At 36.3% G+C, this 288,358-nt stretch overlaps 5 protein-coding genes and 4 long non-coding RNA genes across 23 annotated transcripts; 5 read left to right on the top strand and 4 right to left on the bottom strand.

Moving 5' to 3' along the window:
* Positions 1 to 10,058: 10,058 nt before the first annotated feature.
* On the bottom strand, positions 10,059 to 40,156 carry LOC18442147 (putative beta-1,3-galactosyltransferase 14). 4 transcript variants are annotated; one of them, XR_016055533.1, is made up of 8 exons: positions 39,433 to 40,156; positions 36,544 to 36,696; positions 36,365 to 36,447; positions 36,123 to 36,222; positions 35,829 to 35,942; positions 34,019 to 34,224; positions 24,440 to 24,582; positions 10,059 to 10,487 (listed from the first exon to the last, which is right to left on the bottom strand). XR_016055533.1 is itself a non-coding variant. In XM_011627961.3 (7 exons), the coding sequence occupies exons 1-7, from the start codon at positions 39,804 to 39,806 to the stop codon at positions 10,402 to 10,404; spliced, it is 1,053 nt and encodes a 350-aa protein (XP_011626263.1). In that variant the 5' UTR covers positions 39,807 to 40,156; the 3' UTR covers positions 10,059 to 10,401. The 4 variants fall into 4 exon arrangements, 2 of the variants coding, with proteins under 2 accessions (XP_011626263.1, XP_020527868.1); XR_016055532.1 differs by lacking the exon at positions 34,019 to 34,224 and having other exon boundaries at positions 24,440 to 24,829; XM_011627961.3 differs by lacking the exon at positions 34,019 to 34,224.
* Positions 40,157 to 56,635: 16,479 nt separating this feature from the next.
* Positions 56,636 to 89,777, top strand: LOC18442144 (1-acyl-sn-glycerol-3-phosphate acyltransferase PLS1). The gene is made up of 11 exons (XM_006852368.4): positions 56,636 to 56,824; positions 56,986 to 57,108; positions 74,905 to 74,944; positions 75,094 to 75,167; positions 75,332 to 75,391; positions 79,868 to 79,945; positions 80,042 to 80,200; positions 83,837 to 83,962; positions 86,702 to 86,794; positions 86,957 to 87,043; positions 89,331 to 89,777. Exons 1-11 carry the CDS (start codon positions 56,744 to 56,746, stop codon positions 89,571 to 89,573), a joined length of 1,164 nt encoding a protein of 387 aa, XP_006852430.2. The 5' UTR covers positions 56,636 to 56,743; the 3' UTR covers positions 89,574 to 89,777.
* A 160-nt stretch (positions 89,778 to 89,937) lies between these two features.
* LOC148783857 (uncharacterized) lies at positions 89,938 to 90,554 on the top strand. The gene is made up of 2 exons (XR_016055531.1): positions 89,938 to 90,066; positions 90,327 to 90,554. It is a non-coding gene; the product is annotated as an uncharacterized LOC148783857 (long non-coding RNA).
* Positions 90,555 to 93,000: 2,446 nt separating this feature from the next.
* On the top strand, positions 93,001 to 94,915 carry LOC148783856 (uncharacterized). Its single transcript, XR_016055527.1, has 2 exons — positions 93,001 to 93,115; positions 94,493 to 94,915. It is a non-coding gene; the product is annotated as an uncharacterized LOC148783856 (long non-coding RNA).
* Positions 94,916 to 114,771: 19,856 nt separating this feature from the next.
* On the top strand, positions 114,772 to 168,436 carry LOC18442143 (SCY1-like protein 2 A). Of its 4 annotated transcripts, none has more exons than XM_006852367.4 (14): positions 114,772 to 115,568; positions 125,913 to 126,017; positions 129,863 to 129,973; positions 144,365 to 144,547; positions 146,957 to 147,083; positions 147,342 to 147,403; positions 147,520 to 147,606; positions 150,250 to 150,336; positions 150,689 to 150,802; positions 159,888 to 160,016; positions 164,628 to 164,690; positions 165,679 to 165,840; positions 166,596 to 166,714; positions 167,172 to 168,436. In XM_006852367.4, exons 1-14 carry the CDS (start codon positions 115,077 to 115,079, stop codon positions 168,025 to 168,027), a joined length of 2,697 nt encoding a protein of 898 aa, XP_006852429.1. In that variant the 5' UTR covers positions 114,772 to 115,076; the 3' UTR covers positions 168,028 to 168,436. The 4 variants fall into 4 exon arrangements, with proteins under 4 accessions (XP_006852429.1, XP_088722735.1, XP_088722740.1 ...); XM_088866609.1 differs by having other exon boundaries at positions 114,854 to 115,568; positions 129,863 to 129,996; XM_088866614.1 differs by having other exon boundaries at positions 114,855 to 115,568; positions 129,927 to 129,996.
* On the top strand, positions 133,495 to 134,642 carry LOC148783855 (uncharacterized). Its single transcript, XR_016055521.1, has 2 exons — positions 133,495 to 133,762; positions 133,867 to 134,642. It is a non-coding gene; the product is annotated as an uncharacterized LOC148783855 (long non-coding RNA).
* A 20,728-nt stretch (positions 168,437 to 189,164) lies between the features above and the next one.
* LOC148783854 (uncharacterized) lies at positions 189,165 to 190,073 on the bottom strand. Its single transcript, XR_016044566.1, has 2 exons — positions 190,024 to 190,073; positions 189,165 to 189,892 (listed from the first exon to the last, which is right to left on the bottom strand). It is a non-coding gene; the product is annotated as an uncharacterized LOC148783854 (long non-coding RNA).
* A 13,457-nt stretch (positions 190,074 to 203,530) lies between these two features.
* Positions 203,531 to 208,839, bottom strand: LOC18442142 (TPR repeat-containing thioredoxin TTL1). 9 transcript variants are annotated; one of them, XR_016055480.1, is made up of 7 exons: positions 207,873 to 208,828; positions 206,290 to 206,485; positions 205,611 to 205,775; positions 205,167 to 205,500; positions 204,814 to 205,018; positions 204,429 to 204,535; positions 203,531 to 204,223 (listed from the first exon to the last, which is right to left on the bottom strand). XR_016055480.1 is itself a non-coding variant. In XM_020672316.2 (7 exons), the coding sequence occupies exons 1-7, from the start codon at positions 208,706 to 208,708 to the stop codon at positions 204,071 to 204,073; spliced, it is 2,034 nt and encodes a 677-aa protein (XP_020527975.2). In that variant the 5' UTR covers positions 208,709 to 208,839; the 3' UTR covers positions 203,531 to 204,070. The 9 variants fall into 9 exon arrangements, 7 of the variants coding, with proteins under 7 accessions (XP_020527975.2, XP_006852428.4, XP_088722715.1 ...); XR_016055499.1 differs by having other exon boundaries at positions 205,611 to 205,761; positions 207,873 to 208,814; XM_020672316.2 differs by having other exon boundaries at positions 204,429 to 204,553; positions 205,591 to 205,775; positions 207,873 to 208,839.
* A 43,693-nt stretch (positions 208,840 to 252,532) lies between these two features.
* On the bottom strand, positions 252,533 to 253,275 carry LOC18442141 (uncharacterized protein At5g01610). The gene has a single exon (XM_006852365.4). The coding sequence runs from the start codon at positions 253,214 to 253,216 to the stop codon at positions 252,806 to 252,808; it is 411 nt and encodes a 136-aa protein (XP_006852427.1). The 5' UTR covers positions 253,217 to 253,275; the 3' UTR covers positions 252,533 to 252,805.
* Between the last annotated feature and the right edge of the window lie 35,083 nt (positions 253,276 to 288,358).

Genomic DNA, 288,358 nt, shown 5'->3' with positions numbered 1-288,358 from the left:
TTGAGATAATTTTGATATTAATTGGTCCATTAAGGATTTGTTATTGTCTCCAATATGAAATTTGTTCTTATTTAATTCTGGAGGTGGTTTGAACAAAACTGATCTAGGTATAGTTGTAGCAGACGGTTGTTCTTTGGTGACAAGTCTTTCTATTCATTCTATTTGTCTTCCTAAAGATTGCATATAAAGATTGGTATAATTATTTTGTTCCACAATATGAGGAATCATTTCTTGTTTCTTACCAAGTTCTTTGGGTAAGATTTTATATGGAGTAGCAATTATATCATATACTGATGGGGATTTTGCAGGTTCATCTTTCATTGGGATAGCTGTCCTGAGTATTAAACTTTTTTCAGGAGGGTGAGTACTAGCAGTTGTAGTACCATCTGTACTAATATAAGTTTTTTCTTCTATTGTTTGAATTTCATCAAATGAAGGGATATGAAGTTTATGTTGATAATTACTTATCAACCATAGAAAATATCTTTCTGTTTCCTTTTCTTTTTAAGGAATTTATTATATTTAGCCTGTAATATTTCTCTTAATTGTAATGGTACTTTGGTAAGATACCATTGTCTAATATTTTTATTTTCTTCTGACATAAAATCTTGCTTGATATATATATATATATATATATATGTATAATTCTCCTTGTCTTTTGTTTAAATCCTTGTTTTCATCTATTGTTTTCTTTTTGTTAAAAGAAATAAGGTAATATAACAATAAATGAATATATATATATATAATTCTCCTTGTCTTTTGTTTAAATCCTTGTTTTCATCTATTGTTTTCTTTTTGTTAAAAGAAATAAGGTAATATAACAATAAGTATATATATATATATATATATATAAAATACACCTTGCACTTTTGTTGACAAATTATTTGGTCGTGTGTTGGGTATGGCACATGCTCATATTGAGTAAAAGGTCTTGGAATCAAATTCTCTACTCAACTAAACGTAAAAGGTCCTGGGATCAAATCATCTACTCAACTAAACATTGAAGAGAAGAAGATCATTCAGTAAAAATTCTTGGGATCAAATCCTAACATTAAAGAGAAGAAGAACTGGGATCAAATCTTCTACTCAACTAAACATTGAAGAGAAGAAGATCATTCAGTAAAAAGTTCTACTCAACTAAACATTGAAGAGAAAAAGATCATTCAGTAAAAAGTTCTACTCAACTAAACATTGAAGAGAAGAAGATCATTCAGTAGAAGAAGATCATTCAGTAAAAAGTCTTGGGATTAAATCCTACTCAACTAAACATTGATCAGTAAAACGTTCTACTCAACTGAACATTGAAGAGAATAAGATCATTTAGTAAAAGAAGATCATTCATTAGAAAGTCTTGGGATCAAATCCTACTCAACTAAACATAAAGTCTTGGGATCAAATCCTACTCAACTAAACATAAAGTCTTGGGATCAAATCCTACTCAACTAGACATTGATCAGTAAAGTTCTACTCAATTAAACATTGATCAGTAAACATTTCTACTCAACTAAACATTGAAGATGATCAGTAAACATTTCTACTCAACTAAACATTGAAGATGATCAGTAAAAAGTTCTACTCAACTAAACATTGAAGATAAAAAGATCATTCAGTAGAAGAATATCATTCAGTAAAAAGTCTTAGGATCAAATCCTACTCAACTAAACATTGATCAGTAAAAAGTTCTACTCAATTAAACATTGAAGAGAAGAAGATCATTCAGTAGAAGAAGATCATTCAGTAAAAGGTCTTGGGATCAAATCCTACTCAACTAAACATTGAAGAGAAGATCATTCAATAAAAAATATTGGGATCAAATTCTCTACTCAACTAAAAGTCTTGGGATCAAATCCTACTCAACTAAACATTGAAGAGAAGATCATTTAATAAAAAATATTGGGATCAAATCCTCTACTCAATTAAAAGTCTTGGGATCAAATCCTACTCAACTAAACATTGAAGAGAAGACGATCATTCAATAAAAAGTATTGGGATCAAATCCTCTACTCAACTAAAAGTCTTGGGATCAAAATCCTACTTAACTAAACATTGAAGAGAAGAAGATCATTCAATAAAAAGTATTGGGATCAAATCTTCTACTCAACTAAACATTGAAGAGAAGAAGAAATTCATTCAGTAAAAAGTTTTGATGAGAAGAAGATCATTCAATAAAAAGTATATTGGGATCAAATCCTCTATTCAACTAAATATTGAAGAGAAGAAGAAAATCATTCAGTAAAAAGTCTTGGGATCAAATCCTCTACTCAACTAAATATTGAAGAGAAGAAGAAGATCATTCAATAAAAAGTCTTGGGATCAAATCCTACTCAACTAAACATTGAAGAGAAGAAGATCTTGGATCAAATCCTCTACTCAACTAAACATTGAATAAAAAAAGATCATTCAGTAAAAAGTTCTACTCAACTAAACATTGAAGAGAAGAAGATCATTCAGTAAAAAGTACTAAACATTGAAGAGAAGAAGATCATTCAGTAAAAAGTACTAAACATTGAAGAGAAGAAGATCATTCAGTAAAAAGTCTTGGGATCAAATCCTACTCAACTAAACATTGAAGAGAAGAAGATCATTCAGTAAAAACTATTGGGATCAAATCCTCTTCTCAACTAAACATTAAAGAGAAGAAGATCATTCAGTAAACTGAAGAATATCATTCAGTAAAAAGTCTTCAGTAAAAAGTCGTGGAATCAAATCCTCTACTCAACTAAACGTTGAAGAGAAGAAGATCATTCAGTAAAAAGTCTTGAGATCAAATCATCTACTCAACTAAGAAGAAGATCATTCAGTAAAAAGTCTTGGGATCAAATCCTCTACTCATTCAGTAAAAAGTCAATTAAACATTGAAGAGAAGAAGAAGATCTTTCAATAAAAAGTCTTTGGGATCAAATCCTACTCAACTAAACATTGCAGAAAAGAATATCTGGGATCAAATCCTCTACTCAACTAAACATTGAAGAGAAGAAGATCATTCAGTAAAAAGTTCTGCTCAACTAAATATTGAATAGAAGAATATCATTCAGTAAAAAGTATTGAGATCATATCCAACTCAACTAAACATTGAAGAGAAGAAGATCATTCAGTAAAAAGTATTGGGATCAAATCCTCTACTCAACTAAACATTGAAGAGAATAAGATCATTCAGTAAAAAGTCTTCAGTAAAAAGTCTTGGGATCAAATCCTCTACTCAACTAAACATTGAAGAGAACAAGAACATTCAGTAAAAAAGTCTTGAGATCAAATCATCTACTCAATTAAGAATAAAGTCATACTCAACTAAGAAGAAGATTATTGAAGAATATCATTCAGTAAAAAGTCTTGGAGTTAAATCCTCTACTCATTCAGTAAAAAGTCTTGGGATCAAATCCTCTACTCAACTAAACATTAAGATCATACTCAACTAAGAAGAATATCATTGAATATCATTCAGTAAAAAGTTTTGGGATCAAATGCTCTACTCATTCAGTAAAAAGTCTTGGGATCAAATCCTCTACTCGACTAAACACTCAACTAAACATTGAAGAGAAGAATATCATTAAAGATCATTCAGTAAAAAATTTTGAAATTAAATCTTCTACTCAATTAAACATTGAAGAGAAAAAGATCATTTAGTAAAAAGTCTTGGGAACAAATCCTCTACTCAATTAAGAAGAAAATCATACTCAACTAAGAAGAAGATCATTCAGTAAAAAAGTTTTGGAATCAAATCCTCTACTCATTCAGTAAAAAGTCTTGGGATCAAATACTCTACTCAACTAAACATTAAGATCATACTCAACTAAGAAGAAGATCATTGAAGATTATTCAGTAAAAAGTTTTTGGATCAAATGCTCTACTCATTCAGTAAAAAGTCTTGGGATCAAATCATCTACTCAACTAAACACTCAACTAAACATTGAAGATAAGAAGATTATTTAATAAAAAGTTTTGGGATCCAATCATCTACTCAACTAAACACTAAAGAGAAGAAGATCATTCAGTAAAAAGTCTTTAGATCAAATCCTCTACTCATTCAGTAAAAAGTCTTGAGATCAAATCCTTTACTCAACCAAATATTGAAGTTCATTCAGTAAAAAGTTTTGAGATCAAATCATCTACTCAACTAAGAAGAAGATCATACTAAACTAAGAAGAAGATCATTCAATAAAAAGTTTTGGGATCAAATCCTCTACTCATTCAGTAAAAAGTCTTGGGATCAAATCATCTACTCAACTAAACATTGAATAGAAGAAGATCATTCAGTAAATAGTCTTGGGATCAAATCTTCTACTCAACTAAACGTTAAAGAGAAAAAGATCATTGAAGATTATTCAGTAAAAAGTTTTGGATCAAATCCTCTACTCATTCAGTAAAATGGGATCAAATCCTCTACTCGACTAAACATTGAAGAGAAGGGATCAAATCCTCTACTCAACTAAACATTGAAGAGAATAAGATAATTGAAGATCATTCAGTAAAAAGCCTTGGGATCAAATCCTCTACTCATTCAGTAAAAAGTCTTGGTATCAAATCCTCTACTCAAGTAAACTTTGAAAAGAATGAATCAAATCTTCTATTCAACTAAATATTGAAGAGAAGAAGATCAATGAAAATCATTCAATAAAAAGTCTTGGGATCAAATCCTCTTCTCAACTAAACAGATCAAATTCTCTACTCAACTAAACGTTGAAGAGAATGGATCAAATCATCTACTCAACTAAATATTGAAGAGAAGAAGATCATTGAAGATCATTTAGTTAAAGTCTTAGGATCAAATCCTCTACTCAACTAAACATTGAAGAGAAGAAGATCATTGAAGATTATTCAGTAAAAAGTCTTGGGATCAAATCCTCAACTCAACTAAACATTGAAGAGAAAAATAAAATTCAATAAAAAGTTTTGGGATCAAATCCTCTACTCAACTAAACATTGAAGAGAATGGATTAAATCCTCTACTCAACTAAACATTGAAGAGAATGGATCAAATCCTCTACTCAACTAAATATTGAAGAGAAGAAGATCATTGAAGATCATTCAGTAAAAAGTCTTGGGATCAAATCATCTGCTCAACTAAACAAATCAAATCCTCTACTCAACTAAACATTAAAGAGAAAGGATCAAATCCTCTACTCAACAACTAAACATTGAAGAGAAGAAGATCATTGAAGATCATTCAATAAAAAATCTTGGGATCAAATCTTCTACTCGTTCACTAAAAAGTCTTGGGATCAAATCCTTTACTCAACTAAACATTGAAGAGAAGAGATCAAATCATCTACTCAACTAAACATTGAAGAGAATAAGATCATTGAAGATCATTCAGTAAAAAGTCTTAGGATCAAATCCACTACTCAATTAAACAAATCAAATCCTTCACTCAACTAAACATTGAAGAGAAGAGATCAAATCCTCTACTCAACAACTAAACATTGAAGAGAATAAGATCATTGAAGATCATTCAGTAAAAAGTCTTTCGATCAAATCCTCTACTCAACTAAACATTGAAGAGAATGGATCAAATCCTCTACTCAACTAAACATTGAAAAGAAGGGATTAAATCTTCTACTCAACTAAACATTAACATTGAAGAGAAAAAGATCATTCAGTTAAAGTCTTAGGATGAAATTCTCTACTCTACTAAACAGATCAAATCCTCTACTCAACTAAACATTCTACTCAACTAAACATTGAAGAGAAGAAGATCATTGAAGATCATTCAGTAAAAGATTTTGGGATCAAATCCTCTACTCAACTAAACATTGAAGAGAAGAATATCATTCAGTAAAAAGTCTTGGGATCAAGTCCTCTACTCAACTAAACATTGAAGAGAATGATCAAATCCTCTACTCAACTAAACATTACAGAGAAGAAGATCATTGAAGATCATTCAGTAAAAAGTCTTGGGATCAAATCATCTATTCAACTAAACAGATCAAATCCTCTACTCAACTAAACATTGAAGAGAAGGGATCAAATCCTCTACTCAACTAAACATTGAAGAGAAGAAGATCATTCAGTAAAAAGTCTTGGGATCAAATCCTTTTCTAAACTAAACATTGAAGAGAGGTTGTTTTGCGCGTTTGCAGCAACCGAGAGTATCATAAGGATATTCAACAGCATTTTTGCCTTTTTTTTTTTTTTTTTTGAGAGTCGATGGGGGAGAAGGTCCATACTCTTGATAGGAATTGAACTTAGAATGTAATGTTGCAAAAATATTATTTTTGAAATATATTGATATGGTACTTGGAATTTATAAATTTGGTATTTAAATCATAATATCTTGACCTACTCTGCCGATTTGATTCGCTTAGCCGCGTTATCAACATATTGTTCACATTTCTGGATCCAGTTTTACAATAAGGAAAATTCAATGTAATATGAAACATGAGATGAGAAAAGTATCAAAAAAAAAAAAAAAAAGGTTCCCAATTCTTAGTCCAACAAAAGTGACAAAGTCATTTATCCTTCAAGTGTTAATTAAAACATGCAAGCACACCACTTTGGCCTTGGACCACCAAAAAAAGCAAAAAAGATAGTCAATGAGGTTCCTTTTTCTTAAGATTTTACTATTTCGATTTTACCCCATATTTTTTTTTTTTCAATTTTGTTATATTTTAGGGCTCCTAGAAGTTTAAGATACCGAACTGCCCAATTCTTAGGTTGGTCCGATGTTAGAAACATCGGACTGTGGTAAAATTAGATATTAAGGTCACATTGGTCTAATTTGATATCTCAAATATCAGACAGCTCCTCAGTACGAATTCGTTTTTGTAAGTTCTAAGTAGTCCAATATTTGTTATATCGTACTGCAATTAAGCACATTTTTTTCAATACACAATATTGCCGATATCGAACTTCTTCATATGACAAAAAACAGGTCTAACATTTGAAGGGTTATGTTAGGGTGCTCACACTATGGCGCAATTTATCATTGTATTCAACAAATTTTGGACACGTCTACCCTTTTTTGTACATGGAGTATTTTTTAATAAATATTTTTTATAATTAAGAGGGGTGTGACGTCCTCCACATGAGGTGTAACATCACCTTCATAAAGTACACTAATGACATTTAATGCTCTATGTGGATGATGGCACAATCTATATAGATGAAGTCACGCCCCTACTAATAATAAAAAATACCCCTACTAAAAAAAGCTCCATGTACAAAACAAAGATATATAAGTATCTAAATTTATTCAGCACAATGACAAATTATTTCATAGTGTGAGCATGCTAACATAACCCATATTTAAAACATCATATAAGTATTCTTTTCAAAAAGAGCAATATGATATGTCAATTATCGAAAGAAAACCATAAAATAATGCATGTCTGACGTTTCAAATATGGGTGCAGCTGGCATACGGATGCATCCGTAGTTGTAGAGGTAAGGTGCACCTTCAAATTTGATCATGGTATATAATTTTGATGTAAAATATTTTTAGGATTATCCCAAAATCTATTTTTATATCTAATTACAAAATTTTAAATTTCAAAAATGCTTAAAATAAACTAGATCTATAAACATATGAAAATCGTGAAAGTGGATGGTGTAGATAATATGTTGTAAAATGCACTATTTCTGAGACTTAAAATCTTTTTATTTTTCATGGTCATACACCTCGATGTCAAGATTATCAATCAAAAGGTTTTTCAACATTAAAACTATCTTTTACGATGGATTTTTGAGATGCATCTGTAGCTGTAGAGGTAAGATTGCAAACCTTATATAAACTTTTCCCTTCAATATTTAACCAACCCAATGTAAGATAACAATCCTCGATCAAGATGTATGATGTTCGGGAACTTTTGGATAGTCCCATCTTAGCTAGCCCCCACTTTTTCTTTTTCTTTTTCTTTTTCTTGTTCTTTTTCTTTTTTTGTTTTTTTAGTCCCTCCAACACCTCCATGTAAATTTAGTAAAAATATAGACCATGGTGCCAGAAATTTTTCTTGTCTATTCGTAAATTTCCATAACACCAGACGATCGTATTACAAGCGTAATGGGTCAGTAGGGTTAGAAGTGAAACAGAATGCGCAATAAATGTTAGTCCCAATAAAAATAATAATAAATAAATAAAATTGAAATCGAAAAACAACTTACTCGGTTCTGTCATTAAATCACATGAGGGACCTAAGGTTCCATACCAAATCCCATAGACCAAACCATCCGGTGACAGGCTACCTTGATAATCCTCTAGGTGAATCTCCTTCGCCTCTTTTCTATTCTTCTCTATCTCTATTAGAGGGGTTAACCTCTTTTTATAGAGAACCATATTTTGTAACTCTCGCATTCATGGTCTATAAGAGTTGAGATTCAAATATAACTCGTCTTAATTTCCTTAAGTACGGCCAATTAAAATTAATAAGTTGTCACCAAACTGTTAATCCTATGCAATGAGTTAAACCTGCCATTAGTGCACCAATGACTCTCATAATAAGATGTCATCCAAGCATTCCTACAACTTAATAAAAAATATTTAAAAATTAAATAAATTTGTACATCTATAATATAAAAATAATAATTCTTATAAAGAATCTAAACACATCACTGGGTTTTCCCTCTTATGACACTGGATTTTCCCTCTAGTACAACATCCTATAAAAGCTCCAAAATGGATCCTAATATATGACATTGCCTCATCTCAACCACATGGGATTTCACATATACTATACAATATGGCTTTTGTATCATTATTGAAAAATAAATTCTTGAGATAAAAGGGCCTAATAGGCCTTATTTTCAACATCTCCCACGTGGCCTGAAGGCCCTTTAATTTCTTGTACATGGCATTGTCTCATGCTTTCTACATGAAATTTCTATAGACCTTACCAACGTTGTCAAACACCACACTTGGATTTCTTGACCTCAATGATTTTGTATATAGCATTGCCTCATGCTACCTGCATGAAATTTCTCATATACCTTACTAATGTGGTCATACACCACACTTAAATTTCCTAGCCTCAATAACCTTGTATATGGCATTACCTCATGCTACTTGCATAGAATTTCACATATACCCTGTCAATGAGGTCAAACACTACACTTTGATTTTTTGGCCTCAATGGTTTTGTATATGGCATTACCTTATGCTGCCTGTATGGGATTTCTCATATACATTACCAATTATTCACCAACACGTTGAATTTTATTTACATCTATCTTTTAACCAAGAGAAAAAAGCCTATTGCTTTCGCTTGTTTCTTCAATATGTCATCCACGACTGATATTTAAGTCCAAAGCTTCTATTCAAATCATAGATCAAAATAATAAAAAAACAATAATAATTTCACAAAGTTGTTGGTATTATCATATACATAAAGAAATCTTTAAGTGGTCTCAAACTTAACAATAATAAAAGAAAGAAATATAATATCATTTCCTTTTGACATGTTCAATAGGTTTCAAATCGATGACGTTATCAAACTATTCAATAATGGCTCCTGCTATTCTCAATATGTGGTTGTCATAATAATAACAAAAATTAATCCAATATAGTCTAGCATGCTAGATCAGGCTCTCACTTTCTTAATGTGCATTGATAGTTATAGGGCTAAAAAATTCAATTCTAATTTGGTAAATGATGAGTTACTCCCACTATTTAATGAACAACTATCACCAATATGATAATTCCAATGCATCATTAAATATTTTAATGTCATTTGGACCTATACAAAACATAATGAAATGTCAATGATAATTACATCTAATTGAAAAATAATAGCTCAACATAACATCCTCATGGGTACAAATTTAGTTTTCTAAATAAACGAAAGAATACTAAGCAAAAAAAATACCGAAAAGTAAGTCATCACTAAGTTAAAAATAATAAACAACATTATCAATCTAAACAATAAAACGCTTGGAAGACCCCGCCAAAACCAGATTGAAATGAGCTAGTTGAAGCGGTTCAACTGGTGAACAGCCAGTTTCGATCGATTCTTTAAAATTTGCAGTTCGATGGCATTCAAGCCGTTGGATCGGCCAGTCCAGTCATGACATTGTTAACAAAACTTTGTTGGCCCAAGCCTCCAGATACATGTTTACTCACACACAACACAAAAGAGAAAGCATTATCAATTTCTGAAAGAACTCAGCAGTTCCTAACAGCTAAAAGTACAACCCTATTCTTGCAGGGTACCACCGTGTTTAGAATCAATGTGAATGTCTCAAATACATAATGCTTCTGCTGGAAATGCAAAAAAAATCAAGTAGAATGCTTCCACCCAAAATGCCCATCAATATTGCATCCACCAAAATCGTAACAGTGCTAAACAGATGTATCAATTTTTTTGTGAGGAAAATTCTACTTATATCTTCAGCTTTTCAGGAATTTCACATAATCCAGAACGCGTTCGTTGAGACAAACTGAGAATGAAAAATTTTGTGTGAATCAATTCTAATCTATTCTTCTGAGGCCAGAGTTGGAGTCTCAGTGCAGCTCTTCATGTTATGTAGAGTCAACATTTTCTCCTCCGGTCTGCAGAGTCCTGCAAACAGATAACAACTATCAGTTTAAGCAATCACCCAGAACATCCTGTCAATTAAGGAAAAAAATGTTGACCAAGTTTGATGTCATAAGCGAGGATCTTTTTTTGTAATCAAAGTAATAACCATGATTAAAACATATTGTATAACTTATTGATAAAAATAATGAGTGAGTACACCATATTTAACCAGTGACTATTAGATAGAACCAGACCGGCTGGTTCGAGCAGGAAACTAGTGAACCGCCAACTGGCGGTATGTCAAGTCGAGTCTACCATGATGGACTGGATGGTCAAATGCCAAACTGGCAGGACCTAAATGGCCTTGAAAAGAACCGAAAAATACCCATTTTTCAAATATAGGTTCTTTTAGTGATTTTTTTTTCTTTTTTTTTTAAGTTGTCTAGGGGCATTTTGATAATTTTCATTATAAAAGAATGCTTTGGATTCATTATGAAAGAATGCTTTGGAAAAATTAGAAACAAGATTTGGAATTTTAAAATTTATAAAAGAAATGATATTTTACTTTTTTCTTTCAAAACAAAGAAATAGATTGTTTCTATTATTTATGTTAGGGGTTGCTTTTCTTTTGTTGTTCTTTTCTTGAAAACAATTATCAATAAATACCCAACAAGTTATGGTAACTTTTGCTGATATAAGTTTAATCTATTGCTAATTTACATGGTAGCTTATTGCATTAAATGCTAGTCTTTGCTAATATGGTAAGCTTATTGTGTTCTTTGGTATATAAATGAAAACACAATGTTGTTTTCATTGTAGCTTTTGCTTATACGATCGAGTAAGTTAGATCCATTGCTTCAAAAAGTGCTAGGCCACACCCCAACACCTAGGCAGGCGCCCAGAACCAGAGCGGCCCAGTAGAAAGAAAAATGTAGTATAAGTATCTAAGTCTAACAGTATAACTATATAACACAATCTATAATCCATATTCCAATGAATGAGGAGAATTTAGATAGTCCATAATCCATATTTTCATACAATGCTAGAACCATACAAGCATACACAAAAGAGTTAGATAGTAGAAACATGAAACTGAAAATAAGAAAAAGAAAATATATATAAATTCAACAAATATATAATCTAAGACTCAATAGTCAACACCAACAGTCAAGCGTCCCCAACTCTTCATTCTTCAATCATTATCATCATCATCTGAAAGAGTAGGGTCTTACCTCATTATATGCATCAGATCAGATTTGAGGCCATCAGATTCATCTCCCTCTTCAACATAACATTTGTCCTCCTCTGTTTCTTCTGAATCTGCCTCTTCCTCATCTTCTTCTACCGGCCCTAGGAGTCTTGGCTGCTCTACTTGGTGTCTCTGGACCCTTTTCTTTGTTTTTGTACTTCCCTGAACTCAATATTGTATAATCTGCTCCCTGATAGCCTCAGGAATATTTTTACACAGAGCAACATCCCCTTTAATACCGGCAAGGTGTTTTTCTAACCTATAAATACCTCCATTAGTATTCTTTCAACAATAATTACACCTAATACGATTTTTGTTATTCGGATTCGGGTTATGACCATACTTCCAACGCAAATCACCACTTCTAGAAGAACCTGAAGAAGATATTTCCATAGAACAAAGCTCATTTTCATCCTTTTCTGACTCTACTAATTTCAAATATTGTCTAATATCATCCCGAATAGCTTCAAGAACCTTTTTACAAAAAGCAGCATTCCCTTTAATATCGGCAAGGTGTTTCTTGAATTGGTTAATACTCTCATTGGTATCTTTTTCACAAAAATTACACCTTATACAATTTTTATTATTTGGTTTCAGGTTATAACTATACTTCCAACTCGGATCACTTCTTCTCGCAAAACCAGAAAGAGATATATCCAAATGACAAGGATTTTGTTCCTGTTTGTGTTTTACTGAACTCATATATTAGTTAATCTCCTCTCTGATAGGTTCACGAACATTTTTACAAGGGGCAACATTCCCCTTAATACCGGCAAGATGTTTCTTAAACGGGTGTGCCCCATTTTGTATCCTTTTCACAATAATTGTATCTTGCGCAATTTTTGTCATTCGGATTCGGTTTATATCCATATTTTCATCCTAGATCACCACTTCGACTAGATCTTGAAGAAGACATCTCAAAATAATACAAGCAATCTAAAAGATACAGTTTTCCACTTACTTGGATTACTCAAACTCCAAACTTCCACCTCTGAGATGTTTTTTGGTGCTAAAATATTCAAAAACACCCTCTAATAGGCCTAAAAATATTTCAAAACTAAATCTAATCTTAATGGGTGATGTTTGGATCCATTTCCCATAACTTTGAGAAACACTTCGATCCAATGAAAATCACAAATTCTAGGTTTTCTTTTTCTTTTTCTTTTTTTTAAGGTTTCTCTCTCTCTAAAATGGGCTCTAGTGGGTTTAGATTTCAAATGAATCTAAAACCCATCTTTAAAAAAAAATTTCAAAAAAACAATCAACAAATGGTATTTCCACCCCCTGAGTGCTGGGTGTCGTACTGCCTAGGGACCACCCGTCTAGTTTGGCCAGCTAGGACTGAGCGCCCAAGCCTTCTAGACCACTTAGGCACTTGACAGTCCGTTTTTTAAATCACTGGTTAGATTAAGACTTATTTAATCTTACCTTGATCGTGTCGTTTTTTACCTAATCATTGAAACATATATGGAACAAAAAAGGGTTTCCATTTTAAGTTAAGAACATGAATAGGGTACATTGTTCCAAAAGGTGGACCGCCTAGCACCTAGGCAACTCCCTGGGCGAGACGCCCTGCCCCGGGGCAGAAATGCCCCTCATTGAAGGGTATTTTTGGATCTTTTAGAAAAATATGAGGGGAAAAGGTTTTAGGTTCATTTCAAACCTAAACCCCATTAGAGTCCATGTGATTTCCCTAGATTGTAGGGGCTCTTCCTACTCGGTCGAGGTTCTAGGAGCCCGCCTAGACGCTAGGCAGGCTGGAACCCCCGGCCGCCTAGGCACCACCCAGCGTTTTTTGGAACATTGATAGGGTACTTTGATTTTTTTTTTTTTTTTTTTTTTTTTTATGTGAAAAAATTCACATCATAGATACTAGGTATTTTCATGCTAATATTTTTCTTTTTTGTGAATGTCAGGTATTTTCATTCGTTATTAGTTTTTTCGAACAAACGAAAACATCCCTTATAAGGGGTAATTCTTAATTTGTAATGCAGGCCAACTTCACACAACAAATTTCATATCCAACATTCATGTCTTTAAAGGCATTTTTGGGCCCCAAATGCTCAAGAAAATCACAAAACGGATTTTCACCTCATGGGCATTGTGCCACTGTTTCTAAAATGGGATAATAATAGTGATTTAAACATTAGAATGAAAAGTTATGTGTATACAAAGTAGGGATATTGTTTCACAAATGTTTATGTAGGACGGTTTTGTCTTATTTTATTGTGCCAAGGTTAAAAATGTCTAATATGAATTCTATTTTTAATTAGCAGTTTTAATTATACTAGAACTAGGATTAGGGGTCCTATAAAGTGTATAACTTAGGGTTTTCATTTAGAGTTAATTATTTCCTTCAACAACATTGTTTCTTTGGATTCTATTCAATTTGGAGAGCCATTGAAGCTAGACTTGTTAGCTTCCAGTTCTTTTTTTTTTTGTTTTGGGAAGCAGTTAACTGTTAGCTTCCAGTTCTTGTCAATCAAATTATCAGAGTTTCTTTTCTATTCTTCTAAGTTTATTCAAACTTCCACCAATTGGTATCAGAGCAGCTCGTCTCCAAAAGCATCCTAAAATCTGCTGCAAATTTGAGCAATGGCTAGAGGAGCTTGGACCAACACAGGAAGAATTCCAAGATTTGATGAGGAGATTTGAAGATTTGGTGCTAGAAGTGTGCCACAACTACTGTGAATAACAATCTACCATTCATGACAATGAAGTGTCTGAAACTGAGGAGGAGAACCCATTCCACAACCAGGGGAGAAAAATCACGTTAGAAAATTGTGCAGTTTGTGCTCTTTAAGCATAACAAGGAATTCGGGTTGATATTCCTAAATTTTCAGGAAGATCACATTAGCAGACTTTACAGATTGGATTGCCAATGTAGAATATCTTCTTCGAGTGGAAATAATTAACAGAAGAAAAGAAGGTAAATTTTGTAGCTAACAGTTGAAGGGCCATGCCTTAATCTGCTGACAGCAGTTGCAGGCAAGTCAAGTTTGTAAAATCAAGTCTAAACTTGTGACTTGGAGGAAGATGAAATCATGAAAGGAGAAGTTTGTTCCCTCAAATAATGCAGAAGCCCTATATAAGAGACTTTATCATCTTCATCAAAAGTAGTTGATCATGCAAGAATACACACGAGTTCTAGCTATTGATGATCGAAAACGAGATAAATGATAATGATGCTCGGCTCGTTGCAAGGTATAAAACTGGACCAAAATTTCAAATTCAAGACGAGTTAATTTTGCATAGAACATTAGTCTTGAGAAGGATATAAGCAAAAAGTTGAAACAAAGTTGAGGAGGGGCTCTGTAAATCATTCTTTCGATTGGAGGAACATCTTTGGTTAAAAAGGGGCGTGTTGCAAATCAAAACCCAGAGAAGTTGTTGGCTCAAGTTCAAAAACAGGTGATGCATCTAAAGCAGCAATAGGCCCAGCTGCAATATAATCTGTGAACAATGGCCCAAGTATTTTAAATGCGGCAAGCCTGGGCATTGATCCTTTTAAATGCGCCAAAAAGCAGTACACAGTTACATGACGGGGATGAAGATTATAAAGAAGATATTGATGCGAGGTCTATTTATGACAAGGAGCTTGATGAAGAACCTGAAGGCAGTGATGATATGTATCTCGATGAAAGAAAATTTCTTGTCATCAGGCGGTTATTAACAGCCTTAAAGATGATTGAGGAGCCTTGACTTTACATCAATATCTGCACAAGGTGTACAGCCCAGGTCGCACCATCATTTTGATAGCAGGAGTTGCAGCAACATGGCATCACAGGAGATTATGGATGAGTTAAAAAGTATGAGAAGCATTCACAGCTATATAAAATTTTATGGTTGAAATGAGGTAATGAATCCATGTTAATTCTCATTGTTTGGATAATATTTCCATTGGGAAAACCTACGAGGAATCTTTATGTTGTGATGTGTTGCCGCTGGATGCGATCATATGTTATTGGGTCACCGATGGGAGTACGATTGTTTTGTTATACACCATAGGAAACACAATACATAATACATTCTGGACCAAAGTTCCAAAAAACACCAGGCGGCGCCTAGAGGGCTGAGGGGGTCCAGGCGGCCCAAGTGGAAGAATAGGGTGGGCGATGTCCAAAAATACATTTCTAGGTCCAAATTGTATGTAAAAAATGCAAATTGAGGCATTTTTAATACATTTTTTATGTTCAATCAATCCAAGCACCATCAACTGTTGGAAATAAAATGAATAACTTTATTCTATTTGATGGACATAATTGTCATTTATCTTTTGTTTAGTCCTTATTTATCCTATGTTTCTAACTAAAGGCAGTATTGCCCATAAATTGTTATTAGGGTTATTACTTAATGTTATAAGAGGGGTAGAGGTCACAAGTGACTTCTAAGCAACCAACTTTCCCTCTCTACATGCGATCTCTAAGCCAGTCACTTTCCCTCTTTCTCTCTCTACCTCTAACATCTCTCTCTCTCCCCCCCCCCCCCCAGTGTTTCCAAAAGTGTTAGGCGTCACCCAGTCGGCCACGGGGGTCCAGATCGCCCAATGTTTAAGCGGGCCCCCAGAGCCTAAGCGGCCCAATTTAAAAAAAAAAAAAAACTGATTACTGATAATGATTAATCCATAAGAATTTTGATAATCCATAAGACCATAATCTATATTTTCATAAAATGCTAAAACAGTAAAACCATACAAGCATACACTAATAGTCTGATACACTGTAGAATGTACACACAAAAGAACTAGAAATTAGAAACTAAAAATACGAAAAAGAAAATATACAGAAACTCAAAAAATATACAGTCTAGGACACAATAGTCAACACTCAACACAACAGTCAACACTCAACACCAAGAGTCTTCCGTCATCATCATCATCCTCGTCATCAGAAAGAATAGGGTAAGCTTTCAACATATGCATTAAATTCGAGGTCATCATCATCAGAATCATCTCCCTCTTCAATGTAACGCTCGTCCATTGGTATGTGTCTGCTTCTTATGAATCTGCCTCTTCCTCCACCTCTTCTTCTACCTCCCTCTTACTAGTATGTGCAGATGAGGCCTAGGAGTCTTGGATGCTCTACCCTTTTCTATCCTTTTGTGCTTCCCTGAACTCATATATTGTACAATTTCCTCCCTGGTAGCCTCAAGAACATTTTTACACGACAACATCCCCCTTAGTATTAGCAAGGTGTTTTTTAAACCGGTAAATGCCCCCATTAGTATCATTTCTACAATAATTATATTTAATACGATTTTTGTCATTCGGATTCGGGTTATAACCATACTTCCAACTTGGATCACCACTACTAGAAGAACCTGGAGAAGATATTTCCATAGAACAAGGCTCATTTTCATCATTTTCTGGTTCTTTTAAATTCAGAAATTGTCTAATATCATCTCGAATAGCTTCAAAAACCTTTTTACAAGAAGGAACATTCCCTTTAATACCAGCAAGGTGTTTATTGAATCAATTAATACCCCCATTGGTATCTTTTTCACAAAAATTACACCTTATACAATTTTTATCGTTTGGTTTTGTGTTATAACCATACTTTCAACCCGTATCACTTCTTCAAGAAGTAGCAGAAATAGATCTATTCAAATGACAAGGATTTTGTTCCTGTTTTCATTTTACAGAACTCATATATTGCTTAATCTCCTCTCTAATAGCTTCAGGAACATTTTTACAAGGGGCAACATCCCCCTTAATACCGGCAAAATGTTTCTTAAACCGGTTTATGCCCCCTTTGGTATCTTTTTCGAAAAAATTGTATCTTGTCATTTGAATTCGGGTTATATCCATATTTCCAACCCAGATCTCCACTTCGACTAGATCCTGTAGAAGACATCTCAAAATAAAACAAGCAATCTAAAAAATAAAGTTTGGCACTTACTTTAATTGCTCGAACTCCAAACTCCCACCTCTGAAATGTTTTCTGGTGGCTAAATAATAAAAAACACCCTCTAATAGGATTATAAAACTCCAAAACTAAATCAAATCTACCTGGGTGATGTTTGGATCCATTTCCGTAACTTTGATAAACATTTTGATCCAATGAAAGTTACAAAATTTAGTTTTCTTGAGGTTTCTTTCTCTAAAATGGGTTCTTGTGGGTTTAGGATTCAAATAACCTAAAAACCCATCCTTAAAACGCTTTATGTTTCAAAAAAAATCAATACAATGAAAAAAAATAAAAAATTCTGCCCCTAGGAGGGGCGCAAGCTGCAAGGCTGGGTAGTGGCGGTCCGCTTTTTCAAACAATGCTCCCTCCCTAGTTCTTCATCATCATATTATTTTCTTTCCTCTCTTTCTCGCTAGATCCTACCAAACTATTTTCTTCTCAACTTTAATTTCAACTCGGTATCATAGCCAAACGATCAATAAGGATGGTAGGGTCAATATTCAAAAAGGTGCATAGGAACTTTGTTTAGGGCTGCCATCACCCTTTGGGTTAGATGTCATCATCATGCCTTAAAACCCCAACATTTTTTTCCAACAATATCAGAGCCAAACGATCCTATTTTTTTTTTTCTAACAATATTTCCTCTCTATAAATATTCTCTATAGGGGGTGTGTTCTCTACACTTGGGGACAAAGTTGACCTCCCTCTCCCTCATAGGCAGGTACACCCAAGTCTCTCTCTCTATCTTATGTATTTTATGTTAAGGGTTTTGAATTGTATAGAGCCTAAAGAAGGGGTACACCCTAGCTTTGTGGTGGTACTTGTGCTTGTATTTGTGCGTTGTATTTTGCTTCCATCTCAAGTCATGCTCTCAAGAGGTTTTGCCTAGGCTTCTCGAATTAGGAGACGAGGTTAGGACCAAGATCCTATGTGTTATTGGTGAAGGCGACCCCGTGTGTGGTGTATGACGTCCTTGGGGATAACCAGAGGTAAGGTATTCGGTATTGTCGTCTTCCATGTTTTCTTGAGCTCATTGAATGTCCTTTGTAATTTTCAGTTTAATGTATTGAATGAAATTGTGTTTTTATGGCATGCAAGTGAGAATCCTTGGCATCTTTGTTATTCTCTTGATTTAAAAGTTGTATTTGAAGACATGTAAGTGATCCAGGCGGTAGAATAAAAGAAAAGAAAGAAAAATTTTAATAGGCACATACTAGCCCAGGTCACATAGTCGTACTTTCAACTCCTAGTATGGACTCTTACCAAGACACTTTTACACCTGCAGCCAAGTTGAACGTTGTGAGGAACATTCTTTCACTAGCTGCGAATAAATTGTGACTACTCCATCAGGTAGATGTTAAGAATGCATTCTTGAATTGAGACATCCAAGAAGAAATATTTATGGCCATGCCCTCTTGGTTTTCAGATTAAGGGGGAGACAGGAAAGTTTTGTAAGTTAAAGAAGCCAATATAAGGACATAAACAATCTCCTAGAACATGGCTTAAAAAAAAATTGAGGAAAACATGGTTTAAAAAATTCAGTGAGGCACTGATGAAATTTGGGTTCAAAAGGAGCCAAGTTTATCATAAACTCTCTATGAAGAAGGATATTGCTGGAATTACTTCCCTTGTTGTTCATGTTGATGATATTGTTGTGACAGGGGATAATGCGAAGGGTATTGAAGATCTTAAGTCTTATTTATGCTAGGTGTTTGATATCAAAGATTTAGGACCCCTTAAGTATTTTTTGGGAAATGAAGTGGCAAGATCAAAAAAAGGGATAGCCATATCCCAAAGAAAATATGGGTTCAACTTGTTACAACAAACAGGGATGTTAGGATCTAGACCTGCAGTTACTCTTCTAGAAGTCAATCATATAACCTTCATGAACAAAGGGGAGAGCTACTCAAAGATCCTAATCAGTGTCAACGAATAGGGGGCGAGCTTATATATCTCACAATAACTCAACTACACATTTCTGATGCAATTAGCGTGGTCAGCCAATTTATGCATGCACCACTAAGACCCACTTCAATGCTGTGTACAAAATATTAAGATATCTCATGCACCAGGGAAAGGAATATTTTTCTCAAATCAAGGACATCCCGCAGTTTACATAGATGCTGATTAAGTTGGTTGCCAAACCGATAGAAGATCCACAATGCATATTGTAGCTTTGTTTTGGGAAACCTGGTTACTTGGACAAGCAAGAAGTAAAATGTGGTGGCAAGATCCAGTGTTGAAGCAAAATACAGAGCAATGGCTCATATAACATGTTAAGTAATGTGGATCAAAAGTGCTCATTTTTATTTGGGTGTCAAACTTAAGCTTCCCATGACTCTATATTGTGACAATGAAGCTGTCATTCATATCGCAAAAAATCTTATTTTTCGTGAAAGGGCAAAACACATTGAAGTAGATTTGTCACTTTATCATAGAGAAGGTTGCTACCAAGATCATTCAGACTCTTTATGTGAAGTCTAAAGATCAACTTGCAAATCTTTACCAATGCCGTTGGACGGGACAGGACATATTACATCACATCAGAAGCAAGCTGGTCATTATTGATATTGATGCACCAGCTTGAGGCAAAGTGCTGGAAATAAAAGGAATAAGTTTTATGATATTTAATGGAAAGAACAGTCGTTTGTCTTTTTTTAGTCCTTACCTGTCATATGTCTCTAAATAAGGGCAATATTGTCCATAAATTGTAATTAGGGTTATTACTTAATGTTATAATAAGGGTAGATGTCACAAGTGACCTCTAAGCCACTCGCTTTCCCTCTCTATCTCTCACACGTCTCTCTCTCTCTCTCTCCCTCCATCATCATCTTTATTTTTTTGTCCTCTCTAGAACCTACCAAACCATTTTCTTCTCTACTTTAATTTCAACTAAGACAAACCAAAGTATTTGACATCTGGACGATTAGTTAATAACACATTAAGAAAAACAAGAAAATATAATCCAACATTCAAATTCAGCACTAGACATAACACATAGTCCGTAGTTCATAGTTCCGCCCATACACTCCATAATCCATACTAATGTTTAAAAAACGGATCGGCGACCCGAATTGTCCACCACGGAAACCATGTCGGATCGGTGGCTCGGTGTGTTGAATTGGATAATTGGCCGAATTGGCAAGTTACATCCCAAATTTTTTTCAAAAAATCACTATAAATCTCTAAAAATAGTGTTCTTTTAGTTTCTAAAAGAAATTACGAGTGGTGCATTATGTACTTTCATTATTTTGTAAAAATAGGTAAATACCGACATTTTCCTGTCAGAATGTCTGTATAATTATTAATAATAATATAATATTATAATATTGTATCAAAATAGTTTAAAAATAGGGAAAATATCTCCATACCCCCTATTTTTAGGTTTTATTTCACAATAAACCCAAGATTTTAAAATATATCTTGGGGCATAAAAATTGTAGATTTTATTTCTTCTAACCCCCTGAGCTAATTTAAACCTGTGTTTTTAGGCCAAACAAATCTAAAAAGACATGCCTTTTCTAAAAGCCATTCTCCCAAACTTCTAGAGAGAGAGAAGGGCTCATGGGGGTGAGATGTTACCGAGAGAGGAGAAAGAGGTGTTTGGAGAAACACGGGAGGAGAGAGAGTGAGAGACGCAATAAGAGAGAGAAAGAGAGAACTGTGGGGTATATAAGTGAAGAGAGAGAAAGGATTGGGTTTAGAAAGAACATGTCTTTCTCATTTTTATTTAGGTTAAAAAATAGGTTCAAAGCGGTCAGGGGGTTAGAAGATATCTTTTGAAACCTTGGGTTTATTAAGAAATGAAACCTAAAAATTGGGGATATGGAAATATTTCCCCTTAAAAATATTAAAAAGCACTTCCATATTATAAGATTAAAAAAAAAATTCTCATATAAAGTTAAATTACTATCACATCAAATATTTATTAATTGTCTTTACACGTCCATATCACAACGTAACTAACTATAATATTATACATTGAATTTGAAATTATTTATTTATATTTTATAATCATTTTACTATACAAAAAAATGAATTTGAAATTTGTCATATAATATCATCTAATTTAAAAAAATCTAATTTACAACTATAACAATTTGCGTGCATAAAGCAGTTGCAGAATTGTCCCACATCGACAATTCTATGAAGCAACGAGTTCCATAAAAGGCTTGAGGCCCGTGCCTTAATTGCTCTTGGTTGAGCAGGGCACGTGGTCAGCGTGCAGTTGGGCCAATTATTGCTTGTGGGGCCCATCTATTAAAAAAAAATTAGACAATAAAAAAACGTGACATTTTTCAAAAATTAAAAGCATCAAAAATTAAAAGCAAATAAAAAACGTGACGTGTTTCAAAACATGACATCAGAATCGATGACGTGTCCGATCTGTGATGGCATCAATCTGACTCCTTATAGCAAATCATCCAGATCTCGTTTTATTAGCATATCCAAGATAGTGCCACATATACCCGATCAGGTTCAGGCGAATCTAGATCGGATCGACATTTTTTTTTAACCTTGATCCATACTATTACCATCGTTACCATCGAAAACCATGCTCCTTACTCCATAGTCGATACATACAACTCCATCCATACACTTCATAGTCCACACCATTGCCATGATTACCATCCCAGTCCATAATCCATACACAAGAGGATGAAAACCTAACCCCCTCCCTCTCCTGTGCCCCCTTAGTTACGGGGGAAAAGGATGAAAATGCCCTCCACGAGGGGCATTTTTGCCCCTGGGCAGGTACAACCCCAGGCGATCTCTCAAGGCTAGGCGCTGAGTCAGGGACATGCATGGGACCAGCATCTTCTCATTTCAATTGTTAGATATCCATCAAGTACTGACAACGCCAGTTCCTCGTTGAGCCTACTTCGGTGGAACAAACCCTCAATTAGGCTTCCAAGAAATGTGTACCTAGGGGGATGAAAAAATTGGAAGAAAGGGAGAGAATGGAGGAGGTAGGGAATACACAGACGGCTATAATGAGGCCACCATTGAATGCCACTGCAAATCTCCACCATCAACTTGGTCTTCAGATTAGGGTAAGAGATATCAGCAACCACGAATTGTACGACACGAGGGCAGTCCAAGGGCTTTATGATCAGGATTTGATAATTGAAGTAGACTAGGATTTAAATCTGGATGGGGGTGATGTGCAGTGGGGGCCCAGCAAATTGTTGATCAGTGGGTGCCAGTTGCTTGCTCTTACTTTGATGAACTGAGTGACAGACAGCTGTTTGGGCAACTAGGGTTGTTCGATTAATATTTGTTGGCATGGACGATGAGGATTTCAAGATAGGGGTGGGAACAAATGAGAAATTTCCCAAGGAGGGAAGGGTAATTACGAAGTGGAGGGTGGGATGCTAAAACGTGGCAACGAAATCGTTGGTTTCTAGATATGTGCATGGACTCAAGAGGTGGGTAATTTGAATTTAACATGATTGAATTTGAAGTGGAACTCAAAATTAGGTCCCATCAGAATAAACCAATAGTTTTGGGTAGATATATTTTTTCTGAGTTGTATGGTTGGATCAACAAGATGGTTATTGATTAGAATGAGCTGCTTGACAGGGACCGACCTCTCACACGGCTGCTTTGTTTTGTCTGAAAAACTTTTTCCCATCGAAATTTCAGAGCCCGAAAGTTTGTCGGTTATTTCAACTACGAACTACAATTTGCTAGCCCTCCAGATTAGCGCACCCTCTTCTCATACTCCTAGCTTTCATGGGCATCCGTGCTCCCTTCAATGGAGCTCAAGCTCCTCCAACCAGGAAGAAGAATAAAATCCTTTTGGCACTCATGGGTAATGTGAATTGAGAAAGAACACTGGGGAGCTTGCAATGAAATAAACTCTAGGGTTAGTGTCAAATTAGGTATCTGGTTGAGGATCTGCAAAGCTCTGAGAGGAACAGAGCTGAAAGATCCCCAATCAACCTTCACAAAGGCCTTGCAAAGATTGCATGGTCGGGGGGAAGGTTACGCGACTGGGCTCCTGTTGGGGGGTATTCTTGGGGTGAAAGGGGTTCTGTGGTCCAGAAACTCTATTAGGCATGATAATATGGCCATAGACTGCATAAAGTTCACGTAAAATGGGGCTGAACGAGTTATAGAGGGGTGTGTTTTTGAGGTGGGACATAGAAGAGGGGGAGTTGTTTGTTGCTGAGAGGGAAAAGTTGGGCTTACCTGGTCGCATCAACTCTTCATATTTAGGTATCAGCCAAGGATGAATTACCAAGCTGATATAGCAAGGGCACTCTAGAGATGACTAGCAGATCGGATCCTCCCTCTCTCCAACAAGAGAATGTATGTGTGTGTTTGTGTTGGGGGCGGGAAGGTGCCACAGAGGTCCGGGCTCTGTCTCTAGGTGAAGATGATGCCATCAACAGTGAGTAGCTCTACAGCAAGGAAAGGGGTCTCTCCCTGACTAATGCTAACAAAAACAAAGACATGTATGTGATCATCATCAAAATAAAATAAAACATTATTTTCTTTTATTGTTGAACATTATTTTCTTTTATTGTTGAACAAAAGTAGAATATTTACATGTCCCTAGAGGTAATCTCAGCAGTTCCCCACTAAATCAACAAGACACCAAATGAATGATTAACCATCGTTTCCAATGTTTATGAGATTAATAAACAAAAGTACAATGAGCCTTGAAATAATTAAAAATCCTCACTAAATGAAAATTATTCTTCATTTCATTTAAGACTTATCAAAGCTATGGCAAGTAAGATATCTTTGAAATTTCATTTCTTCAGTCAATAACAGAAATTTAAAATTTATCCAAAATGAAGAAGCTCATGACGGAGGAAGAAAATGCAAACCTGAACAATTGGGGATGTCCCAAACTGCAATAGAAGAAGATGTACACTCCGTACTGCAGAGTTCGTGATTGTCTTCATGGTTGACATTCATCGCAAGCATCCAAGACCCAATAGTAACATCCTCATTGCTGAACATTCTAAAACTGTAATATGGAGAACAATGGATACTTCCCAGTTACCATTTATGCAAAAGAGGACATATCCTGGCTATGCAATATTGTTCAGGTGCACATGAACAATTTCTAGAGAATCAGGATAAAACAATATTTCAGTTATGAAACAATGGAAGTTTTCAGCATCAACTATGCAACAAATATTTCATTCTTTCAATGGCCTTCATTTTGCAAACCCAAAATACAGTTTGTCCAGGGAAGAATAACATTTGCAAGCCTGCAGGTGTCAACCAAAGGCATCTTAAGCAAGAAATTGTGTATCGTAATAATCAAAGAACAAGGAATCAGAAGTCACAACAACTACACAATTCTGAGCATTTCAAAAGGCAATATATGTTGACTGATGGCTAAATTTCTTGAGTATTCACATCTGTTCTTTAAGTGATAGGTTCTTTGACAAAAGGCACAGGATTAGCCACCCTCTGACGAATCCCTTTCAGAGCGTGTTACTACAACTAATAATTATTTACCATTATGATAAAAATAGCTACTTAGCACAAAAAGCTGAACATGGGCGGATAGAATTAACCTGTAGATGGAATAATTGCACTCAGGTGATACCATGGTAGACATGATTTGTATCATCACACCAAATTTTGTGGAGAAGATTAAATGTCAATCAGCATGACCACAATGCGATGCATTCATAGCAGAATGCCAGTAGCATTCAATTAGTTCAAGACAATTTGTCAGAGAAATAATTTCTTGCCACCAATTCAACAGAACCAACCACACATCATCTAAGACAAAAATTTATTGACAGTGTAAAATGTATCTCCACAAAGCACGAGGTGCTATGATTTGAATTATTTCATTTGACAACCACGCAGATGCCATTTAAGGAAAACAGCATACTCAAGAACTCATTCCTAGCCAAGCAGCGAGTACAAGAATAACAAACCAGATTGCATTGGACCCAGGGTCAAGACAAACTTTATGCTAAACAATGTAGTAACATGTTTATGGGAACTTACTCCAGCCAACTCATCAATTCAACTCAAAAGAAGGTATCATATGAGGTGACTTGGTGCAAAACCAGGCACTAACCAGAAAGGTTTGAGTCCGGTTATGCAACAAAGACTCGTTGATCACCGTCAGAGGAAGTGAAAGTGGTCCCTTCAACCCACGAAGCCACTATACCATAGGGCTGAGCCACTACACCAAGTAGGGCCTTCTCAACTACACAATGTGGGCGGAATTCTGTCATTAAGCAAAATCCTCTACTATTCAAACTTATAGCAATTACAAGTTTATATGAAGTCCAACACAAACAAACCCTCACTGGAACAAACCCTAGACAGATATGACTATTTTGCCTTTAGAACAATAGAATAATCCCAGTACTACCCTTGTTACTCCATTCCTAAGCACCAACTATCTATGCATGCAATTAAATGGTGCAAACAATTTCCCATTCCCCAAGTTTTCCATGCATGAAGCCAATTTCCCATGCATTGAAACTACACACCATTAACATTTCAGAAAAAACAAGGCTGCCAGCCTGACATCCAGTGCTCAGTGCCTAGGGGCGGGCGCCCAGAACCTCAAACGCCTTGAGGTGAAAAACAATTTCAGATATATGAAATATATGTGCTGCCCATACACATATATATGGAGACATTTGTGCAAATTTTGTATTTTTTTGCATGTTTAACTAACCTTTTTTAGGCATATACATACACCTAAATGTTGAAACACATTCAAAACTTCAAATCATTGAAAATTTAGTTTAGCATTTTAGTTTCCATCTCTTCAATCCATACTCCATAGTGGCATACATGTCATACAATCACAATGCACAGTTACACATGTAGACATAGTCAAATGAACTCCAAGTCTCCAATAAGATCATTACAAAGATGCAATATAAGATATACGATGAAATACAAAAGAAGAGAGAAAAGATCTTCGATTCTTCAATAATTATCAGTTAGAATCTTCACCATCGCTTGGACCGCCATCTAAATCGACACCATCACCATCGCAATCATCATTGTCTTCAACATATTGCTCATCTTCTTTAGTTTCTTCTGAATCTACCTCCTCCTCCATCTCCCTCACCCTTCATGAAGTATCAATAGCAGTTGTTGCTAGAGTGGCCCTCCTAAGATCAAAAGCCGGACCCGAAGCCTCTTCAACCATATCCCAAGTCAAACTCTCCCAAGGGAAGACCTCTTCAATCTTAGGGTCTCCAACCAACCACTCAAGAGCATTCTCTTTGTCCTTTGAAGCAATGGGATCCCTCTTTGGCTGATTGAACTTTTCCTTAAGCCTCTAATTCCCTCTAACAAATACCAAGTCATTGAGGCTCCTTTGCTCAAGCCTATTCCTTCTCTTTATATTCACCTCTATGAAAAAATGCATGAGTACTACTACTACGTGACCACCTAGATTATTAAATTTGGACTTAGAGAGAATTAAAGTAGAATCGTAAAAGTATAATTAAAATGGTTTTACAAGTTTATATCCTCTATAATAGAAGAATAAACTTCTAAATAAGAAAGGAACTAAGCATACCATCTCAAAGGAACTCCAATTTCACTGACAACTGAGCTAGTTGGTTAACTCAAGACATAGATCCAATTTCACTGACAACTGAGCTAGGTGGTTAACTCAAGACATAGACAGTCATCTTCCGGAGGACTACTCTCATGTTGGCTCCACCATTAGGCTGCAAATTGGGTGCAATCTCTATAATTAATTTAACCTTAACATAAAGAATTTTAGTGAATTTAAAATACAACATTAGTCATCAAGAACTTAAAAGAAAATTTTCAAATAAAATATCTTACCTAAATCTCACTTGGTCCTTCGTCTCACCGCAATTTCTTTTCCTAACGACTTCAATGCACACTTATACAAAATGAGTTCCTCAATAGATATCTTATGTCGGATTTCTGGCTCAGGAACAAGTATCTCAAGGCACTCACTAAATTCATCCATACGTATATCCTTCCTCACATTAAAAAACTTTGGTCCAAATAGTACCAAGCTAAATGCATTGGTCTATGAAGCTACCTATCCCTCACTAAATCTATCCATACGTATATCTTTCCTCTCAATATAAAGGTCAGCATTAAAAAACTTTGGTTCAAATAGTACCAAGCTAAATGCAATAGTCTATGAAGCTGCCTATCCCACTTTTCATCTATAATCTCCCAAATTGGGCCACACTTGGCCTCATTATTGGCCAAACTCTCAGTTGTCATATATAAAGACCATAGAAGGCTTGCCATCATCAGCCAAGCAGAAGACCTTGATCTAGCGAGTACTTTACGCCATGTCAAAAAACCTTAGAGAGAATAATATCATGGGCCCTCTTTCCTTTGGGATCTCTAGACCACTTGCACCTGCTCCAATCTTTTGAAGTGAACATAGATCTCACTGGGATCCTCTCATTATATATGCTCTTCAGACTCAAGTAAGCAATAGCACATCTAGTGACCTTGGCCCTCAGTAGCTCCTTTTTTGTGAACATGCACATCATGCTAAGTAATGGTGTGGCTGTATATTAAAATTGTGACCTCCTTATCCTTAGAAAATGTCCCTTTTACACTAAGAATGTAGCCAAGAGCCTCAAGTGCAGTGCAAGGTGTCCAAAATATACAAGGCCTCTTCTGGTGAAGCAAATGAGCTGCAGAAAAATTAGGAGCAGCGTTATCTCTGATGACTTGAATTACATGCTCCTTCCCAACCTCTTCAATGCCCTTATCTATAAAAAAGAATATGTAATGCCCATCATGAACATCTTCATAAGCATCAATAGATCTCAAAAATATTGTACCTAAGGGAGAATTCACAACAAGTCCTTCATATTCCTCCTTTTGTCACTCCATGAATCAGTCATTATGGACACCCCAAATTGTGCCCAACCATGCTTATAGGACTTGAGGTACTCCTTAGTGTGTTCCACCTCTTTCTTCAATTGTGGTTGTGAAAGCCCATATGGTGTTAGGCCTTTCAACCCTGGAACATATTGGCCAATTGCTTGCAACATTGGATGGAAGCTACTTAAGAAAGCAGCATTAAAAGAAATGCCCACCTGATAAAAACAGCGAGCAATTTATTGAATTACCCTACCTCTATCTCCCTTCTTGTACATATCTTCTAATATCACTTGCTTCTTCCCTTTTCCTTTCACCTTCTCAACTGCAGCCTCGGGGTTAGGTGTACAAAGAGCATCGATGGCCCCTTTTACACGAGGCCTCCTAGACCCAAAAACCCTCCTAGAACTATAGGAGATTGCCACCTGCCCACCTCCTCATTTCCTTCATCATCATCATCAAAAAAACCCCACCTTCAGTTCTACTATATCCTTCTCCTTTGTTACTCTTATTTTTTTTTCAGCTTTATGCACTAAATAATCTTTTTCATAAGTTTGGGAACTTTTTTACATGGAGCAATACCCTTTCTAATACTAGCAAGATGTTTTTGAACCTATTTATTCTGGCATTTGAAACTCATCCATAAAAGTTGCACGTTATTTTGTTTTTGTCATTTTTATTGGGGTAAATATAATACGTCCATCCCAAATCCCCGCTCCTAGTAGACCCCGAGGAAGACAGCTCAAATTAAAGGAATCTTTGATATATATTGTAAACTAACCTTCTCGCTCAATCTCTATTCTTCGATGTTTTGATGTCGATCAAGCTCAAACTCACCCCAAAAGTCTCTTAATGCCCTCACCAGCACTTTAAAAATAATTCAATAAGAAAGGGTAAGCTTGTGGATGCTTCTTAAAACTTTATAATTTTTCTTTGATTCAAAGATATTTGCAAAGTCAAAGGTTTCAAAAAAAGCTAGGCGGCCCCTAGGCGGCCGGCTTGGCACCCGGCACCCAGGCAGGCACCTAGGCGGGCACCCAGAACCTTGGCGCTTTGCTGTACAAGTTATATAGATATGTAGTTTATATATATTTTTTGTTAATTTTAGAATTTATCACATTTGAAAGTATTGTAACATATTTTTTTATATACAAACATATGACATATCGCATGTTGAGAATAAACTTGTTCAAAATTTCAAAATTCAAACCATACAAAATTTAGAAGTCTAATAGGATATGTATTAGTAATAGTCTCCAACTCTCCATATTTCATAATAAGTGAAAAGGTTTAGGAAGCTTCTTCAAACCACAAAAAATACTTTTGATTCTCATAAACAAGTAAAGCTAAGAGATTAAGGGTTTATGGAATTTTTCCTTTAACTTTGGGGGTTGAACATAACCCTGATAACCTAGTTAAACCTTTTTGAGGATCCAAATTACCCCATTTTCCCTTTTGGGTTTTTTTTTTTTTAAAAAAAAAAACCGACATCCTTGGGCACCCGCTTGGGTGCCCACCTAGCCTGCCTGAGCACCCGCCCAAGTACATCCGCCCGTGTAGGGCCGCCTGGGTCTGGGCGTGCGATATTTTGGTCCAGGCCGCCTAGGCGGACGCCAGACGGACCGTTTTTTAAAACAATGGCAAAGTCAATCGATTTTGGGTTCTTTTTAGGTTTGGGTTTGAGTTTTTCACTTTGGGTGTTCAGAATACCCCCAATTTCAAGTATCAAAAAAACCCGAATTGCCGCTAGGGGCTTTCTCTTTCCATGGAAAAAGCGCAGGCCATATGCACCTGCCCAAGACGGGGAGTTGGGTGCCCACCTAGGCTGCCTGGGAGGGCACCCAGGAACTGATGCCCAAAGAGGGCAGCGCAGGTCTAGATGTGTGCCATAGCCTTTGGGCACCTAGGCGTTGGGTGGTGCGTTTTTTAGAACACTGCACACCCTTGACTTCTGACAAATGGAAACTCTCACACATTAAATTAATTATTTCCACACCAAACATTACAACCCTTGACTTAATTCTAAACCCAAGAAAGTCCCTTAGTGACAACTTAAAAAATCAGTTATTAACAAATCCCAAAATGACCGGTTTAACAAAGAAGATGATGCCAAACACACCCTGGTCAGCAAGTTTCTAGATGCAATTTGCCTCAAAATTCATGATCTTCCTAATGGGAAAAAGCTTCTTACATGGACTGTGGATGTCAGACATGGGCATGGGGCATAGGTTCCTCATGCCATGAAAAAGAGGCACAACCATATTACAAAGAGAACCAGATCTAGGCATGTTTTACTAATATGCCATTTCATGATCAGTAAGGAAAAATCAATTGCACCGTGGTTGAATCCATAGATATTTTTAAAGTTCAATAGATATTTTACATAGTTCATATGTGTCTACTCAAAAGAAAACAGAAGATCAAATCTCTAAACTGATAGAACAAATGGCTAGTACCCAAGATGAGGATTGTGGAAGAATTAATGTCAGTATGCATGTAAATACATGTCTGACACAGGGAAGCACCCAAACAAAAGCATCCATGTAACGTAGGGAACAAAGAAAGGAAAATCAAAAGTTAGGACAAATACATATAATATGAGCCATAAATGCAACAGCTGCATGTGTAACTGAAGTCAAAGAACAAATTTATCAGGAAAAAAAAGAAAGTTAAAGAACAAACTAGGAAAAGGCATCTCCTTGCGAGAAAGCATATTTTTCAAAATTACTATGTACAATTTTTTTTAATTACCAGGAGTGGTAAAATAGTAATCCATTAATAAACTAAAGGTTTTAATATTAATCTCCCTCCTTGTCTAATACCAGTGTTCTAAATGACGGACCGCCCAGTGCCTAAACGGCTGCCTAGGCGATCCAGAGGGTCTAAGCACCTTGCCCTGGCCTAGGCAGCCAAAATAGGCGGTCTGCCCCGGGGCGGCTGCCTAGGCGCTAGGGCACATGGACGGAAATGCCCCTCGTTGAGGGCATTTTTGGGTTCTTTTTGAAAATTAAATGGTGGTTTTTAGGTTCATTTGAAACCTAAAGCCCATTAGAGCACATTTTAGAGAGCAAAAAACCTCAAAAAACTAGAATTTTGTGATTTTCATAGGAATTAAAGGGTGTTCTAGAAGATTTTAACATTAGAAAACATCTCAGAGGTGGAAATTTGGAGATCAAGCAATCAAAGTTTGTGACAAAAATTATTTTTTAGAACACTAACTTATACGACACAAATCAACCAATGTAAACCGATAGCTCTTACAAAATAAAAGCTTCTAAAACAAGCCAGCACAAAAAGTAATTTGCCCCATCCACCATCCATTAAATCTAAATCATTAAGTTGGAAAAACAGTTCACATGCAGAAATGCAGAAGAAGCATTTTGTGTATGAAGAATGTTAGATGTGACCTAAGTGCCTTTGAAAGGAGGTTGGAAATAGAATCCATAAAAGAATGAGAGGATTAGAAAAACAACAAAAATATCCACCTACAAACAAATGATTAAAACAGGACTGTTGCACAGACATTCCATTTTCACTCTATTGTCGCATATCAACGCTGCCCAACACAGGACTGTTGCATAATCCAAAATATTGAGTTACTAAAATTGGGTCTCAATACATTGGAGGATCATGTCGCCTATGCATTTAAGCATTTTGAATCTACTTCCATATAGCCATTTAAAAAACTCAGAATGACAGTATAGTTTTAAAAAGCATGTCATTTAAAAAAGTTCAATGGGCCTATGAGTTTTGGAAAAACACCATAGATAGGCAATAGGTATGGTTTCTTATGAGAAGAAGTTCTGGTAAAACTCAGCTAGGACTTGTCGCCTGAGATAGTAGATAAGCAGGGTCTGATTGTGGATGATGAGAGTCTTAAACAATGATGTTTCGGATTGAGCCATTTAAATGAGGTTTAGTTTGGCTCATTGATTGAAGTTACACAAATAAAGGTCATGTAAGGATGATCTAATGATTGAGCAGTTTCAATACGGATCAGTTAAGGCTTTTGTATAGACTACTACTGTGGATAAAGATCATTGAAGTTTTGTGCTTGAGTGGCAGATAAAATACTGTACAAAAAAAACAAGGCTCAAGTGGGTTTGAATGGGGATTGATTAGGTTTGCTACTTGTAAATGCAGATTTAAGATGTGCAGAAAAAGATAGAGCAATTTGCATTTAAGATTGGTTAAGGTTTGCAAGTTAAGAGTTGCAGAATAAAGGTTGCAAGGAAAGAGAGAGTGTGAATTGCCACCTGAGATTCAGATTTTAGAAACCCCGTATTAAAATAAATACTTGTATAATTCATTATGTTCTATAAAATTTTGGTTTTTCGGATAAATTGTCATATTTTTACACCATTGTAATTTTTCATTATTTAGAAAAAATTTATGTTAAATAACGTATGGCCGTGTCAATCTGTGTCTCAGAAGTTGAAGATGAAGTGCTCAAATCAGTGACAGATGTCAAACACCAGACACGCATTCAGTCTGTGTAACACTACCCTAAAGGCTAATCACAAATGTGACCAGAGCAAACAGATTTTCAATGAGCTGATCAATCCATATTAGGAAAACTAGATCATTCCAGAACTAAAGTTTCTCAGTATGAAGTCATAATCCACCTTGATATTCCTCATAATGCCGCAAACATTTTTTTGAACGATTTTTAATAAATATATCTTTGCGTAATTGTGTTGCATAATTGTGTGTCCTAATTATTATAAAATGTTTGAAATGCATGTATAAATACAATATTAAAACAAAAAAGGATTCTACATTTTACAATTTGGGGTAAAATTATTGAAATTATTCATATGATGATGACAAGGCCATCTACAAAATTTGGGGTAAAAAAATCCACCCCAGGCCAAGTCCCATCAAATGGACGGCTTACATTCATTATGGCGAAAGAACACTTTCAGATTGCTTTTTTAATCTTTTTTTTTTAAATTGTTTGTGGGGATGAAAAGAGTGTATGTATAGAAGTTGGATTCAAACAAATGCTTCGTATGGTTTTTAAAGGTACAGTTTCATTATATTACCATGAAACCATTGCATGAAATTATTCAAATACATTCAGGACATACAGAATACAGAAAAATGATCCTGAACACTGACTAGTATTCACACACAAATCTGATTCGGATGATTTCAGTTGGCTTGCTATCCCTCCGAGCAAATTCCATAGGGTCTCTAGGTCTCTGGAGCAAATTCCATATTAATGGCATTAGATTCAAGATAAGACAAGATTTTGATTCTGCTATAATCTTGTAGTTGGGCAGTGAACCGCAAGAAAGGCACTTCCCCTACGTAGTAGAGATTGCCACAAAACGGAATACAGCCATCTCAGATTATGTAGAAGAGCTGGATGGTGAGAAGATCGGGCGCCCAAAATTTAGAAGGAACTCAGACTCAGAGATCAGCTAGCTATCATCATCACTGAGTTGTTTGTGGCAAGCTTACTTGCTTAGGAGTGGGGAGGATAAAATCCTACTTTCAATGAGAAATTCGTCAAGTCCTTCAAGTACTTCACTAATCTCAGAAACACCCAGAGATGGTTAGGGAAGTAAGGCACATACCAGTCCCACATAGATTATTGTGCTTGGCTGTGCTCAAGAAACTGCTTGCAACATATCAGGGTTGGCCATTCCGGATAGCTACACTCTGAGAGAGTCAGTTAACCGCTTGCTCCTACATGCCCACTAAACTCAGCACACTGGGCTCCCTTAGGCTTGCTCGGGCTCAGTTGAAGAGCGTTCTCAACAGTGGTTCGCACCACCATTACCTGTGAAGGGACATACAATGTGGAAAATTGAAACGGCAGCTATCTTACAGTCATCTGTCTGAGCAGAACCGAAGATGTTTGAAGGAAAATGAATAAAAGAATTTAACTTCAAGAATAAGATTAATTCTTCAGATTTCGCCTAGGTTAATGCTAGGAAAGAATTTGGGGAATATCCGCTGCAGATCTGGAACTTTAAATGGAGAACAATAGCCCAGGTTCTAGAGTAATATCCTTCGGGTAAGACTCCATTTCAATGGGCAACCGCCTACCATAACCACTAGAAACTTAAACCCCAATGGTGTTTCTCTGTGGAACATAGGGAGGCAAGTATTTGAGACATTTCAGATCACACAAGGGATCCATTCTACTCCACTTCTGAGGTCCAGCAGGACCACATGATTCTAGCGAACCAGAGGTGATACTTTGCTAGCAGGTAATACGCTACACCAAGCCGCTAGGGTCTTTGCCGAAGGAGATTCGAAGAGCGTGATCTATTGGGCTACAAAAGAAAAGAGGTGCCCATGGGGAGCACTTCATTTGTTCAATGAAATTTTTGGCAACTGTACAAATTTTGAGGTCTCTTTTACACACATGATGTGGGTCCAATGCATATACACTATACAGATTTTTTAGATAAGAGAGAGTGGGTGAAAAGAGACTTGTTTGTGGTAAGGATAGGAGAACCAAACCCCAGCTCCCTTAGTAATTCATGCGGTCACTTTTTGTAATTCAATAATTACATTGTGTCCATTTTGAGGCCTATATATGTACATATCATACATTAACATTTCAAATCAAAAAATACTAGTCACCATAAAAAAGTAGGTTTGGAGTATCCCCTCAATCCATTCAACATTCATTAGACACTCATTACCCTTGCATCTTAAAAAAAAAAAAAATGAGCGATGGCCTTTTTTGTCATCAGTGAGGACTAAAATAGATATTTTTAAGAGAGAATGACATTTCGTAGGTTGTTAGAGAGTAATTATGTCTTGTGCAAGATGTCATATCCTATGCCGGTGATGTCATTCTCCATAATAGTCATTGAACATTTTTGTTACTATTATGAATTTCTACTTTATTATTTATTAATTACCAAAAACACCCCTAAGCAAAAAAATTACTATATTGCAAAACAAGGACATCAACTGACCAAAAATGTTGAGTAGGTTAAGAGAATACAACATGAGGACTAACTAGCTCTAACAAAAATCAATACTTGGAAATATTATGCATGTGTATAAAATCTCATTTAATATAATATGAAGACTCCAATTGCTTAATCATATGAAGTAAACCGCGAATTAATTTGTCAAAGGTGGTTAGGGACAACATTTCTTTCAAAATAACAAAGCACATTAAGATCTAAGTAATGTGTATGGGACATCTTTATCAAATATTTGGGGAATCGAATTTTTAGTTCAAATCACCAGTTGAATATTTTTTTGAGACAGAGAAAACAGTTGAATATTAGTTATGAACAAATGGGTGACACAAGCACACTTTTAGATAAATGTGAGAGACAAATATGAGAAAATCTGCAGTATATCTGTGATTGTACAATAAAATTTATTCTAGCCTCCCCGCCCCCAAAAGATACGCGCCTGTCATTTTTTAGAGCAACCAAGCTGGCAACTACTTCAGAAGAAAGAGCATAAATAGGACCATAGGCATGTAAGAAGTACTCCTTCCCAAGCAAAGGTGCCAAAGGCTCATACCTGCATTGACGGTACACATTACAATATATTATTCCGACTGAGCTAAAGTGTAGCTTCCATGAACCAGAAATACAATGCAGAGATAGCATATTATGATCAGGATAAGAAAAGGACTCCAGATGTTTTAGGTAAAAGATAGAGAAAAATTTTACAACTTGAAGACAAAAGATCAATACCAACCATTTGAGTTTAGGATCAGTGAAAACAGGACCCTTTTTCATGCATCCAAGGTATGTACGAGGGTTAGTCCTCTCCTTTGCCAAAAGCAACGTAAGGCGATCTAGGGACACATGAAAGAACATTGGAATTTACAATTACCTCAATGAAGGCAAGAAAAACAAATAGAAGCTTACAAAATGAGCAAATGCCGCAGAAGATTAAAATGACAAAACAAGCCCAACAATATCATTTAGAATGGATACCTGGTCTCAAGTAAATGTCATCATCAGCTTTAACATAGAAATCAGAGTCGAAGAGTCTATAAGCAGCTTTAAAAAATGCCAATCTAAAGGGACAAGAAAACAAGACAGTTAGGATTCCTCCTAAATAACCAAATAGAAGTAGCAGATATGGAATTGATATCAGAAACACCAAAGCTCACGTTTTATAGGGAAGCTTGCTATATTCCTCCTCAACATCCAATAGCAAGAAATCATCATATTCTTCAATCTCCTTTCTAAGATCTGACATTTTCTTTGGATCATTGGTCCTTCCAATGACAAACCTGAAAGCCAAACCTGTTGCTTCTTCTAATCTGCACAATCATTTGAGAGCCCAAGGAGAAAAGATTTCATTAGAAATATCAAAGCTAGCCTTAAATTGTAATGCTAACATCACACACAAGTTTTGAGGGAAAAAAACATCAGCAAGAATTGAACTCCAACCTTACAAAACTAGAAAAATGAAATGATCATTGTTTCAAAATGATAGAAATAAAGCAAACTATCAAGCCATAGTTGCCTGAGTAGGGTAAGTTTGAATATCCTACCATTTGATCTGTTTATAAAGTCTCAAAACTTGAGATGAGGTCCTAGTGCTGTAGCCATGTACTCATCAACATTTAACCCCCAGACTAATTCACTTATGACAATATCTAATAAAAATCAAGCATTTGCTTTCTCTATTTCCCATTAGAAGTTCTTCAATGTTTCTCAGAACTAAGAGCTAGGCAAGGTACCACCTAAATAGATTATGAAGGATTAAGGGGAGCAAAGAGCAGGTTTTCGCCACCTTTCCCATCTAGTTTCGAACTAATCACTCCAATTCAATAATTGGAGGGAGGTGAATCAAATGATTGAAGGCTCATATAAGTGTAAGATTCTTGTTACATTGAACTTAAAAGAGAAGGAGAATTCTTTTGAAGAAAGCCTAGCCCATTTCCAGATTTTCATCTTTACTGAATAAGCATGGTTGATGTTTGTTTTCTGGAGGGGATCCTGCTTTCCAGCATTTCTTACCAGTCATTCATGCAATGGCAGGTGGTTGTGCTAGCAGGTGCTCTTTTCAGCTAGGGAATCAGTAATCCTCTAGGACCCTTAAGAGGTTTGAGTGTGTGATATTGTCTCCAAAACTATCCAGATGGAAGTGACTCAAGAGAAACAAAATAAGGGGTAAAATAATGGAAGGAGGATAACTACTCGTCCAGGTGACGAGCTTGTCGAGTTGATCTTGAATAGATTTTGCTCTTTTATATAAATGATATTAATGACATGAAAATCTCGAGGATGAATGTGGAGCGAGATAAGAATTGAGAAAGTTCAGGAAGGAAGAGAAACTAAAGAGGATCCCACAAGAAAGAGGAGAATGACTATCCATGTGCATCTATGGTGGTGTCGATGAATGGTCCTTCATTAGCAAAGGAAATCTTTTCATTCCACAAGCTTGCATGAATCAGAGATCAAGCAAATAATTGTCATGGAACTACAAGCTAGTAAGGTTATCAACCGACATCAACAAATATCTTTCATAGTTGATGCTAGTAGTTTTAGAGAGCATTGCGCTCGCTCGACGGGTCTCGACGTGGATCATTGCCTTTGCTTTAGGCTCTTGCCCTTGGCATAGTCAAGACCTCCCTTAGATACTTGAAGTCAAGTTCCTAGCCATGAGTGTCGTGCCGAAGTCCTGAACGTTCTGACGTCTGAGTGGAAGCCTGAGTCCAAGGTTGAAGCCAGCGAGCGAAGTACGTAAGCTTGAGCCATGGATCGATCAACCGCATCAGGAGAAAGAGAAGCAAATGGGATATGGGCATATTGCAATCATTCCTCCATCAGATTTATATCCCTTCTGGTCCACTCGATGGAACTACAAGCTAGAAAGGTTATCAACCGACATCAACAGATATCAACAAATATCTTTCATAGTTGATGCTGGCAGTTTTAGAGAGCATATTCGTGTTTCAATGTTTTTCAAACATTAGCTTTCTGGGAATTAAAGTTGGATAGTACTCTTCACGCTTCTGACTGAGAAGGAACCTTAGTGGGAATCTAATTTCTTATGATCCAAGACAAACAAGGTTACATCAATGCCTTCCTATTTAACAGCATGAATGCTGATGCCATAAACTTTGTCCTCCAATGACAAAAACGTCAGCTAAACATTAACCATTGAGGAAACAGAACTTCATTAAGCACGAATAACTTCTATCTACATTATTGGCATTTTAAAAAAATACAATCCACCATCAATGTCCCAGAAATGAAAGGGAAAATTGGATTTTTTAACCAATTAGGACAATCCCCTTCCTAGCTTTTCTTTGGATATGATAGCAACTATAAAAGAAGAGCTCATTTGAAGCATATGGGCAAAATCCTGCTTCGGAACACTCTTTGGAAAGCAAAATGAAATGAGGAATGCCTTCATGATCTAAGAGTAACATAGGCATGATCTTATAAGAGTAACAATGAAATAGTCCTTGCATTAATAGCCTCCAAGTCTTAATGTTGTGATTTTGTCTTTCTAATGGATTTAACACTAACTGTGAGAGAGAGAGACACTGTGTAGACCTAATAACATATATATATATATATATATATATATATATATATATATATATATATATATATATATATATATATATATATATATATATATATCTGCAAACGAAATCCAATGTTGCATTTCCTGCAACCCAAAGTGAAAAAATCTGCTTTTGCTAAGAGGACTTCCACAAACAAAAAGGGCAATTCCTGTAATGCTGCCAAAGCAAGAGACTGTATAACAGAGTGGAAGGATTCATTACCCAACTGACATATAAGCATATTAGCTAGAGAAATGAAATGTGACACCCATTATCACAAAGACAGAACATCCTTTATACAGACGACACAATTACTCCATTGACGAACAATCTAAATATTCTGGCTACCTTAACAAATCCTTGAACAGGAAACAGTGAAATATCAACTTAAGGCAGAGTAAAACAAAAAAAAGCATATAAGAACCTGAAATATCATCATAGAAAACAAAAGTTCCATTCAAAAGCAAAATTAACCTGCGAAGACTATCTGGATCAGAAGGCATCCATGTCCTCCTCAGAGCCTTGCGCCTCTCCACCGATCCAAACCCAGTCTGGATCCCAACAAAACCCATAACATTATGCCTATTTGAGTTCACTGCATTCTCTGATCCAGCAACCCTAGAAACTTCGTTGACATCATGACCCACCCAATTAACAGAGAGAGATTTCACTCTGAAATTGTTGCATTTATAGGTTGATATAGGTCTCGACAAGGCAATCAGCCCAAATATAATCCCTGTAAACCCAATGATCAAGCAGAACAAGGAAAAAGAAGGCCTCCTGATAATTGAAAGCCATGAATTGCGAGTGTACAGCACCTTGCGGTTGAAAGTGGGAGCAGAAGGCATGTTGAGACCTTCATAACCCTAGAAGAGATTGGGGTTTTTATCAAACCATTCAAGTGAGAGCAGGACAGTGAGTGTCAGTGCTATGGCAGAGAAGACGTCTCCATGGCCCATCAAAAGATCTTGAAAACTCCTTTTGGTATTCTTTAATAGTGAAAAATAGCAGATAAACCCTAGAAATTTAAGCTCTTTAATGCAAGCTCTTTAATGCAGGTCGTACCAAATTTATACGCTCTTTAAGACAAATGAACAGAAAGAGAGGGGCGGGGGCGGGGGCGGGGGCGGGGGCGGGGAGATCAGCGAGCGCTCTCAGGGTGGTTGAAGATCATATACGGCGGGTAACGCATGCGACTGCGAAATTTCGGAGCTGTTTTAAAATTTACACATTTCGGTCTCAGAGGGAAGACGAGAAACAATGGGGTTGGCGAAACCGAAATGCACCGCTACGAACCGAAAACTTCAGCGAGGCCAGATTTCTAAACGCTGCACAGTTTGAAAACGCCTTCGCGCTGCGACGAACGGAGATTTATTTCCCGCAAATTAATTTTGGATTGTCTCACGGCGCAATCCCTTAAATTTCAAAATGGTTCGTGTGTTATAGAACATAGACAGTTTCTCATGATCTAACTTTACATTTAATTTGGGGAAATGATCATGATATCGTGTACAAAGATAAATGGCTTCATTGTACATTTTTATGTAACGTACAAACATTTTTAGCCCAAGTACGTCACAATTACTATTAGTCACTTAATGTTAAATTATGCAAATTAACGATATACGATTTATTAGATAATTGTTTTTAGATCATGTGAAATATCTAAGTTGTTGAATTTTATATTCGATAGTTAAAAGTGATTGTGACTTCTTTATATTAAAAGTGAAGGAAAATGTTTATATTCTTCTCCTATAAGATAAAAGTTCTATCATCTCCCTACCATCCAGTCGTCCAATTTTGATCAAGAGAGCCACTCACCTTTTGATCTTAGATCCCACGTCTTAAAGTATTTTATTTTTAGTTCTTTTTTTATACAAATTGTTTGAATATGAAATTTATTACGTGCCATCTTCTCATTGGGGCGCATCTAAAAAAAAATATTAAAAATAATTTTTCAATAAAATATAATAACCCTTTGAAACTTTCAGACGTAGTTTGGTCATTTAATTTTATTGAAAATATTTTTTTATATTTTTTTCTAGTGTGAGTTTAATAGAAGAATAGACGTCTAAAATTTGGTATCAAAATAGTTTATAGAAAACAAATTAAAAATAAAATAGTGTAGAGACGTGACATTGTGATTGGGGCAATATTAGCCCTCCATTCAGAATGGACGGTTGGATAAGGGGGACGATAGAATTTCTATGCCGTAGAGGAAGCATAGAAAGCTTGTCCAAAAGTTAATAGACTTATGTTATTTATAATCTTTTTTTTTATTTTAAGGGAAAATATCGTTTAAAGGGTTGAAAGCCCATAAAAAATTATTATACGAGTCAAATAAGGTGTGTTTTTTTTTATTATTTCACTTAGGTACCTTCTTATGTGAAATGGAAATTCCTTTACTCATGATTAGAAATAGGAACAATTAAACCAAATTCAATAATTAGACCCTAGAGGTCCCAATTGAATGACAAAACCCTAATTATTCGTCATTACAAATAAGGAATAGAATGTTATTATTATTGATGAAGAAAAGCTAGTGATATTGTAGACATCCCCTTAGAAATTATAGTTAATAGAATTCCTTAAAACTTTGATTCTGAGATACTCAACTTAGACCTAGTAGAATCATCCCAAAACATATCCCAAGACGTAGTAGATGCTGAGTGCTTTCCAACAGTCTAAGAATCGTTCAGATCGGGCGTTCCGTTGAAAAGTTAGGGCCTCAAGAGGGTCTAGGGTAAAAATAACAAAAGTACACTGAGCGCGGCTAACCATGTGTCCCGCACCCTGATGTGCCCATGTTGGTTATTTTCATCTAAATCATTTTTTAATTAGAATTTCAAGTTGGTTTTCCACTGAAATATTTAAGAAAAATCCTAAAATTAGCCTATTCCTAATCAAACTAGAACTAGAATATTAGATCAATTGTTTTCAAGCCTATCCGTCCCTATAGGTTATAAGTACCCCATCAAATTTCTTGGAAAAATCATCCAAAAAAATAATCCAAAAATCCATAGGAAAATCCCCAAAAACTCCCCTAGAGCCTAGAAAATCTCATAAAACTAGGAAAATCCTCTAGAAAAGTAGGAAAAAAAATCCTATATAATTAGGGAAAAAAACCTAAGAAAAGCTAGAAAATTATGAAATTCATCAAAAATCCTTAGGGATGTAGGAAAAATCTTAATACCCTTAAAATTTTAGGGAAAATCCCTAGAAAGTCTTAAGCTAGAGGCCCTAAGCTTATATCCTCTCAAAATTCATCTAAAAATCAAAATCCAAGGAACAAGTTATGCTAAGTCCGAACCAAAACCTTAAAATCATGCATCAAGAAAGCAAGAGAAGGCATCCAAATGTGTAAATCAGCCTGCATTCCTGATATTGGCCCCAATTCCAAATTTCTCTTCCCCTCCATTTATTTATTTATATTGATTCTACTGCATTATTATTTTATGGTTATTTTTATTTTTTATATTTAATTAGGAATTAGAAAGCGTTTTAAGGTCTTATAAATGGATTATGAAGCTGGCGCTACTAGTAGGTTTAGAAGAGAACCGAATATGCAAAGATCTGCAATGCCCCTAAACCTATAATTTGAGTGACCCCACTCTCTCTACTGATTCGAAAAGATTAACTCATTGTGCAATAATTTTAGTTGATCTCACTCAATTATCGATCCAAATTCGAGCATAAAAAGTTTAGCACAACTCAAACCGAGTTGTACATCGCGACTTGAACCGAGTCGGGCTAAATAAAATTTCTACAATCCCATTTTTGGCCATGTTTCGGTTCTCTGTGATTTTTGAGTTTTTTGTTTCAAGATCTAAAATTCTAGAAAAAAAAAAAAGAAGAAGAAATAAGACATGGGTTAGATTAGATTTCCTTGGGCCTATCTGTTTACGGTAGACAATCTTTTTAATCTTATATTAGCTGCTTAGTTTAGAATTATTGATCTTATCTTCTAATATTATACTTCTTTTATATCTTTATCCTTTTTGTTCTATCTCTATCCTTTGCATTAGTAGAATAGGACTGATTTTATGTTGCCTGCTTGATCACACCACTAGAGCGTTGATTTTACACGTGTTACCACATACGTTCAGACATACCCAATAAACTTTTCAAATTTTCTAAAACCCCCTATACTGTCACTTAAGACATGATGGAATCCAGTGTTGTGTGTGGATGGTTGCTCCAAAAATATGCTAGTGGGAAATGCTTAAGACATTACGACGCCAAAAATAGAAAAATTACCACGTGACTAACACAAACGGGGTCAAATTCACCCGTGTATTTTATATCATGTAAACAACAAGGTTTTCACATATATATTAGGTATGTGAGGAGTTATAGGGACTTACAATCTATGTTACAGTTTACATCGACCTGCAATGGAAGGTTGAACACCCTTGATTCGAGCCTTGAAACATATACATCACAGTTCTAGAAGGGCACATATACAGATTACCGAAAAAAACATCGATACTATCGACATATGGTGCCCGTATACCTAATTATATGCAGGGGTACTGTCCATAATCTGCTTATTCTCTAACTGAGGCTTCAAATGGATTTGTATCAACTGCTTTTCTCTTTCCATCAAATTTCTACAGCACATAACAAAGAATGACGATATCAATGGTATATCTTTTGACTAACGGTGGATGAGTAGTCGCTCTTCTTGTTTCTTTATCTTTCTATCACGCACAAAATAGGAATGGGTCATGTATTAATTTTGCCCTCCCCCCTCTCTCATTGAGAAGTGGATTTATATAGACTTCATGAAAGGATAAGGATGAATTTCCATCAAGCATATCTAAATTGTTGACCATTTTATCTCTCTCACGATTTGGTTAAAAAATATAAGCTTGTATCTTTGTTAATTCAAAAGTGCTTCCAGATGACTTGGATGATAACTTTGTCATTGGTTGATCTTGATTTTGTCTAATGTCTGAATTTGAGTGTGCAACTGCCAAGATTCATTGTGATATTGCATGAGAAATTGAAGCAAATAAGCTATTTCTCATATGTCGTTGGTTAGTCTACAAAACAGCATTGACATGTCTGTGTACTTCTTCTCCCGCTTTCTAATGACAAATTCATTTGCCATGAAATTTGGAGAGATGATAGAGGACTCAAAGATGAACTTCACTTCAAATGGGTCATGGACGAGGGAATTATGGTTCGTCAAATTGAACCCAGCTGTGCTGCAAATCACAACAGCAAATTTGTGAATTGCGGGTACAACAGCTTCCATCACAGGGGATTATAAAATCTTGAGGATATGATAGCTTTGTGGATGGGACTATAACACACATCTCCAAATAATTTGGGCTCAACATTCTCCATATCTAAGGAGAAATCATTTAGTGGCAGTCAAAGTCTTGCATAGTTTTCATGGTCACATTGCAGAGTTCGCCGCTTTATCACATGAGTATAATATGATGTCGCATTCACATGGATGATATGGCATTGAGTCATGAATCCAATGATCTAGGTCTTATGAGAAAAATCCTTGTACATTGAAAGAAATCTCAATTTTAGTGATCGGAGGTCATTCTGGCTATCTGTCTAACAGAGGGATATAATTATCCAATATGATCTAAAACTTTGGAATGAATGATATAATTTATCCAATATGATTTACCACAAGTTTTGCACCAATCCCCATATATATCAAGTTCGGGGTTAGTCAATGCATATCTTGACCTTCGATGAATGGGGCTAATCGGCCAAATGATATCCAATTTGTATGATTCTTGGACTTGAGGTTTATGAGGCAATATGGAATATATCTGCAATAATACACCTCATTGTGATATCATATGGTGAGGTTTCATTATGTTCTATCTATCACACTCTTTCCTTGGTAGATGGCGGATTCAAAAGACATAACATACCGCATCAAACTCTTTTGATATCATGCAGAGAGGAGTATCATGACCTTAGGAGCATATGTCTTAGAATCAGTTTCAATTTGAGATTGTTTGATGGTCTCTCATAATCGGTTGTTACTCAAGATGAATATATTTTGACTGACAACATATTGGAAAGTGTATCGTACTGTATCGAAACTCCTCTGATATCATATAGATAGACGTATCATGACCTCGGGAGTATATGTCTCATAACCTGTCTTGAATTAAGATGGTTTGATACATTTTTATGATTAGCCGTTAGTCAAGATGCACGTATTTAACCAATGACGGATTGGAAAGTGTATTGTACCACATCAAAACTCCTTCGATGTCATGTAGAGAGTCATATCATGGCCTCTTGAGTATATGCCCCAAAGTCTATCTCATATTTAGATGACTTAGTATCTTTTTATGATTGATCATTAGCCAATATGCACATATTTAACTGACGATAGATTGGAAAGTATATCGTTCGGCATCTAAACTCCTATGATATCATGTAAAAGGTTGTATCATAACTTTGATAGTATATGTCTCAGAGTTTGGCTCGAATTGAGATAGTTTGATACATCCAGCTATCATTGGTCGTTAGCCATAACATATACGGGTTGACCGACAACCAAGACTCTTAAGGCATACTAGAGCCTCTATTTGGCAAGTCTCAGACACATCATGCTTCATATATTATATCAAAAACATATCATGCAAATATCTTCAAGAATCATATCTATTGGATTTGCACAGTTATCCATTGTTTGCCAAGATATATCAATATGTCGTTTGTTCGATACTTATCTCATGGCCATGCTTTCAGGCTCATTGGCACATTTCTCAAAGTGTATTTAGTCTTGTGTAATAACAAAAAATACACCCAATAGTGGGATGTTGGGAATGCACTAGCAATTAAGTGAGCAACCCTTTAGGGAAATCCATCTACTTAGGTTCAAGTCTAGGTTGTAACCAAGTCCAAATCTAAATCCCAGTCCAAGTCTCTAGCCAAGTTCGAGTCTATGTATAGCTAAATCCAAGTGTAGTGTTTGAATTTAGGTTCACCGAGTCCGAGTGTTGGTCCAATAAGGTCAAAATCTAAGCTTAGATAGGTCCAAGTCTTGGTTCAGTCCAGGTCTCTAGCCTTAGGTTTGAATCTAAGTTAAAGCCCAAGTCAAGAGTTTAGGCCAATGCCTACTCTAGGTCAAATTCAAAGTTTTTCACTCAGGTCGGTGTCCATTTATAGGTTTAGGTTTAATTTGAGTTTAGGTCCGGCCTCAAGTTCTACACTCTGGTCGGTGTCAAGTTATAGGACTAGGTCAGGCTAACCTACGAGATTTAAAATATCGTTAAGAATTAAGTCGAGATGACCAAGGCAGGTCAAAAGTGCGAAGTCCTGAAACCCTTAGGTTAGTCAATTAGAAACGAGTTAACCTTCCTCCTAACCCTAATGACCAGTCAGTTGGGGTTGAATTGAGTCAAGCCCAAACAAGGTTAGCCACCGGGGAAAACTAGAGAGTCATACATCTTCGCCTAAACCCAATAGTTTGTTAAGCCATGCCTCTACCCGCCAAAACACTATCAGTGGCATTGAGCTTGATCCCACTATATTCCAAGGGCTAAGTCGTAGTCAGCTTAGGCAACTCCTTGTGGTTTGGGATTTCTTAAAGCCTATAGGTCTAGGGGATGCATCTTAGAAACCACTTCAAGTCCTAACGTAGGGCTATGGTCAGGTTCCTCTTGAATCTTGTGGTCAACCAGTGAGTCATCCTAGTCACCTGTAATCCACAGTTTGTCCAAGCTCATTATCCATTAACTTAGAGGCTGGGGCACCTGCTCAGTTCCAAACCCAATCAGTTCTGGCCCAAACTTACCCTTGTTAAGCTTAGTCAGTCCAATCGAACCAAGCCCATTGTCCATTAGCTTAGCTAGTTTAGGCTTACACCATTAGTTCAAACCTACCATGTGTCGACTCAACCAACCCAAATCGCACCGCTCATGCAAACTCATTACCCACTAGTACTGTCCCTTTTGACTGTGTGACAAGTACAGGTTCAACCAACCCAAGCTGTACCACAAACTCAGGTATGTATCGTCCATCACCTAATTCAATTTTACCCAGTCTAGTCAGCTTTGGTTGTATCACCAATTCAAGCCAATCCATCAGTGTCAGACAGTTAGCGAGTTGAGGCAATCCTAGTTGTCCAATCAACTGCGTTAGCCGACCTGAAAAGTAAACTAAAAACCTTTAACCATACCTTGGCGAAGATGGGGGTTCCATATATCCTCCCACCAAAATCTTGCGTCATTATTGTAGACATCGAGCCTCTCCCCCACTTTGAACATAAGTTTAGTGGGAAGGGTGACGTAGAAAACCATGTCATTGCTTACCTTTTATATGCTCATGCTCTTGAAAATAGACCTCGCCGGCTGAAGGTGATGTTCCAATATACCCTCTCAGACGGACATCTAACTTGGTTCCGAAAGGTCGTAACTGAGTACCCGGATCAAACTCCCAATGAACTGTTTTGATAATTTGTCGAGTTGTATCGTGGGACTAGGTAGAACCCATGACCCTTGACAAGCTAGTCGCCACCAAGCAAAATCTTGGCGAGTCGTTCACGGACTTTGCCAATAGATTTAGAGATGTTGCATAAAAAATCATTGATTGCATACTCTCTAAAGCCTTTCAGATATCATGGATATAGAGAATGCGTCCTCTGAGTATAAACTTTATTTTAGCAAAAGCACTCAGCTTTTCTCATATGACTCAATGCTCCAAAAGGTTTTGCGTTATTAGAGAGCAAAGGAAAGGGTCTAAGATCAATCACCGGTCATACTGGGGCAAGAGCCAGATGAAAGTCTTGATGGAGTAAGAACTTGACAACAGAGAAGATTCATTTAACACCGATTCTGATGAGATAATAACTGAAGAGTCTGGCTTAGGAATACAAACGGAGCTCACTCATTGCAAAGCCATGTGATATTAGATAATACAATGGTTTCACATCAAGATGAAGAAGTCATAGCTAATATCAATATGACAAAGATCGATAAGTCAAGATGATCATCAAATATGGCCTTGGGGTACGAGAAGAAATTGACTAGAAAATTCAGTAAGTAAATATCAAATTGATAAGTTTACCCACTCCTATATTGCTAGGGAAATCTAGAAATCAAATGATGAGAGTTGCCTTAGCTTTGGGATTATGATTCATAAGCAAGCAAAAAAGGAAATTTATTCCATGGAAAGCTCCTATAGAATTCGAAGAGCCCAACCCACAAAAGGAGCATATTGCATCTACAATAAAAATAGGTGTGGAAATCCTCCAGAGCTTGCAACCTAATAACATCAGTCACCCCAAAGGAGGAAGAAATACAAACCAAAGACATGAAGGCACTAGGAGACTAAATCATCCACCCCATAGAAGAGGCACAAGATGAGCACAAGCTCACTCGAAACCTTAAGGCTAGGGATCCTCAAACCCATGATGACGATGACCTTTGCTTAGGATATGGAGTCGAAGGAAATAAAGAAGAGCAGACCCCGCAAAGATTTCCAGCTATGGCTGGAGACATAGATCCTCAAAAGATTAAAGAGACCTCTGTCCTAGACAGTGAGGCAATGGCAAATACTCCAAATCCTGTGAATAGGGATTCTCAAATTCACAATGGTGGGAATGGTTGTAGTCAGGGTTTTGAAACTCAAGAAAATATGGAAAAACAAAGTGACTCGCAGAGAATCTCGATTCCAATTAAGGGTACCGGCCTGCAGAAGATCCAAGACATCCTCGTGATGAATGCAATCACAAAGGCAAAGTGCTTAATTAGTCCAACCATTCAAATAAATGTGTTTCACAAGCCACGTGAGCTTTAAGTCATCCATAAGCTCAACCGAGATATTGAGGTTAAGGATTCCCAAGACCACATTATTGGGGAATGCCGTAATATCAAAATTTCAACTCTTGAAGAAGTAAATGAACAAGTATTCGCATGCGACACAAGTCAGAAGACACTAATAGGAGAAAACCAAGGGGAAGAATATTGAAGTTCAAAAGAAAACTTATCCCCTCAAATGTTGGTGGAAGGTATTGAACCTCTAGAAAGCCTAATAAGCCCACCTGAGCCACCTTCACCTGACTTATTGACATACCCATTATAAAGATTTGTTGTTGTGAGTCCTAACAAAGGGTCTTTAAAATTTATTTATGTTTTGTCATGTACACATGCTAAAAATATATGTATTTATTTCTATTCTAATTAAATGAACTAATGCTACCCGGAAAAGTCCTATATATTATATTTTCCTTTAATATATTTCGGAATTTTATCTTTTAGTATAGATATAGATATATTCAATAAAGATTCAGAGCTTTCAATAGTTCTAACTGTTTTCTTAGCAAGAAAATTAAATGATTTAATTTATGTTACCAGTTTGGAATAGATCCTTATCACCCTACCTAAAAACTAGAAAATATTATAAAAACACTAAGAATTATACCATGAAGTCTAAGAAAAATAACACAAAAGATAAGATGATAAAGAAAAAAAATCAAACAAAAAGAAGTCCCAACCTGTGTAAATGTGGAAAGAAAGAACATTATGCTAATAAATACTTTTCTAAAAAACCATACCAATAATTTAGAAGAATTATTGGGAGAAGAAAAAGAATAAGCATATTATTCTTCCTATTCTTATTTAGAAGTAATAGGCTCAAAGAATTAAAAAACGAAATGCTATTGTTAGTTAAATGTTTTAATTATAGGACAAGAGACTATTTTAGAATTCTTTTCTAAGACCTCAAATTTAAAATTTAAAAATAAATTATTAAAAGGACATCTTGAAAGTCAAAATGAACAAAAAATGAAATAAAACATTGACATAACACCACAAGTTTACGGCTTCAATACAATAATGATTGAAGTAAGAACTAGAAAATAATTAAAAGAATATATTACAATAGCTAACTTTAAAAAGGAATTTAATAGAAACCAAATAAGAAATTAAAAATTTTAAAGAAAGACTACAAGCTTTAGAATAAAATTAAAATCCCTCTAGAGAATAAGAAATTAATGAAGACCTAAAATTTCTTAGTAATCTTCAATTTAAATGACAAAAATGGTTTGTAGTGAAAAGAAGAATTAGTTCCATCTCAATATTTTACCAAACATAATCCATTACACAATGATTAGAGTCTCTGATTCCATAACGAATCTCTGGCTCCATTACTAAACATGCAATTCATTACATAAATAAAGTTTGCAAAATATTAGGGAAATTAAGATAGAATGAAGGGAAATTAAGAAATTAAGATTGATATACCAATTGGTGTTGTGTAGCTGTGGGTTGGGTATCTCTCAAGTTGCTTTTAACTAATTTAAGAGATGTCGACCAAGGCTTTGGACGTCTAACTCTTGGCCTTGCTTGCTTATGGAAATCTGTTGTTGTTGTTCAAAAAAATCATAAACAATGAGAAAATAAAATCACATAAAAATCTAAGGGTTACTATAGAGGCATGTTCATGCAGCCACCTTTCTCTTTTTTATGATATAACTAATTTAAGAGATGTAGACCAAGGCTTTGGATGTCTAACTCTTGGCCTTGCTTGCCTATGAAAATATGTTGTTGTTGTGCACAAAAACCATAAACAATGAGAAAATAAAATCACGTAAAAATCTAAGCATTACTATAGAGGCATAATAATCACGCATAAACAGATAGAGAGAGAGAGAGAGAGATAAATGAAGCACACCTTGTTGAGGTTGGGAGGGAGCACGTGAATCTAATAAAATATAGCTCGAGATATTTCTATTTATAAGACTTCTAAACCTAATTAGGATAAAAGTCTTAATATGAGAGAGATATTTTAGGTGACGATATAGTAAGTATATATTTTCCCTAAAATATGCATGCATTGAGAGAGGTTATCATGCTTGGATGGGGAGTCATCCTCAAAATCTCTCCTAAAATCCTCTCTCTCGTGCATATTCTTTCAAATAAATCATACTAAAATCTTGATTTCCCAAAATCATGTATTAGATATGCATGCATATCTTTCTTTCTTTTTAATTTGAGTTGGGGACTTGGGGTACCAATTTTAGGATGTTTGAACCCAAAAATTAGGGCTCTCTCTTGAAAGTACTATATCTCTCTTATAATTTAGGCGTACTATTTTTCTTCCCTTTCTTCCTCATCTCCTCTCTCTACTCTTAGAGTATGGAAACAATATCTATTATATATTAAGCGAGAGGAATATCCTCGCTATTTTTGCCCTACATGTTATATTTCTATTCCATAATTTGAAAGAAAGGCCTATATGATCTTTTATCAAGAAATACAATTTATTTTTATTTATTTTTCACCCCTTTCTTTTGGCAAAAGATAACTTATAGGTAGTCTTTATTATAATAACATATATTTCAAAATAAAATCAACATAACAATAAAACCAAGATCTTAACAACTTGATGTCATTGAAACAACTATGCACTATGCTTGAGAATAAAAGATAAGATTGTAAGAAACAAAAGGAATAGTGCTAGAGATTACCTCAACTGGGCTTATTACACTCCACACCGAGTCTCCACCATCCGATGACGCAGGTTCAATGATCAACCTTCAATCTCAACTGGAAAAGCAAGTTTAGGCTAAGCCACACCAATAGAAAATGAACTCACTTGATCACAAAATCAAATCCTAAGTGAATTTTCTTAGCAACCAAATTTGAGAGAAATGGATTATCTTTTTGCTAAACCCTAAAACCCCTAACCAAAAATCCATAATTGAGATATACAAGATAGAAAAACTTCATAATCTAAACCCTTAGGTTCTTTCAATGTGGGAGAGAGAGATCAAAGATGAGAGAGTGGTGCGTGACACCTTTGGCTTTCATAAGAGAGAAAAGCTTTTCTTAGGAGAGAGAGAAATTTTAAGTGAGGCGTGCCCCTTGTGGGATATGAGAAAGAAAGATGAGATTTAGGTACAAGAGATAAGGTGTAGAGATTTTTTAGTAGAGACAATATGTTTTATAGGCTTTGAATACGATTATGGTTTCTTAGGGTTTTCCTTGGTTTGCCTCTTATTGTGATATTGAATATAAACCATTGATCTGGGGTGACTTGTGGGGTGAGAGATTTGAGTCATACATTCTATAGATGAGCCATCAACATTATGGAAGGTGCATGAACCATTATCTCTCTTTCCTAAACCCTTTTTCCATCAATATAAATTAAATAAATTAAATCTAATCAAAATATTATGCATACCATAAAATAACAGAAGTCTACTCAATCTTTCCACAAAAACTTTCAAAGATATGCCAAGTCAATATTTAATCAATATCTTCCAACCATATGGCCATATGTCATATCACCAAAAAATAGAAAAGAAAATAAGGGTGGGGCGTGCCACCCAAGGGAGGCACTCATGGGCCCTATCTTTTAGAAATATGGTGGACCCATATGCACAATGGGCCCCCATGATATTTTTATATATTTAAAATTAATAAAATGATTTTAAAATATTATTTGAATATTTAAATCACTGTAAAATCAATATTTAATTTTATAAATCTAAAAATTATAAATAAGGGGTTCATAAAAATTCAAATAATAATATTAAAATAATTTTCATCATAAGACAAATACAATTAAACTAATTTGATGGGAAAATAGTCCATATGGTTTAGGAATCAACAAACATGCGGCACTCCACCTTCAACTGTAGACTATAGACCACACTTGCTTTATCAGACAGACTCAGTATTTTTCATGACTTATAGTCCAAACAGGGGCTCATTAGCGGGTCACTAAAGCCCGCTCGATGAACCAAGGCGGTTCGCAATCCCAGTCTGTAGATTGCAGGTCTTCCTCTAGAGATGAGTCAACGTCACTAAGACCTGATGCGACAACAGCTCCTATAGTGCATATGGGTATCTCTCGCACACAGATACGCTTCACCTTAAAAGGTGGATTTCTGGCTTTTTCGAACGATCTATCGATATGCATGCCTTGTGATGACACATGGATGAGGCTTCAGCCTCTGTCTCTGTAGGCCACCATCACACACAAGGGTCACACGGTCCCTCGACTCACTCATATGGGCATATTCTCCAACATCATCAAGGGCTAACCCATTAGAACCCTTCTCGGTTTGCTCTTTATGCCTAGGTAACATGAGTTTTTCCCAATCAACTGGCCTAGATCATCAAGCACAGTTCGGTATCATTAAACATCGTTTGCTTAGTATGGTCCACGAGGGACCACACTCCCACTGAATTTATGTTCCACTATATCATTTCAATTTTACAAGTACTCATAAGGCTACATAAACCCAACATAATTGTCTTCTCTCTCTCCATTATCTCTCTTTCCCTCTTCCCATAATATAAGGTTCCTAAAATTTGTTATCTCTATCTCCCTCTTCCCAATGCCAATCTAAGATTCCTAAAATTGATGCGTGGAGATAAGGTTCCTAAATAGAATGAGATTATTTATGAAACATGTTCTTTCTCTCTCTCTTTCTCTCTTTCTCTCTCTCTCTCTCTCCAGTGAACTCTCTCTATCATCATCTAGAAAAAATTGATGCGTGGTGATAAGGTTCCTAAAATTGGTGCGTGAAGATCTTGAGAGGATGATATAGAGACAGAGATAAATATATAGAGAGAAAAAAATAGAAGAAGTTTATTGAGGAAGCATGCTCTTTCTCTCCCTCTCCAATGAACTATCTCTATCATCATCTAGAAAGATAGACACAGAAAGAATGAGCTTATTTAAGAAACATGCTCTTTCTTTCTCTCTCCAACGTACTCTCGCTCTCATGAAAACATATTGCAATCTACAAATCTTCCCAAATCACTCTCTAAGAAACCTTATCTCCCTTTATTTTTACCTAAACAACTAGCAAATTTGTTTATCTCTTTAAATAACGTCTCAATGAACTCATCTCCCTCTCCACTCTTAACTATATATCACATATTCTCTAATAGCCTTTAAGCTATCGTGGTATTCTTCTTCATATTGGAGGTGACTCTCTTTTCTTCTTCTCTTCATAGATTATTCGAATTTTAGTTGATTTTTTTAATTGATATGGTTGGGTGTTTCTATTGATGGGTTTTAGGTTAATGCTGAGGTGACTCTTTTTTCTTATTCTTTTCATAGATTATTGGAATATTGGTTGATTTTTTTAATCTTTTTAATTGTTATGGTCAGGTGTTTCTATTGATAGGTTTTAGGTTCATGGAGAGTAATGCTTCTATCTATTAATATATATTTTGTTAACAATATGTATTAAAAATTAGTGAAAGATTATTGGATGGAGAAAGATTGAACAAGCTATGGAAGAGGATGTCCTCTTATTTGATGTCTTAATGGATAGAGTTTCTTTCTCTAAAGGTATGTGAGATTTGATTTTTTTTTATCTCTCTCTCTCTCAATCTACCATCCAGCTTGGTTGGTAATGATCTGGTGTCTTTTTTTTTGGCATGTGTCTGCGTTTTATTTAGGAATGGATGGGTGCTCTTTGTTTCTATTTTCTATATTTTATTGGTTCTCATTTTTTGCTTTCTTTTCTCCTGTGCTGTTGTGGTTCAAACACATGATATTTTTGATCCATTGATATACAAGCTAAGGTTTTGATCAAAGAAGAAGGTTTTTTTTCTTTTTCTTAAGTTTAGATCACAAGTCTATACACACATTTTGAAAAGTGATCTACTGTGACTAGGAGTTTTTGGAGAGTCAGAGGCCACGACGAGAAAGACAACTTGCGACCTTTATCTTCCACCAAAAAAAAAAAAGCATGCAGGTACTTAAGGGGAACAATAATATTTCTGATGCCATGTGTTGTCATACGAGGCATGATTTCTGTTATTGCTTAATAAATTAGAGTTTTGCAATCATCTTTGATTTTTTTATATGAATTTCAAATTTTTTTTATACATGATTTTACTAGGGATTTTGAACTGTTGATCTAGGAGATTTATTTTGATGTATATTGTTGGGCTTGAATAATTTATGACATTAACTTTTTATTTGGAAAAAAGGGCTCACTATTTTTTGAGAAAACAACTTTTATTTTTTGCATGTAGACTTTTAAGCAATTTTTGGTCCCTGTATTTAGAATAAAAATTTCAGGATTTTGCTTTGAATTATTGAGTGAAAAATTAAGGGGTTTGGAGTGATTTATTACAATATTTCTATTATTTGATAATGTGATTTGCAAGGGAAACATCATGTAAGTAATTACATAGTATTATCAATTACTTATCAGTATTTGAATGAAATATTACTTATCCTATTTCACGGTCCAGGCTGCATGACATTAAACTGTTTCACACAGGTCTCGAAGGCGTGACCTTAAACACGCCTTCACAAAGAAAAAGAGAAAAGAATAACGTGCATAGTGTATACCTGAACAAGGGAACAGTACGAGTAAAAATGACGGACGAGCATGATCACAAAACCATGAGTAAAAGAGTTTCATGAATAAAAAAAACCTGAAAGGGCATCGTGAGCAAGAATAAAGAAAAAGGGTGGACATGACCAGAAGGTCATGGGTAAAGGAACCCCATAAAAAGAAGTTGGTGAAAACCGTTTCTACGGCGCTGCTTCCCAAAACCACGCAAAAATCCACATAGGACTCTTGGATCAATAAACAGGTTGATGCAGCACTCGCCTCAACAGGTGGCTTCAATCCTCACTCAAAAGAAGAAAATCACTGGTGTATTAATGTGCTTGTTTTTAAACTAAAATCCAACAATATCAAGTTCATAAATAAATAAAGTTATAGATAAATTTTTTTTTGAAAAAAATAAAATATAGATTTATATTCGTTATATTAAAATAAAATACAGATTTATATCAATTATATTAAAAAATATGATTTTATAAAGAAATTTTTAAGAACTCATAGTTCTTAAACGATTTTTCAAAATTTGAGATTTTTTGAAAAAATCTTTGATTTGTACGAGAGACTTAGGTAACTATAATGTGAGGGGCACGTGATCTTCTTGGATGCCAAGCTACTTGGTTTAACGAGGTAGGGAGGTGGGTCCTTTTTGTCGTTGTTTCCAACATCATGCAATCCATCCATCCTCTTTCATTTTGAAATCCACGGCTTCGTCATTCATAGAATTTGTGGCTCCCCCACCAAGTAGTTGGGGTTTAGTTGAGGAACCAAAGAAACTTAACAACCTACTACCCATTTATGGCTGGAAATTTTGTCCTAAAACCCTTTGATCTTTTCCCTAAATTTCTATGGTACCATCCCCCTTCTTGTATGGGTTGGGTCTGGTTAGACCTAGGTTAAAAATTTGAACTCATATCCAGACCTATCGGGTCTTGGGTCTTGTCGGATCCATTGTCACCCAATGATTATATATATATATAACCATCATTTATCTTATAATTGAGTTTTTTTTTTCTAAAAATATTGTAAAATTTATCAATATTGTGACAAAACCTAGGTCTCCTAAAGGTACATAATTGCCATAAGATACTTTCTTACTATGTGTACGGTTATGATCTGGCTAGACCCAAACCCAAATAATATTTGGGTCCAAAATTTGAACCCATATTTGAACTCAAGGTTAGGCCTATACATCGGGTCCATTGCCACCTCTAATAAAAATTAAAAATTTCTCTGGGGGACATAATGGTTATTATGGAAATTAAGGGGCTCTATTAGGATTTAAAGTAAGTTACGGCGGTAATAACTCTCTCAATCAAAATTATGTTGGTATATTAATGGAGGGCAAAGGTTTCAAGCATTTCTGGGTGATGGGTTTCAGAAGCGGACCCGATTTTCACTGTTCATTTACGACGGTCGATTGTTCTTTTTCTCTCTCTTCTTTTCCACCTCGTTCCTCTCTCTACCTCGGCCATGGCGATTACCACAGCCGCAGTCATCGTTCCAATGGGCCTCCTCTTCTTATTATCAGGCTTCCTAGTGAACCTCATTCAAGTAGCTTTCTCCCTCCAAACCAGAATAGTTTTGATGTTCACTTCTTTGCTTTTGTGATCTAGGGCTTTCGCTTTGGATCCATCGAAAGCTGGGTTTTTTCTGTGATAACGTTTGATTTTTCTTTCTATATCTCTCAGTGTGTGTTGTTCTGGTGGTTTCAGATTGTTTGCTATGTGATTTTTCGTCCACTTTCGAAGAATTTGTATAGGAGGATAAATAGGGTAGTGGCTGAATTGCTATGGTTGGAGCTCGTTTGGCTCATCGATTGGTGGGGTGGTGTCAAGGTACATTTATATCTCTATCCTTCCTCACTCTGCCTCCCCCTTTCTCTCTCCCTTACTCCCCTTACTCCCCTCCATTGCTTTGCTCAGTGAAATGGTTCTCTCCTCTGCATACAAAGATTTGGTTTCATGATTGATTCTTTCTACTCTTTGAAATCGTATGGATTTATTGTTTTTGTTCTCTATAGGTTTTCTTTGTAATTGGAATGATGAGATTGCAGTTAGTTTAACTGTGCATAGATTGGTTATGTGGTTTCTTGTTGTGAAGTTATTTTTTTACATTTTTCTGTTGTTATTTGAATTTTAAGATTAGGAACGTTCACAAATTGGCTTATTTTATTTTACAAAAAGAAAAGTTTTTGCTTATTTTAGCAACTGGTGCATTGGCATATGTATGGCTAATTTCTTGCTCCTTGCTCCTTGGGCCGTCCATTCATGATGCTTTACTATGTCACCAAACTTAAACGTGGGTGTTAACCAAGTACTGTAAGTACCACTAACCAAGTACTGTAAGTACCACATTGCTTGCTTTGTTGTTTGTTTTTGTGAAGAAATGTTAACTTTTGTATACATTAAGCCATGAATACACAAATATGGAGGTGAGAAAATAAACAGAGCGATAGAAAGAGTTTAGAGGACGAGAGTAGCAGAGAAAGGCAAAAGCCAAGGGAAGTTCATTAAAAATAAAACACTGCAAATTGTTGGGGGTAAGGCCGCCAGAGAGAGTGGTTGCTTGGATAGACTTGCTGGTGATCGGTGTGACCTGGGCGAAGGTGATGTGTGTTGGCAGACCATCCGATGAAGACCTGCAAAAGATAGGAGAATGAGATGAAGAAGGGGTGAGGACAAGAGAAGGGAGGAAGATGAGGATACGGGAGCATGAAAGGGTTGAGTGCTGGAGGGAGAAAAGAGATGAGCTTAAGTGAAATAGAGAAGGGGAGAGAGGGAGTAGAGGTGAAGGAAAGAGGGTTGAGGGAGGCAGGAAGGAGGAGGAGCATGGGGGAGAAGTAGAGTGCTTAAGAGGAGAAAAATAGGGAACAAGATGTAAGGGCAAACAGAACTAGAGGTAGAGAGGTTGAGCAAAACGGGATGGGAATGTGTATATGAGAATAGTGCAGGAGCTCTGAACAAAATTTCTTTTGTTCCTGGCACTTTAGTACTTTTTTTCTTTTCCTCCTTTTTTTTTTTTTCCCTCCTTTACGAAATACCCCCACAAATTTGTTTTTTTTTTTGGGGGGGATTGGTTTGAGGGGAGGTGTAAAAGAATGGGATTTAAAGATTTATGGGGTGCACCTGTTATATGGCAATTCCATCCTTGGCCAATGACGCAGTATAAAATTACCAACTACTAACACCCAACAAAATTATCTGCGTTCAGGGTGAAATAAAAACCGAGGAGGAAATCACAAGAAGAAAGAACAAATGTGCGGATTTGAGTCTTTTGTGACGTGCTGACAAACTCAAGAGGAAAGAAGAAGAAAACCCACACAAAGGGCACACTCTCTCTCTCTCTCTACACGATCTGGAGCAACAAGATCAACTTTGATTTCGCATAAAAAAAATTGCTTCTACAAGATCCTCTCACCTCCTTTTATAATCCACCTTTTCTACCTTTTCTAGATGAGGACGTCACCACAAGGTGGGTCATCCCATTAATGCTACCAACCGTTGTACCATCTCTTTTACTTTAAAGCAACTCCAACAAAAAAGAAAAGGGATAGACTCCAATAGATAGGCTCATGTTTCCTAACTAACTACGAAATTTTCTTTCCTAAGAAAATTATGGACTTTTCAATAATTAAAAACTACCAAAGTCTTAAAACAAACTCTAAAAAAATTCTAGAAATTTAAAGAAAAAAAAAGTTCATCTTATTTCTTCTTCTTTCGATCACGATCCGACCGCTCTAAATAGTCGACCGCATTTTCGATTGCATCATTCTCCCCTGGTTTGGGAAAACTCGACCTCGAGTTTTAAAATGCGATAATATAAAATCTTCTTCGCATCCTTCTTCATCCCGAATATTGCAAACACGATCCTGAGTCTTGTAGGCTATTGCACCGATCAAAGAATAACGATCGTGCATAGAAAATGATTAGCCTTCGAGGAAAGGGTCGTTTTATGTCAATTGTTCAGCCACATAAATGTTTTTTTCTTTGTCAGTTATCTCCAAAGGCTCGATCTCCTCTGGAATAACAGAATCTAAACCCTCCTCATGAGCCATCAAAGCAAACATTAACCCAGTCTTCTGAACCTCCTCCATAAAGTTAGCCATTGAGAGTAAATTTTCACCATCCCTTGGTTTAGGGTTACGTGTAATTTCCTCTTTCATGGGAGCTAAAATAGTTTTATTATTATCTTCCCAAATAATGCATGTGTTCCTCCTCCCATCATGTATGGCTTTACGGTCATATTGCCATGGTCTACCCAATAATAGATGACAAACATCCATGAAAACCACATCACACCACACTTCATCCAAATATTTCTTTCCAATAGAAAAAGAAACATTGCACCTACTTTCTACTCGTACGTCATTGCCCTTCTTGAACCAAGTGAACTTGTATGGTTGGGGATGCTTCTTGGTGCTGAGCTTGAGCTTTGTGACCGCATCTTGTGATATTACATTCTCTCCCACTATCAATAATAAGCTTGCACACCTTGCCTCCAATGGTACAGGTAGTGTAAAAAATATTGGTCTTCAACCAATCCTCTTGGGTTCTTGCTTAGGTGTAAGTAGGCTCTTTCGAATAACTAAGGACTCTCCAACATCTCCATAGACAAGATCATCCTCGTCTGGCCCCTCATCATAAACTGAATCATCTTCATACCCATCAACATCATCTGGATTCTCTTCCACAATCATGAGTTGCTTGCTTTTATCAGGATGACTATTCGACTTCCTACAATCTCCTGCCTTGTGACCTGCCTCCGTGCACTTGAAACAATGGAGAGTTGAGCTGCTGCCCGAAACTCTTGCACTTGGACCAGCAGGATTTGGGTGATTAATAGGTGCTGCAGTGGCATCCATATGGCTCTCAGATGGTGCATCTTCAGGCTTGCCACCACGATCCTCAAACTGGCCTGTTTGGAGACCCAAATCTCATGTCGTGGTTGTGCTAGCTCGGCTCCTGGACTGTTGGTCCTCTATCCACTCAATAAATTCCTCCACTTGCAATCCTTCTGCAAACTTCGGTAGATCAACTTTAATACCTAGATTTGCTATCCCGAACATGGGGCTCTCGACGCGGAGCGTGCGTATGGAATGGGTTCCCAAAAGCAGCTTCCGACTCACTACCGTCATCATAGTGTGTTGAGGCTGAATTTTGCGCTAAGCGCTGGGTCAATTCTTCTACTTGCCTTCTTAAATTTTCGTTTTCTATATCACAGAGGTCCTGCTCTCTCATTCTCAGCACCTTGTTATCGAGGATGTCCAGAAACACAATCTCTAATAAAAAAAAAAAAAAAGTCTATCCAATCTCTAAAAATAAAATTAGCAAAAACAAAATTTAAATTTTGTAGCAACCGGATCTTGATTTGTGTAAGCCAACCTATATGCTTCAGCATTGGCTTCTCTTGGGATGTGCTTGAGCGTGGCTTGAAGGATGAAGTTGCATAGGAAATCGATGTGCTAAAAAATAGTGTAGGCGCCAAGGCGGTTGATGTTGTTGGGAGGCCCATAAAGTGGAGTTATTGGAGTCGGATTCAATGATGAGTCCTTGATAGTTCAAGCCTGCATGTGATACACTTTTGATACCTTTAACCATAGCTAAGGCGTCGGTGGTGGTTGAGTCAGCAACACCTATGTGCCTCGAGAAGGAGAGGAAGATTCTGTTGGAGCTTGCCAAGGTGCCTCCTATTCCTGCAGGCCCAGGGTTTTCAAGGGAAGAGCCATCCATGTTCAGTTTAAGGAATCCCAGCAGGGGGGAGTCCACTGGGCTGAGGTTCTGTAAGGAGGGGACGACAGATTCAAGAGAACATGCCAATTGGTTAGGTAGTGGGAAATGGGTAAGGTGGTAAAGACAAGGATGACCTTAACCCATAGGAAAATTAATGCTGACATAGAGTCAAAGATGGAGCAACGATTTCTTGAAATGCCTTTGAATGTCTTAGAATTCTTCTTGAGCTAGATACTCTAGAGAAGGGCATCAACAGACGGCTGCTAAAGTTTTTTGCCTTGTTTTGCAAATGGAGGGTTAAGGAATGTCCTGAAAAGGTTTTGAAATTTGAAGTGAAGGGGGAGTCACCCACTAGAGTCCGAAAGTTCGAGGAGAGAGCATTGAAGGAAAAATTGGGTAGTACAACCGGTAACTGCTTAGTGAGATCGGAACCGGCCAGTCACCGGTTTCGGTTTTGGTGACTGGCCGGGTATTTTGATTTTTTTTTAAAATATATAAAATTCAAAAAAATAAGGGACTTTGTTTGTAATGCATTTTTTTAACGTTTTTCATCATTTGACAAAGATTGGAAATTGTTTTTGGCAATTAATACTTATGTGTAGATTTTTTCATCTTTTTTGAAAAAATTTCAAAAATACCCCTGGGCACAAATCGATTCTTTAAAATCCATTTTTTTCTTTAATTTTCAACTTCATTTGGAGATGCCTTTTTTAATCATTTCTTAAATGAATTTATCATATTTTATTAGATTTTGTTTTGTCTTTTTCTTATTTTTTTAACACGTTTTTGATTGCTCGGAACTTGCTCTGTTATAACAGTTGAACCGACTGGTTTACCGTTAGGCCGGTTGAACTGCTTCCAGGCTCATGACTGGCTAACCATTCTGGTTCGATTTTTTCTGCACTGGGAGAGAGGACTAGAGGCCCATAGCGACCTTTCAGTGAGTGAAGAGGTTTGAAATGGATTCCTCATCTTGAAGACACATAATGTAGAGCGGTTGGGCAAAGAGAGCCTTCTACGCTGTAATTGGTCTAGGGTTAGGGTTCTACCTTGAAGGAGGAGCCAATCAAAGGCTTGAATTTTATGGGGTACAGGAAAAGACCAAGATTTATTGAGAAGGGGTGTTGAGGTCAGATTTGAGAGTAAGGAGTAGGATGACACCGAAAAGGTGCCAGAGGGGTTGGGGCTCCAAATGAGAGAATCTTGCTGTTGGAGGGAGCTGACAATAGGGACAAGCATCAAAAGAAGGGAATTTAGAGAGGGATTCCTGGTTGGTGAGATTTCTCCTGAACATGGGGGGTCCAAACCAGATTTGACCCTTTGAACTCTACATAGTTTGCTACCACAACTGATTGGTTTGTAGCTAGAAGGAATAAAGAAGGTAAGACAGGTTGAGGGGTTGATTTCGTAGTCAATTGTTGAGCCAAAACTTGATGTTCTGGCCATTCCCTGGTCTAAATCTTATGTTATTAAGGAAGGTACTTTTACTAGAGGTAATGCATTTCTATGCGCCTGAGGCTCTGTGTAATGGAGACTTTGGAAGTCATTCATCACCCCCAAGGTCATACTTGGGGTGAATAACTTGTTTCCACAGGAGGGGGTGCGACGAAGTGAAGTTCCACCACCATTTGGCAAGCAAGGCAAGGTTCATGAAGCGAAGCTTTTGAAAATCGATACCTTCAAATAACTTGGGAGTATAGATCTTGTCCCAAGCGACAAGGTGCAATTGATGGCTTTCTGTGGTTCTAGATCAAGTCATGCATCAATTTCTCCAAATGATGAAGAACATAAGCGAGGATTTGGACAAGGGGCATGTGATAAATGGGAGTGCTGGCTAGGGTGGATTTAATGAGGGTAATTCTACCTCCAAAGGAGAGGAATCGACCCTTCCAACCTGCAAACTTCTAGTTGAACATCTAAAGTAATTATCCCAGAGATGTTTCCTGGGCTTACCAATGTAAAGGGGGAGACCGAGATAGGAAGAAGGGAGGCTATCAATGGTGCAGCCTAGATATTGAGCAAGAGAATCTAATTCTCCGTTGTCGACAAGGATACCTAGCATTTTTGTTTTGGACAAATTGACTTTCATCAAAACTTCTAAGGAAAAGCCAGAGGTTATTAATTTTTTAGGGATGGGCTTCACAGAAGATAAGGGTGTCATCTGCATAAAGCAGGTGGGAAAGGGTGGGACCTTTCTGGGAAGTTCGAGAGCCTGTGAGCATGCCTCCGTCATATTTAGAGATAGTTTTGGAGAAGAGTTCACATATGAGAGTAAAAAGGAATGGGGAGAGGGGATTTCCTTACCTTAATCCTCTAGCATAGGAGGAAAAAACCTTCTGGGCTGCCGTTGAGGAGAATAGAAAAGGAAGCGTTGGATACACAAAATTTGATCCAATTCCTCCATCTAAGACCAAAACTCATACAAGATTGAATTAGATCAAGAATATTCCAATCAACCCAATCTTAGGCCTTTTCCCCATCTAGTTTGATGATTAACTTCTAGCTTGATAGAGACCTAGAGTGGATGGTTTCATGCAGTAAGGGCAACATCTAAGATTTGTCTATTTGCAACAATAGCAGATTGGGTGGGGGAGACAACAGAACTGAGCACTTCCTGGTGACGAGAAGCCAGAACCTTAGCTAGGATTTTGTAAGACGAGATCAAAAGACTAATGGGTTTGAACTATCTCACTTTGTGAGCTCCGATTTTAGGGATCAAGGTTCGAAAGGTGCAATTAAAAGCAGAGTTAAGGCGACCCCTATGATAAAACTAATTAAAGAAGGCAAAAAGATCCAGCGCTAGAATGTCCCAGAATTAGTGGAAGCATGGTTTTAAAATACGGCTGCATTGGCGCATATGCGGCCTCATAACTCGTTATGCGCTGCCTAGCGCATCGCATGGTCCCGCATATGCGCTATGGGGGAGATGCTTCGCATATGTACCCCATTTCTCCGCATTTGCGGCTGCATCCCGCGTACAGCGTATATTCAGTCTGCCAATTTTGTGTAGAAAAAATCCTTGAGCAGGGGTATTTTGGACCTTTTGAACTCGAAAAAAGGGGGGAAAGGGTTTGGGGGGTATTTACCCCCCACCTCTGTGGCTTTTCTTGGATCAAATCGATAAAAAAAAAAATTTGTTGTGGAAATTTTTTTGTGTGAAGTTCTTAGATTTTCAAATTGTTTGATGTTTGTTTGTTTGTTTGTTGATTTGTTTATTTTAAGTGTTGATTTGAGGAAATTTAGGCGAAGTTTTGACAACAAATCGAGGGTTTCAAGGGCTGAGAAGAAATCAATACTTGCTTCATGAGTTCAAGTAACCGGTAACTTTTACTTGTACTACAATACTATTATTTTTTGGGGCAATGTCTTCTTCCAATCTTCTAGTAATAAGGATCTGGCTTAGAAATATGCTAAACTTAAAATCCGAAAGATCGAAATTGTGTGATTTGTATGCTTTGTGGAAATATTTATATGGGGGGACACATAGCTGGTATTTCGGGGAATGTAAGAGCATGCACACAAGTTATTAAAGGGATAAAAAAAGGAGATTGGAGAATACCTAAGTAGCTTGAAAAAACGAAAAGAGAAGAAAAAATGAAAAGAAAAGAATTAACTGATGAAATGCAATTATTTGATGATGATGATGATGGGGAGGATATATCAGAAGTTGCAATGAGGCAATGGGTTATTCCAATCTCAAGAGAGAAGGTTATAAATATTGGTGGTAATGTTGGAAAAAAATTATCTCTCTTCAAGGGGATTCTATTTTCACCTTCGGCCTGGAAATTATAGTTCAGGAGAGGAGGAAAAAAAAGAAAACAAACCACAATTGAAAATCGATACAAGAAAGAAGAGAATAAGAAGGTATGTAAATACATTTCAAAGTGGTTTTATATGGCCGACATTCCTTTTAATACTAAAACCCTTGATAGTTTTGCATGTATAGTCCAGGCAATTGGGCAATTTGGCCCAGGATTTGATCCTCCTTCACTACATGAGATTAGGGAGCCTTTATTGAAGGATGTTGTATTTGATGTTTACAAAATTTTGATTTCTCAAAGAGAAGGGTAGGAGAAGTATGGGGCAACTATTATGTGTGATAGTTGGTCTTATGGCAAGTCGAGGTCATTCATTAATTATTTGGTTAACTGTCTAATAGGTACTTTTTTTGTTAAGTTTGTTGATGCATCAGACAAGTCACATGATGCTACATACTTATGTGGCTTGATGGATGAGATTGTAGAGTCTGTTGTAGAGAAACATATGGTACACATTGTCATTGACAATGGTGTCAATTGTGTTCCAATTGGGCATTTTTTGACTTTGAAAAGGGCACGTGTTTTGGACTCCTTGTGCTTAAGGAAATGGGTACAACATCTATATTTAGTGGGGTGATTTCAAAAGCTATGTTTGTTGTTGGATTTATTTATAATCACACCATAGTCCTTAGCATTATGAGGACTTTTACAACAAAAAGAGAATTAGTGAGACTGGGTATCACTAGATTTGCCATATCATTTCTCACTTTTAAAAGCCTATGCAAGCAAAAAAATGCCTTGAGGACCATGTTTGCTTCAGAGCAATGGGGTCAAAGTAAGTGGTCAAAGCATCACCATGGAAGAAAGGTTGAACAAATTATTTTGAATACATTTTGAAATCAAATATATCTTGCATTGGAGGTGGTTGGCCCTTTAGTAAGAGTGTTTCGATTGGTTGATGGTGATGTGAATCCTGTCATGGGCTACAAACATGAGGGAATGACTAGGGCAAGAGGAGAGATAAAAAAGGCTTTCAGGGAAAGCAAAATACATGCAAGACTATACTTTCAATTATTTATAAGAGATGGGATATCTAGTTTCACAGGCACCTCCATTCAATCGGTTACTTTCTAAATCCATCTCTTCACTACAAACACCCATCCATTGAGTCTGTTCGTGTAATAAATGGTGGGTTCTTAGATGTGCTTGAGAGGTTGGTCCTTGACAAAGATATCCAAGATAAGATCCAGAGCCAAGAATTGATTAAGTTTAAGTTAGTCTTGGGAAACTTTGGGAGAGAGATTGTTACTCAAAACAGGGACACTACAGATCCAGGTAAAGGCCAAAAGTACCATTTCTAATTTCTATTTTGTTTGCTTTACAATTTTTTACTTGTTTATGTATTATTCCTTTTATACAAATAATAAAATATTTATCTAAAATATTTATACAGCTGCATGATGGGCATTATATGGAAGCGAGACACTAAATCTACAACGTCTCGCTATTCGAGTGTTGAGTTTCACATGTAGCTCATTTGGTTGCGAGCGTAATTGGAGTGCATTTGATCAAGTCCTGAATCCTTATTTATTGGATTTCAATTTCAAAATTCTAAAATCTAACTTATCTAAGAAGTGTAAAAGTAGTAACAAGAAAATAACAACTGATACTTTTGCTTGTTTCCTTATTTTCTACCACAGCTCCATACCAAAAAAAGAAATAGGTTGGAGCAGAAGAAGTTGAATGATTTGGTTTATGTGCGATATTATGAGTGGCTTACGGAGATGTATCAAAAGCGCATGGATCTCAACCCTATTCAATTGTATGAACTTGACGGTTGTTGCGTAAGTGAGTGGACCATGGATCCACGCTTAGAGCATGTGTTTGAGGGTGAGGATCTTACTTGGCTTGATGTCAATCTAGACACAAGGGCTAATGAGGAAGAACGACCTAACACTAGAGCACAAAGTAGAGCTAAGTCTAGTCACACATCAGCTCTAGGGGTCTAGAAGGAGGAGGAGGCTGACTCAAAGGAGACTGAGGAAGAAGAATACGTGGAGGCCGCCTAGGATGATAGTGATGATGATGCACATGGAGACTATCAAGATAACTTCTCTAATTAGGATTTGAAATTTAGAATATCACTCTCAAGGCTTGAGAAATGATGATGATTGTATTGGCTCTTGAGCTTGACTTTTGAACTCCTTAATCTTCATTCTTCATAGACTTTTAGTTTGTATTGTAACTTTAAAGTTTGTGGTTTCAAATTTTGCTTATGGTTATTGAATGTTTTATGACGCTAGTTTCAAGTTTCTAGTTTCTATCAGGGGATAGTGGATACAAAATATCTGACAACTGATACTTTTGGAATTAATGAATAAACTAAATATCTTCTATCACATATATCACCTCCATATTTTTTCTATGTATTAACCTATTTTTTTAGATTTTTTTGAATATTTTTATATTTATCTTCCGTATCAAAGCGATTCACCTGCATTCGGACCACATCGAGCCGCTTTGCCGCATAGGTGCCCCCAATGCATAGGGTGGCATCTTGCATTTTAAAACACTGGTTGGATGACTACAGGGAAATTATCAGGCCCAGGGGCCTTATCTTTGGGAAGGTAAAAAACAACCGTTTTGATTTCCTTCATAATGAAAGGTCTCTTAAGTCGAGACGATTCTATTGCCAAGATTCTACTGGAGTGTGTCTGAAAAGAAATGTTGCCTAGAGAAAGGGAGCGGTGATTGGGTTTAGAGAAGAGGTTTTTGGAGTATCTAATGAAGATATGGTTTATTTGTTCGGTCTAGACGAAGGTCTAAGTACCAACCGAGACTTTGGTAACGATGTTAGCCCTCCTCTTGGAGCTAGCCGTTTAGTGAAAGAATGTGGTATTTATATCTCAAACGTTTAACCATTTTAGCCTGAGCCTTTGATACCGGCATGTTTCTTCTTTCTTCAGGGTGTGAAGGAGATTAAGTTTAGCAGATGCTATCTCAGAGCTTTCCTGGGGGGAAAGAGCGCGAGTTTCTTCTAGAGAATCTAAGGATTGAAAGGTGGCGGAGGTGGCTGTAATATGATCCCTGAAATTAGTGGGGAGAGAGCAGGTCCATTGCTTAATGGAGACCTTTGGAGTTGCAGTTTCCTAGAAAGTCTGAATCCGGCCCAACCAAACACGAAAAGGGAGGATCAGGAGGATCTAAGAGGATGAATGAAAGCCGGATTTTCAAGTCTAAAAGGTTTTTCCAGGCGTTGGACAGGGTTTGTGTCGAGGAGGATAGGCTTGTGGTCAGAGGTAGTTTTTGGAAAGGCACGAGAACAAGTATCTGCGAAGGCAGTGTCTCCCAAGAGTTGGAGACGAGGAACCTATTGATTTTGGTCAAAATAGGGTTGAAGGCGTGTCGTGTGTCCACCTAACCGCATTGAAGTCCCCTCCAAGAAGCCATGGGAGGTCACTGAGGAGGGGGGGGGGATTGAATTAAGTTCGGGCCAAAGGTCCTCACGTCTATGTGGACAGTTAGGACTATAGACTAGGGTTGCCCAAATAGTGAAGGTTATCAGAGGGGCGGCAAAAGTGGATAGAGATAGAGTAGTTCAAAATAAGTGTGGACAGTTGGGTTCCAGATAATCCAAATGTCCCTAGAGGCACCAAGGGATTCCCGTGGCTAACCAATCACAGGGAGAGTGACCCCAAGTGTCCCTAACCAAAGAAAGGTTAGGAGAAGGCAATTTGGTCTCAAAGAGAGCCAGGATATCAGGGATATGGGAAGAGACTAAAGAACAAACGACACAATGCTTGGTAGGGCTACCAAGACTCCAAATATTCCAACAGAGGATCTTCATCGTGGGGAGTTAGGATGGGGGGAGGATTTCCTAAGCGATCTCCTCTTTTTGAGACTTTTTGAAATGGCAGATAGCAGATGGGTCGTCAAAGCCAAGCCTTGAAGGGTGTCTTAGTTCACTTGGACTGAAGAGTAACTGATACTCTAGAGCCTTTAGAAGGTTTTGGTCTAGGATTTACTTGCTAAGCACTGGTAACTTCTCTTAGATGATCTATGAGATCAAAGAGATATCCGTCTCGCAAGTTTGGTTCTCCTCTATCAATCCTTGCAAGCTCCAAGGAGTCAGTCGAAATCGAGGACTGAATGAATATTAGAGTTGAAGTCCTAAGCATGTTGGGGGGAAAGAATGGTCTTGGCACCGATGGGGGGAGGGTGGGAGGGGTCAAAGTCTGCTGGGGGGGTCATTTGGAGGGGGAACAGAGAGGCTATGGGGGAGTTAGGGGGAGAATGAGGAAGCAAGGGTTGAGGGGTGAAAAAGAAATTGAGCGGGGGAATTCATGGTGGAAGACACCCTTCGAAATTGTGGGCAGTGTTTAAAGCAAGATGCAGTTCGAGGGGAAGTGATACCAAGTTATCAAGATCGGAAGATGGGAGGCCCGAGCCTGGGGAGTTGGGAAGAGCGGTGGAAAAGCTGTTTGAAAGAATAGGGGTTTCGAGCGAGTCATTAAAAAAGATGAAGAGAGGGGATGTTTGGGTGGTGGTAACAAATGATAATGGGAATCCCGTGAAGTTAATTTAGGTTGGGGAAAAACTTGAGAAGGAGAGTTGGGGGGTTCTAGGACCTGGAGCGAAGCCGGGGGGGGGGGGGGGGGGGGGGGGGGGGGTTAACAGGATAGGTTTGGGGGTGGAATGACAGTAATGAAGCCACCTATGATAGCTGAACCGTTGCTTTTAGCGATGCGACATGGAAATGAGTTGCAAGCCCTGAGAGAAAGGGTTGGAGGAGAGGGGCAGGGAAGGGTGAGATGGGGCAAGACTAATGGGAGGAGGGGGGGGGAGGGGGGAGGGAAGGGATGGGCTGGGGAGCAGGGGTTGGGACGGGAAGGGAGGTGGATGTGAGCAATGGTGCGGAGACGGGGAGGTTAGGATATGGATGAAGATAAGTGCGAGGGGAAAAGCGCCCATAACTAGTGTTTGAGGGGCATACAAGAATGGAAGACGAAGGGATAGGCGAAGGTTCTCGAGTGGAAAGAGAGAGGCGGCGAGAGGGAAGGGGCAGGAGATGAGGGGCCCGAGGAGCCTACCTCAGATGAAGAACGGATGGAGGAGGGAGAATGATTGAGGGTGCCAGGTGTGGGACGTACTGGGATGACGATTGTGCATTAAACATCCTTGAGAGTGGGGACAGAGATGATGGAGGTGGAGGCTGATAAGATGTGTCTTGGGGGGAGGCACATGTGGCAGGAGGGGGATGAGTCGAGCCAGGAGGGGAATTAATGAGGAGAGATGGGAGGTGAGGGGACGGCGACGCACGCGAAGAGACGTGTTGAGGGTTAGAGGAAGAGAAGATTTTGGAATTAATGGGGGCTTCAACGGGAGCATTAAAAGCATGACTTGGGCCTTCGAGCAAGGTTGGCTTAGTGACAAGTGGGATTTTGAAAGTACGATTTGCAGTTCGAGACTAGCGTGGGGAGGGAGCCATGTTGGATGGCCCAGGGTACGGAGTATGGGCGGAGCATGGTTGGGGGAGAGGATAGTTAGGTGTGCGAAAGGGCTATGGAGCAAGAACGGGTTGAGGTGGAATATGATCCAGGGTAATTTGCAGACCATTAGATTTAGGAGGCTCTGCAGCAGGATAGGAATTCTTACGAAGTAATGTGGTCTAGCCTTCGTGGTCATGCCTGGGTTGATCATGGTGGTTGGAACCTTTAATGGAGATCTTGATGTAGTACGAGAATTTGTTGCAATGGAGGTGAAGAAGGTTGGAGATGCTATTGATTGATTCTGAGGTGATTAGAAGAATGACATTTCCTAGAGGGAGGGTGCTAAAGGATTTCCAATGCACCAAGACAAATTCGCCACAGCTATCACCAATAATTTTGAAATGTGCTGGGACCAAAGGTGAAGAGGGACTCCTTCTATCGAAATCCAGAATTTAGATTTTCTGTGAGCTTCAGGGAAAGTTTACCCCCATGGAAACTAAGGTTGGCAATGTGAGTATCTAGCAGACGAGAGGGAGTGTCATGGAGGGAGACAAGGTAATTACCATTATGCAAAGGCTTGCAGGTGAGCTTGGGGGTCTTGAAGACTTCTTGTAGCCAAGAGGTTATGCCCTTTACATCGTTGTGTTGGGGATAAAAGGAGCCAATGAAGGAATTTCGTAGGGAAGAAAGATGTTCTTCAATCTCCAGTGAGGCATTCAGCTAGACATGGGGGGTGGAATTAACAAAAGAGATATAGGAGTTAGGTTTTTGGCTTAGGGGACGTTTTGATGATAGAGGGGCTTGTGGAGGCTACGGTGTGGTTGGTTGATGCAGCTATCTGTGTGTATGATTTCGAGGTGACCTCAGGAGGAGGATGAGCGGCAGAGGTTGAAGGGGAAGGCTGAGGCTGCGTGAGGGAAGTGGGAAACTTAGCCTGGGGTTGGATAAACTGTTTGTAAAGCCTGTAAAGGGGTGGGAAGTGAACTAAGGTTTCCTTAGGTTTGAGTATTTTCTTCAGTGCTTTCATGGATTCAAAGAGGATCAGTAAAGCCTTGGAGCTGCGGTATGTTAAGGATGTATGTTCTATGGGTCAATTTGAAACCGAAAATTTACAATGCCTATCTTCTCAAGTATAAGGATTCAATTGTGATCAAGCTGGGGTTTGGTCGATGTACTAGGATAGTGGCAAAGGTGCCTATTACCTAAGGATTAAGCTCTCTGCTTCCTGGAATAGAGATGAAATTTGATCAAAACCCAATCTCTGATTGGGTATTCAGTTAGTGGGTAAGTTGCCCATCTTCTTAATCTCAGAGTGAACTAGGGTTTTGGATTCTGCTAATAGATCAAGCTTGGATTGAGAGAGAGGCAGAGAGGGGTCGGGGTATGTATAAAACTTTCTATCATTAATAATTTAGATATGGAGTTCGGCTTGGAGTTGGTTGGGAAGACCTCAAATTTCTGGCCATCTGTTGCTGGATCTTCAACCAGATTGAGCGGCCATGGTGAAGAACCAAGGGCTGTGTCCTCTTGTCTCTGAGCGAGGGATCGGCAGTCGTCTCATCAGAGGAGCTTGTATGTGTTACTTGCATGCTTGATTAACCAAGAAAACCACCAATCTCATTAATCCTCCAAAACCAACGCTAAAATCACTGTATCATCATAGGTATCTATTAAATGACCATGGCCATATCAATAAGAGGAATAATAACTTTAATGATATAGCTGAGAAGAAGCATCGTGGTGGTTGTGGTGATAGAGATTATGATGATGGCCATGGATCATCAAATGACTCTCTGCTACCTGGCCTCCATGACGGCATAGCCCTCAACTGCCTTGCCTTTACTTCGCGATCTGATTATACAACCCTGGCCTGCCTGAACAAAAGGTTCATTTCCTTGATTTACAGTGGCTACCTCTATAGCTTGCCTCTACAAATGGGTATTCTTGAGCACTGGGTTTATTTGGTTTGTGATTTGAGGGGGTGGGAAGCCTTTGATCCGAAGAGGCAGCGATGGAGCCGATTCCCCAGAATCCCATGTGATGAATGCTTCCACTTTGCGGAGAAGGAATCACTTGCAGTTAGCACCGAAATCCCATGTGATGAATGCTTCCACTTCTTGTTTGTTTCATATCGGTTTGTACCAATGTAGTGTTTTTTATAGATTTTCATAGCGGTATTTTTTATATATTACACTGTTTAGTGGTTGAGTGGAATTTACATTAATTGGCCTGCTTAAGTAATCTGTAGTTCTGAAGCACATCTAAATTGTTCCTTGATATATAAATGACAATAATGGAAGTATTTTCTAACCAATTCTCATAGAAGTTGCCGAAGTGTGAAGGAGAGGTTTGGTTCAGTCTGATAAGGCACTAGGATATTGTTCAAATGAAGACCAATGCATTGTATATCTAATGAGGTTCGTACATCTGGAATATAAAAAATACTGTAGATAGTTTTCATGGGAAAGCCACATCAAGCTACCTTTTAACATCTTGATAGTTCGTTAGGTGAGATGGATGTTTTGGCCCAATTGGAAGGACCATTCAGTGAAAGATGCAACTTTGATGTGAAACTGTACTGCTTGACACTGGATTGAGAAAGGAGATATGATTGATCCTTCTAGTACTTTGTTAACATTGATGTTTGAATCTTTAGATGTTCTTCTGTCTATATAAAATGATTTACTTAAACAACTGATATGTTTAAAAACTCAATCACATTTCATTGCGTTCTGTTTAGAAGAGTCTGAAGACCCAACTGTTTAGGCAATCAAATAATTAGCCGAAAATAGGCATTTCCAAAAGTTTTTTATTGTATCATTTGGAATTGTTGTGGTATTTTGGCAAATGTTCTGGTGTTTTAATGTTGGTTGAAAACCCATCCCCAACTTTTGCCAAACCTCAGCCACAAACTTAAATTTGTACCACGGTTGTGTGCTTCAAGGTGCTTATAAAAAATTAATTTTAAGGGGTCAAAACAAAAATGGGAAGAAATAAGAACCCATGCCCTGCATGATGTTAGTCATAGCTAGAATAAAAGACATCTCAGTCATGCAGACATTTCCTGTTTAGTATTGTGTGTTGATGTGGGGTGTCTAGGTGTCCAAGTCCGTGACCTTGTCCCTGTGGTTTTGTGGTTGCTTTATCTATTTTTGTAACTCTTTCATTAGTAGTTTCCTTTGCTCATCTGTAATTGCTCTATTTCACAGCCTTTTCCAGAACCTGGGTTTCACTTTTTGTGTTTTCACTTTCATTTTTCTATTATAATTTATGAATCTGACTGATGTTTGTGGATACTGGTGTCTATCCTCATCTCCTTATATTGCTTCTAGAGGATCTGGTGGTTTTCTATGCTCTGTTATGCCTATGCTACCCATGCTAGCGGTAGCAACAAGCTTTTTCCCTGCTAGGAATGTATGCTTTGACGTGCTAGCAGAGAAACTATTAATGATATTGGGTTCTTTGCTAAGATCTTGCACCTGTTGAAGTTGCTGAATGCTCTGTTGTCAGCCACTTCTCTCGTCTATGTATATTTTTTTTATAATACCTTTTTAGAAATATTTAATTTACAGTCAGACAAATGCCATGTATCGAGTTGCACCAGTAGTGCAGTCAAATGGAAACACATGCATGAAACAATTAGCTAAGAGAGGGAAGCCCCTGTGTGAAGCTTGCGGGCTATATAAACTGGGGACATATACCCTTATGATATAAACTGGGGACATATACCCTTATGGCTTGTAATTTTCTATATTTTGTTCATAGAAAAAGTAGTGCCCAAACATAGAAAAAGTGGGCAGCCCCCAAATGCCTACGAGTTTCCATGACATCCGATCTATCTAAAGTATCTGCTTCTTGGTTCCCTGACTAGAGGATGTGTCAAGAAGAGATCTCTATTACTTTCCCTTTCAATAGTAAGGAATGTTGTGCTGACTGACTAACTATGTATGCTATTTGACATGACACTTTGTAGTCGTGATTGGGGCTCCTCAATTGGATGCCTGTTGTATTATCCTATATCCTGTACTCTTTATCTAGTATTGGACTAACTTCAATTCCTGTCAAAAAATTTCTACTGTCTTTTCTTAGGCTTTTACAGTTTCTAATTCTGTTCCTAGTTTCCTGTTCATTTTACTAATAACTGTATCGGCTTTGTTTCTTATGATTTTCGTAATGTTTGCTTCTGTCTCCTTTTTTCCCCTTCTCTTTTTCCTTTTGTGTGGGAAGTACTGAAGTACTTCCATGTCTTGAATCTAAATTATCTGAATCAGAATGATTAAAACTAGACCAGAGCAGCCAGTTCAATATAGGACTTGTAACTAGTCCAGTCCAACCTGAAAATGAGATAACTCAAAATTGGTAAAAAAATTTGACCAAATTGGCTGGTTTTGCTGGTCAGACTAGCTGGGAAATTTTTTTGATAAACGTTTTCTATTTTTTTTTATTTCCATTTTGGTTTTAAAAGAAACTGGTCTGACCATTAGGGTCGCCTGTTGCACTTGTTGGACTGGGATTGGACCCCTCACATGTTTGGCCTTCTATCTGCTCTGGATATCACTGGTCTGAATCATGATTGCTGCATTGTGCAATAGTTGCTCAATGATATTGTTATGGACTTCTGCTATTCTGATTTGTAAAGGAAAATATTCTTGCAGGTTCAACTATATGCAGATTCTGAGACATTTCGCCATATGGGTGAGAAAGCCTGAACTGCTTTCCGTCTTTCACTTTTTCTTTCACACTTCCTTTGAATGGGCGTTTTGAAGTATATGCTACCATTTATTGTTTACATATTTTGACAACGGTTGATAGCTGCCTTTTTTTTGGTGTAATATCTTTTACAGGTAAAGAGCATGCACTTGTCATATCGAATCACAGAAGTGACATTGATTGGCTTGTTGGATGGGTTTTAGCACAGGTTGATTTCTTTATCTTTGAAATATATATTTTTCATGGTTATGGTCCTAACTAAGTTATCAGCAATATCCACAATTTACATTTTACTCATATTCTTTATAAACACTGCTGAAAGTGAATCTGTCATTTTTCTCTATGGTAATCTTATTTACATGCCCATTGCAGCGCTCGGGTTGCCTTGGTAGCACACTCGCTGTGATGAAGAAGTCATCAAAGTTTCTCCCGGTGAGGCATCTCCTGATATTTTGGTGTTTGTTTGCTTTATAATAAACATTGCCATATTACAGGAGAAAAGATAAACATTTCCATGTTTCTTGTGCATGAGCCTTCAGGATTGGGTTAGACTCATACCTCACCCCTGTTGCAAATTAACGATGAGGATGTTGGAAATGTGCTATTTAGATGTATAATTTGCATGAAGAGGGGTAACAGAATCGGTTTTATTTCCGAGTTTCTGATGCTTTTCCTCTTTTTATTGGCATATGATACTTGTTCATCAATCCTGCATTACTGATAGTAGCTCTAAAGGCACATTGAGCAGTTGTGTTTTGCTTATTATCTAGAACGTGTCTGTCATGGGTATTAAATGTTACACTGTACTCTTGGGATGACTATTTCAGATTTTGTTCAATTTTGCTGGTCTAGATCATCGTTACAGTCACACATGGTTGTTTAGGGTATGCATCCATTGTTCCAGGTGTACAAGTTGTCATAAAAATAACATCTTGGAGAAGTTTCCTGAATATCATACCAATTCTAGGAATTGTTTATCAACTGCCAGCCACCAATAAAAAAGGAAAGAAAGGAAAGAATTGTCAACCCAAAATGAGAGAAACCTGTCTCATATATATTAGAAGCGTGTCCTGACCTATATTAGAAGTGTGCTTTAATGGAATTAGAGTTGTTGAATGTTTTAGAAATGTTTCTCAACCTATATTTTCTTGAAATGATGAAATTTGGGTTCTTTTTTATAATGGTGATATTTGACTCTTATTGGAGTAGAGTATATCTATGACTTTGTATGCGCTTATGGGTTTGACTTGTACCAATAGTAATATGTTTTGAAAATTAAGTTGTAAGAAAAAAATGTGCCACTATACAATGAATCCATATCATGGTTACTATTTCCATAAATGTGCTAGTAAAATTTCCTGGGTGTGGTTTGCATAGTTGCAACCTTAAACAATCAAAGTAAGCCGTGCCTCCAAACTTTGTCATAAGATTCAATTTTGGTGTCCAAAATTTTTAGGATGACACAAGAATCTATTGTCATCTCTAATTATAAAATTTTAAACTCGAAAAACGTTTCAAATCAAGCAGATCTATAAATACATGAAAATCTTGCAAATGGACGTTCTAGATAATATGTTGCAAGATGTACTATTTTTGAGACTTGAAATCTTTCTTTTTTCCATATCTATACATCTCGATGTCGAGATGATCAATTAGATGTTTTTCCAACATCAAGACAACCTTTTTCGAGGGATTTTTGAGGTGTGCCTTAGTTTTACATTTTAAGGTGTCGACCTTATATAAACTTTTTCCAAATTTCCTACCTTTCTACAAACATACCAATGAACATTTCTAACTGAATGCCCTTGAAACGTTTTAGAGGCTAAGTGGTAAATACGGTCCAGACCCATGATGCATAGATATGGTTGCGGACAAGACTTTTATATGTGTGCGAGTTGTACACATGCGTGCACATTTGGCATGCATGTGAGTGCGAGTGCGTGTGTGCTGACTCACTCTCTTGACTAGAGTGGGAGTCCTATGCATGCTGTCGTGCTGGTGTTTTTAACTTGCACTTCGCGCAATTTCTTGGTTAGTCTGTGTACCACTGGCAGCAAATTCTGTGGTGGATAATTTGTCGACTTTGGAAGTAACTGCAAAATATTGTGAGCTTGGAATTTATTGCTGGTATAAAACTTTCTCTTGCGTGAACTTTGATATTTTTGTTTTTTCTCCTTACTCAAATCTTTACTTTTTTTATCATTCCTATTAATGTAAAATTGAACACTGTGCTCATGAGTTCTTGGTTTGACATCTCCCTTGTTATATTATGACTAAATATATGGTTATCGATAAATATTTCAAATCTTTGCTTTTTATCATTCCTATTAATGTAAAATTGAACACTGTGCTCGTGAGTTCTTGGTTTGACATCTCCCTTGTTATGTCATGAGTAAATATATGGTTATCGATAAATATTTCAAACGGTTACTTGTAAAGCAAATTCAATCATTATGCTGAGTGAGTGATCTGAAATTTCCCAATCGTAATTCATATAATTTACTGGCATGAATAATCTATCGTGCGAAAATTGGTGCATCCTTGGTATTATTCATCTTCATAGACATGATTGGCATTAGCTGTAGTTCAAAAATTGAGCCCCTGGCCACCTAGGCTTCTGCCTTGGCGGCCAGGTTTGAAGAGTGCCTAGGCATGCCCTAGGCGGGCACCCTAGGCAGAGGTTCCTCTAGGCATCCGCCTAGAGTGCCTGCCTAGGCTTTATAAATTACAGTTTTTATATTATGTAATATTGTATATGGTCATAGTACTATAAATTAGTTGGGAAAAGACAATGCTGGTGATACATACATATATTGCTAATACATGTGTCAACAATGTTTCTTAAAAAAGAAATATTATCGATTGTATGGTACAAAGATATTAATAAACTGTTAACTATCAATACCACGTACAAAGTTATTAATATAATATTATATAGTACCGTTGACTTCAGTTGCGATAAGGCTTGGATGATGATGATGATGCTAGTAAGTTTAACTACAATACAAATTCTGTGGTGGATAATTTTTCGACTTTGGAAGTAACTGCAAAATATTGTGAGCTTGGAATTTATTGCTGATATAAAACTTTCTATTGCGTGAACTTTGATATTTTTGTTTTCTCTCCTTACTCAAATCTTTGCTTTTTTATCGTTCCTATTAATGTAAAATTGAACACTGTGCTCGTGAGTTCTTGGTTTGACATCTCCCTTGTTATGTCATGAGTAAATATATGGTTATCGATAAATATTTCAAACGGTTACTTGTAAAGCAAATTCAATCATTATGCTGAGTGAGTGATCTGAAATTTCCCATTTCTAATTCATATAATTTGTTGGCATGAATAATCTCTCGTGCGAAAATTGGTGCATCCTTGGTATTATTCATCTTCATAGACGTGATTGGCATTAGCTGCAGTAAAAAATTTGAGCCCCTGGCCACCTAGGCTTCTGCCTTGGCGGCCAGGTTTGAAGAGTGCCTAGGCATGCACCACGCTAGGCAGAGGTTCCTCTAGGCGTCCGCCTAGAGTGCCTGCCTAGGCTTTATAAATTACAGTTTGTATATTATATAATATTGTATATGGTCATAGTACTATAAATTAGTTGGGAAAAGACAATGATGGTGATACATGCATCAATGTCAATATATTTCTAATACATGTGTCAACAATCTTTCTTAAAAAAGAAATATTATTGATAGTATGGTACAAAAATATTAATAAACTATTAACTATCAATACCACGTACAAAGTTATTAATATAATATTATATAGTACTGTTAACTTCAGTTGCGATAAGGCTTGGATGATGATGATGATGCTAGTACTGTTAACTACAATACAAATGCATTAAGATATTAATATATTATTATTGCTATTTGTGTCATTGTCGTCAATGTCAATATATTATTGATAAATGGGTCAATGATGTTGCTTTTAGAAATAATATATTATTGATACTATAATACAAATAAAATATATTAAAATTAAGTTATTCGTATAATATTAACAATACTATCAACTATAGTACAAATGTATTAAAATACTAATGTATTCTTATTGATATGTGTGTCAAGGCTGTCAATGTCAATATATTATTGATAAATGGATCAATGATGTTTCTTTAAAAAATAATATATTATTGAAACAACAGTACAAATACGTTAATATATTGTTAACTGTCAATACCAAAGTACAAAGTTACTAATATAATATAAGAACAATTGTTTCATTCGGGCTGGACCGAATTTTTACAATGTGCAGTACAAAGGTATAAACCATCCATCTTAAAGATGGATGCAAATAGGTGGTCCATCTAAAACAATTGTAACTAACGGTCCAAATGATTTCTTAATATAATTATTATTTCTAGTTTTCAAAATTAATTTATTTTTCATATTCATGATCTCCATGTTAAAGATTATATATTCTCTAAAAATTAAGATCAAATTATTTTTAAAAAATATATTATTGTGGAGTCTGCATTTCTATAATATGCGGGCTGGCCGCATGGTAACCGTGTCCATAATATGATAAAGTACAATTAAAAACAACATAAATGTACTAAAATATTGACAATATACGTCTCTCTCTCTCTCTCTCTCATTGCTCCCACCCCCACATTCTAGGGCTGCCTGTGTAGGCACCTAGGTGGCTGGCTGATGGCCACCTAGGCGGCTTGGACCCTGGCCCCCTAGGTGCCTACATTTCCATTAGTGTCTTCTCATTGCTTCCCCTGAGTGTCAATGACTGAAGGTAGTGCTCCGTAAATCGGGTCGAATCTTTTTGTCCCTGTACTTTCATTTTTTTTTTCTTCAAAATCATCCCATCCTTGCTTTCCAGTTAAATAGAATGGTGCCATTACTTGTTACTTTTTTCTGGAATTACATGTTGAAGCTTGTCAATACATAGGTCATTGGCTGGTCAATGTGGTTTTCTGAATATCTCTTCCTTGAGAGAAGCTGGGCTAAGGATGAAAATACTCTGAAGGTACATGTTACTTCTTGTACAATAGAAATATAAGTAATGTCTTTTAAGCTGCTACTATTGTTGGTCGCATCTAATTCAAATTGAATTGAGGTGCAGGCAGGTTTGCAGCGGTTGAAGGACTTCCCTCGGCCTTTCTGGTTGGCTCTTTTTGTCGAGGGAACCCGCTTCACACAAGCCAAGCTTTTAGCGGCTCAAGAATATGCTGCATCATCTGGCCTGCCAGTTCCAAGAAATGTTCTGATTCCTCGCACAAAGGTAAATGGTTTGTCAAAGATCGCATGAGTGATCGATTGTTTTCTTTTTCTAATGGAAAGAAAAGGTAGATAACTAGTTTGAACTTGCATCATTTGTAATGGTATTCTTTTCTTCATAAAATTGGGACCTTGCTTGCTTGCAATGTGGTTCTTCTCCAATTGGAGAATATTTGGATGGATATTGTCTAATAAAATGGGAATCTTCTTCAGCAATATTACTTCTCGTATTTGCTATGATCTAACTAAATTTATTATTATTATCTTTTTGAATAAGTTGACTTTTTGCTTTATTATTTTCTTGGCTTGAGATCCATTTTAATGTTTTGTATCTTTATATCTACTACTAGTAGAAATGGGTTAGGGTTTTCAATATTCTATGACTAAATCCCTTTGGAAGCAATTTGTTATAGCCGTCCTCGAAACACAATCTCTTAAATTCAATGTGCACTTTCAAAATGTGGGATTCCGTAATTTGTAGAGTTATGAGACTTAGATCTAACTTCTTACCATTGAGAGTAATGGCCCTGAGTCTCCAATTCAGCATTTCATTAGTAGTTGGCCCATTGGGTTCAAATCGGGCTAGCACTAACAAATTTTGTTAAGTGTCTGCTTGTTACTGCATTTTAGTTATCCATGATTCTATGGGCTCAATGTATTGTCTTTGGCCTTATGGTAACTCGTGGTTATTGGGTGATTATCTTTATGGCAAGGCTTACCAGTTTGCTAGATTTTATTGCCTTTGTGAGGTTGTGACATGTTACTTCTTGAAGCATTTTGGGCAATCCATTGTGCCATGCATCGGATGTGTGAAAGTATTATGTTATTAGGCATCATTTAGCGCATGTAGATATTTCGTAGAGCCCCTTAATGCTTCCTTAGTTTATTTCTACTCTAGATTGGGTATTAATGAGGCATGTGGTAAGCACTGTAGTTTTTAGTGGCATTGCACTTGGGAGAAATTCACAGGGAAGTGGCAGGCTCTCTTCAAGATGAGTCATTGTGTAGCATGATATTAGAATGTTCCAGTCAACTCAAAACTTTGAGTAAGTTGACTTACCTGGGTCATAATTGACACCTCCCACACCTTATGTCAATTGCGGAATTGGCCAAAACTTCTATGGTGGTTTGGAGGACAATTGTCCAGTTTTAAATCCTGAATTTTAGTAGGATAGCGGTCTTAGGAAGTACCAATGTGCTTTTGTCTTGCAATTTGGAGGGAGACTTGTATGCTGAAGTCAGGAGTTATAACTTGCCAACAAGAAGTTTGGAGATCTTTAATCATGATTTTGCCATGGTAGATTTTCCTACCGAGCAATATAGGGATGATAAGTGAAGTAAATGAGTTCCTCAATGAAAGATTTCAAATGAAGGACCTAGAAGAATTGAGGTATTTCCGAGGAATTGAAGGGGATCTTTATTGTAATGAGAGTTGCCTTTCACAACAAAAATATGCTTTAGATATTCTGGAAACGGCTAATATGCTGAATTGTAAACTTTGTCCCACTCTAGTAGCTTTAAATAGAAGATTATGTGCCAATCAAGGAGACCCACTGTTAGAGCTAGAAAAATACAGAAGTGTGACAGGGGCCGTTACAATATTTGACTCTTACATGCCCTAGATATTTCATATGCTGTTTATAAGATATTTTAGTACATGCATGCGCCAACCACTGTACACATGGAGGCAGTGAAAAGGATTATTAGGATTGTGAAAGGTTCTATTAGCAGTGGTTTGTTGTATAAGAAAAATAAACAAGTGAGTCTGGATTTGGGGCCTGTAATTGGATATTCAGATGCAGATTGTGTAGGAGATCCTGATTCTAGAAAATTAGTTTTGGGTTACTGTGTTTTTTTTGGGCGATAATTGAATATCTTGGAGGAGTAGGAAATGGAAAATAGTTGCCAGATCAAGCACTGAAGCAGAATACATGGCTCTTGCTAGAACGGTGGCAGAGATTACATGGGTTCGTAGTCTCATATGTCAGCTGTGTTATAAAATTGACAGTTCGTCCACCTATTGTGACAAGTGCTTTAGCAATTGCTGCAAACCCAATATTTCATGAAAGATAAAACACGTTGAGATTGATTATCATTTCATCCGAGAAAAGATAGAGGCTCAAGAGTTTGAAGCAAAATTCATTGGTATAGAAAATCAAATCACAGATATATTTACAAAAGGTTTATCAAGGCAAACACATGATTATTTTAAGAAGCAAGTTGTACATGTTTAAATACGATGTTACAACTTGAGGGGAGTGTTAGAAAACTTGTTTTATGTATATTCCTTCTTTGTTTATGTATATTCATTAAATTGACATGTATTTGTACAAGGGCATTTTCGTAAAGCTATTGCCTTAATGTAACACCATTCATTTAATACAAGGATTCATTATCCTGACGTGCCACACAGCCCAGTTCTGTTGAAGCCAAGCCGACCGTGCCTCGTTTTCTTCTTTCTTGTCTTCTTCTTGTTTGTGTTCCAGGTGCGAGATCTTGTCAGCCATAAGTAAAATTATCAGAACCTTGTGGGGATCGCTTTATGTTGGTAGGATGGTTCCCCTGGCAGTCGTATGTTGCACACTTAATTTTGACTGCTGTTGCAGGAGTGGCACTAGCATAATCTTGGTTTTTTGAAGTCCCATAAGTACTAAGCACAATTGATAGGATTTAAGATTTTATAGCACTTGCAATTTTTCTACCCAGTTATATGCCATTTATATCATTTGATGGGTTTAAGAGTAGGCATTTCTTCTGATTTGTTGGGCCTTTCCTCAAGAAGATGAGACGATGTTGGATTGTTTTTAGGCCATTCGGTTGCGTGGGTGGTGATAGGCCTTTAGGATGTCAGATATGGGTTGGGGTAAGTAATGTTGGTTATGGGAGGAGATTTCAGCTAGCAATTGCTGGGTAGAGTGGTAGCATCATTGGCTATTGTTTGGGTGAGTTAGGCTGTCACTAAGGTTTAGTTGTATGAACCTCTTGCTAGGTAATATACGAATTTCTCTGTGGGTTTCATTCTTGCTCCGTTGTGACAATGTTTAGGTGATGTATAACGGAAAATTGTTTGCTTCCTTGGTCCTGCAGGTGTTTTTGGAAGCCAAATTTTGGTGTCATATAAGGTCTTCCATACTCCAGGGTGATGGTCGACTCCTGGTTCTCATGTTGTATTGATTGTGTCATTTGTTTGTATCAATACATGTATATTGAATGTCGGAATATGATTGTATACACATGCACATCGACGCATATCTTAATAATTTCTTGGGTTTTCTAGCATGCATCATTGTAAAGGTAAACGTAGATGATCCTACTTGTAAAGCTTTTTGACCATAGTTTGCCCCTTTTACATGCTTGTATAGTTTACAATACTTTGCTTTTAAAATTATAAATGGTATATCATGTAACTTGAAAATCCTTCCGAAATTCCACTTTCAATGAAAATAATTAAGGGAGCTCAAGTTCATTTTGAAATTTGGTTTGAGTCTCTAGAGGATTTGGATTGACATTATTAACCTAACAATTTTGTTACATATCCATTGGCAAAATAAATGAAACTTCAATGGTCAATGACAAAAGTGTTTACTCTTTGTTAGGGGCTGTGTGGTCCTAGATTAATGTTTTGTACTATTGCATTCAGGGGTTCGTTTCAGCCGTCAGCAACATGCGCACATTTGTTCCCGCTATATATGATGTGACAGTGGCCGTTCCTAAAGATCAACCTTCACCTACAATGCTGAGACTTTTGAAGGGGCAGTCTTCTGTAGTAGGACAATTTATTTTTTTCTATGTTTGTAGGCCATTTATTCTAGTTGAAAGAATTGCTTTTGATAATTTCTTTCTTTAAAGATATTGTTATATTTTGAAATTGTTTATTCATCACTTCACGAATATATTGTTGGTCCCATTGTGATGGAAAATTACAGTCATGCATTGAGTTGCTATAATGTTGCTTTTAACTTTAATTTATCATAGTTATTCACAATGCGCCAACCACATATATCTGTTGAGTTACTATAGTGATTCACAGTTACTCTCATAGTTTCAAAAAGCACTAGGCAGGTCCTAGGCGGCCTGGGGGGTCCAAGCTGCCCAGTGTCTAGGTGGGCGCCCAGAACCTGGGCGGCCCAATCGAATCCAAAAAGGATGCCCAGTGCAATATGCTTCTAAAGACTCAAAATCTTCTAAAAAACCCCCCAATAGATTTATAAAACATCAAAAATTAAATCACATATCAATGGGTGATGTTTTGATCAATTTATATCAACTTTGAAAAAAAATAATTTCCGCCTCGTCTAGGCGGCTGCCCAGGGACTGCCACCCAGATTGGCCGCCTAGGCCTGGGCGATGCGCTTAGGCCTTTTGGACCGCCTAGGTGCTAGGTCGGTCCGCTTTTTGAATCACTGGTTACTCTTGATAAGTATATTTTCTTTAGTAGGTTATAGATTACAATTGAGGAGAAAAACCCATTGCCTATCCTTGATTTTTCAATAACCAAAACCATCATTTACTCTAATCAAATAACACTGGTAACTCCAAAAACAAAACAAAATAAACAAAATTACACAGCAATTCAATCTCCGCTAATAGAAAATTCCTCAAAGTACAAACTCATGAGCAGATTATGTCCAAAAAAATCCCTTAACTCAGCTCCAAAGCTGTCAAAACCGAATGCTCAACTTGAATCCCACTGCATTCAAAGCACATGATAATGTAGACTGCAACACAAGCTGCACAAAACCTTCTTGTAAGCCAACTTGAATTCATAGAGAGATTACAATAGACCCAACTTCACCAAATCTGCTATTTCTCATTCATAAATATATTTCACAAAACCAACAAACTCGGTATTAGTACACTGCACCAATCCTCCAAAACCAACGAGAAGAAATAAAATCGAATCCTCCAGGGATCCCATAACAATCTTACATTTCCTTTCATAACTAAATACAATAAACAGGCAATAAGCAATCCAACACCAAACCAGATTAAAAAAATCTCTGCAAGTCTATTAACAAAGCACTGAAACAGTAAAAAGATCTGCCTTTTCAATCTTCCCCGTGTCTCCACAAACCCATCTAAAAACCCAGAAATGGAAAAGCGACTAACTCATTGAATTTCAGGAAAAATTAGATTCCAGTAATCACTTCAAGTTCACAGCCGAGAAACCAATTCATACCAAGATGTTGTTTTCTCCTCTTACTAGTTTTCCCACCAACTTGCAGAGAGAAGCTTCGTCTCAGATTGAGATGGACTTGCAGAGAGGAGCGAGCTAAAAACCCAGAAATGGAAAAGCAACAACTCATTGAATTTCAGGAAAACCCAGATTCCAGTAATCACTTCAAGTTCACAGCCGAGAAACCAATTCATACCAAGATGTTGTTTTCTCCTCTTACTAGTTTTGCCACCAACTTGCGGAGAGGAGCTTCGTCTCAGAGTGAGACAGACTTGCAGAGAGGAGCGAGCTAAAAACCCAGAAATGGAAAAGCAACAACTCATTAAATTTCAGGAAAACCCAGATTCCAGTAATCACTTCAAGTTCACAGCCGAGAAACCAATTCATACCAATATGTTGTTTTCTCCTCTTACTAGTTTTCCCGCCAACTTGCAGAGAGGAGCTTCGTCTCAGAGTGAGATAGACTTGCAGAGGAGCGAGCTTAAGGGCTTCACAGGGGGTTCCTGTTCTTTGTAATTTAGGGCTTCACAAGAACTTCATTACGGAGAGAGAGAGACTTGCAGAGAGGCGTGAGCTTTAGGGCTTCACAGGGCTCTCGTTCCTCTTTCTGGTTTTGGGCGGACCTAAAAATGTTGACCAAAATTATATTTTGTGAAACTTTTTTGGCTCCGGGCGGGGATTTCTTTATCCTTCAACACGTGGATTCGCCAATTCTACTGTTTTCAATGGAATAAGGCTATCCTTGATTTTAACAGGAAAACGTGGATTGGCCTCTCCGCAAGATTCTCCAATCCGTGTGTCTTATTGCTACCCAAACAAGGGAAACGGCCCAAAAACCTGGATAAGCTTCTCTCGGAGAGCCAAATCCAGGTTCCCAAACGGGCCCTAAGACAAATGCCTCTCTCATACTGAACGAAGATTAAAAGTGCAACCACTGATGCCCCTTATGTATTGGAAATAAAAGACTAAGAAAGTAAAATGCACTTCCTTGTATTATACTTTCAACCATGATTGTTTGGCATGTCTCTATGGTGCTATATGGTGCAGTCTTCTAGAACTCGGTGCATCTTCATAAAGCAAAATTGTAATGCATGCTATGATTTTCTGTCGCAGAATGCCATGATGTATATACAATACGCCACATTTTACACTGATTTAGTAGACGATGCAATCTAACCAAAATTTTTTCTTTACTGATGTATTGTCCTTTATGTCATTGCTGGAACAGTATGAGACAGTACAGTTAAATGGCATTGTGCATAACATATTTTGAATTGGAGATATTTTGATGGCATTTATGTTTTCCTAAAATTGTTCTTCCCTCTGCAGTTGCATGTCCATATGAAGCGGCATCCAATGAATGAACTACCTCAAACAGATGAGGGTGTTGCACAATGGTGTAAAGATACTTTTGTGGCCAAGGCATGCAAATTACTTTTGTGCTGAAGTTTGGGATCTTTTTTTTTTGCCCCTAAAATTTCTGAAATTGTTCTGGATATGCAATTAAAGAAACAATCAAGAGCAAGTATTTATGATAATTTGGCATAGCCAGCCAGTCTGTTGACATCCGTCATTATTAAACAGGATGCGCTATTAGACAAACATCAAGCGGAGAACACTTTTGGTGAGCAGCTGTTGCAGCCAATCGGACGGCCAAAGAAGCCTTTACTGGTAGACTACATGCTACTAAATACCTTTGTGGTTAATTGTATATCTTTGTGGTTAATTGTACACAGGTTGCTGGTAATTGTTCTGTTAGTAAAATATTCGTTACTTTATTGCTTAGGATATTTGTTTTGCAAACATGCCTTTATTTCATAAATATGCATCTATGAATACAATGGGATCTTCGTTTTCTCCCAAAAATCATGGCACTATAGGCGGGGTGGGGAGGGTTCAAAAATTTGCTCCGAGTTGAGTTAATTTGCTTGAGTCAGAGCTGACTTTAGATGGTTGACCCTTTGGTATCCAGTTTTTGTGGTTTTAGCCGTATCGGTAACTTGGCTACTGTAATGCCTGATGTCAAAAAGGGTCATCTTTTTAAATTATTGACAGTTTCTTTATCGAAATGAACAATGTACAAAGGAAATGTTCAAGAGCATGGGAAATACAAGAACGATGGCCATGAGATGTGAAGATGGCATCTTGTAGACCACTGTTCTCCATGAACAGGCTTTGCTGTTCTTACCCACTATTGGGACGAACATTGGTATGCTTGTTCCTTCTCGTGGATGGGTGAAATAATACCTCCTTGTGATGGGTCATATGGAAAATCTCATAAAAAACTATCTCCAATCACCATGGAACCATACCTCTTTTGAGCCACTTTATGCCATTGAGGAAAGCAAATTGAATGGGAAAAATATTCAAAAAGGAACTTTTCTGCCTTTTTGAGAATCATGCTTACTGACCTGAAAACAATTCAATCCTCCTTTCTGTATCCAAATCAGTCCACCTACTCTTGCAGGGACTTGATTGCCTCAAGAACAATTATCAAAATTAACAACTTTGGGCTAGAAAAGTAACAAATTTGGACACTGTTTATTTCCTGATTGTTGTTTTATCGTTACTCAATTAAAATAACAAATTGTGGAAACTATTCTGATGGGCTACGCATGGGAAGTTCCGGGATTTGTATAGAGGATTCATGTAACATTTGAGTTTTCTTGATTGAAATTTATTCCAGGGAAATAATTCATGGAGGCTTCTGTAAGTGTGGATTTTTTGTTAATCTTGTTTTAGTGTTGGTTTTTATTTCTTCCATGTGAACGCCCGTGTTGGATATGGAAGTACTTGTTATTGATTCTAGATTGAGTTTAGAGGATTTTTCTTTGGTTACCTGAGAATTTATTTTAGTTTGGGATGCTAGAAATCTAATCGAAATTTTCGTTCATGTATCCCTAAATTGAGAGTGAGAATGGCTCTTGTGAGTCCCCTATTTTTGGCTTTTTTATTTTTTTTCCTCAAATGCTCCCATTTTAGACCTTCAAGGTTCGGAGTGACAATAAAATTCTCTAATCAGGATCTTCATGGTCCGAAGTCAATGAAATTCTTGACTCAGCAAGATGCATGCACTTGGGCCTTCAAGGTCCGAAGTTCAATTGGGCCTGCAAGTAAGTACAAGGGCCTCCAGCCATACATCTCTTGTTATTGTTGACATTAAACAAAAGTCCATGCACTTCGGTCCAAAGTACCTTCAAGGTCTGAAGTGCACTTACTTGCACTTTGAACATCAAGGTCTGAATTGCAAATATTTTATTGATTCAATCCTTTTTGCTGTTACTTGAAACCATTTTTAGAATGATAAAAAAAAAGGAGAAAAAGTAGTATGAGCATAAAGTACAAAAAATTGAGGGGATATTTGTAGTAACGGATATTTAGGGGAACATGAGCATAAATTGCCCAAAATCTAATTCAGGAATGGACTTCTACCTAAGAGTTCCTTTGAGAGAAAAAGTCATAAGGCATTTAAGTAGTTCTATGAGTGTTTTTCGCTACCACCAAGTAATGGGTTTGAAGTCAAAACATCCTTCATGTTTAACTTTCACTTTACTTTCTTGTACAGGTTGAATTACTATTTTTTTCCTACTTATTTGAATACCTTTTTCTATCTCTCTGTATAGCTCCCATTGCAATGACATGATCCCAGATCCATCATGTTTAACAATATTACAGCATATATTATACTTACCCCCAAAAAAAAAAAAACAGCTTATATTATAGATCGAGCATTGGACATTGGTTATTGATTATTGGCGGTGGTGTGCATGGGTTAATGTCTCCCCTATTGCCACCGTCTGTGATCAGGAACAGATGGTAGATGCCCCATTTTGGTACTCTCTACCATAACCATTGGATGAGGAAATTCCGTGATATAGTAATGGTGGACATTTCATACAAGTTCTGAGTCATTCATTTTCTATTAGTCAAGTGTAATCTTCTGGCATTTGATCTGCAGGTGGTTATCTGTTGGTCAGCTATTCTTCTATATGGCACCTTCAGGTTTTTCAAATGGTCGTCAGTTTTATCCACATGGAAAGGAATCCTATTCGTGTCGGCAGGTTTGCTTTTTGTAACCCTAATTATGCATGTGTTCATCTTATTCTCTCAATCAGAGCGCTCCACTCCTAAAAAGGTAGCTCCTTCCAAGGACAATAATGTGAGCGCTCCCTTACAAACCAACCACAACAAGGAACTTTAATCATTAGAATGTAAGCATCATCTCTTCCCTTGTTTCATCTTTGTATCAGTGTATCTTCTAATATATTTTCCTTGCCTATCTGTCTCAAACTTTGTAAGCCAATGAGGACAATTACGGGGTCCGGTCCCAAATGGTATGGACTGAGATGATTGTTGTTTATGAGAGGGTATTAGTCAAATGATATGTACATTTTGGTGAAGAAAAGTTTCACAAGGATGCTTTCCTTTGGTTTAGTCTCGCAGTTAGTGATAGAAGCATTTACTTTGTGAATGATAAATGCAGCTGACCTTGACTTTTAGTTTTCATGGATAAACAATATAAACAATTCTGTTCTTTCTGGAAAGAGGAAAAAAAATCATATCAGCCACTTGTTTCCTTTAGAGCCAGCAGCTATGGAAGCATCATTCAGTGCCCACATGCCACGTGCTTTCTTCTTTGTGTCAAATCAGTTGCATACAACGCATGAAGTCCCTTGGGAACACCATTAAAAGAGGTTTGCTTGTTGCCTGCTCCTCTGATAAGACGTTCACACTGCTTTAGTCTAAGTATCCTTTCCCCCACAAACCCTACAGAATGTCAAAAACTAAGTCTCTTTCAAAGAAAGAAAACGTTAAAAAGGAAGATCACAAGAAAAAGGTAGGAATACCAGCCATTTCTTATTCAATGGCCAACCCAATGTGGGAAAGAAAGATTTCTATTTGTTTCTTTCAAGAAGAATGTCAGCCGCAGTAATGATTTTGTCTCCCTCTCTAGGAATCCACAGTATTTGCTCAAACAGTGCCCAGTTTGTTGAGCCCGAAATGACAGAAGTACCCTAAGTGTGAGTGATACAGAGAGTCTCCAGAAAAATATCTCTGTTCCTTTTTTTTTGGCTAAAAGGGAAGTGTCTTTGGATTCTTTGGTTCTCATATGATGTAGCTTCAATGTTGTAATTTTGTATTCTCTCCTCAGCAATAAAATATCGAATATTGTCAAAAAAAATATCTGTTTCTTTTTGTTCCTTGGGATGCTTTCTCATCACCTCTTTTGTCGCTTCTCTCTCCCTTGTGTTGATGGGTGCTAAATATTAATGAGTTGTTATTTATCAGATAAAAATATTTTCTAGCATTCTGTTTCTCTTTTCTGTAAAATTGACCTCACGGTTGAGGATATTGAGATGAGAAACCTTATGGTTTCGGTTACAAACATGTTATGGATGTCCTCGAGTCTCAGGAAATGAGAAAAAGGATCTCTATTGGTTTATTTGTTTCATATGACAGTTCCTCTTAAGAGGAAAAAAGAAAAGAAAAAAACATACGTAGACAAATAGATCGACTCCTAGTTTGTTTGATTAAAGGGTAAAAGGCATAAAGCTCCCTCGGAAATTATAATCCCAAGAAACCCCTTGGTCGCATGAATATCTTATGGAACCTCTCCAAGTTAAACAAAAAAAAAGTGTTATACTTTTTGTATTTTTTACATTGACGAAATTATAAAATTTACCCTCTTTTTTTCCATAATTGATCATGTTATCTAAATCTTGAAAAAGCATTCCCTATCATTCTCTTTCTTCCCTCCCTGTGGACGTCTTCCTCTCTCTAGCTACCTTCCTTGAGTACTTCTGTCTCACATCTCATGAACTTACAAGGAAGCAGTGTTTCAAAAAGCGTTAAGTGGCTTTAAGGCAGTTGGGAGGTTTCAGGCTGCCCAGTGCCTAGGTGGGCATTTAGAACTTGGACGGTTCAATAGAAATATTTTTTTTTTTGGATTTTTTCTCTCTAAAATAGCTTCTAATGGGTTTTAGGTTTCGAATGAATTTAAAATTTATAATTTTACTTCTTTCTTATTAAAAAAATGACTTAAAAATGCCCTCAGAGTTATGGTTCCGCCCTTGGGTGGGGCGTAAGTCTTGGGCGGCCACTTAGGCGGTTTCAGGCGGGTGCTTAGAGAAATCCGGCCGCCTAGGCACCGGGTAGTCTGCTTTTTTAAACAATTCAAGGAAGTAAAAAGAGACATTGTGACTCGATTTTTTATGATGATGTTATTGGAAAAAAGAAATGTGAATTATATGGTTTGGATAATGAAAAATGAAAGGCGGTGGTTAAACGTTCATTTTTTTGTGACTTGGGGATTTCATGGGCTAAACGGTTATTTGAAAAAATAAATTTAGGGGCGGGGTATATGTCTTTCACCCTTTAAAGCCCGGTCATCGAATTGCTTTGGCATCACTTAGGCTGTTTGGGTTTTGGAACTTGTGTGTCCGATCATTTGGGTTTTGGAACTTGTGTGTCTCATTTATTGTTTTAACAACAAGATGGCAATATCCAACATCCATTTCTGCCCATTATGCCTTTGGATTTTCAAAATACGGACCCATCAAATTACCGGAATAGACGTTTGAAGAGCTGGGTAATAATTTTATTAGCTGATATTTTAAAAGTATGGGCTTTGCAGTAATAAAGGTAGGTTCATTTTCTAATGGAAAAAGTTTATGCAAGTGCGAGGCTCTAAACAATCAAACTAGGGTGCACTTCAACAATATCATTAGAAGAAGTTGTTTTGATGCCTGAATATCCTCAAATTGATCATCTCGACTTCAAGATGCATGGACATAAAAAAAAAATGGATTTCAAGTTTTAGAAATAATGCATCTTGTAATGTATTTTTGTACAGTCAATTTTCAAGATTTTCATAGATCTGCTGGATCTACATTATATTTGAAGCTTTAAATTTTATAATTAGAGATGAAAATATATTTTAAGGCTATCACAAAAATTTCCAACATTGAATCATATTCTCGACATTATTTGAAGATGCGTTTTATTTTGATTGTTTAGAGCCTCAGCTCGTACCCTTTTCTAATATTCTCGATATTATTTGAGGATGCGTTTTATTTTGATTGTTTATGAGCTTATAATGCCTACAATAGGCGATATATTGAAGAAGACGGATGTAATAGGGTCTATGTTCCTTTGCTTTCTAAAACATTGAAACAAATTTTCTCTTTTCGTTTTTTTCCTTGATTTCGAGATAACAAGATACTGGTTCCCATGCCTATAAATGATGGGGGCAATAAACCTCGAAACCGCTAGTGTTTGATAAAAAAAGTGGCTCGTTGTATATGCATTTCGAAACAAGTGGGTCGCAAAATCAAAATGTGGCAGTCCTGCTTCTATATGGCATTTGCCCTCCTATTTTGAAAATTGGGATGAAAGAGTCATTTAGCATAGAGTCATGGGCACGTTTGAAATGGAAAGTGATGTACACCAAACTCAACCCAATAACACCCATTATATTCCTTCTTGTGAATTCAACTTTGTGGAGTAGACTTGGGTGGTTCATGTTGGGAGTGAATCATTGTTGCTCTTCCATTAAAAGATTTTAAAATAATATATATTAAAAGAAGAGAATATTGGGGGGGGGAGAGAAAATAGGTACTATAAATCCCCACCCCATGGGGACAATTGAAGGAAACTTGCACTACCCTATGGAGAAACCAAAGCTTCCTACCATTTACTTGCCTCTCCTTTTCCTTCTTCTTCTTCTGCTGGTTTCTTTTGATGGTATCTTGCTATCTATGCCTTTAAAATCCAAGTGGTCAACTTCTTTTCTCTTTTTTGCATTCTTAGCTTTCTGGTTTTTGTTTTTTGTGTTTTTGTTTGTTTCATGCATCTTTCTCATCAAGTTTCTTAGGTTCACTTTGTCTTGATTCTACCTATTTTTACTCTTCTTGTTTCTTCTTTAAGATTGGAGAGACTTAGCCATTTGAGGAGGACCATTGAGATCGCCTGAAGTTACAAAAATTTTTATTAGATGAGAAATTCTCTCAAATTTTTAGTTTACCATGTGCAAATTGGAGATTGTATTTCAGATTTTGGTAAATTTCGAAATCGAAGTGTAGAGCTCTGGATGGGTGAGAAAGAGCCCAAGGCCGAGCTACTAATTGTTGTAAGGTTGTTTCTTTCATTTGAGAAGGGCTTACTGGTTTTTAGTTATTGGTAAAAAATTTGGTTTCAAATTGTAGATTTTCATAGCCAAGACTCTTGAGTTAGGAGGGGGATTTTGAGGACACAAAAACTTTCAAATCATCTTTATCTCACTTTCTAAAAAATTATTTCAAGCTCAAGAAATGCTCCAAATCAATGTTCTTTCTATGATTGCCTCTAGACAAGGACAATCAGATTTAGCCACCTTGAAACCAAATTTTAATTTTTGAAATGGAATTAGGGTGAATTAAAGATACTTTTGAAAGTTTCAGGTTATGAAATCTCCCTTAACTATTTTTTCTGCTTGAGGGACCAAAAGTACGATTCGGCACTGGGGGACCAGTCACAATATTTATTTACCTTTTCACTATTTTGATTCCAAAGCAAATACTGTTGCATTATTTTCAATTTTTCAGCACCAGAATGACCTGAACTTGGACTTTTGAAAAGAACATGTCATGCTTCGCAATGAAGAGAAAATCACAATCTAAGGGATTTGTGATTATTTTGCCCGAGGGAGTAAATGGATAATATATTAGCGTGGGAGTAGGAGATCTTTTGGCTTAACTAAAGAAGTAACTGCTTGTTTTGGAACATGATATTGAGAGGTCCTCCACTGTCAACAACAAACACCAATTTGGCCTCCTATTCATTGGAAGTTTCCTTTCAAAAGGAGGAATAGCAACCTAATCCAAAGAAAAAATTAAAAAATATGGTGAAAAGAGAAATTTTCCATAAATATATATTACGATTTTATGCCTACTTCTTTTCAAACAATCCACTTACAAACTCCTATCAGTATTTTCCAATGAGCTAGGAAACATCCCTCCTTAAGAGACAAAATTGAAAAATGAATAGATACAGATGAGCCTGAGTCTACTGCACAGACAAACAAAAAAATACTAAAAAAAAAGGAAAAACTAATAATGAGATATTGGCATGGTGGATTTACAGGCACTCGAAATGCAGTGGAAGGCAGCAATCTATGTGAGAAACTGAGCCACACATTTCACGGGTGCCCTGATGACGAAGAACAATGTGAGAAAGTCTGCATCTCTCAGAAGGCCAACACTGGAAAGTGTCACTACTCTGGATGCTATTGCTATTTCGACCATTGCTGACCATTTCTCCTCCTCTTGTGTTACATGCTGGTATTGTATATTAGAATGATAAAAGCTCATAATGATGTAATGGTTGTAAAATAACCTGTAATGGGAGCGTTCTTGCTTGATGTCTTGGTAGAAAGCTCGAAATCAAAAGGAAGAAGGGCCTTTTGGTCCATTGCAGTGGGATAGGATGTATTTACTTTTCAATCCAACAGGTTCCAACACCCTTGTAATATGAACAAGCGTTTTAATTTAATCTTTTCAGAGCAAACTTTTTATTGTCCAAAAACAAAAACCCAGCGTTCTCATGATTCTTTGGAAGTGTTCACACCCCACACCAATTGTTGAAAAAATGACTGGGTGGAATGGGAGCCGTAATTCAAGTTGTAGAGGTTACAATCGATTGATGATATTTTTATTTCTAGACATATTAGGAGCACTGTCTCTTGATGATATTTGCCCTCTATTGATATAAATCGGTGCATATAAAATTTGTCTGGCCAAATTTGTCCTTGGGAAATTTGAAAACAAATAGTATTATCTTAACTATTCAATGCGCTAGAATAGTGAGGCATTAATGAACTAAAGTTGCCTGAGTTTTAGTGAGAAAAAGTAAGTGTAAGAGAAAAAACAGGTGTAAAAAAATCTTTTACGCAGAGAAGATCAAACTCTATAAATAAGAGTGAGAAAGTGGCTCTAAATATTGAGAGTTGCCACGTTTCAATAGCTCTGTGATTGTTCATATGAATGATTAATAACTAGCTAACTGTAATCACTAACCACCACAACCGTCTCAATTGCTTATGCATCCAATGGCTAAAATTAACTGTCATGCTGCTATGCCACATGCATGCGAGCCATCTAATGTGACTCGGAAAACAAGTCCTACCAGCTGCATTCACCACATGGCATGCACTATCGTGACTCATAAAAAGATAGCAAACCGTGAGCTCATCTAACGTGACTCGGAAAACAAGTCCTACCAGCTGCATTCACCGCATTGCATGCACTATCGCGACTCACAAAAGATAGCAAACTGTGAGCTTAACTCGTGCATTGGCTAAGGGTGTGCAAAGTGCTCCTTAAGTGCCTTGGTGCAAGGACAAATGAACCCCCTTATGCTCTACGAGTATAAAGGTGGAAAGTGTTTCCTTATAAAGAGACCATTTTCTATTCATTAATTTTCATTGTGGGACTAAGAACCCATTACTTCTCTTTCTATTACAGCACACTTCAGAAAAACTATAATTTGACATTATATTATATTTAAATCGATGTTGTATTTTTTAAAATAAATATACTAATAGTTCCTTTACTTCTTTCAAAATGATATGGAAAAGCATTGGGAATTTGCATTCCATGAATGTGCCTTTCGATATGAACCGTCACTTAGCGCGTATACTACAAAGTCCATCAAATTCCATAGTAGTGTATAGCTTTGAACCAAGAATCTTATCTAACATTTTGATAATACAGTACCCAGATAATGAATATCTCTAGTGCCTTTTTTTGCCTAGTATATTTTAGGCCTTGTGCTTGTATATCGATTTCCTAAGTGAACTTATTTACAATGTGTGCTTACAATATATTAGTAAAATTAGTAAATTTTATATATAGTGACCAACTAACCTATTACCACATTGAAATTAGAATTTTGAGGTTATAAAGTAGTAGGTTGGGTTTCCATTGATGGTGATTGCTTTATGAATGCAAGCCCCTTCTGTTTAAAATCTTACCAATGTCTTACCTTGTAAGGCATTTTTTCGAAAGATCGATCAAGTTCTCCTTTGACCTCATAAATTTTAGACTTACTACTTCACCTCCAATTAATACATATGTGGGTTTGTATTTGCAGTGTAGACCAATACTAATTTGGGGGTGTGATTTGGTTCAAGTGGAAGGTTCTAAAATAGCAAGGCGAATACCCAAAAAGATATATATTTATGGTCTTACTTGTGATAAATGATCTTTCTCTGTATTCAATGAATTGAATTAGGCTACAATACAATAGTAGATTTATATAGAGGGTATAGCCAATACTTGTTAAAATTATAAGATACAGTTTCTATATGGGTGCAGTATACAATTAGGCACTTACATATTTCAATATTCACAATTTGTAGTTGCCATATATGTTCATACTGCGCCTCAAACTCGAGATGATTTGAAGGGAATCATGGAGAGTTTGGAAACAAACTGTGAGAAATGATATGGGGAATGAGACTTAGTAAAGAAGTCGACGAGTTGGGCTGCAGTGGGCACATATAGTAAGAAAATTGTGCTCGCTAAATATTCTTGTCAAACATAGTGGCAATTGACTTCAATATGTTTCGTGCTCTCATAGAACTCCGGATTTTTGGAAATGTAAATAGCACTCTTGTTGTCATAATAAAGCGCATTACGAATAGAGATGGTGATACCCATGTCTTCGAGCAGCCAAAGTAGCCAAACAATCTCCGTAGTGGCTTGTGCTATAGCCCTATATTCAACTTCTATAGTTAATTGCGCAATTCATATATGTTTCTTCCTTTTCCAAGAGATAAGAAAATCACCGAGAAAAATGCAGAATCCTGGGGTAGATTTGCGATCATTCGGATTACTTACAAAATCAGAATTTATATAGGCCCGAAGCTCAAGTGAAGTAAATGAGAAGAAAAATAAAGCTTGGTGATAGGTATCCCTGATATAATGAATGATGCACAAAACAATAGCAAGATGTACAGAACGTGAAACTGACTAACCATATGAACTGCATAAGCAATATCTGTGCATGAAATTGTCAGATATATCAGTTTCCCAAATAGTTACCTATAAAAGGCTAGATTAGGAAGAGCTTCCTAATCTGTAGCCCAAAATCTGGCATTGACCACAAGAGGGGTATCAACTTTCTTTGTATCATCTTTGAGTCGAGCTCGAGAAACAATCTTTGAAGTATATTTTAGCTGTGACAACAGATAGCCACGAGGAGAATAGATAACTTTTAATCTAAAAAAATACCGCAAGAAACCCAAATCTTTTATTTCAAAGATTATATTGAGCTTTTGTTTGATTTTGTGAATTGTGCCCATATCATTACCAGAGATAATTATATCATCTATGTATAGTAACACGAGAACTTGTCCTTCAGAAATGTCAGACACAAAGAGGACTGGGTCATGATGACTTTATCGAAATCCAACAGAAAGGACTTCATTACGAAATTTCTCAAACCAAGCATGAGGTGCTTGTTTGAGTCCATATATGGCCCGTCAAAATTTACACACTCGTTTTTTAAAATCCACAATGCCAGTAATTTCATATACACTTCCTTATTAAGATCACTATTGAGAAAAAAAATTTTGACATCTAATTGATAGAGAGACCATTGCTAACATAAGCTACTGATATTAGTATACAAATAGTAGTCATATGGGCTACAAGAGCAAAAATGTATGCAAAGTCGATGCCATGTTACTGATTGTAACATTTCGCCACACAGTGAGCTTTATATAGTTCAAGGCTGCCGTCTGCGTCAGTTTTAATTTTATATACCTATCGATAACCTACAACAGTTTTTCCTTTCCGGAGAGGTGTCAGGTCCCAAGCAAGCATGCGCTCGAGAGCATTTAACTCATCTGCCATTGATTGTTGCCACTGAGGTGGATTTGCAACTTATTTTTAAGTCTGAGGTTTAGAATAAGAATGAGCTGAAGCAAGGAATGCTTAGTACTGAGGAAAAAATGTTTCATAGTCAGCAAGTCAGAGAGGTGGGATAAATACCTGGGTGCTTTGTATAAGAGCAGAGAGTGACAAAGGATCAACAGGTGCAGGGTTCTGATCAGAACTATCAGCATGAGTTAGTAGAGTTCCTTTGATGGAGGGACGCAAGAGGAATGACCATAGGAATTGGGAGCAGAATCAGAAAAGGGGATCAAGAAAGAAAGGTGAGAGGGTGAATGATCATTTTTATTTTCAATTAATGGAATGTGCTCAGAAAACACCATATGTCGGGATACCCAAAGTCTTTTGGTCACAGGGTCATAGCACTAATATCTTTTTTGATGATTAGGGTAACATATGAAGCAACATTTGACAGTATTTGGAGATAACTTGTCTCTCTCAGTTAGGGGTAACAAGACAAAGCAAGTGCAACCGAATACATGTAGGAGGGAATAATTAGGTGATCGTGTAAATTTACAAGTTGCACAATGTTGGACATCAGTAAAAAATTATTTCTAATAGTACCAAGCACATTGCGGAAAAATAAAGACTGTAAACGAGATTCGGAGATGTGACCAAGACGTTGATGCAATAGAGATGCATCATCAATAGTGGAAACAACATAGACATAAGAGGTTGGCATATGCAGATAGTCTAGGTAGTAAAAATTTCCAACTTTATGACCCAGTCTCAATCAATTGCCTTGACTGTCGATCCTGCATGCAGCAATAAGATGGAGAAAAAACAACATTACAGTTCGAATAGGTGATCTGACCAACAAAAAATAAATTCACAGGTGAAGAAACATGGTAAACATTAGAAACCTTTAATTGACCAGAAGGGTCAGAAGTAAGAGATATGAAGTCCATTTTTAAAACTTTCATAATGGCTCCATCAGTATAGATAGTATCTGAAAAAAACTTACAATCAACTAGGATCGACTCATTAGAGGTCATTTGATGAGAGGCTCCTGAGTAGATCAGCCAAGAGGTAGAAACAAAATTACATGAGAAAGATGGTGTGGGTTCAGAGGCTAGACGTGACTGGGAAAGTATAGGCTACACTTGTTCAAGTATAAATGTCACAGTTGGTGAAGCGAGAGTGGGACCGTGACATCCAATTTGAGTTGGTAGGTACTTGATCAATGGTTGACTTGTATCAGCGACAACAATGCAGATGAGTTTCTTCTTCTTTGGGCATGTGTACTTGATGTGCCCTAGTTCTTTACAATTGTTAGATCTAACAAATGATAAGTTCTTCATAGGGACATATTACAAATTGCGCTGATGTTGTTTAGGTACATTTGATCTCTGAGGTTGGGTTGCTGTAAAAACTATTTTTCCTTTAAAACCTGAGTTAAGAGATTTAATCTTAGCTTCTTCTGCAATTAGCTATGAAAGAACGTGATTTAGAGTAGGGAGAGAGCTTCTATGGACCAGGCCATTTCTGACACTTTCAAACTCTAGACGAAGTGCCATTAAAAATTCAATAACTTGAAATTCCTCATGAGATTTGACAATTATTTATGCTCTAGGATCATCTTCAATCGTAGGTTCGATGGGTGTTAGAGCATCCCAGTGCGTCTTCATGGAAAGTCTTGAATGGACTGCTCTCCCTGTCTGAAGGAGCGAAGTTCCTCTACTAACTGGTATTTTCGTGCCCAGTTAGTCTGATTATAACTTCCTCAAGAAATTTCTATGCTTCTCGAGCAGCTTTAAAAGTGCTCAGATTGATCCCTATATTACTTTCTGATGAGACTATCAACCATGTTGTAATTCGAGTATTATTTATACCCAATTATTTTATTTTTCCTGGCTCATCTGGTTTGTTCTGGGTCCCATCTATGTCTCCGAGGAGGCATTTTCCATGAATGACATTCCACATAAATGAGGCCTAGAAAGTACATTTCGTGCTGTTGAGTTTAATGCGTACAAGCTGGAAAGACTAAGATTTTTCCATTTCTAAGGCAAAAGAGAGAGTCGATAAGAAAAAATGGGTTTGTATTTTGGGGCTCACAAAATATTGTGGGTCCAAAGAAAACTATGGTAGAGCAAGGCCCAATGCCCAATGCCCTATTATGTAGGAGACAAAAATTTCATAGAGGGAGGAAATTAGGGGGGAGAGAGAGAGAGGAGAGAGAGAAAGAGAGAGAGAGAGAGAGAGAGAGAGAGAGAAGGGGGGGGGACAACAACATGAAAGATAGAGAGATCAAAACAAAAGGCAGGCAACAACGTGAGAAACAGGAAGATCAGGTGTACGAGAGATCACTGAGGAGAACAATAAAGAGATTTAGACTCGCTTAAGAAAGTCAATGATAGATAGCCCTTCAGATTTGGACCCTACGAGAGATTAAACAAGTCAAAGAGAGAGATATAGGAAGGATCTACGATCTGAGAGAGATCGAGAGATTAGATAGAGATAAAATAGATTAGAGAGGTTAGAGAGAGAGATCGAAGAGATCTGGGGTACCAATGAGAGAGAGAGACAGAGAGAGAAAACAGAAATCGAGAGAGATTAGAGAGAGACCGAGAGAGTAGAGCGAGATTAGAGGTCTGAGAAAGATCGTAACATATATCAGAGATAGAGAGAGTAAATAGGGAGAGAGTAGAGAAAATAGGGATACCAGAATGCCGTGTTTCAGAAAAAACATTACCAAGAGAGACCCGAGTAGGAGAATGGCATAGTGGTTCACTTCACAGTGAACTTTTAGGCCGAGGTGCTCACAGTGAGAGAGACGTGAACTTCAGAAAGAAGCAGATCACAAAGAGAGGGAATAACCACTAACTGATGCGGATTGTCACAACAACAGCTTTGAGACCAGGGAAACTAAGAGCAGAGAACCAGGATTTGATACTATGTGAAAAATAATCTTTCTCTGTATTCAATGAATTGAATTAGACTCATTGATTTAAAAAACGGACCGCCCAGCGCCTAAGCGGTCTAGAAGGCCTGGGGGCTTCGCCCAAGCCTAGGCGGTAAAACTGGGCGCCTAGGCGGTAAAACTGGGCGGTCCGTCCCTGGGTGGCCACCTAGGCAGTACGGAACCCGCCTAGGCGGCCGCCCAGAGCCTGCGCCCCACCCAGAGGTCGAAAAAATGATTTTTTTTTTTCGTTTTGTTATTTTGAAATATTTAAAGGTTAAGAATGATGGATTTTAGGTTCATTTCAACCCTAAACCCACAAGAAGCTCCTTTAAACTAAAAAAAACCTCCATTAAACTACATTTCATTGGATTGATCATCGAATCATCAAAGTGTTTCTCAAAGTTTTGGAGTTCAAGCAACCAAAGTAAGTGCATTTTTTAGATTGCTCGCTTTATTTTGAGATGTCTTCTTCAAGAGTTAGTCGGAGTGGAGATCCAGGTTGGAAATATGGATACAACCCGAATCTAAATGACACAAATTACGTTAGGTGTAATTTTTGTGAAAAAGATACAAAAAGAGGCATAAACCAGTTTGAGAAACATCTTATCGGTATTAAGGGGGATGTTGCTCCTTTGTAAAAATGTTCTTGAAGCTGTCAGAGAGGAGATTAAGCAATTTTTAAGTTATGTAAAACAAAAACAAGAACAAAATCCTTGTCATAGATCTATTTCTTCTACTTCTGAAAAAAAGTGATCCGGGTTGGAAGTATGGATATAACCCAAAATCAAATGATAAAAATTATATAAGGTGTAATTTTTGTGAAAAAGATACCAATGGAGGTATTAGCCGATTAAAAAACACCTTGCTGGTGTTAGAGGAATGTTGCTTATTGTACAAAGGTTCCTGAAGCAAGATGAGATTAGACATCTTTTGAAGTTTGAAGAACCAAAAAAGGATAAAAATAAGCTTTGTTCTATGGAAGTATCTTCTCCAGCTTCTAGTCGTCGGAGCGGTGATCCGGGTTGGAAGTATGGTTATATTCCGAATCCAAATGATAAAAATCGTATTAAATGTAATTATTATGGAAATGATACTAATGGAGGTATTTACAGGTTTAAAATACACCTTGCTCGTATTACGGGGGATGTTGCCCCATGTAAAAATGTTTTTGTGGCTACCAGGGAGGAAATTATAAAATATTTGAGTTCAGAGAAGCACAAAAAGAATGGTACAGTAACCAACACTCCTTGGGCCTCAACTGCACAGACTACACATACTAGTAAGAGGAAGGTAGAAGAAGAGGAGGAGGAAGAGGTAGATTTAGAAGAAACAAAGTAGGATGAACGTTATATTGAAGAGGGAGATGACTCTGATGATGATGGCCTCGACTCTGATACAAATGATGAGGTTTATTGATATTCCTTCTGATGATGATGATTGAAGACTCATACTTCTTGGTGCTGAGTGTTGAGTCTGTTGACTGTTGACTTTTGTTAGACTGTATAGTCTAGTGTTGAGTGACTTGAGTTTGTTGACTGTTGTATTGACTTTTGTTAGATTGTATATTTTATAAATTTATGTCTATTTTTGTTGTGTTGGGTGTTGACTTTTATATCACTTGTATGGTTTTACAGTTTACTGTTTTAACAATATGGATTATCAAAGTTCTCTTGACTTTTTTTTTTTTCAAGTTGGATTGTTAGAATATGGTATATTGGGACAATGAGATTTTTATTTTTTTTCAACTGGGCAACTGCCCAAGTTCTGGGCGCTCGCCTAGTCTCTAGACGGCCTGGACCCCCCAGGCTGCCTAGGACCCGCCTAGCGCTTTTTGATACACTGATTAGACTACAATACAATTGTAGATTTATATAGAGGGTACAATCAATACTTGCTAAAACTATATGATACAGTTTCTATATGGATGTAGTATACAATTAGGCATTGACATATTTCAATATTCACAATTTGTAGTTGCCATATTTGTTGTAGTTGTCATATCTGTTCACATTACTGAGGGTACGACCTTTGAGAGAGCAACAATGGTGGAATAACATTCGTATAGCCGACCTCAAATAATTGGGATAAGGATGTGATGATGATGATGATGATAGAGTTGAGTGAAAATCTAAGAGATTTTCAAGTAAAAATCCCCCCTAATTTGACACTACAAACTCGTTAATTAAAATCGTAGAGAAGGTGTGGGATCAGTCGAATTATGATATAAGGGTTCATCTATCCTAATGAACATATCCTCCCTCAGATCATTGGCATGACAACATTATTTTCACACTAAAATCTTAAAGAAATACAATTAATTAATATCTAACTAAGATAACTGAAAGAATAGGGAAAAAGAGATTTACTTGACTGGGCCAGTTGGCTCGAGACATTCGAAGCTTAAAGCTTCGTCTGTATCAGGACCGCGGCTTCGCTTTACTCCATTTGTCCTTCTCTTTCTTTTAGAAGTGACCAAGCCGTAGCTTTGGTTGAAATGGGACCTAGGGTTTTCTAGATCTAATGCTTAAAGGTTGAAATATGAATATTCTAATGAAGTTCATGATCTTAGAATTATAAGTGCCTCACTCCACTCATAGAGTCTAAGTGAAGTTTTTTGACTAACCCTCAAGAGGTCGGACTCAGGTCCTTTTATAGACCTCTAAGTGATTGGGAGAAGGTTCGGAGTCCAATTGGTTAAACTTCAAAATTTGAAAAATTCTGGTGGTCAAACATTTGGGCGGCACATAGTGTGTCGTTTTGGTCAAATGTAACCAAACGACACAAATTGTGTCGCAAAGATTAATGTTGACAGTTTACAGAGAACATGCACCAAATGGCCTAGGTGACACGAAGTGTGTCGTTTGGGTCATCAAGACTAAGTGACACACTTTGTGTCACCCAAAACAACACGCATTCTGTCATTTTGGTCAAATCCACCAAAATTACGTGATTTTAATTCTCGTTATCTCTCACACATTTTTGGATGATTATTATCTTATTTTTTAAATTAAACGTGATATTTATCCCATATTTGGATTATTTTCAAATTTAAATAGTTTAAAGGAATAAAATGGATCATGAAATGGAGACTATGGACCATGGTGTCTTGTGGTCCAAAGTAATCTAGAATAGTGTGGTCCTAAGAGCTTTCTATATCAGGAAAAAATGGAAATTTACCAAATTCAAAATAGGTATCTACAACGGTATGTTATCCATTATATACATCATTACATGCTCTTGTATCATAATGAATTATGATTGCCAACATCAATTTTTTCCATATTGGTACATCATATAATAAATTCCTTAGCCATTTCATATCTGCACAAGTAGAATCTAAAGCGATAAATTTCAACTCTATAATTGAGCGTGAAATATATGTTTGTTTAGTTGTTCCTCATTACACTGCTTCATTGGCTAGTGAAACTTAGATTCTCAATTTCAATGTGCATTTTATGAAGATTTACACATATGTATTTAGTTTTTGTGTTAAGACAATGAGCTTTTTATTTTTATTTTTGTGGATAGATTGAATATTTTATTTTAAGAGTTAATATAATGGGAATCTTAATTTTTAATTCTTATTTGGCGATAAAGTAAAGAGAGATTTGGTAGCATGTGTTTTTAATTTCGTTCTTCTTTCATAGTGACTAACTGTTTCTTTTCTTTATACTTTTCTTTATTGCTTGATTGTTGTTTAGTTCTTTTATTATAGTTTTGGATAAAGCTACCTTTTGGTAGCTCCTATAATGAATAATAGTATAGGTGGAATCCCAGCCATCAGATCTTCATCGAGTGGTTCAAAATACATGACAATATCTGAATTTTAATAATATTTTAGAAATCGTATCGTGATGAAATATTGGCCGTATATACTTGGCACCAGAGTGCACCATATAACAAAATATAAAAAACATATTGTCAAGAATTTAAAATTACTATATCACCCCCATCATTTTTCAAGGATATTTTGGTCATTTTATATTTTAGAAAATATTTGTTTTATATTTTTATTGTATGCCTTTGTTTTTAGTATACACGTCTAAAATTTCATCATGACTCGACTACTAAAAAAAAAAGATTAAAATTTAGATAGTGATATATATTTTGAACCATCTGATAAAGATCTGATGATTGAGATTCTACCTATATTATTATTTATTATAGGTGTCAAGCTATTTGTAGCTTTTTTGTATAAATTTTATCTTCGTATCGAATTTGTGGGGTTGTATTGAGTCATGCAAATTAAGAAGGGCAATTAAAGTTGTCTATGTGGCGATCAAAGAGGTGCATGCAATTAGAAATCCAAAGAGATACCAAGCACGAGATGCATTATTTTGGATCTTCTTGAACAGCTTCGTTCAATGTCTTAGAGGAATTTCTCTTTAGGTTGCAAGAAAGTAGTTAAGATTTGAGAATAAGAGAATACTCAATGAATTCTGGTCTTCCGAGCTAAGGTTTGCACACATTCAAACCCTAAGCAAAAATACTTGGGGCACTTTGTCTTCCAAAATTTAGCTTTTAAGTTAGGTTTTGGGTAGAAAAAAATTCCTAAATGAATAAAATAAAATAAAAATTTAAAATCAAAGTTCCACCAAAAGGGTCACTAATGCTTAAACTGCAGTATCCATCTTTTCAAAAAAAAAAAAAAATTCAAAAACTTTTCTTTAAACAGTTTCTCTAAGTATCTTCGAAAAAAAATCATACATATATTGAATGCTTTTCAGATGTTGATAATGAAATTTGGATTTCCTTTCACACTATGGTTTGTATAAGAATGATGCTCTAAGCAATCAAAATAAGGCGCACATTCTAATAGTATCTAATGATGTTTCACTAGTAGAAATTTTTGTGACCAGAAAATTTATTTCAATCTTTAATTATAAAATCTAAAGCTTAAAAAATAGTGTAGATCGAGGAGATCCATGAACACTAATTTTTTTAAAAAATTAATAATCCAAAAAAATACATTACAAGATGCATGATTTTCAAGACTTGAAATATATATATTCTCATATCCATATATCTTGGGGTCGATATGATCCATTTGAAGATATTTGAAAATCGAAACAATCTCCTCTAGTGAATTTTTAAGGTATACCTTAAATAATAGATATTGAGAGGAGAAGGAACTAGGTTCATAGAACAAATATCCCTAGAGTAGCCATACTAGAGGGCCACAATTATTATTGTCTTCTAAGTTGGTGAGCCGGAGAAGGGTTCAACTTCATATACCATTTACGAGGATGAAACAAGGGATCGCTAGTCTGTGTATCCCAAATACCATTGCACATGCAATGTGTGATACAATTCTTTGATCTATTTGTTTTTATGTGAGCACCACATCAGAAGTGCCACGAAATGTGGCCCAAGGGCTTGGCGGCCAAAGTCGGTCTGGTGTGGCCTAGTCGAACCTTTTTTTTTAGCTCAGCCTAGCCCGACATGTTAGTATTTTTTGTTTGAAAAGTACTTTTGTGTATTTCAAAACAATAATATAGTTTGTGCTTTTTTTCTAAGTTGTTTTTGTAGAGAGAGAAAGTTGTGGGTTTGCGTCCCCCATTGAAGAGGAGAGAGTTCATTGAGCTGTATTTAAGAGTAGGCATTTACATATCCTATACAAGTACAAGGTGAGAGAGATGGTACATATGTGGAGCACACAAAATGTGCGATTTGCACACACATGTATGTGCATGTGTGAGGGCGTGGGCCCCAATGGGCTAACATTTGTTTCTATTAGATTTTGTCTCTTTCTCTATCTAAAACATCGAGACTCTAGTGTCTCCCGAGGACGAATTGCGCTTCTTATGTACGTCAAATATAGTAACAAAATGGAGTAAATATCGTCTTGAGATAGCGCTCATGTGTGCCCGAAAACAAGAATGAATCAAGCTTTTGTTTTTTCATTTTTGTACTACCTTGTGCCCCTATTTCATCCATCAATTTTTCAATAATTCAATACGATAATTCATGGGTGAAAGAAAATAGACTGCTATGACTTCTTTGAAAGCCATAAATCATGATTTCACAAGACTCAAGTGTTTCAATGGGTTGAATTTCAACGATGACGACAAAAATGTCCTCTTTTGCTTACTACCCATAAAGTGGCTTACATTATCAATGAGTTTATTATGCCTGCACCGCCTCCATCTGATGATTCCACCGTGAAGCAAATTCAAGTCTACAAAAGATGAGTGGAGGACAACTATATTTGCAAAAGTCACATCCTCAATGCCTTGGCAGATCTGATTTATGGCATATATGCATCAGTGGCCACGGCGACAGAACTCTAAAAGTTTCTTTAAACCATATACCTCACTGAAGAATCTGGTAACAAAAAGTTTATCATTTCTAATTTTCTAGACTTTAAATTCATTGAAAACAAGCCAATTCTTTCATAAATATATGAGTTGCAGCTTGTAGTCAATGAACTTAAAGATTGCAGAATTCAATTAAATGAATTTTTTCTACTAGGCTCAATTATTCACATGCTTCCCTCATTTTGGAAAGAATATCAAAAGAAAATGAAACATCAAGAAATGGACATTGATTTGGTTCAACTATAAAGATCTCTTCGAATTGAAGAAGAGAATTGACTTCGAGAAAAGAAAGATGAAACAAACTTTCATGCTAAAGCAAACGTTGTTGAGCAAAAATCAAATGCTCAATATAACAAGAAGTCTTTCTTTCCTAAGGTCCATAATGAAAATTATAAGGACCAAATGTCTAATGCCAACAAAAGTAAAAGAAAAGCCTCATGTTATGTATGTGGAAAATCAGGGCACTATTCAAGATAATGTCGACACTGGAAATGGCTCAAAAAAACCTAGATTTCAAGTAAACATGACCATTGATAAAAAATTTGTAGTAATGTTCACGAAAATAAACGTGATCGATAAAGATAATGAATGGAGGATTGACCGACGCTCCCATTCATGTGTCTAATAATCGATATATGTTTAAGACCCTTAAACCAGTGGGTGATGAAAAGTCGGTTCAACTTAGAACCCAAACCCTAGTAAAAATGCTTGGAAAGTGTATAGTAAAACTGAAGTTTAATTCGAGCAAGGTTCTTATATTGGAAAACGTGTATTAGGTACCGGACATGATAAGAAACCTTGTTTCGGGATGTATCTTGAGCAAGAAAGGCTTTAAAATAGTATTTAGGTTTGATAAACTCATTTTAACAAAAACTAGTGTATTTGTTGGCACTGGTTACTCTTGTGATGGGATGTTCAAGTTTGATTTAATTAATGAAATAAACAAGTCTTATATTTATATTGTGACTTCTTGTAATGTATGGCATGGTAAATTAGGATATGTTAATTATGTTTCTATTTAATTTTTTGTTAAATTAAAAGTAATTTCTAATTGTGATGATTTATATAAAGAAAAATGTGAAGTATGTGCACAAGCTAAAATAACTAGAAAATCATTTCCTTCAATGGAAAGAAATAGTGAAATGTTAGAACTTATACAGAGTGATATATGTGCTTTAAATAAGAAAAACGTTTATATAGAGCTGAGGCTTTGAACAATCAAATTAGAGCCCACCTCAATAATTTCACTAGAAGAGGTCGTTTTGATGCCCAAATATCCTCAAATTGATGATCTCGACATCAAGATGCATGGACATGAGAAAAAAATGGATTTCAAGTTTTGGAAATAGTGCATCTTGAAACGCATTTTTGGGCTATCAATTTTCAAGTTTTCATATATCTGCTCGATCTACAATACTTTTGAAGCTTTAAATTTTATAATTAAAAAATGCTCATATATTTTAAGGCTATAACAAAGATTTAGAGTATTGTACATTTCTCAACACTATTTGAAGGTAAGCTTTACTTTGATTGTTTAGAGCCTCGGCTCTACACAAACTACTCCCTCCAAATAATGTTTTAACAAGAGGTGGTAAAATATATTTTATTACTTGTACTGATGATTTTTCAATATATGCTTATGTTTATTGGCTTTGGCATAAAGATGAGGCTTTTGAAAAATTTAAAATTTTCAAAGCAGAAGTTGAAAATCAAATTTGTATGAAAATTTAAATTATAAGAAATGATATATAAGGAGAATATTTATCAAATGATTTCAATGAATTTTGTAAAAATGATGAAATTATTCATCAAGTAACTGCTCCATATACCCCTCAATAAAATGGATTGGCAAAAAGGAAAACTAGAAGTTTAGTAAAAATGGTGAATGCAATGCTCACATCTTCTTATTTACCACTAAATTTATGGGGTGAAGCTTTATTGATTGCACGTTTTATTCTAAATAGAATTCCATATAAAAAGAGTGAAATGACCATCAATGAACTTTGATTTGATAGAAAACCTTCTTTGAATTTTTTTAAAGTATGGAGTTATCTAGCATATATTAGACTTCCATATCCTAAAATAAATAAATTAGGTCTTAGAGTCTAGAAATGTGTGTTTGTAGGATATTCACAAACTAGTAAAGTATATAGATTTTTTAATCTAATTTCTAACACAATAATGGAATCTAGAGATGCTAAATATTTTGAAAATCTTACTTGTAAAATTAAAGAGGATGAAACACGTAGCATGCCAAATGAAAGTAATAATGAAAATAATCAAAATGTTGATGAAGAACATGTAGAACATCATGAGGATGAGAAAATAGAACCAAGAAGAAGCAAAAGAATTAGAGGTGATCTATCTCATAACTTTGGACTGGATTTTTATATTTATCTAGTTGAAGTTATTTAAAATAAAATATTAAATTCATTGCCTATTATCTCAAATGTGGAGGAAGATCCAACATCACTAACTAAAATCTTGGCATCTCAATATGCAAATTTTTGGAGAGAAGCTATAAATAGTAAAATGGATTCTATAATGACAAATAAAACTTGAAAATAAGTAGATCTTAAAACAAAAAAGAATTATGATGGTTCTATTAATAAATATAAAGCAAAATTAGTTGCTAAAGGATTTAAACAAAAAGAAGATATTAATTAGGGAAAATTGCAAAAAACCCTCCCAAAATGGACTTTTTATGCACTTTACCCCACCCAACTTTTCCTAACAACTTCCCACAAAAAATCATGTTTCCTAGCAAATACCCCCTATACAAAAAGTTAATTTTTTTTTACAAAAATACCATTCCTTCATGTAACAAATCATTTTTGGATCCCAATAAAAGGAAACATCAGACTGCACTTGTACAACACCGGACCGCTACTTCAAAACGTCGGACTGCCCCTTCAAAATGCCGGACCGCCATATCAAAATGCCGGATTGCTCCTTCAAATGTCGGACCGCAACTTCAAAACACCGCATTGCCCATTCCAGCAAAAATAATCGCCAGACTGCCACCATGAAATGCTGGACCGCCACCATGAAACACCAGACCAACCATTCCAACAAAAATAATCGCCGAACTGGCTGTTCAAATTGCCGGGCCACCCTCTCCAACGAAAATAATTTGTTATATGAGGGAAGGGTATTTTCATCCAAAAAAAATTAACTTCTGTATGGGGTTATTTGCTAGGAAAAATTAGGTAGGGTAAAGTGCGAAAAAGTCCAGTTTGGGAGGGGGGGGGGGGGGGGGGGGGGGAGTGTTTGCAATTTACCCAATTAATTATTTTGACGCATGCACTTGTGGCAGGAATTGTTACTATTAGATTGCTTTTAGTAATAGCCTCTACCAGCCATCTTGTCATACATTAAACGGATGTAAAAATCACTTTTTTAAATGGTGACTTATTTTAAAAAAAAAAATATGGAACAACCCGCAGGATTTGTGATATCAGATCATGAGAATAAAGTTTGTAAATTAGTTAAATATCTTTATGGACTTAAAACAAGCATCTAAATAATGACATAAACATTTAGATAATGTGCTAATGTTAAATAGTTTTAAGAGAAATGAAGTTGATAAATGTGTAGATAATAAGCAATTAAATTCCTTATGAGGCATAATTTGTTTATATATAGATTACATGCTTATTTTTTGCACTAATCTAAAACTTGTGGGGGAAATTAAAAGATTCATTACATCTAACTTTGATATGAAAGACTTAGGAGAGGGTTGTGATAATTGGTATCAAAATAGTGAGAAAATAAAAAAATTAATTCTAACTTAATTTCACTACATTGAGAAAATGCTCAAAAAGTTTGAGCATGTTGATAGTATGTCGGTCTATACCCCTATAGAATATCATATTAAGTTAAAGAAAAATGATGAGAGATATATATCTTAAATTGAATATGCTAGGGTAATTGGTAGTTAATTTATGTAATGACTGTCACGAGGCCTGACATTGTATATGCGATAGACAAACTTAGTAGATATACTAGTTCCACAAGTAGATAGCATTTGGATGCTATATCTTGAGTATTAAAATACTTGAAAGGAACTATCAATTATGACATAAAATATGCGGGTTATCACAGAGTGTTGGGAGGGTATAGTGATGCTCATTGGAACAAAGAAATCAAATATTCACTATTAACATCCAGATGGATATATACAGTAGCTGGTGGTGCAATATCATGAGTGTCAAATAAACAAGCGTATATTTTGCGCTTTACTATGGAGCCAGAAATTATTAATTTAGACTCTGCCAGTAAAGATGTATAAATGACTAAAGAGCTTGTTATATGACATTCTAATATAGCTAAAACCAATACCTATGATCATAATATATTGTGTTAATCAAGCTACTATTGTGAGAGCTTATAATGATGTATATAATTGAAAAGCTACACATATTTCAAAAAGATATAACTCCATTTAAATGTTAATTGGAGATGGAGTAATTAGTGTAGAACATGTAAGATTGAATGAAAATTTAGTTGATCCTTTAACAAAAGGTCTTGCAAGGGATGCCATTAGTAAGATATCAAAACGAATAAGGCTAGAGTCCATTGAGTAATCAGTTACAATGGAAACCCAACCTAGACTTTTATAACCTCAAAATTATAGGTTTAATGTGGTAAAAATAAATTGTACGTATGATTAGTTTGGTTATTATGTGACAAAATTTTTGTAAGCACCCATTCTTTAAAAATCCATATGGTGGATAGGTCTAATGATGATGTGTATGTTAGTAGGTTCTCTTAATGTTATCTACAGACTTTTAAAATATTCACTCTTTTCATGAACAAGCACAAACAAGAAAAATTGAAAACACAACTTAGAGAGTGGATTTTTAGCCCAATTAACATAGGCTGTTTATTTTAGTGAGATGGGTAGATCTAGGCCCTAGAAGGCTATTTTTTTCTTGCAAATTTTTTAGATAATAAAATTTAAAAAGAAAATTTTAATTTAGAATTCATAAAGGCCTAAATCTTAAAATTCATGAAATGGACGGCTTAGAGTCATTGTTGGAGGGGACTCAATTTGACCATATATAGGGTGCAAATTAAATTTTTTTTTTTTGAAAATCGATTATTGAGATGAAGAGAGTGTGTGTACAAAATTTTAAGTCATAAAAATGCTACAAACATGGTTTTCTAGGATTGTGGTTTCATTATATTATGATGGCATGGTGACATTATATCATATATATATAAATATATGAAAACACTACGCAACACCTATAGGCGAAAGTGAACAGTGATTTCGCCTACTACCATCACGATTGTCAGATTGTGTTTTATTTTTCATTTTTTTTCTACAAATCGGAATGATTTGAAATTTGGAACTTGTATTCATCAAAAATAGGAGAATCTTTGAAAATTATAAAAAAAATATTTTACATGAAAAAATTGACCAAAATAGCCCCGAAAAGTTTCAGGGGTATTTTAGTTAATTTATTTTTCACAAATAATAGTTTTTATATTTTTATTAGATGCGCCTCAGTAAGATATACATACCCTCCAAATTTCAGGTTATTTCGATTTGTAGAAAAAAATGAAAAATAAAACACTACCGAGCAATCGTGATTGAACGATGAAATTTAGACAGTGATGAGGTTAGGCGAAAGCAGTATTCATTTTCGCCTATAAGCGTTGGAAAGACTTTTCCTATATATATATATAGATGAAGCCAAAGTATTTTATATATAGGGGCACTCTTGATATGTAAGTATGGAAGTGATGCCACTTCGTATGAGATGGGACTTGTCTTTAGAGCATTTATGAAATCGGGATATAAACACAAAGCCCAAAATGTGCTAGCAGCTAAAAAGACACTGGAGTTGAATATTATTTGTGAGTTATACTACCGGTCTGTTAAATAAGCAATTAGATTCAAAGATATATGCTGCCACAAAATCAAAAGATACTTTCATGGTATGTAAATAATATGTTTATTATATTTTTTTGTTATTTTGAAATAATGGAGGAAAATGTTATTATTTTTTGTTTTAAAAATACTATGGAAATGTAGTTTATTTCTAAGCTGTTTTTGTAAAGAGAAAGCTGTGGGTTTGAGTCCCACATTGAAGATGACATAGTTAATTTAGCGGTATTTAAGAGTAGACATTCACATGCCTTATACTCTTAGTACAAGGTGAGAGAGATGATACATGTGTGGAGCATACGAAGCGTGCGACACGGATGCGCGTGGGAGGGCATAGGTGCTTGTCGAGCTCGTGAGGCGCCCCTCGCTTGAGCACGTGTGCTTGTCGTGCTCGTGAGGTCCCCCTTGCTTGAGCACGTGTGTTTGTCGGGCTCGTGAACCAATATCTTTTTGTGAGCCGGCCTCATATGGGGGATCCAATGGTCATCTAGTTGTTAATTATTTGTGAGCCCACCTTATATGGGGATCCAATGGTCATCTAGTCGTTAATTAAATGGAGACTAGTTATAACTTGCAACAACAACCATCATAGCTCATGCATCGGCGCATGAGGCACCCCTCGCCTGAGCACGTGTGCATGTTGGGCCCGTGGGTCGATATCTTTTTGTGAGCTCAGCTCATATGGGGATCCAATGGTTATCTAGCCGTTAATAAAATGGAGGCAAGTAACAATAAGCATCAAGGGCATGTAACTTGCGTTTAGTGGTGCATGTAGCCTCCATTTTACTAAATAAGCATGTAATTTGTAGTTGTTGGTAGTGCATATAACCACTACTACAATAAATGTGCAGCCTCCTTGTAGCTCTGTATCAAAAGCCTTTTTACCCATACAAGTTAGATACTAAGAATACATTTTGAACCTGTCAACAATACACCATTCTCTACAATTCCGGGGAGCAAAACTGGGCTAACATCTCTCTCTCTACTCGATCATGTCTTTTTTTTTATCTAAAACATCAAAGCTCTAGTGCCCAGTGTGTGCGTTTCAATGCTTAATGTGTGGGCTTCAAGCTCGAGTGCATAGAACTTTGGAATTTAAAAAGAGATTTCTCTATTTTCGTGTATCTTAAGGTCGAATTGCCCTTCTTGTTCACGTAAAATATGCTATCGAAGAAAAGTAAATATTGTCTTGAGATAGCACTCTTGCGCTCGAAAACAAGAATAGATCAAGCTTTTGTTTTCGAGTTTTTATACTTCCTTTTGTCCCTAATTCATCCACCAATTTTCCAACGTTATATTTATTTATTTATTTATTTTCAATTTTTAGCCAGGCCTAGCTCCATCCGGGCCCCATGGACAAGGGCCGGTGGCCCTGGCTTGCCCGGGCCCACCCCATTGCCACCCTTATATATTTGTTTCTGCATTAAAAACATTTAAATAAATAAAAATAATTGCACAGGAAGAAGACTGACGCATGCTCCATAGGGGAAGACAGAGGAGGAGGAAGTGATCTCATTGCAGATCGCAGATTCGGTTCCCCCCCAATTCCTGAATTTCACTTGAGAAACCCTAATTATTGTACAAGAAACCCTGATTACCATCACCACAATATCTAATTCTCCATCCCACTCCAATCCACTACATTTAAGTTGCAGCCATGTCTCTGAACATGAAAACCCTAACCCAAGCTCTGGCTAAAACAGCAGCTGTGATTGAGAAGACGGTTCAAACTACGGTTCAGGAGGTCACTGGACCCAAGGCTCTTCAAGACTATGAGCTCTTAGACCAGGTGGGATCAGGTGGCCATGGCCATGTATGGAAGCTTTATTCAGCTCGACCTAGAACCAAGACCTTGCAATCTCAGTACCCTCTGGTTTGTATATGGCTTCTTGATAAGAAAGCAGTTTCAGAGGCTAGAATTCGAGCTGGGCTTTCAAAGGCTGCAGAAGATGCGTTCATGGAGCTGGTTAAGGCTGACGCGTCTAGGCTTGTGAGGTTGAGGCACCCTGGTGTTGTTCATGTGGTTCAGGGGCTTGATGAGACGAAGAATTCCATGGCTATGGTCACTGAGCCCATCTTTGCTTCAGTGGCTAATGTGCTAGGGGTGTTTGATAACATTGGGAGTGTGCCCAAGGAGCTCAAGGGCTTGGTTAGATCTCTCACTCACTTTCTCTCTCTCTCTCTATAAAGTTTAGTATTGGAAATGTCAGTTATGTCTTTTACTTCTGCTTGTTTGCTAATTGTTATCCCCACAGACACGCCCAATATTGTATTTTGTCATCGCAAATGTTAGTCATTATTGTTTTAGTCATTATTATTTTATGCTTGTTTTCCAATTGAGCTCATGGCATGGACGGAGCCCCATCTCTCTCGCTATTGGATTGTAGTTTCTTATGGAAAATATTAATTATGATTTCTGTCTATTTCGTGATTTAGCAATGTGTAATTGAATTTTTGTTTTGGAACAATTTATGTTGGTTTTTCGATTGGCGTTCTGTAAGCTACATGGTGATCTACAAGTTGACCTTCTGAAAAATTGGTCTTCTTTTACCCCTTCTGAGTGATTATGACTTTCTTTATGAGTTTGTATTTCATCGTGGGGAAATTTATGTTGTTCTATGGATGGCGTTTCCTTGATTTATTAAGAGGAGAAGCTTTGGACAATAGAACAGAGATGGTTTCATGGGTGGCATTTGGAGTTCAGTTTGGACTTCTTTCTGTTGCTCGATGTATCAAAAACTGAGTGTTCAGGGAAGCCACGGACTCTGTTGACAATTCAACAGAAATGTAATAGAGGGGTCTGAAAACATATCATAATGTCTTGGTCATTCCCCTATAATATTCAATCATTTAGACTTTAAGAATTCCTTTGATGAATTTGCAGGAACTTTGAAAGGTACAACCTTTTTTGATAATTAAGATAGTTTTTTGATTGGTAACTTTTCTTTCTTTGATTCATAAAATTGATCTAGTAGTCTATGGCCAAAATTCTCTTTAATAAAATTTTATGAGTCGATTTTGTTGATACTCAGTATGATATTTCTATTGAGAGTTTTGGCCTGGGATTACCAGAGTAATCTTACATTCTTTAGGGTTGTGTTTAACAACTGGAAGCTGGGAAGTTCTCGAGTTTCGAAGCTGGAAGATTTTGGAAAATACACTGTTTGACAACTTGTTTGAGGATCTGGAAAATACTATTTTTGCTAACTTGCCTGGGATTCGAAGGGACTATGAAAACCTACGTTTGATAGACCTGAAAGTTTCCAAACCTAGAGTATTTAGGTTCTAAGAGCATGTATGAGTATTTAAATAATATTTTAATTCTCTGTGCATCAGTCTGAGCTAAAATCTTGGTTCTCATTGCTTCTCGTCCATACACACTTATGGAACGTATATAAAAAAAAGTAAATAAAATGACCATATATCCCTAAAATGTTAGGGGCATTTTGGCCCTTTTTATCAAATTATTCTTTATACATTTTTTTTTTATAGATGTGCCCCAATGAGGAACAATCACCTTAAAATTTCATCTCGAGTTGATTTTTAAAAAAAAATAAGAATAAAAAATGAACATGGGCAAACTTTCCATGAGAAGTGCGCCCATTGCATTCCATGAGAAACTCATGCTTCCATGGGGGGGCATGGAGGTGCTCACTTCTCATTTTTTGAGAAGTGAGCGCTTTTGGATGTTGCACAATTCCTAGTAGTAACTACTACAACATGCTAGAAGTTTTCGCTTTGGGACCGAAACTTCCAGTTGCAAACACGCCCTAAGAGTCTTTGAGGGAGATCAATGAGAGTAGCGTAGGTCACCTTATCATGCACTTGGATGAGCCATTGTCTTAGATTTGTTATGATGAATCAAATTTGGAACCAAGGATTAAGGCCCCTTCTAGTTTTTGTGTAGGGAGACATAGGAGTTAATTGCCTCTTTTTATGTGTTCACTATATGTGCAGGATAAGGAACTACTTCTCGAACACATTTTGGGGCTGGGAGGTTCATTCCAAAGTTCAAGTAAAAGTAGGTAATGATTTGATTAGGATTCTATTCTTGAAGAGCAGTTGACTCCTTGGATGTATACATGTAGATGATATTTTAGGGCATTTGGATCTCGACAAACACCAAAATAGATAGTTTTATAGAAGAGAAGACTTTTAAAGGGATATAAAGAAGCTCATGATTGCTTAGGCTGTACTTGAGAAAGGATTCAACAAAGTAGGGATGATGTTATTGCTAAGGCTCCACGTTGGAAGGAAATCAATGGTTTTAGGGATGACAATTGATATGTGATTTGATAGCAATAAGATCTTGATGTTTGGAGCTTATATCCAACTAGGCAAGTGTAAGATGTGGTTATGTGGAACTCAGGGTATTAAATTCAAATTTTTTTATTTTTATTTTATTTCAAATACCTGAATTCCACTTACATGTGCCACAATATATTGTTGAAAATAAAAACAATGCCCTAATACAATCTAGGATCTTTATTTTACTGTCAAGAGAAATAGAAACTATCCAGGAACTTTAAAATAGCTTTTATAACAATTTTTAACACAATATAAGTTCCTGAAAAATTACAAATAAAAAAAAATAAAATAAAATAATGGGAAGACTTACTGAAAGACGCCTGGAGTTACCCAATCAGGACTTGGTACACCCGATTCCCTGACCAATGATGCACTTTTCTTTCTCAAAGTGTTGCTATAAATTCTTAGATAGAGAGGCTTTGTAGGCTATCATTCTTTCTATAGGGTTTAATAGAGCTAAAAAATAACCTAGGGTTTATACAAACCCTATGAGAACAAAATAGGGCTGATCTTGGGAGTTGATATCTTTCTAAGTTAAGATTCTCTTTTATTCCTTTGAAAAATACAGCAAACCCTAGTTTAGTGTTTCTCCAAGAAGAATAGGCCACCTCTAATTTTTTCTTTCAAGACAAAAAAATAGAAGAGTTAGAGTGAGGTGGCATGCCTCTCTTTTAGTTGAGAGAGAGAGAGAGAGAGAGAGAGAGAGAGAGGGAGAGAGAAGGTGGCGTGAGAGAGAGAAAGAGAGTTTCCCCCAATTGGTGTGTGAGGGAGAGAGATCTTTTGGAGAGAAAAAGATCTAATGATTTTTTCAAATAGGTTCAAATCCCTTCTTAAATAGAAGAAAATCTAGACTCCTAGTTTGAATAGGATTCTAGGTTAAATAAGATTTCTACCTTATCTAATTTTCAGCAAAAGTTTTCAGGATAATTAGGAGATGTGTGGGGTGAGAGATTAATCAGAGCCATCCATCCAAAAAATCAGCCATCATGATTTTTGATGGAAAGATTATGAACATTATCCCCTTACACTTTGACCCAAATATGGAGGCACATCACTTTTAGTGGAATAGGCATACCCCATTCAATTTGATTTATTTCAAATTTAAATTTGCTAAGTTTGAAATCTAATGAGATATGGTTTCCCAAATATTGTGGGAAATCTAGATTAGATTTATCTAGAATATATTTAAATTTGATTTCAAATTTAAAATGATGAAGTTTAAATTTGATTGGTTTGATTTTAAATAGGAGTGGATTGGGTCAAAGTGTAAGGGGATAATGTTTCTAATCTTTCCACCCAAAATCATGATGGCTGATTTTTGGGATGGATGGCTCTGATTAATCTCTCACCCACAGATTTCCTAATTATCTTAAATTTTTTTGCTGGAAATTAGATAAGGTAGGAATCCTATTCAACCTAGAATCCTATTCAAACTAGGAGTCTAGATTTACTTTTATTTAAGAAGGGGTTTGAACCCATTTGACAAAATCACTAGATCTTTTTCTCTCTCCAAAAGATCTCTCTCCCTCACACACCAATTGGGGGAACCTCTCTTTCTCTCTCTCACACCACTTTCTCTCTCTCTATCTCTCAACTAAAAGAGAGGCGTGACACCTCTCCCTACCTCTTCTATTTTTTTGTCTTGAAAGAAAAAATTAGAGGTGGCCTATTTTTCCTGGAGAAATCCTAAACTAGGGTTTTTTGTATTTTTCAAAGGAAGAAGAGAGAATCTTAACTTAGAAAGATATCAACTCCTACGATCAGCCCTATTTTGTTCTCATAGGGTCTGTATAAACTTTAGGTTATTTTTGAGCTCTCTTAAACCCTAGAGAAAGAAGGATAGCCTACAAAGCTTCCTTATCTAAGAATTTCTAGTAACACTTTAAGGAGGAAAAGTGCGCCATTGGTCAAAGAATCGGATTTGGGGTGTACCATGTCCTGGTTGGGTAACTCTAGGCATCTTTCAGTAAGTCTTCCCATTAGTTTTTATTTATTTATTTATTTATTTTTGTAATTTTTCAAGGACTTATATTGTGTTAAAAATTGTTATAAAAGTTATTTAAAGTTCCTGGATAGTTTCTATTTCTCTTGGTAGTAAAATAAAGATTTTACGTGGAATTCAAATATTTGAAATAAAAGGATTTTTATTGTCATAGTAATAAAAGGATTTTTTACTATCATAGCTTCTATTATTTATTGTCATAGTTTAGGATTTTTTTTTGGCCCAAGAAACATGACTTCAAAAGGTTTCTTGGCTGAATTTATGAAGACTTGAAAATTTGATGGGGAAAACTATCTTAGTTGGAAAAGAAAAATAGGCTATGTCCTCTTTGAGCAAGGACTTAGCCCAATGCTTACTGAAGCAACCCCACCTGTCCCAAGTGGTAATGCTTATGAGAGGCAAGCTGTAAGAGAAGCTCATGCTCAATGGGAGCGCAAAAACACTCTACAAAAAAAATGTGCTACTTATGGTCATGGATGACTCTCATGCTCTTGAGTATGAGCACCTCAAGACTGCAAAGAAGATTCATGAACAACTTGAGATTGATTATGCCTCACCTTCCCTCACAAGAAAGATGATGGCTATGAAGCAGTATTCAGATTTGAAGTTGAAGGAAGGAGGCAAATTTATTGAGCATATACAGCAGTTCAGAGTCTTAGTTCGTGAACTCGAGGGCGTGCAAGTCAAGCGGGATGAAAACATGCGGATCTGCCAGTTGCTGAATTCTATGTCGAGTTCATGGGAAAACTTTATTTCGGGCCTTACGGTGAGGGAGAGACTGTCGAAGCTGAATGAGTTCATTACCAAACTTAAAGCCGAAGAATAAAGAAGATTGTCTCGCAGTATTTCAGCCTTGAATGATTATGTAAATATGGTAAACCTTAAAACCAACCCTGGTTCATTCAAGAAGAAGAAAGGAAAAGGAAAAAATACGAACAAAAAGAATGAGAATAAAAAAGGGAACCAAGGGCCTAAGAACAGGAAGGATTTTAAGAACACTCAGTGCTATAATTGCAATAAATTTGGGCACGTTGCTAAGTATTTCAAGGCACCCAAGAATGTGAATCCCAAGTGTGATAAGGAGCATGCTTGTGTGGTCCTTGAGACTATGCTAGTTGACCCTAAAATAGGGTCATGCTGTTTTGATTCAGGGTCCACTGGCCATGTCTCAAACACGAAGGATGGATATAGAAATTTCCAGCCTGTTGCCCTTGGGGATCACTATATCTATACGTGTGGAAATCAAAAGGCTGAAATTTTGGATATTAGAGATTTCATCCTCCAACTTGACAATGGCAGAAGTATGGTCTTAAAGAAAACTCTTTATGCTCTTGAGATGAGGAAGAGTTTGGTTCCAGTCGCAAATTTGGTAAAAGCAGGCTACTCCACCATTTTTATTGGTAATAAGGTAGAGGTGAAATATGGAGAGGAATTAGTCATGAATAGTCATCTTGTAGAAGGCTTCTTTTTAGTTGCAATAAAATATTCTATTTCTTATGTCTCATGTTATAATGATGATGATAATAATGCGTATATTTAGCACATGAGATTAGGACACATAAATCCTAAAAGAGAGAAGGATTATTGAGTAATCTAAATGGAGACTTAATCAAAGTCTGTGAATCATGTGTTCAAGGCAAGCTGGTTAATAAATCCTTTTCGAAAGCTCAGAGAGCTATTGACATATTACAAGTTGTCCATAGTGATATTTGTGGACCTATAAATGTGGCCACTAAGGGCCGCAAGAGGTACTTTATCACATTTATAGATGATCACTCCCGTTTTGTCATGTCTATCTTTTAAGTAAAAAGTCTGAATCTTTAGAACGGTTCAAAGAGTTTAAAGCTGAGGTAGAGACCCAAACAAACCAAAAAATTAAAGTCATTAGATTTGAAAGAGGTGGAGAATATTCCTCATGACTTTATTAAAGCATTATGCATTGAGCATGGTATTATACATAAGTATGCTATGCCATACACTCCTCAGCAAAATGGGGTAGCTAAGAGACGGAATAGGACCCTGATGGAAATGGTGAGGAGTATGATGGGATATGCTTAACTCTTCCTAGATTTCTAGGGAGAAGCTGTCTTGACAGCCAACTATATCCTTAATCGAACTCTCACAAAAGCTGTCCCACTAATTCTTCAGGAGATTTTCACTGGTTGTGCTCTATCCCTTGATCACCTTAGAGTGTGGGGATGCTCTTCCTATCAAAATAGGACAAAATTAGATCCTAAAACTGTTAAGTCCATCTTCATAGGATACCCACCACATGGTAAGGGATACTGTTTTTATAATCCTAACACAGGGGTTGTCTGAAACAAGCCAAGTTTCATGAGATAGAAAAGACACAAGTCAGGTCATAGATCCTGAACCACCTTGTCCTAGGAGAAGTAACCAAATTAGGAGAAAACCTAAGTTCTTCACCTACCTAGGAGAATACTATGAGAGAATTGAAGAAGAATCGTTACATGAACCCTGTTCTTACCAAGAAGCCAGAACCTGTCATGAAAAGACCCAATGGGATGAAGCCATGATTGATGAACTTAACTCTATCAAACAAAACAATGTGTGGGAATCAGTGAAACTACCTCCTGAGAGAAAACCTATAGGCTGCAAGTGGATTTATAAGAAGAAATTAAAATCAGAAGGGAAGTTGGAAAAATATAAAGCCAAATTAGTTGCTAAAGGCTTTACCCAGAAAGAAGGAATAGATTATGAAGGGACCTTCTCCCTTGTAGCAAACTTCCCTTCCATAAGAATCCTGATAGCCATGGCATGGCTTTCGACTTCAAACTCCACCAAATGGATGTTAAGACAACATTTCTGAATGGGGAATTAGAAGAAGAAATTTATATGAAACAACCAGAGGGTTTCATAGAAAAGGGAAAAGAAAACCTAGTGTGTAAACTTAATAAGTCGCTTTATGGCCTTAAACAAGCCTCAAGGCAGTGGTACATTAAGTTTTAGGAGACTTTGTCATCTGCTGGTTTTGTGCCTAACCAAGAGGACTATTGTATGTATGTCAAGGTCAGTGGGAGTGACGTAGTCTTCATCTCTTTATATGTGGATGACATATTAATTGCCAGTAATTCGATGAGTCTCGTATTGGACACAAGCTTTCTTGTCACAATATTTTGATATGAAGGATATTGGAGAAGCATCATATGTTTTGGGGATCAAAATTACCTGGAACAGAAGAGAGAATAATTTAACTATCTCAAGAGACATATTGCAACAAAATTCTTGAAAGATTTGAAATGGAAAATTGCTGGCCCATATGCTACCCTTTACCAAAAAAAAGGCGTGGGGGGATTGTGCCACAAAAAGTCCCCTTTTTTCCCATAAAAAACAATGTGCCCCCCCCCCCCCCCCCCCCCTTGTAAGAATATGTGGCGCGACACGCCTTGTAAGAATATGTGGCTTGTCACCCCCTTCAACAATAAAATAGGGTGTGCCAAATATTGCTTTACAAAAATAGGGTGTGGTCCCTAGGGTGAACGGAGTGCCACATTTGGGGCTGGATCCTTGGTCCCACATTTGTTAGTTTTAAATTTATGAGAAATACCATTTTATGAAAATTTACAGTGGAAGCAATATTTTAAAATGCAGAAAAATATTTAAAAAACAAAAGAAACATTTATAATGCTAAAATAAAATATACTAGGAGTGAACTGGTACCAATGGGTCAAAATAAGCGACACTAAGGGCATTCCACTCGTCCCAGAAACCAAATGTTCTCTTATCCAACTCAAGAAAGTCCTATGACCCACAGTCTCTTTGTAGGGGCTCATGATTGACTTGTCAAAGTTGGATAATAAAATAGTGGGACTATGATCCTAGAATGTAGATTATAGTTCCCCACTTTAAGAGCAAGTCTAGCACTTGTTACTACAGTGCAAAATGGGGCTCTCTCAATGCACATGTACACGTGCCCCTGTAAAAGGGGTGCTTCTCATGCGGCTGTCATATGTACATGCTATGCATAAGTATGTTGAGGCTTTGACCCTTGCTCACACAGGCCTAGAACCGCACACAGGAGACCACACAATTCTTCTGGCCTACAAAAGTGATCCCTGGACATCTTTCCGACCTCAACAAGGGATGATCCACCGCAAGCCCTTCTCGGTAGCGCCACATGCCCAGGGTCAAAGGTTTTTTTGACATGACCATGGCCATAAACCACGCAACCCTTAGTCAGTCAACACACACTACCACTGAAGTGTATATTTCATTATAAGTATCATTTTTACAAGCTCTCTAGGCCTTTAAAGGCCACAAAACCCATCAGCAATCCTCAGAAGGCTACGTGAAACTCTACTTTGATCAACTTTGAGTGAAACTTCCATGGTGGGTGTAGGTATCCCCCTTAGACATTGCAAAACAAGATCTCTAGTCTTTTCTTGGGCTAGAGGGTTTATGTTACTCTTCTAGGATTGAAGTGAGAGCGCAATGACATTGGTGCCCTTGCTTGTAGAAGGTGATAAACTGCATGGCAATGTATAGGTAGGAGCATTCATGCAAAGGTGTTCACATTATGGGATATATCTTTGTTGTAACAAATATGATAGATATCGCTTTCTTTGGCATGACTAGAGAAGTTCATTGAGATGCATATTCATTAACATGTTGGAAATGTGAATATATAGGTATTATCTATTGACTCCTGCTCTCAAAACTTTGACTAGAGGGGTGTGTCCATTCTTTTCGTGCTTTTCAAGGATTGGGAGTGGGAGGACATTGAAAAGGACAAACGGACTTGATTGTTTTGGGACACGTTTCCTTTAGGGTCTGGTAAATATGTCTCATTGGCCATGGAAAGGAGAAAGGGCTTAATATTAGGGTTGAATTGGTTTGACAGGCTGCTTTGATAAGTTGGATATTGGTTCTTGCTAGCTTTCTACTTTTTGTATTTTTGGTAGTTGAGAACATTGTTAGAAAAACCGGACTGGATTGGCTGGTCCAATCGGCTGAGATTGCCGACTGGTGCCTTTGCTGGTTTGATCCAAACGAAAAAAATTTAGTCAAATACCAGTCAAGACCAATGTTTAACTGGCTTCTTCAGGCCAGACCAGCTGGTTTTGGCCAGTTGAACTAGTTGAACAAGGTTGGGCAACTCTTTTTGTATATATTCATACTTGTAAGCTATTCTTCCTATTTACTGTTATTTCTTTTTATAAATCCAGTCCAATTAGTTTGACTAGTGGCTGGACCGGTTTTAATTGGACTAGACCCCTTATTGGTTTCATGGCTTTCTGATTTTGATTACATTGGTTGATAGGATAGCAGGAAAAGGGGCTGGATCTGTTTCTACAGGCTGGTTTATTGTAGTCTGTGTAGCATTTAGTCACATTAAACTGGATTTTCCTAAGTTACCTAGAAGGCTCTCAAATAGGTTCCCGTCAATTAGATTGGGTGTGCGCGAACTTGTACTCACACAAATGTATGACTATGTAAATTCTATTCATGTATGTGTGTGTGTATAAACATTCACGCACACAAGCATGTGGGTCTCTGAGTATAGACATAGACAAAGTATGAGCTTCTATGTGCACAAGCGTACATATGAGCTTCTATGTGCACAATATAAGTTACTGGACACATTGTTGAATGCCTAGGCATCTTGTTATAAAACCTGTAGTACCCATAAAGTTAATGGGCAAAGAGACCAGAAAGTTCTAACGAAAATTATTTTATTTTTATCATAGCTGAAAATACTCATCAAAAGTCATGAATAAAAATACTTAAAAAAAAATTACAAATAAAAACAATCAAGAGGATACATAAAAAATTTAAGTATAATAACCACAAATAAAGAAGAAAGGAAATATAAACTTTACAAAAGCCTTTTAGACCACGTGTGTCGGTTGGTGCCATCAACTCAAAATATCCCAAATGTGAGATATGTACATATGAGATGCAGTGATGATAAATGGATTTGGTCATTCCTGAAAACAAGATAGACTTCCTTCCAAAAGTTTAAAAGACCATGCATGTGCATGCACAGATACATGCATAGACCTGCACGTGTAGGATCTTGACATTGATTTTATATTTTCATTATCTGTAAATATCTAGTGCTTTCACTAGTTGATTTGAAGAATTGGTGTCGCACATGCTGCTTTTTAACCTTCTAAATATCTATTTTCATGGCTAACTAATGAAATTCTGAATTTTATGCAGGAAATGGGTGTCTTAGAGATTAAACATGGGTTACTTCAAATTACGGAGTCCATAGATTTTCTCCACAATAATGCAAGGCTTATTCACCGGGCCATATCCCCTGAGGTTATACCGTTTTCTTATTTGTGTTCATTTCCCATTTATTTGTGTTCATTTCCCATTATTTATCAATTTGTTCAATCAATACTGTTGTGGAATGGCTGGTTAAGTTTTTGTCATTGTGAACTGATTGCATTTTTTATTAGCATTCGAGTTTGTTGCATTCCTTTGTTATCTCTCTCTCTTTCTACATCTCTGTGTATGTATTTAATGTATGTATGCTTACATGTATTATTTATATTTGCATGCAATGCATCTGTGTGTAAGTATGCCTAATTTAGGTAGGCTTTTATTTGCCTAAGAAATTGGTTTATTAGTTGGCCTTATCTAAAATAAGAAGTTAAATGGGAGTTTATTGATTTAGGGAAGCTGTAAAATTTAATTTTTTTTACCTCCATTTTACTGAATCAATTTTTCATGACAAGTATTGTCAAGTCACATATTTGCCTTGGTTTAAATTTAAGCTTTTCTTCCATATTGATTAGAAATATAGATAGACAAACCTATAAAGTGTACTAAGAGGGTCATAAGCCCATAGAAGATGCAAAGACTTGCATTTGAGTAAAAGTACTGTGGTGCCATTCATGGAATTAACTGCTGTATGTAATAACATTTGCTTCTTTCCCTTTTTGAGTAATTATGGATGCTTCCTTTTGCATGAGTCACTAAATGATGTCACAACTCTCATGTTTGATGATGCTAGAACTCTTATGCCCAATATCTCATTGTAATGACCCTCTAAAAGCCACATGTTACCCCTTTCTTGAGCTATTCCATTCAATGCTTTCTTCTTAAGGCTTTTTTGTAACATCGTATTGGTGATATTTGATACAACTGCAACAGTAGCATACTGCATTCATTTGTGTGAACTATTGAGTATAAAATATGAATGTCAAAGCATACATGCACTTGTGATCGGATTCTTTCCTTTTGGTAGGTGGACCATGTCCTAGGTCCTTTTTTCTCCAAAGTTGTGTCTGGATGTGCTGATCTAAGCCTCTTCACAGGTGGTTTTGCTCCCATACAATGTGGGATTACCAATTACAGAGGCAGGATGTTTTTTTGAAAAAAAGGGAAGTATTTCTTAGTGAAACACTGTATATATCAGTGGCTAGAATCTGGGCACCAAACTGTGTGCATATATACCCACTTTGTACGGCACTTACACTCACACGCAGAGCTTGAGGCTTTAATGTCTTTCTCCATCACATTTCTCCACCCAGGACCTGGCAGAACCTCTCTATGGTGTAGTCTTTTGGAGCAGCAGTTGATCCAGCAATCTCTAGACCTCATCTATCAAGTGTTTTATTTGTTTTCAAATGGTTGTCTGGACATATTGATTCTCCTCTCCAGTTACAATCATAATTTATCCAGAATCCAATTATTAGGTCGGATTTCCAAAGGTGGCATCATGCAATACATATCTTTCGTTAGCTTTAGGATCAAAGCATTTGTACCACTTCTGGAAGGAAAATAACCAATGAACACATATATGATCGCCTTTTGGTCTAGTGTACGTTACCTATCTAATGCTCAAGAATTATAGCCTAAAAGAATGTCCAAATCCCTTAGAATGTGCGAAGGATGTTAACCTGTTAATGTAGCAATTGGTGATATTTGCTGCAGACTGATAAAGTGGTGATATTTGCTGCAGACTGATAAAACTTACCTTAGCAGAGAGCAAAATAGAGCAATTGACTTACAACCAATGATTGGCGTTCTTTTTTCTCATGCCGTATGAGGATTTTTGAGAGATCACATTATCCTCCATGTACGAAGAAGATGCTGGTAACATGCTCTGTAACATTATTGAGTACACTATTTTTACACCCATCAAATTGAGTCAGGCATTTTAATATTCTTATTAGACTTCAGAAGATAAATCCTGGTTACCTTTGAATAATTGTCAATACAGGAGATGAAGTAGCAAATTGACATACAGAAACAACAGTTGTGAGTCCGTAAGCATTAAAAGTGATTGCAAACAAGAGTGTTATTTCAACTCTTAATTGGTAAATAGATAAATAGATGTGTTGCATTTGAACAACTGAAATATCTTGCCCTTGAAGTTTTGGTGTTCAACATATATAAATATACCTGGAGAAGAAGCAATGGATGAGCTTATGACAATTTTATATGGATGTTCAAGTTGTGAGTGCGGCATGTATACATCCTCTTTGATGTTCTTGTATTGGGAGTGATCTGTGGCCATGGAAGCTCCTCCTGGATATAAATGACATTGCTTGTTGGATTCGTGACCTTCACCACCTCCCCTGGTTTTTGGGTGGTGAAAAGACACATTGCATGGAAAGAGTGTTTTGCAATTAATTGATTTGGGAAACTACTAATAGTCAAAATGTTTGATGGACCAGTAGGTACATATTGCAATGCTGACAAATATAAAAGAATATAAAGTTGAAAACAATAGGTGTTGTGGCCTTACCTTGTCTGTTACCCATATGGAGTACCCATGATTAAAGTGTACACACCTGGTATTGAGTGGGAGTGCAATTTGGTCGACTAATGGGCTCCATGGGTGAAACAGGTCATATGAGTGCGCTCTATGTGATTTAGAGCAGTGTGTCATAAGTGCCATGTTTAGAACAGACTCTATATGGGACCTAGAATGCTCTGTCATTCTCAACTTAGAAAGAAGAGATGGGGAAGAAAGGAAGGGAAGAAGAAGCCATTGAAGAGAAGTCCACCTGCTTTTGATATCACAGAAAGTTGGCTATTTATTTGTTTCCCCAAAATTAGAATTTTTACCAGAAAAAAAGGACTCTCTCTCTCTGTTACTTTTATGGTTGTTTTATTTCTTGCACACACCAACATAGTAAGGGATTAACTCCTTGCACACACCAACATAGTAAGGGATTAAATTTGAGATTCAAGTAGCAGTATAGCCACTTATGGATCGGTTACAGTGTGGAAAGAGACAATGTTGATTGTGTATCACTCAAAATTCACTTGAGTTCTTCATTATGCTGTAATAACTGACTAAAATTTTACTCCTTATGACCTGGATCATGTTATCTGAAGTGCACACAATATTTATCTGAAGAAAGTGGCATTTAGCTTTAGTGAGCCCCATGTTATTGGAAATAAAAAATTTAGGACGCTTTTGTTCTTTTCTTGTTTGAGGAGTGCTCATGTGACTCTTTCTAGTGTTCTATGACATTCTTTCTTAATCACTCAGGCTGCAGTCTCTAGGATTATAGGATCAAGTTTCATGTGAATCAAAATATGGTAAACATGGTAAAGTTTTTTGTTTTTCCATGAGTTTTGTCTGCTTAGTTCTGTACATATCTCCGTAAGAGTGTAATGGTATGTTTGCTTTCTTCTGCTGTTGCATAGAATTTTGATGGGTAAGTGATATGCCTTCCATGATCCATCCTGATTTGATTGCTTACCTTACTTCTATTTTAGTCTTTTGTTGTCCTGCAGAATGAAGTAAATACTTTATTCTACTTTTTATTACTTGTCAAAGAAACAAAAATTATGGTAGCTTCTATGCTGCTGCTTTAGTTCACCAGGTGCATAATGATGCAGTTCATCATGTTCTCTAGTACTGGTTCTGTATGAATGCTATTGCATTTGTAGCGGTTGTGATGCTTAAGAGTTGATTGAACAGGAATGGTGATAAAATTTTTCTGTTTGGCTGTGTTGCTTGGAAAACTATTCTCTTCACTAATTCTGACTTCTTATCATCTATGTGCCCATAAATACCGATAAAATGATATTAAACACAACGGTCTTTGTTATTTCATATTCACTGGTTAATTGCTTAGATTTTGCCCTGGTTTCCATTGATTAGCATCATTTCTTGCATTCCCTTTCTTCTCTACAAGCAGGCAGTCTTTATCACTTCTAATGGAGCTTGGAAACTTGGTGCATTTGGTTTCACGATTCCTGCAGATCAGAACCCAGGTGATTTGTCGACAGTCCAGCCCTTCCATTACCCGGTGAGCCTGTTTTTTCATCAAGTGTAAGCTGCTCTGTTTCTTATTGTTTTTTTTCCTTTTCTGGGTGCCTTTTCTTTAAAGTTGAATTTGCATTGAAAATATGCATGAGATTTTTCAATTGTAAATTTTATGGTTGTGACCGAATTACTTACCCAAGCTCTTTTCCATTTTGTGTTTTGTTGCTTTTTAGTTGTTGCATTTTGTTTACTTTGCTACTGACCCTTTGTACCCTAAATGTTGACATTTAAAACATGTGATCTTCTGTATGCATGTATGATGCCTGGAGAGTGTTGATGTGTTGGCAGGGGTTCAACTAGGGATAGATGACATCTAGCGAACCTAACTCATCCATCCATCCATCCATATTCCCCACAACCTATCATGCTTGGTATTCGTAGATTCTTTGACTCATGCGGCTGTGTATGTGCACACTTGGACATACCTTAGCTTCTCCATGCCTTATAGGTGCCCAGAGTGTAGGTGATCCAAGCTACAAACTTCAAAACGTTTTCTGCAGTTTACAGCAGAAAACAAGCAGGGCATCTTCTAATAAAATAACTCTGCTACATAAAGGACGAAGATAACAAGCAGGGCATCTTCTAATAAAATAACTCTGCTTCATAAAATAACTCTGCAGTGTACGTTGCACCAAGAAAAATTGCTGCTACAAAAAGGATGAAGACTTGAATATGTCTGTACGTTGCAGATAAAAGCCACAAAACTGATTTGTTTCCTAATGTCACCTCCTAGGATTTCTAGTTGAATGCATAACATAGATCTTGTTGAAAGCATAACCTAAATCTCGGTTAATCTGTGATTCCTGGGTAAGAATATGAGAGGGACAAGAAGAGAAGAAATGAAGAAGGAAGAAGATGTAGAAAGAGAAGAGAGATGGGCATGGGAGAATGAAGGATCAAAGCGTGGCTTGAAACCCTAGAAGTTAGTGCCTCATGTATATTATCAATGCGTAAGAATTACAGGACATACCCTCTTTAAATCAGTAACTCATATATATCCTCTTTTTTTTTTTTTTTTGACAAGGTTACATGGGAATGGAACTTGAGATGTAGTGCTATGAAAACCCAGCTGATACTGTCTTGACCCAAGCTGATTCCTAAACTCATACGTATCCTTATTACACAATGTCCTCTAATTTATGCCCCTAACTTGCCATTGCACTTTCAACACTCCCTCTCAAGTTGGAGCATAGATATCAATTATGCCAAGTTGGATGACTACTTGTGGTCCATCGCGTGCAACTGCTTTTGTGAAGATGTCCCCTAGTTGGTCTCTCAATTTCACTTGAGGGAGTACAAATAATTCTAGCCGCAACTTTCTCCCTTTTGAAGTGATAGTCCACTTCGATATGTTTTGTTCTCTTATGAAATATAGGATTCTCAGCGGTGTGGATGACTGCTTCATTATCACAATGAAGGGTCATTGGTAACTGAACTTTAAGTCAGTATAGTATTGACCCACATAATTTCACATGCTCCATGTACTATGGCCTTGTATTCAACGTCAGTACTTGATTTGGTGATTATATTTTTTGACAATGGGATTTATAGTATAAGAAATAGAACTAGTGGTAATGAAGGGTCATTGGTAACTGAACTTTAAGTCAGTATAGTTTTGACCCGCATAATTTCACATGCTCCATGTACTATGGCCTTGTATTCGACTTCAGTATAATTTCACATGCTCCATTATATTTTGTTTTTACCTTTCCATGAAATTAAGTTTCTCCTAATCATGTGATAAAGATGGAAATGCCCAGGTCATGGTTACCGTTTAAGGAGGGGTCACTTTTGCTTCTAGATATCGTTTTGGTACTCCGAAACACAAGATCTCAATTCTGGGGGATTCCTTGATATTAAGTATCTTGATCCAAGAAATTAGAGATCTTGATCCTATTTTAATGGGACTTAGATCCTTATTACCAAAAATCATTGTTTCATGAGTAAGTGGAACCGCAATTCCACCAAAATGGAATTGAGTATCCTATGCTTTGGGTGTGAGATTGAACAACACATTTTTTTGGTTCATATAAAATGGATTGTGGATCTCCATTTCTTTATGACCTAAAAAATTTCAAAATGCCATGATTTCCTAAATATTTTAAAGGTCACAACTTTACACACCTTGTGGAATTGTTACTTGTCTAGTTTCAAAAAAAGGCAACAAGAGAGGTCAAGGAGGATAAGTAAGAAGTTACGATGAAATGGAAAGGATAGCAAGTTATGGTTTTATTGAGGAATGAGGTGATGAAAATATGCTAAACTTTCTTGGGGCTATTTCATTGGGGTCTTGTCACCTCCCGAAGGGCTTCTATTGCCACATTTGTTTGCTAACTAAATCGCTCTACACACGGGGTTGCCTTGTGGGTGATGGAATAACATGTATTCCTGGAACTGTGAGGTCTCTCTCGTGCATCGGTCATTGAGCCCCTAGCAATCTTTGATGGAAGAGAGCTATTGGGAATTTTATTTGGCAATGTCTTACCTTTTTCTTGTTTTGACACGGAGAACTTAGCTACCGACTGCATTTATTTTTTGGAAACAATCGATCACAACATTCGTAAACTACAAGTTTTTAAGACTGAATCAAAGTTCAATGTCCTGACTTTTTTTTGTTTTGGCAAAAAATTCCAGGTCAGAACTCCAAGCTCCGATACAGGAGCATTTTGGAGAGAACAAATAAGTTTACAAAAAGGGTCATCGACGTAAAATACAAAAGGTGAGGCATTTTCTAAGCATCGCATAGAAAAAGAAGATATTAATGAAAATTTTCCAAATTCTAAATTAATACATTTAATTTGAAGCTGTTAAAAAGAACCTGCTCCTAGATTACAATGTTGTGGATAATTGAATTTCAGGGACCGTGATCCTAACACGGTGGAACGCGATCCCATCCCGCAAGGGATCTGCTCCTTTGCAGATATGGAACTCGATTCCTTGTCAGGGATCTCGATCCCTACATTTGGCCATGTATTGAACTCGTTCCCTTGACCATAGAACTTCACATCTTCGAGCTCCGCTCTTCAGCTCCCTATCCCAGAGCTTTGTTGTCTCTCCCCCGGGTGACTATGATTTTTTCTCTCATCGACTCTATTTTGCTGAGGAGTGTAAGGACATTGTTTGGAACTCTATTTCCTCATCCTTGGATAATTTTGAGATGATTAGAAACATATTCACGAATGTGGTTAAACTAGTGCAATCATCCACAAAAGTAACAAAGATCGAAAACTAAACATCGAAACAACTAAAGAAGGTTCCTAAACCTCAGAATGTGTAATAGAGCGCGGAGTATCACTTTTTAATTATTATCAATAAGAAATAAAGTTCTACAATATTTTAATAACAGTCAAATCTCACATTGTAATTGAACTTGACCCAACGATGGAAAAGTCTTAGGGAACAAAGAACACTACGGAAAGTGGAACATGACCAAGCAAGTGTGCCACAAATACACCCATTCTTTATTGACAGTCAAGGACATGACATTGGTTTGAGTTTTTGTAGGAGCTTGTTTTGGTGTGCCTGGAAGGTACAGCCTTCCATCCTCATGGCTGCAGCCAAATGTCTTCCCTTCACCAAGTACTGAAAAATACATTGAGATGGAAGGAACGCCATAATTTTTTGTGAGAGTACTAGCAGGTAGAAGATTGTTGGACAGCTTAGGAACATACAAGTGGACAACAAATTTGTTGAAAGTTATTGGATCAATCCCTTCCCCTTTATTTGGTAAAAGGACCCATCAGCAATCATGATAGATTCTTGTTTGAAACAGGTAGCATAAGTAGAAAAGAGATTTGAGCATAATAGTCATTTGTTCAGTGGCTTCTGAATTAATGATCCAAGGAGCTTGACGAGTCATGTAAACATGATGTGCAGATGCTGATGTACATGATTGGGCAAGATGCCACTTAGAGGAATAAGACGGCTCATCATAACTGGAGGCACGTTGTTTAAGATCAAGAAGCTCTTGCTTGGAAACTCTCACCAGTTCTACCTCAAGCATAGAAGATGTATAGTCACGAAGTAGATGACCAGTAGCATCTTGCTGTTGAGACACGATACAACTAGTCTCCATACTAGTCGCAGCTGCATAAGCGAAGTTATATTGCAATTAAGGCATCCAATGAGATCCCAATATGTCTCCTTAGTTTGTTGACATTTTCCAGAATGCGGACATTTTAGCTTATCTTTTCATCATGTGTGAGGCCTCTGCAACCACCCTTACAGCTTCCACCTCAACCACCACCATGGCGACCACCACAATTGTCGAAGAGTTGGAAACAAGGGCAGATTGTCTCTATCCACTAGTGAATACAACTATTACTTTCCGGCGAATTCTTTACATTGGAGAAGGGAAACATTGTTCCAAGTGATGGTAGAGTTTCACCCCCTGGAACATTAGAGTAGATATTTTCATATTCAGGAGTAGTGCCCCCTAAGGATCAAATATTTTCTTTTATTACACCATCTCTGCTCTTTTGTACATTGAGAGCAGTTTATGGGCTGGTGTTTATTCAGGTCATCTCCAAAACCTTGTAGACCAGCATAATAATCTCCAACTGATAAATCTTTTTCTCTAAAATTGCTGATTTGTTAACTCCCTTGAAGTATTACAATTCATAAATGTGAGTTTGGTTGCTTGGATCGTAAAATTGAGTTCGTAGCAATAATTTCATCGGCTTTCCAACGTGCAAAAGATGTTTCCTTAGTCTGGTTTCGCTAGATGACAATCAATACTGTCCAACTCTTTTCCACCCCCTAAAAAATAACCTTAAAGATTTGGCCCATTCCAAATAGTTTGTTCCATCAAATTTAACAGTAGCAACTGGAGTCTAGAATAATGCATACTTGATGTTTTCTATGACCTTGTTACTTCTTCAAGACAATAAACAGGTTACAATAGTTGGCGAAATCTGGATACACCCTCAGATTTCTCTGTAAATAGTCTTTATGAACAATGAAGCACTACAAAATGTGTAAAGTGGCTGCAAGTTTCAGAGGCAAAGTGGTTGTAAAGCTATTCGATACCCATCAAACAGCTGCAAAAATTCAGCAGAGACTAGCTCCAAGTTTCACCATTCAATACACATCAAACAGTGCAAAAATTAGTGATAGAATTGCTCCAAGTTTCACCATTTGATACACATCAAATAGTTATTTTTGGACCCAAGAAAAAAGAAAAAAGAAAAAAGAAACTGGATAGATCTATTTCAGATTTCTCATAAGAAAGAACAAATTTGTGCAACCTGGCTGATCATCAGATCATCCATCAAGGGATCATAAAACACCCTAAGAATTGGGAACATACCCTGGAAAAAGTCACCTTACATGAAAACCAGATCAGATTAGGAATAAGCCCTAAAATTTGGTACCTTAATTCAAGAAAACTATTTATATGAATATTTTCACGATGATCTTAAAAAATGAGACTTGTTAGGGTTTCTTCTTGCTGTGCATTATCTAGCTGCTTGGCCGTCCTGCTGAAACCAGCAGTTACACGACTAGAGTCTCAACACTCAACTCTCATTTCTTAGGATTTGAACCTTGCTCTGCTACGAAGTTGAAATATAAGCTAGATCTAGGTTTGATTTGTGAATAGTAGATAACAATATGAGAGAAGGGAAAGAAGAGAAGAAATGAAGCACGAGGAAGAAGATGTAGAAAGAGAAGAGGAGGGATGGGCTTGAGAGAAATATCGCATGAAACCCTGGAGTAGAGCTAGTCACACATATATTATTGATTTATAAAAAATTACAGGAGACAACCTTATTTAAATAAATAGCTCACACACATCATATCCTTATTACATATTATATTCCATTTATGCCTCTAACTTTCCATTGCACTTTCAACTCTTTTTACATGATTTATTGCTTCCCTGGGCTTATGGCACTGCTAGATTGAAGGTAAAAGTCTTTTCTACAAGATATATCAATGAGGAAGGAAAACAGATCACATATAAGATTCCCCATGCACTCCCAGTAGCACCCTCACTCTTTCCTCACCACCTCTCTCTCTCTAGAATTCTTCAGCCCACATAGAAAACGCATGTTTATGGGAGAAGGTGCAAAGAATTCGTTCACCACTTATGGGAATACAACAACATTTTATTGGAAATAAAAAAGAATAATCCATTTGATAAGAAGAGAGATGCTTTCTTCCTCCACAGAGAATTTTGTCGTTCGTTCTTCCTCCCAAAGAATTTCACGAGACATCATAACAATCATTCTATGGGATTTAATGATTTATAAGAACATATTCATTATTATTATTATATATATATATATATATATATATATATATATATTATACAGTTACATATTATGCAATCCTTTAATAATTGATTTCATTTGATTTAATAAGGAATAGAAAAGAGTGAATGGCTTGGAACATGTATCAATTGTCCATTCCTGGTAGAAGGTTTTGTAGGAAAAGTCCTATCCTGTGTACACTTATTCTAGGGATCTTGGGAAATATGACCTTTGCTTTCTTTGAGAAAAGGAAAACGATAAGGGGTGAGAAAGATTAAATCTTAGCATCTTAACAGTGAACCATTGATCAAACATCTTGATTCAATGGTTCGATCACACCCTTACCCCTAGTAGGAATCTTGCCACCATTCTTCCAATTTGGATGGGATAGCACCTTCTTAGAAGTCATTTAGGGAAGTCCTTATCCAGTTGGATCTTATCATAACCAACTATATCTTCTAAAGGGTATTTTCATGACCTCCTATAATATTTGGAATCTACCTCAATCGAAAAATTATTTCCCCCAGATTTTGGTTCCCTAATTGAGTAAGGAGAAACTACCATGGGCCCTGCAGTGATCCACGTACCTAGCCATCAAAGGCTCATACGTGATGGCCATGTGGCAGCCCATTAGAGTGGGCCCTGCACGGTCTAATTTGGCCATAGCCCACATATGTTGACACATAATCTCCATATTCCCCCATAAATTTATCAAAAACCAAAAATAGTAAAACAAGACCTTTATTTCCTGAAAAGTCTATGTCTTTAGAAAAAGAAATTTATATTTCTGGAAAAGTAATCTCAAATTTAGTTAAACATTAGACATGATTGAGTGATTAAAACTATTTTACTTCCTTCCAAAATATCATAAAAGAAACTAGTAAAGATCTCATGGGAAGATTGAGCACGCCTTGGGAAGAAAACTTCCATTTTCACTAGGTCCTATAAAACAGTTGTGATACATGACATTTAAAGGCTGTTAGCTCTAAGATTTTATTTATTTCTTGTACCCTGGTAAATTACTATATATGAGTAGTGTTTCTTAATAGTTTTAGGTTGCAGAGTGAGTTTTAGGCTCTGTTTGTTTTAGAGCGTTATATGACATATCATGATGAGGAGGCTTTTCGGAGAGGGCTTGATTAGTAGCTCTATGAGACTTAACATGCTCGTAGCGTTTATGAGTATGCTCTGGAACTCTTGCCTCGAGTTTGAGGTTTAGAACTAAGGCTTAATAGAGTTGGATCTGCACCACATAGCTGGTTTGGGCTTTTGGGTCCCAAGATGTATCTACCAAAGTGGGTTCTATGGATATCCCATTGAGGTTGGTTATGTCTAGTGGTGGTTAAGGTTTATCAGCCTGTGGATACATGGGCCAATGTGTGATGAATTTCATTTGTAAGGACAAGGGCCTTAACCTCAAAACTATTATTTTTCATGGCACACATGCGCGACTTTCTCATTGATTTATTATTCGTCGGATTCCTGAATTCAGGATGACATGTGAATGTCTTCGAGAGACACCCTAACTGCTTGTATCGCTACTTGATATAAGTTAGCAAAAGTAATCATTTGAATTAATTAGCTGGATACAACTTGTTCTTGGAGGACACGCTTGCAATTCTAGGTAAGTTGTAGCCTGTCTACTTCTTGGCCAGCTTTGATGGGCCCATCATGAGTCCCTTGTGTTGGATTACTTGTGCGTCATTTATCCATTAATTTAATTTGAGGGTAAGTAGCTATTATGAGTGTTATCTAGAAGTGCCTTGTTAGAAAAGGTTTTTTTTCTTCTCAAGGCATGCTCAATCTTCCAAGGATATCGTTCTGAGTTTTTCTTTTCAAGTTTTCTTAAAGGAAGAGAATATTTTTAATCGTCTCAATATATTGCTATGTTTTGTTAAATTAGAAAAGGACTTTGGAAATATGGATTCGTTTTTAAAGGAAGGACTTTTCGAAAAAAATAGATTTTTTTTTAAATCACCTGTGGGGCATGTAATGGACGGAATTAGATCATTTGGGGCCCTCTTAAGCAGTGTTCGCAAAATCGGCCGGTTAAATCGCTACCGGTGGGGTGGCGATTCCGGTTAGGGCCGGTTTTGCGGTACACATGATAAGAGGACCAAAACCGATCGGTTCAATGTCGAACCGGCTGTTTTTCTTCAAAACCGGCCAGTTTTCCCAACTGGTCCGGTTTAGTGTTGTTTTCGTGCGTTATAACGCCGTTATAACGCATCAAATAACGGTCGTTATTTGATACATGCCCGTTATTTTCATAGATCAAGATTTTACAGTTTTTTTTTCTCCCATTTTGTAGTTTTTTTTTGTTTTTTCAGTCAAATATTGATGTTATACACCGTAAATTTTATATAGATTATCTATTATTGAATCAAAAGTCAAAAAACAAACAGTTCTTGGCGGATTGAAATAGGGATATTTGAAAATTAGAAATTTCCGCCATTCTATCAAATACAGCTTTAATACCTCATATATTTTCATAAAAATGGAGGGCTTTGATTGATTGTTGAAGGATTCAATGTTTCAATTTTTCCAAAACGATGAAGATTTGAGGTTTTTATGGGCCCGAAGTACTGCTGCTCGAAGAACTGTTTTTATCCAAACAAATTGATTTCTGATCGATCAATTGATTGATTTTTATCGAATTAATCATTGAAGTTTGATCATAAAGTCCTTATCTATCTAATAAAATAGTTATTTTGATTTACTATTGATTAAATTTTTTTATATCGATTTTTTTTGGCTTCGTTTTTTTCTGAAATTTTCGTGAAGTAAAAAAATCGCAATTTTTTGAATAAAGATCTCAATAGTGAATAAGGTCTCATGAAATTTGGAGCATTTGAATCTTAATTGAAGTATCTATCATATCCCCATATCAATTTATTCAAAAAATGAAAGATTTAGGGCTTATTTCGACTCTAAAGTTAATGTATTCTTTGGCTCGATTTTAGGGTTCTTAAAACAATTTTTTTTTTAATAAAATTACGTTTTGTTTTTATAAAAATATGAAATTTGTGATGAATATGAGAAAAAAAGAATATATTATTTTTTCTAAATTTATATATTTTTGGTGAGCTTGTTGGATTGTTTTTAATATTATATATATTTTTTACAAAAATATGTTTATTTGTGATGAATATGAGGAAATTTTTTTTTTCTTTTTAATGTTATACATTTTTGGTGAGCTTGTTGAATTGTTTTTAATGTTTTATATATTTTTTTATAAAATTATTATTTTGTGATGAATATGAGAAAAAATTTATTTCTTTTTAAGGTTATTTTTGGTGTATGTTACTTATGTCTGTGTTCTCAACTTCTTGTCTAGTTGTGACATTTTCTTCTAATTTGTTTTTTTATTTGTTACAAGCTATCTATCATTTGTTGCAACTTCATACTCCTGTTTATTAGCCTCTATGGAGAAAAGAGGTAGAAACTAAAAAGTGCCTACTTTTTTTTTTAGAAATATGCATCTTAATTCTACATTTTAAACTTGCCATCTTATATAACTTTTTTTTTTTTCATGCTAAAACCCAACTTCAAAAGGTTATCGAGTAAATGAAGTTTGGCCCTTTCAAAATTGATTTGGTCATTTCAAAATCGATTTGGCCATTTGAAAATCAACTTGGCCACATTTTTTAAAATATGCGATTTGGCCCTTTGAAGCAGCACTTAACACCTTAGCCACACCCTGCATTTGATAACCAAGTTACTAAGTAAATGAGGTGCTCTCTCTTACTACCTTGACTCACAACCCTTCGAAAAGCTGGGAATATCATGCTACAAAAAAATACACTCTCAAACCCAATTCTAAACCGTATTAAAGGGTTTTTCAACATTAAAACAACATTTTTCAACATCAACATTAAAACAATATAGAAGCATCATCCATTGTTAGTTGGACTTTGTAACTTCACCCATTGAATTTATGTGAAATTATAAATTGTCTTGCATATTTTCATAATATTCAAATATCAAATTATATAAAAATTTCTATCAAAATTTTTTATAAGATAAATGTATGTAATATGATGGTGTATACTTAATCTAAGTTTCTCTATTTGTTTTTAATTTTTTTGGGGGATTTTGACCCATTTTTTATTTTTAAAAATCTACTTGACCGATTAGTCCGGTTAACCGCTCCGATTAGTCCGGTTCCGGTTCGAACCGCTCCCAGCCTCATGATCGGTTAACCGTTCCGGTTCGATTTTGCGAACATTGCTCTCAAGTCAGTACCACATGGAAAAATCATACCCTAGCCTTAGATGGCTACAATGTGTTACAAGCGGCCCATGGTAATTGGGCTCCTAATTCGAATGGGAGACCCAATGTAATTGAAATGAATTTGGATTGAGGTGAATTCTAAATGCTTTAGGAGGTTATGATGAAAGCTTCTAGAAGTTTAGTTGGTTATGAAAATATTTTCAAAGATAAGATTTGATCGATATGCATTAGCACTCCTGGAATTAATTATCTTTTAGGAAGTTTTTATCATATCCAAATTTTGAGATATTAGTGTGATTTTGGCCTTTATATCATGATGGCTGATCTAGGTTTGATTATTATGATTTAGTCTCTCTCACCACTTAGGTCTTCCTTTTCTAGAAGAAGGCAAATACTATATTTCCAATATAGCCCTAGAATATATCTATATGTTGGCCTCACCTCCCATTAACCCAACAAATTTCCTAGAGGGCTGAAGCGAGAGAGAGGTGTGTGGAACCCTTTGTTGGATTTAAGAGAGAGAAAGGTGAGGGAATTTGAAGGATGCATGGAGTACTAGAGAGTTTTCTTGTGAGAGTTTGTCTTTAAGAGAAAGTTATGATGACTCTTAGTATCCTCAGCCTTATAGGTTGGCTCAGTGACTTTTCATTCGAATTTCCTATTGAAAGGGTTTCTGCCTCTGATCTAGGTGCGCCATCGGTCTAGGGAAGCAATAAGGGGTACAAGAAGTACTGGGGGTGATTTTAGGCAAGAAACCAGTTTGTAATTTTTATTTGCAGAAATGAATTGTATTCAAGCCCCTAGTTCTTCACGTAGTGTCAATTTTCCGAAAACAATTATTCTATTTGTTTTTGAGTTTCTCCCCGTAAAATTTTAGAATAGACTTGTGAATAAATAAGAGACAGATGTTTTATTGCAAAGGTGCTTTGTCTATTTTCTTGAATAAATAGGAGACACGAACGTTTTATTGCAAAGGTGCTCTGTCGATTTTATATTTTAAATAGCTAAAATTTTTGAAGTCAGTGTACTTTGTATCACTTAGACCTTAGCACTCACAATAATGCTCATATCACTATTTACCCTCCACCTAACTGTATAAACCCATGATCCACAAGTACTATCATGTTAGGGGTTCATGATTGTCCCATCCAAGCTAGTCAAGAAGTAGATAAGCGATAAGCTGACCTAGGATTGCATGTGTGCCCTTCAAGGAAAAGTCATAACTAGCCAATTAATTCAGGCATGACTTTTGTCTACCTATCTAAGGTACCAAATCTAAGGTACTAATAGAGGTAGTGAAGGGTAACACATACACACTCCATCATAAATACAAGATTCTGATGGATACCAAGCAATGAGGACATCAAGCGTGAGTTCTTTGAAGAATGACAATGTTGAGGCTAAGGCCCTTGGCCTTATAAGCACCATTCTTCACAAAATGGCCTAGATATTTACTAGTTAATAAACCTTAACCCCCACGGTACACAACCACCCTTCGCTAGGTTATTTGTGAAAACCCACTTTGACAAATTCATCTCAAGAAGCCAAAAGCCCAAGCTTTCCATGTGGTGCGGATTCGACTCTATAAGCAAAGTCTCTGGACTGCAGAACCAATGCTAGAGTCCTAGAGTGCGCTAAGATACTATGCCAGCCTGCTCTTAGTTAGAGAGAGCTGCTAATGAAGCCCGGGTAGCCTGACATGCCATAAACAACTCTAAAATACATAGTGCTCAAAACTCTCACTAAAACTACCTACTTCAGAACATTAGAACTCATTAAAAATTTTATGGGGTACAAGAAATAAATAAGACTTTATAGAGTTACCGCTCTTTGAATGGCTACAAAACCCAACTTCTTCCTCTTAGCCTTTGAAAGGTATTATAATCAGATGTTATTATCGGCTCTTAACACTATAACATCTACATGCTTTACAAACACACTCCCTTGCCTCTTTAGTCTAGGGATCTGCGAGCATTACATCCATGGGACGGTACAAGATCTCAATTATTCCTTCTTGAGCTAGGTTTCAATAAAATAGTACTCTGCTCTGATATGCTTGGATTTCTTACGGAATTTGGGCTCTTTCACTACAATATTGTGGCTTGGTTGTTACCAAAAATATGCACAGCATCACATTTAACAGGCTCAAACCTGAAACTGTGAGATATTATATTAACAGGCTCAGGTTGCTTCCGTAGCAGCTGGCTATGTTACTAAGATGCAACACCTTCTTTGATTACTAAGAAGCAACACCTCTGCCAAGCATAAATATGCACCTTGGAGTTGACGTCAGAGCATCTGGATCACCTTGGTGATCTACATCCATGTATCTTTGCACATGCATGTCGGTGCTGCCTCAGCACAACACATTGTTATTGGTCCCCTTTGAATATCTAAAGATCTTTACTAATATCCAGTGTTTTGATCATAGGTTACTTTGATATTTGCTTATGTGACTCTCCAAAAAGTTTAAGTTGGGCCAGGCACCTAGCATTGCATACATGAGCGAACCCTCTGTATCTGCATTTGGCACCTTATGCATATCTTTGGCTTCTGTTTTTCTCTTTTGGCACATAGTTCTACTCATTTTGATCCTTTTATCAATGGGCGAAATCATGAGCTTCCACGTTTGCATTTCAAAATGTTCAAGGACCTTCTTAAAATATTAGACTTGACGCAATTGAACAATGCGGTCATTCCTTTGTTATGATCTTGATACAAATCACATAAAATGTCTCTCCTTAATCTTTCATGTCAAAATTCTAAGAGAAAGGATTTAGCTTCCTTCACAAGATCTATGTTGTTGTTGGCTGTTAGCATATCATCTACATATAGAGTTATAGACCACTTCACTCCTGTTGAGGTTGACATATACACGATAATCCTCTTTGCTCTAGGTGAAACCGTAACTAGACAAGGTCTAGGGAACTTGAGCTACCACTTCCTAGAAGGTTTCTTAAGGCTAGCAGCGATCTATTAAGCTTACAAACATGGTTTTTTGTTCCTTATTTCTCAAAACCTTTCGGTTGTTTCAAATATATCTCTTCTTTAATTTGTTTCTAGTGTTGCACTTAGTTATAAGAATTGCTAAACCAAGGGGTCGATTCTGCCCCTCTGTGATTTTGGAACTTTGGAATTTTGATCTTCCCCAATAGGGATCGAGATTCTAGGCTATAAGAGATCCATATTCCCTAGAATTGTAGTAGAATGTAGCAATGTGGTATAGTATTGTATTATATAGTTTTCGTTGCCTTTTAGCAATAGCATTCGTTTGTTTTTTTGGGTGAACATTTGTAGTATAGTATAGCAGTGTGGTGTATTAGAGTAGTTATACATACTATACAGCATAGTAATGTAGTATATTACAACAGTATAATATTATAACAGTGTAGTGTTGTATAGCTGTGTAGTATTGTATGGTACTATAGCATAGTAGTATATATTGTACTGTTGTACTATTAAAGTGCTCTCAGGGGCCTTGATTTTAAACTAGGTAGAGCTTGGCCGTGTGTAATTTATCATTTGATCCCAATGAAATGTGGATTTAGCTCCCTCACATATTGGGATTAAGATCCCTAGATTTCAGGGTGGATCGCGATCCTACCTTAAGGAGCTTCCTGCTTCTTACAATCCTGTGGTCTTGATCCCGATCCCGATCCCAATCCAAACAACTATGATGTTATATATTTTTCATCATCATCATCATCGTCAGAGCCTTTTCCCAACTATGATGTTATATATTTTCATGAGTGATATTTTTCATACTTCCTCATAAGCACATTCAACATTGACATCTGCCTTGTTTGGCCCCATATAACAACTTAATGTATGTATTCTTGTAATCAATGAACTGATTCACCTAGAAATTTGCTTGTTTCTTGATTTTACAGGAATATGATGTTGATGATTTGGTGATGCCGCTTCAACCATCTCTAGATTATAGTGCCCCAGAGCTAGTGCGGAGTCAAGCAGGCTTAGCTGGTTGCCTTTCTGACATATTCAGTCTAGGATGTCTTATATACCATTTGCTTGTTCGGAAACCTCTTCTTGATTGTAAGAACAATGTTCGGATGGTAAGTGTTTTACCTTTAATTTTTATCCTTGTATTTGAGTTCATTTATTTATTCCCCTCTGCAGGGTTGGGGAATTCATTTCAACTTGTTCTCTTTGGTTTGACCATGTAGCCTTAGTTGATTGATAACTTAGGTTGGACTGTTGAATTGTGATGGTAGTTCAGAATTTGCATTTTCATTTGGAGTATTGCTCTTTGTTTTAGTGACTGTACTTGTACATTTCTATGTGCTTGTACTACAAGATATCTTTCTCATTGGTATTTATTTTATTTTATACGCCCCATGAGGGGTTCCATTCTCTTGTGTCCATGTTTCTCTATGCAAGGGAGTTCAACCCTCCTTTTTTCCTTGAACGAGAAATAATATGTTCCATCTTAACCTGGTATATGGGTCAACTTTGGTATCTTGAGTTGAGACCTAATCCTTAAAGCCCTAATTTCACAATTTTTAGGATATCTAGTACTTAGAAAATGACACACCCGAACCTTGTGGTTCCCTTCTTGTTTCCTTTCGGTAAAATATTTCGGCATTTGGAGGCATCCAAACCATGCCCATCTGCTCATTTGTAACACATGTGTGCACTCTTGACTCTCGATCCTCTAGCCTCTTGAGCAATTGGTTGAAGCTAATTGAGAGGTGGCCAGTGCATCATCATGTGCTTAGAGCATTGTAAAAAAAAATTCTCATTTAGATGTCGCAAACAAGTTTGGATTTCTGCAAATGTGGCACGTCTCTTCTCACAACTCAGGAGGATCACTCAAATCAAGCAGATTTGGTTCATGTTGACTCAGATATAGGAGGAATTGATGAAAGGTTGGTGGTTGGAATAAATTTACAATTTCGTAATGGACATCATGTGCTGTCAAGTATAATTAGTTTCTTAGCTGCTTGAATGGAGATTAAAGCTCATGAGTAACAAAATGAATTGTTAGACTTTGTTCTTGATATCGATCTAGAGGGAATTGGAGAAGTATTTAATCAACTGGAGAGGTACTAGAGCGAGTCATTAGGTGAATCAGGCGAGTCAATGTAAAACCCGTTTTGCAGGGTTAAACACGCATATTTTTAGTTTTTTTTTGTTGTTTTCTGGATCAATAATTGATCCTACACTATATTAGGATCCCCCATTGATTCATAGGAGCATAGATCGTTCTTATACTGATCCAAAACATGACTAATAGTCTTGATTTCCCCTTATTTCATGTTTTTTCATAAAAAATTGGGGTTTTTAGGGCTAAAAAACACCGATCCGCCAAACTATCAGTTTCTCCCTCGAATCACAGCCAAACACCAAACAACCTCAAATTTTGTTTCAATTGAAATGTTTTTGGGTTTTCTATCAAAGGCCTCTACAAATTTGTTGGATCAAATCAAGCATTTTAAGACATCGACCATCAAAAGTTCTGTGTTTTTTGCAAATCAATGCTCAAAGAGTTTTAATCCGAAGTTTTGTGGAGTTTCGATGAATGTTTTAGTTGTGGATTTTGATTGGCAAGAAATTTTGTACTCAGGATGCCAACGTATATTGGGAAGTTTGCTTTTATTGGGAAATTTGCTTTTGTCTTGGTGTAATAAGAAGGAAATCTTGCGTACAAATTTGCTGTTGGCCTGTGGATTTGTATCCGCTGATTTTTGTGAGATTTGTCTTTAGGCGTTTTTGGCTGATCTAAAGTTTTATGTTTGGTTTGGAACCCTGCTCATGGAGATAAAGTAATGTCATTCACTTTGGATCTCTATGTTTTATGATAGAACCAAGTATATTTAGATGAATTGCCATTACTTCAGATAAACTGCTTAATGACTTCACTCTCCCCTATATTTACATTTTTGGAGTTGATTGTATTCTGAGTTATTTACCAGGGACAATCACAACCTATCAATCAAATTCACAGATGCTATAGATTGAGGAGGGTTTGGAGAACAATTCTGCATTTTATATGTATATATGTAACAGGAATATTTTTGTTATTTGCATTATTGTATGCATATGCTCCTCATGGAGGGTGTTGAAACATTTATTCACATTTCATATATTAGGGTGAAAAGAACACATGTTAGGGACATAAAACCATACATGTATCTGTTTTTCAGGGTGTAGATCATTCATAACTTAATGAGGCTTATGTTTAGTTGAAGTTTATAACTGTAACAGTTTCTGAATTGTAAGGGATGGTTTCATGTAATTATTTTTTCTTATTAAAATAAATAGGGGATGGTTTCATGTAATGATTTTTTCTTATTAAAATAAATAAGGACTTAAATGATCTGATACCATGGAAAATCTTAATGTCCCAATTATAGATATTTAATCTTTTAGATTTGGTGAATTTCCTTCTCATTCCGATGTTTATATCACTTTTATTCTTGTGTTTATGGCATGGACCATCTGACCATGAGTTTATGTTGCAGTATACAAATAAACTAACATACCTCTTGCATGAGTCATTTTCAAATATCTCCTCGGATTTAGTGAATGATTTACGACGGATGCTTTCGGTGGATGAGGCTTCCCGACCGAGTGCCTTGGATTTTACAGGTAGAACACGAGAGCCTCTTCATTTCATTGCTTCTGTTTGTGCAATTCATGGATTTTCAATTGAGTGCTTTAGATTAGAATAATGAGCATCTTCTATTCATGGGATAATGAGACGATGATCATAAACTGCAGTGTGTTTGAACTAATTTCCTCATGACTTCTGGTTCTTTTACCCACCTTTTACATCTTATGTCGTGCAATTTTCTTGCCAGATTGCAAAAGCAGCTGTTCCTGAATGGCCTCTTCTATATTTTGCAGGTTCTCCATTCTTTAGGGATGATACTAGGTTGCGTGCTCTTCGTTTCCTAGACCATATGCTTGTATGGATCTCATTCTTTCCAGTATAGTTAGTGTGCTTCAATGGCATAATTATTCTGCAAGTCAATGTGGTAGTTGATTGTTAAAAATTCTGTTGCAAATAACTTCTACTTTACAGGAGAGGGACAATATGCAAAAGTCAGATTTCTTGAAAGCACTATCAGGGATGTGGAAGGATTTTGATTCTCGTGTTTTGCGGTATAAGGTTGCACATTACCTTTCTCCCTTGCATTCTAAGTGTCATTGGTTCTTTCTAACATTTCTGCTAGTGTGTGAGAATGGCTTGGTGGTGTTGCTCTCTATTGTGAAGTACAGCATGCATACTGTTTTGAAATAGCCTCTCTCTCTATCTCTTTCACACGCAGAGAGAGAGAGAGAGAGAGAGAGAGAGAGAGAGAGAGAGCAGATCCACCCCATTAACAAAACAAATCAGCACATGAGAATGTCTTGGGCCAGTCAAAAGAATCCGTGGCTGACAATCATAGTCAAAAGAATCCGTGGCTCACAATCATTATCTTGTGGAGTTTCTTTGCAAGTCATTATTTGTGTACATGATACTTTGTAGAAAGAAATCATTGTGGATATGACAAATATGGTGGGTTCACATAGCATTTTTTGTGGTGCTTTATTTTGTTAATGCATGTCGAATTCAATCTTGAATTATCCCTATATGCACACATACATGTATCTGAATATTCTGCACAAAATCAGTATTGTTTGATTGTTGGAGTCTCTAATACACTGTTGTTTATTATGGATGTGGAAAATCTAGTGGTTTCACACACCTTTGTGGTTCCCTGCTTTGTTGTGGGACATCCTTTGTTCAACCTTTGTGAATCCTAAGGCACATAGGCGCATGCGTCCTTGCATGTAATTTAATATATATTGGTTGTTGATTTCAGTTTTTTTTATAACACTAAAATTGCTGCAAGAATCTTGATGATTATGATGGATATGATGCTGTCTTTTTCCTTCCTCTTCTTTTATTTGAAATGTATGATGTATTCGTGAGGGTTAGATGTGTACAAGTTGTAATCCATGTCCAAGATGATTTTGAAAGTCTCTTTGTTTGGTCTTAGCTGATTAGCTTTTGTCGAGTGGAATGGAGTTGCAATGGCAAATTAATTTTTCCCAGGACTATTGCGATATGAGTTTTAGACCTTGTGCTGAAAGGGTAGCTAGTGTGTCATGAGACAACTGGGTACACTTTCTGTAACCCAAATACATAAATTTGAGATATTTAGAGGTACAGTTTCTATTTTGCTGTTGCTACAGAGGTTGATGTTCGCTTCACCCTGGGCACTCACTATCTTTTCCGAATTCTGGACTCTTGTTCCTAATTGTCCTCCCCAAGTACTTGGAGAAAAAGCATATCTCTCCACTTATTCCGGGGGGGGGGGGGGGGGGTAAATTGCTCTCTTTCCCAAGAGTTCCATTTCTAAGCATGTGGTGAAAGGGAACATCCTACTACTTTCCAATTTTGATGATACTCCTCAATATAACTGCAATTCTCCAAGGGACCCGAGCCTTGACTAAAAGATGGTACTGGCCCTTTCACTTTGTGCTCGAGCCTTGACTAAAAGATGGTACTGGCCCTGTCACTTTGTGCTCGAGTCTTGACTAAAAGATGGTACTGGCCCTGATACTTTGTGCTGTACAGTTGTCCCTATAGTGAGCGTGCATGGTCTGCTGGTTTGATTGTGAACGATATAGATCCTTATGAGATCCTTCAGCTGGCTGTTATTTCTAGTTATGGAGGGCACCCCTCTCCTATAATGCCAATACAAGGTTCCAATAACATCATAAATACCAATATCTATGTGGGGCCGATGCTGATAAATACGGTAATCGACCTATAAATCAGTTATGAAATAGGGGATCTAGAACGGGTGTGATGTTTTCAATTTATTTTTCATTCATTTTGTTTTTTTAAATAATGGAATTATACTAATACGGTAGTGTGATTCTAAAAAATAATGAACTTAAAAGATTTGTAATGAATATAAAATGTATTCTTTAGAAAGAGTTGATATCTGGTTCAGATTTTACACCATTATGTATTGATTGACATATTTGAAAATGATTGTGATAGTTGAGCATATCTCTGGATCTTGACCTAGTACCTCTACTGGTTGTCGTATTATGATGTGCTGGCTGGGAACCTGTTTATCCTTTTTTTTTTGAGGAAATGGTTTCTGTTTATCCTATTTGATGTCAATTTTTTGAACTTTGTCCCATCTTTTCAAAGTTATCATGTTTTACTCTTTCTAATCTCAGTGAGTGTGGTGGGTAAATCGGAAAAGCTACCTCTAAATTTCCTTAGGATTGCAGATGCATGGATTCTATGCTTCACATGGTTAGGTGGGAGGAGGCAAATTGAATGGAATGAAATTGATGGGGATTAGAAGGTGAAAAAGTAAAAGAGGCAGATTCAATGGGGGATTAGAAGGTATGGGAAATGGTGTTGGAGGTTTAACCAGGAAAGAAGCATTTTGAGAGGGGGAGTTTTGGGAATACTGATTGCCTAAGTGTACAGGGGGGTAACATGTAATGGCAGAAGTGATTCTTCCTGACTATTTGAGGAGTTATTACTCATATATTTCCTTGGATATCATTTCTGACCTGTTCATTGAGATGCAAATGAGGGGGATGATGTCTTATCTTGTTTGGGGTTTCTAGAGAAACCATGGGTGCTTGGACTTTCTTCCTTTTTAAGTATTATTTTTGATGTTGCTTGTAGTTCTCTCTGTTTTTTGTCTGGTTTAGTTCAGTGTTGATGTGACTCAAAAAATGAAATTTATGAATTTTACTTTTTATGTACTAAACATGAATCTTTGACCCATTTCAGGTACTTCCTCCTCTTTGTTCAGAGCTTCGCAACATAGTCATGCAGCCAATGATCTTACCCATGGTTCTTACAATTGCTGAATCTCAGGTATGGCAATTTTTTGCATTTTACTAATCAATTTTCTATTTGACTACTTATGTTTTGTACCTACATCATATGTGGCAAATATAGTTTCGGGAAATTGTGCATATTGCAAACAGACTTGCATCAATGAAATTTCTTCCTCCCCGAAAGAAAGAAAAAGTTGCATCACTGACACTGCTTCTATATAAAATATACTTTCTAATTTTCTCCCATTGTATGGCCCTAGTGCAAGTTAGGCACATCAAGGCCTGAATTTAGTCGAAATTCCTTTCCTGATGCATTGCTGAGTGAGGTTTCCCAGTGAAAATTCTGTAAGATCGATCTTGAGTTCGATTATTGTTTTGATACATTGCAGGATAAAAATGATTTTGAGAATTCAACCTTACCTGCATTAGTACCTGTGTTGAGTTCTGCAGCTGGGGAGACCCTTCTACTGCTAGTGAAGCATGCCGAGTTGATTATTAGCAAGGTAACTGGAACTCCATGATATCTATAAGAAAATGCAGATTTGCACAACTGGTTTCGTCTAAGTTTAATAATTGGTGGTGTTTTTTTACCTCATACATTTGAAAGTAGTTAAGTCTTGATTTTCTCTACTCGCATTGTCTTGATTAACTAGATATGCTTCAGATTTTCTCAAAATTCTCTTGGTAAATTGTTTTTATTGTGATTTCCCTCAAGGGAAAAGTATTTGTCCTGAGGTACTTGTAGTTCATTATCTCTTGATATTGAGTTATGCATCGAGCTATTTTCCCAGTGATTAGAATTGGCATGGATCGTGCATTGCTTCAAGGAAAAGAGAAGTATGTACATAACATAACTCTCAAGCTGCTGTGTTGACTTGTCGACAGAAGTGGCATGCAGTATACAACCATTCTTGTTGATTTTATGATACCCTTACTTCAGTCTTTGAGCTGAAGCTCTTGAAGCCTATTTAGTTATTGCTTACATGACTGTTGGATGTCTGCAATTATGTAATTATGTGACTTCCGCAAATATTTGCAAGTTTTTTAGTTGATATTTCTGTTATTTCAGAGCTCAAAATGAAGTGTTACTCCCTTTTCTGAGAACCCTGGACTTTGTTTCTTACAGGTTTTTGCATTTTATATATTCTAGCTATTCTTTTCAATTTCTTTGTGCAATTCTTGTCTAAGGATTAATGTGTAAGATGCAGCGAGGGAATTTGAAGGGTAAAATACACTTAAACAACCATTATACATTCAGAGCTCATGTTGATATTGAATGGAACATTGTGCATAAACTGGATATAAATGTGTAAGCTGCAATGAGGCTCTTTGAAGATAATTTTAAGTACCAACCTGATAGCCAGTTGAGAGGAGTGGAGTTAGGCATGAGGTTCCAATCTATACCAATTCTTAGAATGAGAAAGCAAAGGGGATGTTTGGCTAGAATTGAATTTGAATCTACATTTTTTTAAAAATGTGGATGGCCCCCATTTAAATTTCCACAAACTGCATTCATTATAATCTACTGTTTAGTGTATTGTGGCAGCCATTTTGGCTGTGAGCCTTATTGAAACTCACCGATATTGATTGAAACCCTGTCAACTCTCTGCAATCTCCCCCTTCATCTCTTGTTTTTTTTTTTTTGTGAATGGTTAGCAGATATCTCAGAGTGCTTCATTGTTGAGGACAATGTACTAATCTGTCTTCTCAACCAATAGATGAACAAAGAGAATGGCATTGTAGGGCTCGACTACTGTGTCCACACTGTTTTTAGACAGCAATTTTCGGACTGTCATTTCCTTTTATTTTCCCTGGACCTGGTCACCTTAATCTTTCCAAAAACGAATCCTGTCATTGAAACATATCTTGTTTTTGGGATGCTCACAAGTTTTTCCAGCAATCATATGGTAGCCTTCCTGGCATTTTCTCGATCTCGTCCACATTGTTTTAATTCTAGTTTTTTTTTGTTTTGCTGGGACTTCTTCTCTGAGCTTGAGCCAAAGTTTTTGATTGGTTGAGCTTAAGACATTTTGCTTATTTAATATTAGGCTCTCTTAGCCATTTCCTTTTGAGCTTGAGAGTTTTCTAAGCCTGTCAACTGTATCTTGGACCGATGCTGGAAAATAGAGAAAAGAGGCAAAAACTATTCAGTAAACCCATCAAAATATGCTAGATTTGTGTGGATCTGGGAAAATTCCCCTTCTACAGCCTCTTCTTGTTGCCATAGATTCGTTGTAATCACAAACCCTAGGCAGGAACCCACAAAACCTTGCTGAAATTAGGAAGTTCTAGGCTTATTTGGTGGAATTTGGCCCCAAATCAGCAAACCTTAGACTTGGTGTAGTTTTATGGCTTTGTTGTTGAAGAAACCGTGAGCTCTGATACCAATTTGATTCAGGAAAATAGAGAAAGGAGGAAAAAACAATTCAATAAACCATTAAAATATGCGAGATTTGAGTGGATCTTACTTTCCTTGTATAAAAGAGAGACACCAGAACCCAAGATAGGACATGCTATTACTAGTCACAACCTGTTTTTACTGTTCATACATCAAAAGTGTTAGAAACCCCCATGCCCTTGTCTTACATTATAATAAAAAAGAAGACCACAACTACCCCCACTTAAGTTAAAACATCATAAATTTTCTATAAGTCCCTTCACTTAAATTAAAACATAAAAGGCCCCTAAACTGCCCCTATCTTTAATTAAAATACTTGAAATCACTAAGAGACTGTAAAAAACAACAATAAACTAAAAAATAAGCCCCTTCAAATAGTCGGCCTTCCCCCTCCTAGATCTCCTTATAACCTTGGGATATGGATCATCATAAAAAGGGTTGTCAGCATGGACTGATTGGGTCAAAAGGCTGATGAGATTGTCTTGACTAGTTGAAGGACTATCCGGTGCATCATTCTCCCCTGATTGGGGGAGAACTCGACCTGGAGTTTGGCTGTGGAGGGGTGATAAAGAGAGAAGAGAAGGAAGATAAGGGGATAGACGGTGTAAAGGAGAAAGAAGAGGTTGAGTCAAGGGTATTCATATAGATCCACCTTGTGATGAGCACGATCAAGAGATAGTGGATTTGAGGCGATAAATTCAAGAACTTACAAGGCGGCTTGCCAATATCGATTATGGGGGAGATGAAGGTTTGTCTGTCCAAGACGATGTTGAGTATTCTTGCGATCATGCTACGCCTAATGAGTCAAGTGAAGAGGAATATATCGAAGGTATAGGCAGCATACAAAATCCATAGATCTAAAATTAGATATTCTTGATTATGAGGGAAAGTTGCAGCCTGATGACTTTATTGACTGGTTAAACAAAGTAGAGAGGGTATTTGATTATAGGGACGTGTCAGAGAATAAAGAGGTTTAAAATTATTGCCATTAAATTCAAGAAAACTGCTTCGGTATGGTGGGAACAGCTGAGAGTAGGGGGAGAAAAAATGGGAAAACCTGAATTTGTTTCGTGGGAGAAGATGAAGATGAAAACTATTTACAATCTTTGCATCAAAAGATACATATGTTGCTCCAAGGAGATAGGTCGGTGGATGAATACACAAATGAGTTTCACCTTTTGACTGCCCGTGGTATTGTGATCGATCCAGGTATCTGAATGGACTTCGCCAATCAATTCAAGATTTGGTAGTCTTGCAGGCGGTATTGAACCCTTGATGACGTCTACAACTTTACAAAGAGGGTTGAAATCAGCAGAAATGACCCTCAAACAAGTGGTGTCTGGGTGCGAGTGATGGGGGGATTAGGGCAGCTGCTCGTGGTGGTGATTTTGGAGGAAAAGACGGTGTAATGGGTGCTGGTTCTACATCTCGCACTAATAGTAACAACCAACCAGCAAGGTGCCCTGGATCAAAAAGGAGTTGTTTCGGGAGTGGGGCGATGCAAAAGGGGTGTCAGTAGCAACATTAAGTGCTACAACTGTTCGAGTGTTAGGCATGTGTCATCATAGTGCTCAAATCACAACTTTGTTAATCTTGCTGAGGAGTCTTATGATGAGGACAGCAAGCACTCTTTTGAGGGTGATCCCGTCTACGATCAGCCGGTTGATGAAGAGGAACAGGAAGTGACTTATAGTGATCATGGGGCGGCTTTGGTGATTTGGCGTAGCATGGTTACACCTCGAGTAGTTGATGAGGATCTGGGAGGGGACTTTCTTCCCCAAGTTCTTAATGATGGATGTGATTTCATGAGTGATCCAATGTTTACAAGGAACCTATTGATAGAGATGGTGACCATGTCTTTAATATTTATCCCGTCTTTAACATTTATCCCATCTTGATGATGATTTGATGAATGATATTTATCTATGGAGAGTAGCAAGGTAAGGGCAAGGAGGATCAAGGAGATGGTGGTAGTGAGGAACTAAGGATTTTGTTTCTCTTGATGTTTTGCCCGAACATGGGGGGGTACCATGTGAGGTATGCCAAAGGGTATGGTGATATTTTCCAATGGGCTTTTTGTTAGTGAGCTCAATATAAAAGGCGCCCATCGAATGGTTGATTATGTGATTCTTGATGTTGGAGTTCAACTTCAATTGTTGTTTGTTTTCAGTGGAGAACCTCTATATTTGATAAATTATGTGTGAGCTGAAGGAAATCACGGGGGTAACACAGGATTTATCTTGAGCCACTTCACAGTTCGTGGTAGACTATTCTCTGATGTGTTTAGGACCAACTGACCAAGTATGTTGTGCTTATGTACTACAAGTATGGCAGTTCCCAATGGGCCCAAAACATGGTTGATCCAATGTCTATGTTTGAGGGGGGGGGGGGGGGGCGAGTGTAACATGGGCACACCTTGATCTCAAGTCTTTCTAATGTGAGAGATGTGTGATGGTTTATCTATGCAAAGATAGGCATCCTATAGGCAAATACTACAAGCTGAATAACAAGAAGTCAGACAGTTTGGGGTGTTGAAGATGATGCGAAGTAATGCCTATAAAATGGAGCTTCCAGCTGAGATTGAGACCTCGAATATATTCAATGTTTCTGATCTTTTCAAGTACCATGGACTCAAAGTAGCAATAGAAGAATGGAACTTGAGTTCGAGTTTTTTCCAAGCAGGGGAAAATGATGCACCAGGTAGTCCTTCAACTAGTCAAGACAATTGTCATGGGCCTTTTGACACAATCTGTCCATCCTTTGATGACCCTTTATGATGATCCATATCTAAGGTTGAAAGGAGATCCAAGAGGGAAGGCCGACTTTTTGGAGTTTAGTTTATTGTTGTTTTCTATAGTCTCTTAGTGATTTCTAGTATTTTAATTAAAGCTAGGGGTAGTTTAGGGACTTTTTATGTTTTCATTTAAGTGAAGGGGTATATGGGGGTTTTGATAATGTTAAATTAAGTGGGCGTAGTTTTGTATTTTCTTTGTTACAATATAATAAAAGGGCCTCGGTGTTAGGGTTTCTAATTCTTTTGGGGCGTAAACAGTAAAAACTGGCTATGAGTAGTAATAGCAAGCCCTACATTTTGGGGTCTATCTTTTGTTCAAAGAAAGCCAAATCCACTCAAATTTGTCATGTTTTGATGGTTATTGGACTGTTTTTGTATCTTCTCTCTATTTTCCTGGGTCATGGACCATAGGCAATGGGAAGACAAAGAAAGTGGCATCATCATATCAGGATATTCCTTCGTAATCTTTGATATCAGGATTTAGGAATGTAACCATACTTGAGCCTCCCTCAAGTGAGTCGCAAACCTAAAATCCTCTTTGCTGGTTTTCTAGAGAGAGAGAGAGAGAGAGTGAGAGAGAGAGAGAGAGGAGGAAAATCTCACAAGTTTTGCTGGTTTCTTTAAAAGAAACAAAGACAGAGAGAGGAAGGCAAAACAAAGAGAGAGGAAGGCAAAACAGATTTACTGGTATTCAATGAGAAAATCCTATAGAGAGATAAAAGTGTTGATGGATTCCTCTCGAGAGACAATGATTTGTGAGTATTCAAGAATAGCCTCCTGCTAGAGGGAGAAACTTAGAGAAGTGAAGAAGAGATGGTTTTCTTGAGAGAAAGAGGGCAATGGGGAAGTGAGAGAAAGAGATATTTTGGCGAAGGCTGAACTTGATTTTGGGTGTTCTAAAATGGAGCTGTGAAGTGTTGACAGATGAGTGTGTTCTGTTGATGAAGACAAAGAAGGTCGACTCTTTTTCTCCCGTATGTGGTTGGGCCCTCTAACCGCAAACGAATCTTAATCCAAAATGGGCATCCACATATGCCCTAAATGGTTGAATCACCTCCTTTCTTTTTCATCCATGGTTTGGCCCTCTAAATCTTGAGGTAGTATCCAAATATACCCAAATATGTTTTTATTTATAGGTGGATTGCGGTTATAAAAATTATGCAATCAATGTGGGCTTGAGACAAAAGCTATTACAACCCAATAATTGCAGTAGACTCTAGACGAAGGACAAATAACCCAGTTTCAAATTTTGAAATTTCAAGATTTCCTAGTCTTCAGTTATGTTCTTTTCATGATGAACTGGAAGAGGGTCTTTTGTACTTGATTTTTCAGAGACTTCATGCTTGGGTGTTGGGCCTTTGGGATGCGAAGTTTAAATAGGAAACTGCTTTCTAGTGAGATGAAAGCAAATGTAAGTCTGTGGCTATGAGCAAAGTTTCTTTAATTATAATGGTTCTGAGGAAAGCTGACAATTTGAAATGGGAAGTATTTTCCCTGTTTTAGATTAAATGGAAGCATTAAAGTGTCCTTTGAATGAATATTTTGGAAATGGACTCTTTTCAAGCATTAAAGTGTCCTTTGAATGAATATTTTGGAAATGGACTCTAATGAAAAGAAACAAAAAGGCACAAAATGGAGGGGATAATGGATAAATTTCTTGCCAGTGTAGGGAGAGCTCACTCAGTCTTTGACTCAAGGAAGTTGTGATTTTCCAAAATTTGTGAAAGACACTGGGAATAGAAGTGGCATTGGGTTATCAGTATTAGAGTCATCCAATTTGGAACAACTTGCCTTGGGGAGACTTTCCTCTGAGTATTATTTTTTAATTACATCCTCAAGAATCATCTCCAATCGCTGCCTCATGTGCAAGGTCGACAAGGAAACCAACTCGCACCTTTTCACCCATTGCAGCTTCACTCAACAATTGTGGGAAGACCTCCTCCCCCAGCTTCGCCTGTTCAAGTGGACTTGGGTAACTGCTATGTCCATACCCACCTTTTTCAACACATGCAATTCCTCCCGTGGCCCGAATCAGGCACCATGCCTATGTCGATGCGTCTCTTTGGACCATTTAGAAGGGACGCAACAAAAGGATCTTCCAGGATCAATCAAAAGGATCTTCTAGGATCAATCCACACACCCCATGGCCTTTGGGATTCCATCAGGTCCACAGTGATATTCTGGGCTACTAACCACAAAATATTTGAGCTTCTATCGACCTCAGACTTCCTCCTCAACTGGCAGACGATTCTTCTTTTCAGGCTTCACTGCATTCCCTATGCCTACCTCTGGCATCCCTCGGAACCAGGCCAAACAAAACTCAATTTCGATGGTTGCTCCCTCGCAATCAGGCCCGGTGGGCATTGGATAAATTTTCAAGAACCATGAATGTGTCACCCTCTTCTTCACCGCTCCCATTGGTCGGGCTGAATCCACCACGGCGGAAGCTCTCGCCCTATTGGAAGGTCTCAAACATTTCAACTCTTGGAGTTCCTCCCTCGTCGTGGAAGGAGACTCCAAAAATGTCATCTCTTGGGCCTCCGGAGAGGCCACACCCCCATGGCGACTCATTTTGGTTTTTGACGAGATTTTCGACATTTGGAGGCATGTACTGAGCTCATGGGTGCATATTTGGCGCGAGGCCAACCAAGCAGCCGGGGGTCTAGCCAAACAAGGTACTGCCCAGGCGGAAGAATGGTTTGCTCGCAGATTTGCACATCCCCTGTTTTTTTGTTTCCTATGCTTGTATAGCATTTTTTGTCGATTACTACTATCCAGGTGGTTTTTGTATAGAGCTCCCAACCTGTGGGTAGCCATTTTTTTGTGATATGTACATCCTTTTCACTTATTACGATCATTGACATATTCAAAAATAGAATATTGGTGTATGTATTTATTTTCTCCATCCCTATCTTTCTAGGTTGCTGGAGAGTAAAGTGGCCTATCTGGTCCCTTTTTGTCCTAGTTGATCAGGGTTCTTATTCCTCGACTTCAAGATACCCGTGTTTAGGGTGGCTTTTGGTACTTTTACTCGACTTTTAAAGTAATGTTCATTATGAAATCTGCTTTTTTCAAATAATAATTGCATTTGAGGAAAAGATAAAATACACACAAATGGCCACTTTGTGCTTAAGCCAAAGGTTAGGATTGGTTCCAGCCCACCCCTCCCGGGACCAAGCTTAGGAGGGACCAGCACCGGGCTACGGCCCTTTATAAAATATACACAAATCGTAGACACTGTCACCTGGATGAGAAGTTATTCTCCAACTCCCCATCTGCCACTGAAAGAAGTTTGCCCATTCACAAGAGCAACCTCCCCTCAAATCTCTCTCTCCCTCCCTCCCTCCCTCCCTCTCTCCCTCTCTCTCTCTCTCTCTCTCTCTCTCTCTCTCTCTCTCAGTAATTACCTCCCCTCATATCTCTCATCTATTGGGTCCTAAAACATTCCATATCTGCCCCACACACAAAAGTAGTGGCTGTTTCAATATATTGTGTTGACTATTTACTTGCCACGAACCTTTCGAAGTGCCTGTGGTGAAAGATGCTAGGAGCCGTCCACTGCTTGTTGAACTGTCTTTTTTTTACCATCTTCATTACCTCCCCTCATATTTCTCAATAATTGGGTCCTAAACGAGTTTGATATCTGCTCCATGCATAAAAGTAGTGCTTGGTTTCTATATAATGTGTTGACTATTTTCTTTATGTAAACCTTTCAAAGTTCCAGCAACGAAACACCCAAGGGCCCTCGACTGATTGTAGAATTTCACGATTTTCTGGCCATCTTCATATGTTTAAGCTAGATATCTCCATGTTCCTTGTTGAAATTGAGGTCTTGATGTCTTTCATGCCCCTACCAAAACTCACAGTTGAATGCAGTGTTTAAAAAGCCAATTACTCAGGCTCGGACTTGCCCAAATCACTAGGATCCAGGTAGGGTACCTGGTCCAGATGAAAAAGATTGAAAACTTGGGTGACTCCAAGTCTCCTTTGTATTTTCCTAGAGACTCGGCCAAGTTGGAGCTTGAACGGGCCTGATTCAATGGATGACTTGGGCTTGTGACCCTGGCACATCCAAGCTCGAGGCTTTGTTTAAAGCAATGGTTGATTGTAATCCCTGAATACATGAAAGCTCTATAATTTTGTTTTCAGTTGTATAATGACTTCAATCTTCTTGAATAGCAATTTGCCTTTGGTACACTGACAGACAACCAAACTGAATTGCTTGACATGAGATCAGTGACACGTATTACATGAAGTGTTTCTACACATATCGTAGCTTGTTATTATAACCATTTCAATATGTTGCCATTTAATCATGTTCTTTGCTGTTTTAGATATGTCATTTACTTCTTTGATAGGAAGTGTGATACAATCTTATTGGTGTTTGGATTTGTAGACTGGTCACGAGCATTTAGTCACTCATGTCCTTCCTCTGCTTGTTCGGGCATATGATGATACTGATGCACGTATACAAGAGGAGGTTTTGCGTCGGACGATTTCCCTTGCAAAGCAACTGGATGTTCAGGTATTCTATGCTTCTCTTGGTTGAGTGCTCTTTGTTCTTGTTGTGGATATTGCATTTCACTCCTGTAAATTCTTGCTAGGTTATCTGTGTTAGGTGTTATGTGGAGGGCTCCCTTTCTTCAGCAAAAAAGGCATCCTTAATTTTTATAGTAGTTGTGCCCTTGTGAAAGATCCACCTTTTAATTTTGCTCTAAATTTTGGTTGGCAATTTTACTAAGCCCTTAAATTGAGTCGCTTCCAGGATTTAGTACCAAGCAATTGTATTTGGAGTTTCCATACATGCGAAATTATTGAAAACGATTGGCTTTCAGTTAACAAGGCAATGAAAAAAGGGCTTTTTCACATGCCTAATTGTCTACTATGGAAGAAGCATTTTCAGTTAACACTTAACAAGAAGGAAATAAATCAAGGGCTCTTTCACATGTCTAATTGTCTATTATGGAAGAAGCATTTTGTATTCAGTTGTTAAATTGCTTGTGTGGGTGATCATTTTCAGACCGACCTTGCAATATGTGTTGATTGATTAAGTTTATGTGAGTGTTTCTAAATGTAGGTTTTTTTTACTCGGCTTGGCCATGGAATGCAACCACCGAATTGGCTGAGTTACTTGGGCGGGTCTGAGTCCTTGCCGATATTGAAAATGGGTAGAAAAAGTTTCAAAAAACAAGGAAATATCTTTTAAAATCAGGAAAAACAAAGAAAAGGACAAACTATAGAAAACGTATATAAAGATGAGAAAAAGATTTTTTCTTTTTAAACAAAAAACATGAGAAAATGTTTTCAAAAAGTAAAAGAGGGAAAAACTGTTTAAAGATTATTTTCTTAGAAAAAGAAAAATATAGAAAAATAAAAAAAGATAATTAAGATAAATCCCTAAAAGTTTAACCAAAACTAAATAAGTTCTTTATGATTGATTTAAGTCAATTTAGTGTAAAAGTATAAATCATTTAGCCCGAACCTCTTCTTGCTTTTTCTTCTTTCTTTTTCTTTTGGGGGTGTGGGGTCTCGGGCAAGGCAACCTGCCAAGCCTGAGTTACTGAGACGAGGCCAATTCTAACTTGCCCGAGTTGTAAAGCATTGTTCAAAATAATTACCAAGATAGTATATACACTAGTAACTGTTTATATCAGTATTTTAAAACCCTACGATGCTGATCGGGAATCACCAATCCGGCTCGGTAATCAGCAGCAATTGAACCGGTTCCAAGAAGGAATCTGTCCTAGTCTGGTTCTCCCCCAAACCCATCCTTCAATATTGTTTTCTGTTTTTTTTTTTTAAGCTTATCTAATATTTTTTTAGGTCCACCTTAAATCGGCATCTCATAAACTCCTATTTTATTTTTATTGTATTTTTATTTTTAAATTTTTTTGGATCATTGATTCGGACCGATCGTGATCACCGATCCTGCGATCATAGGGATATGTAGGTTAGACAAACAACCCACTGATCCGGTTTTTGAAACTGTGGTTCATATCTTGCATGTAAAAAGCTTCCAATAGCACCAAGTGTCAACAATGGACAATTGGGGAGTGTATTCTCTGCCTAAGGTCTGGTAGAAAATCTAGATACACTGGCTAGAGGAATGAAGGCTCCCCAACCGTTTGTGATTGACATCGATATAAACAGGTACATGTTGTACATGTTCTCTTAGTTATATTGGGTGTTAAAGAAAAATGTCTTGGATCCGTGCTTGCTTGAAATTTGATTTTTCTCACATTGACCAACTTCAAAATGTTTTTTTTTTTTTTAAAAGTTAACTGTTAGTAGTAGGTTAGCAATTTTTTAAACTGTCGGAGTTTCCGAAAGGGGTTAGCATTGGTCGGAATGGAAACTGAGATCGGTAGTTGAGTCGCAGGCATAGTTAGCAAGTCGGGGACTATCAATAAATCAGCACACCATAAAATCGGAAAGAAATTGTTTTTATTTTAAGAAGTCGGAGGAAAAAACTGGGTAAAAAATTACGGATCGGCAAGAATATTTCATGTAAAGATATTGCTAGTATATTGGATTGGGCTAAAAAATTGGAGTAAAAAAATCGGATAAGTTTAAAATATTAGAAATTTTGAAATTCTAAAAGATAAAAATTAGTCAAAGCCATCAATAACTAATCCATCCATAAAAAAGTTACTAGAGCAGAGAAACTCAGAGAGAGAGAGAGAGAGGGGGGGGGGGGGGGGGGGGGGGGGGGAGAGCAAGCACAACATAGAGGAACAAGATGGTGGAGAAAAAAGCTCAGAGAAGATGAAGAATATGTTGGATCTGAAACCCTAATTTTTTTGAAGAGAATATCAGATGGGTGCTCTCTTGAAGCCCTAATCTAATGGTAATTTGGGAATTTTCTATTGAAATTAGTATTTAATCTGTGATTTTAAAAAGAGATGGGTTCTCTTTTTCATTTTCTGGTAATCATAAGGATTCTCTGTTTTTCCCTAATCCAAGGTTAAATTTGGGGCTTTTAAATGAATTTAATGTTTAATATGTGCTTTAAAAGAGCGATGGGTTCTCTCTCTGTTTCTCTCTCTATCAGATGGATTTTCTGTTTTCCCCTAATCTGTATTTCCCTAATCTTTTTTCCCTAATGTAAACATGCACAGATAACAAACCCTAACAGGAGAAAAATACTGTTTTTTAGAAGGCGTAAAAATGAAAATTTCATATAAAACAGGAAAAGGATATTGAACTTTTCACAAAGAAAAAAAAAAAAGCGGTTATTGATAGAAAAGTTTTTTTGAACCGATTTTTTTAAAGTTTAAAAAATGCGCATTTTAAACTTCTTCAAAAATCACGTTTTATTGCCGATGTATTGGAAAAATCACAGATTAAAACTGTTTTTAAAAAAACGACGGTGATGTTTTGAAAAAGTCGCGATGTAATCGCTGACTTGGTAACTATGGTCGCAGATGGTGCTACCACCTTGAACTCAACCCCATTCTTAGGCCAGCTAAAAAATGTTCTCATGCTTTATACAACCATTTACATTCTCAAGCGTGAATCCTATTGGGGCCTAAGGGTCTCATCCGTGCTTGGATAGCCTCTGTGTTGCATTGTGGATCATTGTGCACACATTCCCATGCCTGCATTGCCCCTACTTAATGCTTTTATTTTTGGGGGCTGTTACACATCGATTTGTTGGCACTGATTTGTGTGGAAGCACATGTTGCTCGATGGGCTACCACTGAGACTTTGTTGATATGAGACTTCACACTTGCTGCTGATTTTGGATCCATAATTCTCAATAGTCTGATTGGTTCACACTAAACTGAGGTAGGTACGTCTTGATGCCCAAGGATTTTGAGTTTGGCTTTCATATGTTATCAGTAGGAGGCATAAGTTCTCTAGCATAATGAAATGTGTTCCATCCCTAGCACCAAAAGTTTCTGAGATTCTTCCTTTTATCAATCTTTATCCACAGATGGCCCTTTTCCTGATCTCCATGTTTGCTTGTTATTTGGTAGTTCTCCTACGTTGTCCTCCCTTCCAAACTAGATGCTAGTCTCGATGCATGGTGTTCCCAGGATCCACTGGTTCTTTAATGTTTACACCTTCATGGCTAAATCAACCTTCATGGAAAAATCGACTTAGCAACAACGTTTTTACACTATCGACAATGCCACAAGCTTGTTACTCCGACTTCGGCTATTTATGGTCAGGCTGTTCTTGTCTCTCACACAGACAGTTTTCCTATATGCCATTTTTATGCAGAGTATGATGCCCAAAATGATGAGAAAATTAATGATGAGAAAATTAAACGCAACTTGCATAGCAAATACTGAGGCCTTATATGTGTGTGTGTCCATGCATTCTTATGCATGCATGGAACATGTCTAATGCTTATCATGGTATTAATGGTCCAACTGATTACTCAACTGTCATGATCCTGGTTGCCCAAATGTTGAGCACTTGAATAAGACTGCTGCGGAACCTTTTTAACACCAATTTATGGGGTCACCATTGTATTCCAGCCTTCTCTTCATCGCCATTGATAATGGTCGCTTTCTTGTGAAGCAGCCAAGGAGTGAATTGATTTTATACTCTTTGGCTGCGTAAGCAACTTCACCACTTAAATCCATGATCATGTTTGAGAAGCATGACTTCACTCTTCTTCGACTGAGCTAAAGTTCAATATCTGTAGTTTCTTGTGATTGGGCTTTTGTCTAGTGGCATGGAGCTCTTTATCCTAGTACTTGGGTGTTTTTTGTTTCTCATGGTTTATGCCCCAGAGGTAAACTCTATATATGGTGTTATGTTTCTTGTGGATGAACTGGATATAAATTTCATCTCTCAAATCAAGATCGGGACCCAATGCGTCACTAATGAGTACCGTTAGCCACACTATTACTTACCAAGTTCCTACTAATTTAGTTTAGAATGACTTTTTGCATGCAAGATATATAATGTATATTTCCTTAATTCATGAATCTACATGTGTAAAGGGAGGAAATACATACAATGTTTTTGCATCCAAGGCAAATATGCTAGTTTCAGTTTCCGATTCTTCTTTTTTTTTTTTTTTATTGCATGTCTTAGTCTGATATGGTGCTCTTTTATGCATGGGGCCAGCACAGAGGATTCACTACACATTTTGGTAAATACTCTTTCTTTCTGATTGCAGCTAGTTAAGCAAGCTATTCTTCCTCGCCTGCATGGATTGGCTCTTAAGACTACTGTTGCAGCGGTATGCCTCTCCCAACTATTTCTTAATATATTAGTTAACACATTTTAATCATTGTTTTAAAAAATGGTCCGCCTGGCGCCTAGGCGGCCTGGACCAAAATACCGCACGCCCAGACCCAGGCGGCCCTAAACGGGCTGATGTACTTGGGTGGGCACCCAGGCGGGCACCCAGGCCAGCCGGCGGGTACCTAGGTGGGTGCCTAGGAATGTCGGGTTTTTTTTTTTTGAAAAAAAAAAATACCCAAAAGGGAAAATGGGGTAATTGTGACCCTAAAAAAGGTTTAAATAGGTTATGGGAGTTATTTTTAACCCCCAAAGAAAAATTCCATAAACCCTCAATCTCTTAGCTACACTTGTTTGTGAGAATCAAAAGTATTTTTTGTGGTTTGAAGACGCTTCCTAAATTTTGTATGGTTTGAATTTTGAAATTTTGAACAAGTTTATTCTCAACATGCGATATGTCAAATGTTTGTATATAAAACAATATGTTACAATATTTTCAAATATAATAAATTTTAAAATTGACACAAATATATGTATATAAATCACATATCTATATAACTTGTACAACAGGGCGCCCAAGGTTCTGGGCGCCAGGCCGGTCACCTATGGGCTGCTTAGCATTTTTTGAAACCTTGATTTTAATTGCATTCTTTTGATATTCTGTCTAATAACATATTATATAACTCATAATAAGTTAAATTTAATGTGTGAGTTTGTGCCACACATGTTATGGGGGTGTATATATTATTGCCTGGCACCTGCACAAGATGATTTTGTACATCTGAAATAAAATAACACTCTTGAGTACTTTGAATTTTCAAACGTATACGCATGATGTTCCCATGCGTGTTATGTGTGTATAGTTTCTGAGGAATCATTCTATTATGCATCTTAATGTGACTTTAACATTCTTGTATTACTAGTAAAGGATATACATACTTCTTGACATCCTGATACATATGCTTTTGTGCGTGAGCTGGAGGCAGGTAAGGGTAAATGCATTGCTCTGCCTTGGAGATCTGGTTCACTTGCTTGACAAGCCTGCCACTGTAGGCATTTTGCAAACATTGCAACGATGCACAGCTGTTGATCGCTCTGCACCCACTCTTATGTGTACACTGGGGGTTACAAATTCTATCTATAAGAAGGTAAGTTTCTGCACCGTCTATTTTCACTTCTTGTTGCATGGTTCTTTGGTAGTGATATGGTGGATTTCATTTGTTCATTTGTCACATTCATAATTTGAGAACTGGCCATTGAGAAATCAGCATGCAAAATGGATGTGCCTAGCTTTTGGAGTTAGAGGTTCAACAGTGGCTGTTTTTGAGCTTTCACTTAGAATTTATCAGCGCCGAGTCCTAGCAAACCTTGAGTAATGATAATCGTGCTTTTTCTACAATTTTATTCTTTTGACTAACCATTTTGGTGACAAATATCAATGACATTGGCCGTTGACCAGCCTGGTTCATGCTGGAGTTGGATTTGAGGCTTGTGCTTGTTCTGTTTTGGAAAGTGGCTTTTCTTATATTAACCATAGAATAGATATTTGGCAAATCTATGCCCTTGACTGGAACTGAAATGTCTCTGTATTGCTTTTACACCTTATAACTCAGTGTCCAAATTGCACCAGAATCAACTGAATTTGACGTTTTTTCAATTATCACTCTTAAGTTTCTTGAAAATTTAGACTATATTTGGCTGGGATCCTGAATTTAATTGTTTTTCCCTTTTCATTAAAATAATTTATTTGAAGAAACTAAAATAAAATAAAATAAAAATTGGCTTATTGTTCCACAATTAGAAGATGTGGATTGGTTTTGTCCTGTGCGAAGCCCTCTCAAAATTTAATAAGTACCTGAAGCCATGAATGATTTCTTTCTAACCATACATTGTCATCTTTCAGTATGGTATAGATTTTGCGGCAGAACACATTCTTCCACTACTCATACCACTGCTCCTTGCTCAACAATTGAATGTTCAGCAGTTTGCCAAGTACATGCTCTTTGTGAAAGACATCCTAAGGTACACATGCATTTTCGTTTTAAATAAATAACTCACCAATTTATTATGGAAGCATTTACGCAAGGTCAATTGCTGTCTGAAAAAATCGGACGGCGTGCGTTTTTTGACTGCCATGGATCTAGCATGTCCGTGGCAGTACCATCAAGGACATACAAGGTCCATGGTGGTAAAAAAATCACGTGGAACCGCAACGGACGGCACGTGGAACCGCAACGGACGGCACGTTGCGGTCCGTTCAATAAACCACCACGGACATAACAAGTCCGTGGCAATGGCGAAGCACTGGAGCACTTTGCCTATAGGCGATTTTAGTTTTTTCCATTTATTATTGTTTAGAGACTGTGTTTTCCTGTTTCAATTCCTTGCAAATAATTCAGCAATTTATTATTTTGTTGAAAACCTATTTCCCTCTTTGCCTCTTCAATCAAATAACTACTCTTGGGAATTGGTCTCACAGGAAGATTGAAGAGCAGCGAGGTGTAGCAGTAACAGAGCTTGGAGTATCACAAATGGGCGCAAAAACATTTGCAGCTAATGGTTCACTAGCACAACCCATCGAAACAAAACCCAACACTGACAACTCTTCCTCAATTAAGTTGGGCAGCTCAGCATGGGATGAAGACTGGCCCTCAATAGTTAAGGGTCCCTCTGCATCCCAGCCTCCTCAAATCAATAACCCATCTTTTAACTCTAGACCGTTGACGCCAACCCCTTGGCCATCTATGCCTACACCCCCAAATACTCAGAACTCCCCATCCTGCCCGCCTGTGGACATAGAATGGCCTCCATCCACCGCTTCTACTAGTTATGAATTTTCAACTAGTGAGAGTGAGAAACCAAAGACGAACCCAACTGGTGCCTTAGATAATCATACCCTGGAAGACTTAGATCCTTTTGCCAACTGGCCTCCTCCAAGGAGTTCCAGCCAAAAACAGGGTCTTGGGACTTCCAATGTGAAAGGCATAACCTTTGCCACAAGCAACACTATTGGGTTCCCCAAAGAGAATCAGGGGAGCTTAGGCAATATGCCTATGAATACTGACAGTTATTTGGGCCTTCCATACAAGAATCAGGGGGCTGTGTTTGATATTGGTGGTTCAAACAATTTTGTTGGTTCTTTTGCTGATAAGAAGGAAGCAGATGTTGGATCAATATTCGTATCACCAAAGAATGAGCAGACCCCATTGAGAATTGCCCCTCCACCTCCATCTGGTAAGGGAAGAGGAAGGGGAAGAAGTCAAGTTTCAGTGCCGTCGAGGCCAAGACATACACAAAGTCCTACTGAGCAGCCCTCGCTAATGGATTTGCTTTAGTGGGTCCGACTCATTTGTGAATTATCAGAAGTGCGCCGTTGTAGATTTGCTGGACTCGGTCATATGGATTTTCTATCATATTATCAAGGCTGGAATCGCGAGTTTTCAATCCAATTTATTTTTTTAATTTTTATTTGTTTCTGCGGCCAGTGGCTTTCGCTGAGGGTTAGGTTTGAATTCATAATGGTAGAGTGATGATATAGCACGCTTTGACTGTTACATGGGATTTGTCAGTTCTAAGTTTGGATTGTTAGTTCTAGGTTTCTTTTTAATTGTGTATTATTTTTCTTTTTCTTTTTTTATCTTCGTTTTTTTTTTTTGTATCAATATGAGTTTGGTATTCTTTGAAACAAGTATTGGCTCCTCAACTGAACCGAGGCGTAATAAAATCCCGAGTTGTGATCGACTAGCCACAATACCATTTGATTGCTATGCCTAATGTCCATTATGACTTTAGGTCTGATGATTTCGCTTTCAAATTGCTTTCACAGATTAGAATAACTCAACACCCAAATCGTTTCTTTTCTCCAGAATACAGAAGTCATTGACTTCACATTCATTCAAGATGATTATCCCAGAACTGTAGTTTTCGTTGTGGGCCAATGGGCAATGGATAAGGTTAGCATTTTGCTGGGTGGTATTTAACGTTAATAAAAATCAACCAACTCTGAGTAACGTCTTTAGGATGCTTCATATCGACCCTGCTCATAATAATCCTCATGGAGCTTTAAAGGCAAAAAAAAAAGCAAATTTTTAGTGATATCATTTCTTTAGACCATGATGGAAGTCTTAAAATAAAAAAAGAGTTAGAAAGGGACATAAAATCCATGTTCTCTCAGGCTCCCACAGTTAAGGAGACATCCACGAAAACAATCGTCATTAGTTGCCCAATGCTTCACGCAGTAATAGTCTTGTCGAGCATATGATTTAAGCCATAAACTAACGCCTACAAAGCCAGAAAACCAATCAAAAACTCGGTCGCTAATCTTAATCAAGCTCTCTTCATTGATGTTCCACGCATAAGGAAAGCTGGATAAAGTCTATGCTGATATGTCAAATGACTTAAGATCCTATAGTCTCAAAATTGAAATATTAACTTGTTTAATTTGACACCAGAAGCCTCCAATTCACGGTACTCTTTGTGGGTGTCTCTGTTACTCCTTTTAGGTAAATGGGTCTTTCTTATTTCAATGATTTGTGCTCACATTTCATCAGGATAAAGCTTAACCTGATAAAAAATGGTGAAACTATCTTATGGGCATTGACATTCTTGTTCTGGTTTTTGCTTTTGGTTCTTAGTTTTGTTGGTTCTTCGTTTTCTGCCCCAAACCAAGGGAAGTGGCTGAATTTTGCAATAATCATTTGAAGAATGGGAGGTGGTCTAGTTTTCGTTCCTATTCAAGCAGGTTTAGTGCCACAAACTATAAGATTTTGAAGAAGGTAATATTTTAGATATGGGATATTTGAATATGAAAAAATCTCAATTCGGAAACAATGAGAGACTCGGGAAGAATGAGCTTTGTGATATAGCTCTTCTTCTTATTCTAGTTATTTGAAGCAACGCAAGAACATGTATTTGGGTCAGGAAACATATACAATTCAAATTGCATAATTTGAACAACTTATAAGAGAGTTTATATAATGTTGTAACCTTATTTTGTAAAAGTAAACCATGAAAGATTGGAGAAAAGAACCCAAGCACCAAAAATAAAGCCCTAACCAAGATGGTAGAAAAAAGAGTACAATTATGATGAGGGACAATTGAAGAACCGCATGACAATTCCAGAAAAGCACTACAATTGATGCAGCTGAAAACTCACTGGCAGCCAACAACAACCAACGACGTAGCGTTTTACAAAGAGAAAAAGTCGATTCAGAAAATTCGCAAAAAAAAAAAAAAAGCACAAACAAGTAGAGTCGAGACTTCCAACACACCACAACCAAGACAAAACTCTCTCTCTCTCTTCGCGTCAAACTTTACTTTTGATGCAACAGAAAACTATCTATTACAATTTATGTCTCCCCTTTTAAACGGTTCTCCATAAAGAAAAAAAAAAAAAATTGTATTCCTTTTATCTAAAGACAAACCATAAAACTCCCTATCTCCATGTTCTTTATCCAAAAGTAAGAACGGACTTCACCCATACAAAATATTTAATAAAAGACAACAACTTACTCATACCAAAAAGAAAAATTTAACCTTCTTAAAGAAATAATGATCTATTCTTCATATTTTCTTTAGATTACCCCTCCCAAATGAAAAACGTAATACCCTATTTTCTTTAAAACTTACTAAAGATTGAGATAAACATCCTATCTTGCAACATACTTTCCAAAACGTAATTCTAAAGAATAAACCATATATAAGCTTTCTTAAAAAAATAAAATAAAAGAAATTGTAAAAAAAAGTTTTTTTCTAATGAATAAATAAAATGTAGCCCTACCTCGTAAAATAACTATAATTGCTAAAAATTGACACATAACAAGTAACAAGTAAACCTGACAATCAAAATAAAAAAAATAAAATAGAAGTATCGATTGAACCATGTCATGAGCTGCACTATTCTCTCCTTGAAGAAAACTTGTCATCGAGTTTTAAAATAAGCTAAAATGAATTCTGCGTAATCCTGAAACCTTCTCCAACCCAATTACGTGAACACAATCTTGGGACTTGTGGGTTATTGCACTAATCAAAACACAATGGTTTTGCATTGAAACTGAGAAACCCTCTAGGAAATGGTCATTGTATGTAAACATAATATGTTTAATGAGATATACTTGTTAGAATTGCATCACTTCATTCATCTAACCCTACTGAATTTGCTTTCGCTCAACTCTGTAGTACAGCAAGAGAGCATCTTCAAGATGAACATTGGATTCGATGAATGAACCAACAACTTCACTTATCAATTCTCCTTGAGTCATTCATCTTTTTCTTCATCAAATATCGGTTTGACACAAATTGGATCTCCTACAAGATCTTGTTTATCATCTAAGTATATATAAATAATTGGTGGCATATCTCAATCTACAAGTTATTGATTTTCGGTACGACCTATGCTAAAATCAGCCTTGTTCTCATTCAAATCTGAAAGGTGGACTATGTGATAAAGCACGTTGTATATAAAAATAATTCTCACTTGTTACCACTTAAATACAACTCCTTTATTTAATAAATAAAAACTTGACACATTACTTTTTGAGTATAGAAGACCTCAATAAAAGATATAAAGTAAAATAAGTAAAGTTGCCGGAGATTATCTCAACCGAGCTTAGCGCACCCTATACCGAGTCTCCTTCTTCCAATGTGCTCAGGATCAATGATCGATCTTGATTCTACTAAGTATGGCAAAACCTTCCAATAGCATATGGATCTTATCTAGAACTAAAGTGTTAAGGCCTCAATGCTTTAGCCTTCTTTATGCCCTTTGGCTTAACCTTAGAGATATGAGAAAAATGAATCCTCTTGGTGAGGCGTCGCCCCTTCTTCGACCTTTCTTTGGCAGAGAATGTTAGGGAGAGTTCTACCTTTCTTTGAGAGAGAATGTTAGAGAGAGTGGTTTTCTTGCTTAGGGAGTGCCCCCCTTTACAACCTACTAAAGAGAGAGACGTCTGGGTAGGGCATGGCCCCCTAGAGAGAGAAAGAGAAAGCTTATAGAGATTTTAGAGAGAGAGGAGAGAAGAAGAGAGGTGCATAGAATTATGGAAGAGAGGACCCCTATTTATATATTTTTTATGAATTAAGATTTGTCATATTTAGTGAGATCAAATTTAAAACTTTGATCTAAAGAGACTTGTGAGGTGGGAAATGTGAGTCATTAATTCTTTAAATCCACCATCAATATTCATAAGAAGGTGCTAGAACCTTATTCTCTATTTTTTAAATCTATTCTTATTAAATATTTAAATAAAGAAAATATATTCAAACGTTCTCTTTTTATTGATATTTATTCCTTAATCATTCAATCAAAATATATTGATTCACAAGACATACTAAATTCATTATATTCACTCCCAAGCTAAAGATGCATCATACAAAAATAAAAAGTTAACTAACATGGAGGCTTCTCACAACATTTAGTAAGCAAACTCCTATGTGTGGGGCGTGCCACTCTAAGTGGCCCCTCATGGGCCCCACCCAATTATAACATATGACTAAAGTGCCCCCCATATCATGTGGTGGGTCCCTCATATTTTATAAATATGTAATTTTATTTTTAGAATTAAAAACAAAATTTATTTCTCTTAGTTTATTTAAAATATTAGAAATTGATTTTATCTTATTTTATAAATCCAAGGGATAAAAATAAAATATCAAGGGAATCATAAAAATTCAAATAACTATTTTAAAAATCATATAACATAAAAATAATTAAAACCACTTAATTTTGATGGGACTCAAATCCATATAGGTCTAGAAATTATAGAGATACTGTAGCACTCCACCTACAATTGTGAACCATGATTCATACTAGCTTTATCAAACTGATTCAGTTGTTTCATGACCCACAGTCCACTACAAACGTTCATGATTGGACCACCAAAGTCGGCTAATAGGCTAGGGGGACGTAATCGCAATCTATTGATTACAAATTCTCCCCTAGAGACAAATCCATAGTCCCCCAGACCATGATGCAACCATGCCTCCATGGTGCATAGGGGAAATCTCTCGCACTTGTCTATACTTCACCCTCAACGATGGATTAATATCTCGATACGGCTATCTATGTACATGTCATATGATGCTACAAGGATGAGGCTTTTGCCCGATCTTTAAAGGCCAACCATCACACATAAGCACCACACAGTCCCTCGGCTCACTCATCCGGTCAACTCTGACCTCATCAAGAGATGAACAACTGAACCCTCATTGGTTTAACTCTATGCCCAGGTATCTTGGGTTTTCCAACTCGATTGGCTTAGCACGTCGAGGCAAGTCTGAATATTGGTAAATAACATTTGCCTAGTATGGTCCACAAGATGACCACACTTTCATTGAGTTTATATTTTACTATATAAAATACTTATACAAGCTCTCATAAGGCTTTTAATAGCCAAATAAACCCAACAAAATCATATAGAACAACTTTATTACTTAAAGAGTACGATGTCATGAGCTACTCCAGCCAAAATGACTTTTTTTCAATACGTTGTATGACATCTTCTGGCATGATGATTCTTATCATAAAATCTCTAATGAAAAGCATGTAATAATGTTCTCATAGACTATTAGAAGTATTACTTCCAATACGGATGTCCAAGAGTGTTTCCTGCATTCTAGAAAAAAAAAAAATGAAATATTTTAGGAAGACTGTTGATGAAATTTGTAAATTTTAAAATTTCTTCATTACTCTTCTTTCAAGTGGAACTCCTGAAATCTAAAATCAAACTAGATTTTATCCTTATTTTAACTTAGTAAATATTTCTCACTTTTTCTATGATGGATCTGTTCATTGCAAATATGTGACATTATCTTTTTAATAGGATTTTATCGGTTCGATTGATGACATATTTTTGTGTCCATAAACAAAGAAAACAGTGTGCCATATTGCAATCGAAAGGGAGGTCTCCCATAGTATGTGATAGCTGCATGCATTCGGTCTTAGATTTTTGTAATGCAATAGTAAACAAAGATCTATGTGTTCTTGAAAGTATTGGATGTTGTACACTCCGTTTCTCTTTTTTTCTTTTTTTTTAACTATCTAAATATTACTTTTTTATGTCATATACAACAATATTATGTTGGGTTTATGTGGCCCTTAAAGGCCTTATGAGTGCTTGTAAAATAAAATGATATAGTGGAACATGAACTCAGTGGGATTGTGGTCCCTCGTGGACCATACCATGCAAATGATGTTTGCAGATACCAGATTGTGCTTGACGATCTAGTACAATCGGTTGGAAAAACCCGTGTTACGTGGGCATGAAGAACAAACTGAGAAGGGTTCATGGGTTAGCCCTTGATAAGGTCGGAGAACATGCCCGAATGAGTGAGCCGAGGGACTGTGTGACCCTTGTGTGTGATGTGACCTATAGAGACGGAGGCCAAAACCTCATCCATGTGCCATCACACGACATGCATATCGATAGATCATTTGAAAAAGCCAGAAATCCACCTTTTAGGGTGAAGTGTATACATGTACGAGAGATTCCCCTATGCGTCATAGAGTTGTCGTCGCAACTGGATTCGTCTCTAAGGGAGGACCTGTAATCCACATACTAGAATTGCAACCATTTAGCTCATCGGCCAAACTTTGGTGACCCACTAATGAGCTCCTGTTTGGACTGTGGGTCATGGAAAGCACTGGGTCGGTCTGATAAAGCAAATGTGGTCCGTAGTCCACAGTTGAAGGTGGAGTGCCTTATGATTGTTGATTCAATTTTTAAATCATATGGATCCATTTCTCATCAAATTAATTTAATTGTGTTTGTTTTATGATAATGACTATTTTAGTATTATTATTTGAATTTTTATGAATATTTGAATATTTTATTTATAATTTTTGAATTTATAAAATTAAAGATATTGATTGTACAATATTTTAATATTCACTAGAAATTATTCTGTTAGTTTTAAATGCATAAAAAAAATATCATGGGGGCCCATTATGCATATGGGCCCACCATGTTTCTAGTATGTAGGCCCTCATGTGCCTCCCATGGGTGGCACGCCCCACCTCTTACTACTTTCTATTCTATGGAAAGTTTTGTTTTGTAGTCCATGTAACCTTATGTTTTGGTAACTTTAAATTGTGACATGTGACCAAATCATGGATTGAGTATGTATTGACCATTTATTGACTTAATATAGAGGTAGATATTGACTTGATATATCTTTGATAGATTTTATGGAAAATATATGTAGATATGTTTTATTTTATGGAATGCACAGTATTTAATTCAAATTAATTTAACTTATTTTATATTGATGGGAAAATGGTTTAAGAAAATGTGATAAGAGTTCATACACCTTCCATAATATTGATGACCCATCTACGGAATGGATGACTCAAATCTCTCATCCCACAAATCACCTTGATCGACAGTTATGTTCAATCTCACAAGAAAAAGCAAGCCAAGGAAAACCTTAAGAAACCTTAATTTTGTTCAAGCCTATAAAAAAAGGATTGTCTCTACCTAAAATCTCTACACCTTATCTTTCTATCACTCTCATGTTTGATCTCTCTCTCCCACATTGTGAAAGGGCCCAAGGGATTAAGCTATGGAGTTCTTCTCTCTCTCGTCTCTCAACTATGGATTTATAACTAAGGGTTTTAGGATTTAGCAAAAAGAGAATCTATCTCTCTCAAACTATGTTGCCAATGAAATTCACATAGAGTTTGAGTTTGTGATCAAAGATATTCATGTTTCATTGGTGTGGCTTGGCCTAAACTTGTTTTTCCAGTTTGAGATTGAAGTAAGATCATCGATCCCGTGCCATTGGATGGCCGTGACCCGGTGTGGGGTGTAATAAGTCCGGTTGAGGTAATATCCGGTATTCTTCTCTTTTATTTCTTGTAATCTTATTTTTTATTCTCAAGCATAGTGCATAGTTATTTCAATGCTATCAAGTTTTAAGATATTGGTTTTATTGCCATGTTGATTTTATTTTGAAGTATATGTTGTTGTAATAAGACCACCTGTAAGTGATCTTTTGTCAAAACAAAAGGGGTGATAATATATATATATATATATATATATATATATATATATATATATATATATATATTATTCCCTGGTAAAAGATCACATAGGTCTTTCTTTCATTGGTATCAGAGCTATTGTTACTTGATGTCATTAGTTGCTTTTTTTCTTTATTGAGTTTAGACTAAGCTTGGGAATGAGATATAAGAAAGCTAATAACTTTTGTGGTCAATAAATACACCGACGGTTAAGAATTATTGAAATATTCAAACACCGTAAAGGCACTCTGCATAATGTGTATTCTAAGCTATTTTGGAATAGTGATATGAAGAAGATAATGATGTATTTTTCTATTACATACTTCAGTGATATTTTACGTCATTAAGAGTAGGATCTACCTGCAAATTTCAGTGGGATATCCTATAGGAATTGAGAGTTATGAACTCAACAATGAAGGGTGTCAGTTCTGACCCTCAAAATCCAAGAATTATAAATTAAGTTTCGTGATTTTTCTCACCAATGATATGATTTTATGTTTAGTTGAAATTGGACCGTGACTCATAAAATTGAGTCTACTTTTAAACAAAAAGATTTTCATTGAGAAAATCCTTGTGATTTGAAAGATGTGATCAATTTATTGAAGGATGCGCAAGTGCGATTTTTTGTAACAAAAACTATTTCCATGACTTGGAAGTCATGATTTTATTTATGCACTTAAAATAATGTTTTATAGTCTACACTAAATTTTTAGATGTCCATTCTGAGTCTATTTTCTAATAAAATTTATTTGAAAGAGAAATATCTATGGAAATAGAGGAATAAAAATTTTGGATTGAAGAGATGTCATCCTGAATTTTCTATAATTTGGTATATTCTTCATTGAGATATGAATAACTATATTTATCAAGCCTACTTAACAGAGTTATATGAGGCTTGTGGAAATATATGTGCCCCATTATGAGTCTACTTTAAAACCAAATTTATTTCAAAGGAAAACTTCATGAGGGTAAAGAGAAAATACAATTTTATTAGATAATATTCATCCTAGAATTCTGCAGTATGATTTATTTTATGATGTGTACGTCACCTTATTTATTTCTCTAAAGAAATGTATTATTTGGGATTTACACCATGATGTTATTATTTGGTTTTGAGTCTAGTTTTCAATATAAGTGGTTTTAGGAAGAAATTATCTGAAGCTTGAGAGAAACAATGTTTTTATTGAGAGATGCTCAACCTGATTTTCTGCTGAAAAAATTACATTATGATGTAAAAGTCACTAAAAGGTAGACTTACTAAATAGTGTGATTTAGGGATGAAACTGAGAACTATTTTATATTTTTTGAGTCTATTTCAGGACTCAAAAGGATTCAGAGATAAACTCTTTATAAGTTGTGAGGTATCATATTTTTATTGTGGGATACTCATATTCTATTCTGCAGTAAATTAAAAGATGCGGCATGTTAAAGCACATCTTTGGATTCCTAACTATGAAGACCTTTTTAAGGCTCATTTTAAAAGGTTTTATAGTGTGTCATGAGTATGATTTTTTATAGTACAACTTCAGAAGGAAGTAATACAGAGTTGGCAAGATAAGACACTATATATGAAGAATGTTCGATTTGGGAATAACAGAAAGAAAAAGAAACACGATACCTATAAAAATATATTGATTTCTTCGAAATAAAGTGATACATAGAAAGACTTGGTGGTAGCATAGAAACACTAAAGATCAGTAGGAGAATCGAAATTATGATATTTAAAATCATGGGATGAAGAAGATTATTTCTTCACGGTGTGAGACAAGGAGAATCCAAGTGCCAAGAAGATGAACACGTCATGACTTGTGAAACCGATGACCAATATATTCTCCATCGGTTGCGCGCTCTTCCAAAATCATAAAAGCTTGTTAGACAAATAAAAGTAGTGAATCATGAAAGCCCAGGTACTACACTATATGGTTTTGAGGATGAAATCTATCCCACATTACATGGTAAGATCATATAGGGAAAGATGATTCAATATCTTTTATTTTTTATATGCTTTGATTATATTTTGGCTAATTGTTTTATTAATATGTATATGTATAGAGTGTATGAACATTAAGTGAAAAGTGCTAACAAATTTGAAATAGCCAATTTTTTAATACCCTGTATTTTAGTGCCTTATTGTGTTATAGTATGAACTACTTAAGGTAGTAATACACATGGAGATGTGATTTGATCAAAGGCTTTGAGCCCTATGGATGAAACATGAGAGATGAGTGTGGCTCATTCAAATATGTAAGTATGAAGGGAGTGTTCTGTTAGAACTCGATCTTAGTGACCATCCTCCCAATAATGTCTATAATATGATGTGTTACATGTAATGATGATATCGTAATAAAGTCCATATTTACCAAAAATGGAATATTTTGTCAAGGCTTTAATAGACATTCTATAGACATACTTTATTTATTAAAGAGAAAAACATTGTGTCTTGACGGTATTTATAAAAAATTGGAGAAAAATTGTCATGCTAGTTTTTAAATACCCATGTGCCTTCACCCACGTTTCTAGTTATTTAAAATCCTCGATTACCTAACACCTTAAACCATAGGGAATGTTGAAGGAAGGTCATCATGCTAGGCTTCCTTGAAACATGTTATGTTGATTCGATAACTTGGTTTTTATGGATTTACTACCAAGATGACTAGTGTGGTTGAACATTTGTGGTTCATGAAGGTTTTGCATATTGAGAAACTAACAGATATTAAATTACATATTGCATAAGACTTGTTACGCTACCTCATATTATATGCATAAGAATGTTCAGAATGTATATGTTGTATGTGCAATAATTGAGTGGGGACTGCTACAGTCCCATGTTTCTTTTAGCTGCTTGGATATTGAAATATACATGTGTAATCTATCTCATAGATCCAGATGATGCAAAGTTGACACACCCCAAGAATTTATAATGCAGATATTCTTGAGATGTGACAGTCAAAACATATATACATCTCATTGATAGGACAAATTTACAGTGGCGAATTCTTACAAAGTAACAAAAGAAAGTTTAAGCACAACTACATTATCTTCCAAAGTTGATCCTGACAAGCACTCAAAATGAAACTGCAGTTATCCTGAAAAAATGGTTACCATAATTTGATGAGTTTGGCTACCCAATAAGTGATCATCATAATCCTAAAAATAATCATCAATGAAAGATAAAAACAACTTTCAAAATGGAGGTCAATTAAAAACAATGCAAGCACAAGCATTTATAAATAACAATTTCACTTTCAGAACTGCACAATTAAACATAATCCAAATGCTTGAAATGCATATAACATTTTAACGACAGTGCATAATTCAAAAGATTCCACAAAATTACCCAACTGGCGTCTCAAGGAGGTCACCTATATACCCCATCAGCGTCCAGATAGGTCCACTTAATCCCTATCGGCGTCCCATATAGGTCCACTTAATCCCTATCGGCGTCCCATATAGGTCCACTTAATCCCTGTAGGTCCACTTATACCGCACCGACGTACCGGATGAGTCCACTTAATCCCTATCGGCATGCTAGATATGTCCACTTACACCTCACCGACGAACCGGATGAGTCCACTTGCATACTTAAAGTATTTCTAAATCTCTTTAAATATTTGAAAACAGCAATACCATGTACTCAACATATCACTAAAAATCATTAATAGGAATTTCACTGAAACCATTAATAACAGTCACTTTCAATAGCATTTCAAAAATAACCAATCAAATATTTTAGGCTCAAATTTAGAAAGGTAGCAGTTTGTAAAGACATTCTAGCATAATTGCCAGTTTAATATGTATAGAAAAACTCTTATAGAATTTCAAGAATACGAAATTATCACAATTTATGAGATGTCAATTTGCAATTAAACATTTCACAACAATGCTATAATCAATTACAAAAATATCAATTTTTAAATAATAAGGCAGTCATTGCACATGAAATTTACAAGGTCTAAATATTAAAAAACAAGAGAAAGAAATCTCACAATTTTACTAACAGCAGAAATATCATATTTATTTCTAATAATTTTATTTCAAAAATTTTCTAACAATAGACAAGAAAAATAAATAAATAAATTTATTTCTATGAATTTACAGCATTTAAAATTTCTAATATTATAATTTTATTAAAAAGATTATTTTTCAAAATAATGAGATCACTTGCGCATAAAATTTATCGTGCTTAAAATTCATGATAATAAGCAGAAATAATTATTTCATTTCATTTTTAAAAAGAACAGATTATTTTTAAAGATAATAAAGTCACTTACCTAAAATATTTGAGAGGGAGCTTCCGATAAAAATTCGGCTAGAGAGAGAGATCTCAAAATTTTCTAGCATGGTATTTAAATTCTTAGGATACTATATTATATTCTTTTATTAAGTTACACCTCACACATGAGGTGTAACTGTTGAATTACACTTTAAATGCTTAAAGCCCACGACCTTTAGTGGACGTGGCAAGAGCCAGGTAGCAAAAGCTTTAAACCAAAAGCTTTTGAAAATAGAGATGGTCCCTAAGGACCATCATGCTCATACAAACCATCACTTATTAAAAGTTTCCTTTCTTTTCTTTTTTTTTTGGAATTTTAGAATTATTATAAAAGTCTTAATCCAGATGATGCAAAGTTCATAGGTGGCACATGTGGGCCCCACCTTTTAGAAACATGGTGGGCCCATGTGTACAATGGGCCCCCATGATTATTTTTTGTATGCATTTAAAATTAACAGAATAATTTTTAGTGAATATTAAAACATTGTAAAATCAATATTTTTAATTTTATAAATCCAAAAATTATAAATAAAATATGCAAAGATTCATAAAAATTCAAATAATAATTCTTAAATAATCATTATCACAAAACAAACATAATTAAATTAATTTGATGGGAAATGGATCCATATGATTTAAAAGTTGAATCAACAATCATATCGCACTTTACCTTCAACTGTGGACTACGGACCACACTTACTTTATCAGACCGACCCAGTATTTCACATGACCCACAGTCCAAGTAGGAGCTCATTAGTAGGTCACCAAAGTCTGGCCGATGAACCAAGGGATCGCAATCTTAGTCTGTGGATTACATGTCCTCCCCTAGAGACGAGTCTAGGTCACCAAGACCTGATGCGACCACAACTCTATGGCGCATAGGGAGATCTCTCGCACATGCATACGCTTCACCTTAAAAGGTGGATGTCTGGCTTACCCGAACGATCTATCAATATGAATGCGGTGTGCTGGCACATGGATGAGGTTTTGGGCCCCATCTCTGTAGGCCACCATCACACACAAAGGTCACACTGTCCATCAGCTCACTCATCCAGGCATGCTCTTCGACCTCATAAAGGGCTAACCCATGAACCCTCCTCGGTTTGTTCTTCATGGCCAGAAAACATTGTCCCAACTGACTGACCTAGATCATCAAACACAGTTCGGCATCTACAAACATTATTTGCATGGTATGGTCCACGAGGGACCACATTCCCACTGAGTAAAAAAGGGCACGCCCCACCTCTTACTACTTTCTATTTTATAAAAAGTTTGTTTTGTGGTCTATGTGACTTTATGTTTTGGTAACTTTAAATTGTGACAAATGTCCAAATTATGAATTGAGTATGTATTGACCATATATTGACTTAATATGGACGTAGATATTGACTTGATATATTTTTAATAGATTTTATGGAAAATATGTGTAGAGATGTGCTATTTTACGAAATACATATTATTTAATTAAAATTAATTTAACTTATTTTATATTGATGAGAAAATGGTTTAGGAAAGTGGGATAAGGGTTCATGCACCTTTCATAATGTTGATGGTCTATCTATAGAATGGATGGCTAAGATCTCTCACCCCATAAGTCACCCTTGATCGACAGTTCATGTTCAACCTCACAAGAAGAGGCAAATCAAGGAAAACCCTAATTTTGTTCAAGCCTATAAAAAAGTGATTATCTCTACCCAAAATCTCTACACCTTATCTGTCTATCTCTATCTCATGTTTAATATCTCTCTCTTCCACAGTGTGAAAATGGGCTAAAGGATTAGGCTATAGAGTTCTTTTCTCTTTCATCTCTCAACTATGGATTTATGGCTAAAGGGTGCTAAGGGAATTCACCTAGGATTTGAGTTTGTAATCAAAGGGGTTCATGTTCCATTGGTGTGGCTTGACATAAACTTGCTTTCCCGGTTTGATATTGAAGCAAGATCATCGATCCCACGCCATCAGATGATGATGACTCGATGTGAGGTGTAATATGCCTAGTTGAAGTAATCTCTAGCACTCTTCTCTTTTATTTATTGCAATATTATTTTTTATTCTCAAGCATAGTGCATAGTTATTTCAATGGCATCAAGTTTTAATATCTTGGTTTTATTGTAATGTTGATTTTATTTTGAAGTATATGTTGTTGTAATAAGACCACTTATAAGTGATCTTTTGCCAAAACAAAAAGGGAGATATAAAATTATATATATATATATATATATATATATATATATATATATATATATATATATATATATATATATATATATATATATATATATATATATAATTCCCCAGTAAAAGATCACATAGGTCTTTCTTTCATATCATAGGACTTTTTTCTTTTTCAATATTGAAGTACTTTTTTTTTAAGAAGTCACCAAATTGCATAATAGAATTTACATCGTCGGACACAACCAAAGCATCAAGGGAAGCCCCTTTCTTTGCCAAATAATCTACTAATACATTGTTCTCCCTATAAATATGTTGGAAGCAAACTTCCAAAGTCGTTGCATGATCAACAATCTATAGCCAATAATGGCGAAGCAGCCACTTAACCCTCTTCTCCTGCTTATACCAAAGAATGATGACCTTCAACAATACAAAGTTGACCCCTCAATCTTTCACTAACCAGTTTGAAACCTTAAAGAAGCGAGCTATCTCAACCAAATTAGCCGAAGCTACTCCATACAGATCTGCAAAACCAAAGAGAACATACCCAATTGAATCCCTCACCACTCCACCTATACCCGCCAGCTTAGGATTGCCCAAAAAGCAACCATCAAAGTTTAATTTGTAGGATCCATAAGGTGTGTTATGCATATCTTAATCCAAATCACCCTTGTGGGTTTTATTTTTTAACTTTTCATCTCTTGTTTTGAGCCCTTAGATTGCAACTGATCCAAGGGTTGTGATGTTCTAAGAACTTTGTTCTTTAAATGTGCTTGTTCCATTTTGTTTAGAGAGAGAGAGCGAGAGACTGCAATTGGATTTTCTATTGTGGGTTGTTGTATACTCTCTTTTATTGAGAGACAAAAGCTTGAGCTCTATTATGGGTTTGCTGTGTACCCTGTTGTAGTGAGAGAAAATGTCAGAGAGAACCCTTTTTTTGGTGTTTATGGTTCCCTGTTTTGGGTCTAATTTAGAGTGAGAAAAGGCTGCTGTAATTTGAAGCTTTGAGCCTTGATTTCATCTTGTAATATTCCCAAATCAGTAAATAAAGCCTTATATCATTCTTCCATAGATGTAGGTCACGGTTTGTGACTGAACCATGTTAATGTTTATATGGTAGCATGTTGTTGTATTTTCATTCCATGATATTGCTTTGATGCTATATTATTTCTTTGATAATCAATGATACTTTGGATGTACAATAGCTGTTAGTTTGATAATCCCCTATTGTAATTTCACCACCATTGATCCACGATAACTGGTATCAGAGTTTAGGGTTTGTGATTTATTTTGTTTTTGAAGAAAGGGGTTTTGATACTTTCGATGCACAATAGCTGTTAGTTTGATAAACCCCTGTTCTAATTTCACCACCTTCAGCCCACAACAACAAGTATCAGAGTTTAGGGTTTGTGATTTATTTTGTTTGTAAAGAAGGGTTTTGTTTGTGCTTATTGCTGAACTTTTCTTACAATAGAAAGGGCAATATTATTTGAAAAACTAAATCAAAGTAATTGTCCAATATGGAATAATGATGGAGGATTATTTAATTGGAAAACAATTGCATAGGTTACTTCGAGGAAAAGATGTAATACTTGTGGCTTCTTGGAATGGAAGATTGGTAATTAGATATTCTTGATCGTAAATGTTTGGCAGCCATTAAACCTTTTAATTTTATTTAGATGTTTGTCAATGTAAGATATTTGCAGAGATTTGGCAATCTTTTGAGCAATTTTTTAGGAACCCCTTGGTGCAAATAAAATACATGTGATGAAAAAATTATTATTTTTTTAAATAAAAAAAAGTGTAAGAAGTAGATCGCATGTCAATGAATTTAATTTCAATTCTACACAATTGAGGCTCTTAAAATCGATTTAGATGAAGAAATTTCATGTTTGCTTTTATTGAGTTCTTTACCTGTTTGTTGGGATTCCTTGGTTACCACTATGATAATGCAATTGGTAACAAGTTTAATTTGAAGGATATTGTTGTTTCATTGTTAATGAAGAGATTAGAAATGCATCTACACAAATGTTTGCTTAATCAAATCAAGCATTGACAATAGGAGATAAAGGAATAACACAAACATAGAGATCAACGCTATGGACTTAATAGGGATAATCTTATGGCAAAGGCAGGTCTAAGTCACAAGGTAAAAAGGTTAATTTCTGGTATTGCAAGATACCTGATCATACAACGAAAGATTATTATGACAAAACACCAGGGGCAAGGATGACCATGCTAAAGCAAGTACTGGTATATGATGGTGAAGATGGGGTCACTTTTAGTATTGCCTGCATAGCACTGTCTACTGAAAATATTTGGGTCTTGGACTTTGGTGCTTCATTTCATGTTTGCCCCGAAATATCATACTTTTCATCATACATATATGTAGATGGCGGCTTTGTCTATCTTGGTGATGATCGAGCTTGCAAATTTTGGGCATTTGAAATGTTCTTATTAAATAATTAGATAAGAAGAAGCACACATTGAGAAATGTGTAGCATGTTCTTGACTTGAAGAAAAATCTTATTTTAGTCTGGCAATTGGATGCCTTTGATTTCATAATGACTTTTGGAAATGGGTTAGGAGAGATTTCAAGAGATTGCATGACAATGTTGAAAGGGCAAAAAGATGGGAGTCTCTACATTCTTCATGGCGCGACTCAAAGGAATGATGATGCAGAGAAGATCGTTGTTACTGCTAATAAATATGAGGACATGTAGGTTTGACATAGTTGCTTAGGTCATCTCAGTAAGTATATTATGAAGAAATTGCAAAGTCAAAATCTTATTCCTATTTTTAAGCATTCTTTTCTTGATTTTTGTGATTATTGTGCCATGGGTAAACATCGTAGAGTTAGCTTTAAAAGAAATTAATCTCATAAAAAAAGTGAAGTATTAGAATTGATGTATTCAAATGTTTGTGGCCCTGTTAATGTTAATTATCTTGGTGGAGCCTCTTATTTCACTTTTTAAGATGATTATTCTAGAAAGTTTTGGTGGTATCCTTTGGCATCTAACGATCAAGATTTTGAAGTTTTCAAAATTTTCAAAGCCAAGGTTGAAAAATAAACAGAGAGATTTATTAAATGCTTACAAACAAATAATGATGGTGAATATTGCTTGAAAGCTTTTGATGCTTTTCGTAGAGAGAATGACATTCGCAGTGTAATGATTATTTTTGGAGCACCACAATAAAATGATGTCACTGAGATGGTGAATATGACTATCATTAAAAGAGTAAGAAACATGCTTTTACAATCGGTTATTGGTAAGCAATTTTGGGTTGAAGCTGCTAATACAATTGTATATTTGATCAGTATATCTCTCAGTGCACCCTTGAATAGTGAAATACCTGAAATTCTATGGAAAGGTAAAAATGTGTCATATGAAACATTTGGTTATGAAGCTTATGTTCAAGTGCCAAGTGAAAGTAGAGCCAAGCTGGATGCTAAGTCAAGAAGATGTAATTTTCGTGCGTATGATGGTGATGATAGAGGTTATAGAATTTAGGATACTGTTGCAAAGAAAACCATAAGAAGTAGGATGTTCTCTTTAATGAAAATGTGATGTTTACTGAAAAGAAGCAAAAAGAGCCAAAACAAGAAAGACTAGTTGTGGATATACAAGTCTAAAATCTCATTGTTTCACCCCGACAAGTGCAAGAGACTCAAGCTCAAGATGGTGTTGGAGGTGATGTTAGTTATTATAAGGAAGACACTGGATTGATTGAAGATGAAGAATGCCTACCAGTTACACTTGAGAAAGAATTGAAAAGATTCATACGTCCTCAAAAACCAAGACAAAGGTACTCTCCTTCTTTAAATTATGCTTTGTGTACTGATAGTAGTGAACCTGAGTCTTTTTAGAATACTATTTATTGCCCTAATGTTGAAAAGTGGCAGTAGGCAATGGATTAGGAGATTGCTGCTTTGTATAAAAATGATATATGGTGAAACTTCCACATAGGAAGAAATCATTGAAGAATAGGTGGGTATAAGACCAGACTTGTGGTAAAGGTTATGGAAAAAATCAGGTGTTAACTTTAATGAAATTTTATTCCTGTTGCTAAGTATAACTCTATTAGAGTTGTTTTGTCTTTGGTTGTTAACTTGAATTTGGAGTTAGAACAACTTGATATTAAATTGCATTCTTGCATGGTGATCTTAATGAGAAAATTTATATGCGTCAGCTTGAAGGTTTTGAGAACAAAACCAAACCTAACTTGGTTTGCAAGTTGAAAAAGGGATTGTATGGTTTGAAACAAACATCCAAGCAATGGTATAAGAAATTCCATCATTTTATGCTGGGTGAAGATTATTCTAGATGCGAATTTGATCATTGTGTGTACTTCAAGGGTTCAACATATTATTATTTTGTTGTTTTGTTGCTTTATGTTGATGATATGTTTGTTGCTAGCAATGATATGAGTGAAATCAAGCATTTGAAGCTTGATGTGTCCAAGCATTTTGCCACCAAGGATCTTGGAGTAATCAAGAAGATATTGGGCATGCACATCCATAAAGATAAAAAGCAAGGTAAGCTTTGGTTGAACTAATCTATGTACATTTATAAAGTTCTTGAGCGTTTCAATATAATTGATAGTAAACATGTTTCTACACCATTAGTTACACATTTTAAGTTGTATAAAAATGACTATTCAATGAATGAAGTAGATAAAAGTAAGAAGAAGAATGTTCCATATAATTCTACAATGGGTAGTAAGATGTATATGATGGTTTGTATTAGACCTGATATTGCCCATGTAGTAGGAGTTGTTTCCATATTTGTGTTTAATCCAGGCTAGGAATATTGGAAAGCAGTTAAGTGGATCCTTCGGTATTTGAAGGGGAAGGAAATGTATGTTTGTGCTTTAGAAACTCATCATTGGATGTTGTTGGTTATGTAGATGTGAATTATACAGGGTGCCACGACGCTAGAAGGTTTACCATTGAGTACATTTTAAATGTTGGTGGTAGTACAGTCAGCTGGATGTCAAGATTTCTAGATATTATTGCCTTGTTAACAACTGAAGTTGAGTATGTGGCATTGACATAGGTAGGAAAGGAAATGATTTGGTTGAGGAGGTTACTTGACTAGTTTGAGGTGAAATTGTGATAACCGAGTGCTAATCTTTTGTCTATGAATGTAGCTTATCACTCCAAGACAAAACATATATATGTCAAATACCATTTCATATGGTTGGCCCTGGAGCGTAGAGATCTACAGGTGTACAAGATTCACACTAAGAAGAACCTTGTTGATATGTTAACAAAGTTGTCTTAATTGAGAAGATTAAGGCTTTCTGTCACGACCCCAGCCCGACCCCTAAAACGTACACGATGGAGGATGGCCAAGTGCCCGCCCGTGATCTCGATGTAGCGTATGCCACTTAGGTTTGAGTGACTCAGCGCTTTGATAATGCGGTAAACGGAGCAAATGATAGAAAAGAACTAAAACAATAACTCAACTGGTTTGCTCTATTTACCTCATTATCAATGCATTGAGTCACTCCGACCTGAGTGGCACACGCTACATCGAGATCACGGACCCGCACCTGACCATCCTCCGTCGTGTACGTTTTGGGGGTCGGGGGCGGGGTCGTGATACTTTCGGGGTCGGAGGAAACGTAACCTCGAGAGGAAAGAGAGTAATGCATTAGTGGTTGTTTTAGAGGCTTGGTGATTTGTCTTCAAGTGGGTGATTATTATGTATGGGTGAATCCAAATCACAGATGTGGGTTTTATTTTTTTAAGTTTTATCTCTTGTTTTGATCCTTTAGATTGCAACTAATCCAAAGATTGTGATATTGTAGGAACATTCTCTTTAAATGAGTTTGTTCTATTTTGTTTAGAAAGAGAGATAGAGACTGCAATTGGGTTTTCTCTAGTAGGTTGTTGTATACACTCTTTTAAAGAGAAAAAGTGAGCAAAAGCTTGAGCTCCATTGTGGGTTTACTGTGTATCGTATTATAGTGAGAGAAAGTGTAAAAAAGAACCCATTTTTGGATGTTCTTAGTGCCCTATTTGGGGCCCTATTTAGAATGAGAAATGACTGCTGTAATTTAAAGCTTTGAGCCTTGATTTCACATTGTAATCTTCCCAAACCAATAAGTCAAGCCACGCACCATTCTCCCGTGGATGTAGATCACGATTTGTGACTGAAACACGGTAAATCATTATATTATGTGGTTGCATATTATTGTATTTTTATTCCATGATATTGTTGTGATGCCATATTGTTTCCATTGATGGCCTACGATACTTTGGATGCACAATAATTGTCAGTTTGATAAACCCATGCTGTAATTTCACCACCATCGATCCACAACAAGGTGGAGGAATCCAAATAGTTTTAGGCCAACATTTCATACTCCTCGACTTAAAAAGATGAGATAGAACCCCTCTTTTGTAATCAACAACCAACTCCAGGAGGTATGAAGAATGTTACTTAAAATTCGACTAAAGGGTAGTGACGAACCTTTGAAAGTCCTTCAGTTTATTTCTTTTCAAATCTCTCAAAAAACTGCTCCGTTAAGAATCATCCATATCGCCTTTCCAACCTTAGGAATTTGGACAAATGAGAACTATGTAAGAATGCCTGAGACATTAGAAGGCAACAATTATGGCATTTCCAGTTGACTGAAACACCAAGTCCAATATTAGAAGCAAAGGAACAATGCAAAAAGTAAATAAGATCCAGATTCTGGATCATTTTTTCACATTAAACAAACATTTGGCAAAATACCTTTTCTCACTTAATCAAATTATCGATTATCAAAAATTTCTCTTGTAATGGCAACCAAATAGAAGCTTGAACCTTATGGGGGATATGTCATCTCAAAATATTTAAAAGATTATTATTTGACCACCTCCAACGATTATTGAAGAGCAATCCATAAATTGACTTAACTGAAAACTAACCATCATTTTTCAATTCCCAAGCTAGCTCTTCCGACCCAGATTCTAAGATATAAACAGAGTTCAAACTATACATCAAGGAAATAAAATGCTCAAATAATCCACTGGGAATTTTATTGTAGAGAAATTGAATATTCTAAATTACTTGGCTACCCCTTCCCTCCACCACATCAAAAACTATGGCTTGAGGGGTCGCGACTATTTTAAAGACTTCCGAGTAAGATATATCCAAAAAAACATCCCCTAGCCATTTGAAATGCTAGAAGAAAACACTATCTCCTTGATCAACCATCTACCTAACATTCCTCTCAACAATATGTTTAGTAGAAAAAATCGCTTTCCACATGGAAAAAGGTATTAGCACCTTGTCTCCCACAATCAATCCACAAATGATGTCTATCCATCCCATACTTTGCTATGAGAATCTGACACCATAACTGATCTTGATGATGACCACTTTTCCTCCACCATTTGGACAATAGAGCTGTATTAACCAAATAAACCCTTATAATCCCAAGGCCACCTTGCTCTTTCGGAGTGCACACTCTATCCCATCTCAATAAGTGGAATTTTCATTTTTCATTATATGAGCTCCATAAGAAATTAAGCATCATACATTCAATTCCTCTCGCTACCACCCACGACATTTGCAACATTGGCATCAAATAAATAGAAAGATTAGCTAAACAAGCCTTGATTAGCGTAATCCTACCTCTTAAAGATAGATACTTGGGTTTTCAAAGATTCATTTTGCATTGTACTCTCTCAGTAACCTTATCCAAAGCAGATATCGGCAACCTTGAAGTAGAAATAGGCATTCTGAGATAGGTAAAAAGAAAAGATTCAATTGAACAACCCAAGCAATCAGTCAAATTCATCAATAAACTGTCATTTCAACCTATCCCAATTGAGAACGTTTTAGCAAAATTAACCTTAAAGCCTATAGCTACCTTACAACAGAAGAAATCGGTGAATATTAGATAGCTGCACTAAATCTGCCTTGAAACAACTAGATCACCTGCGACACCTCAAAACCTTGATATTGTCCCCTCTCTTCAACATTTCTAAGCATCAACATCATAGGATTTCTTGCCCCTTGTAGAGGTATTTGCAATCGTTCGAAGGAATCTGACCCCGGTTCTCAAGCTTCTGAAAATCCAAAGGGGTTGTTGACTTCCAATGTTCTTCCTTGCACAATATTACTGAGAAAATATTTGGGCTCTTAAAGATGTAATTTTCTGATTGTCCAAAAAAAAAGCTGTAATTTTCTGCACTCACAAGAGTTGTTCCTTATCCAATGAAGATACAAGTCAGGTTGGTGAATGCTGTTTGCACGCTGCATAACTTGGTCCAAGTAGAGACATGGTCAGCATCAAGTAGTAACTTATGAGTTGATGGGACCATGATTAAATATTTTTTTATTGTTATCATCTGTTCTTTTTATCGTTTTCGGCATTATTTATGCCTAACACTTTTAAATAGACCATTGTAATATGATAATATTACTGAGGAAAATTGCTTCATGTGATGGGGCCGCATTTTTACATTTGCCGTCTTCGAGGTATAAAGCATTCATTTTAAAAATGGATGCAAATAAGTGGTCTATTTAAAAATAACAAAAACTAGCTGTCCAAATGTTTATTATTTTTAATTTCCAAAATTTATTTATTTTTTCATATTCAAGATCTATATGTTAGATAATACATATCCTTAAAAATTAAGTTAAAAAATCCATCTCAAAAATAGATTTTTAAGAGGTAACTCATTTCTACATGGACTCATAGAAACCGTGTCCTACTATTAATGAAGTTTGTGGACAAAATTTATTACATATGTCAATTATAGGTTACTTTGTCTATACATGCACTCCATGTATTTATAGCCGCACGTGTGTGTTTGTGTAAGAGAAGTTGTCATAGAGAGAGAGAGAGAGAGAGAGGGAGAGAATTTGTAAGAAATGCATATAGAATACGACTTTTTTATTCAAATATTCTAACCATAAAGACATCTAATTTGTATAGAGAATCAAGTTCTTAACTGCAGTTGGACAAACCAATCAAACATCGGGGACATCAAATGTGGTTTCCTCGAATTGTATAAGAGAAAAAGTGAATTCTAAAAATTTATGAAATTTGTTATCAAACAGAAGCTCAGTGCTATAATTGGGTATTGTGATGTAATCATTTAGTAAATGTTCTTCATTTATTGTCAAGAGGGAGGGGACAATCCCACTGCAAAATGGCAACTGTAAGATTTGATTAAATTCTTGATAATCCTGAAATTGAGGCCTTTGTTTGGAAATTAAGAATCAAATTCTTTTATAATGCTTATATGGTGATTCTAAAGTGGATCTCAAATTTTGAAATGTGATAGTACTCTAAATAGGTCTTTTACCCCAAGAGTAAATACACAATGTGCTCTTGGTAGAGCATACCGAGTATAGAGTAAATGTGCAGTATGCTCCCTCCAGTGTAAAATTAAACACCCTCAATGCTTGCAGACATCATTGATGAGTATTGATGCTACTGTTGCATTGGATTCTCGAAACTTGGGGGAATCCTAACATGGAAGTACCATCCATTTTTTATTGTATAAAATAAGAGAAAAGGCTTGAGATTTTCCTTTCAAAACTTGCAAACAAAGCAATAAGCAATGAGCATTTATTGTTTGTATGCTTTAATGTCTTGAGTGTCCCACAAGAGCAAAATCATTAGGAGGATACATGAGAGGAAGATCACAACAAACCAAGCACTAACCTTTGTTTAAGGTGTCAATCATCAACACTCAATCAAGTGACCCAATTTTTAATTTCCCTTAATTAGAAGATGACATGGAATCAATATTACCAAGAAGAACTGGGCCCTACCACTCTAGTCGTACATTTACATGGGTGTATTTTAGTGAGGGGTGTTGCCACACCGGGCCTTGACAGGACCCAGGCTTTGTCCTAGTTCCTATAGGGCTAGCCGAGGCCCGTCCCTAGCCTTATCAGGGCTGATCTGAGCTTAAATAAAATTAAAAACAAAGCAAAAGAAAAAGAGGGTCGAGCCAACTAGGCTAGCCTTGAGCCAATCCCGACCCTCGGGTTGTAGTTGCTCAGCCCTGACCGGGTTGTCGGGCCACGTTTCGTGGACCAAGCCCTGATTTTAGGGTCGGGCTGACCAGGCTGGGCAGGGCCACCTGTCCAATTGCCACCTTTTTATTTACTTGCCTCGAGTAAGATGAGATGGAACCAAGATTGAATGCTCTCTCTCTCTTGTTGCGTGCATATATATATATAGTCAAAACTCAAAAAGCTTATTCTCGTCTAAAAAATAACATGCGGTTCTTCATAATGTTAGCTCTTCACAAAGCTTTCCACTCAGCTTCCCAAAACAAGAAAATGACAGACCCCTTTCGCCCTTTGGAGAAAGAGACCGTATGCACTTCAACTTTGAAATTTAATTCAAACATAACAAACTTATAAAATTCCTATCCTGAATTTGGGCTTTTCCTACAAATAATGATTGATAATTAAGGCTCATTCGAAGATGACCCCCACCAAATATAACCAGTCCTAATCTAATGGCGGAAAGGACTGAGAAAAAGCCCCATGTCTTTTGTGATGATGTTAAAAGAGTGAGAATTTTTAAGAGCTATGTACTCAATTTAGGTCACATTAGATCTAAGCATCTTATAAAGATAGACGACCTATGTTAATTAGGCTGAAAGAATACTATCTAAGTTGCGTTTTCAAAAAAATTTTCTTTTGTGATGGTTCATTAGAATGAAAAAAGTGAATATTTTAAAAGAAAAAATTTTATATAAGGATGCTACTTTATAATGTAGAACTACGGATGCCCCTCAAAAATCCATTGGAAAAGGTAGTTTAAATGTTGAAAAACCCTTTGTTTAATCATCTCGACATCGAGATGTATGATTATGATCTACTCAATTTACTTGCCACCCTTATATTTACTTGCCTCGAGCAAATTTTCAAGATTTCAGAAATAGTGCATTTTACAATATATTATCTACACCGTCCATTTTCAAGATTTTTATATGTTTATGGATCTACTGGATTTTAACCATTTTTTAAATTTAAAATTTTATAAATTTTATAATTAGACATAAAAATAGATTTTGAGATAATCGTAAGAACATATTACATCAAAATTATATACCATGATAAAATTTTAAGGTGCACCTTACATCTACACCTACGGATGTATCCATATGCCAAATGCACCCATTTTAAAATTTGGATCAAACAAATAGCCATAACATAGTTTTTGAAGGTTGTTGTAATATATTACTATACAACTGTTGTATGATTACTTACCGAAAAAAGTAACTGTTGCTTGAAATCACTGCACACACATGCACGCACGCACGCACACACACACACATATAGATGAAATAGTTTATACAGAACCTAGGCTCAAAAATTTCACAAGAAGAGGTTATTTTATGCCCAAATATCCTCAAATTCATCATCTCGACATCAAGATGCATGGACATGAGAAAAAAATGGATTTCAAGTTTTGGAAATAGTGCATCTGGTAACACATTTTTTTATCGTCAATTTTCAAGATTTCAAGTTTTCATAGATCTACTCAATCTACACTATTTTATATACTTTAAATTTTATAATTGAAAATAAAAATATATTTTAAAGCTATCACAAAGATTTCTAATATTGAAACTACCTTTCCCGATATTGTTTTAAGGTGCATTTTACTTTGATTGTTTAAAGCTTCGATTCTAAACAAAAGGCACACATCTCTCTCTTTAATTTTGTTTTGTTTGTTTGTTTGAGGGATTGGGAAGGGAAAAATAATAACAATTCTCTCTCTTATACATAACTATTTTCTTTCACCTCTTTCTATTTTAAATTTTTTCTGGGGAAAAATAATAACATATATATGTCACCCCTATATTTCGGTTGACTTATTGGAAAAGCGATGCAAGTAAATGTACAACAAGTCATCGATTTGGACAAATGAGACGGACTTATCTGTCTCTTTCTTGGATGGTCGGTAGGGCGACACACAGAAAATACCCAAGCCAACAGGATCCCATTAGCTTATGATCTTAAATTATGGTTCACAAAAAGAACGGCCCAGATTAAAAATCTAGAGGGGAGTGAAGAATATTTCTTCTATCGTCCAGCCGAGTCAACCGACATGAGACTACGAGACTATCCACTTGTGATGCGCCACATGTCGATTGATCATACGTTTCCGTACCCTCAATTTAGTCGTAAAAAGAGGAGAAAAGTAAAAAAAAACGTAAGTGATAGATTATACCATTGGCGGTAATAAGATATTGAGTTCTATTTTATTTTTTTGGAAAAGCTGTCAATGTTCTCCCTGCAACTACAAGTACTATCTTTTTTTTTATACAACCCTCCATTTTTTAATGGAGGGTTAAAATTGTCTCAATTACAATATCACGTCTCTATATTATTTTATTTTTTATTTTTTTTGTAAATTATTTTGACACCAAATTTTGGACGTCCGTTTCTCTATTAAATTCACAGTAATGAAAAATATAAAAAACATATTTTTAATAAAATAAAATGACCAAAATACTTTTAAAAGCTTCAAGGGGTATTTTGGTCATTATTTTTTATTAAAAAATTATTGTTAAATATTTTTTATAGGTGCGCCCCAATGAGAAGATGACACGTACCAAATATCATATTCAAAAAAATTGTATTAAAAAATCTAAAAATAAAATACTTTGAGACGTCGGATCTAAGATCAAACGGTGAATGGCTCTCTTGATAAAAAAATGGACTGCTAGATTGTAGAGGGAGGATGAAACTTCTATGTTGTTGGGGAACATAAAAAGCTTTCCCTATTTTTTTTAGAATATTCCATTATTTTATTAATCAAAAGAGATTACAATGGAATCAAGTAATCAAAACATCCCAACCAACCAAATCTTGCAGTGCACCTCCTCTCTTGGCTAAAGTATCCGCGATTTCATTTCCATCTCTATAAATATATTGGAAAGTCACAGTCATATCCAGGCTCCCCTCCATTATTTCCATCCATTCCGACCTCAACTTCTAATGAGGTCTAGAGACATAATTATACAAATTAACCACATTTAGGAAATCTCAATCTATCACACATCCTTCATGTAAGCCTCTATCTTTTAAAGTTTTGAGCCCCTTTAGCATCGCAATAAGATACGCTCATTGGCTGTTTTTATACCACACGGACTTGCAAAGCAGAAAATACACTATCTAAAGTGACTCATTACCACACCTCTAAAGCCTACTGTCCTCGGATTCCCTAAGACGCTCCTATCACAATTTAGTTTTGGGTTTTGTTAGAATGCACCACTTGTGGTGTAGGCCCTTAAAGTGCTCAATATTTTTAGATATTTAGATACCCTTATCTTATAATATCGTAACTTTTTGTTTAGGGGTATTTTAAGTAATTAATTAAGGGTAAACTAGAAATTCCTATTAAAAACAAAAACATTTATTAATAATAGTGGACAATAATATCACCGATATAGTGTGTGACATCACCCACGAGTTGCATTAATTGTTTTTAACCGCTAATAGAATGTCACTATTTTTTTATAAAAATATCAATTATGCCCTTCTAAATGACCAAAAATGCCTCTACTTGAAAATTTTGTATTACAATTCAATGGTATTTTAGTATCAAAAAATGTTGAGCACTTAACAAAACCCGTTAGTTTTATACTTCATAATCCATGAGCAATCCATCTTCTCTTGTACCTCACCTTCATTACGTTTTGTATCATTAAATTCTTCAGGTTCACTTCCATGTCAACCTTCGAGACCCCAAAACCTTCTTTTGTAATAGAGAACCAACTCCAAATTGTATGATGAATTTGGGTTATATTATTATCTTGGGTACAAGATCTCTATCATGGGTATCGAATGCTTTTCTCTTGTTGAACCCCCTAAAAAAAATAGAAAAACTTTGAATAGAAAAAAAAAAACACCCAAAAAACAAAAAACAAGAAAAGCCTTTGGTGGGAAAGAAATAATAGGTAGGGTTGATAACAGGGTGAGAGGAAATATCATCCCTTTTGCCGGGGCATGGGATGGGCCTTAAAAGATTGAGGAGTCAGTAATTTGAGGCCCACATTATCAATTCAAAATTCACGGTTGTTGAATCTGCCTCAAGCTTAATTTTGATTATCAGTTCAAAATTCACGGCTGTTGAACTTGCCTCAAACTTAATTTTGATAGTGGCTTGGGGCCTATGGCATAGCCACCAAAGAAAATGATGGGGGATGATCTAGTGTTTAGGAGCTCACCATAGGTAAGGTACACTCAGCATTGGCCCAAGGTGAGTCCACTTGCGTACTCGACCGAATTTTGCATTGGCCCAAAAGCCAGAACAATATGGCAGTTAAAGTAAAAGTAAAACCAAAAAATAAGAACAACTTTAAAAAACCCAAATAAGCTTAAAATGGTTTAGAAAAAGGGATAGTAAGTAATGCGACTATTTAATTTTGATATAAGGTGGTCACAATTACTTGTATCCATCCGATGTGAAATGTGATAATTTGAACGTGTCACACAAAGTTTGAGAATTTAAAAGTATAAAATAATAATTATTGTAAAAACACCAATCTTAACTAACAAATCAAAATTATATATTAAAAAAAATGTATACGACATTCCCATACTTGTTTCAATTTCTTGCATTTTAATAAAGTTTTTTTATGCAAGCTGTCAGCAACAAAGGCAGGAGGGAGAGAGCTTTTCGTCAAGAGTCCAAGTACACGGTTCAATGGTCTTGATTTTTTGAGAGAAGTTGCGAGGCTCAATCGAGTCAGTTATGAAATACTAATCTCTAAACCCATGTTTAAAAAAATGCCAAGTCGAACCGGACCCGCCCGGTTAGGTTCGGGAATAGCCATGGACGGATCGAATCGGCGAAAAAAATGAGAATCGTCCGGTTCTAGAGAGAACCAGACGATTCTGTACAGTGACTCGCCGATTCACTGTACAGTGAATCGGCGAGTCCCGTACGGAATTTTTTTTTTTTTTTTTTTTTTTTTTTTGTAATCCATGATAGATTTTTTTGTAATACTTGATCGAATTTTTTGTAATCCATGATCGAATTGTTTTTTTTTTTTTGTAATCCATGATCGAATTTTTTGTTTTTTTTCTTTTTTTGTAACCCATGATAGAATTTTTTGTAATCCATGATCGAATTTTTTGTAATCCATGATCGAAATGTTTGTTTTTTTTTCTTGTAATCCATGATAGAATTTTTTTTTTTTTTTTTTTTTTTGTAACCCATGATAGAATTTTTTGTAATCCATGATCGAATGTTTTGTAATACATGATCGAAATGTTTGTTTTTTTTTTGTAATCCATGATCGAATGTTTGTTTTTTTTTTTTGTAATCCATGATCGAATTTTTTGTTTTTTGCTTTTTTTGTAACCCATGATAGAGTTTTTTGTAATCCATGATTGAATTTTTTGTAATCCATGATCGAATTGTCTTTTTCTTTTTTTGTAATCCACGATTGAATTTTTTGTTTTTTTTGTTTGTTTTTTTTGTAATCCATGATGGAATTTTATGTAATCCATGATCGAATTTTATGTAATCCATGATCGAGTTTTTTGTAATCCATGATTGAATTTTTTGAAAATTTGTGATTTTTTTTTTTTAATCCATGATCGACTTTTTTTTGTTAATCCATGATAGAATTTTTTGAAAATTTGTGATTTTTTTTTTTAATTCATGATCGAATTTTTTTTTGTAATCCATGATAGAATTTTTTGAAAATTTGTGATTTTTTTTTTTTAATCCATGATTGATTTTTTTGAAAATTTGTTTTTTTTTTTTAATCCATATTATTCAAAGAGAAAATGAGAGAGATAATGATTCTGAGGCCACCCTATCCCAGCCATATTATTCACATATCGAGTCCCAACAGCAACAGTGTAGGGATGAGCACGACAGTGCAGGTGAGCATGAAGGATGGACAATCTTTGGGGATTTTAGATTGGGAACACAACAAAACACTAACACTCAGGGATTTGGGAATAGTCAGACGCCTGCTAATATCGATGATTCGTTTTTAGATCGAATCAATGAATTGTTAAACGAATTCAATCAATGGCACCAGCGTGACCAAGAAGAACAATAACGTCGTCTATCATTTTATTTTTAGATCATATGTTACTAATTTTATGCTTTATTGTAGTCCATGTATGTTGATATACTTATTCCATGATAATTATATGTTTATCCTTTTGTGTGATGTAAATTAAATGCTGAATGGCGGTTCATGCAAGGAAAGAACATATCAATATTCGCATATTCATTCAAAAACATGAAAATTCCTAATGGAGTACCCTCATTTCTTATTGAATTCCTAAAAAATAATATTTATAATGAATTTTAATAATTTTTTCGGATTTTTTTTAAGCTTTATTCTGACCGATTCACCCAATTCCCGATCCGGATCTCCGATTCGCCTATCCGAATCGGTTTTTTGGAAGCCCGATCCGGGTCACCAATCCGTTTTTTAAACCATTGCTCTAAACACAAGACCCATTCCTATTTGATGATTTATGTACGGACCCTCAAATTTTTCCAAAAATACTAAATGCTTTGCTTAATAGGTGGAAAGCACAAAGAAGGTAAGTTAATCCACTTTGTTTTTTCAGCCGAATGTTAATTTTTGTTTTTTAGTTTTTTTGGTTAGTATGGAAACTAAAATTAAAAGTAAAACTAAAAAAAATTAAAATTCGGTCCGAAGATCCACGAACTGAGGGGAAATTTTGAAAAAAAAAAAAGAAAAGAAGGTTGGCCGACATTCTTTATAATTTCTACCCATAAACGGAACATTTCGTATTTTAGGAAATTTTTAGAGTCCATATGTAAAGAAAAATTGTTTCATGTGGGCTGGACCGCATTTCTACAATATGCCGTCGTCGAAAGGTGTAAAGCATCCATGTAAAAACTAGAGGCAAATAGGTGGTCCATTTAAAAATAATTGTAACTAACAGTCCAAATGTTTTCTTAATTTAATTAGTATTTCTAGTTTTCAATTTTTTTTTTTTATATTCATGATCTCCATATTAAAGATTATATATTCTCTAAAAATTAGGATCAAATTATATTTAAAAATATATTTATTACCAAACCCACATTCCTACAATATGTGGTGCTCACGGCATAGAAACCGTGTCCCTGTGTAAGTCATTCTTTTTTATTTTAAACCAAAACGTAAAGCCCCAATCTATCACTGCTATCTCTAGCTCCAGAGCATCACCAATCTCCAGTCCTATGTATGTGTATGTATCACTAGCTCCAGAGCATCACCAATCTCCAGTCCTATGTATGTGTATGTATCAATGACTCTCCAGTCCTATGTATGTGTGTATCAATGGAACTGAAGTTCAATTTTTAGTATTGAACTGCTCATATATATATATATATATATATATATATATATATATATATATATATATATATATATATAAAGAGAGAGAAAGATTTCTATGCTTCCTCTACATCATAGAAGTTCTATCCTCCTCTTACCATCCAGCCGTTCAATTTTGATCAAGAGAGCCACTACCGTTTGATCTTAGATCCGACGTCTCAAAGTATTTTATTTTTAGTTTTTTTTATAAAAATTATATGAAAATGAAATTTGGTACGTGCCATCGTCTCACTGGAACGCACCTATAAAAAATATGAAAAATAATTTTTCGATAAAATATAATGATCAAAATACCCCTTGAAAATTTCAAAGGTATTTTGGTTATTTTATTTTAATAAAAATATTTTTTTATATATTTTTTGCTAGTGAAAGTTTAATAGAGGAATAGACGTCTAAAATTTGGTACCAAAATAGTTTATAGAAAAAAAATTAAAAATAAAATAGTGTAAAAACATGATATTGTGATTGGGGCATTCTTAGCCCTCCATGTAGAATGGACAGTCGAATAAGAGGGAGGATAGAACTTCCATGATGTAGGGGAAACATAAAAAACTTGCCCATATATATAGGTTTTATCTAGAGTTAACAACCCCTCAAAATATAAAGGTTAAAGTTAGAAGGGGTTGTGATGGGTGTATTTATAAAAAAGATCATTATTTTTTTAAAAAAATTATTTTAATAGGTAACTTAACTATTAAGCAAAAGTAAATTTGAAAGTTTAATAAAAGTACAATGGCATTTTAGAAGTTAGTGTCCTAGAATTTTATTTGTAGAATGCCATTATTTTTTAGTAAAAATTTCAACTTTACTTTTTATGGAGATGACAAAAATAACTCTTATCCTGTAGTAACATTACAAAATTGCTCTTACTTAAACATGAAGATATCATAAAAAATAATTTTTTTTTTTAAAAAATAGACTACAAAATTTGTAAATCCACCACTCACAACTCTGTCTATTTTTAACCATTGTAATTTGAAGGATTGTGAAGTTGAGATTATATATATTTATTACACGATAAAAACATTTATTACTCGATAATAATCTTAAAAAAAAATCTAAAACGGTAAATTTTAATAATAAAAAAAAAACTCAAATGAAAGATCTCTTTCTGATCGGCAACATTACTGAAAAGGTCGCAAAAATCTATCATTTTATTATATTTGAACATAATGATGAACCTTAAATATAGAAATTTAAAAACTAATACTCGTAGCCTAAGAAATATGATGAAAATTTGTCATTTTAATTTTAATTTTTGAGTGAGGTTTAAAACTTACTCAAATTTTCATTAGAATATCTAAAGGGTGCGGTTTTTATAGAGCCGATGCTCTAAACAAGCAAATTAAAGCCCCACCTTCATATAGTGTAGAGAAATGTAGTTTCAATACTAGAAATCATTGTGATAGCGTTAAAATATATTTTCTTCTTTAATTATAAAATTTCATGCTTAAAAAATAATGTATATCGAGCAGATCTATAAAAACTTGAAAATCTACAAAATTGACGGTCCAAAAATACATTACAAGATGCACTATTTACAAAACTTGAAATCCATTTTTTTCTCATGTCCATGCATATTGATGTCAAGATGATCAATTTAAAGATATTTAGGCATTAAAACAACCTCTTTAGTAAAACTTTTGAGGGGCGCTCTAATTGGATTGTTTAGAACCTCGGCTCTATAAAAACTTTTTCGATATCTATATAGGGTCGGATTTAAAGACTTCACTAAATAAAAGGCTATGGAAGGGAACATATGTTTATTCCATGACATAAAATATTATACAAATTTCATACAATCATTTTTCAATAAATCTTTATAAATACTTAGTGAAAAAGACCCAAGTGATGATATATCGATCAAATTTGTCAACAATAACATTACAATATCAATACTTGTCCGTAGGGTTTTAGAAAATACCAATCCAGATCGGAATCACCCCATTTGGGCATGAATCGATAAGACATGCCCAGTTCTCACCATATATCAGGAACCATCCCTTTCGACCCCACCTTTTATTTTTATTATTTTTCAATTTTTATTTTATAATCACTTTTTTTTATTTTATTGGGCAGTATATTAGGCCCGAGCACATATACAAGCTTGTTTTTTGGATCGCCCATCCATGTTTTAAAGGAAAATGTTTCTACATGACCTCAACAATGTATAAGTTAAACATGACCCTACTTAGCCATTTGATCTGAATCAAATGGCTATGATTGTATATATCACAATTTCACACCGAACACTGTTTTATTTTTCTTTTCTTTTTACCACCCAATATCTTTTTATGAAATTTTGTACACTCCATCATAAAATTAAGGCGGATCTAAAAAAAAAAATATTTTGATAAAAATAAATGACCAAAATGCTCCTTTAATTTTCAAGGGATATTTTGGTAATTTTTATCACCAAAAATATTTTTTTATTATTTTTATCATGTGCATCCATATCAGATCCATGCATACCCTAAATTTTGCTTCAAGATTATTTTAAAAAAAATTAAACCATTAATTGTTTGATCAAGATCTGACGTTTAAAAACTAGCTTGTAGCATTGACTCAAACCATCTCCGCCATCTACTCACATCTTAAGCTCACAAGTACTTGTAACCATCTGACGTGAAATCTAATAGTTTGGGTGAGTCACATAATTCGAAAAAATTTCTTCTAAATTTTAAATTTTACCAAATAAATAAATCCAGCTACCCAATTTCACATCTCAAAACCAATTGTGACCACCCAAAAGTAAATGGTCTGATAAATTTAGAGGTGGTTATAACCTTATAAATACCATAAAGAAAATATAATACAAGGGTTAAAATTACCACTACACTCCCAACGAGAGCTTACAAGCTCCATCCGGTTACTTTAAAATTTTCACTGGTGACATACAGATGTCATTTTATTATTTGTCAGGGCAATCAATCAGTGACGTGTCAAGGTCGGGAGACGTCACATGCAGTGTAAAACACAGTAGATGTCACCTAAAGTGGAGCAGGAATATTAACGTACTAACGTCTAAACCCTAATTCTTACCCCCCATCTTAATCTAATTGCCTGTACGTTGTTTACTTGCTATGGAGCGTTATGAGGGATCACTACTTTCGAGGAGTATCATTGATATAAGAATTGGGATACGAGGGCATTTTTGGTATTTGAGGTTAACGTACGCACGCACTCGAGGACAATTTGACCAGGCAGGGGGAGAAAACTACAAAAATTAAGGCATGAGATAAAGGCAGTATGCACAATCAATGCCCCCACCACCCTAAATTTCAAAGCCCACCCTCCCTTTTAAAAGCATCACCTCCCCTTCCCTTATCTCTCTAAAGCCCACTCCTCTCTCTCTCTCTCTTTTCAAGTGTTCATAAATTAAAAAATTTTATTATTGATCATCTCAATTTCAAGATATATAAATATATTAAAAAATAAATAAAAAAATAATACATTTCCAAATAAATTATTTTAGTCTATTTTTAAAATGTTCAAGTATTACTAAATCTACTCATTTTATATTATTTTAAAATTTTAAAAATTCTTAATTAAAGTTGAACATAAATTTTTAAGCCAGTGTAAAATTTCCCAGGCGAAACTACATCTTCTTCTTAGATGTATGCCTTGCTTGTATAGTATAAGTTGGGCCTCGCATACAAACCCCAACTTATTTTGGATGACCAAAATACCCAACAATGATTTTTTTACATTAAATTCCTCCGGTTTTTTATATTGAAGCTATGCTACTGTATTAGCCGAATCAGTAAGACCCTCATAAGCCAAATGCGGAGTTAAGTTAATATTTCTTTAACCTTCCAATCGAGATTAATTAAATAGCTATTGTCTCCATCTCGGATTCAAATCTTAGAAATATATTCCAATTGAATTACATGTCGAGATGGCGTTTGTCCGCATTCCCAAAACTGAATTTGGGGCGAGATTTTAGCGCTCTCACTCTACTGGTTTTCATGGGTATCATCCACAATTCCATAAAGCTTAGAAGAATAGAAGTGATGCCATTAAAATTATGAACCATTTTTATTCATGACATTGTTGCAACATCCTCTCTCTTTCTCTAACCAGGAACCACCAGACATCGAAGTCTGGACTACAAAGATCCATTCTCATAGCTTCCAATATGTGTATATATAGATTCATATTTACACACACTGTCTCTCCCCAGATAACCATCTCTCTCTCTCTCTCTCTCTCTCTCTCTCTCAAATCCAATATCCAAACCCCAATGAATTGTACATTCTTTCTCAACTTCTCAAGAAGAGGAAGGGGGTTTGTACAAATAGGCCGGCCTCATAAAAGAAAAGAACAAGAAAATATTGAAAATCAGAAGGAAATGAAAAGAATGGTGAGGCTGAAAAATTGAAAGGAAAAAAATAAGGAGAAAACCTCGCTAACGGGCCCCTCTGGAAATGGCGATGGCTCTGGTTCTGTCTAAGTGAGTTATTGAGTGCCATGAAGCCAGTTCGAGACATGGATCGAATATGTATGAATCAGCAAAATGAAGAAGGGGGGAAGGGCAAAAGAATGCAATTTCTTTTAGAGGCTGTAATGTCTCACTGAATACTCTAGCACTTGCTCGGTTGGGCATATCATCTCTTTAACTCTGCAACCATTTTTGTAGATTTTGAAGGTTGGAACAATCCTCACATTCTCTGCATTTGCAACAGCTGGGCTCTCATTGATATCAACCTAAAACCATGATTTTGCAAGAAAAACTCAATCAAATCTCAGAGGTCTGGGACAGAATAGAACTGCAAAAAGGACGAGTGTGTGTTCTTTCCATTGATAACAAATACCTTCATCCTAGAATCACAAATAGTAAAACCCATACACCAAAATAAAAAAGCAATATTTCTGCATGACCTCAGATTAATATAGAATTTTGCAGTGTTACCTTGAGAAAATTGACAAAAGGGTATCTCTCACACAGAGCATCGACAAAGGGAGAGATTTGCTCGCATTGGTAGTTCGAGGAGGCTTTGAAATGCACAACTGACACCCCTGAAATTCGATTGAGATCTGTAACTGTCCATAATGAGAGAGAGAGAGAGAGAGAGAGAGAGAGAGAGAGAGAGAGAGCATTGTCTAGGAATGTGCAGTTCCAAACAGAAAACTACCCATGGGATGTAACAATAAAAGCACAGACCACTGGTGTAGTTTGAATACAAAATTCCACTCTATGTAATCTGCAATCTTTAAGATAATACCGAGATTACTTAAGGATAGATATTTTCATACTTCGCTTATATAAAGTGCATGTGATTGAGGTAGAAGTTTACCAGGTAAAGAAATGGCGGCTCTGAATTGTTCCCTTCCTGAAACTGCCTCTACTTCACCCCCAAATTTCATATTGTGAACATCCTCACCACGAGACTTTTTAAGGGCAACCTGTGCGTGGAATAGAGCCTCAGCTACAGAGCTGTCCCCAGGGAGCTCTTTCCTCAAAATCTCATAATCACGCACAGCTTCTGCCCATTTCTCTAACTGTGCATCACCATGAATAAAACTTCTTAAAGGCCAATTCACAACTAAGTGAACAATGAATTACGATAGCAAGCAAAATGTGATTCTTTTCTTGTTGATAGATGAAAGCGCGCGTGCACATACACAGATAGAGAGAGAGAGACCTCACCTCTCCATTATAGGTGGCTCGTCTGAGAATGGCTTTGGTATACTTGGGACGAAACCTGAGAGCCTGATTACAGTCCTCAATGGCCCGTTCCCATTGCCCAAGCTTCGCCCTACAAGCCGCTCTATTGCAGTAAAGCAAAGGGTTTGATGGGTCACATTCAAGGCCTTCTCCATAAGCTACACAAGCCTCTATAAACTTGCCCATGTTAAAGAGATCATTCCCCTTTGCCCTAACCCTTACTACGTTCCTTGCCCGATTGGCCATGGCTGCAATCTCAGAGCTTCGAGGGTCGATCTGAGAAGCTCTCTCGATAGCTGAAACTGCTTGATCAAACCTGCAAACCAATTGTATCCATTCTAAAACTCAGTCACATGAACCCTTACAAATCCTAAAAACTTTTTGAAACTTTTGATTAGGAGATCACCTTCCTAAAGTCATATCAACCTGAGATCGGACGAAGAAGAGGTAAGAATTGCCATTCATTCCGAAGAATTTTGGGAGAGACAGTGATGTGGAGGAGAGCTCAAAATTTTGCACACTTGATAAGGCAGCATCAGCCTCTTCGGGTCGATGGAGCATGAGCAGGGCTTCCGCTCTACATGCAAAGAGCTGTGATAAAGTACATAAATGTACATTTTAGAGGGTTATTACATGCTTCTCATTAAAGAAGTCATATTAGATTGAGTTTCGATTTTTTGTGATTAATTTTACATCACAAGATTCCGGGAGAGACAGAGTTTTGGGACATGCAGATCATCGAATGCTTGAAATAATTTCAGACACATGTAGGGTACACATCATTTGAAGGTTATAACATCGTTTGCTTTCTTTCTTGTGGTGGATAGAAATTATCAGAATGAAAATAGACCTACATTAATACAAGTATAGACAAATGAATGTTTGCTACCGAGGCAAAGAGTTGCACCAAAACAGTTGCTTCACTTGGTTTTCTCTATATGATAAATAATGTTCCAATTTGAAAGACCCACAATCACAAAATGCAAGTCCAAAGAAAGGATAATCAAAAGAAGAGTCATGTTTTACCACTATAGATGCTAAAACAACAGATTGTGGTTGCATACAAACGAGAGCTTCAAATATTTATGTCAAGGAGTTTTTCAACCTGAGGACAGGACTCAGCTCCAGCTGCAATGGCTGCATCTCCTTCCCTTAATGCACTCTTCCAATCACCAACCTTTCTAGCATCAGCACACTGGTTTACATGCCTCTCCACTGTTTGAATTCTCCTTAACTCATTGGAATCCGGTGGATTTCCGGCAAGACACAAATGTTTCCAGGCATTCTCAACCTGACCCAATCTGCATAAAATACCAAAATTCATGAGAGAAAAGAAGAGACAATCAATAGGGGCAGGAATAAGTTTGGTGCTTTCATGGGACAGGAAAAACATGAAATATGGAGAAGTCGAGACCCATTGTTCCGAAGATCCCACATTGTTCCTTGAAGCAAATACTAAGCTAGACAAAAATGGAAGACGAATAGAAAAGAATAGAATGCACCTGGGAAAAGAAAAGGAGAATGAATAAATATAATCATTATGAGATTAAGTTTCAATCAAACAAGTCAAGGGGTTCGATTTCAAAGAGTGCCATAAACAACTAAAAACTTCAGCCCCAAGCAAATTAATCAATGGGGCTGGTCATTGGGAGAGGGCCATGAACAACTAAAACTTTAGCCCCAAGCAAGGTCACTGAGAGAGAGAGAGAGAGAGAGAGAGATGAAAAACTAAAGCTTCAGTCCCAAGCAAATCAATCACTGGACTGGTCATTTTTCCTTGTCAATTCAAAAGAGGAAACAAATAAAGCAGATCTTGCTACATAAAGGAAAACATATAGAGAACAAAACAAATAAAGCAGATCCATTGCTACATAGAAAGAAAACAAATAGAGAAACAAAAAATACCACACTTAACTATCAAGTAAAACTATAGCACCCCAAAAATCCAAAGGACTCATAAAACAGAAATCCGCAGCATTGCCCATAAACTTTTTCCAGAGGGAAAAAATAGCCAAATACAGATCAGAAATAACAAAGAGGACAAAGGAAATATACAATAGGACGGCAAAACAGTTCATGGATCCACAAAGGCCAGACCTTTCTCTACAAATCCAAAACCAGATACATCTATGAAACTGAAAGAAAAGGCAAAAAAAAGAGTTCAGACCAACGGTACAGAATGTATTGAAAACAAAAAATAAGAAAAATGTGAGCAAAGATTTCTCCAGAGTCAACAGCAATGAACAAAAGCCATGAATTTCTCTCCCAAAGGATTTCTAATTTAACAAAAAAAGGCATAAATTCTCCATCTACACATGCTAACAAGAACTTAGAAAAGATGAAAAGCAAGGCTGAAAAATAAATGCAGACCAACAGCAAACTGTGATACGAAAAAACTGAAAACCAAAATCCCCAAAAATCAGATATGAACCAGAAAAGCTCATTGCTTTTATTTTCCCAAAAGAAAAAGTTAATTTCCCTAAAACCACGACACCACAGACAGGGAGGAGAGACAAACCAAGAATAAGAGAAATGCAGATCAAGTCAAACAGTGTAGATGAGAGAGAAGATACCCAAAACAAAGATCCACCCAAGAGAGAGAAACAGCCCTAACCCCATTTCCGAAACCCAAAAAAAAATTGAAATTCAAAAAGAAAGAAAGAAGAAAAAGCAGCCATCCCCTCCCACCTCAAATGCAAAGACGCCAGCCTCTGGTGAACCCTCAAATAGGTTGGGTCGATTCGCAGAGCTTCCTCGCACTCCCTGACTGCCTCCCACACCCTGCCCAACCCCGCCAATGCGGCCGCCCTGTTCCCGTGGCAGGCTGCATTTTCAGGTGCCATTGCTATTGCCCTCTCATAATGCACTAACGCCCTCTCCATATTCCCCTTCCTATACTCCTCATTCCCCTTCCTCTTCACCTCTTCCACGTTATTGATATGGCCACTCGCCCCAGCCATGGTCTCTCCCCCTCCGCCTGCCCTCCCGCCCCTCACCACACTCCCGTGTCCATAATTCCCTGTTCCAGACCCCAACACATCGCTGCGAGACCCCCGCAAGTTCTGGAGCTTCCCAGAAGATGGCTGGACCTTTCCAGACGGCACAATGTTCCCACTGGGAAGCACATTGCCCGTTGCGGGAATCTGGCCCACAACCAGGCCGGTGGCCGCCGCCTTCACCGGATTCCGCCTTGAATCCGGCGAGCACAGTATGTTGCCAGTGACTTGCCGCTTCGTGCAGACACTCTCGGAATCTCCCGAATCCGTGGGCTTCTTCAATGAGTCGCCAGAATCCGAGGGCTTCTTGACAGAAAGCGTAGATTTTCCAGTGACCGAAGAGCCGGAGGAGCTGGTGGTGGAGCTGGAGGCGCTTCCCTCCGGAATCTGACCCATGAGCGGGGAGACCGGAGAGCCGAGGCCCGGCTCTTTGGAGTCCGGCTTGTCGGCCGTCACTTCCAGCCTTCCGATCAGAAGGTCCAGGTCCATCGTCGGCCGGGCTTTTCTCCGGTGGTCTGGATCTGACATTTTGCCCCTCCCTCACTCTGCTGGGCTCTCTCTCTCTAGAAGCCCTCCTCCCCTCTCTCTATAGAGGCAACTTCAGAACCAGATTCAGAGAAAGGGGGGGAGAGAGAGGAAAGAAGGGCAAATGGAAGCGGGGGGCATTTAATAAACACGCATATGCGACGAGAAATTTGCGTTTTTTCCTTTCTCTTTTTTTTTTTTATTTTCTCTTTTTAGTTTTTTTTTTTTTTTGTCTTTCTTTTATATGTTTTATTTTGTTGTGGGGCGGTTTTAAAAGGGTAGAAAATGATGGGGTTCCCGTGAGGAAGAGAGAAGCAAGGAATGAATGCTGCTTCCTCTCCTCACCTTCTTCACGAGACACTTCCTTTTCCCCCGCCTTTTACTTTCGGTTTTTATTATTGATGAAAGCGCTTCTGTCGGAGCATATACTGTATATTTACTCCCTCAGTTAAAAGATTTATTACGTAGATTTTTTGATCGGAAATTTTGAAAATTTCTCAAGAATTAACATATGATTATTTTCAAAAAATAAAAAATAAATTTTTAGTTTTTGGGCACGTACTTCTCACCCTTCAAAAATTAGACTAATCTTGAATATTTTTTTGATTTATTTAGAAATTTTTTAGTGATGTTAATCTATGAGTTCAAGATATTACATCCCAAAATTTGGGGTCCTAAAATTACTCATAGAGTCCCAAAATTGGGGGTCCTAAGAGTTTTATACGATGGAGTAAACAGCCAATATTACCCAAGAGTATAAAATCTTTTCTCATTATTTATTTATGGGCACATATCATGTGATCCCTCTGTAGCAGTAGCATAGTTTATTTTTCGCTCCCTTGGTCAGAAGAATTATTTGGGAGGATTTTTTCATACGAACTTTTGGAAACCACCTAAAAATTCCTGGATGATTATTCTAAAAAGAAAAAAATAGAGTTTTGTCACACTTAAATCTCACTATCAAAAAATTGGATGGTCTCTATTCAATTTCAAGGCCTCATTTTTTTCTAGTGCAAAGAGACAATACAATTAAAAAAAATAAATTGTCGACATTAATCTATGGGTCGAAAGGGTAAGGTAGCTACAATTTAAATTCCTAAAATTAAAATTATTTCTAGGTGAGATTTTATCCAAGGGAGTAAATACGCATTGTAATCCCTTGGGAATAGAGTATTTTGGTTTCTTTTTAAGCTTGGTTTTCAAAATATTCAAGCGGAACAGTGGATAGACTCTACTCTCTTTGGTAGGTATGGGCCGGGAGCAAGGGCCGTTTTTCTGTCGAAGGTTAGCGTACATTTTCCTGTCGTCACTGTACGTAAATTGAGGGCTTTAATGGAATATCTCATAAGATTTGGGCTCTGACACAGCACTTATCTTCCAAACACGGCATTTTTGGTACATGCTTCGTAGACCCGCGCCCGGTAGAGTGATACTCATTTGGGGACAGAAAGAGGGCATTTTTGTCATCTGCTTCTTCTCAGCCACTGTGGGCTGGAAACGGGCCGGGCTATTAGTTCTAAAAACGTACGGCCTAGACCAGCAAATGCGGCCCAAGGGCCAGGCTAGGCCCAGTGCCGACCTAGTATGATTTTTTCTTTTGCTTTTTTGTCATTTGCGTTTAGCCCGTCCCGACCCTAACTATGCCAGGGCCGGGCAGGCATGTCTCGTTCTCACCCTTCACGCGGTCTGTTTCCTTCTTTTGTTTAATGCGATTTAGGTCATGCCATATTACATATCGCTATGAGATCTCGGATTGGGAACCCAATCAAAATGCCCATGATTCCTCCAATTTTTTCAATGCTCATTCAATGTTTTACTAATTTATTTGATTTTTGAGGAATTATTGCGCATTCTCTAGCTCATCCTCTCAAAACTTTCGATGTTTTAGTAATTTATTTGATTTTTGAGGCATTAGTGTGTATCCTCTAGCTCACCTGAGTATACCACTTGTCGGACATACTCAAGACTCCTTCCCTTGTGAAACTTCAAGAATCAATGACGATTTGGAAGTACCACTTGTGTTCTAGTTAAGGTTTAAGTTTTTATTCTCACCTAACCATTTAAAAAACGGGCAGGAACTTCATTTAGTGAATTATTAGAAAAAAAACAAAACTTATGAATAAATGAGTCATTATTTTCAAAAACAACAAACGGATTTTTCGTTCTTAGATTAGATCTGACGATAAAAAGGTGGTGGGTAATAAGCTACTACGCATGCCTATCGGGTTTCAAAATAAGCGATATTGTTGCATGGTTTTAAAAAACAGACAAAAATTTAGATTCCAACGCGAGAATGATTCCCACATTTCTCGGAAACTTTAGAGAAAACATAACTTTCTTGTTTATTTCACGCAAAATAAAAGAAAAAAAAAACAAAATTCCAAAGGAAAATTATGGGGTAGTTTCGATATTTACGGCAATACTAGGCCGTCTCTCGGTTACATGATCAAACACTCGTATTACCACATTTGGAGATTGAAAATGACCAAAATACACCTATCATTCAATCGAATGCCCAAATAGGATGGCCCTTAATGCCCGAGCCATAGTTACGGTCTCTCTCGCCCACACTGTACTTCTACAACCATTAATAAGCTAAGGGTAAAATAGTCAAACAAGAGAGAGAGGAAAAGACAAAACTGCCTCAGGATCATCCAAGTTGCTTTCAGCCCGACAGTGTACCCAGGTTAGTTCTCTTTAAGCCTTCGGTGATTCGTCTGGTACCCCACCTTAGCCTGAAAAAAAAGAAAAAAAAAAATTTTAAAGAAAAAAGATTTAAATCTTTCTTTGTATCAATAATTGATCCATTGCTATTTAACTGCCAAAATCAGATGTTGGACACTTTTTCTTTTTTTATCTAAATCTAATTTATTTGGATCAATTTGAGATGGAAAAATATATAATGAGAACATTTAGCTTCGGTACAAAGTGATAACAATTAATCTTAACCATTGGATGTGAATTGGGTGGCTGTATTTATTTCATTGACCAAGCTCAAAGTTCAAAAAAAACATTTCGTAATTTATGATACATCAAATCTATCAGATTTCGTATGAAATTGTTGTAAATAATTGTGACCACCATGTACCAAAGATAAACAGTCTCATCGCATACCCTCCCATTTGAGATTTAGACAAAGTTTTCTGAGTACTCGTGATTCTATAACTCTACGAATTCAATCGGTTGTTCCTGCAATTTCACTTTTGCTTCTTAACCAAAACAACCTAAAATTTGTCTTAAATTATTTTTACTTAATATGTCTTTCAAAGCGTACATCAACTTCTTGGATCGGGAACCAAAAAAAAAGAAATCAAGTTTCTAAATTTTGGGTTTTTTTCTTTAAATAGAAATAAAAATATTATCTTTCTCTCTCAATGTTTCACCAAATTCATTCAAATCCATCCCTAAATATTTCTATCACACAAATCTACAAAAGTTCTAACAAATTTTTTTTTTTGAATCAAAACCAAAAATCCCAAATATCGATTTTTGGTTTTTGTTCAGCCCCTTTTTTTCTACTATTTTCTTTCAAATGTGTTTTTTAGTTTGATTTGATATATGTCTCCTAGAATATTGTTAGGATTTAAATCATCTTAGATGCAATAACAAGAATCCTAAAAGTTGGATGCTTTAGAAACGAAATTAAGAAGTATACACCATAATGCGAGAAAATAAAGCATCAAACATTAACGCAATAAGAACACATAGATTTGCATGGTTCACCTCAAAAGGGCCTTTCATCCACAGTTATGGTAAACTAAAATTCACTATACCAATAATAGTTAGGTCACATATTTTGGGATACAGAGTTACCTTCTTATATGTCAATAAAACTTAGTCGAGCAACCTTTTTAAACTAGTTCTCCCAACCGATATCGCTCGTCGATCTTCCATCTCTATTATGGAAAGGAAATGAACAAGATTTTCTTTTCACTCAAAATAGAAACTACCCAAAATCTTCATAGGAATTGCTTCTCTAAAAGAAACCAACTTCTCACTCTACAATAGACACCATCGCAATATTTCTTTATATATGAACCACACTTCTCTTTATATGAAGGCCTTGCCTCTCAATATAGGAGACTTTCATATCATTTCCATATGGTGACCCCAAACAAGGCATCAAGTATTCTTTCCTCTATTTTCTATATAAATGAGGTATGAATCCCATATTAGATAGGAATATCATAGATGTCACATATATCTTAAACTTACTAACTGAGAGTCTTAATCTAAATCGGGATTTCTATGGGATGATGATTTTGCTTATTACTATCTGTATGAAATCAATACTTTGATTTTGAAACACATCTTGTATATACTATTTTGTATTTTCAAGGAAAAATTTCTCCTTTTAGTGTTTTTTTTCAAATATTGGTTATTCGGCATCGATCGACTCGAATCTGGCAAGCACTCAAATTTGGTTTCCAAGTCAGTTTTTTAAACACTGATAAAAAAATAAAAATAAAAATAAGAGAGGAGAGATAGAGAGGTTAAAAAGTACGGGACTCCACTCTCTTCTCACCGCAGACCAATGTTTTGAATTGCTCAGATGAATCCTTTCAGATCATTAGTTCGATCCCATCCTAAAACTAGAAGAATCAAGCGATTGAGCTTTCCAAAATCTGAATCTTCCCCTCCTCTCAATCAATTTCAAGTTGAACTACCCATTTCTGGCTCAATCAATCGATTTTTGAACACCGCTAAAGAGAGTAGAAAAAGAAGAGGGTGAAAAACCAAAAGATTTCATGCTTCTGATGTAGCATACTGTGCATTTAATAAATTGAGTGAAACCTAATCCAAGAGTATTTTAAAGAATGCAAATTTTGGGGATATAATCTCCTCTACCTGTAAGAAAACATTTCTTGATCGTACTCTTTATGGGCTTGAATAAAATAAGACATTATACACAACGAGATTATTTACCTTTAGTACAAGGAGGTCACAATTGCTTATAATCATCTGATGTAAAATCTAATAGCTTGGGTATGTCATAAAGTTTGAAAAAATTTCTTTTGAACTTTGAGCTTGTTTAATGGAATATACAACCATTGAATTTCACATCTAACGGTCAAGATTATGACCACCTTGTACCAGAGGTAAATGGTCTCATTATATACTTTCCTATAAAATAATGTCTCAAGATTGATAGAAGCTATCCAACTCTTGAAACGAGAGATCTAAGTATTAGAAAACTTAAAATTCAATTATTTTTCTTTTGAACATGATCACCTAGTGATTTTAGGTGGTTCCCAAAAATTTAGATAGAAAAAACCGCCCAAATAAATCTTATCCTAGGGGTGGCAACGGATCAGGTCAGGTCTGTGTCGGCCTGGACACGGACCTGAGCCCGACCCAACTGGCGTCTAAGGTTTTGGACTCGGACTTGACCCATGGTCCAAATATTGGACGCAAACCCGACCTGATTTGGGTCCAAGCCTAAAACCTAACAAATTGTTTTGAAAAACTATGAAAAAAATATATTTTAAATTTATATATACGCATGCATCCCACACACATTATTTATATAGAGGCAAATTTATCAAAGTATTATATATATATATATATATATATATATATATATATATATATATATGGGGTGTGGGTTCTATAAGGTTGCTTTAAATAATCCAATTAAGGCGCATCTCTAAATTTTATCATAACATGTAATTTTGGTGAAAAAAACAATCTTAGGATTATCTCAAAATCTATTTTCATATCTAATTATAAAATTTTAAATTCCAAAAATGGTTAAAATCAAGTAGATCTATGAACATATAAAAATCTTGAAAATGGATGATCAAGATAATGTATTGCAAGATGCACTTTTTTTGTGACTCAAAATACTTTTTTTTCTTTCATATCCATACATCTCAATGTCAAGATGACATTAAAATAGCCTTTTCCGATGGATTTTTAATTCTGCATTTTAAGGTTGCAACCTTATATAAACTTTCTCCACATATATATATATATATATATATATATATATATATATATATATATATATATATATATATATATATATATAAGGTGACAACCGTAAACAATCATGGTAAGGTGCACCTCAAAATCTCATTATAAGATTTATTTTAGGCATCAAAACTCTTACGATCGTCCTAAAATGTATTTTTCATCCATATTATGAATTTGAAAGCTCAAAAAATAGTGTAGATCTAACAAATCTAAGACCACTCAAATATCTTGATAATGGACAGTCTAGATTATGTATTGGATAATGTACTATTATTAATACTTAATATTAAACTTTTCTTTCATATTCATATATATCGAACTGAAGATAATCAATTGGAGGATTTTTTAATAAGGAAACAACATTTTCCTATGAGTTTTGAGGTGCACCTTATTTGTATAGTATAGGGTTGATACCTTATATAAACTTTTTCCATATATATACTATATGTGATTGTCTATAAAGAAGCTATTTATGTTTTGCACATGGAGGTCACAATTATGTTAACTTATTAGATGAGAAATTAGATGACTTGGGGTGAGTTATGAAACCCAAGATTTCTTTTTTTTTTTTTTTTGGAACTTTGTGTCTATTCAATGGCACTCTTATAACTACCCATTTTGAATTTGAAAGGATAAAAATGATTGTGACCTCTATATACAACAGATAATATGGTCACTTTATAAACAATCCTGTATCATATATGTCAATATATATTTTAATTATGTGTGTATGTATTAATGTGTACATGTGTATGTGTATAGAGATATGTTCGGGTTGGGTTCAGATCAGGTCAACCTGGACTCAGACCAACGTAGATTTGATTTGGGTCTAGGGGTCCAGGGTTTTGGACTCAAACCCGACCCACCAGGTCCAAAATTTGGACCTAGATCCACACCTAGACCCTGATTGGGTTGACCTGCCTCGACCCGATACCCCTATCTTCTACCAAGGCGGTCAGTGACACTATGCACGCACGGGAGCTGCGCTCCATAGATAAATTATAAGTAGGGCTAGCAATGGGTTGGGTTGGGTGCGGCTTCCAATCGGAATTGGAATCGATTGGATCCAAACTCAGACTCGAACCTTAAAAAAAAATTAAAAAGAATATAAATACTATGTTATTTTTATACATGTATTATTTAAATATTATTAAACCATTATATATTAAATATTAATTATATAACAATACTATTCAGGTTGGGTGGAGGTCGGGTCTACATGGACCCAAGACTTGAATAGAGGTAGGGACCAATATTTGGATCTGGACCCGGATACGACCCGCAGGGTCTAATTCTTGGACCTACACACGGACCCGAGCAAGGTCCCGACGACATCAGGTGTCGAGTGGATCCATTTCCACCCCATTTACAAGGATCCAGGTACATCACTCTTAATTCTTTCTCGAGAGGAAAGTAAGAAGGAGAGAGAGAGAGGGGTATTAAGGTAAAAGGTAGGGTGGGTCACGCTTGTGTCGTGGCCTATGTGCTGGGACAGTGCAGCTGGCCATGTGCGAAGTGGCGCGCCAGCTGGACCATTCAAAAAAGCCCCACCCCCATTCAACGTCCCACCCGCCAGCTAAGCACTCCCCTGTCCCTAACGCCGTTACAAGGCATCCGACAATCGCTTATTCCGTCACCGAACAACTACCACACTCGCCCATCCGCCTCGCCTCCAAATCGATTCGGGTCGGCCCAGAAACCAATGGCAGATCTTCTTCCACATCACCCTGTCCCCTCTTTTTCTTCATTGAACACCGTTAATATGACTCGGATAGGCTCGACAATCTGTGACTCTGGCGATATCGTGTTACTGCCGCGAGCGTGAGGTTCTTTTGTGGGGGTAGGGTGGTTTGGGTATTTAATGAAATTATGAGGGTAGTATGTTAAGATGTTTTTAGAGAGGAGAGGCAGAGTTGCACATGCAATATTCTCCCAGCCCTACAAAGACATGAACACATGCAAATATTCATTGAAATAAGCATGAGACGTTAACGCACATTATTATTAGATTCGTATTAAGCTAAGTGTTAGAGTGCTCCAAGCCAAACCATAAAAATAACTCCTAATTGAGGCATCCACCGTTCGTTTCTCGTGATATGAGGTGGATTTTCCTTGTGGAAGAATATCCCTTATTAGCATAAGGCCTAAGATTTCTGTTAAACAGTAAAGCCACACATCAAAATAATGCTAGAAAATACCATTCCAATGCCATAAGCTTTTATGACGACATGAAATTATAATTTTGCTTTTGATTATGAAATTTGAAAATCCAAAAATAATGTTAATACCTAAAATAGTAGTCTTGATAATGTATTACAATCGACTTGAAATACTTTTTTCTTCTTTAAATCCATAATTATCAAAGTCGAAATTGTTAGAGCTCATCGTTGATTGAGATTAGAAGTTCGTGTTCTACTGGATTGGGTAGAGCTTAATTAGGGGAAAATTATTAGTATTTTCTTTCTCTAGATTTGGTGGGTGCACAGTTTGTTTGGGTGTTTCTGATTATCTATGGTGCTTGTTGTGAGAGTCAATTTCCTCTTCACAACTCAACAAGTGGTAACAGAGCAAGGTCTATGATTTTAGGTGCTCGATTTGAATTATCAGTGCATCAAAACTGAACGAAACATGGTTTACAACGGGAGCGTGCTAGCTAGGATTGAGAAGCTCGGTCACCATATGTACATCAATTGGTGCTCCGGCGTGGAGTCATATTTTACAAATGCAAGATCTTTAGGAGGTGATACATAATGACACTACTACACCAGTAATAGAAGTTGCATATGGAGATCTGAGCAGGTAAGGCATTATATATGCTAAAAGTTCCAATCCAGAGGGAGCTCATGGACCGCATTAGAGATGCAAAAACACCAAAGGAAGAATAAGTTGCGCCTCATTTTTAATTCTTGAGAAATCAATGTTTAATTGTAGCTGTTGGAGAATTAGCCTGGTTTGTTAAAACAAGATTCACAGTCAGTTTCTCAATTTTTGTATGAAAGTAAAGAACTTTTGTAACGAGACTTGCAACTTATTTTCGTATGCATAGGTTGATTATTTGCGGGCTTAGGCTAGAGTTTCATGGGTTCTTGACCACGGTGCATCGATGGCCCTCACAAACTACACTGACGGACTTGGAGAATCTACTAATTAATCAGGATTCTCAAGCAAGACAAATGGCAGGAAGAACAAATATCAGTCATTGAAGTCAGACTCTCGCAAGAAGGAAGAGAACAACAACAAATCGTAGGATGAGCAAAAGAAGAAGACTTTCTATCATTGCAAAAGCCAAGTTTGGTGAAGCAATGGCCAATATGTAAAAGACCAATATCAGGAACACAATAACAAATGACACAAAGCTAGAGTCGCAAGATGACAATGGTGACTGGCATGCACAAACAAATTTGTGTACGTCTGTTTACGCCCAAGTTTACATCAAATCTCTTGCAGAACGAGTTAATATTAGAAATCAGTAGAGAGAGTGGGGTCGCTCAAATTATAAGCCCAGAAGTATCGCAGATCTATGCAAATCCGATTCTCTTCTTAGTCTACTAGAAGTGCTAGCTACAAATCTATATATAAAACCTTAAAAAGCTTCTAAAATTTAATTAAATCTAAGAAGTAATTTTTTTTTTAAAAAATAAAGATAAAACAAAAAAAGAAAAGAAAGCAAGAAAGCAATAAATAAATAAAATTAAATAAAGAAAAAGAGAGATTCCATACCTAAGAAACCTGAAGTTGTGGCCTGTATCAGGACCATAGGTTAATTTACACCTTTTGATGCCCTCTCTTGCTTTCTTGAAACATGAATCTAAGGTTTCGGATCTATGAGAACTTGTTCATGGGATTTGATCTTAATTTTAGGAGATTTTGGGAGGATTTAAGCTGAGGATCTTTTAGCCTAAGTATTGTAGGGTTTTTCCCTTTTTTTTAAAGGTTTTTCTTAGTTTTCTAGGGGTTTTAGGATTTTTTCTAGGGTATTTTGGATGAATTTTCTAATTTTCTAGGTTTTTCCTAATTTTTTAGGATTTGTTTAATTTTTTCTAGAGTGTTTTTCTAAATTTTTAGGATTTTCTAAGTTCTAGGGGAATTTTGGGGATTTTCACAGGATTTTTGGGATATTTTTTAGGGGAATTTTATAGGTTTTGCCTAGGGTTACAGTTGATATTTTTAGGATCAATCTTTAAGTCCTAATCCAATTGGGATAGGGGCTTATCCCGTCAAATAAACGCCTCAAACCGTGTTCTAGAAGGCCTGAAACCGACTTTTGGCCCCTTGGGCTTTCTCGACACGCAACGAGTCATGCATGGGCATGGCCGGGCTGCGTGATACGCCGTGTGTGTTGATGCATGAGTTTTGGTGTGTCGTGCATGACCAAAATATTATTTTTCTAAACAAATTTTCCCCGGCCATAACTTTCTAACAGTAAGTCGGATTCAAGTGATTCTTGGACCTTTGAAAAGATTGCGACCTCCTATATAACTTGGAACTAAATTTAGTCAAATTTGAATTGCTTTATGGAGTCTACATGGCTAGGACTTTAGAGTCTTGGTTTGAGGTCTCTGGATGTCGGATTGGTGGTTCACAAGGGTCATGGGTGTCTAAGATGACTATTTGAGGGTATTATGCAAAAAGGAAATATCTAATGCATTTAAAAAAAATCATTTCATTGATTTTTTTTTAAAAAATGTAACTATCACATTTAAAACAGAATTCGATCGTATGGATCAAGATAATGCAAAATAACTAAGGTACTCCACCTATGCTAATTAGGATCACGGGGTGACCCGATGGAATCTAACACCCATAATTGTTTATACTCATAAACTTTTGGCAAGGATACGTGGTCCCACCTCATTTTTGGGCGTAAACTAGTCGAAAGGGATAGATAGAGAAATGGGTCATGTGAAATTGTGATTCAAGCAATCGGTGCTGGGGCCCAGGCTCGACGCCAGGAGAAGGTGCTTGTTCAGGATCAGTTAATGCACGACTTTTCCCAATGCTTCAGGGGTCTCCAGAGCGAGGCAAAATGTAAGTAGTTGAGGCTAGCGAATTGGAGAGGTTCGACGGTTTTAGTTTGGCTATACTGGGCCAGAATTATGGGCTCTGGGTATAGTTGGGTCTAGGTCTAGCAGCATTTTGGCATAATATTTGAAATCCAATCCTTAAAGTGAGGGGGTCCAACTCTTATTTATAGACAAGTGTCTCTCTTAATCACCGTTGAAGCCCGAGATCAATTCTGAGCCATTCACAACAATAGTTAGTGGTAAATTCGCCAAAATATACTAACAACTTTGTTGCTCTGTTATCATTACGGATTGCATAACACGCCACCCTTGATCTTACAGTTGAGGTGATTTTAAGTGGTGGTGTGCTGGGGGTGCAACGCAAATGATGCCCTCATTGACGCTATTAGGATGTTCTTTAGGGTGTAATCAGGGGTATGATGCCATTAGCAAGGTATTCGAGATGGCTGTCATTCTCAACAAAATAATAATGATCATATCCTGCCGCCATTTGTCCCCTAGGAACTTGGCTTTGGGCAGTTGGTTCGGCCAATAAGAAGCTGCTGTTGGTGGCAGCGAAGCTGATGATAGTATCAAACTCGTTGTAGTTAATGATGGTAAAAATCTTCAGCATTCCAATATCAGGCGATTGACAGTTAAGTCGACCAATCAAGAAGTGATGTTATTAATAACATCGTCACATGTAATGATGAAAATCTTGCGTTCAATTTGCACATTTCTATTTTAGGGAGATTGGTGGCAAGCTCAGCCAATCAAAAGCTGCCGTTGTTGTCAATGTGGTTGCCACCATCGTCTTCTGTGGTCGTTCCTTGCCAGCTTCTGCAAATCGAGATGTCTACGAGTGTGGTGGTCCGAGTAACCACCTCATTGACACTGTTGGGATTGTCATTGGTGAGGTTAACAATTTAGTCAACGATAGTTATTGTGTAGTTGCTCTTAAACTGGTAGTTCTTGATTTCAGACTTCTTATTTCGGATCTTTCCTTGCCCTTGGGGTCACTTGAGGATGTCATTCCAGACTCTTTGTCAGGTGGCCTGGGTGTTGGGGTATGGTTCTTCAGGGCTTCAGGTGGTTCAGGTCTTAAGGTGGCTGTCCCGCAGTATTTTGGTTTTTATACGGTTTTTTCAATCGGGATTGGGGTGTCTACATTTATTGATGGCACGACTTATGGTTGGTCCATCAAAGGTAGCTAATAAATGAAGGCAACACATATCTAGTGTATAGATTGTATATTCCCCTAAGGACAAGTCGTATCCCTGATGAACTTGTGCACACCATTGCAATGATGCAGGGAGCCTCTCTTAAGCATTAGTACCCATCTTACTCTAACAGGTCGCTTCCGAAAAATATTGCCATTATATACATTGAAGTAAGATGGCAATATTAAGATTTCTTGCCATTTCCCTTATAAGCCACCAACCGCACAAGAGATCAACATTGTCCTGGCTATTCCACCCTGGGCATCTCTCCCATCTCAATAGGGGTTAACCCTGCATACCCTCTGCAGTTGTAACTTATTCCTAGGCCTAAAGAGTATTGTAATTCAAATTGGGAAAGGGCATTAAGAAGCATGCCTCTCTAATCCCACATGGAACACACTTCTATGGAGTACAATTTCAATGTATTCATAGTTTTTAAAAGCTCTTAAGGCCTTTAAAGGCCAAATACCCTACCAAAATTGTCAACTTTTTTTGGGTGTCTTCTGTGGTCTTTTTGGAGTCTAATTTTAACACAAAACAGAAACGCACACCTACACAAAAAGAGCGTACACAATAATCTTTTGAGACATCTTTAGTCTCGTTATGCTCTGGTCCTCGCAACATATAATTAGGATTTACAAGGCTCTTGAAAAATATATAAAGAGACTATTTATTTTTAATACACAGTTACTCTTATCTATCAAATTTCTAATTTGGTGGTTGTGAGCATATTATGGTCTAGACTTAGAGTTCCAAAAAAAAAAAAAAAACCAAAAATCTCGTAACATTAGGACAAGCCCCAAACTATCCAATTTGATATGTAATGTATACAATCACATTTTATACTATTCATTATGCCATCTACTTTATTAATGAATAAACTCGAACAAATTGGCACATGGCTTATACCCACGAGTTGACCATACATGATTGTAGGGCTGGTCCTAGTTTGTGGCATAACATGAAATCGGGAGCATGCAATGTTAAACCACATTATGGCAATTTTGATCATTTGTCTTTTTCACATTTATGTTACGAGGAATAATGAATCTCTCGTTTCGGACCATAAATGAGTTATAGGATTGGGGTACCAGGCAAGATCTTTGTGATTTTGAGAACGACAGTTTCATAGGTGATTAGCTCTAGCTGCACTAATACATTTTATTACTTTGGTCATTAGGATCACCAAAAAATCGACCCCTTGTTTGTCTGTCATGCATCATTTTTCTCTTGCCTTGATGTTGGGGCATCCCTTTTGAGCCTATACCTCTGCAACTAGGGTGGCTAGTCCTTTGTTGATACAGACATGGCTAGTCATGCAAAGGCACCTCATGTGTCTTTGCAGCAGTGATTTTAACTGAGTGATTGCTTATTTCTATAGTAGTACATCCTGAGTGATAGATTTCGAAAAAGTAAAGATGATAGAGAGAGAGAGAGGAATGAAATATATCGTAAATTCTCATTCCTCTCGCTGTTTCATCTTTACTTTCTCAAACTCTATCATGATATCAGAGCAACTGTTGTTTTCTGACTTTCTATCATTTATGAGGTGCCAAACTTTGATATATCCATAATATATCTATAGTTTCCTTGCAAATGCGAGTTAGCAAGCGAGGTGAGGTACATATCTAATGTAACCATGCGGCTGTCAATCTATAGAGGACTTAACCATATATCAGATATGGCTTTGTGGCTGTTGACTGCTAGAGGTCTTAAACATATATCGGATGTGCCCTTGTGGCTGCCGACCGCTAGAAGACTTGAAACTTATATCGGATATTTCATGTGGCTGTTAACTGATAGAGGACTTAAATATGTTTGATAATGCCTTTGTGGCTGACTGTTAGGGGACAAATATACATGGGACATCCCCCTTCAGCTGCCAACAGCTAGAGGACTTACACATATATTCGACATGCCCCATGCGGTTGAGATTTGAATATATATATCGGATATATGCTCATTCTGCTGTCAACCGCTAGAAGGCTTAAACATATATCGAATATACGCCGGCGGTAACCAGCTGCTTGAGAACTTTAAAATATATTGAATATGCCCATGCACCAACCACTAAGGGACTTAACATAGGCAGATGACACATCGCTCGTATAGTGTTAGCTTACTGGAGTCCATCTTATGGAACTTTGTACAAAAAAAAACGATCGTTTATGGTTTTGGGGGAACATTTTCTATATGATACAAAAACTACCCCATCAGTTACATGGACCAGAAGGGGAAGAAATGAACAAAGCAGGGTGCCTAGAAGTTGGGCCTAGAATTAATGTGTGCTCCCTTCCTATTCTTATTCTTATATTTGTTTCTGTTCATTTTGGGTCATGATAGAAAACCTAACGCAGTTCAAAATATTGCTCTCTAGTGATATAATGTTATCTATTGTATTTCAAAAAGTTCAATTTTATAAAAAATTAATAGTCCAAAATAGAAATAAATGTAATTAAAGAGAATTGGATCTATAGTGTTAGGAATATGTGGGTTATTAAGGCACCCATCTATACCAGTTCCCATGGTCCATAATCTATTTTTTCAAACCAACCCAATAGAATGCATAACCCACCATCTAATGCAAGCTCACTCTTGGTCTATTATAGCTGACTCATAAATAGAGGGAACATGGGTCTAGCATGTGGATTACAGTTTTCCCCTAAGGGCAATTCATAACTTACATGTGCATACTAGCAAAGTGTTGCGCACGATCTCTCTTTAGCACATGCACACATTTTACCCTAATGGGTTGCTTATCATAGATGCGGTTAGCATACGTACATGTCCTTTGGTGCCAACGTCGAGGATTCCGCACATGTCCTTACAAGCCACCAATCACACATAGGATCTTGGCAACCTCCTAACTAACCACCTGGGCATCTCTTCGACTTCAACACGGCTAATCCTTCAAACCCTTCATGCTTGTGCCTTATGCCCAATGGTTTTGAACTCCATTCCTGGGCATAGACCCCTGAACCCAGAGTCAACGGGCATTGCAATGCTTGCCTCTCCAGTCCCACATGGACCATGCTCCTAGTGGAGTATACTATCACTATTGTCCTAGTTTTTTTTTGCCTCTTAAGGATTTTAAAAGCTACATACTCCGATGTAATAATTTGCAAACTCAGATTTCACAAAAGCAATTATTTGACCTAATTATTCACTAATTGTTGGGTTAGTAGTTCTTTGAGTGGCTCCTCTACTTTAGCTACTGCGGTTGTTGTTCCTCCCTCCTTTGAGACAAAGGGATGCTATCGATGTGCATACGGTCTCATAACCAGGGTCTTGGCTGAAAGGACTTTATGGGGTTCTCTAGACTCTCTCTTCTAACTTTTAGAGAAGCATCTCACTTTGGTTCCCTTTTTTTCCTTTTTTGTTAAATTTCGCTTTATCAATTTTTAGAGTTGAGTTAATTTTGAATTAACTCAACTCTAGAAGGCTAGGCCAACCTAAAATCGAATTATATAAACTACAAATGCCCTTAGATTAGGATTAAGACTTCATATAGAATAATATCTACACTCTCGATAAAAAGAGTATGTAATGAATCAGTTACAAAGTCCTAAGAGGCATCTTTGAAATTCATTATGAGATACAGTTTAGGCTCTTTGTTAAGGAGAATTGCATATACTTATGGGATTGTATACAATGACACCGTTTATCTTTCTTACAAGGATGTGACAACTAGTCGTAGCCATTAGATGTCAAATTGGATGGCATGAGATATGTCATGAGGATCGAGAAAACTTTTTTTAACTTTGAGTCTAATCAAAGACACTCTTACAACCAACTGATTTGAAATTTGATAAAGAAAAGTAATTGTGACCTCCTCATGCAAAAATGAATGATATCTTTATATACTTTTTCTATACTTTTTATGTATAGTAGCATTTGAGGAAACAATGATTGATAGGGGGCACGACCTGTTCCCTTCCTCATTTGACGAAACAACGATCAATCGGAGGCATGATATGAAACAAAATCGCTTCCCATTTATCTTCAAATTTGGTTCTAGTCATTGTTGAGATGTCAATGGGTTGTCGGATGGCTAGTACTCGGTCACCTTTTTTGAATAACTGAACCTTGACCTTCTTCTTGTATGTCTGACTCATGCGAGCTTAATGGATCTCTATGTTTTGTGATCTTGAAGTTGACGCTTGTTTAATGCTTTGAGTTATGCGATGGAAAACTGAAAGATGTGATTTCTATCTCAAGAGGGAGTATTCTTCACCACCACACACCAATGAAAATGTGGTGGAACCAGTAGCCCGTTCAAACTATTGTTCGAAAGCTCTTGCCAGTTCAAGCTATTGTTCGAAAGCTCTTGCCAACCTATCATACCATTCTCTTCTTCGAATATGACTTTTAGAGAATGTTGCATTGCATATTATTGAATGCTTCCCCATGGGCTTGCAGCTATACATTGAGAAATATTTTACTCTATATGAAATCTCCCTGTTCTTACAAGAGGAGCCATTATCATAAACTATTTTGTCCAGGACTCCAAAGCTCCAAATAACATGCATATGGAGTGACCTTTCTGATCACATTTCCTGATGGAATGGGTTCAATCTACTTGGAAAACAATCTGTGGACTAGATAAGGTGCTTATCAGTAAAATCGTCACCTCGGACTTGCCATATGATAGCGGTTAAGCAAAACCCTCCTAAGTAATACACCTTTCTTGGGCAAATGACGAGAGCACCATTGCTTTAATAGTTTGTTTATTAATTCAGGAACCACCAATTAGAGGTCAGAGGTCCAGGTCCAAGTTACCAGAGCAAAAGGGGAACGTAGGAGAAGATGTGCAAGAGTTTATTCATTTTCCTTGCATGGTAGACATGCTCGTTAATATAATTCCTCTTTTCCTGAGCTTCTCAATGGCCAACATCTTGTCTATCATGGCAACCTAGCTGAGGATGTGAGAAAAGCATCCCCTACCTATATTTCATACAAATATGGTATCAAGTACTCAGGCTCAGCATCCATCGTTTTGTAGTCTAATAAATCATCATCATTATCATCATTCGAGAATTAGATCGGTTACGGGAATCTTGTTCCGCCATTCTTCTCTATCAAGGACCATACTCTCCCCACTTACTCACCCAAAAGAAAAGGGCCGTACTCTCAATCAGAGTGTAAGTCACCATATCTCTTCTTACTACTACCATCCATATCTTTTGGGTCTGCCCCTCGCTCTTTTAGAGCCTTGCACATGAACAAAATTACCCCTCATAATTGGTGTTATATTGGGTCTATATTATATATGGCTAACCCGCCTAATTCTATTTTCCCTCATCTTCTCACCTATTGGAGCTGCCCCTAAATTCTTTCGTAGTATTCATTCAAATTCTATCCTTTCATGTTTTGTCATATCATCTATGACATTATTCTCATCTCACATACACTTATCCTATGGATATCTTGTAGTTTACTAAATCTTTTCGTTAAAACTTGCGAGCAATAATTCATGGTTTTACATATAAATGAAAGTAAATTGAGTTAAATTATAGAAGTTCATGCAATGAGTTTAGTTTAAGCATTAATATGACCTTTTTGCAACAACAAAACAGAGTGGAAACCATTGAACTACACTCAGGGGCCGTTTGGATACTTGAAAATAGTGCAAATGACACATATCTGAAGTTTGGATTGAAATTTTGGGACTAAAATATATTTTCACTTGTAATTGTTTTCTTCATTTGAACCCAAAAATAAAGAAATTTGTATCATTGATTTTACTCTCCGAAATTGATTTCCAGCTAGATTTCCTTGTTATAGAAACATCCAGTTTATAAAATATAATTAATTCTACAAAAACACCTCCATGAATTAGAGAAAGATACTATCTCAAATTTTACATTCTAGGGAGAGAAAGTATCTTAAAATTTTGGAGAGAGAAATTTCTAATTTTTAGAGATGGAAACTATTTAAATTTTTTAGAGAGAGAAAGTATCTTAAAATTTTTATAAAGAGATTTTAAAATTTAAAGAGAAAATCTTAAAATTTTAGAAAGAGAAATTATATCAAATTTTAGAGAGAGAAGTATCTAAAAACATTTTAAGGAGAGAAACTATCTCAAAGATTAGAGAGAAAAGTTATCTCAAATTTTAACTTTTAGAGAGAGAAAGTACTTGAAAATTTTTAGAGAGAGAAACTATATCAAATTTTAAGTTTTATAAAGAGAAAGTACCTGAAAATTCTTAAGGCGTGTTTGTTTTTTGAAAGATATCTTCTGGAAAGTTGAATGTTTTTAAATATTCTAGAAAGTTGAATGTCTTGTTCTGAAAGGTTTAAATAAATTATGAGTATTGTGTTTGATAACTTGTTGGAATGTTAAGAAAGTTCTGAATACTGCGTTTGATAACATATTCATGTTCACCATATAAATATAAAAATATTTCATAATATAATATATAATATAATATGTTTTATATTTTATTAATATATATTTGTATTGTATAATATATAATATAATATTTCTTATAATAAAATATAAGATATTTATATATAATATATAATATAATATAAGATATTTATATATTATGTATAATATATTTATAGTATTATTTATTATATTATATATAATATTTATTTAATATAATAAATATACTATAATATATATATTATAGAAATATAATATATATTTATTATATTAAATATACATTAATATATTATATTATTTATTATATATATTAGATTTATTATATTAAATATACATTTATATATTATATTAAATATTAATATATAATATATATTAAATATAATAAATATATTATATATTATATTATATATTATCTATTAATATATAATATAATATAATAATATATATTTACTATAATAAATATATATTATATATAATATTTAGTACGATATACATATATATTGCATAATATAATAGCAATAATATTATATAAAATATATAATTAGTATAATAAACATATATTATATTTAATATGATAAATATATATTATATATAATATTTACTATAATATAACATATTATATTTAATATGATAAATATATTATATATAATATGTTTATTATATTGTACATAATACATAACTATAATATATATTTATTATATAATATAATATATAATAAAATAAAATAAAATAAAATATAATAATATATTGTATTATGTTATAGTAATATTATATTATAATAGTGGTGGGAAAATGATCTTTATGATCTAGGAATAAATATTAACTTGGGCATTCTATTTCCAACTGCAAACTACGAACCACCGTGCTTTCTCAAACTGACCTAGCGTTGCCCATGACCCATAATCCATGCAGGGAATCATTAGTGGGTCACCAAAGTTTAGCCAATGGGCAAGAAGTCACAGTCCCAATATATAGATTTCAGGTCCTCCCAAAGATGAAATGCCAAGGTCATCCTGACCTTGATGCAATCTTTGGCTCGATGGTGCACATGAGGTATCTCACGCTTATGTACACGCTTCACTTTGAAAGGTGGTACACTTTAATGAAAATGACTATCGATGTGCATGTCGTATGATGAAACAAATGATGAGGATTTAACCCCGTCCCTCAAGGCCTCCATCACACACAGGGGTCACATAGTCCCTTAACTCACTCATCCGGGCATACTCCGACCTTATCAAAGGATAACCCACATAACCCTCAAAATACGATTCTTAGAGCCTAGGTAACATGGGTTTTTTCCAACCAGACCGACCTAGCACGTTAAGCAAACTCCAGTATCAACAAACATCATTTGCTTAATATGGTTTACAAGGGACCACATTTCCACTGAGTCCGTGTTCCACTATATCATTTCATTTTACAAACACCCATAAAGCCTATAAAGCTACACTCACCCAACAAAAGAGCAAGCAATTTCCATAAAAGGGCATATCCAGCTTTGAAGTTTATCCATGTATAACTCATAGTTGTCCACATCCCTCGACGAGCAGGGCAAGCACCAAACTATAAATTATTTTGGAAACCACTTTGTTTAAATTGATACAAATTATTTTTCAAACAATATAAATATATTTGCATAAAGATTTATGCAAAGAAACATATTTATTAGGCCTCTACTATACAATGATAAGTTATTTTACCTCAGAAAATATTAAAAAAAAAAGACTCAATGAAAAATTACGAAAGTTCATGTTATTATTTTTCTTAGAAATAAATAACAAAAAAAGGTAAATTTTTTTTCACAATTCTAACTACAACGTAAGCTTACTCATCATCATCATAGCCTTTTTCCAATTAATTGGGGTTGGTTACACGAATATTGGTCTTTCATTCTGCTCTATTAATGCCATATCTTTAGTGAAACCATTAGTCCCCTTATCTTTCCGAACAACTTCCAACCATGTCTTTTTTGGTCTACCCTTTGTCCTTTTCTATCATTCCACTTGAACTAACTTGCACTTCCTAATATATATTGTATTGGGTTTACGCCACACATGACCAACCCATAAGTCTATTTTTTCTCAACTTATCACCTAATGGTGCGTGCAAGATAAGCCTGTTATGAGGATAAGTTCCCACATAAGGAGAGATTAGGTGAGAGAATGATTTGCAAAATCTTAATTCACTAGTTTGTGAGAGGAATTTCCTACTTTGTAAAAATGGCGCAAAAAATCTGAATGTGTTACCAAATCGATAAAGATCAAATGCCTATATTACATGACGACGACACCCACATATATCCTATAAAATTTGTTAGAATTCAAATGAATTTAATGCAAGCAAAAAAAGTATTAATAGATGAAGTAATGGCTGAAATGGACCGGTATCATATACTAATTGAGGCTTTGAAGTCAATAATCACCAGAATTCATAGCCTTTATTTGAATTCATAGCCTTTATTTGAAGTGTTCATCTTCTATCATTATTTTTAGGGAAAGCTTTATTTGAATTCATAGCCTTTATTTGAAGTGTTCATCTTCTATCATTATTTCTAAAGAAAGCTTTTTTTGTAGGAATTGAGCCTAGGACATAAATCGTCAAGTACTAACCAATTAAGCTTGAGCTTTTTTTCTCATTTCAAGAATAGCCTGGGCCTAGGCGGTAGTATTGCTGAGCCCTATGATGAGGTCTCTTACTCCATTCTCACCAAAAGATAGAGGTCCAAATCCCTATTGACTTTACCACTTTTTTTTAAGAATAGCCTAGGACATTGATGGTCGTATTACCGAGCTTCATGATGAGATCTCTGACTCTATTCTCACCAAGATAAGGGCCCAAATTCTCATTGACTCACCACTTTTATTTCTAAAGAAAGCTCATACAACAAAAGTGCAATGTCCACAATAAGTATATCTCAAGTGTCCATTCATTTCATGACAATGGGAGTGAGAGATCTGCAGATGTTATTGTAATTGAATGTCACAACTTACTCCATCGAGTGAAAGTGCTACTTAAAGTGGATATTTGGGTATTAAATTTCGAGATTTAGCTAAGAATCACTAGATGATTATTTTGTAAAAAATAAATATGAAGTAATTTGATTTGATTGTGCAAAATTAAATATATATGCGTATGTGGTTATTTCTTTCAAAGATCCACGTGGTGCGTCTTATTTTTTTTCTCTTTTTATTTTCCGGGTTGGTTAATAAGGTTTTATCTCAAGATTTTAAAATCTTAAAACATAGAATTAATGTGCGCTTCTAAAATATCACTAAAAGGGTTGTTTTGATATTCAAAAAACATCAAATTGATCATATCGACATCGGCAAGTATAGACATGAAGAAAAAAATAGATTTTAAGTCCTAAAAATAATACGTCTTGCGACACATTATTTGGATCATCCTTTTTTAAGATTTTCATACATTTATATATCGCCTTGATTTGAACCACTTTTGGAGTTTAAAACTTTATAATTTGAGATAAAAATAAATTCTCACGTCATCCTAAGAATTTTCAACATCAAAATTATATGTTGTGACAAAGTTTGGAGGTGCCCTCCCTTGGATTAAAATGAAAAATTCCAACCATTTGCCTTGAGTTCTCTCTATCGCTGCTCTCCTACGAGCAATCAAAAAAGCCCAATGTTTGGCTTCCACTTGGTTTCTTGGGAGCCGCTCAAGATCTTTAGCCAAAAGATTTCCGAGTACCGCTGGAATACTCTATTCATTTAGTCCATCGGGCAAAACACATGGTAGACATACTTTTTAGATATCAAATTTTGGGATGTAATCTCTACAACATACTAAATACTTTTTAGATAACAAATTTTAAGATATAATCTCTACAACATGCTAATCTCAGTAAAAAAACACCTTCCATGTACTAAAAAATGCCTTAATATGGAAGCTAGTTTTAAGTGTCACAAAACTCAAATTCAAACTTTTCGTTCTTTTGTAAATAGCCATCTAGTGATTTTTATGTGGTTTCTTAAAAATTTAGACTAAAAAGTAGGGGTGGCAATGTGTTGGGTCCGATTGGATTCGGTCCCAGACCCGAACCCGGACCCGGACCCGAACCTGAATGGTATTTGGGTCCAAAATTTGGACATATATCAAGACTAGTCGGATCTATTGCCAACCTATGATTATGAGTTTATTATTATTTTTTTGCCTTTTTTTTTACCATCATATACCCTATATGACTATGAGCTTATGTTTTTACCGATAATAATGTAAATATTGCTAATATTGTGACAATATGAACACCTAGTATGTGCTTAAAGACACATGATTATCATTATATATCCTATAACTATGGGTATGGGTTCGGTCTACTCATCTTGTCCCAAGGCCGGTCGGGTCGACTGCCATCCTAACTAAAAAGATCCTCCTCTTAAATGTTTATGACACTTTATTGGTTTCTTCCTTCAAAACCGAAAGTTCCCCAATGGTTTCAAAAAATTACCACTATACCCACGATCCAGATTAGGCATTAAGACGGCTTAATGCTGTTTGCAGAAGAAAGCACAAATGGCTCAATGAGAGAAAATACAGTCTTGCTGTTAGCTGAAAGAAAGCACAAATGGCTCAATGAGGGAAAATTCAGTCTTACGGCTTTTTCATTTTGCCGCCATCATCATCATTGTTTTAATATTTATTAATTAATTGAGATCGATTAATTCATGATGAGTTTTAACAAAATGTTAATATTACGGTACCGCCTACCTAACACAACCATACCCCATTCTCGCTCTACCCTTAATAAAAAGGAAATGAATTCGAGATATTTTCTCACTCTAACATTGGTCTGACTGCAGTGGATTATTCTGAAAATATTCCCACTTTGGATTGAGCAATCAATTGGATTAGGTGAAGGGGCCAAGCATGGAGGAAAATTGGCCGCAATTGAAGAGAGAGAAAGATGGAGAAATGCAACAGAAGAGAGAGAAAGTTATGGATATGCCTATTGTGCAGATGGCATTGGGCATAGGAATTCGTGTTATTCCTAGGTTACTTTCACGGCCCTTTTGTGTGGTGACATCATATGCCAAAGAGGAAGTTTTTCTGTTTTCTCTCTCAATAATAGAACGGGAAAAGTTTTTCTGTATCTCTCTCTAGGCTAGAGTAGTAGACCAATGTGCCTATGCTGGCTGTGTCTCCATTGTAAATTTACCATCTCCCCCTTTGTAGCACATGGCCTTATCTCGACAGTTGCCCAGGGATCTAGACCTGATAAAGATTAGGTCCTGTGCCCTACTTTGACCATTATTTCTCTCTCTAGAAAATTATGGGTAGCCACTTGACCTTATTTTTTAGGTATTTCATAAAGGAAAAAGTTTATATATGGTTATAAATTTAAAAAAAGTAAATTTACATATGCATCCCAACAATTTATTGAAAAAAGTTGTTTTAATAATAAAAAACCCTCTAATTGATGTTCTCCGCATTGGATCGTTTAAAGTCGAAACTTTATAGAAATCATACCCTTGTATATAATGTAGACATTTACCTAGGGTATAAAAAGATCACAATTATTTATGACCATCCGATGTGAAATCGGATAGCTTATATATAACCATATATGGTACAGTTTGTATAGAGCCGAGGCTCTAAACAATCAAAATAAAACGCACCTTCAAATAGTATCTAGAAATATAGTTTCAATACTGGAAATCTTTGTGATAACCTTAAAATATAATTTCATCTCTAATTATAAAATTTTAATTGTAAATACTTTATACTAAAAGTAAATAGTCTAAAATTATATTTTTCATAAATAATTTATTTTTACAAGTGCCTCATGTCGAGAAGTACTATCTTTTAGAATAAAAATTTCCGCCATATAACATACTTTTCCTCAATATAAAAAACAAATTAGCTTTATTTAAAAAAATGCACAAGTCTGACACAATTATGTACCGGTTCGACACACATGGTGCTGCAACAACTTCATAATGTGTATCGGATCAATATCACTCTAAAGTATGTTCCACTCAGGCACAAAATGTGCTAACACACAATTTAGTTAATGATGCCAGTCCGACACATATTGTGCCACACTACATCATTTTAAAAAATAAAAAGAGTGGAAAAAAAAATTGTTGTAAGAAGGGTATTTTTTACCCAAAAAGTATATTTTTTACTTGAGGGTGGTAGCCAAAATGAAATCACTGCTCTTTAAAGTTAATAATTTTGTTTACTATTGGGGGTGGCATGCCTAAAAAAGCAGGTTGAAGGGGGTATCTATTTTCTCTCTTGTAAAAAATGACCAATGATTGTTGTAGCCAAAAAAACAAAAGGTGGGGTTGCACGGCCCTTTCACTCTCATCCCAAAAATGGATGAGATGGTAGCTTTCTTTATGACACAGTCCACTGCAACATATGGAGAGGTGATGAGTCAGTCAGTCTCTCTCTCTAAACAAATGCAGAGGTCATCTCTCTCTCTATATATATATATCTGAATGGCTTCAGATGACTATAACCAAGGGAAGTTGTTTCTCCATAATTCTTGATGACAGGACTGATCCTAATCCATACAGCTCGAGCTCCTCTGTCCTTTCTCCTCACTCCCCACTCAACATCTCTCTCTGTCTCCCTCTGGGAAGTCTTTCTGGAATTGTGTTTTTGCGTGTGATACTTCCCTTTCTGCATGAAAAGTGTCCAACCGACTTATTTTTCCCGAGTAGATCAATAGGGAATTCATGCACCTAACCCCTTTAGAAGTAGTTAATGGTTTTCAAATGCGTTAGTGGTGCAATGACAACCTATAAAAACCTGGACCGAAGGTTCAGGTAGTGCTACCACCGCGACTTCAACCCCATTCCCGACTTGGTAAATCAAATTAATCGAGGCTCCTTTTTGGGATAAGAAATAATTTGATATCCCTTTACGCTTCCTCTCAAGGACCTACTAAAATATAGAAATTAATCAGCTACAACTAAGAGAGAGAGGTTGAGGGACAGAGAAAAACCCTAAATTTTTAATTTTCCGATCCTAAAAAGCAGGAGGGAGGTGGACACTTGGGAATGTTAAAATTGTTTAGAGGGCTTGGAAAAGTAGCCTGAAGAATGCTCTCTGCATGTTAAGTGCGGATTACGGTTGATGACTTAATGCATTCACAATTATATAATATTCCATGACCCCTTTAGACTCTTGCTCTCAATCTCCTTTGAAGCATCTGTCCCACCATTGCCTTTGGCTCTAGCCCGGGTTCAAGGTTAGGAGTTAGGCCTAAATTTCTTTTAAAAACACCCTCTTTATTAACGTAAGGTTAAGCAGAGTTGAAAAAGTCAGACTCGAAATTTAAAAACACCCCCTTTATTAAGTTAGAGTTAAGCGGTGTTAAAAAAGTCAGACTCGGCCGATTTTCTCGGACTCGGAAGGGCCGAGGCCGAGTTGTCCCAAGTTGGAGGTCCAACGTGGGAACTTTAAATTTTTTTTTAATAAAATTATAAAAAATCCTCAAAAAATAAGAAACATGTTTATTTATTCTTTCTATTATTTTGGTAAAGATTGGAAAGTATTTTGGCCAATGAATACTTACTTATTTGTATATTTTTTTCTATTTTTTTTAGAAAATTTCAAAAATACCCCAATTTATGACAAACTAATTTTCTAAAGAAAAAATATACAATGAGATCATTTTGTCTTTGGTACAAGGTGGTCAGAATTGATCTTGACTAAGGGATATAAAATTAGATAGCTTCATTTATTCTATTGACTAAGCTCAAACCTCAAAAGAAATTTTCTCGAACTTTGCAATACACCCAAGCTATCAAATTTTACATCAGATGATGGAAGTAATGGTGACGTCCTTGTATTGTATACAATCCCTTTTTTAAAAGGTGTAGTTGGCATACAGATGCATCGGTAGCTGTAGAGGTAAGGTGCACCTTCAAATTTTATCATGGTTTATAATTTTGATGTAAAATGTTCTTAGGATTATCTCAAAATCTATTTTTATATCTAATTTTAAAATTTTAAATTTCAAAAATGGTTAAATCAAAATAGATCTATAAATATATGAAAATCTTGAAAATGGACGATGTAGATAATATGTTGTAAAATGCACTATTCCTGAGACTTCAATTTTTATTTTTTATTTTTCATGGTCATACATCTCGATGTCGAGATGATCAATCAAAGGGTTTTTAACATTAAAACTATTTTTTCCGATGATTTTTTTAAGTGCATCCGTAGTTCTACATTATAAGGGTGCATCCGTATATAAATTTTTTCCTTTTTTAAAATCTATTTTTTCACTACTTTTTTTAACCACAATTAGCTGTGTTTGGTTAAATTTAACTTTGAATATATTTTTCCTAGTTTTTTGTATTTTTTCATAGTTTTCAACTTCTATAGTACTCGGCTACTCGGGCAAGTACGCAACCGGCGCATCGGCCGAGTAGTCAGCCCGAGCTGATTTTTCAAACAATGAGGTTAAGCATGGATTATTTGCATCATACATGATACGAAACCCCCGGTTGGATTTAGAGTTCATTACTCGTGGGTGGAAGGATCTTTATAGTATATTTGGTATTCTTAGTGGTTAATAGAGAGAAAGGCATCCATGATGTTACTGAATTTGTAACGCAGATTCCCTATTGGGGACAAAGCTTCCTAGAGAGAATATTATCCAAAAATAGAAAAAAAGCGCTTCTTTTTTCGATGAGATTGCCTTATTGGACATGAGAGGTATCGAGAAAGAATAAATGTAGTTGTCTTACGGGAGTCATATGCCACTAAAAAATGGAGTTTCTTGTAGAAACGAAAAGTAATATATGAAACAAGAAAGAATAAACAAACACAAAAAAAAGAGAGAACCAACCACAATGTGATGATATACATAGTTCGGCAACGTTCCTATGTCCACAGGGAGATGAGAACTTCTTTACTGGCGATAGAGAATAAGGTTACAATATCTCTCTTCCTCACACCTCTCTTTGTTTTCGTATTATAAAGAAATCTCATTTGTTTTATTTAACCCTAAAAGGACTCCCATCGCAACAATATATATAGTCTCAAGAAGATGGTGTAAATTAACAAAATACCTCAAGAAGATGGTGTAAATTAACAAAATACCCCATGTACGGATACAAAAATTTTCCTTGGGATTTGACTCCACCTTAACAGATTTATTTCCTCAAAATACGAGGCATCAATCCTCAACACTTCTCTCTCTACACTAATCGACACCCTCCCCCTTTGTTTTCTCTCTCTAGAATTCAGGAATTTTAAAGCCATCCATCAAAGGTTGGGATTTGATGCTATGTATGGTGTGTTTTCACTTCTCACACAATTAAAAGTGGGTTTGAGGTTGCTAGCATCAAACTCTCTACCTTGTAAATATACACATGAAAAGCATGAGAAAAGAGCAACACCGAGTGCAAAAAGGAAATCAAAATCGAAGATGGTATGTAATAGCATTAGCATTAGCATTCTCGTCCATTGAATTAGCATTAGCATTCGCGTCCATCGAATCCAATATTGATGTCAAAGCACTTTTGATAGAGGCTCTCCTCTCAGGTCTAATAGTCTATTTCGTTGGTCTATATTAAAAGAAAAAAAGAAAAGGTCGTTTTGGGAGAGTTTTTTTTCCCTAATTTTGTTTGATTTTACTTCCGAAAAAGGCTGTCTTATTTTAAAATAAATACGCCGTAGAATTATAGTATTTTGGAAAGTGTGTTGTCTTATTTATAGAGAAAAATAGTAGATTTTCTTTTGTTCCACATTAAAGAATGAAGAAATAATTCTCATTTTTGTCCTCTTTCATTGTTTTATGGGAATCAATAGGAATCAAGGGGAGAGACAATCCACATGCAGCCCATTAGTTTTTCATACTGGTGGGCTATATTGGTTATAAGGTTTTGACGATAGATCCAATTGAGGTAAAACTTGGATTATTAGAATGCCCTTTTGATTCTTTATAATTAGGGATGGCAGTGGGTCGGGCACCTTAGCCCTTAATTACGGCCTAGGCCACAAAATATGGTCCAAGGGTCGGGCTACTGCAGCGTGAAGACTAGGTTTAGGGCGCCACAATAGGGTTGCCTTGCTCAATCCTGGCTAAGTCCTTTCTTCCTTTAATTTTTTTATTTTATTTCTTTATGCCCATCATGCCCGACTTGGGCCAGCCTGACCCTAGCCTAGATAGTGCCAAGGTCTCCTCGGCTCAGTCAAAGTTCGGTTGGACACATGCTAGCCATTTAGGGATTAGGCCTGAGACGAGCCCAGGCCCAGCCCTACTTATAACATGTAGCATGTTTGGTGTGAGAATGGGTAAGTTTTCTTTTTGAATTCTATAGCAAGATTGGGATTTAATATGAATTGTTTTGATGTTTAAGGGGTCTATAGTGTATTTGAGAACACCTATGGGTGATCAAGAGTTCTTTCTATGGTTTGATATGAAAAAACTCTATGAACTAAGAATACAGGGGTGAATCTCAGTGGTCTATAAGAAGGAAGTCAGGAGTTCACTTAATGCATTCCCCATGCCAATCCTTGAACCATTGTTTGAGATAATTCTGTCGGGTTTGTCAAACTGGTATATGATATGATGGTGTGCGTAGTCGGCAACAATCTTTCCAATGACTGCTTCAATGAAATTGCTTCAAGTGACTTAGGAAAGTAATCCATGGCAGCCAAGATATATGCATGCCCACTTAGCGAGACTGGATTGGTAGGTCTTCAGATATCCATTTCCCATTCTATAAAGCCCATTGGGTGATGGTGGGATGGAGAGGGTCTAGGACCCGATAATGAAGTCCCCTTGAATCTGACACATCGGACATCTCTTTGCTTGCTTAAATGAGTCTGATGCCATCGAAGGTCAGTAATAACTGAGGCGCTTTAGCCGATTGCAAAACTTGGATGGATTGGAGTACCCACACAGTGCACACAGTGCACTTCTTGTAGTGTCTACTAGGGCTTTTTCTTGAGAGAGGCATTAGAGTATAATTTCATTGTAGGACTGCCTATAAAGAGTCTTATTGATGCATGTATATCTTGTGACCTATCTCCTAAGGGTACTTGCTTCTTTCATTTCGATCGGCAATGTTCCATGTTGGAGGAAGACCAATATAGATTGGTGCCGGTCCTTCTTAGTTACTTCGAGAAATGAGACCAATCCTCACCGAAAGGCGAAGTGGAAAATCTTCCACAAGCTCCCTTTTGACATCCTATCCAACTGCCAATCTAGCTTGGACCGGTACTTGCATATGCTGGTGAGTGGGTACCATTATGATAGCACCTAATTTGGCTGAAGTGTCAACATGGTATTATGTTGGTATGCCATACGAGTTAAGGGGATTTTATTGAATGCATGCAATAAATTCTTCATGATATAAAATTACAGGGAGTGATTTACGTACAGACCTTAAAATTTTAGGTAAGATATGAAATGATCATATGTGGAAATTAAAAAGAAAGTTGGTGAACCCGCTTTTTTTTTCTAGCTTCTTGGTCAACCCGAATTTTGATTTTTTTTTTAAAGCTTTTTTTTTTTTGTTAGTAGGGCAGTACCTTAAAGTTTGGGGCATTGCCTTTATTAATGTAAAAACTAAAAAAAAAAAAAAAAAAAAACAAAATTTGAGTTGACCGAGGGGCAATTTGGAAAAAAAAAGTGGGTTGACCGACCTTCTTTATAATTTTTGCCTGTAAGTGGAGAATTTTGTATTTGACCTAAACTTTTAGGGTTTGCATGTAAATCACTCAATTGCGGCCTCGATTTGGCTTTGATAACCTCATATATCCCTTTAAGTAAGGTTTGCATGTAAATCACTCAATTGCAGCCTCGATTTGGCTATGATAACCTCATATATCCCTTTAAGCTGCCGAACAAGTAACTCAGAGTCCCTTAGCATAACCGTACTAAAAATGCGTATTTGTAGCACATCTCTAGTTCAATAAAGAGTTCCTCACATTTTGCTTAATTGCTGTAGTACTTCTTTTGTTCAGAGTAAGGAAGAGGGCCCTTGCAGGGAGTTACAGAAAGAACTCATGCTCTTGCCTTTAGGTTTTGTGATGAATGGTCAAAATACATCGCCTAAGAGGTTTGAACTTGGGTACATACTAGTTCCTCATCCTGGAGATCCTTGTAGAGTGGGGAACCTTCCTAAGGATTGTCCCTTTAATGCCTTTCAAAGAATATAAATGATGTCAAATTCCAGGAGAGTAAGGACACTTAGCCGAGCATCCTTACAAAATGGGCATATCGTTAGGTGTTTGATAGGGTTCACTCTAGGAGACAAAATATCATCATCATCATCATTGTTAGATCTTTTTTCTATTAATTGGGATCGACTACACGAATCTTGATCCAACATTTTTCTTTATTAAGGGTCATACCCTCAATGAGGCCATAAATAATACGACAACTTTTTTCCAGTGAACACTAATGCTGAAGTCGTCGTCTACAAGGGAGTAATTAGACTATGCACTTAGGATCCTCCAGCTTAGCTAGTACAATGCAACCTATCAGCCACCTCCATTGTGCTGAGTGAGCAGCACTCTCAGTGAACAAGCAAGAGTAGCCGCTATCAAATGAAGGGCTTCCCAAGTATCAAAACAATCAAGACTGGGGATCGAACTATTGAAATCATTTTCACAATCCTTGTATCATTTGAAAGAAGCACCTTTCGTTATCAAGCTTGAAATGGCTGACATCTCCCTGAGAGATTTGAATGAAACAGTGCACGTAGGTGAGCCTTCCTTGTAGGGATTACAACACTTTAAAGTTTCTTAAAGGGAAATTACTTGAATTGCTCCGATTTTGATAATATCACTCACGATACAATAGTGTCTAATGATGAATCTAATGATTTGATTGAATTCAAGCCAAAGGTACATTTTAAAGGGTTTATCTTTGAATGATGGGCCTGTACTTTGTTGAAAACTACCTTAAGATCCTATAAGGATTCACTATAACTTTTGGGCTTCACCAATAGATCATCCTCACAGCACTCAATTGTATCATGGATGAGGTCTTCAATGATTATAGTCATGGCTCTTTGTTGTTAAGCGGCGCTCGTGTTTTAAGACCAACGGATTTGAATTTATAATAGAAGATACCCTTGGGCTACTAAAAGGACATAAGCTCTCGTCTTCTAGGGCCATTCTTACTTGGTGGCACCAGAAGTACCCATCCATGCGAAAACCTTTACATGGATCAGAAGCAATGCCCTTCCCTTCTATATTTATATGTTGAGAAGCTCAATGTTGATCGTGAGAGATAGCAAAAATGGCATCTGGAATGACAAAAAATGTTGATAGAAACCTTGCTACAGACCTGTACTTTCATTCTCCAAGAGCCGTAAAAAAAAACCTTATTTTTGCTTGCAAGAGAGTCTCTAAAAATAGTGCCCCAACTGAGAACCCTTTTTTTGTCTTAAAACACCCTATGTGTTTCTCTCTAAAAAAACTCTCTCTCTCTCTCTAACCCTTTCTTATTTTATTAGTTTTTTTTTCTTTTACTTTACTCTACCGTGCCATACAAAAAAAAAAGCGGCTCTCCACTTCATTTATTTGTTGCGCGGATCTCAAGTAAGGGTTCCGTCTTCTTATGGGGCTGGACCCCACAAGGTAATCACCGCAACAAATGCCCCCTCCAAAATCATGAGGAAGGCTCCCCTATACTGGATGTTCACATGGCACCCATGCCTACCAAAGCTCTACATAGCTCATGCTTCTCCTTTGACACTATCTTCGTCATCATGTCTGACAGATTCCGATCGGTATGGATTTTGCTAATCTTCATCAACATATTTTCTAAGACATCTCGAATCCAATGATACCGCATCTTAATGTGCTTGGTCTTAGAGTAGAATGTAGCATTCTTGCTCAGATCAATGACACTTTGATTGTCACATCTAACTACATACTCTTTTTGCTTCAAACTCAACTCCAAAAGAAAACACTTCAACCATCGCATTTCCTTACAGGCTTCTATGGCAGCAATATACTCTGCCTCTATAATCAAGAGTGCAACACATTTTTGCAACTTTGATTGCCAAGGAATGGTTCATCCTGTAACTGTAAACAAGTAACCCGAAGTGGACTTTCTTCTATCAAGATCTCTTGTCATATCTGCATCTGTATAGCCTTCCACTAAGGGTGATCAGTTTCCAAAACATAGACAAACTTTAGATGTGCCTCTTAGATACCTTAGAATCCATTTTACAGCGTCCCTATAGTGTTTGCCTAGATTTGTCAAGTATCTATTAACTATACCAGTGGCATGTGCTATGTCAGGCCTTGTGCACACTATAGCGTACATTAAACTCCCTACAGTTTATGCATAGGAGATCTTCTCCATTCCTTCTTCTCTTCACTGCTTATTGGAGTTAGCTTGACAATCAACTTGAAGTGACAAGCGAATGGTGTACTGACTGGCTTGGCATTCTTCATGTTGAACATTTCAAGTACCTTCTCAATGTACTTTTCTTGTGCTAGCCACAACTCTTTGTTCTTCCTATCACGCTTGATTGTCATGCCCAACATTTGTTTTCCAACCCCTAGGTCCATGTCAAAAGCCTTATTCAATTTTTTCTTCAACATGTCAATCAAATTGACATCTTGATCGATGATAAATATATCATCAACATATAACATGAGAATAATAAAGAAAGATTCAGAATACTTTCTAAGGTAAACACAGTGGTCTAATAAAACTATGACTCATCAAAAGAGTCAAATTTTTTGTACCATTGTCGTGGCGTTAGCTTCAACCCATACAATCTCTTCTTCAACTTGCATACCATGTGCTGCTTACCCGTCACTAGGAAACCTTCTGGTTATTCCATATATATTTCTTCCTTTAGATTTCCATACAAGAAGGCTGTCTTGATATCTAACTGTTCAATCTCTAAGTCTTGACTAGCAACTAGACCTAAGATAGTGTGAATAGAAGTCATCTTCACAATGGAATAAAATATTTCATCAAAATTAACATTATTTTTCTGCTCGAATCCCTTGACAACCACCCTTGCCTTGTACATCATTTTCTTATTGTCATCTTCATTTTTCAACCTAAATACCCACTTGTTCTTCAAAGCTTTTGGTCTTTTTGGTAGCTCAACAAGCTCATAGGTTTTGTTCTTATGCAAGGATTCAAGTTCTTCTTGTGTGGCTTTCTTCCATTGTTCATTTTGCTCATGTATTATAGCGTCTTTAAAAACTTTTAGCTCACCACTTTCAGTGAGTGTGACATACTCTGATGATGGATATTTGGTTGAAGCTTTTCGTTCCCTTTGTGATCTTCTCACTATAGGTGGTTCTTCTTGAGGAGGCTGCTCCCCTTGCTCAATATCACCATGTACATCATCATTACCATACACATCATCATCATCTACATCATTTATTTGAGGAGTCTCACCACCCCAAACTTGGTCATCATCATCTTGAACTTGCTGCTCATCATCATCATGTATGGGTAAATGGGTTTGTGCTTCTGGCAACTCATCTACAAGCCTCTTTGGTGGTTCCTCCTTATCAAAATCGGAAAGTGTTTGGTTTTCACGAAAGATCACATGTCGGCTTCTATGTAACTTTTTGGCCTTGGGATCCTACAACCTGTACCCAAATTCACCATCTTCATAACCCATAAGTACACATTGGGTTGCTTTGTCATCTAACTTGCTTCGATACTCTTTAGGTACATGTATGAAAGCCTTGCATCCAAAGACTCTCAAGTGTACGTAGGATACATCGTTGTCGGTCCACACTCTCTCTGGCACATCCCCTTCCAATGGAACCAAAGGAGATAAATTTATAGAGTACCACACTATATTCATAGCCCTTTGGTAACTTAGTTGAGGAAAACATGCTTCTAATCCTTTCCATTACGGTATGATTTATTTTTTCTGCAACAACATTATGTTGCGGTATGGAGGGAACAGTCTTCTCATGTCGTATGCCATGAGCACTATAGTCCTCAAATTTCCTTGAGGTGTACTCTCCACTATTATCTGTGCGAGGGCATTTCAAGGACTTTGATGTTTGTCTTTCAACCATGACATGGAACTTTTGAAAAATTTCAAATACTTGGTCTTTGCACTTCATAGCAAAGCTCCAAACTTTCCTGGATGCATCATCAATAAAAGTGACAAAATACAAAGTACCACCAAGAGTTTTCACAGTCATAGGGCCACATACATCAGAGTAAACTAAATCAAGTATTTCAGTATCTTGTTTAGTTTTAGCATGTGAAAAAGAAACTCTATGATGTTTTCCTACTAAACAAGATCACGGGGTTAATGACGTACCCTTGATACCTGGAAGAGAATTTCTCTTCACAAAAATCACAAAACCTTTATCGCTCATGTGACCAAGTCGTTGATTCCACAAGTCGGATAAAGATTCTTCAAAGGCAGTGTGCACCTCACCTTTGGATAGCTGGGTTTCGGCCTTGTAAAGAGAGCAATCTTTCTTACTTCTTGCCACAACAAGAGGGCCCTTTTTTAACTTCCACACTCCATTGCCAAACTGTGACTCATATCCTTCATCATCAAGCATTCATGGTGAGATGAGATTTAATCTGATGCGTGGAACATGTCTCACATCCTTGAGGACCAACTTGTAGCCAATATTGGTAGTAATGCAAACATCACCCATTCCAACAATTTTAGATACTCCATTATTTTCCATCCTTACCGAACCAAAGTCTCCCACTTGTACACGGTAAAGAAATCTATTTGTGAAGTAACATGGAAGGATGCTCTTGAATTAATCACCCAATTTGAATCATCACATGCTGCATTAACACAACCTTCACCACACATCGAGAAGATTATAATTTCACCGGATGCAATTGCAATGGTTTTCTGGTGCTCTTTGTTTCCAACGCCACATTTTCTTTCTTTTTGATCTCTTTTGAACTTCCGACACTCTTTTTTCATATGTCCGGGCTTCTTGCAATAGTAAACACATCACTCATTTTCTTGACTTGGATCTCCCTTTTGATTTGCTTCGATTATGATTTTTTCTATTCTTCTGTTTCCCTCGTTCTCCAATGACTAATGCGTGTGAGTGGGAGAAATCTAAAGATTTTCTTCTCACTCTTCATTCAACAAACTACTTGTAACATGGCTCATGGTAACAACCCCATCGGGTGCCTGGTTGCTAAGGGATACAACAAAGGTCTCTCAAGTGTCAAGCAATGAGCTCAACAACAACAATGTTTGCAGCTCATCATCTAGCACCATCTTCATTACCGCCAACTAATTTACAATGCTTTGCATTTCATTCAAGTGCTCCACAATCGACCCGTTCTCCTTATCTCCGGGCGTCTTTCTCTTATACAAATTATGCAATTTCTTCCACAAGGAAGTTGCACTAGTTTCCGTTGATAAATGGTGGAACACGATATCATCCAACCATTGCCGGATGCAAGCAATTGCTTTCCGGTCTAAGTTCTTATAATCATCATTGATGGTGGTTTTCGGCTTCTTCTCTATCCCCTAAATTGGCAAATAGAGGTATGTTGAATAAATAAAGTCTTCCATCTAGGCCTTCCAAATTGACCAATTGCCCCCATTCAAACTAATCATCCGTGTAGAGGTATTTGCATCTATCTTTGATTCACACACGAATAAAAAAAAACCAACCTAGCTCTGATACCAGTTGTTGAGAAGCAATGCTCTTCCCTTCTATGTGTGAATCAAAGGAAAAAATATCCCACAATACATATTTGTGCAAATACCAAAAAATGGACAATTTGCTAAGTGCCAAGAAAATAGAAATCACAAATCACAAAGAAAATGGAAAGTTCTACCAAGCACAAGGTTTAATGTGGAAAACCTTTCAATGTAAAGGGAAATAACACGGGGCAAATCCGAGAGAGGAATCCACTAAAATCAAATAAGGGTTACAATATGAGTTTCTTCTTAAGCTTTTGCCCAAAACTTGAGGCTTACAATCAAATAAAAGAGAACAACAATAACTTGGAAAAAATACAAAGTTACCTCATAACCACCAACAAGATCATCTCTTTCCCACCTCAAAATAACCCAAAAGATGGTCTTCCAATGGTTTGGAGAAGCAACCAAAGAGCACACTTGCTGTTCTGGTTTTCCAGCTAAGTGTTGAGTGTGAGAGATAACAAAAATGACCTCTGAAATGACCTAAAATGGTGATAGAAAGCTTGCTAGAGACCTGCACTTTCCTCTCTCCAAGAACCTTAATAAAAAAAACTTATTTTTGCTTGCAAGAGAGTCTCTAAAAATAAAGCCCCAACTAAGAACATTTTTTTGTCTTAAAACTCCCTCTATGTTCTCTCTCTAACCATTTCTTATTTTATTAATTTTTTTTTTTCTTTCACTTTACTTCACCGTGCCATACAAAAAAATGGCTCTCCACTTCGTTTATTTATTGCACAGCTCTCAAGTGTGGGTTCCGTCTTCTTATGGGGCTGGACCCCACGAGGTAATCACCGCAACAACCGTAGAGTCAATCTTCATCTCCCTTGAGGGGAGAAGGAAATCTTCCATACGACATGCCATTCTTTTTCTTTGCAACACTATGTTGGGAGATACTTTATTTTTGCACAGCGATTCATCAAATTCATCCTTTTGACTCTTGGGATTAGCTATGGCTGAAAATGCCGAGGTATTTTCTTGATCAGCTTACAATAGAGTTAACGACTAACTTACGGGTGGCCACTTGAGTATCCGATCTGGGCATCTCTTGATATGTCCATTGAAAGACATCTCAGATTTTATGGGGCAAAGAATGATATGTTCTCTTCTCTTCCTTACTCAAGGCAACACTTGTAAAAGTTAATCTTCAATCCCTACTTTATCTCGACTAATTTGTATAAATGTAAGCATCCTCTATTTGTAAGGGTGCATCCTATGCTTCGACCAGAGGTGCATGCACTAAGGGGTTTTCATATGTTTAACAAGTGGTGGAAACTGAAGCAAGATTTAGAAATGACCCTTCTTTTGGCTAAGGGAAATCCTTGGTGCTCATGCCCTAATTGTTACAAGAATTTCATTTTTGTCCCTTCACGACTCAGAACGAGTCCCATGCGATGTGGTCAACGGCCAGAAATCGGCTGAAATACACATAGAGGCAAAGGTTGTGGTGAGATGGACAACATAGATCGGACCATCACTTGATCGGGAGCTGTTACAACCCATTAGGTCTTTAGATGTTGTGGGTTAGGTTCCTAACATTTGAACCACTCAGACCCTTGAGGTACCTTGAATTCCAGGACCCAGACATAATTCCTATTTGCTACCAAAAAACCCAAACCCTTGTTTATACCAGCCTAGTGAAAACCTCAAAAACTTCATTCAGGTGATCGAGTAGAATAGAATGCTGACTTGATCATTTTTCAGTTGATTTTGGCCCAAACTCTTAGTACAGGGTCCGGGGGGTATATATTCAGTTGATGTCTTTCACTAGGTTTTACTGCCTTTTTTCTTCAAATATTTTAGAATTATGTGTTCTAAATTTGATTGAAATTGAAAGTTTTAATATGCTCCCTTGCTTTTGGGGAATCCTAGCCTGCTTGAGTGATGATTAGTGGGAAAGGGACATCATTGTTTGATTTTCAATGGGTCATAATTTGAGGGAACCTACTCATCTTTATTTTCCATCGCCTCGCCTACGAATTGGGTATAAACAATTCATAAAAAGTGTGTTTATGTACTGAAAATTCAAAGCTTGTTCTTGAGGACTCCACAGATGCTAATTTGATTGGGGATATTGATACTAGAAAGTCAACTTTTACGAATCTGAGTTGAATTTTCCATGATAGAAGACAGTAGGTAGCAAATATTGGAGAGCTTTTTCCTGGACTCTTTTGATAGAGAAGAGAAGGATAAAGAAAAACCTTATGCCAAAAAAAGCAAGCTTGGAAGACATCGTATGTCATTTTATTTTATTGCGTAGTGTATTTTATTTGCCCCATATTTTACCCTTCTGAGTAGGATTTTTTACAAGTAGAGGTATGACCTATTTCTTTGATTTATTTTTCTTTTGATTTTTTTTTGGCAAGAGCACATAATTTAATTAATCAAACAAAGAAGTACATCAATTACATAGGCAGAGAATCAAACACCGATAATTGTGAAGAATCAACCCCTAATATAGTCAATCTATCTGCTACATCCTTGGCCTCCTTATACACACTACTGAAATTCTCTCTTTAGACCTACGTAATTCATAATTTCCATCCAAATTCCCCACAAACTCCATGGAGGGTCTGTCAACTTTATTGCACCAGTTTATAATATTAAGAGAGTCTCCCTCCACCAGCCACCAAAAATCGGTGCATCTTTCTTCATAACCTTATGGTCCTGTACTGTGAAAGGAAAGTATATATTGTATATCCGATCAATATAGAAGGTGTATATTGTAATCAATAAATATGGGAAGGGTAGGATATTGTGTCCTATATTTTGTGGTAAGTCTTGGTATAGTTTAGGTGTCTATGATTTAGTTTCTATTAGTTTCATATGTAATTTGTTTATAAAAGACAAGTCTGTATATTCATATCAATTAATGGACATTGAGTCTCTTCAGAGAAACTTGAGACTCTTCACATGGTATCGGAACCATATTCATCTTCGTTGAGTCAATTCCTCGTTCCTGAAGCATTGTCGCCAATTTTCAAGACGAGTTTGTTGCTCACTTAGTCGGTACATTTTTGTCGAGTCGTATTTCAACTATCTGATCTGTCCTCTCTGTGTAGTTGCGTTTCGACTCTTGATCTGTCTCTCTGCTGAGTCGTGTTTTGATTATCTGATCTGTCTCTACACCGAGTCGTATTTCGACTCACTGATATGTTTGATCTTTTCCAAAAGTTCATGAAACCATCTATTCTCGAGGCTTGTTGATTCGCTACTGCTTTTTGTGCTTATTAATCAAGCAATCTGAATATGCACATGAAGATCCAACGCTTCGTTTCTACGACTTGGAGTTCAAACTCCAGCTGCCCTCTTTCATAGTATCTTGAGTTTGAGGGGGAGTGTGAAAGGAAAATATATATTATATATCCGGTTAATATATAAGGTGTATATTATAATCCCTAAATATAAGAAGGATAGGATATTGTGTCATGTATTTGATGGTTAGTCTGGGTATAGTTTAGGTGTCTATGATTTTAGTTTATATTAGTGTCATCTGTAATTTATCTATAAAAGACAAGTCCATATATTCTTATCAATTAATGGACACTGAGTCTCTTCATAGAAACTTGAGACCCTTCACATGTAGGACTACTATCATCTCTACATATTAGCTATAATACCATGCTGGCAACAAAACAAAAAATCACCGCACTAACAGATTTACAAACAACACCACCTATCCGAGCCTGTCCCAAATTCCCATAAGTGCTTCCATCAAATTTAAGCTTTTACTACTTAGCAAGGGTGGAATCTACCTTCATTTTGGTCTAATCCTCAAGGAGGACTGATTGATCAAATTGGAAAGATTCACAATGACATCCACCTTTAAAACTCCCTCTCCTTCCTTATTATTATAGAATCAAAACCAAAGATTATTAATGATCTTGCCTATCATCCTGTCAATCAATGTTATTATATTTGCTTCACTTCGAGCGAAGCACGCTAAGTCTTCCGAGTTTTGCCTCACCAGTGAAGCGAACCGTATAGCGAAGAGTATATTTAGGATACTCTCGTGAAGTTTACATACGCAAAATGGGTAAGCTATGTATGCCATGTGTTGAAAAAAGTACAAAACCAAACGCCCACCCTACCTACTTTGACATGTATAAAGAGAAGTATAAAAAAGCAATAGAACCCCTACCTACTTTGACAAGGGTTAAAAAGTAAAAAATAAAAAGGTATTGCTATTTTTTAAATTTAAAAGAATTATTCGAATCCTTTTTACTACTATGTTTCTAACTCCAAGACATTAAAAAAATAAATTTAAAATTAATAATATTAAAATAATATTTAAACTATTTTATTTATTATTAAATATAGTAATAAATTTATATATTATTAATTTTTTATTTATTTTAAAATTTTTAAAAAATTCCTAAATCTTTTTCCGAATCAGCCGAAAGACCGAATTGCTTCATCTTTTAGACCAAAACGAAGCAGGCTCCGAAATGAATCTAACAACATTGCTCTCAATATCTGAAACCGCATAAAAGTACATCTATTCCTCTCCATGTAGACTTTCCCAGAGAAAATTCCATTGAAAATTTCCCAAATAATCACACCTTTTTTAGGCAAACATAGTACGCGTAACTGATCTATTATATCCATGTGTCTAAAAGGCAAAGATAAAAAAAAACCCATAGAATAAAAATCCCACATCCATAGCTAGTGACTAAAGGGGAAACACAATAATATATGATTCCTAGTCTCTTCATCTCTCTTGTAAAGAATACCATCATTAACAATCAACTCAGCTTACCCCTTATCTTGAGAAATAATCCAAAGGAAAGTTTGCACCTTATGAGGAATATGCCACTTTCAAATACACTTCAGTTTAGGTTGCATCCATCTATGACGATCAGGTAATAAATTGGGGTGTGTAGATATAACCGAGAATACTGCATCATTGCTTCTTTCCCACACAACTACATCTTCATCACCTGATGAGATATAAATACTCTCCAAGTGATTCAACAAATTCGTAAACTGAAAAATTAGAACATCTGAGACTCTGTTATATGTAAAAAGGATATTCCAATTAACTTTTTGCACATCACAGACGTAGGCCTCACTGACTTTCACCAATGGATTGGCTATTTTTTAAAAAGAGTTCCTTGTAACAAGTGGTCTATACCCGATCCACCTATGAGACCAAAAATTAATGTTACCCCTCTTACCAACCACCTATCTAATAGTCCTATTCATCGTCGCCATGGAAGCTAGAATGCCTTTCTAAATTTGAGATTAGAATCTACCTTCTCAACTATTGCTAATAAGAGCATTGCTATGGTCAATCCTATACTTGGAAAACAAAACTTGTTTCCATAATTGTTCATCCCTGAGTAGAGATCTCCACAACCATTTAGTAACAAGGCTTTATTAACCCATTTCAACCTCCTGTTTCCCAAACTACCTTCCATCTTTGAGGCACAGACAATGTCCCAACTGACCAAATGATAACTTCTTCCCCTATCCATAGAATCCAAAGGAAATCCCTCATCAACCTTTCAAGTTTTTCCAAAACAGAACTTGGCATATTCAGTAAAGACATCAAATAGATTAGTAAGTTAGTAAAAAATGATTTATTAACTGTAAAACTATCCCCAAAGGACAAAAATTTCATCTTCTAAAGGTCTAGCTTAACATGAAATCTTTTCTAAATAGGGTCCCAAACTGATCTAGGTAACCTGTTGTCCGAGATAACAACTACAAGATATTTTATAAGAAAATGATCGACAACATAATCCATTCGGGATGCTACTCAATCTACCAAATCTGAATTACCTCAACTTCCATCAAAGAAGTCTTTGAAAATTTAACTTTCAAGCCCAGAGCAACTCCATAGCATCTCAGAAAAGTTGTAATGGTGTGTACTTGTTTATAGTTTGTATCACAAAATATAAGGGAGCTATCGGCATAATGCATATGCGAGATGGAAGGACCATCCTCATCAACTTTAAACCCATTGAATCTGCCCCTCCTTCCAATGTTTTTAAGCATTAAACTAAAACCTTTTGGCACAAAGGTAAAAATGAACAACGGAAAGGGCATCACCTCGTCTTAAGCCCCTCGCAGCTTTGAAAAAACCTTGGGGACAACCATTGATAATGACCGAGTTGTGAGTTGACAAGAGGCATTCCAAAATCCACTTTCTCCATTTGAACTCTAACCTCATACAAGCCATGATTTCATCCAGAATTCCCCATTCAACCCTATAACATATCTTCTCCATATCCAACTTCAATAACACCACCGGTTCACCACTCAATGCTCTCGAATGCAAATATTCTTGTACAGTCAATTTACTATCCATAATGATCTTACCTTTAATGAAAACATATTGGGTACCAAAATAAGCACATGTAACATGTTCATTAGTAGCGTAGCCAAAATCGTAGCGATGATTTTATATAAATTGGTAAACAACTAATAGACCTAAGATCATTGACACCTGCAATAGAATCTCTCTTAGGGATCAAAGCAATGCAAGTAGAATTGATGCATTTATCAATCACCCCTCTCTCTATGAATTCTTGAACCATCTCTAAAACTTCATCCTTAACTAAATCCCATTTTTTAAAAAAGAGTATAATGGGAAAGCCATCTAACCAAGTGGACTTGTCACCTTGGCAGTGAAAAAATTGCATCCTTGATCTCTTCCAAAATTATTGGAGCCTCCAAATCCCTCAAAATTTGTTCTGACAAGCATTTGAAAGGTACTCCCCTAAACCTAGCCCCAAAATTATATTCACTACAAAAAGCCTTCTCAAAATGCCCAATGAATTCATTTTTCCAACCAATTTCATCCTCCTCATGTACACCATCGAAATTATATCCAAAATATTGTTTTGATGTCTCTTGGCATTTGCAATTGTATGGACGAAACCAGTGTTCAAATCTCCCTCTTTAAGCCACTTCACCCTAGACTCTGTCTCCAATAAATCTCTTCTTGCCTAAGCAATTCATGTAAAGAATTATTGAGTTGAGTTCTCTTTGCTAGAAGAGCTTCATAAACAACTATATTTTCCTTAATTTCTTCCGAGTCTATATTGGTTTTCAAGTAGAATCTATTATTCCTTTCCAGACAATTAATTTGTTCTTGGCATTCAGATGTTTCTTATGAAATTTAAGATCACACCATCCATGTACCATCACCATATTTCAACCAAGTTTGTTTAATTAGCTTCTTGACTTCAACCTCCAACAACCAAGGAATCTCCATTCTAAAAGGAAGGATTTCTAAAAGTGACATTGTGGCACTCACCACCCTGACCACTTCTGCCTCGAGTCGGTCGCTACGTATAGTAATCAGAACCACGACGTGTCACGTAAGTTCTCTCCTCATATTTAATCGCTAACAACCCTTGATAATTTTAGGAATTGGGCTTGGATTTGAGTTGTTAGCAGTTTAGTCGAGCAATGCTACATCTCAAGTTCGATTCCTACCAATGAACTATCAAAAAAAAAAAAAAGAAAAAAGAAAATCAGAACCCACACGATTAATGTACGTTTTATTTTTATAGGATCATGAGTACATGTTCAGTTCTCTTAAACCATCGTTGTTACGAATTATAGAGAATTATGGCTTCAACAACCATAACACTCAGTTAAGCAACAAGGTATGCCTCACTTTTCCATTAATAATAGAGAAAACATGATTAGCAAATCAATTCTCCGAACATATCTCAAAAGAAAGTAGCTTATTTTCGCGAATCAAGTAAACTAGAACAACCAAACACTCCAATATCATCCGTATCATTGAGGTGGTAGGATCATATAAACTCCAGTTTTAAAGGATGAAGAAGCAAGGGAACAACTACATTATCTTAACAGCACTGTGTGTGTGAGAGGGAGAGAGGTGTGGTGGAGTGGGGACACCACTACTGTCCGGCCGCAAACGCCTCGACCGGGAATGTCTTCTTGACTCCAGCAAGGCTCTTGAACTGGATCTTACCAGTAGGAGGATTATTGACGGTGATCTCGTTCACTGGAGGCCACAGCATGAGCTCCTTGGCCTTGACCCCCTTGAGCTTCTTAATGCATTTCTTTTGGACATAGCCCGTGATCTCGGTGTCGTAGCTCACTTGCTTGCTCACCATCTTGAAGAGGTGCTCCACCTTCTTCTTTTGCACGATCCACATGTAGCCGGTGGCCCGCACAAACCCTACTTCGATCACGTCGGCCAACGGGAGGAGGCCAACAGGCAGTTCAAACTCTTCCAAGAGAGAAAGAGCTAATTTCAGCCCTTCTTCATGCCCCTTATTCACTATGCCTCCCTCCTTCTCAGCCATGGCTACAAGTTTTAGTAAAAAGCCTCTCTGTCTCTCTCTCCAATTCTTGGTATGGATTGGAGTTCTTGTGATTATAATGGAGGGGATGGTCTCCATTTATAAAGAGGTGATGTGAGAGGTTCATATGAATAGGTCAAGAAGGATGGGGAAAACAAGCTTCTATACCTAGGGTGAATCGCCCATTTTGGCTAGCCTGCTTGTTAGGGTAGTTTGGTACAATCGGCTTGTGTGGAAGCATTCTCCACTTCAGTGCGCAAAAACTTGGGTGAGCCAACTCGGACTCGCCTGAGTAACCTGAATCAGGTGAGTCCGAGTATCCCTGAGTTGGGTGGCATAACTCGAGGATCTTAAAAAGAAATTAAAAAAAAATATATAAAAATTCAAATTTTTTTTGAAATTCATCTCATATATGTTCTTTTATGTTTTCTAACATTTTAGTAAAAATTGAAAAGTGTTTTATTCATGAATACTTATTTTTATATTTTTCATTCTTTTAATATACCTTCCATCACAAATGGATTTTTTCTAATATATTTTCTAACCTCATTTAGATGTGTTTTGTTTAATTTTACTTTAAATTTTTTTTTTTTTTTTTAGGAATTTTTGACTTTTTTTATGTTTTTAACACTTTTTGGCATGCCAGGATCCAGCCTGAGCAATTTGAACTAGGCCCGAGTTACTCGGCTGGGCCATGGGCCGAGTCACATCCCCGAGTCATGGTTTTGCATGCTTGTCTACTCCAAGAGAAGCATTGCTTACATAACAATTGGCCACGCCCTTTTGGATTGCCAATCCTTGGAGAGCATAAGTTAGTCCCAGTGAAGAGCCCAACCCAGTCCAGTAAACATAGAACAGGCCCAGAGTAGAAGACAAACAACATTAAAAAACAAAAAAAGAAAATGAGAGTCGAATAGAACCTTTGAACATATGAATCTCTCAAATAATTAGTCTGGTAGACCCATATACGTGCAAACACTTTTTTATCACGTCGAAGAACTTGGTAAATTTGTGTGAATGGTTACTAATAATTTGTTTTCATTTGGATAAAACATAAAATCAGTGTTTATAGACTCGGCCGTGGTCACTCAGACTCGGCCGAGTTACTGGGCCTCGCCCTATGGGCAAGGCGAGTTTAGGCTGAATACATTATACACATGTTTTAAATAGTTATATAGGCTGAGTACATTGTACACATGTTTTAAATAGTTATATATAATAAGCTGCCTTGGGTCTATAATCTAGGGAAATGGAGAGATCGAGGAAAATGCCACTTATAGAATTAGAGTTGGGTCGGCAAAGTGGAGATGTACAATTAGAATTTTATGTGATCGCCGCATACCAATGAAACTGAATGGTAACTTCTATAGGACTTCTATGAGACCACCTTTGCTTTATAGAGTAGATTGTTGGGCGGACAACAAATAATATACCCATAAAATGAGTGTAGCGTAGATGAAGATATTAAGATGGATTAATGACAAGACAACAAGGGATAGAATCTAATATGAATCCATTCGAAAAAGTTTTAAGTGTAGCACCAATAGACGATAAGATGAGAGAGAGTAGACTTAGGTTAGGTCGGCCATATGTGGCGTTGATCCACTATAATACCTGTTAAGATGTGCAAGTTAATTTAAATGGAAAGATTGAAAATGGCAAGGGATATGCCAAAAAAAATGTGATTGGAAGTAATTAAAAAAAATATGAAAACTTATAGCTTCACTAAAAGTACATCTTTAAATAGAGCGGATCAAAATTCATATAGTTGACCTAATTTATTGAAAAAAATAATTATGATGATGATGATAAGCTACGAATGCTCAATGGGAATCTTCGAATGACACACTGGGTAGCGTGCAATCGCGGTGAGGGGTTCGTTTCTCCCAAACAAACATTGGCTTCCATTTTTAAATCCAATTAAGCCTTTTCGTTTACTTTTTTTTTTTAAAAGAGAAAACATGAGTTAAAAAACGAGAGCAGCGGATTCAAACTCAAGACCCAGCACAGAGGGACAACCCAGGAGCAGACAACATAACCATCGAGCCATGTAACATTCAGCTTTCCAAGAGTGAAGCCTATGATCTATGTACTATTATTTTTTGTCTTGATTTTTTATTTTTGAAACTCAAAATATACTCGGATTTGCCGGAGTAACTCAGCTCGACCAAGGCCCGACTGACTTTGACGAGTCAGTTTTCTGAACACTGTATAAAATAAAGTGGAATATGGGTTAACAGAATCAAATAAAAACTTGAATGCTTGGTGAACAAATTTACAAATGCCATGAATTTTATCTTTTGGAACGGAAAAAGGAGACGTATCGAACAGTTTCAGATATAACAAGAGTATCTTTCCGATTTATCAAACCTTCAGTAAATAACCAAGAGAAATTAAGAATGTATTTATGGGATTTCTATGGTCATGAGGGTCATCACCGTCGAATTTATTAGTTAGACGGTGTTGGAGAAAGAACACCTGCCGAAACTTGACGGTTCTCTAGTGATGGGTCACACACTCCCGACGACATCTTACCGTCAAATGGGAGGTAATGACTAGCATGACTCTTTGTTTTCTATAGGCCTGATCGGTGTTTCAGGATTTGGCCAGTAATTCGGGTGCTCTAGGGGCCAACTCAGCCCCCATTTAGAAGGATTAAAAAATACCTATTATTATTAAAAATATATTAATTTAATGATTTAGAAGTACATTTTTAGAGGTTTTTACGATGATTTGGTAAATTTTATCTCAACAAGCTTCAATTTTTATTTTTCATTTTTTGTCTTTCTTCTTAACATTTCAAGGTATAAATTAAAATTTTTAACAATCCATCTTTTATGTATGAAAAAAGTTTATAGAGAGCCGAGGCTCTAAACAATCAAACTGGAGCCTACCACAAAAATGAGGTTGTTTTGATGCCTAAATATCTTCAAATTGATCATCTCGACATCAAGATGTATGGACTGAGAAAAAATGGATTTCAAGTTTAGAAAAGAATATATTTTGTAACGTTTTTTTGGACCGTCAATTTTCAAGATTTTCAAGTTTTCATACATCTATCCATCTACACTATCTTTGAACCTTTAAACTTTATAAATAAAGATAAAATATATTTTAAATCTATCACAAAGATTTTCAGTATTGAAACCACATTTCTCAGCATGATTTGAAGGTAGGTTCTAATTTGATTGTTTAGAGCCTAGGCTCTAGGCTCTATACAAACCATACCTTTAGGTATTCTCTTGATTTTATGGACTTCTAAATTCAATTACTCATTTTAATTTTTCCTAATTTCTAATGACCTAACAAACTTTTTAGATTTTTTTTTTTAAATTTTTTTTTTTGTGTTGTACGCTACTCAGACAAATCGATTTAGACTCAACTTGTGCTAGGGCTGAGCCTCGGACCCCAGCCATGTTTAAAAAAATTGTGCCTGAGGAGCATAGTTTACGATCTCTGCTAGTGTTGCCAGACACCCCCTAAAATGTTTCACTCAAATTATTCTAGAGTTAGAATTTCCATTGACCACCCCAAACAAAAAAAAAAAAAAAAAATCTTAAGAAAATGAGGGTTTTAAATATAAAAGATATTGCCCATATATATATAAATATATATATATATATATATATATATATATATATATATATTTATTTATTTATTTATTTATTTTATATATATTTTTATTTTTATTTTTTAGGACTAGGATTTTTCAATTTTCAAATATTGACCTATAGTATTCCAAAACGCTATTCACTTTCAGTCTCCTCATGCCGTCTCCCACCATTTCTGATTACAACTCCCTTAGAGGGTGAGAAATAACAATTAGCAACAAATTCAATACTTAAGTTAGATTAGGAACAAAGGGACCCAAGCCTGTAGTTCAGAGAGATGGAAGAGTGGGTATGTTGACCATCAACTTTACATTATTGAAGTATGGTTCACTTCAAAAACCCATGAGAAAAGTTTGTTCCGATGCTAAAGTACCCTCGAATCATCTCAACCTCGAGATGTAGGGATATATTAATAATAATAAAAAAAATGTTGTGAGTAATGAAAATTTTGCATCTTATAACGTATTATTTAGAGGGTGTGGTTTCTATAAGGTTGCAATCTTAAACAATCCAATTAAGACGCACCTCCAAATTTTATCATAACATGTAATTTTGGTGAATTTTTTCTTAGGATTATCTTGAAATCTATTTTCATATCTAATTATAAAATTTTATACTCTAAAAATGGTTAAAATCAAGCAGATCTATAAACATCTGAAAATCTTGATAATGGATAGTCAAGATAATGTATTGCAAGATGCACTATTCTTGGGACTCAAAATCTTTTTTTTCTTCCACATTCATACATCTCGATATCAAGATGATCAATTAGAGGTTTTTTCAATATTAAAATAACATTTTCTGATGGAGTTTTTAGGTATATCTATAATTCTACATTTTAAAGTTGCAACATTATATAAAGTTTTTTTTCTTATCTAGACATACCCAATTGGTACATGATATATTATCGAGGTTAGAGAGGGAGAGATAGACAACATGGTCTACAAAGAGAATTTATCTTTTGAACATGAAGGTCACAATGCCATAAGAAAAGGGGGAATGCACAAACACATGTAGAATTTGTAATAAAAGAAATAGATATAAGTGGTTCGGAAGTGATGCCTACATGTACGGAGGTGTCACAACCCCGGCCCCGACCCCTTTACCGTACCCGACGGAGGGTGACCGGGTGCGAGTTCGTGATCCAGAGATAGCGAATGCCATTCAGATCGGAGTGCGCTCATCTCTTTATTAACGCGGTAAACAAGGCAAACATGGCAAGGAATTAAAACACCAAAATGATAACAAAATAGAAAAATATCTAGAAATAGAATTCCCATACACCAAAAGTCCACTATATGAAATTTTTTCCAAAACATTACAGCTCAGTTGGGGGCATCAGGGCCCAATCGTACATGTGTTCCACAATAACAATAACTAGGGCCAAACCGCCCATCAAAACATACAATGGGGGAGGGTATCTTTGTCAGCTCCGAACCCCAACCGTCAGCTGCGTCCACTGAGCCACGCCTACCACCTGTGACTATTGCTCTACAGAGATGGTAAAATAATAGAATGAGCTATACAGCCCAATAAGTAAGTCTAGATACTAAATATCATTAATAATTCTAGCACAGTATAAATATTAGATAAATTAGAAATCTCATTAGTGTATCGATCACATCATCAATTTAGGTATCAAAATTCTTATTCGATCAATACAATAATTATCAATCACTTTACATTGCAGATAATAGATATCATAGGAATTGGCAGTTCAGAAAGCCTTTCGTAAACAAACAACCATCAAAGTGCATAGCAGTCATGCCTTTCATAGTATCATTCATGCATTCATAACAGAACACGTCCCATAGCATACGTTTTTGTCACAATGGAGCATACTCTAGCTTCATCATAAAGCATATCTTCATTTCACAGTAAAGCATGCCCTTCATTGACATTAGTCACATAGGCAGGTCCTGCAATCCTCTCAAAGCAGGCACCCCTCAATTTCAATCTTGGCCATGCAATACGCACAAAGCATGCACCTCACTGGCATCAGTCACATAAGCAGGCCCTGTAATACTCTCAAAGCAGGCACCCCTCAATCTCAATCTTGGTCATGCAATACACACAAAGTATGTACCTCACTGGCATCAGTTACATAGGCAGACCCTGCAATACTCTCAAAGCAAGCACCCTTCAATCTCAATCTTGGTCATGCAATACGCATAAAGTATGCACCTCACTGGCATCAGTCACATAGGCAGGCGCTGCAATACTCTCAAAGTAGGCACCCCTCAATCTCAATCTGAGCCATGCAATACACATATAGCATTCCAAGGGTTCTCAGAATGCTAATCGCATCAGTCACGCTACCAATGGGTATTCCATTGAGTAGCGGCCATTATCACAATATTAGAACATAACGGTGCCCAATATTAATGGGCGACCCATTGGGTAGTAGTCAATATCATAGTATATCATGGTACCATAACATGCTCAAGCATTAAATTTTCTCATACGTTAGTCAGTACTTCTTGACATGTAACTCCAGTCTCATCAATCAAAGTTTGAGTCTTGTTCACAAATATACAGTTGTCATGAAACACTAAAACACTTAGCATGAAACATCCATCATAATAACACTATCAAGTGGCACTTACACTCATCAATCAGCATTTACGACACTTGTCTCGTTAGTGTTACGACATTTATCACATAAGACTTATTATTGAGCTACCACATGGCATTTGTACTTATCAGTCATCACTTATAGCAAGGTCACATATTATACACATGACTCCAGGGCAATTAACTTGTAGTATTCATCACAAGGAGACCATCCTATAGCATTTATGTTCATCAATCATTACTCTTAACACTTGGTCATCTAAATCGATCAGTGAATAGTTCAATCAGAAAAAGTATCATTTTATCACATCTATTACTGTGACAATTTTGTAGGAAACGATGTGCTTTCTCAAGCAGTGGCAGGTTTTAGCGTGATCTCCAAGTTGATTTCGAAATGGTCTCACCCAAGGCTCATCTAAAAGTAATTCGAACACATTTTTATTTCTAAAACGGGCACAAATCTAAAACTCTCGGTGTTGAGTAATAGTGACGTACCCCTTTTCTCGGAGGTGTAACTCCCAATCTAGGGAGGATTTCAAAATGATTTAGACATGCAACTTTAAGTTCACTTATATATATTACAAATATCAGTGGTTTGGAGACATTTGGAAATCATTTAACAATTCAAAGGCTTGACACCAAACATGTGACAGTTGCTAGAGTTCCCTGCAACTGATGGCAACGACATACCCTGACAGTTTGGGGCATATCTCCCAGTCTATGGGAAAATTTCAAAACGAATTCTACCTAGAACCCTAAGTTACTCAGAGATCTTTCAAACAACGGAGGTTTGAAAATATTTGGACGTCGTTTGCTGGGTCAAAAGCTTGGCTCAAAGTAGGCGACAGTTGCTGGAATTCTTGCAACTGTGGCAATGACACACCCCCATATTTTGGGGTGTATCTCTTAATCCATGCACACTTTCGAAATGGTGTAAAAAGTACAATTAAAATAGACAAGCATATCTCTCATTTAAAACTAGTTTGAGCTCGTTTGGACATTAAAAAATGCGATGCAAGAATAGTCACAGTTTTGAAAAATCTCATTCTCAAGCTTGGCATACTTCAAAGAACACTTAGCAATTCACAACCCAAGATAATCCTTAATGCAAAACCATATTCATTTTACACTAATCACAAAAGAGAACTACGATACAGATTTTCATAGCCAAGAAGTTCATTTGCATTGCTCAAACAACCATGGCATTAGAGGCATGAATCTATTATTTCCAATCTCATCTACCCCATTCAAACTTGCATGCTTCCTTCCATCATTTTACCCACTACTAATGCTCAAATCAATCCCTATAATTTTTTAATGGAGAGGAGCTAGACCTACTTACCCTTATGTTCACATCACCTTCACAACTCCCACTCGCTAGCCACTTTGAGCTCCAAGCAATGGTGTCCCAACGGCAGCAGCGAAGAACTCTAACCTTGGGCTCTAGAGAGAGAGTATGTGGGAAAAACGACCGTGAGATGGAAGGGAAGAGGGCTTTAAGTATCCAGGGGTAGGTGGGAGCCATGTGGTTGTCATCCACGGTATTGACATGTTCGGCACTGACACATGCGGCTCTGATAGACGCGGCTCTAACAGGTACGGCAGCAGTCACCTCATCGCTATTCACTCACGATGTTATGCTCGCTTCATAAGTGGCGATGCTCCAGACGGCGTTACACTTGTGGCGATCCCCAAATGGCACTACACTCGAGGCGATGCTCCAAACGACGCTACACTCATGGCGATGCTCCAGATAGCAATACACTCGCGACGATGCTCTAGACAGCGCTGCACTCGCGACGAGGCTTCAGACAGTGCTACACTCGTGGCGATGCTCCAAACGGCGATACACTCACGGCGATGCTCCAGACGGTGCTACACTCGCAGCGATGCTCCAGACGGCGCTACACTCGCGGTAATGCTCCAGACGGTGCTACACTCGCGGCGATGCTTCAGATGGCGATACACTCGCGGCGATGCTCCTTACGCACGCGGCGTTAGCTTTTACATGCACGACAATATGCCTTCTTCCTTTGCGTCGGGCTTGTGCTGCCTTCACTTATCTCCATTTTCGTAAGCGTCTTAAGTTTAGGAAAATGTGGTCCTTACATCATCCCCCCCTTAAAAAGGATTTTGTCCCCAAAATATGAAATCCAACAATCGGGGGAGGGCACCCTCACATCCACTACTGCCGCATACAATTTCCTATAGTCTTATCCCCTGCATCACATAGTCTTATACTGGATATTTCACCTCCATACACAGAGTGTCGTGCACCAACAAATTAAATATCATATCTATCCATTTATGTAAACATTAACAAGTTGACACGCATAGATCAAATCGTTTAATTCCAAGCTATCTCAACAGATTAGCCACTACCAGCTGACATGCTGGATCAATTCCCAAGTCAGGTCCAGCCATACTCACAAAGCGGCACCTTATAAGCATCAATCATACAGTACACTCAAAACACACCTTACTAATGTCAATCATACAATGTATTCAGAGTATGCATGACAGAATCACGAATTCAAAAAGGCAAGTCCTGCGATACGCTCAAAGTAGGCACCACAAAGTCACACAGCCAGAAAATTAGGTCCTGCAATATGCTCAAAGCAGTTCTATCAGTATCAGTCACGATCATGCAATATGCTCAAAGCATGCCAATCAATCACATATCACAGTATGGTCATGCAATACACTCAAAGCATGCACCACATAATCACAAAGTCAGGCCTTACAATACGTTCAAAGTAGGCACCTCAGTACAATCACAATATCAGGTCCTGCAATACGCTCAAAGCAGGCACCCTACAAGCATCAGTCATGGTCATGCAGTGCACTCAAAGCATCTACCACAAAATCACAAAGTCAAGCCCTACAATACACTCAAAGTAGGCACCTCAGTACAATCACATTATCAGGTCCTACAATACCCTCAAAGCAGGCACCCTACAAGCATCAATCATGATTATGCAATACGCTCAAAGCATGCACCACAGAATCACAAAGTCAGCCCCTACAATACGGTCAAAGTAGGCAGCTCAATACAATCACAATATCAGGTCTTGCAATACACTCAAAACAAGCACCCTACAAGTATCAGTCATGATCCTCAAAGCATGCACCATAGAATCACAAATTCAGGCCCTACAATACATCTCAAAGTAGGCACCTCAGTACAATCACAATATCAGGTCGTACAATAAGCTCAAAGCAGACACCCTACAAGCAAAGTTCCACACAGTTATCATACAAAAGGTATGTCTAAGGATCCCTCAAATCAGTTGCACACAATTTAAGAACAGTCAGATAATAAAGGTTCAAATTCTATTATATATGTCAAAATATGGTATTACAATAACAGTGAGAGGAAACAATGTCCAACAAAACTATAGATTTTATATTCCAACCAAAACACACTGCTAGTTCCCCAAAGTTGAGGACTTAGCTCCTTCTCCTTCAAGTGCAAAGACCCGACCATGAGCTTTGGGTTTGGGTTCATCCTTCAATGTCAGGCAGCCTCTAATCAGGTGACCCGACTTGCCACAGTTGTAACATGTCTTCGTCTTCAACCAACACTCAGAAGCTGCATGGCCCTGCTTCCTGCAAAAGTACAATGCACTAGTTGGCTCTGCTTGACATCGCCCTGGGACTTCTTTTGGGCCTTGTCATTTCTTCGACTTTCCTTTTCTCGTGGACCCCCAGATGGTGGAGGCCCTATCATTTGCTTCTCTCTCCTCAATCGATAGTCGTCACAATCTTTTTCCACCTTCCTGGCCAGATCCACCAATCGAGAGAAGGCCTTAAGGTTGGCTGAAAAAATTCTCCTTATGATATCAGGCCGCAAAACCCTATCGAACTTGCTTGCCTTCCTAGCCTCCGTGTTGATAATATGCGGCACGTATCGGGATAATTCTGAAAATTTAGCCACATACCGATCGACGGTCATATTCCCTTACTGTAATTCTATGAATTTAACCTCCTTCCTTTCTTTTACCGACTCAGGGAAATACTTTTCATTGAAGGCCTCTAAAAATCATTCCCAAGTAGGTATTATCTCTTCCTCTTCCCAAGACTGCTGGACCGAACACCACCAATGTTCGGCGTCCCTTTCTAACATGAAGGCACCCAGTCTCAACTTATGCTCATCTGAGCACTGTAAAACTCCAAAAATATTGTCAACTTCCATCAACCACCTCTTAGCTTTCTCTACTCCTGCCTGCCCTAAGAAAGTTGGAGGTGCCATCCTATTAAACCTCTCTATCAAGTTACTATCATTCTGCTCTGAGGCAGGGGTGGATACGGTTGGCATCGACTCTTTCATCAGTGGAGTCATGGCCCTCAGGGTTCTAAAAAATTCACCGAGGATCTCAATGTTATAGTTGTTGGCACTCGCATAGTAGCCACGAGCTCTCGGCATCTTCAACCTAAACATAGGAACACCCAACCACTACTCTATCCTAAAACCACTCTAAGAACACTCTTAAAAACTCCCTAAGACAAGGAACCTATCATGACTGCTCTGATACCATAACTGTCACAACCCAGCCCCTGACCCCCTTACCGTAAACCCTAAAACCCTAAACCTTAAACCCTTACCGTACTCGACGAAGGGTGACTGGGTTCGGGTTCATGATCCAGAGGTAGCGAATGTCATTCAGGTCGAAGTCCGCTAATCACTTTATTAACACTGTAAACAAAGCAAACCATGGCAAGGAATTAAAAATAATGATATAAAAGCAGAAGAGGATCTAGAAAGAGAATTCCCATACACCAAAAATCCACTACATGAAATTTCTTCCAAAAACATTATAGCTCACTTTGGGGCATAAGGGACTAATAGTACATGTGTTTCACAATAAGAATAACTAGGGCCAAACCGCCTATCAAAACATACAATAGGACAGGGTATCTTTGTCAGCTTCGAATCCCAACCGTCGGCTGCTTCCATTGATCCACATCTTCCACCTGCGACTATTGCTCTACAAAGATGGTAAAATAATAGAATGAGCTATACAGCCCAGTAAGTAAGTCTAGATACTAAGCATCATTAATAATTCTATCACAGTATAAATATTAGATAAACCAAGAATCTCATCAGTGTATCGATCACATGCATCAATTTAGGAATCAGAATTCTTATTCAATCAATACAATAATTATCGATCACATTTCAGTGCAGATAATAGATACCATAAGAATTGGCAGTTCAGAAAACCTTTCCTAAACGAACACCATCAAAGTGTATAGCAGTCATGCATTTCACAGTATCATTCATTCATTCATAACAGAACACGCCCCATAACATATGTTTTTGTCACAAAGGAGCATACTCTAGCTTCAACATAAAGCATAGCTTCTTTTCATAGTAAACGCATGCTCAGGTCATGCAATACGCCCAAAGCATGCACTTCTCTGGCATTAGTCACATAAGCAGGCCCTGCAATACTCTCAAAGCAGGCACCCCTCAATCTCAATCTTGGCTATGCAATACGCACAAAGCATGCACCTCACTAGCATCAGTCACATAGGCAGGCCCTGTAATACTCTCAAAGCAGACAGTCCTCAATCTCAAACTTGGTCATGCAATACGCACAAAGCATGTACCTCACGGGCATCAGTCACATAGGCAGTCCCTGCAATGCTCTCAAAGCAGGCACCCCTCAATCTCAATCTTGGTCATGCAATATGCACAAAGCATGCACCTCATTGGCATTAGTCACATAGGCAGGTCCTGCAATACTCTCAAAGCAGGTACCCCTCAATCTCAATCTGGTCCATGCAATACGCACAAAGCATGCCAAGGGTTCTCAAAATGCTAATCGCATCAGTCACGTTAACAATAGGTATTCCATTGCGTAGTGACCATTATCACAATATCAGAATAAAATAGTGCCCACTACCAATGGGTGACCCATTGCGCAGTGGTCAATATCACAATATATCGTGGTACTATAACATGTTCAAGCATTAAATTTTCTCATACTTAGTCGTTACTTCCTAACAGGTAATTCCAGTCTCATCAAGCAAAGTTTCAATCTTGTTCACAAATATACAGTTGTCATGAAACACTAAAACACTTAGCATGAAACATCCATCACAATAGCAATATCAAGTTGCACTTATACTCATCAATCAACATTTATGACACTTGTCTCGTTGGTGTTACGACATTTATCACATAACACTTATTATTGAGCTACCATATGGCATTTGTACTTATCAGTCATCACTTATAGCATGTTCACATAGCATTATACACATGATTCCAGGGCAATTAACTTGTAGTATTCATCACAAGGAGACCATCCTATAGCATTTATGTTCATCAATAATTACTCATAACACTTGGTCATTTAAATCGATCAATGAATAGTTCAATCAGAAAGAGTATCATTTTATCACATCCATAGTTGTGACATTTTTGTACGAAAAGAAGTGCTATTCTCAAGCAGTGGCAGGTTTTAGCATGATCTCAAAGACAATTTCGAAATGGACTCACCTAAGGCTCATCTGAAAGTGCTTCAAACACATTTGGGCATAGTTTAAGTGCAAAACAGTTTATTTCTAAAACGGGCACAAATCTAAAAATCTCGGTGTTAAATAACAGTGACATACCCCCTTTCTCGAAGGTGTAACTGCCAATCTAGGGAGGATTCCAAAATGATTTAAACATTCAACTTTAAGTTCACTCATATATATTTCAAATATCAGTGGTTCAGAGACATTTGGAAATTGTTTAACAGATCAAAGGCATGACACCACACATGTGACAGTTGCTGGAGTTCCCTGCAACTGATGGCAGCGACATACCTTAACATTTCGGGGCATATCTCCCAATCTATGGGGAAATTTCAAAATGAGTTTGATATGGAACCTTAAATTACTTGGATATCTTTCAAACGAAGGAAGTTTGAAAACATTTGAACGTCGTTTGCTAGGTCAAAAGCTTGGTGTAAAGTACATGACAATTGCTGGAATTCCTGCAATTGTGGCAGTGACACACCTCCATATTTTAGAGCGTATCTCTTAATCCATGCACACTTTTGAAATTGTGTAAAAAGTACGATTAAAATAGACAATCATATCTTTTATTTAAAATCAGTTTGAGCATGTTTGGATATTGTTTGGTTACTGAAAAATGTGATGCAAGAACAGTCACAGTTTTGGAAAATCTCATTCTCAAGCTTGGCATACTTCAAAGAACACTTAGCAATTCACAACCCAAGACAATCTTTAATGCAAAACCATATTCATTGTACACTAGTCACACAAGAGAACTACGGTAGAGATTTTCGTAGCTAACAAGTTCATTTGTACTGCTCAAACAACCATGGCATTAGAGACACGAATCTAGCATTTCCAATCTCATCTACCCCATTCAAACTTGCATGCTTGCTCCCATCATTTTACCCACTACTAATGCTCAAATCAATCCCTACAATTTGTCGATGGAGAGGAGCTAGACCTACTAATCCTTATGTTCACATCGCCTCCACAACTCTCACTCGCAGGCCACTTCGAGCTCCAAGCAATGGCGTCCCAACGGCAGTAGCGAAGAACTCTAACCTTGGGCTCTAGAGAGAGAGAGAGAGTGAGGGCAAAATGTCAGTGAGATGGAAGGGGAGAGGGCTTTGAGTATCCAGGGGTAGGTGGGAACCATGTGACTGTCATGCACGACACGACAAGTTTGGCAATGACACATATGGCTCTGACAGATGCGTCACTGACAGGTACGACAGCAGTCACCTCATCGCTTTTCACTCACAGCGCTATGCTCGCTTCATGTGCGACGATACTCCAGACGACGCTACACTCGCGGCGATGCTCCATATGACGCTACACTCGTGGCAATGCTCCAGACGACGCTACACTCGCGGTGATACTTTAGATGGTGCTACACTTGCGGCGATGCTCCAGACGGCTTTACACTTGCGACAGTGCTCTAGACGACGCTACACTAGCAGTGATGCTCCATATGACGTTACATTCAAGGCAATGCTCCAGATGGTGCTACACTCGCGGTGATGCTCCAAACAGCGCTACACTCGCGGCGATGCTCTAGATGGCGCTACACTCACGACAATGCTCCAGATGATGATACACTCGCGGTAATGCTCCAGACAACGCTACACTCGCGGCGATGCTCCAGACGGTGCTACATTAGCGGCGACGCTCCTGATGGTGATATACTAGGGGTGATGCTTCAAATGGTGCGACACTCGTGATGCTTTAGACAGTGCTACACTTGCAGTGATGCCCCAGACGGTGCTACACTCGCGACGATGCTCCAGATGGCAATACACTCGCGGTGATGCTCCTTACGCACGCAATGTTAGCTTTTACATGCACGGCAGTACGCCTTCTTCCTTTGTGCCGGGCGTGTGCTTCCTTCACTTACCTCTATTATTGTGAGCATCTTAAGTCCAGGAAAATGTGGTCCTTACAAGAGGGTGAACCAGATTTTCATTCATGGGATTACTCTGGTTTACCAAAGATTTATAGAGTTACAACTCTTGCTTTTTAAGAAACAAATCTCATTACAATTGTATTCCCACAAAATAAAAGAAAATAGAAAACTCAATATTTACCTACTACAGCGGAATATAGGCAACACAATATTTTGCTGCTATAATTACTAACACACCCCTCAAGTTGGTGCGTAGATATGGAGCTCAACTTGGAGAGTATCTGATGGAACTTTGTTTTTGCAATAGTTTTGGTAAACATGTTTGCAAGTTGGTCTTCACTTCGAGCATAAGGATTACTAACAATTTCTTGCTGAACCTTTTCTCTCACAAAGTGATAAACGACTTCTATATGTTTGGTTCTTTCATGAAAAAATGGATTGGAGGCTACATGCATAGCTGCTTGATTATCACATAACATCTCCATTGGATCACTGTTAAAAACTCCATATCTCAAAGTAGGTATTTTAACCACATCAATTCACTTGTAATTGTCATAGCTCTATATTCGACCTTTGCACTAGATTGAGCAATTATATTTTATATTTTGCTTTTCCAAATAACTAAGTTTCATCCGACTAATGTACAATAGCCAGTAGTTGACTTCCTATCAATTGGACTACCTGCCCAGTCAGCATCAAAATAACCAATAATATTAGTATGACTATTCGATTTCATTCAAACACATCTATAGGGTAACGATTTAACATATCTGATAATCCTATTGACAACCTCCATATGACATGAACTAGGAGCATGCATAAATTGGCTCACAAGACTAACCATATACATTATATCTGGTCGTGTCACAGTCAAATAAATCAATTTGCCCACAAGTCTCTGAAAGCGACTCACATTTCAAGAGGTTTTCCATTTTTTGAATTAAATTTACAATTAATATCGATAGGAGTGTCAACGGGTTTGACTCCCAATTTCCCAATTTCTTTCAACATATCTAATACATATTTTCTTTGAGAAATGAGGAGTCCATTTTTTTAATATGTTACTTCAATACTGAGAAAATACTTTAGTTGATCAAGATCCTTGATGTCAAATTTCTTGTGAAGATATTTTTTAAGCTTCTAGATGCTTTCTTTATAATTATATGTAATGATAATATCGTCAATATAAACGAGTACAATTATTGTACCTGAAGTTTCCATTTTTGTGAACATTAAAGAATCAATTAAACTTTTAAAAAACTCGACACTCGTTAAGGCTGAGCTAAGTTTGACATACCATGTCCGAGGTGATTGTTTAAGTCCATATATAGCCTTCTTTAATTTGAATACAAGACCTTTTTTATTTTCTTTAGAAAGACTTGGAGGAAGAGTCCTTCAAGGTCACCATGTAAGAAGACATTTTTAACATCCATCTGATGCAAAGACCACCGACATTAACAGTAATAAACAAATGAACATGAACACTGCTCATCTTGGCAAGTGGTGTAAAAGTTTTTTTATAATCTACTCCATAAGTTTGGGTAAATCCAATGCTTTAAAAATCGTTGAGTCGAACCGGACTCACCCTGTTCGACTCAGGAATCGGCACAGGCCATGCCGGTTCCAGCACAAAACCGAAAACCGCCCTGTTCCTGAGCAAAACACATGCACGCACGTGTGTGCATCATGCGTGCCATATGCACCCCTCCCACACATGTGTATGTGTGACACAAGCAGTACACACTCCCACACGTGCACCGGTTCAAGCCTGAAAAACACCTTCACACGTGCGTACGCGTCACACATGCGACACACCACTCCCACATGTGCCACACTTGCGACATACACCACTCCCACATGTGCCACACGTGCGACACACACCACTCCAATGTGTGCCACAAGTGCGAAATGCACATGCACGTGTGCATGTGCACTGATGCCCTAGTGTTTTCACATTTGCATTAATCTTTCAATTACATAGTTATTTATATAAAATATTTGAATACTCATCCGTCGATGTGGGATAATTCCTAAACATCATTAAATGAAAACATAATGTAAATATATACTATTAATAGGCAATTTTAAACACATATGTTAAGGAGGCATGATGGTTATCACTAATGTTATTTATTTTGACATCTTAAGTTCGAATCCCCTCTTGGGCCATATAATAGTTATCCCTTCTTGAGCTAATTTTTGTTCCCCCTTGGGCATATAATAAATTAAAGTGTTTTTTCCAAAATTTATACGTATTTTATTAATTTTTACATTGATAAACCAAATCTTTTATTTTATTTATTAATTTTTATATTATAAATCATGTAATGTACTATTTTTCTTACAATTGTCAATAATACATTTTAAATTAGATAATATTATAAAATATTTTTAATTTGTTATTATTTATCTAATAAAATAATTATAAAATGTAAACTAATAATTATAATTTTAGCATATAATATTATAATTAGTTAGGTTGTAATAATTTTGGATTATAGTTAGTTTAGGGTTTTTTGTCAAAACGAGATTTTAATGGCTATTCTTTCATTAATTTAGTCTATTCTTTATTATAGTCCATGTATAATTATATATTTTATCCATGATAATGCTATGATTTTTTTTTTATGTGATGCAAATTTAATACTTAAGTTTATATAAGGAAAGAGCATCTCAATATTCACAAATTGATGAAAAAACTGAAAGTTAATAATGTAGTACCCTCATTTTTTATTGGATTCCTAAAAAAAAACATCTATAATAAATTTTAATAATTTTTTTGGATTGTTTTGAAGCTTTAATCCGACCGATGCAGTCGATTCCCGATCCGGATAGCCGATTCGTCAATCCGGATCGGTTTTTGATGTGCCCGATCCGGATCACCGATCCGCTTTTTAAATCACTGGGTAAATCTTTTAACCACCAACCTGACCTTATGTCTCTCAACAGACTCATCACTATTATGTTTGATTTTAAAAACCCATCTACATCCAACTGTTTTCTTCCCTTTAGGTAACTTGACAATATATCAACTATAGTTTTGGTCAAGTGCTTGAAACCCATCTTTCATGGCCTTCCTCAACATAGTTTGATAAATGACATCTTGAAAATTAGCTGGCTCAGAATTATTAGACATAAAACTCAAGAAAGAAAACTAGACAGGAGCAATATTTTCATAGGAAATATGATTTTGAATAAGATAAGTAATTGCATGGTAAGTATATAAATCTTGAAGTTTAGAGGAAGGTTGAGATATACGAGAAGACCTACGTAGGGGGGATCAAGCGGGGCCACGATGGAGTCTTCTTCTTCTAAACCAACTTGGTGAGTTTCAGAGACATCTTCTACTTCGACTTGATTATCATGACTTTCTTTACCTTTGGATTGATCATCATGACTTGTTCTGGGTGTGTTGGACACATCACTGGTAAGGGCAAATGACCTCTTGAACACTTCGCCTGGGTCCTACTTTCCAAATCACTATCCAATGTGTTATGAAAATAAGACTTTATTTCAACAAATTGAACATCTCTAGAAATATGCATTTTTTTAGTTGTGGGATCATAACATTTGTATCCCTTTTGAGTAGAGGAGTATGCAAGAAAGATACATCTACTAGAACGTTTATCAAGTTTATCCCGGTTGTGCCTAGCTGCATGTATATAAAGACACATCTAAATATACGCAAATGAGACAAATCAATTTTTCTATTTTTCAAAACTTCAAGGGCAGATCTATTCTTAAGAATTTTACTAAAAAGTATGTTAATCAGATAGCAAGCGGTTAAAACAGCTTCAGATCAATAAACTTTTGGAACATGTATCTGAAACATCAAAGACCTTGTAGCATCTAAAATGTGTCTATTTTTTCTTTCGGCAACTCCGTTTTGCTTAGATGTTCCAACACATGATGTTTGATGTATAATACCAAGATTACATAAATGCTTAAAAAAAGCTTTGTTCACATACTCTAAGCCAATATCCGTTCACAGAATTCTAATCTTGCTATTATGTTTAGTGAAAATCAGTTTGGAAAACTCTTTGAACAGAGGAAAAACTTCTGCTTTTTATTTCAATAAATATACCCAAGTAGTACGAGAGAAATCATCAATAAAAGTAACACAATATTTGAAGCTAGCATAAGAATCAACTGGGGCTGGTCCCCACACATCAGGATGTATCAAATAAAAGGATTCATTTGAAACATGCATAGAAAATTGAAAAGGAAGTCTTATCTATTTTGAGAATTTGTAAACTTCACAAAAATAAGAGTTTAAAGGTATAGAGGGCATTAAGATTTTCAAAACTTTATCTGAAGGGTGCCCAAATCTCCAATGTCACAATTTGTTAATATCATAATTATATTGACTGGCAACCAAAGCCTTATTCTCCTGATTGAATAAATATAGCCCATGAGACAGTCTTCCTTCACCAATCTTCCTCCATGTTGTTCGGTCTTGAAAAGTCACAAGTTAGAAGAAAACGATGGCATAAAAAGAACTTCAGAGTCTTGGGATTTTGGATTTGGAGAAGAAATTAGTCTTACTAATACCATGGGTAAAAATCAATGAACCATTGGCAATAGACACATTGTTCAAATTTTTATTATTATTTAGGTTGGATAGATATTATAAATTGCCAATCATATGATCTGTAGACCCTGAGTTTATTATCCAAGAAAAAGTGTCACAGGAAGATATAGAAGCAGAAGGGTTACCTGTCCGGGAATGGAGAAGAATGATATTGTGTGGAGGAAGAGTCATTGTTGTTACTTGGTTGCTGATAATAATCACAATTGCAGTGATGAGTTTGAGTAGTTACGGTTTGAACGGTAGATTGTTATCGATCAATTGTCATGCTCTAGTACCATGTAGAATTTGTAGTAAAAGAAATAGAGACAAAAGAGAGAGAAGAAAAATCAACAAGATCAACAAGATATACGTGGTTCGACAATGGACCCTATATCCACATAAAGTAAACCAGATTCCTATTCATGAGATTACTTTGGTTTACCGGATATTTATAGTTACAACTCTTGCTTTTAAAAAACAAATCCCATTAAAATTGTAATCCAACAAAATAAAAAATAAAAATAAAAAACTCAATATTTGGCTACTACAACTGAATATATAGAAACTCAATATTTGACTACCATATCTATTAACAATGATCAACTAACTCTTCATCCACTTTGCATAATAAACAACTATTCATATCACGCTCGTTGTCCTTAATGAGTCCACCGTCAAAGTTTTCCTCAAGTTTAATGTTCATCCGCCTCTAGGGTATACAAGAGACTTTTATTCATGTTCTAAGTGAGGATCCTATAATCAGCACCAAGAACCAATGAGATGTCGGATATCATATCTCATATGTCATTATTTTGAAATTGAACTAACTAATAATAGCAGCAACTGGTGTAATAAAAAGGAAATGTAGAAAATAGAATTTCAAAGCTCCAACTTCTTCATACGTATCTACATCACAGTTATGAAGCCATATATACACAAGAAATTCTCCACTTAAATGAAAAAGAGACTAAACTAAAAATTCCTTCATAATGTTATGACAACTATTGGCAACAAACTCTTCCCATTCTCATGATGACAGGAAATGCTAGAAATCTACAATTGACAATGACAAAAAGGGACGAAAAAGTCTTGGTGGTAAGATGGTGCAACCATGCATGCACATTCGTAAAAAGGAATTTGAAAAATCTTTTGCTTTGATTTTGAAAGGCTGCAAAATTGACCTTCATCTACATTAGGATTGCTAGGTTCTAAGCTTTTCCTTTACTGGGTTGGTAGCTTTGAAATAAAAAAGGAGAACTTTTCAAAATACCTGATGATCTATTTAACATTATATCTATTTGCAATTATTCTCACAATCATGTGTTTTTTCTTGAGTATTTTAAAATTAAATAAAAAATTATGAATAAGGTGTTAAATTCATCTCCAATAAATAATTGATAAATTCTTGATAAGATTTTTTTTATGAAAACCTCATATGGTTTAGGCAAGAGGCGTGAATTTTTTATTTTATTTTTGGTAGATCAATAGGAAAGTAGACCTAGGTGGACTACCATGTGCAGTGCAGATCTAATACAATACTTGTTAAGATGTGCAATTTTATTCAAGTGAAAGACTCTAAAATAGCAAGAGGAATGCCCAAAAGGACATGGATGAAAGTGGTAAGAAAGTATACGAGGACCTATAGTCATACTGAAGGTATGATCATTGATAGAGCAGAATGATAGGACAAGATTATATAGCCGACTCCAATTAATTAAGATAAAGCTTTGATGATGATCAGTAAGAAAAGGGTTCTGTACCCATAGTAGAAATGGAACTTGAGATGCCATTTTGTGGCAGCCACCACCTTAATTACCTATGATTTAGGTCTAATTCTACGAGAAACATGATGCTTGAGTTGCAGGCATCCCTACTTTTCTCGACTTTTAACGACTAGAAATGATTGAACCCACCTACCCTACCCAATGGTTATGAGTCAAACTAGGGCCCACTGTATGAACAATAGGAGTTTGGTTGATAAAAAATGGTTCGATTCTCCACATGCAATCCACCTAAATCAAAATGGGCATTCTTGGGTCGTGGCCTTAACCAAACCTTACCTACCAACTAAAAGAAAAGCCCCATCTAAAACCATGCTTTGAAAAGCTATGAGAATGCTTTTGTCCTAATTTCAACAATGGTTGGCCAGAAGAGTACATGAATTCAAACAAAACCAACGTAAATGATCAGGTGAAGGTATAGATTTTCCAGAGGGAATGGAAGGTTTAGATTTAATCCCTTTGAACACGTGTGGGTTGATTGAAAGAAAGGTGTAATGGCGTTTGTAGAAAGGAAAGAAAAATTGGGGTAAGAAGATTCATTCTTAGGTAATGAAAAAGTTTATATAAGGTTGCAACTTAATTTATAGACATAAAGTTGTATTAATCTACACCATTTATTTTATTTGGACGGTGTAAATTTTACACTATCTTAAAAGATGTGTAACGTATTGATATTGTTTTAAAAGATGTGTCAAATCTATACCATCGAAATAAAATGGATAGTGTAGAGCACTACAACTTTAATTCTATAAATAAGGTTGCAACTTTATACAAACCGCACCCTAATTTTTTTCACTTATTTAGTTGGAAATTCTTTTTCCTAAAAATGGCATAGAAAGGGGTATGATTGGTGAATTACGATAATCCATGACTATGGATATGAAAGAAATCCTAATTCACTCTAGATGAATTTACGGTTGAGATCCATGATTTTCCAACTCAAAACATGTTGATGATATGATTATTTATGGAGAATTAAAATGATATGTGACAAGTTTATGGAGAATTAAAATAATTTGTGACAGTGGCAACGGAACAAATTTTAAATTTAAAAAAGGGCAAAAAGTAAAGTCCAAAATAGTCATCTTTAAATATTGAATACTATCTCTTTCTAAGAAAGAGGCTGTATTGTGGTGATAGCATCTCCACTCTCAATTACCACATCGTGGTATCCATTCCTATCATTGCCACCTTCAATTTTAATGCTTTCAAAATATAACTTCCTAATATATTGAAATAATACATAGGGGCTTGTATTGCCTTCAAAATGTAACTCCCCAATATATTCAAACAACAGGCTTATTTTCATGATTTTAAAATGTAACTCCCCAATCTATTGAAAAAATAGATAGGGGCTTGTCTTCCTCATTGAATTACCCAAAAAAGAAAAATACTACCCCTTTCTTTCTTCTTTTTTTTTTTTTTTTTCATGATCATGGTGTTCAGGATTATCTATGAAAGAAGGACTATGTGATAATGCACGGTGTATATACGTAATTTTTTTTCTTTTTATTTCACTGGCAAGATCACTCACAATGTCCAATTATAAATAAATTTCACTTGAAACAAATAAATAAAGAAATATGGGATCTCACTTCCCTCCATGCCTTCAAAATGTAACTCCCCAATCTTTTAAAAATACGGACAAGAGCCTATCTTCATGCCTTCAAAATGTAACTCCCCAATCTATTGTAAAAACGGATAGGGACTTGTCTTCCCCATTGAATTACCCAAAAAAAAAAAAATACTACCTCTTTCTTTCTTTCTTCTTTTCTTTTTTGTTTTTTTCCATGATCATGGTGCTCAGGATAATCTATGAAGAAGGACTATGTGATCATGCACGGTGTATATATTTAAAATTCTTTTTTATTTCACCTGTAAGATCACTGACAATGTCTAGTTACAATTAAATTTCACTTGAAACAAATAAATAAAGAAATATAGGATATCACTTCCTACCATCTAAAACAAAGCTTTTACATAATAATAATAAATAAATAAAAACTAGACTCTTTGCTTCATGGGAAAAGAAGAACATAACAAAAATAAAACTTTAAAGAAGTAAAAACACCAAAGATTACTTCAACCGGGCTTCGTATACCCCATACCGAGTCTCTTCTCTCTTATAATGCTCGGGATCTTTGATCTGTCTATAAATTTCTTTTTCTTATGGCAAAACCCAAACAATGCATATGGATCTCAATCTAGAACCACCCACCTAAAGTCTCAATACTTTAGTCTAATTCAAGCCCCCTGGCTTAACCCTTATGAGAGATACAAATCAAAGAGATGAGAGAGAAAACTACTAGCTAAGGGAAGATCCCTTTGCTACCCAAAATCATAAACCAACTAGCTTGATCTAGAACCCATGAGAGAGAGAGTCAAGCTAACCTAGGGTGGGGTGTGCCCCTTATAGAGGTTAGAGAGATAGAGAGAGCTTAATCTTAGAGAGAGAAGAGATGTAGAGATCTTGAGAGAGAGAATGATCTCTTTTATAGGTTTTTCATACATTAGGGCTTATCATAAAATCGTAGGAGTAAATCTTGATCGTCGATCTAATGAGACTTGTGGGATGATAGATGTGAGTCATCCATTCTCTAAATCCACCATCAAGATGCTCAGGAAGGTGCTAGAACCTTATCATCCACTTCCTAAATCTATCCCAATCAAATAAGTTAAATAATGAAAATATTTCTTTATTGTTTCTAGTAGTAAATATTCATTCCTTATTTTTTAATCAAAATCTTCTTGTTCCATAAGACATTCTAAAGCCATTTAATTTCATTCTTTTAAATGCAAGAAGGCTTTATCTCATAAAACGAAAGCCAACTAGTATGAGATGTGTCTCACCATAATTATTAAGAAGAAGTATCCCCTATGGGTGGGGCGTGCCACCCTTTGGTGGTACTCATGGGCCCTACCTAATTGTCCCATGTGATTAAATGGCCCTCCAATAATTATGGAGTCTCATATATTTGTAGAAAATATTTTTTTCATTTTTTGGATTTTTAAATTTCAAAGTTTATTTAAAACTTTAGAAATTGAATTTCTTTTTATTTATAAATCAAAATGACAAAATTAAAATATCAGTATATTCACAAAAATTAAAATAAACATTCTAAAAATCAAATAACATAAAATTAATTTTGATAGGAATCAGAATCTGAATAGGTCTAGGATTTAATCAACGCACATGAGTACTTCACCTTCAACTGTGGACCATAATCCTCACTAGCTTTCTCAAAACTAACCTGGAAGTTCTAATGACCCACAGTCTACTGCAGGGGCTCATGATTAGACCACCCAAGTAAATCAATGGGCTAGGGGATTTAATCTCAGTATGTGGATTTCAGGTTCTCTCCTAAAGACAAACCATGATCCACTAGACCATGATGCAACTATGACTCTATGGTACATACTGGTAATCTTTTGCACATGTACATGCTTCACCCTCAATAGTGCATTATTATCTCAATACGGTTATCTATGTACATGTCGCGTGATGATACAACGATGAGGTTTTAGTTCAGTCTCTATAGACTATTCATTACACATGAGGATCACACAGTCCCTCAGCTCTCATCCGAGCATACTCCGATCTCATAAAGGGCTTACTCCACTAAACTCTCCTCGATTTTATCTCTATGCCCAAGTACCTCGAGTTTTTCAACTCGGCTAGCCTAACATGTCAAGCCAAATCCGAGTATCGGTAAATTCCATTTGCCTAGTATGGTCCACAAGAGGACCACACTCCCACTGAGTTTATGATTCATTTATTTAATAGTTTATTCAATCTCTCTTAAGGCATTTAAAGGCCACATAAACCCAACAATCTACCTTTACGATTTTAGGTCCAAAACCCATATCTAAGATATCTAATGGAGCTCGCTTTATAGGGAGAAATAATTAAAACAACAATAATAATAAAGGGTAGGAAACTTTCTTTCTAGGTCTGTAAAATAATTCACTCCAAAAGATTTTTTCCCAAGACCAAAATTATTTACTCAAATTCAATTCTCTTCTGTTTATAATTAGGGACTTCTTCCCTTTAAACACACTTTTAAATATATATAAATAAATAAATCTACAAATTATGAAGTATATATATATATATATATATATATATATATATATATATTATCCACGTAAATATCTTCTTGTCTTCTCTCTCTTCACCTCACATGACATATAAGATATCACGTAAATCTCTTTCCCTTCCCAAATCTCTTTTAAAAGATAAGTTACTAATTTATTCCACAAAAGCCTCCTAAAAAGAACAACTCAAACTAAACTTAAGATTTATCTTTTAAAAACTTACCAACCCAATTGCTAACCTATTATCAAAACAACTCATGCATCAAAATCCTCTCACTTAAGAACTCCGTATGAAAATCCTCCCTCGTCCCACTTAACTTATCCTGATGCATTTCTTATATCTAATAATCCCTCCTCCCACTTAACTAACCCTACTGCAATTCCTATTTCTAAAAAAGATAACTCATTTAAAAAATAATAAAATTATATTTTGAATTTTTCTACTTTTTAAGTACATCATTCTTTCTAAGTTCACAGAAGTTCTACCTCAAGCATATATAACTCAAATATTTTGGAGGCCTTCTCAAAAGTTGGTGATGAAGTCCCATCATTCTCCTTGGTACTATTTTTTTTTTAGCGAACAAACTAAAAAGACACTTAGAGTACAATTCATAAAGGAATTTTGAACTACCGAATTTTGGAAAGCCAAATTAAATATTGAATTATCCTTCAATATCTAATGGTTGTATTTCACGCACCACAACTAACGCATTTTCTTCTTTCTAATTATCAGCATCTTCTGCATTGAGAGTTACCTATTCATGTTCCTCTCCCTCTTCCTCTGATTGTAATCTATGAAATAGATATCATATACCGTGTTCTATTACTTCACTAAAACGCTCTATTAGGTCCTTTTTTAGTCTATCAAATATTTGTTCAAAGCTCTCTATAACTATATCTATAGGATCTCAAGGCTCTGATACCAACTGATGCAGAAAGAAATAATTAAAATAAAAATACTAATAAAATGTGTGAGAGAATATACCATCGCTTTAGGTCTGTAATGAAGTCTACCCCAAAAGATCTTTTCATAAGACCCGAATTCTTTACTCAAATCCAATTTCTCTTTTTTTTACAATGAGGGGTGACATCTTCCCTTTAAACACACTTTAGAAGAAAAATAAATAAATAAACCCACAAAATATGAAGTCTACCTCTCTCTCTATTCTCCACATAAATCTCTTCCTATCTTCTCTCTCTTCACCTCGCATGGTACAAAAGATATCATGTAAATATCTTTTCCTTCTCAAATCCTTTTTAAAAGATTAGTTCATAATCTATTCTACAAGCTTCCAAAAAAAAACAAATTATACCAAACTTAAGATTTATCTTTTTCAAACTTGTCAACCCAATTGCTACCCTATCATCAAAACAACTTATGCACCAAAATCCTCCTTTCTCCTACTTAATGTATCGTGGCACACTTCCTATATCTAGTTATCCCTCCTCCCGCTTAATTTATTCTGGCGCACTTTCTATTCCTAAAAAGATAACTCATTTAAAAAATAATTTTATTATATTTTAATTTTTCCCAATTTTTATCTACATCAACACCCAAATCCTTCCCTAATGAAGAAGATTTAATGTGGGCCATGTATAAATCTTGATAACCTCAAGAGATTAAGGTACCATTTGATTCCTGAGAAATCTCAATCCTAAGCTTATTCAAATTCTGAATTTAATAATTATGGAATATACAAATCCTAGATTTTGGTTAAATACTGAATGGAAAGCAATAGGCGACCAAATACAACACTTATTAGAAGGTGTGAGTTAGTTCAAATAAAAGGACTTAAAAAGGCACGGGGTAGGCCCAAAACGACGTGGTTGGAAGTAGTACAAGGAGTAAGCCCAAAATGACATGGTTGGAAATAGTTTGAAAAGATATGGGGATTTATGACTTCACTAAGGATATAACATTTAATAAAGCAGAATGACAGACTAAGATTCGTGTAAGCGACCCCAATTAATTAGAAAAATGCTATGAATGGGAAACAATGAGAGATAACCTAAGTTTTATGGTTTTACATTTGGCTGGACAAATCGTAAAACTTGGATTTACAAATGCCAAAAGATAAGCTGCTCCCGCATAAGCATACACTGAATAAAGTTTAACGAATATTGTCAAAAAAAATATTTGAGAAAAAGCATATAATGTCTATAGAGAGAAATGAAATAAATATAATTGTCAAAGAGGGGTCCATAGAGAAAAATGAGTAATATGCGGGGTTAGCCACTCTCTACACCGCTCTTTCTTTCGACACTCCTTTCAAGTGAGAGAGAGAGGAGAGGACCAACTTGCCATGTATTCAAATCTCTCAATGGCATGTATTCTTCGTACTTCTGCTTCAGATATCTCGGGATATGTATCCAGAACCTAATTACTAATGTACTTCGCTTATAAATTGCATATTTTAAAAGTCTAAAACTGACCAAAGAGGAGAGAGAATAAATAGACGATGATTTCATCCTTTTGTGGGCCACCATGGTTGTGGCCTGGGCCACAATGGACACATTTGAGTCCCAGTGCTTGTTTGAGCATCACGTGTGCCTAGGGCACAATCTTTTCTTCATCTGCTTGTTTCATTATTTCCTTGAAGGAAAATCCTCAAAAAAAATTTAAAATTATCATTATGACATCAAAGTGGTTTGGGCTCGATTCAAAACAAATTAAAGGAGAGTTAACACTTAGGTTGGATAAGTGAACTAGTGCACTCTACCTGGCCTACGCTTGAAACCCACGAATCATTCTTAAACCGACCCAATGAAACCCATAGCCTACAGGCATACAAGTAACAGCTCTTTTTAGGTCCATCAAAGCCAGCCAATAGGTGGTGGAGATTACAAAAATAGCACTATGAACTCCAGAGGCACCTCTAATGGCAAGTTTATGCCCTTTTGGGCCAATGCGGCATAGTACAAACGTACAAGGAGATGCTTCAATACATGCCGCACTTGGGCCCTCTCTTAGTTGATGGTTTCCTACAGTGTGACTATCATATGTACATGTTGTGAAATAGTAACGTCAAAGATTTCAACTTTCATTCTCACAAGTTGCCCACCGCATGCCAGTGTCCGTCTTTCCCTTAACTATTAGGGCACATTTCTGACCGTGACAATAGATTACTCCAATCCCCCTTTCTTATACGAGCCTATATTCTTTGATGTATGTGGTCATAAGTTTTTGTAACTCTAAAACCCTTTCCAGGCCTTAGACTGCCCAAACTCATGATCATGGGCAAATGACTCATACAAGCGGGATATAAGAGCATTCAAAAGAGACCAAATTAACTCTATTTCTTCACTCTTACACCCACAAAGACATACAACATGGATATATAGTCCTTTGAGAACCTTTCTAGACTCAATATACAGCGTTCTAGTGAAGTTTTCGCTCTTTCAACATAGACCATTTATCTTGGACTTACAAGAAAATGCAAGAAGATTCTAGACTCACACATTCCAAATTCATATTTACATGGATGGCATGCTTTCGGCTTCTCTCTCTCAATCTTGGAGCTGTCACCTTGGAACTCTACAAAAATTTTCGTATATCATTCCAAAATTTCATATAGTATAAATTTCTCAAAATGTCCCTAACATAGTATTTAAATGTCTAAAATACCCTTCCAAATTCAAGTTTATTTCTAGCGTCCCCCTTAAGTTTCACTTCCAATTTGGTCACCCCTAATGTAGATTTCAATTTTTCAAATGCTTCATATTTGAGGGTTTTTTATAAAAATATCGGCAAGTTGTTCTTGAGTGTAAACAAGTTTGACTTTCTTCTTTTCTTTTTTTTTTCAGGAGTTTTAGCAATAGTCACATGCCTAAAGATTGTTAGATGCTCAACATTTGGCTTATAAGAACTCCGAGCTTCTTTGTGTGTCATATACCATGGATCTTTTATGGGTAACCTATTCAATAAATATACCGCACAAGCAACACCCTAGGCCAAAATTCCTTTAGCATATTTTTTCTTTTAACATGCATCATACCATATTCAAATTAGTTCTATTTTTTCTTTCTGCAATCCTATTTTTTGGTGGTATGTAGGATATGGTCATTTGGTAACAAATTCCATATTCTTTATAAAAATTTTAAAAAGTATTTGAATTATATTCTCCACCTCTATCTGATCTTATCAGTTTAATTTGAAAACAACTTTGTTTCTCACAAAACTTTTGAATTCCTTAAATACTTCAAAAACTTTTGATTTTTCTCTAAGAAAATAAATCCATGTTTTGCCACTATAATCATCAATAAAGATTAGAGAATGTTGACTTTTTTCAAGTGAGATGGGTTCAAGTGGTCTACACATCCATATGAATTGGAGAGGATTATGTTCTTTCCTTGATTTTCCTCTCTTGAAGCTTTCTTAATTTTGCTTTCCTACAATGCACCTTTCACATGTACCATCAGGTCACCATTTTTGCCTTAGATAATAATTTCAAACTACCAAAGTTAAGATGCCCAAAATGAAAATGCTATTTCCATGAATGATCACGTAAAATAGATACGAAGCATTTAACATGTTCTTAGTCATCATTACTTTGGCACTCACATTGTTTCTTTGGTCCCTTCAGGAAAAGCTACTATTTTTCATAAAAATATTATAGTCTCTCTTTAAGAATTGCTCCACACTCAAAATGATATGTTTTATATCCGGCATATTATATACATTGAAAATAAATTGATGACCATTATTTTTCATTTGAATCAAAATTTTAGCTTTACTTTTTACGGATCTCTTTGATAAGACTTCAAATGCCATATGCCCATGACTTAATTCACTGAACTCCTGAAACAACTCCTCTCTACCACACATGTGGTTGCTTGTAGAGGTGTCAAGATACTAAGTATTCATTTGATTATCAATATGCTAATAACAAAGTTTGTTCTTCTTCATCATTTTGCTTTTCAACAACATTTGATTTTTTTAAATACATCATTTTGAGAACGGTATCTACATTTAGAAGTATAATGGCCACATTTTTATGCAATTATAACATTGAATAATCAATTTTCCAAATGGTTATATGGCCTTAAAAAATTAACTTTTCCTCATCATCTCTGATCATGTGGGTTTTGGTCTCTCAAACCTCCATCGTAAAAGTTGCTTCTTCTACGTCCTCTCCTTCTATTGCTATGACCTCTTTCTCTACAAGATTCTTCATTCTCCTCTTTTATTGAAGCTTTACTTGAAATGCATGCTGCAAAAGAGTTTTGAGTCCATTTTTGCATTCTTTTATCAAGGGCTTGGAAGGAACCCAGGAGTTGATCTATAGTCATAGCCTCTAAATCTTTGATTTTTCGATGGCTACAATAATGTGTTCATATTTACAATTAAGTGATCGTACTATTTTCTCTATCACTCTAACATCATCTATATGTTCTACATTACTCTTAATTGATTTACAACAATCAAAATTCTTGAGAAGTATTCAAAAATATTTTTGGATTCACTCATATGTGATGCCTCAAATTCAGCCTAATAGTTTGAAGGCACACCTTTGTTTTGCACTTTTTCAACTCTGTTGAAAGAGTTTTGAAGAATCTCCCACACAAAATTTGAATTTGCGGAAGTAACTTTCTCAAAAGTGCTCTCATCTATTCTTTGATAAATAAGAAAGAGAGCTTTTTGTCCAACTTTCTTCACTCTTTTAACACACTTCTTAGACTTTGATCCAAGGCAGTTTCTTCTTAAAGGGTGGTTGGTTCCCCTTTTCAACAACTTCCCAAGAATCTTAAGAACCCAACAATGGCTTCATTTGAATAGTCTAATTCTCACATTTATCTTTGATGAGAAGGAGAACTTGTGGTTGGATCAAGGGGCCAGTCTTGAGCCCTTTGACTTTAATACCACTTGTTAGAAGGAGGGAGGAAGGAAGCTTTGTGTACGAATTTGTAAATATGCACATAAAAGATACCAAATTAAATCGATTCTTTCACTCGTACACTGCAAATACATAGTATACAAATATATAGACTTTGAGGACCTCTCTGGACTCTTTCTATATCGTTTTAGTGAAGTTTCTGCTCTCTTAACAGCACCCTTTATGCTTGGACGAATTTACAAGAAAATACATGAAAATTCTGTACTCATATTTCAAATTCAAATTTACATACATGGCATGCTTTGGACTTTTCTCTCTCAATCTTGGACTTGTCACCTCAGAACTCTACAAAATGTTAGTACATCATTCCATAGTTGCCCTTATCATAAATTTCGCATAATGTCTCTTATACGGTATTCAAATGCCCTTAACCAAAATCAAGCTTATTTCTAACATCAATCATAACTAAGTCCAATGAAGTAGCTTTAACATCGGTCCCTTTTTATTTTTAGTTTTGCACCAATTCGGACGTTGAGATTCCCTCAGACTAATTCTGAGGTGTTCTCATCAGATCCATGGACTTGGACAATGTGACATGTCCGATGGCGCTCAGATTCCTCTATCATGAGAGTAGCAAAGGGGTAGACAAATTTTTGTTCTATCAATGGTTTTTTTAGGTTTTTATGGGAGAAGGGTCTTCTTCACAGTCAACTTGATTCCCACTCTATGTTGGGCCTTTAGAGTTTGTGTTACAAGAAACCATAAGCGGGTTTGCTTTCAGTTTCCATTCTGAATAGCTTTGGAGACTTGTCTTGAGGTGAATGTAACGAGCTCACCCAGCTCCTGGTGGAACGCGAAACCCATGCTCAGTTCTTCTTCTCTAGGCTTGGGTAAATGGGGCAGAGGATATGAGCCCCCAATCCAAGGCATGTGCTTGGATCAGGATTAACACTACCAAATCTTTTGTATTTGAATACTGAGATCAGTTCAATTAATGAAGCTTTTGGGACTCTTTTTTTTGTTTTTTTTGGACAAGAGTACTTGCTTTTCATTTATTGAAATGACGATACAAAACATTTATCAGAATAAAATAGAATAAATTAATTGAGAGTCTAGAGTAACCCCTTTTTTTTTTGTCAAATCATCAATCCCATTCACCTCTCTATACACATAATAGAAACTAACTACCGCCAATGATAATGATTCCATCACCTGTAGTCACATGGATTTAAGATGCCAACGTGAAATTTAAAAAGAAAATCCATCTCTCTCAAACAAGGTTGCTAAGGGAATTCACTTAGAGTTTGAGTTTGTGTCAAATGGGTTCATGTTCCATTGGTTTCGTTTAGCCTAAACTTGTTTTCTTGTTTGAGATTGAAGCAAGATCGTCGATCCCGCGCCATTGGATGGTGGTGACTCGGTATGGGGTATAATGAGCTCGGTTGAGTTAATCTCCGGCACTCTTCTCTTTTATTTCTTGCAATCTTATTTTTTATTCTCAAGCATAGTGCATAGTTATTTCAATGACATCAAGTTTTAAGATCTTGGTTTTATTGCCATGTTGATTTTATTTTGAAGTATATGTTGTTGTAATAAGACCACATGTAAGTGATCTTTTGCCAAAACAAAAGAGGTGACATTAATATATATATATATATATATATATTATTCCCCTGTAAAAGATCACATAGGTCTTTCTTTCATCACCAACGCTATTATCACCTATGGCTGGGGTCTGAACATGCTCGATGCCTTGGGCTTAAACATTGACAGTGGCTGGGGTCTAAATACAGGTAGAGCCTGGGTCTTGACATGGCTATATTTTCTGTTTTAAGATTGTATACTATGAGATCATTTACTATTATTATAAGAATGTCACAATCACTTCTAACCAATGATTTAAAAAACGGATCAGTGCCTCTGATCGGGCATCCCAAAAACCCATCCGGATCGACGAATTGGTGTTTCAGATCGGGAATCGGCCGAATTGGTCCAATTCAGCCTTTAAAAAAAAAATTTTTTTTTTTTTAAAAGTCATTATAAATGTTGTTTTTTAATAATCTAATACAAAATAGGGTTACTACATTAATAACTTTCATTTTTTTTGCATCAATATGCAAAAATTGAGATGTTATTTCTCTATATGAACTACTGTTAACCATTAAATTTACATCACACAAAAGGAGAAATATAGAATTATCATTGATGAAGTATATAATCATATATAAACTACAATAAAGCATATAATTCGTAAAATACGACCTAATACGAAAATAAAAGACGATGTTGTTCTTCATCTTAGTTACGCTTGTGTCATTGATTAAATTCGCGTGACAATTCATTAACTCAATCTAGGAACAAATCATCTAAATTAGTGGGCACCTGAGATTATTTCACACTTTCAATCAACAAATTGTTTTAAAATTAATTAGTCAAAGAACCCTAAAATTTTAAACTATGTATTTACATTAAATAATTAACAATAAAGTTGAATAATACAAGTTATTTTCACATGATAATTATAAATTGACAATCAATTGAATATAATTCACAATATTATGATATTAAAAATATTATATAATGAAATTGAAATTGTTGTTTATATTTTATAATTATTTTACTATACAAATAATAACAAATCTAAATGTCTTATAATATTATTAAATTTAAAAAATCTTATTTACAACTATAAGAAAAATAATACATTACATAATTTATAATGTAAATATATAAATAAGTAAAATACTAGATTTGGTTATCAATATATAACTATTAATTATAATATTACAGTAAAAGTGATTGAAAAATTATTAGAAAAAGCTTCCATATCATATAATTAAAATTAAAAATCAAATCACCAATAAATTCTGATGTTATTATATTAAAAAATTCAAAAAAACTTTACCCAAAAAAAATGAAAAGTAAAGATGTCAAAATTAAAAAAAAGAAAAGAAAATCATATCGGCAATATGCACAATAGCTACAAAAAAAATAAAAATAAAATATTGTAATAAAACCCATCGAAAGAACCATTTTACTAATAAATAACAAAAAAATTTATATGGCCGTTTTTTAATTTGACACATTAAATTAATGAGTGCTATTAATTTGTTTTTTAATTTTATATGGTCGTTTATTAGTGCTATTAATTTGACATGCTAAATTAAAAAACTATGGATGCTAAGCGTATGGATATTGGCTTGCAAAAATTAATGGCTTGGAAAAATTTTATATGGCCATTTATTAGGTGATGGCTTGTGTGTCGTTAATATGGACGATGTCTTGCACGCTGCTGTAGGCAACAGTGGGAATTGTCTAGAGGAGAATCGGCGATTCTCTACAATGAATCGTGTGGTCCTAGAGGAGAATCGAGAATCACTCGATTCACTGTATAGAATCGGGCGGTGACATATCGTGGTTCTAGAGAGAATTGAGCGCGATTCACTGTATAGGATTGCTCGATTCACTGTATAGAATCGCTTGATTCACTGTATAGAATCGGGCATGACGTATCGTGGTTCTAGAGGAGAATCGAGTGCAATTCACTGTATAGAATCGCTCGATTCACTGTATAGAATCAGGTGGTGACGTCATGACTTGATGTGCATGATGTTTCCAAGGATAATTGCGATATTCGATTTCAAAATGAAGGTAATTTACGCGCTGTGAGGACATCAGTCCCACTCACAATCACATGCCCCATGTCCCGTTCACTCCTGCAATGGTAAAGCACTCGTCCTCACATCTTTTATAGACTCAAAAGCCCCTTGATATTTTCGAGGGACATCGAGTCATGACATCACTGCCTGATTCTATACACTCGATTCTCCTCTAGAACCATATGATTCATTGTAGAGAATCGCCGATTCTCCTCTAGAACCGGGGACATCGAGTCATGACGTCACTGCCCGTTTCTATACAGTGAATCAAGCGCTTCTCGATTCCCCTCTAGAACCATGATTCATTGTAGACTATACAGTGAAACGAGCGATTCTTGATTCTCCTCTAGAACCACGATTCATTGTAGAGAATTGCCGATTCTCCTCTAGAACCGGGGCGTATGCCGATTCTCCTCTAGAACTGGGCGATACACTGATTCATTGTAGAGAATTGCCGATTCTCCTCTAGAACCGGGGTGTATGCCGATTCTCCTCTAGAACCGGGCGATACACTGTTTTTTACATGAATCGCGTGTCAGGAATTGGTCACCTCTGTGTCAACTCACTCGAGTTCGTACTGATTCGACGACGATTTTTAAATCACT

The sequence above is a fragment of the Amborella trichopoda genome, chromosome 1, assembly GCF_054954075.1.
Source record: "Amborella trichopoda isolate Santa Cruz 75 chromosome 1, AtrichopodaSantaCruz75HAP2 v2.0, whole genome shotgun sequence".
Lineage (NCBI taxonomy): Eukaryota > Viridiplantae > Streptophyta > Magnoliopsida > Amborellales > Amborellaceae > Amborella > Amborella trichopoda.
Note: the sequence above shows the minus strand (reverse complement) of the source record. Positions and strands in the feature narration are given on the sequence as shown.

Coding starts and splice junctions, on each gene's coding strand:
- LOC18442147 (XM_011627961.3), bottom strand. CDS start 39,806: ATGCCTTCTGCTCCCACTTTCAACCGCAAGGTGCTGTACACTCGCAAT. Junction 36,697..39,432: donor GATCCAGATAGTCTTCGCAG/GTTAATTTTGCT, acceptor ATGATTGTGCAG/ATTAGAAGAAGCAACAGGTT. Junction 36,223..36,364: donor TGACATTTACTTGAGACCAG/GTATCCATTCTA, acceptor ATGTGTCCCTAG/ATCGCCTTACGTTGCTTTTG.
- LOC18442144 (XM_006852368.4), top strand. CDS start 56,744: ATGGCGATTACCACAGCCGCAGTCATCGTTCCAATGGGCCTCCTCTTC. Junction 56,825..56,985: donor TCCTAGTGAACCTCATTCAA/GTAGCTTTCTCC, acceptor TGGTGGTTTCAG/ATTGTTTGCTATGTGATTTT. Junction 79,946..80,041: donor AGGATGAAAATACTCTGAAG/GTACATGTTACT, acceptor ATTGAGGTGCAG/GCAGGTTTGCAGCGGTTGAA.
- LOC18442143 (XM_006852367.4), top strand. CDS start 115,077: ATGTCTCTGAACATGAAAACCCTAACCCAAGCTCTGGCTAAAACAGCA. Junction 147,084..147,341: donor GAGTGCCTTGGATTTTACAG/GTAGAACACGAG, acceptor TATATTTTGCAG/GTTCTCCATTCTTTAGGGAT. Junction 150,337..150,688: donor TTACAATTGCTGAATCTCAG/GTATGGCAATTT, acceptor GATACATTGCAG/GATAAAAATGATTTTGAGAA.
- LOC18442142 (XM_020672316.2), bottom strand. CDS start 208,708: ATGTCAGATCCAGACCACCGGAGAAAAGCCCGGCCGACGATGGACCTG. Junction 205,501..205,590: donor GTTGATATGACTTTAGGAAG/GTGATCTCCTAA, acceptor ATTGGTTTGCAG/GTTTGATCAAGCAGTTTCAG. Junction 204,224..204,428: donor CTTTTGTCAATTTTCTCAAG/GTAACACTGCAA, acceptor TCATGGTTTTAG/GTTGATATCAATGAGAGCCC.
- LOC18442141 (XM_006852365.4), bottom strand. CDS start 253,216: ATGGCTGAGAAGGAGGGAGGCATAGTGAATAAGGGGCATGAAGAAGGG.